The 255,553-nt window shown below is 44.7% G+C and overlaps 1 protein-coding gene across 1 annotated transcript; it reads right to left on the bottom strand.

Moving 5' to 3' along the window:
• Nucleotides 1–92,214: 92,214 nt before the first annotated feature.
• On the bottom strand, nucleotides 92,215–243,435 carry SPATA18 (spermatogenesis associated 18). The gene is made up of 13 exons (XM_078678199.1): nucleotides 242,872–243,435; nucleotides 216,602–216,707; nucleotides 205,694–205,803; nucleotides 202,557–202,675; nucleotides 178,755–178,850; nucleotides 140,182–140,316; nucleotides 121,008–121,245; nucleotides 117,221–117,379; nucleotides 116,555–116,730; nucleotides 114,923–115,046; nucleotides 112,804–112,878; nucleotides 104,956–105,010; nucleotides 92,215–96,011 (listed from the first exon to the last, which is right to left on the bottom strand). The coding sequence occupies exons 1-13, from the start codon at nucleotides 242,956–242,958 to the stop codon at nucleotides 96,004–96,006; spliced, it is 1,488 nt and encodes a 495-aa protein (XP_078534325.1). The 5' UTR covers nucleotides 242,959–243,435; the 3' UTR covers nucleotides 92,215–96,003.
• Between the last annotated feature and the right edge of the window lie 12,118 nt (nucleotides 243,436–255,553).

Below are 255,553 nucleotides of genomic sequence, written 5' to 3' on the forward strand. Positions count from 1 at the left end.
AATCCTGATGCCTCTGAATTTACCTTTTTTTCTCCTGTTCACCACACAAGGTCTCGTATTGATTATATTTTAATATCCAAATCACTATTACCTTGTCTCCAATCATCTGAAATTGGTTCTATTTTTATTTCTGACCATGCTCCCGTTTCCACTTCTATTGATACATCTCTCACTCCACTCAAACAAGGTCGCTGGTGGTTTAATAATTACCTCCTATCAGACCATACCTTTATTTCAGAAGCGACCACTTTTATTAAGGAATTTTTTGTACTTAACAATTCTTTAGATACCTCAATTCATAATAACTGGGATGCATTTAAACCATCATTTAGAGCTTTTTCCATTGCTTACTCTTCTAAGAAGAAAAACCTGTTGAGCAAAAAATATAAAGAAACCCTGAGTCTAATCAAAACTTTGGAACATAATTATTTTTCCTCTAAATCCTCCTCATCATTACAAGGGTTAATTAAAACCAAATCCACTCTAAACAAAATTGCCACAGTGGATGATTGGAACGTCCTTCTTAAGGTCAAATCCAAGTTTCATGGTGGCCAGAACAAAGCTGGGAGAATATTAGCAAATTATTTAAAAATTAAATCAGAACACAAAAATATTGGTCCTATCCATTCAGAAGTAAACAATCAACTCCTCTCTTCTGACTCTGACATTATTGGTAATTTTCAATCATACTACAATAACTTATACACAGAAACTACTAACCCAGCTGAGGAAGATTTTATGTCTTTTTTCCAGGATATTCCCAAACCTAACTCCCCCCCCCTGATATCTTCAAATCTCTTGAGGAAGATATCTCTCTTTAGGAAATATTTGATGCTCTCAAATCCCTGAAAAAATCCAAAGCCCCTGGCCCTGATGGGTTCTCAGTAGAATTATTTTGAGCTTTTTCTTCAATTTTTGCTCCTAAATTATTAGAACTTTTTAATTCATTCCTTTCACATTCTAAGGCTTGTGGCTCTTTTTTAGAAGCCCTTATTATTGTCATTCCTAAGCCAAACAAAGATCCTTCTTTTTGTAAAAAATTTTGCCCTATATCCTTAATCAACTATGATTGTAAAATATTTGCAAACATTTTGGCCACCAGATTGGAAAACGTTATTCATACTCTTATTAATCCAGACTAAAGTGGTTTTGTCAAAGGTCGTTTAGCTTCTGATAATGCCTGAACGTTTTCTAATATTCTCACTCTTAGTAAAAATTACCCCTCTCCTTTAGTAGCTCTATCTTTAGATGCTGAAAAAGGTTTCGACCCAATTAATTGGGACTTTATGATTCATACTTTACAATGGTTTGGTTTTGGGCCTAAGTTTATTTCATATGTTAAATTGCTATACACAGATCCGAAAGCATGTGTATTTGTTAATGGACTCTTCTCCCCATATTTTGTCTGTAAAGGGGTACACACCAAGGATGCCCCCTTTCCCCATTACTCTTTTTGTTATGTTTGGAACCCTTCCTTCAACGACTCAGAAATAACGCTCATATATCTGGTTTTAAATTAAAATCCCATCACATTAAACTCTCTTATTTACATGTCCGATCCTGTCTCCTCTTTACCCCCTTTTTTACAGGAAATTTCATAGTTTCCCAAGTTTCTGGATACAAACTAAATTTTTCCAAAACTGAGATTTTGCCATTGAATGCTTCGTGTTATCAACTTATGTTTGATTCTACCAACTGTACATGGTGTCCTCAAAAAATTAAATATTTAGGGATTTGGTTTTCCTCTAATATACATGATACATTATCCCATAACTTTACGGCCCTGAAACACAAAATTACCAATCTGTTGTCCTCTTGGTCTCCCTTATTTTTATCTTGGTGGGGTAGACTTGATACAATTAAAATGACGATAGTTCCTCAGATATTATTTATTTTGTCAATGTTACCTTTCAAAATTCCTAATTATTATTTTTCCAAGATTAACTCTATTTGTGCTAAGTTTCTTTGGAATAATAAACGTGCTTGCATTGCCCTATCCAAATTAACTCGTCCCAAATCCGAAGGGGGTGTTCGATTTCCTGATTTTAGACTATATCATAATGCTTTTTTGATTCGCCAATTTTATGCTTTGTCTAAAGATTATCAAGATGTATCTAAACCTTCTTGGGTTTCTGTTGAATGCTCACTGTTAAATGATTTTTCTTTTCAGGATGTTATATTCATGACCAATTGCACTTTTATTTCTCAATATCCAATTTTGAAATATTCTCACCACCTATTACACACAATTTTCTTTAAACCTTTTGACGAATATCAATCTTTCCTTGCCTCATCACTATGGTTCAATAAACACATCAAATGTTGCCACAAATCATTTTATTACAAACATTGGAAAGAAAAGGGCATTTTTTATGTTAATCAATTGATTGTAAATACTTTGATTCTTCCTTTCAATCAATTGCAAGAGAATTTCAATCTACTTGATTCATGCATTCAACAATATAATGTTCTAATTCCAGTACTTCAGAGTTGTTTGCAGAAGTTCATCTCTCAACCTTTCCCACTCTCTTTTATACCTGATACTCCACTATATGAAGTTTCATCCTACAATATACCAAGTGCCTCATTCATCTATAAAACCCTATTTAATGTCCCATGCCCTCGCAATAAGTCTAGTGTTGAGCTCCAATGGGAACAAGATTTATCCCAAACATTGTCTATTTCTCACTGGGACAAATTATGGCAGAAACTCTTCAAAACCTCCAAGGCTGCAAACATAACACAATCTTTATATTTTATTTATAATAGCGTTATTATTACTCCCTCTCTTCTTCATAAGTTCAACCAATCAGTTTAATCTTCTTGTTGGTCATATCTCAATGCTGAAGGTTCTTTAATACACTTACTCGACTATTTGCCCAAGGTTCATGCATTTTGGAAAATTATTTGGTCAAAATGTTTACTGATTTTTTCATATAACCTTCCATTTAACATCCAAAATGTATTTTTAGGTACTCTGTCTCCAGACTTTGACCAAATTCTCTTCAAATCTATTTTATTTGACTTATTTATCGCTGTTGCCTTTAAGGTTATATTAACTTTCTGGAAAGACAATTCTAAGTTATCCTTCTTACATTGATAGAATTTAATTTGTGATGAACACAGAATTGCCTCAGTTTCTCATGCCTCAACTCACCTACAAAACCAAATCTGATTAATTATGGTTACCATTTACTACTTATCTGTCATCAAACTCGTCTTCTCCATAAATTCCCTCTTTCATATTTAATTTCTTTTTTCTTCTTTTTTCTTTTCTCTCTCTTCTTCTTGTCTCTTTCTATCTCTATCTTTATCTTCCTTTTTCTTTCCCATCTCTCTTTTCTCGTTTCTCCCTTTTTATAACAAAAAATTATTTACTGCAGTTTCTTATCTTCTAGTTTTTACACAGATGTATGATATTTAAACTTTTAATTAGTTCAATCTTCTTATCGTTATATGTTATACTCTAGCCATTCATACAAGTTTATGCAATCTTCTGTTCTTATACTTAGTTTCACTTTTTTACACATGTACTCATTGTTTATTGTATACTCATATCGTAACTTGAACGTACTATTTCTCTGTATTTCTGTGGTCTTTTATCTTTAATAAAAATTATTTACCAAAAAAAGTATAACCTTTAATTTGAAGGGACTTAATTTTGAGGTTTTCAAAAATTCAATGTAACTTGCTATATATAAGGAAAGTGTTACTTCTTTCTTCATACAAAATACTAAAAATATTGCAAAAATTATATTGTATTTTTTCAACAATATCTTTAAATAATATTAAATACAACAAATAGCACGATCCATTACCCTTATTAATTAAAAAATGTTTTTAATTCTTTATTCATTTTTGTAAATGTATTGAATTATTATTGTATTCGAAATCTGTAAAAGATATGTGTATTTTATTTTTTCACTACTTTCGCAAAAGTGGAAATACATTTGGTCATATCGTCAGTGAGAATAGCCATGTCCTCAACATATGTTGAAATATGAATACAATATATTTCCATCCCTACACTGTGTAGGCATATTGTTAGCATATTTTAAATAACAATTAAACTGTTATATAAAAAGTGTGACCAGAGCTAGTGATAATCTGCACACTACAGGAGTGCGTCACTCAAAACTGGAAGACCCTGAGAGAGTGTGGTATTTGTATCAGGGTGCAAATGCTTGAGAGGAATTAATTTACATTTCTGTGGCAAATGGCCATGAGATTCTAGAGATGTTAATTTTTAACCAGAGTAAAGACCCTTTGAAGGTGTAATATCTAACAAAGTAAAGGGTGTAACTTTTTCCAAGAATTAAAATATTGTTACTAAAACTTTACTTTGCACTTAAGTGCTCTAAAGACTTGCATTTTCCCCTTTCACTTCAAGCTCAGTAATACTTTAGGCCTGATCTACTACTGGTTCAATATAGACAACTCTAAACAATATTACCATCTTCTGCTTAGTACTGGGAGTCCCCGACCCACAAAAATAGTTCCTGGGTCGAAAGTTCTAGAAATAGTCCTCAATCGGTATGCTTTCCTCTGCAGCCTCTATCACGGGTCCTAAGGACACGTGCGCTTCATGGCTTGAATACTGCTTACCAAAATAGTGCTACACTCTGCTGGGGTGCAGGGGATACCCAACGTGGTACTCCTTTCATCATAGGTATCTACAATCCTAATAATTAGGCAACGGCATGACTGATGACTAACAGTAGCAGCTGAGTAATACACCTGCAGCCCAAGAGGAGACATCCTACAGGCTCTCGTGTACACCGGTAATCCACTGGTACTATTCATTAATTAATTAATTCATTTGGAGAATGTGAAACATGACATTTCAACCAGAAATGTGTTACTGCGGGTTAAATTATAGTGGAGTGTATAAACGAGAGAGGATCGAGGTTTTGCACAAATGAACAGTTTTCTGGGGAAGTGATCACAAAACACCAACAGAGAGAAAAGAAAATAGTACAATTATGCATAGTATACTAACATGGTAGACCGATTTATAGTTCCGGTATAGTGCCCTTCATTAATTGCTCTTTTGTTCCAGACTCACAAGATGGCGTTGCAGGATATTTTTAAACATGAGCATGCTTTGATCTCTGGGGCAGTGGGTTCCTGTGATGGGGGCTACAAGGTAGAGAGACTGGAATCTAGATGCACAAAATGGTTTGGGTGTAACCATTAAGTTCTGGTTCAGGGATCATCAATTCCTGAAGGGCATGTAGTGGGTCAGTATGTTGGCAAAGTAGCCTGGAGGGGAACCATGGACACATTTGTATATGATGAGAATAATTTGAAGACAGTTCTATTTTAGCTGAGGCCAAACAGATTCATGGCGAAAGGGAGTGGTGGGAATGTGCCTTGGCAGGTTGAATATGTGTCTGCTGACAAAGTTGAGTACTTTGTCTTATGAGGAGAAGTAGTGCTGAGGGAAGCCCATGAGCAGGCAGTTGCAGTAATTTACGCCATATTTACTAACGCTTTGCTCCAGGTTTGTGTTAGTTTTGTAATGAATCCAACGCAAAGTGTTATGCTGGAATTTACTATCCATTATAAATCCTGATTTGTGTTGGATAGTTTCTCAAAGTATCGCAAAATTGTGCAATGCATTGCTTTGCATTACTTTGCATCAAGAGGGCATTCCCATGGAACCACCCATGAGTTTTAATGCAAATCCCTAACTTCAAACATTCAAAGACATTTTTAATTTCTGCTCATTTTCTTACATTGCATACATGCTGCATTGAACAGCACACATACAAAGTAGGAAGAGTGTTAATGGATATTTTGTGTGCTGAAAGGAACTCTACCAGTTTAAAAACTATTCCTTGCAGGGTGCACACAACCTTGCACTGTGGCGAAGGATATGTGCGTTGGTGCATGCTAGCCTAAATTGTGCCAGTGCAGGGTGAAAGGAAACAGCGCATATCTTAGTAGATATAACGCTGTTCTGGTCCCTCCTTTCTACGCAGGAGTTGCTGCACTAGTTCCATGGATCTTTAGTAAATCTGGGACCTAATGAGCTACTTGGTACCTTGGAGGAGTTGAACATGAGACATCAGTGTATCTTCCTTATATTTAGTTCCTAGTAGCATGCTATTGGTGTGTATGAGGTGTGTATGTATGTAGCAGAGGCTGCAGATGCTGAATACGATTTGGCAGTGCCCAATGCTGCTGCTCTTCCCAGTCCTGTCCCCAGCAGTAACTATTGTAAATCCAAAACAAAAGGGGAGCGTAGAGGTACTGATAGAATCACCCTCCAAACGGAACTTTTATAATCAAGGAGATTCTATCGAAAAAGTGAAAAAGTGAAATATTTTTAATTTTTAAGATACTATTTCTCTAGTGAACGTGCTAGGCTCTCTCTTAAAGGTGGAAAGACCAGAGCGCAATGTGCTTTTTAAAATACCCCTCACACACTAAAAAAATCCAGTAGTGTCATGCTTCATCATAGGGGTCTTCCCGCCCCTATAACGGGACGGGGCGTGCTACGACCAAACGAATACGCGGGAGCACTTATATTGTGACAGTGACTATGTGTGAGTGCACAGGTGTCAGTGAAAGTGTAGGGACCTCAAAAGTGATTTATAAAAAAGTTAAAAATTCCCTGGCGTAGTAGAAAAAAATACTTTATTCGCTTCTCTAGCTGGGAACGTTAAGAAGGGGTTGTGAGGTAGAGCAGTAGCTAGCTACCTGGTCGACATGTTTCGTAAGCAGTCCCCTACTGCTTACTCATCAGGACCAAAAAAGCGATCCCTACTAAAGTATACTCAGTTACTACAGAATATGCCTACTGTCCTATGAACAGTGCAGCAAAAATCAGCTGACTGTTTCGTGCTTCGGGGCATGAGTTGGCCCAGTGAAGCAAAAAAGAATACAAATAGTACCCAAAAAACGACCTATTATGGTCTCTGTGGAGAAAAGGAGGAAAAAGAGAAAAGCAACACATATACGTAAGTTCTACGTTGTAATCCAAAGAAAAGTACAGACAATCGGCTATGTACCAGTATGCCTTATATATCAAAGGCGATCATATCCCTACATGCTTTAAAGAGGGATATTGCTTTGGTTATAAACAGCGTCTTGTTGCTGGTTACAAAAACAGGGACCTCAAACTGCTTGGTTCCACTGTCATCTCGTCATACATACACACAAACGCGACTCAATGCATTACCAATAAACAAGCAATTCAAAGCGAAGGGACCTCCTTCACCTTTGGTTTCTATAACAAGGAAAACAAGAAAACGCTAGCTAATAATTCGGCATTTTCTTAGCCCTACAATACGTACACTTTTCAGTTAATTTCACAGCCCCATGAGCTTGCAGGCGAGGGGTGTTCTTCCGCGGTACTGTAAAAACAAAACCGCACCTTGGTTTTACTTGTTGCGCCAAGTTCAGAATTATCGTTTATACCCGTTACCCATTTATTAGAGACTCGGGGTAAGAGTCTATTACTCACATGTCCGGCATGGAAAAAGACGCATTGTTCCCACCCCCGTGCTTCTCTGATGAATGCCCGGTTCGTGTGTCTCGTGTTCCTTAAGACACGATCATTTCCGCATTGTCACTCTATAATCTAGTATCAACTAGAACGCAACCCTCCCAAGATGGCCACCGACTGGTGGGACGATGTGAGGAGAAAGACGGCAGTCTTTCTACTCTTTCTTAACTTTCACTCGGGGGGTGCGTAACGTGAGAAATGACACATACACAATTCACAATACTGCTCTTAGATACTAAGAAAAATCATAGTATATAAATACGATTATATTTGTACATTTGTCGACTCTTCCAACACAACGCTCATTTTCAAGTACCATTCTCTTTGTTGTGTCCATGTATTAAGCAATTAAAGGTGAGTACCTGAGGGTCGCAGTGTTAGTGTATTTACACACTCTCTGTCGTGCTCACTGTAACTCAGACAGGGGGGGGGAGGGGCGGGGGCGCGCGCATGTCCCTCATTGTCAACTATTTGCGCAACATGAGAATTGACACATACACAATTCGTAATACTACTTTGGGATATTGAAAAAAACTTTTTTGCCAGCAGACACAAATGATCTTATTTGTGCATTAGTCAACTCTTCCAACACAACGCTCATTTTCAAATCTCATTCTCTTTGTTGTATCCATGCTAAAAGCAATTCAACAAGAGTACCTGAGGGTCACAGTGTTGGTGTATTTACACATTCTCTGTCATGGTTGCTCTGACATGCACAGGGGGGGTGCATGCCCCTGGTTGCCAACTATTCGGTCAAAGAATGTCATATCATTAACTAGACTGCAGAAAACTCACAGCATATTACGTGGGACAGTTCCAATGGGATGCCTTACAGTTGCGCCCACGGGATGTCATCGTTCAACCCAATCTTGTGCGACTGAATACGAAACACCCATCTTTGTTCCTTTTCAAGAAGGGTTCTCTCGTTGCTGACAATTTCAATCACTGTCCATTTTATTTCTTCTGGTTTGTGACCTAATTCAAGAAAGTGATTGGTCAGTTTTGTACTGGATTTCCTACATTTTATTGTACTTTTATGTTCGCCTATCCTGATTTTCACTGCCCTGCTTGTCATCCCTACATACTCAAGTTTGCATGGACAGGTAATCAGGTAAACGACGTTCACACTATTACAGTTACTGAAACCTCTTTGTTCCCAGTTTGTTCCATTATTGAATGTTATTTGTTTGCTCTTCTGGGTAAGGCAGCAAACCTTACACCCTCCACATGGATAATGTCCCTGGACAAAGTTTGGGTTTCTTAGTACAATATTAGTGTCAGTTTTCGGTCTAGTGTGCACCAAAACGTCTCGTAAACTCTGAGCTTTCTTGTGGGCAAACATGGGTTTGGGTATCTGTAGACCTCCACTGTTCAGGCTCTTCCAATTTTTGTTGATTATTTTTGTAATCAAATCTGAGTTGGTATTATATGTGGTAACGCAAATTGGTCGTTTCTCTTCGATCTTTGGTATCTTTGGCTCCAGTAGGCTTTCACGGCAGTTGTTCTTTGCTCTTGTGTATGCCTGATTGATGATACGATCTGGGTATCTCCGCGCTTTTAATTTCTTTTTTAATTCCTCCGATTGTTTTTTAAAATTGTCAATCTCTGTGCAATTTCTGCGCAATCGCAGGAACTGACCGTACGGGAGATTGTCCCGCAGGTGTCGAGGATGGAAACTATTGTACATGAGAAGACAATTCTTTGAGGTGCCTTTGAAGTGGGTTGTCGTCATCAATCTTCCATTCTTCGGAAAGATGTTCAAGTCAAGGAAAACCAAGTTGCTCCTAGAGATTGTACTTGTGAATCTCAGGAACTCGTCCTGTAGGTTCAGCCAGGTCAGGAATCGTTCAGAAGTCCTTTCATCTCCATCCCAGATGATAAGGATATCATCGATGTATCGTTTCCACAATTTGATGTTGGGTTTGAAAGGGTTATTAGAGTTCAGTATTTTCGTCATCTCCAGATGGTGCACGTATAATCCAGCTATGCTTGGAGCAAATGTGCTTCCCATACTGGTACCGTGTTTTTGAAGGTATATGGTGCCATTGTACTCAAAAAAAATTTCCTTCAATGCCAAAGAGACACAGTCCATCACTACGTTGCGCGGTGTTTGATACTCCCAGAATTCTTCGAAGAGCATATCCTCGATAATCTCCAGAGTCGCTTGGTGTGGCAGGCTGGTGTACAGACTCTCCACATCACAGCTAATCAATAGCTGGGTATTTGGATCAAAGGGTACCTCTTCTAACAAGTTTAGAATATCTTTAGTGTCCCTCAAATATGTAGAAGTCTTTTGGACCATTGGTCTGAGAAAGGCGTCAGCAAATTTTGAGATCGGCTCCAAAATGGACCCAATTCCAGAGACGATTGGTCGTCCCGGGGGTTATCCATCCTTTTGTGGATTTTGGGTAGAGTATATAGATAGGGGATTCTTGGATCTTTCTGACAAAGAAAGTCCCCTTCCTTTTTCGAGATCCAGTCATGTGCCAATGCTTCCTCTACTAAACTCCCAATTTTTGTTCTTATTCTTTCAGTGGGGTCTGTGAGAAGAATTTCATAGTTTCTTGTGTCCTGCAACAGCCTCCTGCATTCACTGTCATACTGTTCAATGTTCTGTATTACAGTTGCACCGCCCTTGTCAGCTGGCTTCACTATGATCCTCTTGTCATTACTCAGATCTCGCAACGCTTTTCGTTCTTCATTCGTGATGTTGTGAAAAACACGTTTCTCTGATGGGTTGATGTTCTCTAACTCCATCATTACTGCCTTCTCAAATGTCAACAGTTCGATCGGAAGAAGATGGTCCATGGGGGTGAACCTTGATTTTGGTCTCAAGTCGGTATCTCCACATTTTGTTTCGTCGTCCTTGTCTTTAAAGTAGACCTGTAATTTCAGACGTCGTATGAATTCCTGTACCTCTTTACAGAGATGGAATTTATCCATGTTTGCTGTGGGTACATACCCCAATCCCTTTTCCAGGACTCCCTTTTGTTGTTCTGTTAAATCGATGTTGGAGAGATTTACCACCAAACTCATTTCTGGTTCTTTGTCGCACCTGTCATGCTCCTTGTTGCTACTCGGGGTGTTTGTTCTTCTTCTGGGTTCCAGTGTACCGTGGTCCCTCTCCGGTTCCTCCCCTTCGCCCGTCCCTGGCGCGACCCTAAAAAAGGAGCCGAAGGATCGTAGTAGCTATAATCTTGTGGTTGGTATCCCCAAGTAGGAAAAGGTCCTTGTGGATGTTGAAAGGGGGGTGGTCCATATTGTTGTTGTCCGGGGTACATCATAGGAGGGGCGAAATTCTGCCATCCTCTCGTTCCTCGAAAGTTGGCCCTCCGGAAATTCCTCCTGTTCCCTCGATACCCTGGACTTCTATTCCGACTGGAATTAGAGCTGTTGGATCCCGAGTCTGATGTCTCGTCATCTGTGGCATTCCCATTTGTTGACTTGTAATCATCCTTTATATAGGGATAGGCTCTTTCTTTGGTCCATCGGCTGTTATCTTTGTTTAGTTTCTCATATTTGCTGTTTTTAAGGGTGGTTTCGAACTCATTCAATGATTTGTTCATTGCATCAAGATATTTCTTGATGTCTGCTGGTGATTCGTAGCTCTTTATACGTATTTCTATAGTTTGTATTTCTATTTTTAGTTCGTTCGCCAACCTACTCGCAGTTTTTATTATGAGGACAATCCAATCCCTGGTACATCGCCAGGAGATTTTGGACCAGTCGATTTTGAAAGATTTATCCTGCAAAAAGATAAAGGGTTCGTTGCGGACCACGAGCCCTGACGGTGCAGTGTTCACCTTGAGGTATTCTGACATCAGTAGACCGTGGAGTGCTGTTTTTATCTGGGTCCTTCTCAGCTCCTCAAGTTCATCCCAGTCATTATTCTTAGTGGTTGGGGCTGCTGTGTTTAGTCCCTCAAAACTTCCCAGGGAGGACATTAGATTGGAGATTTCTTCTTCCGTGAAGGTTAGGCCTAAATCCGCCATTGCTTGGCAGCAAAGAGAGTGGTATTGGTCAAACGGGGAGGTCCCTTGATCGATCAAGAGCCTGTCATGGAATGCAGAATCGCTTCTGTGCGGTAGCGAGGATAGTATTGGTATTTGAGTCAAGCATCCGCAGCTGTGCGCTGCCAATAATTCCAAAACAAAAGGGGAGCGTAGAGGTACTGATAGAATCACCCTCCAAACGGAACTTTTATAATCAAGGAGATTCTATCGAAAAAGTGAAAAAGTGAAATATTTTTAATTTTTAAGATACTATTTCTCTAGTGAACGTGCTAGGCTCTCTCTTAAAGGTGGAAAGACCAGAGCGCAATGTGCTTTTTAAAATACCCCTCACACACTAAAAAAATCCAGTAGTGTCATGCTTCATCATAGGGGTCTTCCCGCCCCTATAACGGGACGGGGCGTGCTACGACCAAACGAATACGCGGGAGCACTTATATTGTGACAGTGACTATGTGTGAGTGCACAGGTGTCAGTGAAAGTGTAGGGACCTCAAAAGTGATTTATAAAAAAGTTAAAAATTCCCTGGCGTAGTAGAAAAAAATACTTTATTCGCTTCTCTAGCTGGGAACGTTAAGAAGGGGTTGTGAGGTAGAGCAGTAGCTAGCTACCTGGTCGACATGTTTCGTAAGCAGTCCCCTACTGCTTACTCATCAGGACCAAAAAAGCGATCCCTACTAAAGTATACTCAGTTACTACAGAATATGCCTACTGTCCTATGAACAGTGCAGCAAAAATCAGCTGACTGTTTCGTGCTTCGGGGCATGAGTTGGCCCAGTGAAGCAAAAAAGAATACAAATAGTACCCAAAAAACGACCTATTATGGTCTCTGTGGAGAAAAGGAGGAAAAAGAGAAAAGCAACACATATACGTAAGTTCTACGTTGTAATCCAAAGAAAAGTACAGACAATCGGCTATGTACCAGTATGCCTTATATATCAAAGGCGATCATATCCCTACATGCTTTAAAGAGGGATATTGCTTTGGTTATAAACAGCGTCTTGTTGCTGGTTACAAAAACAGGGACCTCAAACTGCTTGGTTCCACTGTCATCTCGTCATACATACACACAAACGCGACTCAATGCATTACCAATAAACAAGCAATTCAAAGCGAAGGGACCTCCTTCACCTTTGGTTTCTATAACAAGGAAAACAAGAAAACGCTAGCTAATAATTCGGCATTTTCTTAGCCCTACAATACGTACACTTTTCAGTTAATTTCAAAGCCCCATGAGCTTGCAGGCGAGGGGTGTTCTTCCGCGGTACTGTAAAAACAAAACCGCACCTTGGTTTTACTTGTTGCGCCAAGTTCAGAATTATCGTTTATACCCGTTACCCATTTATTAGAGACTCGGGGTAAGAGTCTATTACTCACATGTCCGGCATGGAAAAGACGCACTGTTCCCACCCCCGTGCTTCTCTGATGAATGCCCGGTTTGTGTGTCTCGTGTTCCTTAAGACACGATCATTTCCGCATTGTCACTCTATAATCTAGTATCAACTAGAACGCAACCCTCCCAAGATGGCCACCGACTGGTCCCAACACTGCGACCCTCAGGTACTCACCTTTAATTGCTTAATACATGGACACAACAAAGAGAATGGTACTTGAAAATGAGCGTTGTGTTGGAAGAGTCGACAAATGTACAAATATAATCGTATTTATATACTATGATTTTTCTTAGTATCTAAGAGCAGTATTGTGAATTGTGTATGTGTCATTTCTCACGTTACGCACCCCCCGAGTGAAAGTTAAGAAAGAGTAGAAAGACTGCCGTCTTTCTCCTCACATCGTCCCACCAGTCGGTGGCCATCTTGGGAGGGTTGCGTTCTAGTTGATACTAGATTATAGAGTGACAATGCGGAAATGATCGTGTCTTAAGGAACACGAGACACACGAACCGGGCATTCATCAGAGAAGCACGGGGGTGGGAACAATGCGTCTTTTCCATGCCGGACATGTGAGTAATAGACTCTTATCCCGAGTCTCTAATAAATGGGTAACGGGTATAAACGATAATTCTGAACTTGGCGCAACAAGTAAAACCAAGGTGCGGTTTTGTTTTTACAGTACCGCGGAAGAACACCCCTCGCCTGCAAGCTCATGGGGCTTTGAAATTAACTGAAAAGTGTACGTATTGTAGGGCTAAGAAAATGCCGAATAATTAGCTAGCGTTTTCTTGTTTTCCTTGTTATAGAAACCAAAGGTGAAGGAGGTCCCTTCGCTTTGAATTGCTTGTTTATTGGTAATGCATTGAGTCGCGTTTGTGTGTATGTATGACGAGATGACAGTGGAACCAAGCAGTTTGAGGTCCCTGTTTTTGTAACCAGCAACAAGACGCTGTTTATAACCAAAGCAATATCCCTCTTTAAAGCATGTAGGGATATGATCGCCTTTGATATATAAGGCATACTGGTACATAGCCGATTGTCTGTACTTTTCTTTGGATTACAACGTAGAACTTACGTATATGTGTTGCTTTTCTCTTTTTCCTCCTTTTCTCCACAGAGACCATAATAGGTTGTTTTTTGGGTACTATTTGTATTCTTTTTTGCTTCACTGGGCCAACTCATGCCCCGAAGCACGAAACAGTCAGCTGATTTTTGCTGCACTGTTCATAGGACAGTAGGCATATTCTGTAGTAACTGAGTATACTTTAGTAGGGATCGCTTTTTTGGTCCTGATGAGTAAGCAGTAGGGGACTGCTTACGAAACATGTCGACCAGGTAGCTAGCTACTGCTCTACCTCACAACCCCTTCTTAACGTTCCCAGCTAGAGAAGCGAATAAAGTATTTTTTTCTACTACGCCAGGGAATTTTTAACTTTTTTATAAATCACTTTTGAGGTCCCTACACTTTCACTGACACCTGTGCACTCACACATAGTCACTGTCACAATATAAGTGCTCCCGCGTATTCGTTTGGTCGTAGCACGCCCCGTCCCGTTATAGGGGCGGGAAGACCCCTATGATGAAGCATGACACTACTGGATTTTTTTAGTGTGTGAGGGGTATTTTAAAAAGCACATTGCGCTCTGGTCTTTCCACCTTTAAGAGAGAGCCTAGCACGTTCACTAGAGAAATAGTATCTTAAAAATTAAAAATATTTCACTTTTTCACTTTTTCAATAGAATCTCCTTGATTATAAAAGTTCCGTTTGGAGGGTGATTCTATCAGTACCTCTACGCTCCCCTTTTGTTTTGGAATTATTGGCAGCGCACAGCTGCGGATGCTTGACTCAAATACCAATACTATCCTCGCTACCGCACAGAAGCGATTCTGCATTCCATGACAGGCTCTTGATCGATCAAGGGACCTCCCCGTTTGACCAATACCACTCTCTTTGCTGCCAAGCAATGGCGGATTTAGGCCTAACCTTCACGGAAGAAGAAATCTCCAATCTAATCTCCTCCCTGGGAAGTTTTGAGGGACTAAATACAGCAGCCCCAACCACTAAGAATAATGACTGGGATGAACTTGAGGAGCTGAGAAGGACCCAGATAAAAACAGCACTCCACGGTCTACTGATGTCAGAATACCTCAAGGTGAACACTGCACCGTCAGGGCTCGTAGTCCGCAACGAACCCTTTATCTTTTTGCAGGATAAAACTTTCAAAATCGACTGGTCCAAAATCTCCTGGCGATGTACCAGGGATTGGATTGTCCTCATAATAAAAACTGCGAGTAGGTTGGCGAACGAACTAAAAATAGAAATACAAACTATAGAAATACGTATAAAGAGCTACGAATCACCAGCAGACATCAAGAAATATCTTGATGCAATGAACAAATCATTGAATGAGTTCGAAACCACCCTTAAAAACAGCAAATATGAGAAACTAAACAAAGATAACAGCCGATGGACCAAAGAAAGAGCCTATCCCTATATAAAGGATGATTACAAGTCAACAAATGGGAATGCCACAGATGACGAGACATCAGACTCGGGATCCAACAGCTCTAATTCCAGTCGGAATAGAAGTCATGGGTATCGAGGGAACAGGAGGAATTTCCGGAGGGCCAACTTTCGAGGAACGAGAGGATGGCAGAATTTCGCCCCTCCTATGATGTACCCCGGACAACAACAATATGGACCACCCCCCTTTCAACATCCACAAGGACCTTTTCCTACTTGGGGATACCAACCACAAGATTATAGCTACTACGATCCTTCGGCTCCTTTTTTAGGGTCGCGCCAGGGACGGGCGAAGGGGAGGAACCGGAGAGGGACCACGGTACACTGGAACCCAGAAGAAGAACAAACACCCCGAGTAGCAACAAGGAGCATGACAGGTGCGACAAAGAACCAGAAATGAGTTTGGTGGTAAATCTCTCCAACATCGATTTAACAGAACAACAAAAGGGAGTCCTGGAAAAGGGATTGGGGTATGTACCCACAGCAAACATGGATAAATTCCATCTCTGTAAAGAGGTACAGGAATTCATACGACGTCTGAAATTACAGGTCTACTTTAAAGACAAGGACGACGAAACAAAATGTGGAGATACCGACTTGAGACCAAAATCAAGGTTCACCCCCATGGACCATCTTCTTCCGATCGAACTGTTGACATTTGAGAAGGCAGTAATGATGGAGTTAGAGAACATCAACCCATCAGAGAAACGTGTTTTTCACAACATCACGAATGAAGAACGAAAAGCGTTGCGAGATCTGAGTAATGACAAGAGGATCATAGTGAAGCCAGCTGACAAGGGCGGTGCAACTGTCATACAGAACATTGAACAGTATGACAGTGAATGCAGGAGGCTGTTGCAGGACACAAGAAACTATGAAATTCTTCTCACAGACCCCACTGAAAGAATAAGAACACAAATTGGGAGTTTAGTAGAGGAAGCATTGGCACATGACTGGATCTCGAAAAAGGAAGGGGACTTTCTTTGTCAGAAAGATCCAAGAATCCCCTATCTATATACTCTACCCAAAATCCACAAAAGGATGGATAACCCCCGGGACGACCAATCGTCTCTGGAATTGGGTCCATTTTGGAGCCGATCTCAAAATTTGCTGACGCCTTTCTCAGACCAATGGTCCAAAAGACTTCTACATATTTGAGGGACACTAAAGATGTTCTAAACTTGTTAGAAGAGGTACCCTTTGATCCAAATACCCAGCTATTGATTAGCTGTGATGTGGAGAGTCTGTACACCAGCCTGCCACACCAAGCGACTCTGGAGATTATCGAGGATGTGCTCTTCGAAGAATTCTGGGAGTATCAAACACCGCGCAACGTAGTGATGGACTGTGTCTCTTTGGCATTGAAGGAAATTTTTTTTGAGTACAATGGCACCATATACCTACAAAAACACGGTACCAGTATGGGAAGCACATTTGCTCCAAGCATAGCTGGATTATACGTGCACCATCTGGAGATGACGAAAATACTGAACTCTAATAACCCTTTCAAACCCAACATCAAATTGTGGAAACGATACATCGATGATATCCTTATCATCTGGGATGGAGATGAAAGGACTTCTGAACGATTCCTGACCTGGCTGAACCTACAGGACGAGTTCCTGAGATTCACAAGTACAATCTCTAGGAGCAACTTGGTTTTCCTTGACTTGAACATCTTTCCGAAGAATGGAAGATTGATGACGACAACCCACTTCAAAGGCACCTCAAAGAATTGTCTTCTCATGTACAATAGTTTCCATCCTCGACACCTGCGGGACAATCTCCCGTACGGTCAGTTCCTGCGATTGCGCAGAAATTGCACAGAGATTGACAATTTAAAAAAACAATCGGAGGAATTAAAAAAGAAATTAAAAGCGCGGAGATACCCAGATCGTATCATCAATCAGGCATACACAAGAGCAAAGAACAACTGCCGTGAAAGCCTACTGGAGCCAAAGATACCAAAGATCGAAGAGAAACGACCAATTTGCGTTACCACATATAATACCAACTCAGATTTGATTACAAAAATAATCAACAAAAATTGGAAGATCCTGAACAGTGGAGGTCTACAGATACCCAAACCCATGTTTGCCCACAAGAAAGCTCAGAGTTTACGAGACGTTTTGGTGCACACTAGACCGAAAACTGACACTAATATTGTACTAAGAAACCCAAACTTTGTCCAGGGACATTATCCATGTGGAGGGTGTAAGGTTTGCTGCCTTACCCAGAAGAGCAAACAAATAACATTCAATAATGGAACAAACTGGGAACAAAGAGGTTTCAGTAACTGTAATAGTGTGAACGTCGTTTACCTGATTACCTGTCCATGCAAACTTGAGTATGTAGGGATGACAAGCAGGGCAGTGAAAATCAGGATAGGCGAACATAAAAGTACAAAAAAATGTAGGAAATCCAGTACAAAACTGACCAATCACTTTCTTGAATTAGGTCACAAACCAGAAGAAATAAAATGGACAGTGATTGAAATTGTCAGCAACGAGAGAACCCTTCTTGAAAAGGAACAAAGATGGGTGTTTCGTATTCAGTCGCACAAGATTGGGTTGAACGATGACGTCCCGTGGGCGCAACTGTAAGGCATCCCATTGGAACTGTCCCACGTAATATGCTGTGAGTTTTCTGCAGTCTAGTTAATGATATGACATTCTTTGACCGAATAGTTGGCAACCAGGGGCATGCACCCCCCCTGTGCATGTCAGAGCAACCATGACAGAGAATGTGTAAATACACCAACACTGTGACCCTCAGGTACTCTTGTTGAATTGCTTTTAGCATGGATACAACAAAGAGAATGAGATCTGAAAATGAGCGTTGTGTTGGAAGAGTTGACTAATGCACAAATAAGATCATTTGTGTCTGCTGACAAAAAAGTTTTTTTCAATATCCCAAAGTAGTATTACGAATTGTGTATGTGTCAATTCTCATGTTGCGCAAATAGTTGACAATGAGGGACATGCGCGCGCCCCCGCCCCCCCTCCCCCTCCTCCCCCCCTGTCTGAGTTACAGTGAGCACGACAGAGAGTGTGTAAATACACCAACACTGCGACCCTCAGGTACTCACCTTTAATTGCTTAATACATGGACACAACAAAGAGAATGGTACTTGAAAATGAGCGTTGTGTTGGAAGAGTCGACAAATGTACAAATATAATCGTATTTATATACTATGATTTTTCTTAGTATCTAAGAGCAGTATTGTGAATTGTGTATGTGTCATTTCTCACGTTACGCACCCCCCGAGTGAAAGTTAAGAAAGAGTAGAAAGACTGCCGTCTTTCTCCTCACATCGTCCCACCAGTCGGTGGCCATCTTGGGAGGGTTGCGTTCTAGTTGATACTAGATTATAGAGTGACAATGCGGAAATGATCGTGTCTTAAGGAACACGAGACACACGAACCGGGCATTCATCAGAGAAGCACGGGGGTGGGAACAATGCGTCTTTTCCATGCCGGACATGTGAGTAATAGACTCTTACCCCGAGTCTCTAATAAATGGGTAACGGGTATAAACGATAATTCTGAACTTGGCACAACAAGTAAAACCAAGGTGCGGTTTTGTTTTTACAGTACCGCGGAAGAACACCCCTCGCCTGCAAGCTCATGGGGCTTTGAAATTAACTGAAAAGTGTACGTATTGTAGGGCTAAGAAAATGCCGAATTATTAACTAGCGTTTTCTTGTTTTCCATGTTATAGAAACCAAAGGTGAAGGAGGTCCCTTCGCATTGAATTGCTTGTTTATTGGTAATGCATTGAGTCGCGTTTGTGTGTATGTATGACGAGATGACAGTGGAACCAAGCAGTTTGAGGTCCCTGTTTTTGTAACCAGCAACAAGACGCTGTTTATAACCAAAGCAATATCCCTCTTTAAAGCATGTAGGGATATGATCGCCTTTGATATATAAGGCATACTGGTACATAGCCGATTGTCTGTACTTTTCTTTGGATTACAACGTAGAACTTACGTATATGTGTTGCTTTTCTCTTTTTGCTCCTTTTCTCCACGGAGACCATAATAGGTCGTTTTTTGGGTACTATTTGTATTCTTTTTTGCTTCACTGGGCCAACTCATGCCCCGAAGCACGAAACAGTCAGCTGATTTTTGCTGCACTGTTCATAGGACAGTAGGCATATTCTGTAGTAACTGAGTATACTTTAGTAGGGATCGCTTTTTTGGTCCTGATGAGTAAGCAGTAGGGGACTGCTTACGAAACATGTCGACCAGGTAGCTAGCTACTGCTCTACCTCACAACCCCTTCTTAACGTTCCCAGCAAGAGAAGCGAATAAAGTATTTTTTTCTACTACGCCAGGGAATTTTTAACTTTTTTATAAATCACTTTTGAGGTCCCTACACTTTCACTGACACCTGTGCACTCACACATAGTCACTGTCACAATATAAGTGCTCCCGCGTATTCGTTTGGTCGTAGCACGCCCCGTCCCGTAACTATTGTAAAGTCAAATGTTTGTGACTTGGCAGAAACCACATAAACTTCATTGGAGCGCGAACCTTCTTTAGAGTTGAGACCAAGAAGAACAGACACAGCTACAAACCCCTATTAGACAACGATTGCTAGTTTGCAAACTATACATCAATAGAGGGACTGCTGGTAGATGCCATGTAGGAGCATCATACCTGAAAAAATGCACTGTTGGATGACTGGTTCCTTCCAGGCCAATGGAGTAACATAGGCATCCGTAGCCCCCATGATGAGCGGGGCCCGAGCTCCGGGGGCCCCCTCTGCACAGCACCCTGCCCTGAGCGCTCCTGATTGAGTCCAGAGAGGGGACCTTCCATGTACCTTGTAGGGGGTGGGGGTCTCCTCAAGTTTCGTTGCGCCACTGTTTCAGGCCTGTAGGGCCAACATTTAAACTGTGTGGTCAGTCAGTTGATACTATTTATGAATGTAAGCTCCTTTGGCGCATTGAGAGTTCACTTGTTTACTGAGAAGAGCTCTATAGAGCTGTGCAGAGAGAGACTGAGATCAGAGGCGGTGAAGGAGGGTAGAGCATGCTCCAGGGCTGAAGAAGATACTTTGCTTCTTCAACAACCTGAATAGAAGAAGAACATAGGTTGTCTGTTGTTTATTTTTTATTAAAAAGCAGGGCAACCGTCACTGGTTTTTCCTGCTATAGCCACCATGTCATGCAAGTCTGGATGCAAGGGCACAGAAAATGCAGAATAGCCTCCACACTCAAAGACACATCTTGTTGTATTTTGGGCCATTTGTTTTTTCTATAGAGAAATCAAACTTCAGCTTTGGTTGTTTGTTCCCTCTAAACAAAATAGTTTGCTGGTGAACACTTTAAACATGGTGCCTGTCCTGCACACCTGCAGTGATGTGAAGAGGGGCAGTTCACTTCACAGCAGAGTTGAGTAAAGAGTGCTAGGTAGGTGTGCGTCTCTACATGGGACAGATGGTCCTCCATCAGGGTGGCAAAGGCCATGGCCTCTGAACCCCTGGCAGTCCGGTGCATTAGCTGTCAGTGTCTAGATGACCCCCAAATCCTTACCACTACTCTTACAAAGGCAACACTGCCTGGGCCTTGATATTTGTCATTGATACATATATTTGAATGTAATGATAATATCCCACAACCAAGCTTCAAGAGTAAGTTTTGTCTTTTCTACCATGTTAACCGTTGAAAGTTAAAGGCCTAATTAGGAGGTACTTGTAAATTCAGAACCTGATTCACAAAGGTAAACTTGCACTTTTGTGTATGTTTATGATTCTATAGTTGGGAAGCACTAGCAGTGAAGGCCATCGAATGTTATACTAGTGTATAGTAGTAATATAATGTATTTTGCCTATTCTCAATCGTGACCCCACTGCTCTGTGGTCACAGAAAATTCAAAAACAGCACAAATGACAAGGAACACATAATTATGTAATCAATTTTGAGCAAAATTGACTATATCATTTAAGGCTTGTTGTCCTTTGTGGTGTATGTTTATGATTGTTTGCTATTCACAAAGGTTTTTTTACTAGTAGTATCTTTAAGACTGTGAAGTCTCCTAACATAAAAAGATAGGACAGTCGTATAGACAATTCTTTTTTTTTTAGCAATTAAACAAGTGTAACACAAAATGAATCAGAAATAACTTTTGACCAGGGGTGGACTGAACTTGCGGAGTTACTTGTGGCAGAATTCTGCAGAGTTAGATAAAAACTCTGCGAGATTCCACTTAGTTCCACGAACCGGCAGAAAATGGTCATGTTGCGCTGCTTGCACTGCGATTTAGCGACAGTAGCACGAGCATGATGAAAAATTTGCACAAATGGCACTGTGCAGTAACCCACTGCCACCAAAACTGTGGCGGTGAGGAAATTCCAAATATGCTTGGTGGTGATGCAGCGGCACCGCCAAGCATATTGGAGCCTCTGACCGCTGCAACACCGCCATGGATCGTGGATCTCTGGCGGTTAGGGCGATCCTATGGCGGCCCGACCGCTGAAGTTACAATACGGCTGCCCGAACACCGGTGTGGTGGTTCCCGACCACCACTGCACCTCCACCGCGAGCTAGGTAGCCAGATGGACCGCCGAACTCGTATTTAGGCCCTAAGAAACCTTATGGACAGATATAGGTATGTATGTAACTATGTGATATTTCTATCACCCAAACCTAGTTAAAAGGCGGCACAGAGTGGTACAATTTCAAAGACAAGCATAAAGTTTAGAAGTGTTAGTAGAGTTAAATAAGTTTTGGATGGTTAATGCATTCTGATCTAGTGTTCTTTAAAGAGGTGAGTCGTCAACTCTTTCCTAAATTGGAGTACCATTGGATCGGTCCTGATGGATACAGTGATATTCGTGCAGACACTGTGTGCATATATTGACCTGCTGTTTTTTCTTTTTTACACTTCTTAGTCTGTAATGATCGCTCAGAACTCAGGGGCATATTTACAAGGGAATGGCTGAGCGTGGCGTTAAGCACAAAATGCTAACACCACGCTCTGCCATTCCGAAAACGCAGGGATGAGCTGTATTTACAAAGATACGGCACATCCCTGCATTTTCCCTAGCGCTGGTGCTAAATTAAGCTGCCTAGTGTTAACACAGGAACCCTTGCACCTTAGTACAAGGGTGCCTGCGTTGATGGAATGACTGTTTATGTGCAGTAAGGTGTCCCTTTCTGCACATAAACAATCACAAATGGCAATTTGAAACTTCTATGTGTGCTGCATTGTGCAGCACACATAGAAACAGCAAAAAAGAGGATACGTGAAGCATTTCTCATAATTTTAAGGCAAGGATTTCCTTGGTCTTATTTTTGGGGCTGCCTCCTATTTATGCCACCCTTGTAAATAGGGGACAGCGTCAAAATCAATGGGTTTTGCGGTGAAATGCCCACAGCAACACCCATTGCTCCCTCCTGTTGCGCTAAGTATAGCGTTAAAGGATGCCTTATTTACAAGGCGGTGTTAAGCCATGTTAAGTGGCTCAAAGCCAACTTGTAAATAAGACAAAGCTCCTATCGCTACAGGAACATCATTTAGAGTAATGTTCCTGTGGCAATTGGGGCTTGTAAATATGCCCCTCTGTTTTGGGTCAGGACTAGAAGCCCCTCGCTAATGCAGTGACGCAAGAACTCTTTACCTTAGGAGATAGTAATCACCTTGTCTGATGGCTTTATAAAGCACACCTCCAGCACTGGGAGCAGGCCAGAAGTTTCCTCCGGGCGAAGTAAGAAGGCGACATAGGTCGCCCATTGCAGGATTCTGAGAGGCAATGGAATCTATCATACCTTCAAAGAGTATCTTGTAGTTTGCGCTTTAAGTATACTGAGTTCAACATCCTTGAATGATCGTACCTTACTCCACGTCACTTCACTAAGATCATTCGGGGGCTTCTTGCTCTGTCCTCAATGTCAATCTTCAGAGGAAGGCCAGCCTCTTGTCCTATGGTGACCGGCTACCGGGTGGAGATTATTGATCTGCTCTACAGGGCCACTGGGCTTTGATTGAATAATTCACTGGAAGAGTTGGTTCTGGGGCTCTTTTCTTGCCCTGACTCAGATAGGGCCTCGACTAAATCTTTAGAACTGGCCCTTTCATTAGCGAAACAACACATTACAAGACATTGAAAGAGCCCTATTGCATCAATGGCACAGATCTGGGGCAAGATGTCTCTCCCCCGGGTGTCGTCCAAGAGTGGACATCTTCATAGGGAGGAAAGGGGGGGCTTAAACAAACACCCCTTTAACCGAGGACTGGGACTCCCTTGTTGAAGCATTCATGCAAGGCATCAACGATGATACACATCCCCCATGAACACTGCCCCTGAAATTACACTATATCATAGGTCCCTTGATTTGTCAGTATCTTTTTAAAGGAAATAGTTTTGCGGTTTATATTTCTGGTATTACAGCTTACAGTCAACTCTCTTAGGTATGTCTGAGATACCAGGAATCTTCACGCTATGCTACTGGAACAAGTTGGGCATGGGGTAATAGGGTGGGAGGGACTTCTTCAGTTGAGGTTGTGGGGAGGAGCGAGTTTGGGTGTTCTGTATTGCAAGGAGGGGCTGAGAATAGTAACAAGACCATTGGCATGCCTGAAATACCATTTCCAATTGTACTATTTACCATGCTTGTACATCACCTCATTAAGGTTGTGCACTCTATCTGGTTGAATGCTGCCATTAAAATATATTTAAAAAATACTTTTTAGGCTGTAGTCTGATAGTGTCTTATCTACGAGCATGGGAAGAACCACCAGAGATGGTGAGTTTGTCTGCAACTTAAGCTAGGGTGCCGGTAGTGATGGATTTGTAAATGACGTAGCAGGCGTTTGTGATGGTACAGCCTGGAAAGGGGAGCTAATGAAGCTCTATCAGGATGTGGGGGTGATTATATTTGTTCAGGCCCAGAATAAGACATGCTGTGGCTTGTAGGATGTCCTTTAAGGCTGCCAGTGTGGAATCTGAGAGGGCATAGAGTAAGGCGTTACCACCATCCAGTTTTAAGAGTGTGATGGCTTGAACTGCAGCTCTGAAGTTGCTTTCTGAAAGTTTGGGTTTGAAGTTGTCAAGATTCATGTTATTGAGCCAGGTTTATACCGTTTCTTGTTTGTTGTTCTTGGCAAATAACAAGAATTGAGTCTTGGCTGGGGTGAGCTTCAGATAAATGCTGGACAACCAGATCTGGTTGATGTGCCAGTAGTTTTCAAGGCATTGGATGTCTGAAGCAGAGGAGACTTTCAAGTAGATTTGTGTCAGCATATTGGTGAATATAGATGCTGTTATCTGCAAGTAGAGGATCAAGCATCTCCATGTTGAAGATTTCAGGAGACGATAAGGAACACAGGGGACTCCAAAGCTGATATAGATCTTTTGGGACCTGGAGGTGCCCATATTAACAAATTGGTGTCAGTTGGCAATGTACCAGAGAAGAGCATTGATTGTGAATCTCATTCAAGATTCCAGGATGCATATGAGGATGGGATGGTACACTTTGTCGAAGGCAAATGTAAGGTTCAACAATATTAGGAGGAGGCGGAAATCTCAGGTCTGAGGGCATTGTCTACGAAGTGCAAGGTGGGAGCCTCGATGCAGCAATGTGATATTAAGCCAGACTAATAGGCGTGCTGGTTATCATAAATATGATTGTGGAGTTGAACGTAGAGTGCTGTTTCAATCAGTTTGCCAATTATTGGGAAATAAGTGATGGAAGTAGGTGAGGTCATCAGTGTCTAGTGTATGTTTCTTTAGGAGAAGGCTGATCAAATCTGTTTTGAGAGCATCTGGGACTCTCGGCTGGGAGCGGTAATAATAATTGTAAGGATGCAATAACAATGGTAAGAAGGGGAGAGAGACCATCTCCAGTGAGAGTTTTTTATGAAACACAAGGTTAAGGCATCATGTTCATAACCAGTGGATTTTAGGAATTTGAGTGTGTCGTTAGATCAGTGACAGATAGGGCTTTGAAGGATGATCATTGCAAGATTCTACTGAAAGGTATGGGTGGAATAGGTGAATCATGCTTGGTGTTGTTTATTTGATATTGGATCTTCTGCATTTTTTTTACTGAAGAAGAGATTGATGGCACTGCGCTTTTCTGTAAAGTGAAAATTAGGTGGGTCTGGCACATGATTGATAGCCACAAAAAGCAATATACTTCTGCTGGTATGTTCATTGATGGTGTTGGAATAGTACTTTGATTTGGCTGATGTGTTGCACTGTCTGTTTTTTGCACGGAAGGACTTCAAGATCATGAGATTATTGACAATTTATTTGTCTTTTCATTTATTTCCTGTCTTCAGATTGATCGTTTATTGTCAGCAAGGTTTTTAGAGTACCAGGGTTCTGAAGGCGTTGCCTTGCTTTTGCATGTTCTATTTGGGGTGGGGATGTTCACATTTCTTTGTTTTTAATCTTAACGTTGCTTCGAAGGGTGTTGGCATCGGACGTGGAGTTGATAGGGTGAGATATGAGTTCATACATTAGGTTGTCTATGAGTATTTTGTCCCTGTGTATACCAAATAGGATTTGTTGGCGATCATACGCCAAGTCCTGTTAGGGGAACACCCTGGGCCAGCTAAGAAATCTGTGGAGGGTTATAAAACTGCACCACAACTCAGTGAAGTGGATGAAATCCTAAACAGTTCCTATTGAGGAGAAATTAACCTACATGTGTTCGTAATTTATTGATGATAACATCACCATTTGATATCATATGAAACATATTGAGGAGGTGATACTTTAATAGTCCTGAGTCCGCCGAAATGCATTGACGGATTTTAAAAGGACAATCTGCAGTGCACTGGGGATATATATATGTAATTTAATGAATTAATGGATACTTAGTGGAACGTAAAGTAGATGTGTTATTTTGTGATGACTAAGGGCCTGATTCACAAAGGTAAACTTACAATGTTTACAATTTTGTGTAGCTTTACAATTCTTTGGTATTCACAAAGGTGTTTATGAGTAGTATGTTTATAAGTGCAGAGTCTCTGCACATAAAAAGATGTCTTGTTATGTGCAGAGACTGCACACTTGTAAAGATACTACTTGTAAACCCTTTGTGTATAGCAAACACTGGAAAACGTACACAAAAGCGTAAGTTTACGTTTGTGAACCAGGCCCTATTAGTATTTTCTCAAATGATATCCCTCATGTTATTTATATCTGTTGTATTTTTAATTCTAAGATTATATATGTGAATTTTGAATGTGAAAATGTTTTATTTTCTCTATATAATAGAATTAAAGCCCCATATATTTATCCAATATTGTGTGACATTTGGTTGTGTTGTATTTAAGGCTCCCTGTTTTCCATTTTTACGGATTTTTACAGATAAATACAGACAAAAAACAATGTGTTTTCTGTCTGCATTTATTTTTAAAAGTGGATAAATACATAAAATTGTGCTGCTTTTAAGTGACTCTCTGTGCTGTCTTTCACGAATTATAACATAACAGCTGAGCAGATGGACAGCATGGAAAATTAAAAAAACAGGATGAAATTTCTTTAAATAACGGATGTGTCAATATACGTTTGTACTATAATGCTAGTATTTACCAGTGGATGTAAAGTTATGTAATAATATTTGCCAGCTTAAGTAGCTAAAAACACGACAGATATCAAAGTATAAGTGCACACATATCAGTTAAATAAATATGGAAATGTACAGTTTTACACCTTTATTCATACGCAAAACACAAAATAAATATGGATAAATACAGTTAATGGCCCAAAAATAAATATGGAAAAATACAGCCGGAAATGTAAAATAAAAATACCAAAAAACCGGGAGCCCTCGTTGTATTATATCAGGTATTTTGATTGCATGCACAGTGTGAGTGCTGATGTGAGTATTGTACCTAAGGGGATCAAATACTAAACATGGCAGTGCCTGGGGTTTGTAAAGCTTGTATTTGCATTTCATTGGCAGAGTGGAGACCCATCATTTCTGATACAATGGCATAGTAGACTATGGCTCATTTTGGCGATGGAATAGTTGAGTAGTAATATCAGTGAGAATCATCTACAAGTACAAGGGCTATGGAAGCTATTGCTTGATTATTTGTCCAATCAGGATGTGTCTTCTCAGATGGAGAACAATGGAGTTACTTGTCTTGATGTTTTCAAATGAGTGAAGCGGGAAGGATGGCATAAACTGATGGTGTTAACTAGGATTTGGTTTTGGTTGACAATGAAGAGCTACACAGTGCATTATACTCATCGTAGGTTCCTGGTGTTTTTTAGTGGGTGGGAGGGGGCAGTGGGAGGGGGATAAGGGAGCATAGTTATCGCATCTGGTGGCTTTGTGATGATACTAGCTCTCTGCCAAGTGCACGCTATAGTCATGGTCCTTTTTTCATTGAAAATTATTAAAATCTCAGTGGAAACAACTGATTGTGAAATATTTACATTTTTATATTTCAATAGTTTTTATATACCATCCTATTTGAATGTTATTTGCTGCCTCCACTGACTTATATAAGAGTGAGTTGCAGTACCAGTGATTGGCTGTGTGGTGCAGACTCCAATGTTTGGCTCAAGTAGATGTGCACCTATTTGTCAGTAGTACTACTGTAGTAGGTTTATGGGCAACGTTTGTGAATTGCAATTGTCTTACACTTTTGTGGGGTGTTTAAATATTTGCATGTGCCCCCCAAACCTCTCCTTAAGGTTCCTTTAACCCCACCCATTTAGTAGTAGATGTTCCCCATTTTCCAACCACTCTCCTAGGCCCTACCACATTTACTACTAAAACATATATCTCCATATGTAGAAATATTAGCACTTGTAGCAGAGAACTCTGCAAATAAGATCAATGGTAGGAGTAGACAGTGAACACTGTCCACAGGTTAATGAATAGCATTTGTGAGTGTATAAAGTAGCACTACAGGAGTGCTATGTCTCGTACTCAAAAATGCTTTTGTGAAAAGGCCACAATATGTTTAAGTGGAACAATTTCCATCAGTAACTCATTCAAAGACCTGGTGGCCTTGGCAGCTTATAATTCCATAGCACATTTGACTGATTAGGTTTTAAAATAAATGCTATCTCTTAAGTCATAGGAAAGAACTGTACATATGCGTAAACATTGTTTAATCAAATGCAAATGTTTGTTTTTCATTTGAAAGTCTAGATTTTTGGGTAATTGCTTGCCATAGTTATATATGATTCCATAAAAACGATTTCATGGAATACTATTGCTGAGAAAACTAAACTGTTTAATTGAAATTTGCAGGATGAATGGCATTTACTACGTCAATGAAACCAATTCATAGGTTGTCTGGGTTTTTTTTAATTGCCTTTTGCATGCTTATTTTTTAAGGTTTAAATGTTATGGTTGCAGTTCTTACATTCAGAAGCATTTTTGTCAGAGATATTTATTTTAGTGCTTTACTTCAGGGGGCATTATTTCTGATGTATGTATTTTACACTGTCAAACACTTACTTCAGATGCTTTTAATTCGCTGACTCCTCAACACTCCTAAACACCATCAATCCCTGTGCTCACCCTCCGGAGCTTGGAACAGAGCAGTCAGGCTTATCCAATGTGCAAATATTTGTGCAACACACACACACTGTAATACAATGAATATACCACAAAAAGACCCCACACAGGTTTATAAAACTAGATTAGATTACAAAACAAGACCAAAACAACAAACTCCAATCTATAGAAGTTGAGATATTGAATTTTAAAGGAATAAATACAATAAAGCGCTTAGAAGCACGTAGCGCTAAAAAGGTACTTTAGTTTGATCTGGACAGCGACAAAGTCAAAGTTTGGGCTGACGCAATGTAGCGCCGGCCCGCTACACGATCCATGGAGGCTCCTGTGAACAAAGTACCTTTTTTGCAAACCACGAAATGCATCGATGTCGAATCCTGCAAGCGCAGGATGAGTCGATCTTCTCCACGCTGTAAAGGTGATGCACCAGTCCCCAAGACAGGTGCTAGAGTCAAGAGGCATTGTGCATTGACCTCGACCCTGCTCAAGGGCCGGGTCGCTCCCCTGTCGCCTACAGTACTACCTGTGCGGGCTTTCCCCCGCTGCTACCGTTCCTGACTGGGGTTTGAACCTCCTGTCCCCAGCTCAGCCTGTGGTTTCTTTTGCGTTAACTCTTTATTTTGACTGCTGTATTTTCTGTACTTGTTTTCCTTTCTGCCTCTGTTTCTCTTTGTTGCACCCCCTCCAACCACCCCTCAACTCCCCCGCTCTTGCCTTCTGTGTCCGCTGTTCCCGCCGCTTCCCCTGCGGCCACGCCCCCTCGCCGCCCCGCTCCCACCTCCTAGCTGCTCCTCCCTCCCTCCTTGCCCCATATGGCAGCCAACGCCCGGACGCGCAGCGGACGTGCGCAGCGGGCACACCGATGGTGCGCTGAAGGCATGCCAAAGGCAAGCCCATCTGCACCCGTCCGCGCCTGGACCGCGCCCAGCGCCAGGACCCCTGGACCCCGCGCACTCTACAACACCAGACTCCGATACGACGCCAACACCCTCCGCGCTCTCAACACCGGCCGAGACTACCGCTGTTTCCAGGCCACCCCGAAACGCACCCGCGGACCCTTCTCCTGCCACACCTGCAACTTCACCTGCGACAGAACCACCAAGCCACCAAGGACCAGACCCAACCACCTCCGATGCATACTCCTCAACACCCGCTCCGCACGCAAACACGCCGTCGAGCTCTGGGACCTGCTCGACACCTCCGCCCCAGACGTTGCCTTCCTGACTGAGACCTGGTGGAACGACTCCTCAGCACCTGAAATCACCATAGCCATCCCAGACGGCTACAAGATCTCCCGCAGGGACCGCACCAATGGAATCGAAGGAGGAATAGCCATCGTCCACAAGTCCACCCTCCAGGTCCACACCCTCGCAGACGACTCCCTCAACTACGCCGAACACCTCCACTTCCGGATACACACCGACCCCAACACCACCCTCAGAGGAACACTCATCTACAGACCCCCGGACCACGGGCCCTGTTCAGCGACTCCATTGTCGACCTCGCCAGCACCCACGCACCCACCTCAACGGACTACATCCTCCTCGGGGACCTGAACTTCCAAATCGAGAACAACAACGATGCCAACTCCGCCACTCTGATCGACAACCTCGCCAACCTCAGCCTCAAACAGCTCATTACTGAACCCACCCACTTGGCCTGCCACACGCTCGACCCCGTCTTCTCCACAAGCACCCACGTCGCCTTCAACACCACCGAACTCCACTGGACCGACCACCGCTGCATCCACTTCACCTTCAAGAAACCAACCATGCACCACTGCACCCAACTGCTGCCACGCTGCTGCTGGAGCAAAGTCACCGAGAACCAACTAACCTCCACCCTTGCCCAGATCCCACCCACCGACCACACCGACCCAGACGACGACGCCCGTAACCTCAGACAGTGGATCGACAACTGCGCCAACACTCTCGCCCCGCTCAAGAAACCCTCCTTCAACCACCCAAGCAAGAAAGCCGCCTGGTTCACCGAAGAACTTCAGACCTCCAAACAGACATGCCGGAAGCTGGAGAAGTAATAGCTCCACGACCGCACACCAAACAGCCACGCAGCCCACATGGACACCATCCGCAAACACCACCACCTCATCAGAACAGCCAAGAGATCTTCCTTCAAAACCCGCCTAGATAACAACGCACACGACAGCAAAGAGCTCTTCAACATAGTGAAGGAACTCTCCAACCCCAGCGCCAACACCAACGACATCCCACCCTCACAAGATCTGTGCGACTCACTGGCCACCTTCTTCCATCGCAAGATCGAGGACATCCACTACAGTTTCAACACCCCGTCTGCACCGACTACGACAGACCCCACCCTGAACGCCACCTGCACCAACTAGCTGACCTCCTAGGCCCACGTGAACGATGACAAGACACGCAAGGTAATAAACTCCATCTACTCAGGATCTCCGTCTGACCCCTGCCCGCACCATGTCTTCAACAAAGCAGACGCAACCATCGCACCCCAACTACGGAAGGTTATCCACATCTCCTTCGACATAGCAACATTCCCGGAAGACTGGAAGCACGCCGAAATCTACGCCCTCCTCAAGAAGCCCAAGGCAGAGCCCAAGGACCTCAAGAACTTCCGGCCCATCTCCCTGCTCCCTTTCCCAGCGAAAGGCCATCGAGAAAATCGCCAACATACAGCTGACCAGCCACCTCGAGGACAACAACATCTTAGACCCATCCCAGTACGGATTCAGATGAAACCACAGCACCGAGACAGCCCTCATTGCCGCCACAGACGACATCGGGAGACAACTTGACAACGGCGAAACTTCAGCCCTCATCCTCCTGGACCTGTCAGCCTCCTTCGACACGGTCTGCCACCGCACACTAAGAACACGCCTCCAAGAAGCTGGAATCCAGAAGAAGGCCCTGGATTGGACCATGTCCTTCCTCTCCGGCAGAACCCAGAGAGTCCGCCTATCACCCTTCCGATCCAAAGCCACTGACATCATCTGCGGCGTATCCCAGTGCTCATCCCTCAGCCCGACCCTGTTCAACGTCTACAGGGCCCCCCTCGCACAACTGGCCTGCCAGCACGACCTGAACATCATCTCCTACGCCGACGACACTCAGCTCATCCTCCTCCTCACCAAGGACCCGCACACTGCCAAAACCAGCCTCCACAAGGGAATGAAGGCCGTCGCCGAGTGCATGAGGGGCAGCCGCCTGAAACTGAACTCAGACAAGACGGAAGTCCTCATCTTCGGACCCACCCCCTCTGCCTGGGACGACTCCTGGTGGCCGCCCTCACTGGGAACAGCACCGACACCCACAGACCACGCATGCAACCTAGCATTCATCCTCGACTCCTCCCTCTCCATTTCGAAGCAGGTCAACGCCTTCTCCTCCTCCTGCTACAACACCCTCTGCATGCTTCGCAGGATCTACAAGTGGATCCCGACCGAAACCAGAAGAACGGTGACCCAAGCCCTCGTCAGCAGCAGGCTGGACTACGGGAATGCACTCTACACAGGAATCCCGACCAAAAACCTACAACGACTGCAACGCATTCAGAACGCCTCCGCCTGCCTTATCCTCAATATCCCTCGACGCTGCCGCATCACCTCCCACCTAAGAGACCTACACTGGCTCCCCGTCAACAAGAGGATCACCTTCAAGCTCCTCACCCACGCACACAAAGCACTTCACAACACCGGACCAGCCTACCTGAACAACAGACTCAACTTCTACACCCCCGCCCACCAGCTCTGCTCCGCCAGCTCCGCCAGCCTCGCCCTCGCCGCCTTCCCACGCATCCAACAAACGACCACTGGCGGCAGATCCTTCTCCTTCCTCGCCACCAAGACCTGGAACACCCTCCCCACCCACCTGCGGCAGACCCAGGACCTGCTCACCTTCAAGAAGCTCCTCAAGACCTGGCTCTTCAAGCAGTAGCAGCACCCCCTCCCCTCAGCGCCTTGAGACCCTCACGGATAAGTAGTGCGCTTTACAAATTCACTGATTGATTGATTGATTGATTGCATTGGGAAGAATTCTGCCACACAGTCGAGGGGATGCGTCGATCTCACCAAGCAGAAGCAGTGCCGATACGTTGTCCGATGCGCCGATCTATGGAGTCAAATCGCTGGTTTCGAGGCGATGCACCGATTTTACTCCCGCAACCGGGTCGTTACACCACTTCGGTTACATTCACACAGGAGATGCGTTGAAATTCATAATGCAAGTATCTGGACCACTTCCAGTGAGCCAGGAACAGGAGCAGGGGGAGAGACTTCGATTTCCCGGAGTCTCAAGCAATAGGAGGCAAGTCAACAGGCTCTTGGAGATCACATGTAGGGAAGTTAGAGTCCAGCGCTCCAGTTCAATCCTTTAAGCAACACAGCAGTTCATCTGGAAGAACTAAGGGGTCGATTAGGATCGCGGATTTCCCGCATCCTCTGGGCCGGCGGAAGCCACCGCCGGCCCGGAGGATGCGGGAAATCCGCTGCGGACCCACCAAAGACCCACTGCCAAATTAGGATGGCTGGTGGGTCTTGGTTTCAGTCCGCCGCTTTTTCGCCGCGGTCGGCTTACAACCGCGGCGGAAAAGCTCTAACATGTCTGGCGGTGTCTATCAGACACCGCCAGGCATATTAGGATGTCTGGAGTACTATGCCTTTCCACGGCGGCATTTCCGCCGTGGAAAGGCATACGGACTTTTGTTTGGGGGCCCATTGCGGGCCCCAGGGGTGAAGGGGGGCGGGGGGGTGCACATGGGGGGCACCTATGGTGCCCCCCTGCCTTTGTGTGCACAAAGCGGCAGGCACTGCGCGGTGCCTGCCGCTTTGTGCATGCAAATGCACTGCTTACATTTTTAACATTGCGGCAGGTGCTGCTTCAAGCCGCACCCGCCGCAATGTTAAAAATAGAGGATGTGACCGCCAGGGTGGCGGTCACATCCTAATTGCACAGGAGGGAACGCCGCAGCACATGCGGACGTTCCCTCCTACTCAGGGCTCGTCCGCGATCATAATGTGCCCCTTAGTTACAAGTCCAGTAGTGTCTGAATTTAGGAGGTCACAGACCCAATATTTTTACCTACAAGTACTTTTGATGTGGGGGTGACTTCAAAGCAGCTCTCCTTTTCAGCCCAGTCCTATCTTTCAGGCTACCTATGGAGGTAATCAGTCCTTTTTGTAGGGACAAGACATTGCCTATTCAAGAGAAGAATTAGCCCCTCCCTTCCATTCTGTCCAGGTAATACCATCATAATGCAGATGTATGTAGATGGGTACTCAGATACACCTATCCTCCCTGTGTTGTGGCTGGCTAGGGGGAATGCACAAAGTGTATCTGTCATCCCCCCAGACGTGCATTGGAGACAGGCTGTCCGGCACAAAGAGCCGTAAGTGCAGAGAATTGTCCACTTTCTAAAAGTCACACAACAACATGCATGCCAGTAGTGATACCAATTTAAACAACTCACAACATGATCATACTGCTTACTCAATATGACCATACGTATTTTATTTTTTATTTACTTCTTATTGTTATTTCATATTAGTTGGTTGAAATTGCCAAAATATATTACTCATCCAGTGTAACATCAATTTAAAAGAACATAACATCACATAGAGACACAACTTACATTACAACATTAAATGACATTCATTGAACACAAAACCAAACACATTTTTCTAGACTTTACATTACTTTGAAAAACATAGTACAGAAATCATATTAGCTCTGGTTCTGAAATTTCTAGAGCTAGTCTCTCTTTTATTCTAAAGCAAAACACTTCTCTTTAAGCTGGCGTTACAACACCCTGTTGTTGTATTCCTTTAACAAGGGCAAAATCCAAACAGAGTACCAATAGGGCTCAATATGTTGATTCTTAATAACACATATATAAATTCATATTATGAGCCTCCATGATAGATGCTTCCAAATATACACTTGTTTGGGTAAACAACAGTTGACCCGTATGGTTATATTGAGTAAACAGTGTGATCATGTTGTGAGTTGGTTAAATTAGTATCAGTATTGGCATGCATGTTGTCCTGTGATTGTAAGCAGGCCTAGACTTACTGATTAAGGGTCTATCCCTTTCTAGTTGACACTTTCTAAAAGTAGCATTTCTAAAACAGTAATGTTAAATCCAACTTCGCCAGTAAGGAGGATTTATCATTACCTTTCCAAACATATGAAACATGAAAAAGCTACTCCTCACTGATCAAGAGTTACAGCTTAAAAGTGTATTTAGAAATTCCCAATGCTAGCTTATAAGAGGAGTACGCCTCACAGTAGTGAAAAACGAAATAGGCTGTTTGTCACTACTAGGACATGCAAACCAAAAAGGTTCATGTACTACCTTTTACTTACATAGCACCTTGTCCTTGTGTGTACTTAGTGCCTACCTTAGGGGTGACTTGTAATAAAAGGGGAGTTTAAGGCATGCAAAGTAGTTTTAAATGCCAAGTCGAAGTTGCAATAAACTGTACAGACAAACACTGCAGTGGCAGGCCTGAGACAGATTGGAAAGGCGCTTGGGTATACATATACCACTTTTCAAGGGACTTACCAGTACATAAAATATGGCAATCAAGTATACACTAATGTCAACACGTTTAGGGGAGAAGTTCAAGCACTTTAGCACTTGCTAGCATGCCAATCAGGTATACACCATGTAATCACGTTTAGGATAGAAGCACATGCATTTTAGCACTTGCTAACAGTGATAAAGTGCTCAGAGTCCTAATGCCAACAAAAATAATCAGCAAAAACAGGAGGTAAAAGTCAAAAAGTCTGTGATAAGACACCCTAAGGATGTCAGGTCTAACACACCTCACCACACCTAAACTACCCACATCCCTGAACCCTAAAAGTCCTTTCTACCTGTAAACTCCACTCATTTCAGAGCCCTAAAAACCCTTGCCACACCTAAACTACACGTATCGTTGACCTCTAAACTGCACCTGTCGCTGAACCTTGGGAGTGCTTTCTATCCCACAATTCATCATCCCCTGGGCCCTGAAAACTCCTCACCACCCCTAACCTCCACCAATCCCTGAATTCTCAAATAACCCTCACCATCCATATACAAAAGGATCCCTGATCCCTAAAATACCCTCACCACCCCTAAACTCCACCCATTCATGAACCTTAAAAATATCTAGACTCCACTCCTCCCTGAACCCATAACACTCCTCACCACCCTAAACTTCATCCACTTCTGGACCCTAAAACTCTTTCCACCTATAATCTCCACCCACCCATCCTTGACTGTTAAAACTCCTCACCATCCATATATTCAACTAATTCCTGAACCCTAAAACCCCTTCACCACCCCTAAACTCTACTCATCATTGAACCTTAAAACCACTCACTGGCCCACAATTACGCTAAAAACACCTCTATACTCCATCCATCTCTGAATCCTAAAACCCTCTTACTACTCGTAAACTCCACTCATCTGTGAGCCCTAAACAGCCCTTCCCGCCCTAGACTCCACCCAGTCCTGATCCCTAAAAAAAAAAACACCCCGCTAAACTCCACCAATCGCTAACCCTAAAAAGCCTTTCTACGCCTGAACTTCACCCATACCTGACCCCTAAAGGCCCCTCATCACACCTAAACATCATCCATCCCTGAACCCAAAATAAACCCTCCAATCCTAAACTACACAAAAGTTTATTGCAATTTTGGATTTTCCTTAAAGTTATCCTTGCTTTAAAATGTTTAGTTTAATTTTCGATCTATTTTTATTTTCTTAAATTTGTTTTTCCGTGATTGGGTTCCTCCAATGTGGTTTCACGTTTTTCGCTCTTCCATGAATTTACATGCAACAGCTAGTAGGCACATCTGAAATGCGTTAAGTTTCAGTTGTGTCACAATGAGCAAAAATAACCAAGAAAAGCTAACCATCTTATTTCTGGTCTCAGCTTTTTCCCTGCCAGAGTGGTTTTGTTCAAGCATTACAACAGAAATCCTACATAAATCGGCTTCCTCTTCAAGTGAAACTCTTATAAAAGCGGATACAAATTATTTTTGTGCGTTTAGCAGAATTTGGCTTCTGTTCCAAATACATTATTTTCTTTCCTTTGATACAGCGGTGTTAACATGCTGTTGAAAGATCTCCCCTGGCTTTGTTTCCACTGGAACAACTTTCCATATGTCCATAAAGCATCAACTACATGTCATATGTGCAAACATTACCAATAAGCTCCTGAATTTCCGCACATTTCGGTTTTTCTTGCCAGGATGTGCTATTTCCTGCTTCTAAAAATGAAACCTTTAGCTGTTTCTGAAACACCAATACATGCTTCACTGGGGAACTGTTATGAATGTTTTCCTCGATGTACTACGACAAAGAAATAACTCTTCTACGTTTCACAATAACGTAGATTTCATAGCGAGTGAACTGTTTGCATATTTTATCATTTTATGTTAGGTAACACAACGTACCAGACAAGGATTACAATGCATCCAGGGCTGAGAGAAAGTGCGAAATATTTACTGTTAATCCTTAATAATCCGAGTCTGGTTTTCTAATCACTGTCCTTACACGTGAGGTAATCCTTCACCCAAGAAACAGGGAAGTCAGTTGTCTCCCCTCTACTAACATTACAAGCACCCTCCGCTTACAGGTGTATCTTCTCACTGAACAGCAGTGCTGCCTGAGGGTGCCAAGCCAGAGCTGCTGGGAGGCCGAGTGTAGGGCTGTGCCCAGAAAAACCTTCAGTGGAATAAAGCTTACTAGTTACTAAGTGGTTAGTAATGTGGATATTACCAGCTCGTTAGCCGTTCAAGTCACAGTCCTAATACGTCAGAATGCACCTGTAATCATATCGTGCACTTAGAAGACAATTCACATCGGTTGACAGGAAACTGTAGCGCTGTGAAGTTTATTAACAACAAACAAAAACATCAAGAGAAAACAGATAGAAAACCCCATCACCAAAGGCATCAGAGAGAGCTACCCGCTATCGAGTGATGCTTGTCATGCATAGCAACAAACCAAAGAGTCCTCTCAGGCAATGCTGTGCATCCTTTCTAAAGCAGAGCCGCAGCCTCTCAAGGTTACACCCACAAAACCTCGATTGTCTCTGGTGCTTACTGTTCTCACATATATGAAGCCACTATCTCGAATTAGGACATGGCAATCCATAAGTGAGAAGGAAAAATTCCTTTTTTATATGTAACGCTCACAGACTCTACTAGTGTCATGCATGTGTGAGAGTTACATAACATGTTTTTTCTTTCCCACTCCTAGTGGGTGGTGTTTAGGTGTGGCCGGCATTTCTCCTCATCACAGTAAGTGCTGTGAGCTCAGGAGCGATACTCTTTAGGTAATAATAGTCTTAACTTGGGAGGATGTATCCCACCATTTTCCTTTATTCTGCTTTTAAAAGGAACTCCCCACCCTCCAAGACTGGTTGATGTTTCACTCCCAGTTCCTTGTTTTCAAGCAGTCAATAAGTAGCCATACCGACCACCCTCAGAACAGGAAGCGGACTATTATGTTCCAATTGATCCTGGATGTGTTCAGTATTCCTTGCATTTAGAAATCAGTCTACGTATGTCATTCAAGAGGTCGGCCAAATATAAGAGGATCTTGTCTGCATATAGTGAGATCCCAGTTTCCACTACCTACACCAATGGAACCTAAGACTGAGAAGAGAATTACTCCTGGATCCACAAGGGCAAGGTGCCCAACGACACGGAAAATAGGAAGGAGGAAAGGGGGTGAGCTCAACCCTGCAAAAGCATCCCATTAACCTAGTACTATCAATCAATCAATAATGTCTATTTCGTAAAGTTATTCCAGAAAACATGCAAACATTAAACAGTCCTTATGACAGTTACAAAAAAAGTTAAAACATTTTTATCAATAAAACCCTTTTTAAATTTATCATAAAACATTTTCTTGGGCTCCTTATTCTAAGAATATAAAGTGCATACAGTAGGATAAAAGTAAAAATAGGATAAAATACATCCTATTTGTGAGATGTATAGGAGCGGTAAATCTTGGCTAATGCACTTTTTCTAATCTTGGTTCCTGTGCTATCACATAGCAAGCATTTTCATGACTAATCAAAATGGTATCTAATTTGTGATAATATTGAAGACCGCCGTGTTAAAATTTAAGGCCATTCTGATTCCTAATAAGGGTGACTGAAAATAAAAATGAGATTCCAGTTTCCCTCTACCTACACCAATGGAACCTAAGAATAGAGAAGCTGGGAATATGGGTGGCCCTCCTGCCGGAACTCGAGTGGGCGCTGAATATCACACCCCTGGTGACCTGGATGAAGGCGGACCTTTAAAAACGGCAAACCCTTCCCCTCAACCCCCTAGGACAAAGCGCTCTGTTTAAAATGATGGTCCTCCCCCACTTCCTCTACATCCTACAAAACATCTCCATCCCCCTCCTCCGCACCTGGTTCCGAGAGCTTGACGGGACCCTGTCCCGATTCCTCTGGGGAGGCGTACGACCGCGGATGTCCCTGGCGCACAGCCGCATCACCCCCTTCGATGGGGGCCTGGGGGTGACTCACCTTTACCTCTACTATCTTGCCACCAAACTGATAGTCATCCACGATTGGTACGCGGGCGGCTGGTCCGACCCAGCGTACAGCGTGGAGCTAGAGGCTATGGACTTTTCACAGATCCAGGCGTTCCTATACGGAAGCCCAGTCCCACAGGCCATAGCGCCCATCACTAGAACGGTCCTCCTGGCCTGGCGCGCTGCCCTGCGTCACGCGGGGTGGGACCGTAAACTCACTCGTCAGACGCCACTCTGGCACGCCACCTGGCTCCGGGAGGTTGCGTCCCTGAACGGATTCCGTCGCTGGGATCTAATTGGCATTTCGGTCCTTGGCGACATCTGGGCGGGAGACCATATCCGTGCCTTTGCAGATCTGCAGCAGCGTCATGCCCTACCCCATGCCCAACACTTTCGATATCTGCAGTTGCGCCACGCCCTCCACACACATCTCCCCTCACCAGTTACCCTCCCGGAGTTCAGCCCACTAGAAGCCCAGATGATGATGGGGAACCTGGGTAAGGGAGGAGTGTCCCGCATTTATCGCTCCCTAGTAAATAATGGCCCTGCGTCCTTAGATCAGCTGCGCGCTCGGTGAGATGGTTGGGTGGGCCCCCTAGAGGAGGCAGATTGGAGGGATGCCCTTATGGCTCCCAGAACTCTGACCACTTCCTCCAGGCTTCGCCTGGTGCAGATATACTACTTACACGCGGTCTACCTCGCCCCCGAGCGACTCTTCGTGCCCACTTGCGACCCTCCCCAGACTGTCCGAAATGCGGTTCATCCCCCGCTGATTTCTTCCACATGGTGTGGTTTTGCCCGGTGTTGGGGAGGTTCTGGAAGGGGGTGGAGCGAGAGCTCACACAGGCCCTGGGATGGGAGGTACCACATGACCCGTTGCGGATGCTGTTGGGGATCGTTAATGGCCTGGACGGTTCCAGGATGGATAAGCGCCTATTGGGAACGGCGGTGGCTGTGGCCAAAAGGGACATAGCGATGTACTGGTCACGTGCCGCGGCGCCTACTGTAAAGGGGTGGAGGAGGGTCGTGGATTGGTGCAGTACCCAAGAGGAGGCCCTGTTTGAATCCCGAGGCTCTCCAGAATTGTTCCACAAAGTGTGGGGGAAATGGTTTAACATGGTCCCGCCATAAGTCTAGTTGTATTGAATGTCTTACGATCTGCCAATACTGTAATACTGGATGAGATGTTGGACTGGAGTGGACCGGCCCTGTCTAATTCTCTTATTGATTCAGATCCGCTGTATATGTTGATTTGTGAGCTGCAACCAATTAACTCTATTTTGCTGTTTTATATACCTAATAAAGTTGATTATCAAAACAAAAAAAGAATAAGAGAGGATCATACTCGGATCCACAAGAGCAAGGTGCCCAATGACAGGATAAATAGGAACAAGGAAAGAGGGTGAGCTCAACCCTGCAAAACCGTCCCATTCACCTTGTATATTACCTCCCAACTCAGATAAAACAAATGTATAGAAAAATGAATTGTCAACAACCTTCTGAGGAGGAAATGCCAACCCACAGACTCATATTATTTTTATTTTTTGCATTACTTGACACTCCCTCTAAGGAATCCGTGACATTTAAGTCTGTTCTTTTTGTTGGTTTTTTTCCTCCCAAATTGCTCTTTATTGAAAGCTTTGCATACCAGGAAAGACAGCAGTTAGAATCATGCACGTACCAAATGCAGTGCAGAATGCTTCATACACACATATTCTGACAGATGCCCTTGAGATCATTTTTCTGTGTTTAACACAATTTTTAACGCTTCTCTATCCTCTGGTGTTGTTCCCCAAGCATGGAAGCACACTGCGCTGGTCCCCTTGCAAGAAAAAGCCATTGGCGGACCCTTCAAAGCGGGAACATTTTAGACCTATCTCCTTATTACAAGCGGCATCTAAAATTGCGGACAGGTTTGGTAATTAGCAGCCTAATCAATATCTGGAACATCGCAAGCTTCTACATCCGTCTCAATCAGGTTTCCGACCAAGGCACAGCACAGAACCAGCATTATTGGAGGTTTCTGAATCCATCAAAGGCTATCTTGTTCAGAGTTGGAGCACTGCACGCATCCTTTGGATTCGTCTGCAGCATCTGATACCATTTCCCATCATATCGTACTGTCTAGAGTGGGCGAGATTGGACTTGGTGGTTCTGCCTTGCTATGGATACAATATTGTTTATCAGGAACAGGGCAGTCTGTGAGAATGCAACTTTTTCATCCTCGGTTAGGCCACCCAAATGTGAGTCCAATAAGGGTCTGTATTGAGCCCCACCTGATTCAATGTTTACATGACACCTTTGGCATTGATTGCAGAATCTCATGGCACTCAAGTAATTTCATATGTTGACGACACCCAATTCATTTTTCCTTTGGGTGGCATTGCTACCGGCTTGCAGTCAGCTTTTAAGAAATGTCTCGTAGATGTTGTGGACTGCATGAGCAAGAATAGTTTTCGATGTAATTCATCTAACCAGGCTGACCTGTTAGGTCAAGAGATGGCGGTTAGTCCTGAGATGTGACGGCCCGTGAGCTAGGCTTACCACCTACCCCATTGGCAGTCAGCAGAAACCTGGGGGTTAAATTTGATAACACTCTTTCTTTCTGGCCACATATTATTGGCTGTGACATGAACTTGTTTTTCGTTGCTACGAACCTTTGAGAAGGTTTTAGGGTTTGTTCCTCTGATACTCAAAAAACCATCACCCATGCCTGCATCATATCTAAATTGGACAACGCTAACACACAGTTCCAAGGTGTATCTAACTATTTAGTAGATTATTTATAAATTGTCCAAAATGTTGCAGCTAGACTAATCTTAGGGTTGCCCAGATGTCAATCTGTTGCTGCCAATCTTAAAGCTTTGATTTGATTCCCCATTAAGAAGCGCTTTATTTCTAAGGCCAAAGTTATAGCGTTTCAAGCATTCCACAGGATGGCTCCCCAAGATCTTCTTTATAATCATTCCTCCCGACCTCTTAGATGAGGAAAGTTATCTCTCCTGAAGATGCCGAGCCTCAAAACCAAGGGTAAGCAATCATTTACTTACCTCGCATCTAAGGCCTGGAATGAGATCTGGTTTTTCAGCGCTTGAGCCTACTGACACACCTGTCTGCTTTAGTGCCAGGATGCCTGTTTTTGGAAGTCAAGCCTTTTATACATTTTATTATTATTATTATTATTATTAATAATAAACCATAAATATGGTAGGCATGGTCTAAAGGGGACTTGATCAATCAGTTGTATGCAAAAACAGCGTGGAAGCAGTAAAGTGTCGGTCAAGGATACATGATGCGTGGGATGTGCTCAGGTTATAATACGTGTCACAGGCAGTGACCACATGGGGGGATCATATAACATTACCTATGGCTATGAACACAACAGGGGGGTGTTAACTTTGCTGGGTGTCATAGCTTAGGGGCAACACTGCTGCCCGCAGGCTCATCTGAGGGCTCTCAGAGGCAAGGTCAAGCAGCCATCAATCAGGGCGGTTGTAAGTGGGAGTCGAGTTCCAACACCAGTGATATTCTATGCCACCCTATGATCTGTGTGCCCTGTTCGGCTTGGCAGCATAGCCGCCCCACACACTGGCCTCAGCCCATGCCCAATGGGGGAGCTAAAGCTTAACGGTTGATGTCAGGAGAGGAAAGTCCAGTTTCCGATGCATCGCAATCACTTGCGGCTCTAAGGCAAGGGACAAATCTATAAATGTACTCCCGGTTTTATCCATCTTGGGGTGGGACATTATGCCCAGCAGGCATGTTTTAGGATGTTGATATGGTGTCTGCCCATTATGTATGGTGCAGTCGCAAGCTTCTGCCCAGCGGTCACAAGATGCTGTGCACTGCCATGTCATGTGGTCAATATCTGCATGGTTCGAACCCGCATCTGAGACATTTATGCGACTCAGTTCCGGACAGCTCATGTAACCATGTAGGGGTCAAATATATGCGGTGTACATAATTAAACTGTAACAATTTTAGGTACACATTCCTGAACATCTGTGGAATGTGCCTTAGAACCTGGCCCCAATCCAGACTCCAGCAGCGACTAAGTCCAGGCAGTGGCAGTCAGTGGCGGCTCCTCTGCTAAGGGGAGGAGCGTCGCCCCACAGCAGTGATATAAAGGAAACATAAAATGATAATAACTCAATGTTATTATCATTTTATGTTTTCTTTCTGCGGCAGCAGCTTTGTGGGCAGGGCGGGCCGGGCTGCTCTGCTCACACAGGAGCAGGGTGAGGAATGGTTTCCCCACTCCACGTGTGCATGAATGTTTGGCCAGCCGTCAAGGGCCGGCCAAACAGTCATGCGCACTTTGCATGTTCCCCACCCAGGCTGTATACAGCCTGAGTGGAGAACATCCCCACGCTCCCACTGCCTGTATGAGTGCTGAACCACCATGCTCAGACCAATCACAATGCTGAGCGCTGTGATTGGCTTAGGGGAGCCTATTACAACGCTACATTGCATTGTTGTGATTGGCTATGGGGAGCCTGGTGCTTCCTCCTTCCTGTTCTGGCTGGGAGAGACGACGAGGGACATGGCAAGCAGGTAAGTTTGTTTCTATTTTTTTTTACACCCCCTCACCCTCCACCCTCACCCCCAATCGGTGCTGCCCGCCATTGTCTGTCTGTCCCAGTGCTCTGTATACATTGGTAATCCTGTGCCTCATGGAACTCTATGTGAGCTGTGTGCAGAGCAGGGTCAGTGTCAGGCTCCGTTCCAGAGTCACCCCACACAACCCCCACCGATCCCGAACTGCTGCATGTGTCAGAAACTGTCCTGCTGAGATAATGATTCATGGAGTGAATGATCAGAAATCAGCACCCATCCAAAAGGTATTTTCTTAATAATATCAAATGTCCACAATACATATAAAAGTGCACGATCTTGTAAAAAAAGGTCCGGATTCTTGCAAGATTTTCTTATTCAAGTTCTTTATTGTGGTATTTCAACACAGGAAAAATCCAAGAACACAGATGGATTTCCTTCTTAGCCAGCCAACGCGTTTCGTCTCTGACAATGAGACTTCTTCAGGGATTAAACGTTAATTGGTAATCATAAATCAGTACATCCTGGTAGATTTCCTCAAAAACAGCGTGTTATAATAATTTCTCTTAATCCTGACGGGATGTGTTCAAAGAAATGGAACCCTTACATGATCAGGAATTCCTGTACATAGGATAGTTGTATTTCTGACACTGTTCTTGTCGTGCTTAATCTTGATAATCTAAGAAAGGTATGGTAACCAGCAGAAGTTCCACATCAACGGTAGGGCAGCTGCCCTATCCATCTGTGTTCTTGGATTTTTCCTGTGTTGAAATACCACAATAAAGAACTTGAATAAGAAAATCTTGCAAGAATCCGGACCTTATTTTACAAGATCGTGCACTTTTATATGTATTGTGGACATTTGATATTATTAAGAAAATACCTTTTGGATGGGTGCTGATTTCTGATCATTCATTGCAATTTTTGGGCTTTGCCCTTAAAGGAACAAATAGGGTTGTGTTCCTTGGAATCACAAGCACCATCATTCTTATTTATAAGCCACAGGTGTAAGCAGGGGCATTCTTTTGCCTCAACCCTTGTTTTTTATATAACCAATGATTCATGGAGCTCCAAAGGCAAAGGGTGACCCCCATGAACTGCTGTCCTAGTGTCACGATAAAAGATTCCACAGTGAGCCATGTCACCAACCTTTGCAAAGTCGGGTACACATCAAAAAAGGAGATCTGGAGAATATGTTGTTTTGCTGTGTGGGATCAGGACCAGCAATACCCAAACCACCCTGAGCAAAATTGGCAGTCACCAACCATGAGGGGGGGGGGCAAAAACATCTCCTAGCACCAGATTTGGAATCATCTTAGGCCAAAGGCACTTTGTCTTGGACGGCCCCTCCAGAGTCATTCAAGTCATGATCTATTCCAACTGTCCCGCTAAATAGTACGTCTCATACCTTGGAGCCCCCAGAACCCCCACCACCATCAGGAAAAGCAATTTTTCCAGTGCCACGCAACTCTTGCCCGACATCCAGATCAGTTCGAGAGCCAATTATGGTGATCTCGGACCACTCTGCTAGGCAACATCAAGGGGACATTAGAATTAAGTACAAATGAGGCAGCAGGGTCACAATTTATAGCTTCTGCTACAACGCCACCAAAGATCAAAGAGGGGTGACTGTCCTGCCCAGGTTGCATTCGTGGACATCTTTAGGGTCTCTATACATTCGTACACCTAGGTATTTGAAGGTGTGCGGGGAAACCAGAATTGCATATGGTCCAGATCCCACCAGAAAGATTGCACACGAGTCCGACAGGGGGTAATGCAAGATGTATGCCTGTTTACACTGAGTCCCGAGAGCATGCTGAGGGAATCTAGGCGTCTCCGAACTGTCACCGCGCCCGGAGTGACATCGTTCAAGTAAATCAGAATGTCATCCGCATGCAATGATGATGTGTTCCTGGCCTTCACCCGCAGACCTGTCCACCACCCAGCATTCGCATTCTGCACTCTAGGGGTTGCACTGCAAATGCAAAAAGCAAGGATGACAATGGGCAACCCTGGCGAGTGCCCCTGTAAATTTGTCACTGTTCACAGTACTCCTGCCCAACTCATACCTGCACAACTGCAGCAGCATTCAGCACCTAAATGCAGCTCCTCCCCAAACCCCTTGTGGCAAAGGACTACAAAAAGACCAGGATAGGCTGTCAAAGACCTTCCCCATGTCCACTCAGATTGCGGCACCTCAGGAAAAGTCCTCCGGCAGCCCGTCCAGAATATGGAAGAGACGTTGAATATTCAAGAAGGTGCTCATCTCCAGAATGATTCCACACTGGTCTGAGTGTATCAGATCAGAGACGGTAGACAGGCTTGAATGCGATTCGCTATGATCTTCCCCAGGATCTTACAGTCCAGTTTGAGAAGAGACATGGGCCAATACGAGCTCCACTCTAGAAGCCCCCCCCAGTTTGCGAATCATCATATAAGGGCTTCTCGTGTGGAAACAGGCAGCAATCTGGTCAAATTGAATGCTTAACAATCTCTGTCTGAAAGCATGTAAAGAATTCCAAGGGTAGGCCATCGCTGTCAGGTGTCTTGCCTGTCGCAAACTGCTTAATAGCCGGGGCTATCTCATGCTCTTCAATGGGTCCATTTGGAGTTTGTCTTCTAGAGAAAGTGTGGTCAGAGGCATGCTGGCCAACAAAGAGGTCAACTGTCTATTGCTAGCATCTAAAGTTAGACCATATATAGCTTTATAATAATTCAAAAACACTTCAGTGATGTCAGCCTGCCTATCCACACAGTGACCCTCCAGGTGTCAGATGGCGGTGATTGCAGCCCAGCTGTTCTCCGCCCATTATAGACCAGCGTGCAAATATTCAGCTGGTCCCCTTCCGCATGCCTTCACAACATGAATTCCCAGAAATCATTCTGGGTCAGCCTGGAACTCAGGTCATTATGTTCCAGCTCTGTCAAACCAGGAAAACAGTGCACCCCCATGTCTGAGATTATGCAAAGTTCCAGAAGACACAGTTCATGCTCCATCTGGTCCAGCTCGGTCGGTAGAGCGAAGCGCAGTCCTATTAGAAGTTTTAATGCTGATACCCTAGATGTATTCTTTAAAAGCATCCCACTCGACCAACAGCTTAGATGTTAAGCCCACATTAGTTTCGAAGTAGTGTGTTGTCTTGTCACTCAAGGTGCCTTAATAGGCAGTGTCAGAAGAGCACATAAGTTCTTGACGAGCCCCATTGCAGGGACAGTAATAGTGGACAGTGGTCCGAGTAGGCCATCGCTAGGTATTTTGTGTTGTGTGTCGCCGGCACAAGATGCTGAGAGGTAAGGGGCAGGTCTATCCAAGTGTGCAGAAAGTGAATGTGGGAAACATTGGAATATTCCCTAATCAGAGACATCAACAACCACAGAGAAGGCAGCGGCGGCCCCTGGAGACCCGGTGCTGTCGACGAGTTTCGGCGCAGTCTCTCCAGCTTGAGTGCTATCTCTGCTGCAACTGAAGTCTCCACCTCTGCGTCAAGGCGGCCGAAGCAGAAATATTGAGGATACATCAAAGAGTTCCTTCCCCCCTCTCCTTAGTAACCTCCAGGAAAAGAAGATACATCTAGGATTGTCAGTGTCTGGGACAGTCATCACAGCAGTGATGTCCATTGCAAGCATCACTGTCGGGTCCGTGTACTTCCACAACTGCCCCGCGCAGTACCTCATCCCCTACTACCTGATCATTTCCGGTGTCTCCAGCCTCCTGCTTCTCATTCAAAGCATCTTGCCCTGCAGAAACCAAGAAGAGCCCTCCATTCTGATCAACATCTTCGTCTTCTTCTATCTGGCGTATTTCATTGCAGTGATGGTGTCCGCAGGGTACCTCATCCTCTACGAACATATCATTTCCGGTGTCACCAGCCTCCTGCCCCTCATTAAAAGCATCTTGTGCTGCGTAAACCGTGAAGAGCCCTTCATTTGGATCAACGTCTGCTCTTTGATCATCAGCCTCTTCCTGCTGGCGTTTTTCATTGCAGGAAACGTTTGGATTTATTCCATGTATGCCCCAAATTATACAGACCCCACTGCTGCAAACTACTGCCGCAAGGAGCTCTACCTCTATGCCTTCTGTATTACACATTTGTTTTACATTTTCCTGGGACTGTTCCTCGTCATTGGCTGTGGTATGCATCTCTGCGCCTGTTGGATGTAGTCTAGAGACTCTGGAAGTCCCTGAGGAGAAAGATAGCGCTGAACCCTAACTCCTGATCGACATTTCAGTAGACTTGATATTGTTGGGTGTCAGACCAGCGGACATCATCTAAAAATGTTTATTTATTGGTCTACTCCTTTTTCTGTCCCAACAGCAGCTCTTCTGGTTCCTGTTGCAACAGGTTGTACTGAAAAAAAGAAAACCCTATAGAACCAATAAACAAAGACCAAAAGGAGTCAAATAAAACCAATAGAAGCCAAATGTACGAGTATGAGGTTGACAAACTAAAGGTCACAAAGACCTGATCACTGGTCGTGTCATTGAATGTGTGTCATTTGAAGTCATTAAACACCAATATTTTCCAGTAAAAAAAAATAATTTAAAAAAAGGAAAATTCCCTAATCAGGGGATGTGCCCGTCTTCATGCATCCAGTAAGTGCCAGTTTCTAATCCAGCATCCCATATGGTTGGATGCCTTGAGGTGCCAACACTTCTCAGGGGGATAAGGGGGGGGGGGCTGTCCGGTTTACTGATATCATATTGAAACCATAAATATCATGTCAAAAATATCGATCAGAAAAATATTGGTTTCCTATACATATAAAGGTAAGTACAATAATATTGAAGAAAAAAATATTGTTACTGTTTCATCATCTGCACGAGGCCGCAAAAGAAACCAAATCAGTGGCCCTCCACCTCCAAGGGGGCAGTCAGGCCCCAACCAGCAGGGTCGGTACCGTGCCACTGTGCGGATCACAGAGCATAAGAGTGAAGGCCCAACAGAGCTGGCTAAGCTGTGACTGTCATCTCCCTCGTCTCAGCCATACCAACACATTTAAGTTTGTTCAAGGCAGTAATGCAGCCAAAGAAATGGAGTCATGTCAGTCGGCTAATCATGAAATCAGGGGAATCAATGCCCCAATATTATCAAGATTTGATTGGCAAACTCTTGGGCTAAAACTTTAATTTCATTGTTTAAGAGAGATATGAGTCAATGCGATAACCATTCGTCTGGTTGTTTCCTTTGCTCCATCCCTTGCAGATCCATACTTGGCCAGTATGTGTTTTGTATTGTGGATGTTTTGTAACTTCTTCAGCACATCAGCCAGCAGTCAATCTCTACCTGTAATTTCCCAGCCTGCAATGGATATGTTGTTATGTTATGTTAAATGATTTCTATAGCGCACAGCTGCCCCCGCAAAGGGGCGTCCCGGCGCTGCAAGAGATCTAAAAGCATACACAACAGGGAAGGTCATAACAGACGTCACGAACCAAGGACTACACTGAGGAGAAGAGGAAAGTTTTAATGTCTTTCCTGAAAGCAAGTTTGGGCCTCACCTCTTCCTTTGTGATATCTGCCTCTAAGGATCCCATAACTAGTTCATCAGATCTACACTTTGATGTCTCTTAAACTCCCCTAGAGTTGAGGTCTCTCACTCTGGTCTGCACCCATAGCGAGGATGGGAATACTCCACAAAGACCTTCACAGTTGCCTAGTGTCCAACCAGGTGTGCACCTTGATTAAACCCACCCACCTCTAATCTTCAGCCAATATTCTGAGCTCATCTATGCAGAGGATTTTTTTATAATGCCATGACAATCATACACAAAGAATTTACTGACTGTAACTCCCCAACACGTGGTGTATACCATTATATGCGAAAGGAACCTGGCATACATAGGGCCGGATTGGGAACACAAAGCAACCCTGGTAATTTTGTCAGACTAACCCCCGGGTGGGGAGGGATGGTGGGAGGGGAGTTGCAAGTGTGAAGCACTGCTGTTTAGGTCGAGGACCTAAAGGCTGCGCTTGCGCAGTCTCCGGTCGGAGATTTAATGTTTTTGAGTACGGGGCTTGAACCCGCCTCTCTCCTCCATCTCTCCTTCATTGGCTGGCTTCCTAAACGGAGGCCAGCCATTGGAGGAGAAGGGGGTCACTCCAATAAAGCCCCGTCTCTTTCGGATTCGGGGGCGTGTTTTTGGCGATCTTTCCACCTGTGACATCATCCGTCACTCAGAACGCCAAAACACGCCCCCGAATCCGAAAATGTTCGGAGCTTTGCGGCCGCCATTTTTTTGTTGTTGTTGTCTTCGGTTGGCTCCTTTCCCACACTGCCGTTCAGGCCCTCACTTTTGTGTACACCGGTATTAAAATGCCATTAAAATACACTCCCAGATTTGCAGAGAAAAGCAGAACAAAGGCGAGCACGTGTACACTTTTGTCCGAAAATAGGCGTTTTCACCAGGTAGTGGGGACGTGCGGCCCCAAGAGGGGTGTTTGCCAGGTCTGCCAACCCCGAGTGCTACTAATAACCCATGTGCGCTGAGTTCCTCCAGGGTTACCCAGCAGTAGTCGCAGCAGCCACAGCAGCAGCAGCGGCAGCAGCGTGTCCTCTGCTTTGCCGCAGTCCCTGCCGCCAGGCACAGCCAGGGGGTGCTCGTCCACCCGCCTGACCCTCGCGCCGGTTGGCAGGCTCCGCTCTGGCTGCCTGGCCGCATCTACTCGTATGGCGGTTCCTGGGCACTGGGTATGGCGGCGGCGTTGGCCGGGAGCAGGGGGCGCCCGGGCGGCAGCGGGCAGCGGCTTTGAGCGCGGGCGAGCAGAGCACGGAGCCGCGGAGGAGGCGGGGAGCACTGCACTCGCCCGGGGCCTGGAGGGGGAGAAGCCGCAGCTCCCGCAGCATGAAGCGCCCGGCTCCGGTGAGTGCGACTGCAGGGGACCTGCAAACACAGCCCAGCAGGGAGAGGGGGGCACTGGTACTGCAGGGGTGGGGTGTCAGATGATGGGGGCTACGTGGTGGCAGTGAAAGGGGGGCTGAAGGGCACGTGCGGGTGTAGTTTAATATCCATAGGAAGGGCACTTTGGGGGGGGGGGCGATTACTGCACCGTTTAGGGTACATGTAAAGGACTTATGGGGCAACACAGGCAGGAACTGGGACGGTTTAGCTTCCGCTCTGCTTGTTTGAGAGCAAGATAATGCCTCAGGGTTCTGCAGTGGCTGCTTTGGATTAATGAATCTTGTGGTTGACGTGATAGGAATATGTGACACTATATATGATTTGGGGATCAATAGAGGACGTTTTAATTTGGGGGACGGGTCCGGCTGTACCACTTTTTTAATGCGTTGGATTCGTTGCTTGTTTTAATGAGGCAGAGAGATGAAGATGGCACTGGTTCAGCCATACCTATGTAGCATGCATTTTAACTACTTTAAGTGTCCAAAGAAGGAGCCAGCCCTCTATGGCGATTTTGGAGTAGTGGATTATCAAGAACACATTCGGGTGCAGGGAAAGAGCCCCTCCCCCCTCTTTCTAGAGTCTTACAACCTTTTCTCTCCCTCAGCATAGTGTTTCTGCCTCTTTTGGGCCAGTCGCCCCTTGGCTAGGTCTGCTCCCTTACAAGACTTATTTATCATAAACCCACTCCTTCTGTACCTGGTTCCTTGTTTATTTCTGTCTGCAGGTAGGTCGCTTAGCACACCTGTATGCCTACAGTCTGTCTGTCTTCGATGCTCTGACGACCCCCCTCCCTTGCTTGTATGTTGCTTTCTTACGCTACCTATGTACCATGTTCACGGCTGATGTGTGTATCCACCTCTTCTGTTGTCTGTGCTTGATTCGCATGTTTATATATGCATTTTCGACAGTACATTATCGTCATAATATGTAAAATGCTATACTTTTGTACAGGCTTCTGCTGGTTGGTCTTTTCTTGCTGCAGGGTATAGTTCATACCTCCCTTCTCTGCTCAAGGTGCTTGCTTGTTATTCTGTTTGTGTAGTCCAGCGAACTTGAATGATAAAACAAAGTAGGAGGCGAACAATATAATGAATTGTGTCTGTCTTATACTGCATGTTGTGCTTCCATCTGCACTCTCCCTTGGCGTGTCGACCCACCTCTTTTGCTGGCTGTGCTTTCCTGTCATGTCTCCCTTCACGCTGTTTACACTTCTGAGTGCTGATTGGATGTTTATCCACCTCTGCTGCGGGGCCTTACCCTTGCCACTGCACCACTGCATGCTCCCTTTACAGCTAATGTCTCGTGACCCCCTTTTGCTACCGAGTTTTTTTTCTGTCCTGTGTCCAATTGCGCTCTGTTTAAGGATTACTGCTTGACCCCTCCTCTGTTATCCTTTGACACTGCTACTGGAGTCATGACAATGACGCTGCTCCTTTTGTTTTTCTGACCTGTAACACTGCATACTTTGAGAATCTAAGGTATTTTTCTCTTCCTACTGCCTCTTTCCACTCTTTGTACACTTCAGATTAATTTCTCTTCCTACTTCTCTATTTCTTGATGCCTCACGTCTCCATGTATATAATGTGTGCATTTTCTTATTTTATTCCTTTGCCTGCTAAGTACTTCTTTCACCCACTGTGTGTGCTGTTTATTGTTCACCCCCAGTTGAAGTGTATCCCATCACAGACCGTGTGCTGCTGCTGCTTATTTACCTCTCACTACTGCAGTGTACGGCATACACTGAGCTGCCAACTGCAGTAATCCTGCTCTGTTGCCTTCCGTTTGCTTTTTCCTCCTGAGTTTCTCAACTCTATGCACATTACATGCTGGTGATTAGATGTGTATCCATTTCTGTTCCTTGACCTGCCCCTCCTGTAAGCCCTTTCACTCTGTCTACAGTGGGTGCTAGTGATTGTTTGCTGTGTTTTTGCTTCACTCTCTACGTGAGTTGTCTGCTGAATACTTGCTGTTTGCTTCACCACACTGCACCCCTCCAACATTTTGTGATGCTGAATTCATGTTTATTCATCTCTACCCACCTACCTTGCACCCATCCACATACTGTTTACATTTTGTGCTGCTGTTTCCATATTTGTCCCTTTTTCTGCACACCTTCTCACACTGGCATTCAACCGTTCAAAACAGTTCTGTGAATGTAGAGGCAGGGATTAATCATGTTTTAATTTTTTACTGCACTTTAGGATAGTGTTTGAAGTCAGACTTACAGCTGTGTTCGTTTGTCTCAAACCTCACAGACTGATATATTCCACTTTTTCCCCCTCGTCTTGCTTTTTAGGTCGAGGACCGAAAGGCTGCGCTTGCGCAGTCTCCGGGAGGAGATTTAATGTTTTGGAGTATGGGGGCTTGAACCCGCCTCTCTCCTCCATTCTCCTCCATTGGCTGGCTTCCTAAACGGAGGCCAGCCATTGGAGGAGAAGGGAGTCACTCCAATAAAGCCCTGTCTCTTTCGGATTTGGGGGCGTGTTTTTTTGCGTTCTTTCGACTGTGACATCATCTGTTACTCAGAACGCCCAAAACACGCCCCCGAATCCGAAAATGTTCGGAGCTTTGCGGCCGCCATTTTTATTTATTTTTGTCTTCGGTTGCGTCCTTTCCCGCACTACCGTTCAGGCCCTCACTTTTGTGTACACTTGTATCACTCCGGGCTCTTATCTCACAACTGACTCCCTCACACCCCCCTGGGACACACCCGTCATCAGCTCAGGCTCCCCACACCCTCACTCGGGTGTCCCTGTCACCCCTTCGCTCCAGTGCTCAGCTGACCCCTGCAGTCCCTTCGGCCCAGCTAGGATTCCCAACAATACCCAGCTTAGTCCTTCAGCGTCCTCTCTCCGGCGCTCAACTGTCTCGCGCACCCTTCACCCCACTGGCTCAGGATATTACGTGGTTGTTGTCGATGGCTCTCACCTTCGGCTTCCGTCGGGGAGCCCTGGTGCTTAGGTGACATGGGGGCTGGCACTGTAGCCCGCATGCGCGCCCTGACTCTGCTCGTTTGTTGGGGGCCCGATGCCTTGACGTGTCCGAGCCCGGGTTGTCAGCCCTGCACTCTGTGCGCCCGGGGATGGGCACTGCCGGGCTGTGCTCAAGGCTATGGCAGCTTCCACCGGCCATACATGGTGGAAGGTTATTCATCCGCTTAACAGTACTATTACCAAAGTACATATATGCCCATGCATTCCAGAATCTGGGAATAAGGCCTGCAAAAATTGAGGCTGTAGAGAGCCGAAATCGGAAATGTACACATTGACTTGCACTAGGGAAGTCCCAGGGTAGAGAAAGTTAAAAAAAGAAAATTAAAGACTGTCGTTCTTCTTCCTATGGGGGTGTTGGCATGCATGGTTCGTCCTTAGATGTGGATGGAGCCTGGCATGTCAGGGCAGGCCGCTCACTAAAGTTGCACCATATTTTCTGTAGAAGCGCCAACAGGCACTGAATGAGGTGCTATAGACGATACAGGAAAATACATTGAAAGATCAGCAATCGTTTAATCTAGGCCTTCAAGTTGTCATGCCTCCTTGAAGAAAACCGCCCCATGGCACGCACAGGTGTGCTGCCTTTTGTTGCTGTGATGTTTTCATACCTCATGTTACAATCTGTTCCTCTAGTGCTTATAGTGCTAAACCCACGTTTTGCTGCCACGGTAAGAGGTGGGAGCCACTTAACTGCTCAGTTTTATAGCTCTTATTTTAGCGCTACTAAATCCTAGAGAATTTCAGGGCGCTTTTAAAAATTGCGTACAAAGATGGCGTAGGGAGAGTGAAGCGAACATACTGTGTGGATTTACATCTGTAGGTACAGCACATGAAACGTACAATATTAGTAAATGTTTATTAGCGAGACTGCAAACCAGATCACTGTGTGAAACTACTGGACCGTGTATATAGTAAGTGTTGTTTCACTTCATCCGTATTTGAACACACCCGTGATTTATCTTTCGCACTCCGGATTGCGCAGACCATCTGCACAGTTTGACTTCCGGTGACAGGGGTGAGTTCTGACCTTTCGCAACACATGCCAAGAACTCTTATCGTTCGGAACATGGCCTGTAAATGCCCATCTGTTTCACAACGAGCTTAAACAGTGCTCAGCCTTTTACTCAGCTGTCCCATTTTTGCAGATAAGGTACCCAAGACGCAGGCGACTTGCCCAGGATCACACTGGTCTAGCGGAGAATTAATTGTCATGAATCAGATCTCCAAATAATGCCACACTCAGCACCTGGGACACTTACAATACTGATACAATCTGATGCTGTTCCATGCAGGCTTTTCTGTGCTATTATTACGTCCCTGCTGCCCTAAGACGGCCAGTGCATGCGTTGTTTGCGCACAGAAGACCCTCGCTGGCTGCTCCGCGGGCTTCCTTCTGCGGATGAGAGATAAACAGAGGTGAGCTCCCCCAAGACACGAGAGCTGGTGTGAGGGGCATCTCTGCCTCCCAGAGCAGCCGCAGAGCCAGGAATCCCTTATCTGCCCTGCGCACAGGCCCCCGCCGTGCCAGTGCTTAGTTGCCAGAGATGCTGGCTCATGGCTTTGACCTGTCGTCTTTACAGAGAGTAGCCAGGGGCAGCTACGCAGAGCTGCTAATTAGGGGAGCCTCGAATACCACTGGTGACCTTGGGCTGAGCAGCCGCCATGTCTGCGTTTTTCTAAATCGCTGCGAAGTCTCTGTTTGTGGAGCACTGTGATAAACAGCTACCTCCCTTATGTAGGTAATCCTGCGCATGCTTTGGTCTGTACTTGCTGATAGCAGGGGTCAATTAATACCCGCTTGAATGGTACTCATTTTATCGACCCTAGAATGATGAAAGAATGAGTAGATTTTCTAGGACTCTGACCTGTGACCTTCTGCTTACGCATAGATCTCCCCAAGAGATGTTTTATTCCGCTGAGCTATCTCACTGATTCCCTACACGTGCTCTCCTTGTGCATGTTCATTTGCACCCTCGCGTCCCAAGCTTCCACTGTATGTGTGGCTCTGTGTGGGTGTAAATGCAATAGGTCATGCATTTGCGAGCGATTAAGCTATTGGCATTGTAAATGACAATGCCATTTATTTAACGATTAAGCTATTGGTAATGTAAATGACAATGCCATTTATTTATGATTAAAAAAAAAATGTCATGAGCAATGCCAATAGCTCTACCTTTAATAATGCCGAGACCACTGCATTGTAAATGCTTGTTTTGTTACTGTGGGCCGATATTGCACCACCTCTGCAAAACAGGCCCACACCGTTCCAGACTCCTGGGAAAACGCCCGAAGCCCGGTACGGCCATCCCGGCCCTGGGCAAACATCCGGAAGGTGGAACAGGAAATAAAGACGCGTATAATGCCAGTCACGCACCTCCAGGCTCCGGTGTAAATTCCCAATTGTACCCCTGGTGGAAAATGTAAAGAATGAGCTCCATGCAAAACAAAGCACTAGAAGGATAATATTATGGAGGTTATGAATAGCCCCAATGGAGGAGAACAGAAAGCATCACGTACTCACGTTTGAAACATACATCAAGGGGCTGAATGAAATTTAAGAAATTAACAATCAGACGTCCTTTATATTCATTATTTTTTACTCAGCAGTTATTTTCATAATTTCTATTTTTGCACTTTCACACCGGGGCAGTGCAAAAGACACATTCTCCTTACGGTCTGTTTACCCGTTAGGCTTCTCCTGCGGTTCCAAACGTGGCTTCCACATAGGTCTGTTTGTGTCTTTTAAAGCATTTGAACAATCACCTTTCTGCTAAACCCTAGTTCGTGGGATATGCTTCCCTGACACTCAGGACCAACCATGCAAACATTTCACCCCAAACCCCCACCCACCGATCCCTGTAAAATTGCCCCGCCCCACACTTTCATACTGCAGGCGTAAAGCTGCCCACCACCCTAATGCTAATGCTATAAATGTCTCCTGCAATTTGGGGTATGCATTTACTGTACACTACTTTAAAAGTCAACATTTGCCATTGCAAACATGAGTAATTTCGACTTGTAAAGAAAGCTGTCGTACTAAAGATATTCGTACATAGAAAAGAGTAACTTGTTTATATTCATTGAGCAATGGTGCCATCAAGTGGCAAAGTATAAACATACATCGATAACATTTTTAAGCAAAGTATGCTAACTATAACAATGCCACAAATAGATGTGTGCACATTTAGCTGAGCTTCAGACCATATTGGAAATAGGTGCCTTCGAATGCGGCTTTTTTTAGCACCATCTCATTTTAGCACAGGAAAGGATATTCCCTTTAAAGCTAAAACATTGCTGTTTCGTTTTCAGCCACTGAACTGTTTCTGTTCTACCACACCCGACAAGAATGCAAAGATTCTTAGACAATTAACTCCTATGTTATGAAAATTACTTGGAGATCAATTACTTAATAAACAAGATCATGGTATTCGTGGATTAAGAATGTCAGGAATTTGAAAATGTGGGGCCTGGGAGTAAGTGTGAAAATGTTTCTTTTTGAGTGCAGTGGTAAATAGCAAGGGACTCTGGTCTGCTTTACTAATGAGTGAGACACAGGCTCTTATTACATCAACAGTTCGGTATTGGATTTATTAATTCAACAGATTTATGGCAAAATAATGACATGATATGACAAACACAGTGAAATGTACTGCTGACAACTTAAAATGTAGCTTAAAAATCTAAATGCTACCAACATACATTTGTTTACTTGATACGTCTACAGAACCACAGGCTCAGCCTATGCTGTCAATTAAATAGTGTCAACATGTTTAATTTGGGGGTTGAGGTCTTCAGGAACTTAACATTATGCATTATACTAGATTGACAGATGTCCTTATCAATGGGGCACTAGTCCTAATAGGTGCACCGGGGCAAGGATGGGGAGTTATGACCTGCGAACCTCCTATGCACCTAACTGTACATTACCTTCACATTCTAGGTGAAGGTAGGCCCTTGGCGCGTTGGATAGCTGGGTCTTTGCGCTCACACATGGCACCTACACTCTCATCCCTTCATGGACGGTAGGAGGAGGACCTCAAGCGCCCCTGTTCACATACGCTGCAATGCCTGGTTTCTTTTGATTCAGCTATATATTGTACACAGGGTGTACCTCACTCCTGGCAACATAAACAGATATTTTTACTGCACAGATGCCGCCTGTCCCCGCTGTGAGCTGGTAAATGTGGATATCATACATATGCCTAGGGCTTACCGTCGCCTAGAGGGCTATTGGCGAGGAGTGATGAGTTTATTTATTTATTTATTTATTTATGCACGGACTTTACCCGAAGGTGTCAGAGCGCTTCACAATAGGAACAGTAATGATACATGAGGAGAAGATTACAAGTGAACAAAGTACAACAGCAAACATTAAGTTACATGAGGCAAAAGTGACAAATGTGAGCAATCAAAATACAAGACGTTGCAAACAATACAATTATAGGAGGAAAAAGTGACATCTGAGCAGGTTATAAAGGTATACAAAGTATAAGTAGCAGTATAGTGCTGCAATAAATGGTAGACATTCAAACACAAGAACAATCGGTATAATACTGCAATAAATGGTAGACGCTCAAACACAAGAACAATCGGTATAATACTGCAATAAATGGTAGACACTCAAACACAAGAACAATCGTTACGTAGGCAACGGTGGCACTTGAGCAAGTATCTAAAGCAAACAAAATGTAAGAGGTAGCAAACAGTGTGTTACAAGAGAAAAGTGACGTGTGCATGTTACAAAAGAGTACCTAACACAGGTAGAAGGATAATACTGTAATAAATGGCAGACACTCAAACACAAGAACAAACGTTACATAGGCAATGGTGGCACTTGTGCAGGTATCTAAAGCAAACAGAATATAGAGGTAGCAAACAGTGTGTTACAAGAGAAAAGTGACGTGCGCATGCTGCAAAAGATTACCAAACACAGGTAGAAGGATAATGCTGCAATACTTGGCAGACACTCAAACCACAAGAACACACTGGGAAGGCACTTCCATAGTCATGGAGAATGTAATATTCTATAATGGAAGGTCTTCCTTCAGGTAATAGAGAGGGCGTGAATTAAATTTGGAAGTGTCTTTGAAGGAGGAGAACCTTGAGGTCAGTTTTGAAGGCCTGGGAGGAGGTGGTGGTCCGGAGCTGAGGCGGAAGTGAGTTCCAGATTCTCACTGCGTTGCCTGAAAAGGATTGGGCCATCGATCTTTCCTTCTTGAAAGTGGGAGGTTCGAGCAGTATATTTTCCACATTATGTGATGGTCTAGAGCCTCCAGAGAGTTTCAGTTTATTCGCCAGGTATCGAGGAGAGGAGGAATGCAAGGCTTTCTGGGTGATACAGGCAGTCTTTTAGATAGATCTTGCCTCTATGGGAAGCCAACGGAGGGTGGATAACATGGGTGTGATGTGGTCACTTCTTTTGGCCCCAAAAATGAAACGAGCTGCTGAAGGGAGAACAGATTTAAGGGGGGACAGATGGGATTTGGGTAGGCCAGTAAGAAGAGAATTGCAGTAGTCAAGTCTGGAGAGGACCAGCGATTGGACCAGTGTTTTAAGGTCTTGCTCCGGGAAGAAGTGACAAATTCCCCAAAGAAGCCGCAGTTGGTATTGGGCAGACTTTGCAATGGAATTGATGTGGGAGATTAAATAGAGTTTTTTGTTGAGTATGACACCAAGGGATTTTGCGCTGTCGACAATGATGGGTTTATTGTTAAGTGGATTCATCTGATCCATCCATGATTGAACTGGGGGTGGAGAAAGCGAGGAGGAGAGGAGGAGGAACTCAGTTTTGGAGGGATTCAGAATCACTTGATGAGTTGACATCCAGTTTTGAATGGAGTCGAGAGTAGAACTTAGGATGGAGAGATCGTGAGTGGAGGCAACCTTGAGGTAGATTTGAGTGTCATCCGCATAGAGATGATAGTGGATCCCTGATTTACTAAGGATATTTCAAAGGGGTTCTAGATAGAGATTGATCAATGTGGGTGCAAGTATAGAGCCTTGAGGAACACCTTGACCTACCGCCAAAGGAGATGAAAGACTGTTCGCTATTTTGATCATCGGAGAGGAAAGAAGCAAGACATTTAAGCACAGTGCCCTCCATGCCCATTCTCTGTTGGAGAGTGTTGAGGAGGGTGTTGTGATTGACAGTGTCAAAGGCTGCAGAAAGGTCAAGGAGAATTAGAAGACAAGACCCCCCCGAATCGAGTATCCGCAGCGCGTCATCAATCACTTGCAGCAGGGCTGTTTCAGTGCTGCAGTTTTGGATGAAGCCAGACTGAAAATTATCAAGAAGATCATTGTCCTTGATATGACGAGAGAGTTGTTTCGCTACACATCTTTCTGTGATCTTCGCAAGAAAGGGTGGGTTGGTGATGGGGCGGAAGTTGTTGAGGTTATTCGCATCCACAGTGGGTTTCTTAAGCAGAGGGATGACCTGCCTAGTTTTGAAGGAGGCAGGAAGGGAGCCTTGACTGAGGGAGAGGTTGACCAGAGTGGTCCAATAGGAAAGAGAATGGGTATAGAAGTCAAAGGCAATCGCACTAGGGATGGGGTCCAGGGAATGGTTGGAGGGCTTTGTTTCGTGGTTGCAATTGAGGAGGGTATCTTCATAGATGGGGTCAAAGTTCTGTCAAATGGCCAATGAGTTGCGCTTCTCTGGAGGGGTAGGGTGAGCGACCTGGCTATATAATAGGAGCAAAAAGTACTAAGTCACATCCTGATTTATTGACTTGGGTTTATATTATGGGCTATAAGACTAATCACTTGTAGATGGAAATCACCCGATACTCAAAACCTCACAGCCTGGATAGTTGTTCACCTAATGGGCGCAGGCTGAGAGCGTTGCCTTACATAGGGAAGATGCCTTGGGACTTCGCGGGCACCCCGTAGCCAGCAGCTGCGATGCCATTATGGATGACCTGCACACTGATACACCTGATGCTTCCCCATCACCAGATGTCCAGCTGCCCTGCGATGGAGAGATGGGAGGTGTGGTGCGAGGTGAGCTTCCTCCTGTCATAGCCTCCCCTGACATGCCCGCTGCAGATGTTGCATGCAGGGCCGGCTTTAGCACTGGTGGCCTCCTGTGCGACAATGTTTGCTGGCACACCCCAATAACCACATCTACCACGGATTCCCTCTCTACCACCATGTAACAGTGCTCCCCAAGTCTTTGTAACCACTCTCTGTCAGACTGATTCAGTTTTATAGCGCCACTCATACCGGTGTAGGGTGTCAGAGCACTTTAAATCACAAACAGATTGGCACAGAGACGATCATACGTGTGTAAATCAGTGTATGGGAAATGTTACATAAGACAGAGGACAACAAGGTGTAGGAGGAGTCACATGTCATCCATACTGATAGGCAGTGTACTTTAACAGGGCCGGACTGGCTACCGGGCAGTTAGGAATGCTGCCGAGCTGCTGCCTGATTTTACTGCAGTGGAGGCTGATTTCGTCCACGGAGACCTGCGTGTGCTGCGAAATACTGAAAGCAAAACAAATTTCGTTTAGCTCACGCAGGTCCCCATTAACGAAATCACCCCCCAGCTCAGCAGCATTCCTAACTGCCCGGTAGCCAGTCTGGCCCTGTACTTTAAGATTCCTTGCTCTGGAAAAGCACAAATTCAGAACGTAACAACATTGTTAGGGTTATTTATCTTTAATAAAAATTGATTTCTTTTACCCAATTGAACCCTTTTTTCCAGTTTAGGATACTGAAAGACTGGGGAAAAAGACATATGGTGCTACTGCTAATACATATCTTGTAGTTTGCATGGAGCTCTTTCATAAAAGTTAATAGCTCACTATGCTATAATAGGATTTCAGCTTATAAACTGCAAGTAACAAATGATCCCTGGAAAACAAGCAGTAATCCACTGACCTGTTTACATTATATGTACGTTGTGATCTGCATGGTATATATTCTTTGCAATGGGCATATTAACCCACTGCACTATCTTAGGATGAGTTAAAACTTCCACCAGACAAACCTACGATCTCTCTCCAACAGGAACATTAAGCACTGGAGTGATCTTGACATTTTTACTGATGCCTGAAAATTGCTGGAAGCAAGGAACGCAGCAGCAGTTGGTTTTCAAGGCATATTATATTTGCAAACAGGCACCCACACCCCAAGTCAGCGCCCGGTGCGGTGGCACCGATCGCACCACCTTGTTGTATGACCTCACCTGGCATCGTCTCCAACGATAAGGATTATGGTGGCAGGCACGAGAAATCAATTTAGCAACTAGATGAGCAGTGTCGATTGATTGGGGTGTGGGTTGTGAAGTCAGGGCTAGCATAACAGTTAACATTAATATTTCTCTCTTCATGTGTTCCAGTTGTCCATGGTTGGGCTCCTCAGCTGTTTATATCTGAATATTTTACAATATTTTCTCCTTTGGAAAATGCATGCCCTCGCTTGCTGGAATCTCTCATTTGTATTGCTGCATCCATTTTAACAGACTATATGCACGCCTTCTGCTTGTTACTTCTCAACTGATTCTACATGCACCTTGTGGGACACTTTGGGTCCACACACTACGCAGCTACCAACAGACCACAATTTTGGAATGTTTGTGCTTGTTTAAGACAAAGGTCATTCCAAAATGGATACCCATGGTAGTGCATGCATGCACATTTATGGCCAGCCGTCTGCGCTAATTTTTTTAATCATAAAGCGAAACCATTCTATAATGGTAATGCTAAAAGCAAAAAAATGTGTAACTAAAGAGCAATCATAATGTCCTATGTATCAAAAGGCACTCAGTAAAATACCATACCAAAGTAGACACAAGGTGAGTCCTTTTTCTATCGAATGTAAAATGCAATACCTCGTCTGTGATTACCAAATAAAAGAAATAGTATCATTCAGGTCTTAAATCCAGTGCATTGTCATTCACAGGCGAAGCAGTATGATAGATGGAAATGTAGTCTAATGTATGCACCAAGGGACTATGCAGGGATATTGTGCTTTAACGGAGTAGAAGCCTAAATTGATGACCACAAATAATGCGCCGCACAAGCCCAAGAAGCTTCATACAATGACCTTAAATACACTTTTTTTAAATTTCCGTCTCACATTTCAGGCCTGGGCTGAGCTCTCGGGTTTCCCCATTCTGTACGCGAATAGGACCCCAGCCCAGGACTCCGGATCCCAGTATGCAACAGAAAACCCTTGGCTGTGTAAGCTGCTCATGCACACATAGTCCCAAATCGGAGTTCACTCATTTACCTAAAATGATTCTCAAATTACCTAAATGAGGGTAACATGACATATGAGGAAGTCCTGCCTGATGCATTGCATTATGCGCTTATTAAATTAAATGTGATATCATTAACAGCCATTGTCACTCATTCACTTCTTCAATGATGAATTACAAATCTAAGATGATGTAAATGCTATACTATGCCTGAGTCTGTGTTTTGTCAGCTATGGTCACTTTATTGTTCAATGTATTTGTGCTCACCACTGGGTTAATTTTCATTTTGTTGTATGTTATTCTTAATTTACTTATTTATATGCTTTTTCCACTTCTGGGGGAATTACAGGAGTTGCTGAGCGAGTGCTGTTTATTTATTTGAGTTTTATATAGCGCTGGCTAGAATCGGAGGTATCAGAGCACTTTACATAAGGAACTGTGAGTTGCAAATTACAAAAAATTTACATAAGTTACACAGTGATTACATAGTAACAACAAGAGTTATTAGCGAATAGCACATGAGGACACATGATGAAGCCACAGTAACACAGTAGTATGCATTACTAGTACGTGGCGTAACAGAGAGAGGGAAAGGAAAACAGGGGAGGGAAATGCCGATAGAGTCGAGTCAGGCAGGAGGGGGAAAGTCCATCAGGGGGAACCAAGCATTCAGTGTGAAAGACAGATAAACCAAGAAGAACCGTGAAAAACAATGTCCGATGTCCGGCTGGGTAGGTGACGGCCGAGGGGTGTACCAGAAACAGACTCCTCTCTAGCTGCATAGGACAGCTCCACCGGGCAACGGACAAGGGTACTCGGTCTCCGAGGGAAGTACAAAGAGTTTCGATTTCCGCCCATGGGTCATCTTTCATAAATAGCTCACAATTGACTGGCTTCCTTTGAAACACTTAAAAGACTGGGCTTTTTCTAGAAAAGTTATTCCCATGTATCAGGCTGGGTTTCGCCCAAAGCATTCTACTTTGGGCAACATTGCTGTGCTCCAAACAGTGTTTGATAAGTTTGTGAAGTTAAAAGACCACATTTTATATTGTGCTTTATTGAATGATACACATGCCACAGCTGGATTAATATTTATACCGCATCTAATTGACCTTTAGCTTCAGATTTGTAAGGGTCAGTGTGCCCAGCTTGCATACCTCCTGCAAGCAAAAAAACAGTCGGACGAGAAGAGAATCCACTGCTGGCATTGTTACCCGGACAGTGCATACACCATCTACAACAGTTTTATCAGACCTTCACTACAATTTCCATTAACAGCAGCAGTACCATGTACAGACGGTGGAGGGTAAGGGGCTGACAAAAAAAAACAAAAAACAGACTTACCTTCCTCCCTGACGTCCTCCTCCGGTCTTCTACCAGCCTTCAACACGGGACCCAGCAGCAGACTCCCCTAACCAATCCTAGGGCAGCTCTCACCAGCATGAGAGCAGCACCAGGATTGGAGGGAACGACCTCATTCAGTGCTCCTAAAAGCGCTGGACAAAAGGGGGTGGTGATGGACGGAGCATCTGAGCCAATCAAACACTCACACCCAGTCAAAAGATCTGGGTTTGATCCATCACCGTTCTTTAGCCCACCCTGCCACCCCAGTTCAGACATGGCTATATGCAAATCAGTCTGACCCTGTGCCTCATGGGAACAGGCCAGCCCGAACTGCCAAGCCATGTCTTCCCTGGACCGGAAACAAGCTTCTGAGGACACGGTTTCTGGCATTCCAGCCGTCTTCAGCCCGGCTTGCTTGAATCCAGTGGCAAAGTGAGCAAGGGACTCACGTCTGAGCATACCCTGCCACACTTATGGCGGCCAAAGCGGTACAAAAGGGGGTGGTGATGGACGGAGCATCTGAGCCAATCAAACACTCAAACCCACTCAAAAGATCTGGGTTTGATCCATCACCGTTCTTTAGCCCACTCTGCCACCCCAGTTCAGACATGGCTATATGCAAATCAGTCTGACCCTGTGCCTCATGGGAACAGTCCAGCCCGAACTGCCAAGCCATGTCTTCCCTGGACCGGAAACAAGCTTCCGAGGACCAGTTTCTGGCATTCCAGCCGTGGTCAGCCCGGCTTGCTTGAATCCAGTGGCAAAGTGAGCAGGGACTCATGTCTGAGCATACCCTGCCACACTTATGGGGGCCAAAGCGGTACAAAAGGGGGTGATGATGGACGGAGCATCTGAGCCAATCAAACACTCACACCCAGTCAAAAGATCTGGGTTTGATCCATCACCGTTCTTTAGCCCACTCTGCCACCCCAGTTCAGACATGCCTATATGCAAATCAGTCTGACCCTGTGCCTCATGGGAACAGGCCAGCCCGAACTGCCAAGCCATGTCTTCCCTGGACCGGAAACAAGCTTCTGAGGACACGGTTTCTGGCATTCCAGCCGTCTTCAGCCCGGCTTGCTCGAATCCAGTGGCAAAGTGAGCAAGGGACTCACGTCTGAGCATACCCTGCCACACTTATGGCGGCCAAAGCGGTACAAAAGGGGGTGGTGATGGACGGAGCATCTGAGCCAATCAAACACTCAAACCCACTCAAAAGATCTGGGTTTGATCCATCACCGTTCTTTAGCCCACTCTGCCACCCCAGTTCAGACATGGCTATATGCAAATCAGTCTGACCCTGTGCCTCATGGGAACAGTCCAGTCCTAACTGCCAAGCCATGCCTTCCCTGGACCGGAAACAAGCTTCCGAGGACCGGTTTCTGGCATTCCAGCCGTCTTCAGCCCGGCTTGCTTGAATCCAGTGGCAAAGTGAGCAAGGGACTCATGTCTGAGCATACCCTGCCACACTTATGGCTTCCAAAGCGGTACAAAAGGGGGTGGTGATGGACGGAGCATCTGAGCCAATCAAACACTCACACTCAGTCAAAAGATCTAGGTTTGATCCATCACCGTTCTTTAGCCCACTCTGCCACCCCAGTTCAGACATGCCTATATGCAAATCAGTCTGACCCTGTGCCTCATGGGAACAGTCCAGCCCGAACTGCCAAGCCATGTCTTCCCTGGACCGGAAACAAGCTTCCGAGGACGGGTTTCTGGCATTCCAGCCGTCTTCAGCCCGGCTTGCTTGAATCCAGTGGCAAAGTGAGCAGGGACTCACGTCTGAGCATACCCTGCCACACTTATGGCGGCCAAAGCGGTACAAAAGGGGGTGATGATGGACGGAGCATCTGAGCCAATTAAACACTCACACCCAGTCAAAAGATCTGGGTTTGATCCATCACCGTTCTTTAGCCCACTCTGCCACCCCAGTTCAGACATGGCTATATGAAAATCAGTCAGACCCTGTGCCTCATGGGAACAGTCCAGTCCGAACTGCCAAGCCATGCCATCCCTGGACTGGAAACAAGCTTCAGAGGACCGGTTTCTGGCATTCCAGCCGTCTTCAGCCCGGCTTGCTTGAATCCAGTGGTAAAGTGAGCAAGGGACTCATGTCTGAGCATACCCTGCCGCACTTATGGCGGCCAAAGCGGTACAAAAGGGGGTGGTGATGGACGGAGCATCTGAGCCAATCAAACACTCACACCCAGTCAAAAGATCTGGGTTTGATCCATCACCGTTCTTTAGCCCACTCTGCCACCCCAGTTCAGACATGGCTATAGGCAAATCAGTCTGACCCTGTGCCTCATGGGAACAGTCCAGCCCGAACTGCCAAGCCATGTCTTCCCTGGACCGGAAACAAGCTTCCGAGGACCGGTTTCTGGCATTCCAGCCGTCTTTAGCCCGGCTTGCTTGAATCCAGTGGCAAAGTGAGCAGGGACTCACGTCTGAGCATACCCTGCCACACTTATGGGGGCCAAAGCGGTACAAAAGGGGGTGATGATGGACGGAGCATCTGAGCCAATCAAACACTCACACCCAGTCAAAAGATCTGGGTTTGATCCATCACCGTTCTTTAGCCCACTTTGCCACCCCAGTTCAGACATGGCTATATGCAAATCAGTCTGACCCTGTGCCTCATGGGAACAGTCCAGTCCTAACTGCCAAGCCATGCCTTCCCTGGACCGGAAACAAGCTTCCGAGGACCGGTTTCTGGCATTCCAGCCGTCTTCAGCCCGGCTTGCTTGAATCCAGTGGCAAAGTGAGCAAGGGACTCATGTCTGAGCATACCCTGCCACACTTATGGCGGCCAAAGCGGTACAAAAGGGGGTGGTGATGAACGGAGCATCTGAGCCAATCAAACACTCACACCCAGTCAAAAGATCTGGGTTTGATCCATCACCGTTCTTTAGCCACCTCTGCCACCCCAGTTCAGACATGGCTATATGAAAATCAGTCAGACCCTGTGCCTCATGAGAACAGTCCAGTCCGAACTGCCAAGCCATGCCATCCCTGGACTGGAAACAAGCTTCAGAGGACCGGTTTCTGGCATTCCAGCCGTCTTCAGCCCGGCTTGCTTGAATCCAGTGGCAAAGTGAGCAAGGGACTCATGTCTGAGCATACCCTGCCGCACTTATGGCGCCAAAGCGGTACAAAAGGGGGTGGTGATGGACGGAGCATCTGAGCCAATCAAACACTCACACCCAGTCAAAAGATCTGGGTTTGATCCATCACCGTTCTTTAGCCCACTCTGCCACCCCAGTTCAGACATGGCTATAGGCAAATCAGTCTGACCCTGTGCCTCATGGGAACAGTCCAGCCCGAACTGCCAAGCCATGTCTTCCCTGGACCGGAAACAAGCTTCCGAGGACCGGTTTCTGGCATTCCAGCCGTCTTTAGCCCGGCTTGCTTGAATCCAGTGGCAAAGTGAGCAGGGACTCACGTCTGAGCATACCCTGCCACACTTATGGGGGCCAAAGCGGTACAAAAGGGGGTGATGATGGACGGAGCATCTGAGCCAATCAAACACTCACACCCAGTCAAAAGATCTGGGTTTGATCCATCACCGTTCTTTAGCCCACTCTGCCACCCCAGTTCAGACATGGCTATATGCAAATCAGTCTGACCCTGTGCCTCATGGGAACAGTCCAGCCCGAACTGACAAGCCATGTCTTCCCTGGACCGGAAACAAGCTTCCGAGGACCGGTTTCTGGCATTCCAGCCGTCTTCAGCCCGGCTTGCTTGAATCCAGTGGCAAAGTGAGCAGGGACTCACGTCTGAGCATACCCTGCCACACTTATGGCGGCCAAAGCGGTACAAAAGGGGGTGATGATGGACGGAGCATCTGAGCCAATTAAACACTCACACCCAGTCAAAAGATCTGGGTTTGATCCATCACCGTTCTTTAGCCCACTCTGCCACCCCAGTTCAGGCATGGCTATATGCAAATCAGTCAGACCCTGTGCCTCATGGGAACAGTCCAGTCCGAACTGCCAAGCCATGCCTTCCCTGGACTGGAAACAAGCTTCAGAGGACCGGTTTCTGGCATTCCAGCCGTCTTCAGCCCGGCTTGCTTGAATCCAGTGGCAAAGTGAGCAAGGGACTCATGTCTGAGCATACCCTGCCGCACTTATGGCGGCCAAAGCGGTACAAAAGGGGGTGGTGATGGACGGAGCATCAGAGCCAATCAAACACTCACACCCAGTCAAAAGATCTGGGTTTGATCCATCACCGTTCTTTAGCCCACTCTGCCACCCCAGTTCAGACATGGCTATAGGCAAATCAGTCTGACCCTGTGCCTCATGGGAACAGTCCAGCCCGAACTGCCAAGCCATGTCTTCCCTGGACCGGAAACAAGCTTCCGAGGACCGGTTTCTGGCATTCCAGCCGTCGTTAGCCCGGCTTGCTTGAATCCAGTGGCAAAGTGAGCAGGGACTCATGTCTGAGCATACCCTGCCACACTTATGGCGGCCAAAGCGGTACAAAAGGGGGTGGTGATGAACGGAGCATCTGAGCCAATCAAACACTCAAACCCAGTCAAAAGATCTGGGTTTGATCCATCACCGTTCTTTAGCCACCTCTGCCACCCCAGTTCAGACATGGCTATATGCAAATCAGTCTGACCATGTGCCTCATGGGAACAGTCCAGCCCGAACTGCCAAGCCATGTCTTCCCTGGACCGGAAACAAGCTTCCGAGGACCTGTTTCTGGCATTCCAGCCATCTTCAGCCCGGCATGCTTAAATCCAGTGGCAAAGTGAGCAAGGGACTCACGTCTGAGCATACCCTGCCACACTTATGGCGGCCAAAGCGGTACAAAAGGGGGTGGTGATGGACGGAGCATCTGAGCCAATCAAACACTCACACCCAGTCAAAAGATCTGGGTTTGATCCATCACCGTTCTTTAGCCCACTCTGCCACCCCAGTTCAGACATGGCTATATGCAAATCAGAAACAAGCTTCCGAGGACCGGTTTCTGGCATTCCAGCCGTCTTCAGCCAGGCTTGCTTGAATCCAGTGGCAAAGTCAGCAAGCCGGGCTGAATACGTCTGGAATGCCAGAAACCGGTACTCGGAAGCTTGTTTCCGGTCCAGGGAAGGCATGGCTTGGCAGTTCGGGCTGGACTGTTCCCATGTGGCACAGGGTCAGACTGATTTGCATATAGCCATGTCTAACTGGGGTGGCAGAATGGGCTAAAGAACGGTGATGGATCAAACCCAGATCTTTTGACTGGGTGTGAGTGTTTGATTGGTTCAGATGCTCCGTCCATCACCACCCCCTTTTGTACCGCTTTGGCCGCCATAAGTGTGGCGGGGTATGCTCAGACGTGAGTCCCTTGCTTACTTTGCCACTGGATTCAAGCAAGCCGTGCTGAAGACGGCTGGAATGCTAGAAACCGGTCCACGGAAGCTTGTTTCCGGTCCAGGGAAGGCATGGCTTGGCAGTTCGGGCTGGACTGTTTCCATGTGGCACAGGGTCATAATTAATTTGAATATAGCCATGTCTAACTGGGGTGGCAGAGTGGGCTAAAGAACGGTGATGGATCAAACCCAGATCTTTTGACTGGGTGTGAGCGTTTGATTGGTTCAGATGCTCCGTCCATCACCACCCCCTTTTGTACCGCTTTGGTGTGGCGGGGTATGCTCAGACGTGAGTCCCTTGCTCACTTTGCCACTGGATTCAAGCAAGCCGGGCTGATGACGGCTGGAATGCCAGAAACCTGTCCTCGAAGCTTGTTTCCGGTCCAGGGAAGGCATGGATTGTCAGTTCGGGCTGGACTGTTCCCATGTGGCACAGGGTCAGACTGATTTGCATTTAGCCATGTCTAACTGGGGTGGCAGAGTGGGCTAAAGAACGGTGATGGATCAAACCCAGATCTTTTGACTGGGTGCGAGTGTTTGATTGGTTCAGATGCTCCGTTCATCACCACCCCCTTTTGTACCGCTTTGGCCGCCATAAGTGTGGCGTGGTATGCTCAGACGTGAGTCCCTTGCTCACTTTGCCACTGGATTCAAGCAAGCCGTGCTGAAGACGGCTGGAATGCCAGAAACCGGTCCTCGGAAGCTTGTTTCCGGTCCAGGGAAGGCATGGCTTGGCAGTTCGGGCTGGACTGTTCCCATGTGGCACAGGGTCAGACTGATTTGCATATAGCCATGTCTAACTGGGGTGGCAGAGTGGGCTAAAGAACGGTGATGGATCAAACCCAGATCTTTTGACTGGGTGTGAGTGTTTGATTGGTTCAGATGCTCCGTCCATCACCACCCCCTTTTGAACCGCTTTGGCCGCCATAAGTGTGGCGGGGTATGCTCAGATGTGAGTCCCTTGCTCACTTTGCCACTGGATTCAAGCAAGCTGGGCTGAAGACGGCTGGAATGCCAGAAACCGGTCCTCGGAAGCTTGTTTCCGGTCCAGGGAAGGCATGGCTTGGCAGTTCGGGCTGGACTGTTCCCATGTGGGACAGGGTCAGACTGATTTGCATATAGCCATGTCTAACTGGGGTGGCAGAGTGGGCTAAAGAACGGTGATGGATCAAACCCAGATCTTTTGACTGGGTGTGAGTGTTTGATTGGTTCAGATGCTCCGCCCATCACCAACCCCTTTTGTACCGCTTTGGCCGCCATAAGTGTGGCGGGGTATGCTCAGATGTGAGTCCCTTGCTCACTTTGCCACTGGATTCAAGCAAACCGGGCTGATAACGGCTGGAATGCCAGAAACCAGTCCTCGGAAGCTTGTTTCCGGTCCAGGGAAGGCATGGCTTGGCAGTTCGGGCTGGACTGTTCCCATGTGGCACAGGGTCAGACTGATTTGCATATAGCCATGTCTAATTGGGGTGGCAGAGTGGGCTAAAGAACGGTGATGGATCAAACCCAGATCTTTTGACTGGGTGTGAGTGTTTGATTGGTTCAGATGCTCTGTCCATCACCACCCCCTTTTGTACCGCTTTGGCCGCCATAAGTGTGGCGGGGTATGCTCAGACTTGAGTCCCTTGCTCACTTTGCCACTGGATTCAAGCAAGCCGGGCTGATGACAGCTGGAATGCCAGAAACCTGTCCTCGGAAGCTTGTTGCCGGTCCAGGGAAGGCATGGCTGGGCAGTTCGGGCTGGACTGTTCCCATGTGGCACAGGGTCAGACTGATTTGCATATAGCCATGTCTAACTGGGGTGGCAGAGTGGGCTAAAGAACGGTGATGGATCAAACCCAGATCTTTTGACTGGGTGTGAGTGTTTGATTGGTTCAGATGCTCCGTCCATCACCACCCCCTTTTGTACCGCTTTGGCCACCATAAGTGTGGCGGGGTATGCTTAGACGTGAGTCCCTTGCTCACTTTGCCACTGGATTCAAGCAAGCCGTGCTGAAGACGGCTGGAATGCCAGAAACCGGTCCTCGGAAGCTTGTTTCCGGTCCAGGGAAGGCATGGCTTGGCAGTTCGGGCTGGACTGTTCCCATGTGGCAAAGGGTCAGACTGATTTGCATATAGCCATGTCTAACTGGGGTGGCAGAGTGGGCTAAAGAACGGTGATGGATCAAACCCAGATCTTTTGACTGGGTGTGAGTGTTTGATTGGTTCAGATGCTCTGTCCATCACCACCCCCTTTTGTACCGCTTTGGCCGCCATAAGTGTGGCGGGGTATGCTCAGACATGAGTCCCTTGCTCACTTTGCCACTGGATTCAAGCAAGCCGGGCTGATGACGGCTGGAATGCCAGAAATCTGTCCTCGGAAACTTGTTTCCGGTCCAGGGAAGGCATGGCTTGGCAGTTCGGGCTGGACTGTTCCCATGTGGCACAGGGTCAGACTGATTTGCACATAGCCATGTCTAACTGGGGTGGCAGAGTGGGCTAAAAAATGGTGATGGATCAAACCCAGATCTTTTGACTGGGTGTGAGTGTTTGATTGGTTAAGATGCTCCGTCCATCACCACCCCCTTTTGTACCGCTTTGGCCGCCATAAGTGTGGCGGGGTATGCTGAGATGTGAGTCCCTTGCTCACTTTGCCACTGGATTCAAGCAAGCCGGGCTGATGACGGCTGGAATGCCAGAAACCTGTCCTCGGAAGCTTGTTTCCGGTCCAGGGAAGGCATGGCTTGGCAGTTCGGGCTGGACTGTTCCCATGTGGCACAGGGTCAGACTGATTTGCATATAGCCATGTCTAACTGGGGTGGCAGAGTGGGCTAAAGAACGGTGATGGATCAAACCCAGATCTTTTGACTGGGTGTGAGTGTTTGATTGGTTCAGATGCTCCGTCCATCACCACCCCCTTTTGAACCGCTTTGGCCGCCATAAGTGTGGCGGCGTATGCTCAGATGTGAGTCCCTTGCTCACTTTGCCACTGGATTCAAGCAAGCTGGGCTGAAGACGGCTGGAATGCCAGAAACCGGTCCTCTGAAGCTTGTTTCCGGTCCAGGGAAGGCATGGCTTGGCAGTTCGGGCTGGACTGTTCCCATGTGGCACAGGGTCAGACTGATTTGCATATAGCCATGTCTAACTGGGGTGGCAGAGTGAGCTAAAGAACGGTGATGGATCAAACCCAGATCTTTTGACTGGGTGTGAGTGTTTGATTGGTTCAGATGCTCCGCCCATCACCACCCCCTTTTGTACCGCTTTGGCCGCAATAAGTGTGGCGGGATATGCTCAGATGTGAGTCCCTTGCTCACTTTGCCACTGGATTCAAGCATGCCGGGCTGATAATGGCTGGAATGCCAGAAACCAGTCCTCGGAAGCTTGTTTCCTGTCCAGGGAAGGCATGGCTTGGCAGTTCGGGCTGGACTGTTCCCATGTGGCACAGGGTCAGACTGATTTGCATATAGCCATGTCTAACGGGTGGCAGAGTGGGCTAAAGGATGGTGATGGATCAAACCCAGATCTTTTGACTGGGTGTGAGTGTTTGATTGGTTCAGATGCTCCGCCCATCACCACCCCCTTTTGTACCGCTTTGGCCGCCATAAGTGTGGCGAGGTATGCTCAGATGTGAGTACCTTGCTCACTTTGCCACTGGATTCAAGCATGCCGGGCTGATAACGTCTGGAATGCCAGAAACCAGTCCTCGGAAGCTTGTTTCCGGTCCAGGGAAGGCATGGCTTGGCAGTTCGGGCTGGACTGTTCCCATGTGGCACAGGGTCAGACTGATTTGCATATAGCCATGTCTAACTGGGGTGGCAGAGTGGGCTAAAGAACGGTGATGGATCAAACCCAGATCTTTTGACTGGGTGTGAGTGTTTGATTGGTTCAGATGCTCCGTCCATCACCACCCCCTTTTGTACCGCTTTGGCCGCCATAAGTGTGGCGGGGTATGCTGAGATGTGAGTCCCTTGCTCACTTTGCCACTGGATTCAAGCAAGCCGGGCTGATGACGGCTGGAATGCCAGAAACCTGTCCTCGGAAGCTTGTTTCGGGTCCAGGGAAGGCATGGCTTGGCAGTTCGGGCTGGACTGTTCCCATGTGGCACAGGGTCAGACTGATTTGCATATAGCCATGTCTAACTGGGGTGGCAGAGTGGGCTAAAGAACGGTGATGGATCAAACCCAGATCTTTTGACTGGGTGTGAGTGTTTGATTGGTTCAGATGCTCCGTCCATCACCACCCCCTTTTGTACCGCTTTGGCCGCCATAAGTGTGGCGGGGTATGCTCAGACGTGAGTCCCTTGCTCACTTTGCCACTGGATTCAAGCAAGCCGGGCTGATGACAGCTGGAATGCCAGAAACCTGTCCTCGGAAGCTTGTTTCCGGTCCAGGGAAGGCGTGGTTTGGCAGTTCGGGCTGGACTGTTCCCATGTGGCACAGGGTCAGACTGATTTGCATATAGCCATGTCTAACTGGGGTGGCAGAGTGGGCTAAAGAACGGTGATGGATCAAACCCAGATCTTTTGACTGGGTGTGAGTGTTTGATTGGTTCAGATGCTCCGTCCATCACCACCCCCTTTTGTACCGCTTTGGCCGCCATAAGTGTGGTGGGGTATGCTCAGACGTGAGTCCCTTGCTCACTTTGCCACTGGATTCAAACAAGCCGGGCTGATGACGGCTGGAATGCCAGAAACCGGTCCTCGGAAGCTTGTTTTCGGTCCAGGGAAGGCATGGCTTGGCAGTTCGGGCTGGACTGTTCCCATGTGGCACAGGGTCAGACTGATTTGCACATAGCCATGTCTAACTGGGGTGGCAGAGTGGGCTAAAGAACGGTGATGGATCAAACCCAGATCTTTTGACTGGGTATGAGTGATTGATTGGTTCAGATGCTCCGTCCATCACCACCCCCTTTTGTACCGCTTTGGCCGCCATAAGTGTGGCGGGGTATGCTGAGATGTGAGTCCCTTGCTCACTTTGCAAACGGATTCAAGCAAGCCGGGCTAATGACGGCTGGAATGCGAGAAACCTGTCCTCGGAAGCTTGTTTCCGGTCCAGGGAAGGCATGGCTTGGCAGTTCGGGCTGGACTGTTCCCATGTGGCACAGGGTCAGACTGATTTGCATATAGCCATGTCTAACTGGGGTGGCAGAGTGGGCTAAAGAACGGTGATGGATCAAACCCAGATCTTTTGACTGGGTGTGAGTGTTTGATTGGTTCAGATGCTCCGTCCATCACCACCCCCTTTTGTACCGCTTTGGCCGCCATAAGTGTGGCGGGGTATGCTCAGACGTGAGTCCCTTGCTCACTTTGCCACTGGATTCAAGCAAGCCGGGCTGATGACGGCTGAAATGCCAGAAACCGGTCCTCGGAAGCTTGTTTCCGGTCCAGGGAAGGCATGGCTTGGCAGTTCGGGCTAGACTGTTCCCATGTGGCCCAGGATCAGACTGATTTGCATATAGCCATGTCTAACTGGGGTGGCAGAGTGGGCTAAAGAACGGTGATGGATCAAACCCAGATCTTTTGACTGGGTGTGAGTGTTTGATTGGTTCAGATGCTCTGCCCATCACCACCCCTTTTTGTACCGCTTTGGCCGCCATAAGTGTGGCGGGGTATGCTCAGACGTGAGTCCCTTGCTCACTTTGCCACTGGATTCAAGCAAGCCGGGCTGATAACGGCTGGAATGCCAGAAACCAGTCCTCGGAAGCTTGTTTCCGGTCCAGGGAAGGCATGGCTTGGCAGTTCGGGCTGGACTGTTCCCATGTGGCACAGGGTCAGACTGATTTGCATATAGCCATGTCTAACTGGGGTGGCAGAGTGGGCTAAAGAACGGTGATGGATCAAACCCAGATCTTTTGACTGGGTGTGAGTGTTTGATTGGTTCAGATGCTCCGTCCATCACCACCCACTTTTGTAACGCTTTGGCCGCCATAAGTGTGGCGGGGTATGCTCAGACGTGAGTCCCTTGCTCACTTTGCCACTGGATTCAAGCAAGCCGGGCTGAAGACGGCTGGAATGCCAGAAACCGGTCCTCGGAAGCTTGTTTCTGGTCCAGGGAAGGCATGGCTTGGCAGTTCGGGCTGGACTGTTCCCATGTGGCACAGGGTCAGACTGATTTGCATATAGCCATGTCTAACTGGGGTGGCAGAGTGGGCTAAAGAACGGTGATGGATCAAACCCAGATCTTTTGACTGGGTGTGAGTGTTTGATTGGTTCAGATGCTCCGTCCATCACCACCCCCTTTTGTACCGCTTTGGCCGCCATAAGTGTGGCGGGGTATGCTCAGACGTGAGTCCCTTGCTCACTTTGCCACTGGTTTCAAGCAAGCCGGGCTGAAGACGGCTGAAATGCCAGAAACCGGTCCTCGGAAGCTTGTTTCCGGTCCAGGGAAGGCATGGCTTGGCAGTTCGGGCTGGACTGTTCCCATGTGGCACAGGGTCAGACTGCCATGTGTAACTGGGGTGGCAGAGTGGGCTAAAGAACGGTGATGGATCAAACCCAGATCTTTTGACTGGGTGTGAGTGTTTGATTGGTTCAGATGCTCCGTCCATCACCACCCCCTTTTGTACCTAAAAACGCTGGAGGCCTTCGCTTTCTCCAACCCACCTGTCTAAGACAGCTAGGTTAGATAACTTTAAAATGTGTGTGTTCGGCTGGCTGTCGCAAGACTGCCGGCCAAACAAACGTGAATTTTAAAATGCTCAGTTCCCCACTGGCCCCGCCACGTCCTGTCACTCTGTTCAGGATGGGTCATTTGCTGAAAATGAAACTGTAATAAATAAACTTGATTACCGTTTTATTTTTCAGCTCTTGCCTGGGGCTTTTCTTAGTGGGGCGAAACTCCTCCGCTCAAAGGGAGGAGCCGCCTGTGCAAACCTTGCGATCAATAAGAGCTTCCCACAGATTTGGGGTAAATCCAAGCAAAAGAGCTGATCAGTGACGACCTCATGTGCCATCTACAGCATGCCGGCGCATGCTCTTGGGCTGTAAGGCAGGTAATGCTGGTGGTCCCATATGTCCCGAACTTCTTGGTCACATTTATTTTTTTATATCATTCTTTATTGCCTTTTTGTCTCTTGGTTAGCATGTGATTCAAACAAAGTTGAACCTACGTTGATCTCTGGTCTAGAACGAGAAAGCTTCACAAAAGGCCTGCACCTTTGGAATGAAGGGAACTCTGGAGTTCCTTTGTAATCTTTCTAATCATCGTCCCACCAAAGGTCCTCCCCCCTCATGTCCACTGGATAAGACCCATCATCAAATGGATTTTCCGAATATAAGACAGATAGGACAGGCCCCAGCTGTCTTCATGAAGATCTCCGTGCCCCTCCCTTGAAAGCAGCTGTATATCTCTTCTTTTTTGCGGCAATGGGTCTACTGGTGCTAAACCTGTCTCTGCTAAACGGCTTGAAGTTAAAAAAAAATCTTTAAACTCCACTTATAGATTTGAGATATTCAACAGGTTCAAAGGGGACCACTAAAGTTTGTGATGAAGACTTGGATGATACTGAAAAGAACTTTGGTGCTAAAAATTACTGAAAGGCAGAAAGCAGCAGCAGGGGTTGTTGAAGGGTAATATAACAACCTGGCTTTGAAGTGTGGAGACCACACCCGGCCCCAGATTTACTAAGACATGGCTCTGCTTGTCTCTCTCCCTGTGCAGACAGCCTTTAAGCGGCCATGAGCCAACTTACACACCTTTGAGCACTGCAAGGGTCTGTGCACCCTAAGGAAACATTTTTGTATTGGAACGGGACTCCTTCAGTGCAAAAACGTTCTTTCTTAGTGTGTGCTGTACAATGCAGTACACATGCAAAGTAGGAAAAAAGAGAAGTATAAACATTTCTCCTCGTTATGGCTGCCTTGAGGAGATGAAAGATTCTGTCAAAAATCCCTCTCTATGAATGTTTTTGTAGCTAGGGATTTGCCTCAAAACGTACGAGGGGTTGCATTGGACCACCCATCCACCATCTATGGAATAACCACTTAGTGCAAAATAATGTAAAGTAGTGCATAGTGCAACTTTGCATTACTTTGGGAAACTATTCAACACAAATCAGGAATACTAAATCCAATCCTAACACTTGGGGCCCATTAGGATGTCGGGCGATAGCCTCCGCCAGGATGGCGGTGGCCACCGCCACCCTGGCGGATGCAATCCGCCCGACATCCATGCCTGCATTCCCCCCCCCGCCAGATTAGGATGGCGGTGGGGACAGCGGCTGACGGAAAGACCGTCCGCCGCTTTACCGCCGCGGTCGCCTTGCGACCGCGGCGGTAATAGAATAATATGGTGGCGGTGTCCTATGGACACCGCCAGCCATATTACAATGTCCACATGAAGGGGCCTTTCCGCGGCGGCAATGCCGCCACGGAAAGGCAGGCGGTGTTTGCTGCGGGGGCCCCCTGTGGGGGCCCCCTGCGGGGCCCCCAGTTGATGCCAGCTTAGGGGGAGGACAGGGGGGGTACCTATGGTACCCCCCCACACATTTGCATATGCAAAGCGGCAGACACCGTGCGGTGCCTTCCGCTTTGCATATGTAAATGCGTTCTCTTATGTTTTGCATTTGGCGGGCGGTGCAGAGAGCACCGCCCGCCACAATGCAAAGCATGTAGGACGTGCCCGCCACTGTGGCGGGCACATCCTAATTCCCCCTACAGGACCCCCGCCCTTATGGCGGGCGGTCCCGTTCTCCGTTAGGGTGGCGGGCGGACAAAGTTCGCCCGCCATCCTAATGAGCTCCTTTGTGTCAGTCTTCCGTTAGAAAAGCATTAGTAAATCTGGGTCCAAGTGTAGGGTCACGGGCACAGGGTCACCTCCTTTATAGGTACCGCTCAGGAATTAAATCAATCACTGCTGTGCGTAATGTTGTACGTGGAACATCTACCTTGGGCAGAATGAGGATTTATAGAATACCGGGCAGCCTAAAGTTTCATCTGATGGTACTTGTCTCACTTTCAAGCAGTGGCTGCACACAAAATCATTATAGTCATGAAACAGGTTAAAAAGGCACCTCCAGTCCCAATCTTCACCTCACAACATCCCATCACACTGAATACTATATTTGAAGGTGCACAAGCCATATAGAAAAAAAAACAGATCTGCCCTGCTTGTTGCACCTGTGAAAAGACACTGACACACAGCTTCTGTTAACAAAATAATTATCAGTCTTTATGACAATTAACAAAGATCACAATAAGGCGTAAGAAGGAAACGCTGACAAGTATGCGCAAGCCTGCTTTGGCAGAGCAGAAAAAGAACTATGGAAAAATGACTTCAGCGGCTAAAGTTGCTGAGCCAATGCCCAACTAGCAAAAAAAAACAAAAAACATATTTATCATTATTTCATGCAAGACACTTCGCTGCACTGCTTGGAAGGGAGAGGGCAGAATGTGCAATATCTATCAAGAAAAGGTGCATTCCGGTTCTCTGCCTGCTGTAGCACACAAAGTGCTGCTTAGCGCCAATGCAGGGGGTGCCTGCATTGCAGACCGGATTGTTTTAGTGCAGGAAAGGACACCTTCCTACACAAAAAACAATCCTCTGAGGTTTTTCCCTCTTTCTATGGGTGCTGCAGGATGCAGTACACGTTGGAAAAGCAAAAAACAAGGAGAAATAATGATATGTCTCCTAGTTACGCCACCTTTGAAAAGGTGTAGCGTTTTCACTCATCCTCAAGTTTACCAGTCCTGATAAATCTGGGAATGCGGCAAAATCCATGGGTGGATGTGTGGCAACACCCACGCTCCACCCTTTGAATGCCTCCCTGGGGCAGAGTAATGCAAGGCAGTGACTTGCGCTGCCTTGCATTACCCCTGATTTACCAAGCCACACAGGGCCACGCAAGATGGCCTTGGGATTTGTAAATCGCATTCTAAGTTGTTTATCGACCCATGTGCTACCTTGCTTGATGCAAGGACGATGCAAAACTTTAATAAATATGCATGAAGTTGCACCATTTGGTACAATGAGGGAATCACTGTGGACCGACAACTGATCAAATGGGCTTTAGGGAGAAAAAAGGGGAATTAAAACTATTGGAGACCTTCTTGATGGGGATTTGTGTAGATCCTTTGAGATGTTAAAATAAAAACTCTCGCTTCTACAGTTGCAGATCAGGAGGTATTGGCAAGTGGAGCATTGCCTGAAAAGTAAGTTCAGGCGAGATCAGATTAATCTCTCGGCTTCATTGATTCTAAACTAGATCAGATTAATCTCTCGGCTTCATTGATTCTAAACTAGATCAGATTAATCTCTCGGCTTTGTTGATTTTAAGTTACCTCAATTCGTGGGCAGTAGTAGCCGGTGTGCTGGGCAGCAGCGGGCGGGATAGTCGGGGGAGCGAGGGGGTTGGGGGGCATAGGGGTCACGGGGCATGATAATAAAACAATTGCCTGCAGCCGGCTGTGTCGCGCTCTTCTGATCCTCTTCTCCAAGCGACAGAGGCTCCCAGAATGCCCTTCCGCCAATCCTGAAGCTGCTCTCATGCATGAGAGCAGCTTTAGGATTGGCCTGTGCACCCTCGATTTGCATTCCAGGACAGACTGGGAGTCTGTTCCATGCTCTCTTCAACCCAGCTATGTTGCTGGGTTGGAGAGTGCTTTCATTGCACATGATTGTTTGGCCGGTCTGAGACGGCCAGCCAAACCAGCATGCACTACCACTCCCCTCAGTGCCTGTCACCCCCCAGGCTCCGCTCCCAAGACTTGGCAGGAAACGAAAAATAAAACAAGTGCTTATTATTGTTTTATTTTTCCTGTCCTTGGGTTTTGGGGGTGGGGAGGCTGGTGGTGGAGCTTTTCCAAGGGAGATGTGTCAAATATGTACCAAATACTCATTGACAATCTCTACCCGCATGATACTTGCTTTGCGTCTAAATCCTACTGGCAGAAGTGGATGGGTGTAGAGTAATCAGAAGGTCGCTGGAAGGAAATTTTAGAGTATCATGATCGCTCACTCAGAGAAGCACGCTGAAAGTACTCACATTTCAAAATCCTCATTAATTGTTATTGGTCTCCTTTCAAATTGCATAAGGCTCATCTGGTTCCTAGTGCGGTATGTTGGATGTTATTTGTACACATATTTTGGTCATGCCCAACATTAGATAACCTATTGGTGTTATGTATGGGTGATGCTAAGCTCAACTAGTTTTATTCCTTTTGAGGAGTCAAACAAGCTGGCCTTGTTACATGATTTTGTCGCTTCGGATAGTATGACTTCTCATTGGCATAGATTGATGTCGACGACCCCTATGGTGGCTATGATTTGCATATTACATCATTGGCGCACAGGGGCCCACACATCAAGAATGGCTAGCTAAACTTCACCGGTTGGCTACATATGAATGCCGAATTTACAAGGTTCAAGATCAAATCCAGGTATTCTACGGGGTTTAGGGTCCCTCTTTCAGCCCATGTGAACAACTGTCTTCCTCTTGTGTGGGAGTACTTCTTTTATCCGCTCAATTATGATGGTGCTTTGAGTGCTTTCATCTGTGCTTTGAGTCTGGAATTAAATGATTGAGGCATGTGGAATAACCCATTTGTTTGTGGAGTATGTGTTATGTGTGGGGACAGGTTACCTCAGGCATTGCTTAAACTGTGTTGGTTAAGCGAGATGGGTGTTTTGTTCCTTAGGGTTTTATTTTTCTCTCTTCTTTCTTTCTCAAGTTATTTTTGTTCCTCTTTGGGATCTTAATTAGTATAGTATGTATGCTTGAGTGGCATACTTTGTATTTCATTACAGCTGTTTTTCATGTGTTATGAAAAATGAAATACAGAAATGTATAAATAAACAAAAAAGAAGATAAATATGCCTATAACTCTGAAAGGTTGCCTCTATATTTTGGGAGACTGCAGTTTAAACAGTTTGTTTTATACCACTTTAATTATTTATGAAGGTTGTGATTTTAGAATAATAAAAGTATGCCTGTTTAAGGTCCAACCTAGCTGGGAATTCTTATGAAGGTTAAAATCTAGAGTCTCACTTGCTGGAGAACTGATATTGCTTTTAGGAACATTTGTTTTATTATTCTATGGTGAGAGGTCTGTAGGTTATCGCTGCCATGTATGCGATGTGGCACATCGTGCAGACTTATGTGTGTGAGACTGGGCAGAGGCTGGAGTTCTACTGTACAGGAACACATGCCAACTCATCTACAAATATTAATAGTGTACCTTGCAAGGCCCTCATCAAATTGTCCTGCAGAGGTTTAGGAGTTGGGTGGTGATTGATTACACGAAGAACCCCTCTCTGTCCAATCCCCTTGTTCTTCTGCCCACACATGCATTTCCTCGCATGAGTCCTGTAGACCACATGTCAGTATGTCTCTGCAGTGGAGGGAGTCAGCTTGGGGGAGGCTAGACTCTTCCAGCAAAGGAAATGGTCTCCCCTGCCCAGTAAATATCGCTGCATCTCTTGGAGAAGGAATGTGTTACCCCCAACACAAAGAAACACCCAAAATGAAACAAGAATACGTTTTTTCTTCTCATCAAGTGCCTACCTTGTCCGTAGCGTTCTTCCTGTATTGACAGACAGTTGACCCTCGGGTGGCATTGCAATTGTATGTGACAAGACTCGTGCTAATTTGTCCCCTTGTGGTGATGGTTGGTGCCTCCTGCCAAAGGAAGGCAGGACGCCAGGTACTTCTGTAATGACTGGTCTGTATTCCCTACTGGTAGTGACACCCACATCTGAACCGCGCTGTTGAGTACCACCTGTCTGTGGAATGTGTTTGCCTGTCATTGGTCCAGAGGTATTGCATACCCACGTTTTTGTTTTGTTTCTCTAACAATAAACACACAGTGTGTGTGTGTGTGTGTGTGTGTGTGTGCGTGTGCGTGTGTGTGTGTGTGTGTGTGTGTGTGTGTGTGTGTTTTTTGTGGTGGAATCTATATTGTGTGCTGTGTTCATTACCTTTTTGTGATACTGATTAGTACAATCCAATATATTAAGGTTTGCTTTGGATAGCTTCTAGAGTACTACTCGTAAATGTTTTGTTTATGAGGGATTTTTATTTTTTGTGCATCTTTTTGGTGATTTTATTTTAATTGAACACGCACATTTTTGTGTGAGTGTAATGTCAAGGTGTATTCTTTTCGGTCTTATTGCTATGTTCAATTGTCTTGTGATAGGGGAAAGTAAAAGTGAAACAATGCTATAAAATGTAAAATAAATCCCCCAATTTCATGAATCATGGTTCCACAACCTGTTCTTAAATTCTTCCCTGAAAATAGGGTTAAAGCAAAGCGTATAGATCTCCAAACGAAGAAACAAATGTGATAGAATTAGACAAAGCATTGATATTATTGCATGAAGGACAGAGAAGGACTTCATGGTAAACTGATGTGGGCCCATGCCCTACGTAAACTGACTACTTGTTAAACTGGTACCCTGATTATTGTTGGCCTACCACACATGAAAAGCACTGAGGAGTTGTATCAAAAGCGTATGCTCGAACATAGACAAGACTACCATCTGTGTCATCGTGACAAGTACTTTTGAGTGGATCCATAGTATAGTCAAGACCTGTTCAAGGTAAGAGTGCGATGCCTCTAGACCCACTCCTGTAAAATCCCATTTACATGTCTTGCCTACAGCCTGTGCCAAAATCTCAGTATTTCAAGTACATCTGTATGTATGTTAAACAGTAGCAACACTCGATGTTATTTGCAAGTGTGTGATTGCTGAAGACAGTGACATCCATTTTGGATTGCCTCTGGTTTGTCTTGGCACAAGTTAGAGGTTGTGATACAGACAGAGGACGCCTGGTATCTGCATTCCTGAGCTGAAGAGTGTTGCCCTAGACACTGAAGTGAAGAGGGATGGAGACAGGGCTACCTTTAGATATTTTATGGTAACCTAGTAAGCAACTGATCCATACTTAGTCCTTTCTGAGTACTACAATTAAGTTGATGTTTTGGGGAATGGGTGAATTAGCATATTCAGTTGTTAGAGGGAGATAGGTTTCCCGGCATGACCTGGTTCTTTTGCCTTCTCCTAGAGTGGTCCATTCTGGAAGACTGATCGTGCAGATACTCACACTTATTGTACTCATGATACTCCTACTCCTACTTGGGTAAGCCTCATCACTACATGCTGGGAGAGCCATCACTTTACACAAAGAGTTTTTCCTGCAGCTAGAAAATTAAATGTGAAATTGAACTGCACCAAACTGGTTCTTGAACGTTAGATTGTTAATCCACATTCCCTGTCCGGAACTCATGTACATATGTGAAACCCAAACTTTCCTGCTGGGTTTCAGGTCCAAGATGCTTCACTGACCAAGAACGTGGTACTCCACAGAGAACTCAAGGAGCTAATATGATCCAGGGTCGCTATTGTTGATAGCTAGTCTCCTGATAAGAGGGGACCTCATCTTGAGTCTGCATATCTCACTGGAGAGCTATGGGTCTGCCTGAGACCTGGGAGTCTGCCTGACTGCTGAGCGGGGAAGAGGAACAAATTGTTATGAAGCAGCAGTCTATCCAAGGAGGAAAATCCCAGCCCCTAAGTCCAGAAACTGGAGTGGTTCTATAGAACAGACAGATGTGGGAATATGCCCAGCGACTTTGCTAAGCTCTCCCAGCCAGCATCAACCTGCAACTCACCAGGGAGGGGCGTGGCCAAGGAGGCCAAGATGGCAGGTGTGAGCTAAACGAGCTTCACGCCGCACTCCCATCATCCTGGGATCTATACAGCGTTGGATGGCCATCCAGCCCCCTAACTTGCCACTCATGGGAACCTGCCCGGCCCCAAAAATAAGAACTGCCGAACCCCATAGGACACTGCGACACCACCCGCGCTGATTTCAGGGCCTCACAGCTTTCTGGCAAGCCCGCTGTGACCCCTGTGCACAGTCCAAGGAAGCTTGCGAGCAGTGTGCCAATTGGAAGAGGTAAGTTGATGCCCGATTGCCCCCCAATACATTACTGCACCCTCAGGGCACCCAAGGGATACAGCCGCGCGGTACCCGCAGTGCTCTTAGGAGACTCGGCCCATGGGACAGCGCTAGCTGCATTTCCGCAGATGAATGCCCAAAGCCCGTGCCCCCCTGGGATCCCTGGGATGCTGCCAGGGAGTGGACTGGCCCAACAATGAGGCCCCCCTAAATCACTGTGACCATGCCTGTTCTGGGGATTGCACTGGGAGCGCGTAAAACCCCTTGTCTGAGTGCTGGACCCGCCACTTCCCTTGTTCGGCATTGCCAAACTCCACTACAAACCTGTGAAGCGCATGGCAGTGATTATACACGCCGTCTGCCTCCATGCCTATGCTCTACCAGGACCTGAGGGGTGCTCTTGCAACACAGCTGATCCCTGCCTTGTACTCAGGAGCCTGCCTCACTGGACCCCTGCGCTAACTAGGCTGTGTCAGACGAGGATGGCACGTGCGACCTGGCAATGCCGCTGCTGTTCCAGTACAGAATAGGCCCAAGGAGCCACCTGGAACTGGCAACACACACTGCTGTGCCCCATGAAGTGCTAGGACAGCAAAGAAATGCTCCAGGCCCACTACAGGAAACAGCCGATAAGCACTGAGTCATTGACAACAGTGAATCATTTCTTTGCCTTGCTACTGTCTCTCTATATTGGGCTGATCATGCTATGAGGTGTCATTATCCACTCCGACACTCATAAGCGGGCCCACGGTTGCTCCACCACCCGGTCCTTGCCTCGCACCTACTCTGAATGTTTCTCAATATGGTGCGCTCCAGGGCTGATACCGCATCCATGGAGGTACCGCATCCATGGAGGCAGTCCCTGACTTGTTAGATGTCGTACTCGAAGCAATTGAAAGATCCCACACTTCCATGAAATCGCAGCCTGACGCCGCGGCCACAGACCTTACCTTGCTACCTGACGGCCATCGGAAGCTTGCAAACAGGGTACGAACTGTGGTACAATACCAACTCTCCAACAAAGGACCTCAGAATTGCAATCCCATTTCACTGCCTTACAAGAGTCTGTGCACATCCTAGAGGGGTCACTGAAGACGTTGAGGGAAAATCCCAATGGAACAACATATGAACGGTGGGCCTTCCAGGAGGCATTTTAAGGCAAAAATTCTGAGGCGTATATTGACACTTAGATATGCTGTTTCAGCTCTGAGGAGCTGTTGTTACCATTCTTCTATGAGGAGCCTGACCACTAGGTTCCCACGCGCAGACTCCCTCCTGGGGCTCCACCCACGTCTCATGCACTACCGGAACAGACACATGCTCTTGAACGAGGCTTCAAAGCATGGTGACTTTACATTGGATAACTCCCGGATCATGGTGTTTCTGGATTATACATTAGCGGTGCAGCGGAAGCGACATACGTTACTTGAAGTTAAGCGCCAACTGCAGGAACACCACATCCAGTACACACTTCGCTTCCCGGCAAACCTGCACATCCAAACAAATGGCAAAACCTCATTCTTCCCTTACCCAGCAGATGCGTGGTCCTGGATGGAGAAACACTGAATAACTGTCACTGGCACTTCCCCAGCTGTACACAAGCAACCCCCACCGACAAGACAAAACACAGGAAATGTGCACAACACCTGGACTTGCCAGCCGCATGGACACACGGTTCCCCAAATCTAGAGGAGGTCATCCAGGAATGCTGCAAGGCACTAGAGCTGACAGGAGTTTCTGGAACATCTGGAGACAAAGACTCTCTCAACTCCAACATCACCCTCCTGAGCACTGACAGGATACCCACAGTAACTCCCTAAACGTCGAACAATATCCTTTGAGAACAGTGGGTTTCTTCTCCCCTTGCTATCCTTTCACCCCTGGCTGCATGTAATTTGTGCAACATTTTGGTCCAACTCTACGGTGGAGGTGGGCCTACACTGTGGTTATTTAATTTCCAATGGTGGACTTTCCTGCCCACCATAGGTCATTTTCTACTTCAAACGCCTCTAGAACTGACCGTTGTTATACTGCAGGGACTCCGATGGTATCCAGGACAGGGTCTCAGCCCTGACTACTCCATATGGAAGGCTGCACTTTTTCAGCATCTAGTCTCCCAGCTCACCCTCTAGACCGGCCCCTTGCTACCTCTCCATATAGCTCCACTACTTTGGGCGGGTACCCGTTGTACACCTGCTTTCTACTGTATTAACTGTTTATTGTTATGTTGTTACATTTAGTTTTTCTAGTTGTTATACACAATGCTTGTTCTTGCCTGGCATATTTAGTCATATGCAGAAATCCATGACTGGGGCACTTGACGTGTCCGCACTGCGACACACACATCCGTGGATTCAGAGGGTCGGTGTGTTTGTGGAGGGCTGCTTAGACAGTAAGTGATTGCTCTTCAGATTAATATACCCACCTTATGCAGACCAGGCCCCTTCCTTCACTCCCTCTCCGCCACCTTGAGATGCTGGAACAATATCCCCTGGGTATTGGGAGGGGATTTCAAAAGTGTCCTAGATCTTGGTTTGGACTGCTCCTTCCTGCCGCTCACTCGCACTGTTTCTACCACCAACGCACATACACGAGGCACATGGTTAAACCATTGAGAACTTGTAGACGTGTGCTGCCACCAAAACCCGATACCAGATTGTGCTCTCACTGCTCACATGCACACAGCCTTTACGTCCATATTTATCAGTTTCTTTGCACCTGTGAGATCACCCCACATGCTACGCGCACCGACTCCTTTGGTTGCATACAATCTGACCCCACCCACTCCAATTACAACTTTGTTGGGAACACGTACCTTCCCCATACTCCTCTAGTGACTCCAACCATCCACTAGAGGACCTCTGTTTCGAGCCACCATTGCTAATAGTATTAATGAGCACTTTGACGTAAACACAGGCTCGGCCTCCTCTCCCTTACTAAAGGGATGCCTTTAAAGTAACCATTTGGGGACATTGTATGGGCAAAACACTCAACATGCACCATTGTCTCACTGTTGACATCTCTTACTTGGAGGGTGGGTTTTTAGGCCTTGAGTAACTGGCTCAAACTTCAAGCACTGATTGGTAACACCTAAACCAGTCCCAACAGTAACATCTTGCCCTATTGGAAAGACTGTGCTGCCTAAACTATGCGGAACACACTAAACGTACACACACTGATGCAGACCGACCAGGTACACTGCTGGCGTGATTGATATGCCTGGAGGTGGACAGGCATCCCATTCTGTCCATCGGCTCTGATGGAGGACAACTACTCCACCTGTAGAGGGACATACACTCTACCTTTACTCTACACTAAGCACTACTCTATGCCTCAGTCTCTACAACACCTATAGACAACACCTATAGATGCAGTGAGTGATTTCCTGACCTGAGTTACCTTACCCTGGATCTCACCAGAAGACAGGGAAGAACTTAACAAAGAGATCTCCAACTTTGAGGTATTGGAAGCGATACACTAACTTGCTGCTAGAAAAACCCCATTCCCAGATTTCCTACCGGCTGAATTCTTTAAGGTATATGCGCCCTTACTGGTGCCCCACCAGAAAATGCTATACAACACTTCACTCACTGCGGTATCGTTAACGGCTACCTTGAGGGATGCACTCCTCATTTTCATACCCAAGCAGAGTAGAGGCGTACTTGATCCCAAATCCTATAGGTCTCTGGTGCTATTAAACATGGACTATAGGATCCTAGCTAAAATCCTGGCAGATTGCCTAGCCCTCCTGGTGCCGCAACTTATGCACTCTGGCACAAAACGGTTTTGTGCCAGGCAGGAACATCTTGAACCTTTGGTGTTTTATTTTCTTATATTAACACACACCCGAGTATGCTATCCTCCCTTGGGATGCTTAGTCTTAGACTTACATAAAGCCTTTGACTCCCTTAGGTGGTCCTTCTTGTTTGGAGTACTTCAGTGGTATGGCCGGACACTGCTTCCTCTGATTGGTCAAATTATTATACACCAATCCCACAGCTGGAGACAAACTTGGTTGTCATATTTCAGAACCCATTGCAATACAACGGGGGACCTGCCAGGGTTGCCTGCTGGTTCTCGTGTTATTTTCTCTGACACTGAAACCACTGGAACATGACCTGCGTATTCAGTGCCAACCCAGGGGAATCCCTTTTGGGGACAGCACACACTCGGTCTCCCTTTATGCAAATGACATGTTGCATCTACCTTAAGTATGTCTGTTCTATACCTCCAACTATTAAAGACCTCCTGTCCAAAATTGCCTTTGTATCCGGTCTTCCAATTAGCTGGAACAAGTTGAGCCTTTTCCCTTTCAATATCAATATTCCAGACCTATTATATATGGTGTACGACATCGCCCTCGCATGGCAACTGTCTACTTTTCTTTATTTGGGGATACAAATCTACCACACGCCTGAGGACCTTTTGGAGGGCAATTCGGGCCATGCTGTTACTGCATTACGGACGTAAATATCATTTTGACAGGCTTTACTGTTGTCGGTAGCAGGGAGAGTGGCCCTGACAAAGATAGTGGTTCTAGACTGTTGTATTATTTCACTCCCTCCACCTATACGCTGCCCCTTCTTCTGCACCTTGGAGTGCATGGTGTGATATCCTATTTGGCACAACATGTGGCGCAGGGTAGCACTGCTCAAGCTTTGCCTCCCTATGGACATTGGAGGGCTCAATGTCCCTAACTTTGAACAATATTACTTGGCCTGCCAACTCCAGTGGGTGTCGCATTGGTTTACAGGTGACAACCAGGTGGACACTGCAACACTCCTGCTTCCTTGGGATTTGAATACTTGCTTTGTTCCACCGACTTGCCAGGGCACCACCAGACACCCCCTTACTCCAAACTACTTACCGATGTTATCGCTGGGCCTTGTTCATTAACCAATCAATAAGACCTTAAGTCCTTGCCCTACCACCACTTGGAATGCTTCGTGGATGCATATCAACTTCCCACAGTAAATTGACACAATGGCATGCAGCAGGCTTACACACCTTAGATGCCTTATATCGAGATGGGAAACTCCTTTCTATAGAGGACCTACTGGCTGGCTCTGAACTGCTGCATGGTCATTTCTTCATAAATGTTTCCTTTCTTGGGATACTAAGCCAATCATGGGGACAGATACTGCAGAAACCCAGCAACGTCTCATCATGCAATACTTACATATCCAGGGGGAGACCAAACCCTGTGGTTGGCTGTCGCGCTGTACATGCACACAGTACTGACACTTGACACACTGGGGGACACTGGGACACGTATCTCGGTTGCGCATGCGCCAACAGTGAATGGCGACTTATCCAGTCAGTGTCCAGAATTGCCTGTTTCAAATAAATTAATTACATTTTGCATCTTAGATCAACCTACCTTACCCACCACTAAATGAATTTATTTTTACCAAAATGATGCTGTATGCCCCCGCTGTTTGAAGCATGACTTGGACTGGTACATAAACTCTTGTCCTGCCCATCACTCACAAGCTACTGGAACAACGTGATTTCTCACTTGACACGATGCACTGAATCTTTTATGACCTATACCTGGGATGTGTGCATCCTGGGGCTTTTCCGCGGCGTTAAATAATATAGGGCAGCAACACGATTTGCAGACCATGAGCTCCTGCTGGCAGAGAGACTGATCCTCCGTAAGTGGAAGGCAGCCAATCCCCTGGCGCCCTTAGCACAGGTTCTCTCCATGCTGGCGTGGGGTCAAGCGGAGATCACACTGCTACACAGGGAGGAGGTGAAGGGACTCTGTACATACCCAATCTCAGACACATGGGATACTCTTTTGGAAAACCTTTGTGAGGGAGCTCCAACAGTTCCACACCCCACTTGATGACTCCTGCAACACGCACTCTCCATCCCCCCCATTCTCCCACCATGCCGCATTAAGTATTGGCTATGCCACCTGGGTATGGCCCACCGCCTGACGCTACCATGTATAGCCTCAGTGGCCCCCTTCGGATTCACAACCCTTGTGCTGTTTCTTATGCTGTCATCACGAGCGACTGTAGTTCTTATCTGGGTTTAATACTGATATGTTTATTGTTTACTCATTTATTCTAATCTTTATTTGAATGGGTTTGATTATAAATATTGATCACAATTTCATAACTGGACACCTAGATTTCAACAGTCCAACCTATACGAACTATGAATTACCGTTTGATAACTTAATTGTTGTCACTTTTTTCTTTGTAGTCCTAACCAGAGGCCTACATGTGGACGGCTGACCTGTGTTATTAGTGTTGTCACATGTCGTTTATCTGGTTCTGCTTTTTGTGGACACATCATTATCCTGCACTCTTTGATGTACCCTGAGAGATGTCCTGTGTTTGAATTGTACTTGTAAACAAAAAATTTAAATTGCCAATAAAACCATTAAAAAAAGAGGATTGAAAAGGAACCTGCAATTCACCAGTGTGCCCACTGCCAGTGAGACTGGAGGATGCAATCCACTGAGCCGTGAGAACCTGACATGCCCGATCAGAGTGCCTTCGCCTTTGCGCTTCAGCTTCCATTGGCCCGACGTGGAGGTAGGGATGCAGGGCTGCCAGAACTAGTCCCTGAGCACTATTGCTCACAACGTGCAGTTTAAGACTGCACACGCGTGCTTTCAGATCACCAGTAGCTTCACCCTGGTAACACCAATGTCTGAACAAAACATTGCTTGAGAACTTGACTAGGAGAGTTTGAAAGGTCTTTGTTGAGATTATGGCAACCCATTTAAGAAACCTGTAATTCGGTCTGAAGAAGACTGAACAACAGGTCAAAGAATTTAGGAAAGCTGCTCCCTTTCACCAGAAGGACACTTCACCTTTGTTAAATTAAAAGTTTCTGTTTGTCTGTGTAGTAACCCCATAGCATTCCTAGAATATTTCCTACATGTGGTACTGAGTTGTGGTGTGATTAAAGTGTGTCTCTTTATCCTTAGAATAGCACTTGGTTGCCATTAACCTTCTGTGTCCATTGTTTGACTGCTCCTAGTCTCTCTCTCCCACACTATCTCCCTGAGATGATTTGGGATGCTCAGCCTGGCTACCACAAGAATCAAGTGCAGTAAGAATGTACTTAGCAGTTCCAAAGCAAGATAAACTTCAGGACACCTGAGTCAACAGACCGCAAATGACAAAGAGAACAGGATCTAACAAACTTACAATTTAAACAATAAATTAAAAGGTTGCCATTTATTCTTTTCAAACAGTATTTTACTTGTGGGGCTCTAAACTACACCAAAGTAGACAAAAGGTCTCAGACACAGCAGATGTTTTAACTTAATAAATGTACCTATGTAAGCATGGTCTAAACAAAATGTAAATCTCATATCATATTAACTTAAGTATTCTTTTCATTTTCTGATAAGTGCTTAAATAGTAAGTCACTCAATATCACCATTCAGTGTGTGCATGGTTAAGATGTCTGTAATTTATTGTAAGCAACATATTGTGGTCACATTCAGGCTATTTGGAAATAATGACGTCTCTTTGCAAAATTATGAAAATGTTTATTCAAATGTGATGAGAGTATAAAATACATAGAAGACAAAATACAAATCCAGAAACGCAGGCAAATCACACTTAGTTATAGAGCCCGATTTTAAACAGAAAAGAAGGAAATAGACATTTTGAACACATAGAAAACAAAGTGCTAAGAGCACAACATACAGCTTGCCCCGGTGCCTTCATACTAAGCAACAAGGATGCTTGCAGCGGGTCTGCGAGGCAAGAGGTTTAAAAAGGAATGTCACAAAAGTCTGTTTTATATACATTTTACATATGTATATATATGCACTATAAAACACAATTCCACGAAACTGTAATTTTATTTCAAAGTAGAAATCAAATTTAAAGCAAACACCACATCATCGGCAAACGGTTATGTCTTGGTGATATAGTGATACTGAATGGCGTTCATACATTAGAGAACAACCACACTGAGTTTCTTTGAACAGTGCCTGGTATCGATTTTAAAACCTTTAGGGAAAAAAACGTATTTACTTATGTGATAGTGCACCACGATGAAAGGCAAAATACGTCAGGCCTTGTAGTGATGAATGCCTCTCATAAATAATAGTTTGGCCACCGTGCGTCACACCTTGGAGCAAATGAGTGACCTATTTCAGAAACCATCTGTAAATCTGCATTCCTTGGGTGTATATGAAATGTGTAAGGAATCTTAGGAGGTAGTACAGGCAAATTCTTTCTCTTCTGGACCACAGAAAATTCGATGGTGATGCACCGGCCTGCAAAATAATGTCTCAATGTTCTCTCTCTTTTGGCCTGGCCCTTAATGAGGCAAGTATTCCTGATTTCATTTGTAGAGATACTCTGAAACGCTGTCTAAAGAGCTTGATTATTGGTTAAAAGAGCAAATGAAAGTTTACTGACAGTCAAATTATATTTCTTGTTTTTCTCCTTCCCAATCCTGTGGTTCACAGATGACCACAAGGAGAGATCCACAGACCAGCCCAATCAGAAATGTATTCTAAACACCTCCAAACCAGAATAAACACAAAACCAAAAGAATTACAAAATAACACGAAAAAGTAAAACAGGAACGGATGAAGTATTAAAAGATCTGAATTAAAACATGAGGTTACCAGGTTTCACCTTCCAGTAACTTGAAGCCCACTTTGGGAGTGCTGATGTGCAGGTCCTCTCCTTTTGTAGGAATTTACAAAATAAACTCTTGTCACATGCAATATTATGAAATATTTTAATTATCACTTTGATCATGGATAACACTGTATTGAGAAACCATATTGCACAAACGCCAAAGGTCATATTCATTTCCATCAACTTAAGTAACTTTGGCTTTAAGATCAAGTCTCCTGCTTCGATCTTTCACATGTTAGGTTTGGCAACATGCTCTGCATATAGGTAACCCCATATACTTGTAATGAATGATACCCTTATTGAGTAGGTTCCTCTCTATCCTCAGCTTGTGGAAACATCGTCAGCCTTTAATACCCCTATGCACCGCTTGGCTGGGATCACAATATGTAAATGTTTCTAGAACAATGCGCATTGCAGGTGAGATAAAGCATGCTCCGAGTTGGTAATATAAAGGTACTACGGGCTTAGACAACAGATGTGTTACAAGGACTTTCCACTGAGTTCTGAATCTAGCAAGTAAGTCTTTGAGTCTGATCTTAAGAGGGTCAATCTCAGTCAGTAAAATAACTAAACTTAGATTTGAACTTGGAAAAAACTGACAATCTCTGACAGTGTATTTCAAGATTACATTTTTGATCGGATTGGCACTTGAATTTACACTAAGTACATAGGCAAGGAACAAAAAAAGTAATTCTAGTGGAAAGGAGCGTGGTCACAGCAACAGAGGATAAATAATGTTGTGTATTATAAATAAAAAGAGGGCTCAGTAATCAAAGTAGGAAATGAGGGAGAGCTGCATAGCTGACGTGTACAAAAGCATCTATACATGTCTATAAACACTGTTAAAACCACAATTGTATCAACTCACAGCCCATCATTGTACCAGAAAAACTTTGAGGATTTCATATGTAATAAACAATGAAGCTCTAAGATAGCTTGACTGTATGTGCTCACGTTACATATATGGGAAAACAGATTTTCTTGTTTTGGTAAAACATGATTAAGTATTTCAGATTCAAGCACTCCTTGCATAACTATGTTGTAGCTTGATAGGCACACTGCTGTGATAATATCTGAATCTAACAAGAGGTTGGCTCTCACTATCACTCCATTCACGCTCCAACTTTGTTAGCCAAGTACAAGCCTTCTTCAGAGACGAGATGAGAGTTTTTGGCTGGTCTAGTTACGCTGCAAGTCACAACTTTTGCTTGAGCACCATGGGCACAATTCATAAACATACTTTAATGGCATAATTCTACTGCTCATATGCTTCTTCCAAAGATTTGAATGAATTTATAACATTTAAGAGGTTTACAAAATCCCTCAAATATATATAGCTGATCTACAAACAAATGTGGATTTATTTACATATGCCTAACTGTAATTCAACAGATGATTGCTGGTACATAATCTTTATGTTTACAGTTAACAATAAGGTGCAAATGCACCTTACCTTATGGCAATACTTATTCATCAACTCCACCTGTAAACATGGTTTTGGGGATTTATCACACCTCATTTACACACCTGCTCCAACAAATGGAGGTGTAATGAAAATGGAACAATTGACTGGAATACCTGCAAATGATCACAAAGTTAAGACACATTTCAAATCCTCACCATCCTGCCTCGTTCCTGCGAACACTCATTTCTCTTACTTTAACTGTAAATTTAAGGTATAAGAAATATGCAAACGCAACATATTTTCCACTGTTGTAAGTGCAATTTACATTCAAAACATTCTAGTAATTCTGGTTCAAGAAATACGGATGTGGCGTTTAAGAATGAGAATGCAATGCTAGTTCTCCTTAGCATTTGTGAATCGGTCTCCTGAATTAAGCAATGGTGGTTCTTTCTTGGGACTTTTCATGCACACAGGTCCTACCCTTGTTGATTCTGTGGTGAAATATTTCCATACATGGCTTCTGTGGTGTGTAAATTACCATATGCATAGTATTCTCTATGACACAGCTGACTCCATAAGGATGAAATACTTTAACAGTTTTAACACCCCACTGCCATTATATTTTCAGTTATGTCTAAAAAGTGAGATTAGAAAAAAATTAAATTGAGGTTGCGTCAAGGGAAGTTTTTTCCAATATTATATTGTCACCTGCAGCATAAAAAACAGGGTAATATAAAATACATCACAGGTATCTGTTTGGGGTTTACTTTGTCCAATGCATTAATAATAGATCAGCTTCCGATGAGAAAAATAAAACTCATCTTATGCTAAAAATACCCGCCTGCCCTTCCACCCTGACCATTTTTAAAGTGACAACAACTTCATCTGTGCAGGTTTTGTTTTCGGAATTCTCACTACGAAAAGCATATCTGGTCTCGGAGTGGATGCAACAACCCTTTCTTAAATTTCATGTTTACCTTAGTCGATTTAAAGAGTTAAGATAGGTACATAAAGAATATGATCTTAGACGTTTATGCAATTTGGAAACCAAGAAATTGCTTGCATCAGCTCATATTATATTTTTAAAAAGCACAACACACACTAGAGTTATAAAAACTTGCTAATAAGCTCCATTTCGAGGGCAAAAGCATTGCCATTCACATTATCTTAAGTGAGGTCTGAGATACTCTTGAAAAGTACGAAGCACCATTGAAGATGATTGATCTTGATGGAAAGACCCGCAAACACATCCAGTCAATTAGAGTCCTGTTGGGAGAAATATTCATATACATTAGAGTATGTCTGATGTTGCATATGAACCATGTTACACGCAGACCAAATATTGAAATCAGTGTTGTTGTTTTTATGGTTTGGATGCATTTCTATTGGGTGGATATTGTAAAGAGGGGTAACTAATCATTGTAACAGAACATTTGCTCAGGAGTGTGTTATCACAGTGCCCACCCAAAGGTCTGCATTGTACATTTGGATGGGAGTAAGGTGGTGATGTAGTAGGCGGGGGGACTGACACAATGTGTAGGGAAGCAAGTTATTAGGTCATGAGGATATAACACTGTAAATCAGAATCTCAAAATTGAAGCATATTTGCATGGGTAAATGATCATGGTAGGGAAACAATGAGAGAAGTAGTAGGGGACAGTAATCTTATAAAGTGAGGGTTGGGGAAAATAGCCATCCTGAATTTCACAAAGGGAACAAGACCGACTTCTCCAAGGTTTTGTACATTGTACATTTTATAGTACCATTTTATAACACATTGGCTTCAAAGCCTTAGTCTTTACAAGAAGTTCTGCAAAGTCACCCAGTAAATATTAAAATAATTCCAAGGTGTGCCAGATACGTCCTGCTCTTACCAGTGATACTGGAGGGGCTCTCAACAGATGAAAGTTGGTAATGGAAAATGTTTCCTTCTAATTCTCCTTTACAGGCTGCTCAAACCATCAGGATATGCATTTATATATGCCCATCCGGTCATTTTCAAGACATATTTAGCATCTTTCTTCACTTCTGTGTTTCAGCTCTTTTCATGTTGCCATCCAGAACATTAAAATTAGATTGTGCATATGCATAATGACTGACAATGCAATGACATGTCCACCAAGAGGCAAAAGAGGCACCCACCCAACATAAGGAACTGTTAAGTGTCTACAAGTATGCTGTTATGTTAACTTATGCATAGTTGTAGAGTGGGCGATAATCCGCAAGGGTATCCTGGCATTGAGCAGGTGTTTGGACCTCGTCTCGAGGTCTTTGGGGGGTTACGCAACAAAGCAAGTCTTCAGCTTCTTGCAAACTCAAGAAGGGAGGAGGGGGCTCTGATGTGTAGTTGGAAGTTAGTCCAAGCTTTAGGAGTGATGTATGAGAATGCTCAACATCCATCTTTGTATCTGTGTATGTGTGAGATGGGTGTGAGTAGGAGTCCTGCTGAGCTGAGGTGTCTGGCTGGTTGATTAAAGGAAATGTAATTGTTTGGGTAGTCCAGCCTGTGTTGTGTAGTGCTTTCAATGTGTGGGTCAGGAGTTTGAACTGAGTACATATGTGTATTGAGAGCCAGTAGAGCTCCCTGAAGTGTGGTGTGGTGTAAGTCTTTCATAGGAGATTGTGGATGAGTATGACTGCTATGTTCCGGATGGTTTGTACTCGTCTAGTGAGTTTCTTGGTTATACGGGCTTAGAGAGCATTCCTGTGGCCCACCCTACTAGTCACGAGGTTGTGAGTTATGGTTTTTCAGGTGTTGCTCAGGGGCCATTCGAAGATTTTCCTCTGCATCCACAGAGTGGGGAAGCAGGAAGCTGCAATGCCATTGGCTTGTGTGACCACGTCCAGTTTGTTGTCAGTGATGATCCAGAGGTTCCTGGCAGGGCCATACTGACCATAGCAGGCACAGGCATATCCCCAGTGGGCTGGAAGGGTGTGGACCGGTTTTGGAGCGGTGGGGGGCGCTTTTGTTAGAGGGGGGCGGTTTTTCAGCAGTGCTGCACTATCGGTCCCCTGTAACAAAAGCGGCAGCAGTGCTTCACACTACCACCCCTCTCCACCCCGAGGCCTGTGCTTCTCCCTAGGACACCCCCGCACCAAACTACCCCCTCGTCCCTTCCCCGGGTGGCCTGAGGTAGGCTTGCCAGCTGGTGGAGTTTTTTTCAGAAGATCACCACTTCTGTCATGTTGGTATTGAATTTGAGACAGATGGACTTAATCCAGGCTGAGACCTCAGTCATCCAGGCGTTGAACTTGCTCCTTTTGTCTGGGTTTTATATGAGACAGATAGTATGAGTTGTATTTTGTTAGTGTATCAGAGGATGTTGATGTTGTGGGTGCGTATGACATTGGCTAATAGAGTCATATATGTGTGGAAGAGGGTGGGGCTGCAGGATGAACACTGAGGTCCTCCGCAAATGTGTTTCACGGTTTCTCAAGTGTACGGTGTTAGGCTGACAATCAGAGTTCTATCCTTCAGCAAGGAGCAGATCCAGTGGTTAGCAGGTCCTTGAATGCTGATCTCATGTAGGCATCTGATGAGGGTCGGTTGTATTACTGTTTCAAAAGCTGCCGAGAAGGATGAGGGCCTCAGTCTCTCCTCTGTCTAAGATCATGCAGATGTCGTCTGTTGTTGAAACGAGTGCTATTTCCATGAAGTGGCTGGGTCTGAATCTAGATTGAGTAACGTCTAGGAGCTGTTGGTTAATGATGTAGTAGGTAAGGTGTCTGTTGATGAGTTTCACTGAAACCTTGGCCGGGTATGGTAGGACGGAGATTGGTTTGTAGTTGGTGAGCTTGGTTGGATCTACCAAGGGTTTCTTTAGCATGGTGATAACTGCAGAATGTTTCTAGGCTTACAAAAAGGTGGCTGAGTCAATGCAAGCATTGAGGATCAGGGTAAGGACTTTGCTGATTGGGGTGAGTCCCTTGCTGAAGGCAAATTTCTGACAGGGCTCCAAAGTGGATGGACTTCATGATGGCTGCAGTTTCATCTATGGTGATGGTGGAAAATGAGGTCAGGGCCAGTCCTTTGTTTGAGGCGGAGAAACTTGGAGTAGTGTCCAAGGGATCCGGTTGTGGGTCAAAGTTGCCGTAAATGGATGCTGTATGGAATCCTCCTGTGAGCGACTGTGAGACCAAATCCTCTGGGGATACTGTTCAACATTCAAGAATACTACCTGCCATTCACCCAGAGACACGTAAAGTAAAGTTGCATACCCCACTTGAAGCACAGATGAACATTCAAAAATGTTATGTGTCACTTGTACACAGGTGGCAGAGAGTCCCACCCAACAAGAAGAAATTACACAGTTCAGGCTGATACCAGGAAAACAGCTCATCTTCTATGAAGGTGTGGGTGTGTCTGGGGATCATAAGTGATTAGTAAAAACTTGCGTGCAAGGCCCTTTCTTGATGGATAATTAAGATTGTGTTTCAGAAGTAATGCCTTGCCGTAATTACCTTAAACATCAAGGTCAATATTATTAATGTGATGCTGATTTTAAGAAGTAGGAAGTGCAGCCTTCTTTGTCTGCGGCAAGGAAAGTAATCTTGTTAGCACCAATCACAAATAAGTTCATCCTTGCTGTTGACCCATTGAACAAATGATGAAATAACATGGAAGCGCTACATAGATGATGTCTTCATCGTATGGCGTGGGAATGAAATGGAAGCTACAGCATTTGTGCAATGGGTCAACAGCAAGGAGGAACATCTAAGGTTTACGCACACCATCGGCAAAAACCATGTCACTTTTCTGGACCTTGAGATCTTGATGACGTCGGAAGGAATCAGCACCAGGGTTCACAACAAACCCACTGATAAAAACAGCTTGCTTCTTTATGAAAGCTATCACCCCAGGGCTGTACAACAGTATCTTCCTGCGGGTCTATTTCTCCGGGTGCGTAGTAATTGCTCCGACATAGAAACCTATGACGAACAGGCTGACTTTTTAGAGAAAAAATTGCTTGATCAGCACTACCCTAGGAAAAGGGTGAGAAAAGCTAGAAAACGGGCCAAAAATAATAATGGGGAGGCGCTCCTGGAAGATGCCCCAAAAAGAAAAACTGACAGAATTGTGTGTGTGACCAAATATACACCAGCATCTAACACGGTTCAGAGCATCATTCGAAAACACTGGCATATTCTGAACAATGCGAAGAGACAGTGGGAACCACCCCTTTTCGCATGCAGAAGGAATACAAGCCTGCGGGATGAGCTGGTACATGCTAAAACACCATCTCAAGAGAGAGAAGAACAAAACACACTTTGGACCCACCAGATACCCATGGGACACTACCCATGTGGAAGCTGCGTTTCTTGCCCATTGATAAAATCCATCAAGCAGGTAGACATAGGCACTGGAAACCCATGGAAACTTAAGAATTTCAGTAATTGCAATACCGAAAATGTGGTATACTTGCTAACCTGTCTGTGCGGTCTCATGTATGTGGGAATGACCAAAAAAACAACACGAAACTCACCTGCCATTTTTTAGAACACAACCACTTGGACACTGAGTTGAGAGGGGTGGTCTTAGATGTAATGAAAAAATTAAAAAACTATATGACCAGACCCTTACATATCAGAGAACAGAGGTGGTTCTACCGAATCCGCACTTGGGAAACAGGTCTCAATGATGAGATACCATGGCTTCCAATGGCACGATAATAATCTCCATTATTTGTAACATCAGGTATTTTAAATCGCCTATAACCAAGTACAAAACTGCACCTCTTGTACCCAGATAATTTTTTTATTTTTAACTCTTTGGCTAATGATTCTATCACATTTCAGATGGTACCATAAACATTCTGAAACAGAGGTATAGCCATACATTGCTGTGCAGGCTACTTCAAAGCAACATCAAGAGACTCATCGGTTTATGATACTATCCACTATAGATGGCATCAAGCGTATTAGCAAGAAATAGGCAAACCATGTTCCACAAAGAAGAACCTTTTCCGATATTCCTGACTGCACATTAAGTTAAACTCAGCACCTGCATTCTCAATCCTGACCCTCTGTTTCATTAAACCCCAGCTTAAATCACCTGTTGTTACGCATGTCGCATATTGAATAGAAATTACAGCCACCGTGGGCTGTCTCCGATATCACCAAAAACCATGAAACAACGAAGCAAGTTATGCTCTTGTTAATTAACATCCTCTCCAAAGTAAACATTGAAATCAAGGAGTGAGTTGCGCTCACATGATCAGAAAGGGCCAAAGCCTATTGGCCTGACCGCCCATCATCAGAAACGGACCACTCAGGGTGAACACACATGGTCTTAACCACGCCTCGGCCTCACACCTCGGACGGCCGAGTAGAATACTCATGCAGGAGGCTTCTGTCATTTAGGATGCTTTCACAACTACAGGCAGTGGCGGTTCTACCATGGGGGCGTTTGGGCGCCGCCGCCCCCCCTGCTTTCTCGCCGTGCGAGAAGAAGGCAGAAACAAATGGTAGTTATTTATTTATAACTACCATTTGTTTCTGCCTGCCCTTCTCGCACGGCAAGAAAGCAGTCAGCAGAACTTCTTCCTGGTTACAATACTCGAGCCTCAGGGGGGAGTGGCTTGCCCACTGTTGATAATACTGACTGTTTGGACAGCCTGAGAGGCTGTCCAAACAGACAGTATTAGCAACAGTGGGCAAGCCGCTCCCCCCCAGCCATCTCCCATTCTCCGTTCTGCAGGATGCAGACTAGGAGAAATGACACGGTTAGGGCAGCCGGCCGAACCAATCAGCGCCGGCTGCCATGGAGGGGAGGGAGGCTGCCTGCAGCCTTCGAGAGCCCACATTACGTCAGATGCAGCGGCGCCGGCGGCATTCAAAATCCAGGACGGCGGGAGTCTGCATGCAGTCTCGGGACTCGAGTCGGGAGTCAGCGCGGGAAGCCAAGGTAAGTTTTTACTTTTTTATATTTATTTAAAATAAAAACCCCAACTTGCAGAAGACTGTCAGCGGTGAAGACCGTTAACTTTTCTTTCAATGCAGGTCATTCCAAATCAGTGATGGCCGGCACTTCGAACGTAGACGATGGGAACAGACTAAAAGGAAAAGGTTTCGTTTTTATTCTTGGACCGCTTTTGCAAATTAACTGCTTGTTCGCTCACACATGGTTCCCGACCTTGCCTTCCTCATCTAGCTGCAAATTGAAAACAAATGTTTTCTTAAACATAGTCATGACTTCTTGCAACTAGAATTTTAATAAGTTAAATTAGAGATTATAAACAAGGCCTTCCTGTTTTGACTATTGCCAGTGCCGTACGAGAGGGAAGGAATGCCGGAGAGAGTTCATGGTAGCTGCGGGCTGTTTTGCACTTTGCCGTCTTGCGTGCTTGCGGTGCATTGTTATAGCCCTTTTATGCGCAGACCATAACTCACGAGGCATTATCTCTGAATAACATACTGGGCGGGAAGCATTGTTGAACAAAACGTTGATAAAAGCCGCAGTGCGGGAGGAGGAATATCTGTGTACTGTGACTGGTTCTGAGGATTCGAGGAGGGACGGGGGTGGGGAAGGAGGGCTGCGGTGAGCACTGATGCAAGTATATGAGAAATCAATGGCGCTCTTTCAACACCCCCATCCCTAGCAGCTCTGTTTTGGTGGCCTTGTACTGGACTCGAGGGTTTGGCTCCACAGCACCTAGCGATGGGCAGGTTTCTGTAAATGTCCTGCAGACCCTCGGCTGTTGTAATGAGGACCGAGCATTTTTACCATCAACAAGGCCGGTTTGGTGTAGGGGCTGGGGCATTTATCAGTTTTACTTCATAAAAACATATCCCTACCGCTCCTTATTGGCTTATCATTCACTATTAGGATGAGACCACCATGCTGGTGCAGCAGGTGCAGTGCCACCGGGAACCAGGATCGTGCTTATGCCTCACCAATTTCAAATGTCACCAGCCGCCACTGGCTACAGGCACCCACGTGGTGCTGATCCCGCCTCTCGTTGCAGGTTGATTTGTTAGGAGGAGACACACCCACGATCAGGCGCTCAACTGCTGCCTCATCTAACACGGCTCTCACACGGACACCGCATACTTGCAATCCGCGTGTGCGATAGCTTTACAATCATGCTGAGGGCAGGTTAGGCATTTCCCTACATATCTGTATTGGTGCATTTTCGGACACCGGATCCCATTACCTAGTAGTCACTTATTCAATCACACAGGTAAATATATCGAACTGCACATTTTCTGAGCACTTTAAAAACCACGCTCTCCACACATTTCATTGACCATCAGGGAGGAGAGAAGCACACATATAGGTGCTTAAGTAAATTATTGGCATGATTGTTTGCAATGAGATCGTTTTTTGCATGTTCTGAAATTGAAATTTTAGACTTTTTAAATCGTCTATTCTTTTACCATTTAGTGTCTGACTGCAGGGGTCATCCCTTTTTGCCCTCCTCCCATGGGGAATTTAGGCTCATGTTTTAGGGTAAGATTAACACTCTCTCAACTATTTTTGCTAAAAAGTATGCACAGAAGAGTGTCACGTGTTACACATAGTCACTCACCATTAAGGATTTGTCCATGTGGCTGAATCCAAATTCTGGTAAAGTGACCGCAGAGGATGTTCTTATTTCTTTCTTTTCACTCTGCTTTTTCTTTCAGGCTTCAAAGTAAGCCCTCTCTTCTGTGGAGTGTGACATAGGTCACCCCACCCAGTGGCATCTTATCACCACGAAGTTGATAAGAACGGAGCCCTTCAGTGCTTTTACTTAGGTCCTGATGAATGCCATGGACCCAACTGGGTCACACGGCAGAAACATGTCGACCGCACCTATAACGGTGAGGGGACAATAAATTCCCCATCACACCGTTCACTTGTTTTTAAAACCAAATAGCTGCCTACCACATTAAAATTAATCTGGCAACTATAATGGCCTTTTAATTCTCACTTACTTTTCACGGACCCCCACTTAGTTTAGAAGTGCATCCTTGTCGTCAGGTGTATGCCCACCTTCCACCAAACCGAGTTTCTGGACGCGAGGACTGGTCAATGATGAAGCATGAGACCAGGGGGTGGGTGAGACCAGTCCGTCACATTTTGTGAGATGCCTATACTCTAAATCCTCTGCAACTAGGTCACTATTCTGGGAGAGGCCCCATTTTGTGTTGAACATTACCCCAAGGGGTGCTAGTCTCTGGTTTAAAGACCACCATTCTAGATTTGTCCGAGACTCAATTTTAGCTTAACGTAGGTTGATGGAACTTGTTGCAGGACTGTATGTACAGACCTACAACAAATGTTTAGTTCTACAGTAGCTAAAGCTTATCCAGTCGTTATGCATATCTGATTAAACACCTTCAATGCTACAGGAGATTTTCCTCCTGTGCTGCATTCCCAGATTTACCATTGTTCATGACAAGGTCAGCTCGTCATAAGCACAGCTCCAGTGGTACTGCATGACGAGCTGACCTTGTCATTAGCATAGAAGAGGTTAAAACAGTTGATATCAGCCTAGTCATTGACTGAGACAGAAAGTGAAAGGTGTAAGTCACCATTGTGACAGTACAACTTAATGTCTGCGAAGCACACGTTGCCCTAAAACATCTTGCTGAAAATACCCAGTGAAAAGAAAACTTCCACACATCAAAATTAATGCCGACAGCAAGAGAAAGTGGTAAAGCTATCATTGAATCTAAAAGCTAACTAATTTGATAAAAATTTAATAAATCATCATTCAGTTGCTACCAATACTTTCTAATTTCAGTCAATCAGACACCGCACTAGTTTAACTAAGATTTGATCTGGAGACCCTTAAGGGAAGCCCATACCGAGTTAAAGATAGACCTCGCTCATTTCACCAAATTCAACAACAAGCTGCATTACAGAAAATCTCAAGATAGTGAAAGCATATTCGAGATACCCGAAAGATTTACCAGCTGCCCGGGGGCAAGTCTCATTGTGCTTTATTTACATAGGAGTATCTCTAGAACGCCCAAGTTATTCCCAGATCTTCTACAAGGTCAATCTTTTAAATTAAGCCAGAAAATAAGATAAAACCAATCTGGCTAGGTTATAAAAGAAAGATTCTGAACAGATTCCACAAACATTTACACTTAGTTACCTTTAATAGCATACTTCTAACATAAGGATTGCAGCAAGATATGGTTCCTCATATTACAGAAGTAATCCTTTCTGAGCTTTAAGTACTGGATGTGTAATTAAATCATATCCCATTAACCCACTTACTTGGTGTTCCAGATCTTCTGAGAGGGGATGGACTGCGACTGCGACTTCTGGAAGCCTGTTGGATACAACAAACAACAGAATAAGACACCAATTAACTAAGGTCCTAAGCAAGACTGTAACATTGTGAGCTGTTGCTTGAACCTATTTGAAAACATTCTCCCTACCTATATCACTTTACAGCAAAGTAGACTGTGAACAAAGTGATGTACTGAATGACTGCAAGCAAATACCACAACTAGGCTGTTTACTTTTAGGTCTTGCTACATAATACAGTTGTCTCCAAGACCTATTGTTACAATTCTTTAAAATATACATAGAGTTAGCTTTGGATCTGCCCAAAGGAGTATTACTCTCTCACCTTATGCGACTGGTTGTGTGATGAGTCACTGTATGCCCAATGGAGTGTATGCAATGTAAGGCATGAGGGAATATTTTACCTCTCTATGCCAAACTCGATAATCACACATTAAATTCTTTAACTCATAGATGCACTGTACACCGAATGCAAGCTTTTTGTTTGCTTTGCACTACTTTAGTTAGGATTCAAAAGGATTTCCCAATGCTTGTTTTTTCCATTTATTTAGCTTTTCATAGTGCTAGCCATGCTGCCATTTGTAGCCACAGTCACAATGCAAAGTAATCAGATAAAGGAACATTATGTTTACTCCTGTGTTAGATGGATGCCTTTTTTGCTTTTTATCCAGATATTGAACCCGGTATTTGTAAAGCGCAAACTAATCACCCCTAAGGGTCTCAAGGAGCTGAGAGCCGCCAGGGAGATTAAGTGATCTATTGCCCAGAGTCACATGATGCTAAGCTGCCGCCAGTGCCAAGAATCAAACCAGGAGCCCTGTGCTCTGGAGTCATCCACTCTGGCCACTGCGCCACACCTCTCCCTCTCCGGTATTCTGAAATGTGTCTTTTACTTCATTCTGTTCTTTGAAGCTGGCGGTAGGAAAGTAAGATCTGCTTTCATTGTTACCCACACTTTTTGCTGGTGTCAGTATGTTATTTATGACAAGTCTGGCTGTGATCCTGCTCATCAGGACCCCAGCCACTGTGCTTCCTCCCTAAATCTGTCATGGTAAGTACTTTGGTACCTCCACAATTGGCTACTGGTGTACCCATGTAAGTTCGTAGTATATTATACTGAGGTACGGGGCATAGGTACACCAGGGGCCGTCCATGGGCTGCAGCATGTATTATGGCACCGATGAGAGGCCACTCAAACTATGACTACAGGCTTGCCATTACAGCCTGTGTAAACTGGTGATAGCACCATTTATGACAGATATTAGTTTCCTTATATCCGAGGTCATTACACTTAAAATCTATAAGTCACCCCTAAGGCAGGCCTAAGGCAGGCCTTACAATCCTGAAGGCAGGGTGCTGGGTTATAAGTATGACGGTGCCCTGCATGAGAAGGACATCCCCTACAAATCCCAGAGTCATTTCTCCAGGCTTTGAAAGTGCAGTCAGCCATTTTGATACAGATATTGGTAATGCGTCATTCCGCAATGGCTAACTATATAATGGCTGTGCCGAACCTGAGCATGTTTGGTATCGAGCATGTTGGAATCGTACCCCAACACCGTTACCGGTGTTGAAGGTATGATTCCATACACTGGGGGGGCCCCTTCGGGAAGCCCACAGTACTCCAGGTAACAGCCTTTCAGGGTCTGCAAGCAAGGCAGTGCTGCTGCTGACCCCAGACACGATTCTGCCCTCCTGTTACTGAGCTGAGCTCGTGCAAGGGAAGGTAGAACAATAGGTTTCCTGTCACAGGGAGGTGTGACCACATCCCAGACAGGACTTAGTGTATTGGGCTGGGGTGAGGCCACTTGCCAGCGCCACCAGACTGCTTTGAAGGGCACATTTGGTGCCCTCCTTCCATACTCCGGCTTGAGCCAGTTCAGGGAGCCCTTGGCTCTCACTCTGACGCAAAACTAGACAAAGGACAGGGGAGTATCTCCCTTCTGCCCAGCCCCTCCTCTTGGAGGGCCCCCTGAGTCATCCTAACCCCTTTCTTAGGGTATAAAAGGGCTTACCAGTGTGTGGATCCTCAGATTCGAAGTGGGACGAGACTCAAGTCTGAAATCACGTCACTCTTTGATGTTCTGGACACTTGGACTTCGTCTGGAACCAAGGTTGCATCAAGGAAGACTCCTGCTGCTCCTGTTCTCACTGTTCAACAAGTTTTCTTTGTTGTCTGAGTCTGTGCTTCATCCAGGATCTTCAACAGACCTGTGGGCATCAAGGTCACCCAAAGTAATCTCCCTTGGAGTGAAGAAGTCAATCACCTGCATCTGCAGGGACCGTAACAAAGCTGACTGGTCTGCTGCTCCTGACATCCCACGGACTTTGAAAGGCCCAGAAACACAGGTGGTGGTTCTGCAACTTCCCCAAGGCCTGACCTGTTTGAGGCCATTATCCCTCGTCGGAACTGCTGAGACAAAAACCCCTGTGCATCTCATTGACTTGCTGGTGCCAAGGTTTGACGGCTCAGCACTCCAGAGATCTTTAAGCTACAAGAAGCTCCAGCCTTCAGCATCTATTCCTGTCAAGATCTTTGTCCTCACCACATCCTCTGCACAGTGGGCCTTCATCTTTAGTGAGCTGTTCAAAGTCCTCATGCGACTCCTGTGCATTTGGCCTGTGGGTCCTCTCGAGGGTCTTCTCTTGCTTCAGTGGGCTCCTTTGCTTGCTCGCGGTCTGCTCTGATTCTCCTGCACTTGGTGAGTCCCTGGGAACTTGCTGGCCCCAGTCTTGCTCCTTTATCGTTTACCACGTCTGTTGCTTTTGCCAAGGCTTGTTGGTGCACCCGCTGGACACCGACTCCCTGTTCCTCCACTTTTGACGGGGGATAGCTCGTGAACTGCTCCTGGTTTTCCACGTCGTCGCCTGGTCCTCACAGGTGCAGCAACAAGGACACGGTCATCACTCCTGCATCTTCCGTCATCGATGGTCATTGCTCTTTTGTGCCTCCTGGTCATCTCTGGGTGGCATAGACTCTGTTCCCTATGCTTGCAAGTTCTTCTCTTCAAGAATCCACACTTGGATTTCACAGGGCCCTTGCACAGTCTACAGTGTTCGCCAGCTGTATCATTTCTGAATTCCTCTGGTGTGGTCTACCACAGTTTTCGACGTCAATTTGCATCTATGCACCTGGCTTCCTTGGTGTGGGTATCCTGGTTCCTGAGGTAACCACTGGTGGGATGACTCTCCAACATTTTGTCTTCCATAGGGTTTCTTCAGGTTTAACTGGGAAGGGTCCTTCTTCTATACAACTGCAAACGCGCCTTCCCAGTCGACTTGTATTGAGAACGTGTCTGTGTTTCCACTCGGCACACAGCCTCCATGGGGTTCCAGGGTACTTACCTTGGGTGGGTCCTTCCTCTTCTGAGTCTGCTGTTCGAAGTCCTGACTTCAGTCGCAGTTCGCATTTCACTTTCTTAATATATGGTTTGGTCTTCCCCTTGGAGACCACTGTGTATTGTACTTGCTTACCTGTTTTCAATTGAAGTATTGTGTGTATTTGTGTTGATATCTCCAGGTAGGAGATATACCAATTAGTTAGTGAGTGTTGTATAATAAATAGACATATATTTTTAAATACACTGTGTGGTTCTTTTTCATTTAATCTACACTATGTGATTTGATCTGGTAAAACAAGCTGCTTAACACTCCTTCTGGACAAAGCCTGAAGGCTGCTCTCCACAACTACCACTTAGAGAGCTTTCTATGGTTGTCTAAGACTACTAGAATCACCATAAGGGTTGTCTGGATTAGTGCAGGGTCCTACACTTACATACGTGTGCACCATATACTAAGCCAACCTCCTACGCTGGCAATATATTTTCCTGAGAATAAATATCTTCTCTAACACATCATGTAATAGAGAAGATATTTATTCTCAGGAAAATATATTTTTCATCTATATGTGTGACATGAAAACAGAAACTACTCGGATCAGATTCAATATCCCGGTTAGTATGACATGATTATATGCTTGGTCAATCTTGTTTTTGATGTAAAAGTAAAAATGAAGAAAGTTCAATAATTTTTAGTCAATCAGGATATCGTTTCCCTGTGCAAATAGCAAAAACCTAATGGGAATATAATCAAGTATATGAAGGTGGTCAACTTAGTTACATTTGAATGTTCACACTTTGCATTTCTACCTGATAACTTAATCATAGTGCAATGCTAAGAACCCAACATTTCACAAGTAAAAATGAACACACTATCTATAGTTCTGTATGCTGTCTGTTAAAAACAACAGGGTTATTTAGAGGCGGACAGCGCGGGAGTACGACAATAAATCACTGGTGCTTCTGTACTCCCAAACTTATATTTGCCCCGCTCTCTTCAGACTCAAGGAAAGCACTTGGTTTATAGTAGTCAAGAAGAAAAAAAGCAGTAATTAATTTAAGCCAGAAGCTTAATCATCAACACCAGCCTTTTCATGAGCACCAGTTAAGGACACATTAAGTTACGGGTAGATTAAGTGATTTGCCCAGAATCACAGGATGTTGGGATGATACTGAGACTTGAAACTGGTTCCCCAGCTCCGAAGTCTGAAGCTCTTACCATTATGCCAAATCCGTTCCCCTTTGTCATGGTTAGAAGTTGGTTCTGTTTTAGGCAGTGCTAATAGGAGAAATGGGCTGGTGCAAGCTGCCTACTGATGAGAGCCCAAGCACTTCTTTTTTACCAATTAACTACTGAAAAAAAGGAATCAGCGAGGGGGAGGAAACAGCTGCATCTGTTCTTTGCATTATTACAATTATCCTATTTTATTTCCCATGTTAGCTCCACACGGAGATGAATATTGTATAAGATAACATGAAGGAAAGATTAAAAAAGCCCATCCGTGTACTTTTCTACTGTGCGGCTAGTTCTAAGATCTATCTGCAGAAGTTGTCCAATAACTCGAAGCACTTAAAAAAAAGACAAATCAATGTATTGATTATGTTAAATGTTATCTATATATGTATTTTAGTGATGTATTCAAATGCTCCAATGGTTGTGGAGAAAATTGTCCTTTCAACAAGTCCAGAGTACTGATTTTTAAATTCCAAATTTACAAATTAAGCAAATTGAACTGTGAAAATGCCAACCATCCTCTACATTCAGAAATTGCAGAATCCATAAAAAGTGTTCTCTGTTCATTATTTGAGTAAAACTGCAGACTTCGCTTACAGAGTCTCTCTGTAATAAACCCACAACAAAAAATCACGAAAGGGTTAAGAACCCATCTCTTCCTAGACTAACCACACACACCACCCACACGGGATGCTGGTCCTACAAGACTTCTTGACTAATATTTTGCTCACACTCTGAAATACCCTCTGAACAAGAAGCAATAAAATATATAAAAAGTTAAATGCTTTACTCATTTTGGATTTAGACACGCTCCTAAGACAGTAGGTGAAGGTGTTTTAAGTAAAGTTTGTTTCATCAGTATTGGTGCCCTAATTAATGTGTCAGGCTTCTCAATGCTCAGCCTGGGCATTCAGAATGATCAACCTTGGCATTTCAGCTGATTAGAAAAAGTTAAGGAAACCACAACATATTATTCAACAGGTGAAAATAACAACTATTGATGTTTCTAAGAAAATTTGGATTTTGACTAGAAATAGAGCCAATAACAAGTAAATAGGCAAAGCCCAGGATTCAGTAATCCTCTCAAAGGAGACCAGAAGGAGGAATTAAGGGCCAGACATCAAAAGCGGAGTTGGCCGGAATAGAAGGTGCAAACGTGTGCCCTAAATATACTCTAAAGTTGTTCTTAGGTAAAGCTATGCTGTATATCAGACCATTTTTTTCACTTTCCTTTACATGTTTTAAAAGGAGGTATATCAAAAATGAGCCAAATTCGAATGGGCATATTTGTATAACAAAAAAGAGAACGGGGTTTCTTGTAAAATAGTATTCAGGCATCCAATTCTTTGTCAGGAATACTATCCCAGCTAAAATGGATGGTAAAACTGTACGAGCAACTTATGGCAAACAAGTCATTGAACGCTAATGAAAGTGACAAATAGATCAGCATTTTCAAAGCAATGTAAATCATTACTTCAATGAGATTTGAAACAAACATAAATTAACCATTCTTATTCTCAGATTACCAGCAATCCTCACAAATATTACTTCTCATAACACCTTTTGCCCTTTTAGTGGTGACCCATGTAAAAACTATGATGGGGCCCTGGTTTATAACCTTATATTATGATATTATCAAAATGATGCAAAACCAAAGGGGATGATGTACGGAGTGTTGATCATTGCAAGCACTCACCCCTAGTCAACTGATCTGGGTTTAATCCATCACCGTTCTTTAGCCCACTCTGCCACCCCAGTTCTGACATGGCCATATGCAAATCAGTCTGACCCTGTGCCTCATGGGAACAGTACAGCCCGAACTGCCAAGCCATATCTGGACCGGAAACAAGCATCCTGGGACCAGGCAAAATGCATTTCTATCACCAGTTACGGGAGTGACATATGGGGCTATATACAGCGATACAGAGAGTAGAAAAATAAATTCTTAAGAAGGTTGCTGTCGGTCCCACAATCTGTAGCCACCTTAATAGTCCATGAAGAGCTGGGGATGGGATACATCTCAGATATGTTGGCCCTTTCTCCCTTGCTAAGGCAGATTAGAATTTGGATAAGTACAGAGTAGGGGTTGAACCAGGCAATAGTTAAAGATTGTCTCCTCTTGGAGAGGGGTTACACCATTCCCTGGGTCGATTTTATTAAGATCTTAATGGTGACGTTGGGGCAGTCGGGCCTATTTGGGGTTCCAGAAAGGATAACCAGGGAAGATCTGCCCTGGATCAAGAAACATTTTCTCTCTGGAGCAAATACCGACAGAGAAGCCAGAGATTTCTCCAAACCCTCAGTAAGGGTGCATATTATTTTAAAATCATGTTCAGCTGTAGAGCCCTACTTGACAGTGTTCACAAAACCCCAACATCGCTTTCTTTTAATAAGATTCAAATTGAACGTTTTGCTTTGGTTATTGGCGGAGCCGGAGGGGAGACAAAAAAACGAAGATCTGGCCCTTGCACCTGTGATAATTTTTCGCCCCAAGATACTATGCATTTTGTAATGTTTTGTGATCACTATTGCTCATTGCAACATCAATATATCCTACCCTCGTTAAAAGGTAATGGTTTCTTTCAAGTAAAATCGGCCCTGATTTACCTCCAGATGCTGTTGAGTCCTTCATTTGTTTTAATGTTTCAAGTTTCTTGACAGGAGCTCTTAGATGCAAGAGACGTTTTATGTGCAGAAAGAGTTTTATAATGTACATTTATTATTGCATTTTATCTTTTACTGAATGTATTTCATGAGACTGTATGCTAATTAGTTCTATTTATGTACAACATTTATAGTTTTAATTAACCAAATAAACTTCATTTGAATTCATGACATAACAGCTTTTAGCTCTAGGCAACACATACACACAATACATATTATGTGTTTTCTAAACACATGGACTGAATAAGGAGATTCTAGAGTAGGCATGAGGAATGGTTTCTGGACAGATTTGCATAATATCAACATGATTATCTCGAAAATCCGACATGGGTCCAGCCTTCGTGGCTTACAATGGTGCCTTCGAACTAGTACTGCTGGACTTTGGGGCAAGCAGTGCAAACCATGGACCCTGGGCATATAACCTTGAGCCTATGCATCTCAAACAAAGTGTTTTAATGAATTAAAGTCAATTGTTTTTTTTGTAAAAAAAGACACATTTATAGATTTTAATATCAAGGATGTCTCTTTTGGTTTTAGTGAAATAAGGATTTTATGTGGATTTTCTAAAAGCAAACATACCATGCTGCAGCAAGGGCTGGCAGAACGAGATCGAACCGGGCTACAGCTTCTACTTCTGCACTTCCCTGAGCTCCACTGCAATGAGTAATAAAAGGTAAAAAGTATTAGGAAACAATTAAGGCTAAATTTATGTTAAGCAGTTTCAGAAGAAATAAAAGTTTTCCCACATTCACAAATCAGCACTACATCTAGTTTTTGTCCATTTCAATTTCCAATAATGTAATGCATAATAATGCATTTTTTCGTAGGTACGCCAAAGATTTATTTTAATATAGTTCATTTTTTGGTACCTTGACTCATCAAAATAGGTTAATAACGAACAATTAACATTTGTGCTCCCGAAACTTGTTTTTCTTTGTATGTAAATAAAACATTAAAGCGTCTTCTAGCACACAGATAGTTTTATGATCGTGTGAACAGATTAAGAATGAAAGCGATTAAATGTTCGGTGGATGGACTATATACCTGGCTTCATAATTATTAAGGAGCAGCAAAGAACGTTGCATGATACAGAATAATTTAAACCTCAGAAATATATAGACACAAACACACAACAATATGATAATGCCTGGCTTCATTAAGGTCCATCGGAAACAATATACAACCATTGGCAAAGCTAATAAATCTGGTGTTGGCTGCACTTTGTGAAATGACACAATGCTATCACTCATAGTAAATTTAGCCAACGGCTGAAGTGGTCAGGCAGACAGACCCATGCTGAAAGTTGTAGTTAGTGGAAGCAAAATGTGCATGCCACAACAACAGAGTAAAGAATAAAGAGGGTTGGCGATAGCCCCTAAAAGGAATATACATATATATATTCTTATATATACCTATAAATAAATATATATGTGTATATATAAACACTTCACTCATTGCACCAGTCAGCGAGTCAGTGATCACATGCCAGAATAGAGCATTCTATTCTTGGATTAAATCCTTAAACCCAGGGTACAATTATACTCATGACTAAAGAAATTGTAATAATTGGAGATTTCAAACTTGGGAGTGGATTGGCCCGAAGACAATCAAGGTAAGCAAGTTCTGTCTTCAAAAGGCTTACAACACAATGCAGGTAAGCCCTCAATACACAACAAAGTCCTACTATAAGACCATTATGTAAACATTACCAATAATCTAGTGTTAGGAGCACCACTCAAAACTGACACATACATCCAACAAGTGTTAAAGTTAGAGCATGCCATCTTGAAATGCACGGCCTTAAATCTGTAACACCAGTGTTATTGGTTCAATACCAAGGAACTAAAGGCTTGGTGTAGATCACAGAGGAGGGCATTAAAAATAAGATAAGAGGTCAGAAATGATGCCCTATTCCAATCAATTCAATGACACATTCAACCAGATAAAACATTCAGCATTTTCTACAGAATGACTAGGCCATATGCCATGACAAAAATATAAAAAACACAGATAAAACATACTAAGATCTACTACTATTTGAATGTAGGGAGTGAAAATAAATGGAGGCTATACCACAAATCATCTTTATACTTCATCATGCCACCACTGTCTTTACAGGCAACATTTGTGACACTGATCTCCACGAGCGTGGTCAAGACGGGTGGCAAGCAAATATAGTTAATGTCACGGAAGACTACGACATTTTGCTCTAACCACTAAGGCAATGACAGGCATATAAGATTCTCAAAGCAGACAATGAGAATAGGTCTCTTACTGATCCAATCAGAAAAAAAGGATGGTGTTGAAGATCATATCCTATGGTAGATCTCGCTTAACGAGGGTAGACTAGATGTCTGAAAGTGTAATGAGCACATGCCTCCACTGACTTAAGGACTTTTCAGCAAGGTAGAAATCTGAAGTCCTAGAGACACATTGCTGGGTGTGCCATAGGAGCTTGATTGGTAAGCAGACAGAAACAACTGAAGAGCACTGAAGAGGAAATTAACAAGTCAAAAGCTAGTGAGAGCACTGGGCTGAACATGGAACATGGATATTCCACCTTCAACCAAGGACTCCACCAGCCCCAGGAAGAGGTGGAACTGATTTATGAATGATTTTTGACAGTGTGCATGCTGGAGCTAAACTGGTATTACATTTTAAATCATATTTCAAACAAAGGTTATGCAAAAACACTTACCAGAGCACCTCTTTTTGTAACCACCTCCCCCTTCACAAGTACTGAGTCATTTTCCATCAGTGCGGGCCACACATGGTAAACCACCAGAGGTGCCGTGTAGTCAGAGTCATAGCTACGACGGTATCTAGATCAACAAAAGAATACAAGTAGTTTTCAACAAAAGCTGCATATATAATTGATACTGCGTTGTGACTGGAAAATCTAAAGAATAATCTCTTCTGTCATTCAGAATAAATGTTGTATTTTCTCTAATAACACATATCCAAATGACTGATAGATCATCTAAAGGCTTATTTACAAGCCCTGTGCACCGCTGGTACATCACCTTTCCCCATATTAAAAGTGATACAGAAATTACTAAGGGAAACCACATTGGAAAAGGCTCTTCTATTGTCCGATTGGTAATGAAACCAGTTGATCATGCTACAATGTGTGTGTCTAGGATTGCTTAAAAATGTTAAAGTGCCTAGACTTGCTAATTTACCTATGATGAAGTGAAATCTAAATTTTATGAAAGGCATGATACCACTTATCTAATTCTTCTTTCATTATTTTCAGCTAGTATATTTTTGCAGCTTGAGGTTTATGAACCGAACTGACTCAGGGATGGGGAAGTTTGTTACAGAACTAGAGAGGGTTTTACTGTTTCATTATGTGGTAGTAGTACTACTAGTAACAGAGATATACCACCAATAATAATAATACTAACTTGTTTTTTAAGTAGCACTTAAAACTACACTTCTTCTATTTCTGGTAAAATTATGACATGTAAAGAAGGGTGACGAAATGTGAGTGATACTTAAAATACCACAGTGATATGGGAAAAAGGCAATACAACTACTGCTGATGGCAGAAACCACCACCAGTATCCCTACCTACAATGGCAATGTCATATCATAAAACATTATATTGCTGCAGTGGGTGGCAGTAAAGAAAATATGGAGCTAAGTGAAAACATACAGAAACAAGATTTAAAAACCTGTTTACAGAAAGTAAGCACTCAGAAGAATGCAGTAAACAGGTGATGATCCATTGGAGGGACAACCTCAAACTGGACAGCTTAAAACAAATAAAGCCAGCAAACAGAAATCAAGCAACTGTGAGTTACAAACCACAAAGCTAATGGTATGCAATGCACAGAATGCATTCCCAGGGAAGCTTTCAGAATGCCCACAAGACATTGTTGGCAAACAGACAGCTGTAAGCTTCGACCTAAAAACAGACTAAAAAATATACACTGACAAAATATTATGTCTTATTGACATTTTGGCTTTTCGTATTTTTGAGTCTATTATATTTTGTCAGTCTACTTTTTCAATTTCTGTGCCACTTATGGTATTGCTGGATTCTGATTCTGTCACAATCTCGAGAATGGATGAGTAGTAATGTCAGAACAGAGGTATTTGTCTACCACAGGCAGTAGAAGTGTACAAAGACACGGCATCCCCAAAAGAGGAAAATGATAGCTGTACATACAGTTAATAATTTTCACCATAATAAAACAAGACTGATAGCAAAAAATGGATTTGTTATTGTTCCACTTATTTTGATTATCTGAACTTTATAACATATACATAATTCATACGCTTTACAATACCACTTCTATACAAAAATGAACTCAGTTCCACTTACTTGGTCTCGCTAAAGAGCTCACCATCTGAAGAAAATGCTAAATCAAGCTGTACATCCAAAGTTTGCATGGCAAAGGCAACGCGGCACACCTCTCGGATGAAGCTACTAATCAGAATAAAGTCCACTTCAGGCGGGAACGAAATTTTAGGATTGACATTCATGGCACGAATAACATCCTGTGAAGACAAATATATGATAATACATGACTATAAAATGTTTGTTTCATTAGGTGTATTAGGACTCTAGATGTTTAGTATGCTTTTGAGGTAGAACCAGTAAAAAAAAGTCTTTACATTTATATTATTTTATACTTTGAGTCTATGGGAAGAAATAAATAAAAGGTGTGGATCTTTTAACAGAAAGTGTGATCATTGGGATGTTCCAAAACAAATCTTATTGGGTTTGCCATTGTGAAAACTCTTCACATGATTCTGTCTACTGTAAAGGATGGAGATGGACTGCAAGCACAGCCTTCTAGAACAAGCAAGTACGTGAATGTGGCACTGAAATGGAAAAAAGGAAGGCTAGAAGAATCGGAAAATCCTATGTTTCCATTGAATTACTTATTTTGAATCGAGTTGCAAAAAAGAAGTGCATGCAAATATCTCCCACATACAGGACTATAAAATACATTCTTAACAAATTCCTGAAAGCTGAAAGACTTACGCTGACACTAGCTTGAACATCGTACAGATCCAAGTTGCGAACGATGTAGTCAATGACCGCGTCCTCAAGAGACTCTGGCCCACTGTGTGTCGGGGACAGAGACTTCCTCACGCGGAGTTTGAACTGTCTGAAAGCAGTCTTTGCTGCATGGAAAGACTCCTGTGTACAACAAAACAAAAATAACGTACATTTCTACAACAGAAGGTGTTTGAGATATTTAACACATTTCAGCAATGCACCTCAAGCAAAAAGATTTGTGTGTGATTTCTCAGCCTGTACGTTACTCAGACAAATTGAAACATTAATTTGGAATGATTATAATGTAAGACAAATGTCTTTTTGTAATTTATAAAGGGAGCATGGTCATATTGTAACTTTTAAATTTTTCCCATGCTGTACATTTAAGAACGAGCGGCTGGAATGTACATTTGACTATCTGCGAGGAAAAGGGGCTCTAAACTCCTCCTTGCACACTTGTTGTCTAAGTTACCCAAAAAACAAACAAAAAAAATAGGAATGGCCAAAAAATAGGAGGAGTGTTAAAAACAGTTTCTAGCTGTCTTCTGAAGAGGCACTTTTGTAGAACATATTTGAATCACTTTATCTTAAAGTTAGCAGGAAGCAATGTAGACTTAGTTAGGAACATCGGTTTACTATTCCCAACTGATAGCGATGCACAGGGTTAGTCGATTAATGGTAGGTGGATAATAATGATTTGCCAATGATAGAGCAAATGTAATGATCTTAGAAGTCAACTGATGTGTTCTGCTGTCTGATGAATATGCATGTGGCTTAAAGGTGGAGATCTTAATATGAAAAAAACTTGTTTTTTCCATGCATGACAATTAATGCTATAAACCCTGTCCAAACATTTACAACAGGGTTAAGATGATGGGATGCCAGACTGCTAAGGGGTCAGACCACCCGGCACCTTAGTTTGTGTGACAGTATAGGAACTACAGAAGACCTTAGGAGAGGATGAGCTCCTGAGGATCCTCCAGTGAAGCCCCGTACTGCCTTATCAGTTTGAAAGGCATGGTCGAATCTAAAAGAGAGTAAGAACTGGTGGCATTAGGTTACAAAATGAATGGCCTCCAAGGCACATTACCAAAGAAGGTTTGTTAAGTCTCCAGCGTCCATCAAATGGCCGTACCTAAATGGTCCTCCATATGGAATAAATGAAATGCTTACCGGGGAAATTTTTGTAACCCCCCAAATGTTCCCCTAACTGATGATCCACTCTCACCATGAAAGCTGAATTCCCAGATGAAACACCTATGTACAACTGTCAAGGCTGTGATTATCAATGTAACTTTGATATAATTCCTCCTAAAGGTAATCTGAATTGTCGATTTGCTCATGTTCAATAAAAAGAAAAGTAAAAAAAATAAAGAATGTTTATGTAGCTTTTTATATCACATTTGAAAAGGCAGATGTTACCTGAAGTGATCATTAGAACTCATGTTAAGTATTATCTGCCAGTAATGCCTAAAATAACCCTAATCACTATCCAGGTGCAGCTGGGCATTCATTGATTACAATTATATAAATGTGGATACATACTTGTTGCAGTTTACATTTTCAAAGAAAACAAAATAAATATGGATACATATACAGAAACAGCAAAGATATAAAATACCAAAAAACTGGGATGCTTAATTGTAATGCATGGCAGAGTATACACACCCTATAAAACAATTGGTATTGGTTTTCTTATTCTGAGTATGGCCTGAAACCAACAGCACTTCTAGTCAGAAAATAAGGACAATGTGTCACTGGTAGTCCGCAACAGGTTATTCTCGGTGACTAGCGCAGTTTTTTACTTTGGGTATTGTCAGTGCAGAAGTGTGAAGAGCACTCTGCAGGTGCTACAGTAGCAGCAGTAAGGGAGTTGGGTGGAATGAGAGTGAGAGGTGATAGGAGAGAGTATGGAGTATAATAGGCAGGTTTGCACCACTAAGAACTACTTACCTTACGCTCACGGTATCGGCGATGCGGCGAGAGCAAGGTAAGTGTTTTTAAAAAAAATTTCATTAATTTTACCTCTCCCATCATCTGTTGACTTACCACCCCAACTCGCCAACCCATCGCCCCATCCCACTGCTCTTACCTGTGCCAGCCACGCCTGAGACTATACTTCCCTAGGGAGTGATTTTAATTGAAACAAGCCAATCTGCCTGAACAGAGACTGCACAAAGACTAGTTGGCTGGATGGCACCTGCTATTGCACTAATTTCCAAAGGAAATGCAAAAGAGTGATTTCAAGGGCAGCAAATGTTTTCACAATAACTTTTCCCAGCTACGGCACTGGTGTCTCAATAAATAAGAAGGGTGCTTAAAGTTTTAGGGAGGGTGGCAAACATCTCCACTGTTGCTCTTGAAAGTATTACCATTGAACAATCACACTGCAGAACACAACGGCTCTCAACTTTGTACTTGCAGCTAAAGGTGGTGTCTGCATTATTGTTGGAACTGAATGACATTTGGACATACCCAATAATTAGCAAACAATGCATCATCAAGCTGAAAATATTTGTAACCGACTTTAACCCCTTAATTGCTGCGCACGTTCAGTGGCCGACGGCACCACTACCTCCGTAGTGCCGCCGTCGGCCGTTGAACGTTCAAACTGCACCTGCGCAATGGAACGTCCAGCACTGGAGCTGGACGTTCCATAGCAGCTATGAGGTTAAAAACATGCATTGTATTGATTACGATCCAAAATAGATTATCATCAATCCTGAAGTCAGGGTGTGTTTGGTAGCTGGGGAATAAGGTATTTAAGCTTTGTCTCATTATTCTTGCTATTTCGTTTTTATCCTTATTTTGTACATTGATTTGATATAAGGGTCCTAATTCAGGTTTCTACTTAGAAAAATGCTTTGTCTAGTCCACCTCTATCCTTTTTTGTATTCTCTCAAAATGAAGTGATAAACGTGTGTGTTTGAGCTAAAAGAAAGTAAACATGGCGAATGTAAATAGACTAAAATGATGGCAAATATTTAGTACATATAAGACTTATAAAGGTTGTGCATGGGAGAAAGTGTAGAAATGCAACTGTGCACATGTTTGTATATGTGCCCTGCATTAGCCACCTTTATTAGGCTGTTTAACCCAAAGTGTCTACCTCGTAAGTACCGGAGTTTTGTATCTTGGTACGTGACACCTGTTTATTTGAAAATTTCTGTTCATCTAGAAGCTTTCTCCTGTTTAGATACAATTGAACAACATTTCCTCTGAATTTCTGAGTTTCTTGTGATCTCACTAGAATATATGACGATACTACGCGATCATGTTGATTGCGGTAGCTTACAACGCAGGTTTTACAACGCAAGTCATTTCAATGACTTGCGCTGGAGGGCGCTGGACTTAGGGATAGTACGATTTACTATTCCAACACCAGTCTACGTACAGTAGGGGAGGTGTTGAATCTTAAATCGTACTATTCCTTAGCTTACAGCGCCCTCCAGCGCAAGTTGTTGAAACGACTTACGTTGTAAAACCCACGTTTGTAACTTGCCATAATTGTGTGTGCTGTTTATCCCGGGGACGGGGTATAGGGTCCAGGGTGGATGGCCTGATTTTTGGCATCTATGCTTTTTAGTAATTTTACAAACTCAATCCTAATGCAGAGTACAGAAGCTTTCTTCTAAACCAGACTATTCCCAACATTGACCAAGCATGATCGCTATTTGGACTATTGCAATATAAGTAGCTAGTTTTCATAACTTTTACTATAAATGCTAAAACATGCAAGAATGTCCTTAACCGCTGTTTTCTTTCATACCGTTGTGGCAATAAATAGAATCCTCTGGACCATCTCCAAATCCTCAATATAACGTCTCAGCAGATTCTGTGCATCTAGGCGCTCACAGGCATAAATATCATTGAAGCGCGATACAAGGCGTGCATGGCGTGATGAATTGGTGAGCATGGCCACGGTAGGAGACTCACAAGTTCTAAACTGAGGGCTAGGCGATCGGCTGCGGTGACGCGTGGGGCTTGTGGAACAACTTCTTGTAAGTCTGAAAGAAAAATATGCATAAAGGTGTCATAGTCGCGGTTTTTAAACTGCAGATCAGACAAATATTACAGCAATGAAGATTAAAGGACAGTACTTAATATGAATTCAACCAATACCCTAAAATCTAGATCCCCAATCTCATAAGGCGTTTATAGACAAACTGTAAGGATCAATTGTTTTTTGTTTAAAGCAATCACAGTGATTAGAAAGATTACTGAGAGGATAATAGGGCATGTGTAGTGCAACACTGAGACCAGAATCAAATATAGACATCAAATGAATGCAATGGGGGACAGGTTGCAATTCTTTGTCCTTGTTTAGCGATGTTGCATATTTCAGGGATTTATAGTAGATGTCCTGTAAACTTCATATACTTATAACAACACAAGTACTCTTCTTTTCTGTGGGTGCGCATGCTTGCGAAGCAGAAATCTTTGAAGCTAATTTGAGAACACTGAAATAGAGTTTGTGACCGTGCACACTGAGAGGGTGTGAAGGATTGTTTCTATCCTTTTTGCATTTAAGACTATTTAAAGATAAAGAATGATGCGGTATTTTGAAAATCACACGTGGAGGGAATATTAGTAAACCAGAGATATGTTGAAAAGAAGGGGTCGTAGGTGGGCTTTGTGTCAAAGAGTACAGTGCATTAGGAAGATTAAAGGTGTTTAGACAGAATATTAGAAACAAAACTACCATGGGACAAAATATTGTGTCAAGAATATCGAGGACAAAAACATCATGAAGATAAGTTTCCATAGGTAAGCAAAGCTTTACTATATATAACTCCACATCTATGTACCTTGACAATATATATATCGTCGAGGTACGTAGATGTGGATTTAAGAATACCAATCCATACTTACCTGTTTGCCCTTGCCTTCTCGATATTTTGGTTGTCAAAATGTTTGACACGATATTCTGTCCACAGGATATTCCTGTTTCTGATATTCTGTCAGTGATCTGAGATGTTGGACGTTGGTTGGAAGGCACGGGCACTATCACTATCAACATTTAGCAAAAGTCACAGGTGGCAAATTAAAGAGAGAAGGCATCAAACCATTGAAGATTAAAATCAGATATTCCTTTAGTTAGGAGAGGTTGTTCAGGTGGATTCATGGGTCTTTTTAAAAGCAGCCCTCATATGAACAAACTATGCCTATTATTCAACAGCAGCTTCAAGTGCATCATTGCAAATTATAAGCAGTGTACTTCTGCCTTTTCGCCAAAGATGGCAGCTAAATGAAGGTTGCTGAAGGGAAAGGGATGTGCTCTTAGGTTAACTCTTAGGTTAAATATGTTTTCTAGAGAAAACTAAAAAACATAAGCTAGATCGGTACTATTTATAGCAGGTAGTCTTGATGCAATATTCATAGCTGGCACATGAACTAGATAAGGTAATGGACAACTATTTATCTAGGAGGTGTTGTTAGCCTTCATTGGAAAGAGGGAACGTTTTATCAGAACCAATATAGAAAGTAGGACATTCAGTCTTTTAGGAAAAACATATTTGCTGGAAGAATGGTAAAAATATTCTGTTAGACATACTCAAGTTTTTAATGAATCAATCCAATGCATTTATTGATCACTTTCACGTACATTACAGATTGAATTAACTAAAGGGACTGGTGAGACTCACTCTGTAGATATTGTCCATAATATCAGACGTGGAAGGACTGTCAGATGGGGCAATAAGCACAGTACAGCCTTTTGTACCAATGTTGACTTGTCGGGATGACTAAAGTGCTGTGCGAGTTACCAAAGAACAAGGGAAAACAGCACCATGCAGTATTTTTCCGAATAGCTGTGGGTTTGTTGTTCTTGCCAAAAACACTTCCTTGCAAGGTCCCAAAAAAAATATACCTCTTTCAGGTTCAAATAAAGCAAATATTACAAAGTAAAGTGCTGCATATGGAATGCCCTACAACTCCTGACGCTTTGCAAAGGCTAACTGGTAAACGTTCACATGATAATTGCTGTTTTCAAGCAAAAAGTGATCTGGACGATACTAATATAACCGATTTTGGTGAAGGGTTTTTACATGTAATATAATTTAAACTTGATAAAAACAATAATTGCTTTTTTATTATGAAAATGTTTTGTTTCACTACATATCTAGATTCATACTTACAAAACAGTGTCCTCAAAGCAGCATTCCATTTAAGAGGAATACTTTGAGCTTAGAAAAATCCCCAACATTTTTTTTTACTCTGATGTTATGGATATTAAATTGCTCTCCTGTGAGACGCTTATATAACCGGTTCGGAATATCAATTCATTATGCAATACTGTACGTAAAGTGTGTGAAGAAATGCGATCTTGGAATACCTTCTTCATATCGTCTCATATCTCTTTTAAATGACGATCACAAAATGATACCAAGAGTCTTTTTTTTATATATAAATATTTGTATTTGCTTTTTTAAAATGCATAAACAAAACAAGCATGTCACATGTATCCATCCTCCATACTTTGCCCCCCATCCACCCTCCTCCCCCCACCCACCAGACCCATAGTCCCACCAGTATTACTACACAGTAATAAAATGATGCCCCACCAGTCGCCATATTTCACAGATTAGCCAGGGAACATCCCCCATGCAACCAGGATAACCGAGTAACCTGTCCTCCTACTTTCACGATCCCCCATCCAAACCATAATATCGTCTCCATTTCCCCCATACTCTGGTAAACTTCTTGGGGCACCCCCTGGCCTTGTAGGTGACACTTTCCGCTGCCATGTACAAATCCATGCCCAGTCTCCAATCCTCTAACTGAGGGGGTGTCGGAGCGCCCCACGCCCGGGCCACGTCCCTTTTAGCCACCACCAAGGCCATTGTTACAAAAATCAGAAGTGGGTGATTCAAGTCCACATCATTCGTTATGCCCAGAAGAACCAATTTGGGCTCCACCGGGAGGACTGTCTACAGTATCTTGCTTAATTCTCCTAAGATCCTGACCCAGTATTCCTGGATTACGCCACACTCCCAGATAGTATGATAGTATGATAAAAGTCTCCCTTCACATGCCCACATCTCAGACAGTTAGTATCACTAGCACGCCCCATTCTGTGCAGTTGCTGCCTATCATAATAACTCCTATGCAGAATTTTATATTGAATGAGCCTAAGGCGGGACTTTATTGCAACTTCCCTGGGATGCATCAGGGCGGTCTCCCAGTTGATCGTGTCCATTTTCCCCAAGTTTAGTTCCCATGTTTCTCTCAATTTCACCAGACCATCTGGCATATTATTAATCAAAGTTTTATAGGTCAAAGAGACTAATTTGCTCGGGACGTGCTCCTGCAGTAGATGGCCCTCAAGCAGGGCATACTCTAGAAGGGGACATGAGAGTGCCTTCTCTGCCCTCCAAGCATGACGCAGCTGCGCATATTTCAAGTATTGGGTGTGATGCAGCCCATGTTCCACCCTCAGCACTTGGAAGGACTTCAACTCTCACCTTTTCAACAAGTCCCCCAGTACAGAAATGCCAATGTCATCACACTTTTTAAACCCCCTCAACTTATGCAGCTCCGTTAGCAATGAGCAGTGCCATATCGGGGTCTGTTTCGTAGGTTTGTGAGTCCAGCCAATTGCCTTTGTCGCCCTCCCCCACACCTCCACAGAAACCCGTGTTGCAGAGAGAAGTCTCTCCTTCCCTCTACCCCCATAAATATAATGCAGACAGGTGCGTTGAGCCATCATCCCTCTCTCCAGTCTATACGTGGGGTGATCCGCCGGGGTGTGAAGCCAGTCATTTATCGGCGATAAGTGTTCTGCCCAGTAATACGCTTCAATATTCGGCAAGGAGATTCCCCCATTATACTGATTCCTCTGCAACGTCTCTAGGGCTATCCTGGGTTGCTTCCCTAACCAGAGCAATGACCGGAGCTCAGCATTTATATCTTTAAAAACCTGTCGGGGAAGAGGAAAATATTCATTCTGTAGGGCATAAAGAAACCGCGGCAACATTATCATTTTGAACATTGCGACGCGACCTAGAATCGTTCGGGGGAGTGTCTTCCATCTACTTGCATCATTGACGAAAAATGGATGGGGGCGGAGTTCCGCTACGAACTTTCTTGTTCATACTCTTGGCGTGGCAAAGGGCTGACCACGTTTTCCGCGGAGCACGCAATTTGATGAAAAACATCAACATAAATAAGGAATGGAGTTAAAGGATTAAAGAAGGTGTGCACATCGTCGCTTTTTCAAGATGTTTTACAATTAACATGGGGAACTGCAATTCCATTGTATCTTTTGACTTTTTTAACAGTATAATATAGGAGAATATTCTTTCAAATAATTAATCACTCTCATATGACACCATCCAAAATTAATGAGATATTTAATTGAATCATCAATGATTGTCATTGCAGTGAATTAACAATTGCTGACCACTTAAACATGTTTGTACGATGTCCAAGAATCACAAAGACATTTCATGAATTTGTAAACTTGATTAAGGAGAAATTAATAGGAATAAACAACCATATGGATTTCCCAGTATATGAATGGCTATTAGTAATGATATCTCAAAGAAAATTGGGAGTGGCCCACCAGCCAAGGGATTGGGTACCAACACGGCCAGAAAAAAGGAAAGATCCCTTGGAGAAATAATACTAATGGATGCCCTAATCCCATCCACACTTCATTCACGCCAGCATCAAAGGTCAGAAGGTCCCATGGTTGTACATATCAAAAAACATAAACCCTAATAGTTCCTCGAATTTAATTCAAACAATTTTGAATTACATTCGAGGAACTATATATCAAAAAACATAAACCCTAATAGTTCCTCAAATTTAGTTTAAACAATTTTGAATTACATTCGAGTAACTATATATCAAAAAACATAAACCCTAATAGTTCCTCGAATTTAATTCAAAAAATTTTGAATTAAATTCGAGGAACTATTAGGGTGTCATTTGCTGATACTAGCCTGACATGATGTATAGATTCTAATCAGATTAATAACGTAGGATGTTTTTTAAATGATTCACTTTCATTTTTTGTCTCTTATTGTAATTTTTAATAATTGCATTGATGTCTTGATATATGATGCATTTTTAGGAAACTATTTTTTATTATCACTGTGTTTTTAATCATTTTTCCTGACTGATCAATAAATTGTATTAGAATTTGTAAAGATTTATTTTGATATGTTTTTTGATATGTATAACCATGGGACCTTTTGACTTTTGATGCTGCCTATGGTACCCCCCTGCAGTTCACTGTACAACGTGGCAGGCACCGCGCGGTGCCTGTCACGTTGTGCATTGAATCGCAAAACTTGCATTTGTGGCATTGCGGCGGGCGGTGCTTTCGGCACTGCCCACTGCAATGTTACAAATGCACGATGCGCCCGCCAGTGTGGTTGGCGCATCCTAATTATGGGTGCTGGAACGCCGCAAGCAGTGCGGGCGGTCCCGATTCCCGGGGGTATGGCGGGCGGACAAAGTTTGCCCGCCATACTAATGACCCCCATGGTGCCTGCAAACCCGCACACCTTAAACATAAGGTCGGGCCTTCTGACGCTGTGTCCCCTGATCAGTGCTTGGTGATGTGTATTTTCTTAATGGTGGAAGCAACTATGACAGAGCCATCTGGAAAACAACAGTTATATACCTCTGAATAAAATGGGATGTGTGCAGTGGGTATCTGACAATGTTTGGAGAATGTAATTTTAGTGTCCACCTCCAAAAACCGCATTGCTCTTGTGAAGGTCTGGAGTACATTTGTAGGAATAGGAAGAGTAACTGATGGGATGGTGGAGAAGGTGGGAAGGGATGTTTTTCACAAGGGAGAGTATTTTACCCACTGAGCAAAAAGGAAAAAAAGACTGTGCATGTTATGTACATTTAATTTTATGATACGTACATAGTATTCACTGTAGTCTTTTAAATTACCGTTTGAAACTCTTTTTAAAAAGACCATTATGAATACGATATACACAATACTGATGATCATAGAATAAAATATTGTACAGTGATGTACAATACCAGGGTCTGACTGTGAAGTTGGTAGTTATATGTTGTATGCTTGTTAGTGGAAGTTTGGTTAACATTTACATAATTATGTATAAATTAGGATTTTAAGCCCATAATTCATCAAATTTGGCAAAAAATTGTTCGAGATGCTTATATTAAAAAATAGAAAAAAGATGTTTGTATTATATAGTTTGTCGTAAACTTTTAACATATTAGCTTGCCTAATTAAGAGCCTGATTACGATGGCGGTTGGACCGTCACCGTCAGGCTGTCGGTGGCAGTCCCACCGCCATCCAGCCTAATAGATCCGACTGCCACATTAGGATGCAGGCAGTCGGAGCTCAGCTGGCGGGGGAAGAGACTGCCACGTCCGGCAGGATCAAAGATCCCGTCAGTGCAGCGGTCGGATTCTTATTCCCTACATTGGGATTAGGATGTCCCTTTCCGCCGGCCCTTTCATGACGGTTAACCCACCAATGAAAGGCAGGCAGATAGCGACTTTAGGGGCCCCTAGCAAGACCCCCTTCCCTCTCCTAGCCCTCTGCTATGGGCCCTGGGGGGCACCTATGGTGCCCTCCTAAATATCCCTGAACCATGAAGCAGGCATCGCATGGTGCCTGCCACATAGTGCAGTGATGGTAAAAATGTGTATATTTTATAATGCGGCGTGTGCGGCAGCCTGCAGCAATGCAAAGTACACACATTGCGACTGCCTTGAAGACGATCGCATTGTAATGTGGGCAGCGGGACTGCCGACTTCTAGTCGGTTGGTCCTGCTTCCGCCACAGTGCCGGTTGAATGAAAGTCCGACCGGCATCGTAATCAGGCCCCAAGTTTGGGGACTTATGAAGTGAACAAAGAGGAGCTTACTTTGTTTGGTTGTTAGCCCTACATTTTCTTTTCTAAATGTGGCCTGGATTTCTACAAGACTAAGAACTGTTGAAAAGCTGCATGCTAATGCTCATGGGTCACCAGCTGTTATATAATAAAACATTAGATCAAAAGACACTGTCCAAATTCAAAAAGGTATTCAGGCACTTCAGTTGCACGTGTGCATAAACTGCACTTTGCAAATGTAAAATCCTAATTTTGATTTACAGGATTAGAAAAGGTGGAATTTTACGTTGTGAAAATGTAGTTATCAATGCAAACATTCGACCATTACGATGGGTTGTCGGTATTTTGTGTAGGAAACGTCAGGTTAAATATAGTCAGTATTTGCATATTTCGAGGAGACAGATTTCAATCATAGAAAAAAAGACATATTTTGTTCTTGGGATACAGGTGAAGGGGTCTCTGTAAAGGGGAAAATATTTTCCATGAAGAGGAAAAAAGTAACATATTCAAATCAACATTCTAGTCACATTTTAGCATTTAAAATGTTCCATTCAGTAAAAAGTCTCCATATGAAAGTTCTATCAGTTGGGAGTAGTCCCAGCAGACTACGAATATTATATTTCTTGGAGTACATCAGGGATCTTTTGTAAATGCCCTAAAAGACCAAGACCCGATCTGTGACGGTATCCAAATGCAGGAAACGCAACAAGTGTGATTAAATCGAATTTGGTTTTCGCTGTGACAGCACCCGTAGGACCCTAAACAGAGGGTGTCCACAACCTTCTCTTGTGAAGTAACTGTTGCAAGCGCCGCCTTAATATCAGTCTAGATTTAGGGATGTCGGTCCAATTCTGTGAACAATTATCAGACTGTATTCAATTATTGATCTGGGGTCTTCAGTCCACATAGGAACATTTCGTCCTGAAGATGGTCTTATAGATGATAGCACGAAACTAGACCGAAACATCGAAAATTTCACCCATTTTCATGTATAAAATAATTCTCTGGAAATGTTCATAGACTATCCAATGATGTTCTCCTGATTGAAAAGGTTTGAAATGGGTTACAACAAGAGTGTTTATGAGAAGTAGTTGCTGTAGAAACAATCTATCTCAGTTACTTTTGTATTTATGTTATTTGCATTTTATACCCCGATTTATAAACAGATTTTTCTACATAAATTAGCAATTGTTTAAAAAAAATATGCACCAGTTTTGTTTTCCTTTGTGGATACAGTCGTTCCGAATGAATATCATTGATTTTGTTCATTTGTTTCCTTGAAGTCACTAAGTAGGGTTTCACAGATATAGTTCTTTGAATCAACAAGATTTTTTGTGAGAAAAATCCCTTGTAGGCACGTTCACTTTATTCTGCCCTAAAGAACAAGTTACTTACCTTCGGTAACGCTTTTTCTGGTAGATACAGTATCTGCCTGTGGATGCCTCACCTTGTGAATATCCCCCTTGCGTCAGCAACGTTCGGAAAATTCTTTGTAGCACGCCGGCATGGCCGACGTCATAGGAGCACAGCATCGCGCGCGACTCCGTCTGACGACACTGACTCCTTATTAGGCCTACGTCGGCGTGATGACATCAGTTCCGCCCTTTTTTCCGTGCCTTCGCGGCACCCGGGCGGACCAATGACAGCAGATATACATATACATAGTGTACATAGTACATACAACTCAAAACTGCACACATAGTGCGTAGCAAAGGTATTAAAAACCCAATATATATACAAATATAAATATACATAAAAATACATAAACTCAGGTATAGCAGAGTGGACAACGGGGAGGCGGGTGGGTCAGTGAGGAATCCACAGGCAGATACTGTATCTACCAGAAAAAGCGTTACCAAAGGTAAGTAACTTGTTCTTCTGATAGATACATCTGCCAGTGGATTCCTCACCTTGTGAATAGAGTCCCACAGCAGTCCCCACTCCCGGAGGAGGGTGTCCACCCTGCTACACCAAGAAATCTTGAAGGACAGAGCGCGCAAAGTGGCCGTCCCTCCTCACCTCGGTATCCAAGCAGTAATGCTTCGCGAAAGTGTGGAGGGAGGCCCAAGTCGCGGCTCTGCAAATGTCCTCAACAGGTACACCTCTAGACAATTCAGAAGTAGCAGACCTTGCCCTGGTAGAATGAGCTCTTATACCCTCAGGAGGGTCCTTAACCACCAGAGAGTAGCAGATCTTGATGCACAGAATTATCCACCTGGAAAGTGTGCGCTTGTGCACCGCTCTACCCTTCCGGCAGCCAGCAAAACCAACAAACTGCTGGTCATCCACTCGATAGTCTCTTGTTCTATCAAGATAAAAGGACACCGCCCTCTTAGGGTCCAGACGGTGCAGTCTCTCTTCCTCCTTGGAAGGGTGAGGGGGAGGATAGAAGTTTGGAAGGGTAATGGACTGTCCTAGATGGAAGGGAGTTACCACCTTAGGCAGAAAAGCAGCCCTGGTCCTAAGAACCATTCGATCAGCATGAATGGTCAGGAATGGGGGCTTAGAACTAAGAGCTTGAAGCTCACTCACCCTCCTTGCCGAGGTGATCGCAACTAGGAAGACCGTCTTAAAAGACAAAAGCCTCACAGGACACTTGTGTAAGGGTTCGAAGGGAGAACCCATCAAGAATGTTAAGACAAGATTTAAGTCCCATTGAGGCACGATAAATGGAGAAGTAGGGAACTTATTAGTGAGGCCCTTCAGAAACCTCAAAACCACTGGAGATTTAAAAAGAGACGGCTGATCCGGCAAACAGAGAAATGCCGACAATGCCGAAAGGTAACCTTTGACTGTGGCAACAGCAAATCCTTGCTGGACCAAAGAAAGAGCAAACTGCAAAATATCGGACAAATGAGCCCTCAAAGGGTCAATAGCCTTCTCCCTACATCAAACAACAAATTTAGACCACCTATACGAATAGATGGACTTGGTGGAGTCACGCCTGGCCGAAAGAATGATATCCACCACATCGTGAGGGAGAGAAAAGGAAACCAGGTTGCCCCGTTCAATCTCCAGGCATGAAGGTGTAATGTCTGGAGGTGGGGGTGTAGAACCTGCCCTTCCATCTGAGAGAGGAGATCTACCCTGAAAGGGAGACGGAGCGGCGGGTGAGAGGAGAGGTGGAGTAGGTCCGTGTACCACACACTTCTTGGCCAATCCGGGGCGACCAATATGACTTGGGCCCGGTCCTGGCGAATCTTCCTCAGAACCCGAGGAATCAAGGGTATGGGAGGAAACACGTAAAGGAGTTGACTTCCCCAACTCAACTAAAACGCGTCCCCCAAAGCTCCTTGCATCGGATACTGGAGACTGCAGAATGACAGGCAGTGAGCATTCTCGCGAGTGGCAAAAAGGTCCACCTGAGGAGTCCCCCACATCTGAAAGATGTCGTGAACAACCTCCGGATGGAGCCTCCACTTGTGGTCGGGAGAGAACTGCCCACTGAGAATGTCTGCACGCACGTTCAGAACTCCGGCCAAATGATTTGCCATCAGACAAATCTGGTGGTCCTGAACCCAGGACCAGAGACACAGAGCCTCTCTGCAGAGACACTGCGACCCTACTCCTCCCTGTTTGTTGACATACCACATCGCGGTCGTGTTGTCCGTCAGGACTTGAACCGACTGACCGCGAAGGGAAGGTAGGAAGGCCTTGAGCGTCAGACGTATCGCCCGCAACTCTAGAAGGTTGATGTGAAGCAACCTTTCCTCTGGAGACCAAAGACCTTTGACCTTCAGATCCCCCAGATGAGCACCCCACCCTAGAGTGGATGCATCCGTTATCACTGTGGCCACCGATGGAGGCAGTTGGAAAGGCTTTCCTTGAGACAGATTGCCTTTCACACCCCACCAAGACAGATCCGCTGCAGTTTCTCTGGAGGTCCTCACTGACTCCCTGAGATCTCCGTTGTGCTGATACCACTGCCTGCGGAGGCACCACTGGAGTGCCCTCATGTGCCAGCGTGCATGGTTGACCAACAGAATACAAGAAGCCATCAGACCGAGCAGACGAAGGGAAAGCTCTCTGGTTTACACCACTCTTAAGGGAAACTAAAACAAAGCTAAGGAAATTAGAAAGGTTGTGGAGGAAATCCAAGCAGGACATGGATAGAAATATCTATAAGGCCTCCCTCCATCAATATAAAAAACTTATGATCCAAGCTAAAGCGGAGTACCTTGAGTCGCGCCTAAGCAAGGCGGCTAATATCCAGAAAGAAACCTTTAAAATATTGGCCGAGCTGAGTAAAAAATCTGACAACGTCAGGGCCCCTTTCGATTGCAACACCTTCCAGGCCTATTTTCTGGAGAAGGTGAAGATCATTGTCCAGGAGATAGAGAATGGGGCGGCAACAGGGACTGCCACCGCCCTAACATCTGGATATGCGAGCGATTGTTCTCTTGAAGTGTTCCCGGAGATGGATGCACTTATCTTGGAACAGCTGATGGATAAAATTAAATCTGGCTCCCCAGCTGACCCATGTCCACCTGAGATCTTTCGCATCGCGCGTCCTCTATTAGAGGATTGTATTATCTCTCTCCTCAATAGATCGCTAGACATGGGATATCTGCCGAGTGAACTTAAGGAGGCGCGGGTAAGACCCTTATTGAAAAAAACGGGGTCGGATCCTGCTGTGTTAAAGAATTACAGACCCATCTCCCAGCTACCCTTTCTCTCAAAAATCCTTGAGCAGCATGTGCTACAGTCCTTGTCCTGCTATCTGGAATCATACCACCTACTCCATGATAGGCAGGCGGGTTTTCGAGCCCATCACAGCACCGAGTTGGTGATGCTCTCGGTGCTGGATGAATTAAGAGGTAGGGCTGACTGTAAGAAAGCGAGCGCCCTGATTTTATTAGATCTATCAGCGGCGTTCGATACCGTCAGCCACACCTTGCTCTTGGATAGACTAAAGAACTTTGGGATTAAGGGCCTGGCTTTTCAGTGGCTGGAATCCTTCCTTACATGAAGGACCCAAAAGATACAACTGGGGGACGAAACATCTGAGGTGGGGTTTCTAGAGTGTGGGGTACCACAGGGGTCTGCCCTGTCCCCGATTCTATTTAATCTGTACCTGCAACCACTGATTGCCTCGCTGGCTGCGATGGACTGTAAAGTCTTTAACTATGCGGATGATACGCAGTTGCTGCTAAGTATAAATGACACCACGGCTGCGCAACTCCAATCCCAGAACACCTTGAGGTTCACGGTGCAATGGATGACGGATAACCTTTTAAAAGTCAATCCTGACAAAACTGAGATCTTGGTTATCCCATCCACTTCTTCACCTTGGAGTGATCTCTACTGGCCTATGGAGTTGGGCCCTGCCCCAAAACCAAGCCTGGCCGTAAAAAGCTTGGGGATTAGGTTGGACGCTGACCTGTCGACGGCTCCTCAGATCTCGTCGGTGGTAGGCAGCTGTACTAATATCATTCGGCAACTGCGGAAGTTATCCCCTATCCTCTCACAGCCCATGATGCGATCAATAGTAGCCGCCACCATCATCTCCAGAATTGATTATGGGAATGCTCTCTATCTTGGCCTACCAAAAACTCTTACCAACAGGCTCCAGGTCCTAATGAACGATGCTGCCCGATTGATCTTTAGACTTCCGAGGAGGTCTAAAGCCACTCCTTTATTACAAAGCCTACACTGGCTTCCAATTAAAGAAAGAGTGGAATTGAAGAATTTGTGTACAGCTCACAAGGCAATTTATGGAAAGGCTCCGGCCTACATCAAGGAGCGCCTGCAGCTGTATTGTCCGGTGAGAACGCTTCGGTCTTCGGACTCGCAGCTGCTGACCTGTTCTCGCTATAGGCTAGCGACGAAGGGAGGGAGAGCCTTCTCAGTGTTGGTTCCCCAATTGTGGAACAGCTTGCCTGGAGGGCTGCGCGAGGAAGGAAACCTCTTAAGATTTAGAAAGAGCCTAAAAACGCTACTGTTCAGGAGAAGCCTGAGCATGGCATAATTCAGTGTTGCTTTCTGCTCTGACTCTGCTTTGTTATTGTCCTGTACCATCTTTTCCTGGCGCTTAGAGACCTGCAGGTGATTAGGCACGGTATAAAATTAAAATAACAATAACAATTTAGGACTAAAACAACCGCTCCATTGTAGAATAAAGGAATCATTTCTTGTATGTCGCGAATCCTTTGAGGTGGAGGGAATGCACGACATACAGTAGTGTCCAGTACCGCACCTATGAACAGGTTGCGCTGGGAGGGCACCAGGTGAGACTTGGGTACATTTATCGAAAAACCCAACCTGTGCAACAACTGAGTTGTCTCTCGCAGATGAAGGAGCACTTTCTCTGGCGACTCCGCTTTGATCAGCCAGTCGTCCAGATACGGGAATACAGGAATCCCCGACCTCCTGAGATGTGCTGCCACCACTGCCATCACCTTGGTGAAAAATCGAGGCGCAGTAGTAAGTCCAAACGGAAGGACGCAAACTGGTAGTGTTGCGACCCCACCGTAAAATGGAGATACTTCCTGTGCGACTTCAGGATGGGGATGTGGAAATAAGCATCCTGTAAGTCGATCGACACCATCCAGTCTTCTTCCAACAGCGCTTGAAGTACCTGCGCAAGAGTGAGCATCTTGAACTTTTCCTGTTTCAGATACAAGTTCAAGATCCTGAGATCCAGGATTGGTCGAAGTCTGCCATCCTTTTTGGGGATCAGGAAATACCGAGAGTAGCACCCCTGACCCCTCTCCTGCTCCGGAACCACCTCTATCGCACCCTTTCTGAACAGTGCCAGGACTATTTCCTGCAGGAGAAGCAGGTGGTCTTCCGAACAATAACCTTGGCAAGGAGGGTAATTGGGAGGGAACTCCTGAAAAGGAAGTGCATACCCATTTTCTACGAGATTGAGAACCCAAAGATCTGATGTAACCGATTCCCAATCCCGTAGAAAATGAGTAAGCCGACCCCCTACCGGACCCGCATGATCCGGAATGGCGGATCTAGGGTGCTTTGCTGTTGTAGGTGGGGGTGGGTATTAGAGGAGGAAGTAGAGGAGGAGGAGGCCTGACGTCCACGGCCATGACCCCTTTGTCTACCTCTGTATGACTTATACAGAGGGTTCTGTTGTTGCTGCTGTTGTTGGCTTTGTTTGAAGGGACAAAAAGAAGACCTCCCAAAGCCTATGAACTTCCTGGTGGTAGAGCCTTTCGCTTGCAGGCCCAAAGATCTAGCCGTCGCCCGGCTATATTTGAACGTCTCCAATGCCGCATCCGCTTTCTTTCCAAAGAGGCCAATGCCGTCAAAAGGCAAATCCATGAGAGTAGCCTGAACGTCTGCGGAAAACTCTGAAGACTTTAGCCAAGCGGCTCTTCTGGTGGCCACTGAAGAACCCATCACTCTAGCCACAGAGTCAGCCGTGTCCATGCCACTCTGAATAACCTATACAACAACACAACTGCCAGTACTGGATTTTACTTGTCTATTTTAAGATGACCACTATGAAAAAAGCATAATGGTCCGTTTTTTTGATTTGCGTCACTAGTTTATTCATTCAATTTTTATGTGTATGTACAAAAATACAATAAAGCATTACAACTGGATCATAATGTACAGAAAAATTTACAACATTTACAACACATCCAAACTTTCACTCTGGCCAAATCTTTCATACATCTGCATTCATACCACAAAACAGAAATATTTCAGGGCCTAATGTCAAAGGCATAGATACTTTATACATATAAACAGTTTCACATCTTAGAGATGATAATTAATGTGATGATTGCAATCTCAGGGGTATTAATCCTATTTAATGAGCACTAATCATAATATAATTTCGATTTGACAGAGGGACCCAAAACAACAGGTCGACGCGTTTCAAACTCCCCACTGCGGAGTTCTCCTCAGGACCAACAATCTTATGAATGTGAATTAAGCAATCCTCTAGTAGATGGCGTGCAGACGATAGACAACTATTTAATTGCTCGTGTCGTCATATCATGTATTTTGAAAAGTATATTTTAAATGACCGGAGCCTGCATCAATTTGTAGCTGGCGGCCGGAGGATCCGTGTTGTTTCCTCTGTACCAAACATGCGCGGTCTGCAGACCGTTATGCTTTTTTCATAGTGGTCATCTTAAATTAGACAAGTAAAATCCAGTACTGGCAGTTGTGTTGTTGTATAGATAATTTGGACTTAGCCTTACTGGTTAGGAGTCACGAGCCTGTGTCGTTTTTCTCAACTCTGAATAACCTGGTGGGCTGCCGCCTGAGTGTCCGAGACAACCTCATTGAAGTTTTTCCTGTCTTCCTCCGGAAGCTTAGTTGACAACTGCTTTACCGAATCCATTAAGGCATGCACATACCTTCCCAGTAGGCATGTAGCATTTGTAGATTTCAAAGACATGCTACCCGAGGAGAAAACCTTTTTAGCAGCTTGATCCAATTTCTTGGAGTCCTTATCACCAGGAACCTGGGAAAAAGAGCCTGCTGACCTGTTCGAACAAGCGGCCTGCACCACCAGACTTTCCGGCGAAGGATGAGAAGTCAAGAACTCAGGGTCACCAGGTGCCACCCTATATCGTCTCGCCACTGATCTGGACACCGCAGGTGCAGACAAAGGCTTTTTCCAGACCTCTAAATTCGGTTCAGTCAGAGCCTCAGTGAATAGCAGAGTCGGCTCAACAACTGAAGAAGGCGAATGTAAGAACTCCGTGAGGATATTAGATTTGAACTCCACTGTAGGCAAAGTCAAATTTAGCAACTTTGCAGCCTTTTTGATAACCACATGGTATGGCACCACATCCCTAGAGGGTGCGTCCGAAACCACAGGCAACCCCCATTCTGGAGAAAGTTCCAGGCTACTTGCACTATGCAGATCCTCAAAGCAATCCTCCTGCTCCTGAAGCTCGCCTTCCTCCACTTCAGGGTCCCCATATTCCTTCTCCTCCAAGAGACGCTGGGCTCTACGCCTCGACCACTCCAGACGAACCTAAGTCGTCGGATCCGGTAACGACTCCGACGGAGTCGGAGCCGGCGTCGAACGAGGAACTGGAACAACTGGAGGTTGAGAAGCCGGAACCGGCGTCGAGCCCCGATCCAAATCCCGAGGTCGCTCCGGAGCCGGCGAAGCCGTGAACGGAGTCGATGACCTCGGCGGCGCCGTACCGAGCCAAGGAGGATATGGCGCCGGCATAAATGGTAGAAAAGGTGCCGGAGCATAAGCTTGGGGGACACCCAAGTTAAATGACAAGGGACCCATGGGACCCGCAGGTGCTCCAGTGGGGTACATTGCCCTCGCATAAACACCAAACATGGCATTTAAGAAATGCAAAGGGTACTGACCAGGACCAGGAAAGGGAGGGTACGAACCCAATGGCTGCTCTGAAGGAGGCTGCTCCGGATTCGGCTCCTCTTGACCCTTTTGACCTTCCAGGTCATCCTCCGGAGCCGGTGTCTGAGGAATTCCCACGTCCTCTTCATGCTCCGAAGACTGACCCGAAACCGGATTCGGTTTTAGCTCCGGATCCGGAGAATGCTCTCGAGACCGCACCGGCGAGGCTCCGCCTTCAGGCTCACCAGCTGGAGAAGGAGACACAAAGTCCTTATGATGTCTTCGAGAAGATTCCTCTTCGAGTCCGACGACCCCGAATGATGCCGAGAACTATGCTTCTTCCTCTTGTGCTTTCTCTTCGAGGATCCCGAAGCATGTCCAGAAGCCGACTTTGATGCCGACTTCGACCTGCCCCTCGACCTCGATCTCGACCTCGATCGCGACCTCGATATCGACTTCGATCTTGACTTCGGCTTCGATCTCGAGCGTCTAGATCTTGACCTCGAAGATCTCTTGGCTTCTTTACCTTAAACTTTGGCCAGCAGAAGTTTTGCCTCCCGTTCCCGCAGAGCCTTAGGATTCATCTTAGGGCAGGATCGACAGCCCTTGACATCATGATCCGAACCCAGACACCACAAGCAATCTTCATGTGGATCGGTAATCGACATCATCCGGGCACACGAGCCGCACTGCTTGAATCCCGTCTTCTTCGACGACATCTTCGACGAAGAACAGAAACAGTAACACACAAATAGTTACAAAGTCACTATCTGAATCACAGAAGATCCCAGAAACCGTTAGCGCCGACGACGCGGGAAAAAAGGGAACTGATGTCATCACGCCGACATAGGCCTAATAAGGAGTCAGTGTCGTCAGACGGAGTCGCGCGCGATGCCGTGCTCCTATGCGTCGTCCACGCTGGCGTGCTACAAAGAATTTTCCGAACGTTGCTGACGCAAGGGGGATATTCACATGGTGAGGAATCCACTGGCAGATGTATCTATCAGAAAGAAAGACATGTGCCAAGAAGTTATTCTATAACAGCAGATTGAGGTCTTTGTATTGTGGTCTTTGATTGCCATAGACCACCCTAGTAGATATTCAGTGGATGGCATGAAAGAGGGCACACCCACACCAATGTTCCTTGTATCCACTTTCGGAAATAATTTTAAGAACTGGACGAATTTTTGAAATCTCATCCAACATGAAACAAATCAACAGACTAAATTTGCTAAAGGAAATGGAAAGCTTTAATTGATTTTAAAACATTAGGAGCCTGTTTAATGTGAACGTACAGCTGCGGGAGGAAATATGTCAGCTAGGAGAGCAGCATTTTTTATACATATGAGGTAGTTGTCCAAACTCACAGACAATGGGTACGCAGACCTAGCTTGTTTAGAGTCAATCTCTGGTAAGATATGAACTTGGATGAAAGTGGATTGGTTAAAGCATAATGGTGCTGAAGCCAGTGTACTTCTCTTAGCTTCACAGCATAAGTTGTCATAATGGAAGATCCTGAATTTCTCCTTCAAGTTTAAAGAATCAAACATTCTGGCAACATCAAAGAAACTGAAACACCGTGGGGCTATTTGGTTGCTACTGTATCCCCAAAAAACTAACTAAAGCAATTTCCTAGGGTCAGTCCTTTTGCAGCATTTGGCTACATCAGGAAACATCCATTACAACACAGGCATTAAAACGCAATGCCTTTACAACACAGTCAATACAACGCAGAATCCATTACAACACATATCCCTCACTGACCAGCACCTTCCCTGAGGTAAGTACCCGGTGGTGTTAGAATAGTAATTTTCATTGTAATGGAATATGCGTTGTAATGGCTTGCGTTGCAATGGAAGCTGCGCTGTATGGACCGCGTTGTAAAGGAATGCATTGTAATAGTTTTCGTTGTATTGTCATCCATTCGGCTACATCTGGTCAAATGTTGTGAGAGTCAAACTATATTATTGCAATGCTATTCATGCTGCTTTGTGAATTGACTTGCAGCACATGTAGAGATGATCAGAGCAAGGCTGCACAGATTGGTACAAATGCACCATTCAGATCCCATATCACTCCAGAGCTAAAACAGAAGATTGGTTTGCCTATTGAGGTCCCAATTATTTTTAAAATCTTATCCATCAATTCCAAAGAGGAAGTGGAAGGACTTTCTTCTTGTGATGACCTAAGTAATGTACCTGGCGTTCAGAGGAAGTGATGAAAACACATAGAAATGTGTGCTTCGAAGGCTAGTTAAGACTTCTCTCTTTTACAGGTCTCTTTTCCAGTTCTTAGTTTTCCGTTCAGTGCTTGGATGCCTGAAGATCTTTAACAAACTAAACTGAGTGAAACAGAAACCATCCTTCGCAGAAGTCAAAAAGGAAAGGCGACCCCTTTACCTGAGCTGATCTACTTAGGAAAAATAACTCTGACATATGTTGACACTGGGACAGGTTCTGTAGAGCCAGCATGCAAAACATTTATGAATACACTGCAGGTGCCCCATGGTATCAAAAGGCAATGATTCTGTTTTCCATTTCTAAATAGAAGGACTAGATATCTCAAGAAGAAAGCATAAAGGAGCACATAAAAAGACTGCCAAGATTTCTTTTAGAAAGAAGGATCAACAATCAGTATAAATAAATTAATAGCCAGCTATCATTCTGACTATGCTGGGTAAATTTTTGATCTGAAAATTAATTTTGCAGTGTGACAAAGTTAAAGATACTAACATTTGTAAAAATGAAATATATTCTGTCGATTCATCATTGGATGACTGACGTATTTTTAGTTGACGTGTTTAAAGTGGATCACTCACTTCGCCTGTAGAATAGACTTCTCAGAAGACAAGATTGCAATCTCATCCTTTAAATGACGAAGTTGTCGCTCATTCTCTTCCAAAGCATCTTGTTTCCTATGGAGTTCATCAATATGGTCTTGGGCAGCTCTCAGCCTGAATAGGACAGAAAAGGGGGATAAGAATAAATTATCAACTATGTTTGTATTCATAGCACAATGAAAAGGTGACTTTAGCAGGACCTGGCTGTTTACATTGACATTTAGCAGTACCTGACTGCTTACATTGCTTATGTCAGTACAATATGAATTCATCTTTGCACAAGATTTCTACTCTGAGTTCGTCAAGGCTTCCTCAATTATACTTTGCCAGTAACAAAATTACAACAAAGTGATGTACATTCTCCCATTATTATCAACATGGAGCCTGTATAAAGTTTCCTACCCTGATTTAGGCGGCTCAGAATTCAATTGATCACTATTGTATCAATGGACTGTTTGGCGGTTGTACAAGCAAAATTGTGTAAATTAGTAAGGTTTTTGCTACAGGCTTGACAGTGCAGCTGTCTGCATGTCCTATTGTTATCAACTCCTTATATATATATATATATATATATATATATATATATATATATATATATATATATTCAATGAAAAAACCATAGGTTATAGATCATATATAGTTAGGAATTAGCATTTACAAAACCTTGAAAATTCACTGAAAAAACCATAGGTTATAGACCATATATAGTTAGGAATTAGCATTTAAAAACCTTATTTTACTCACACAAAACCATTGAAATTCCATATATAGTTAGTTGCACTAACTATATATCGCACACCCGCAATCCACTGCTGATGATGTCACATATTACATCATTCATGACATGGTCAGTGACATCACTGATGACATCACTGATGACATCTCAAATGACATCACTGATGACATCATCCAGTGACTGTGTGTTTCTGTAAAGTTTAAATATGTTTTACATATTGAAGAATGAGTAGATGTAGAAGTGTCTGGATGAAGGATTTAGTAGGTGCGTGACTGACTGTATGAGTGAGTGATTAAATGTGTCTCACTGAGTGCATGGGTTAGTGACTAAACTGTCTTAATTTGTGCATCATTATGTCTGTTGTTCTGTAAACTGCTGCATGTGTTGGTCAGTAGCTATATGAGTAACTATATGGGTTATTGATTGATTGCCCAAGTATTTGTATGGGAGACTGAGTGTGTGTGTGGCTGGCTGGGAGGTGTGTGACTCTGTGCAGATCAATGTGTACTTGTATCAATGATTGTATAAGAGAGTAAGTATGTGTTAGTATATGTTTCAAAATGTAAGGTGCTCTATGTTTAACTGTATAGATTAGAAAATGGAAGTGTGATTGATTATTTACAGGACTGACTAGGTGTGTGAGTAACTCCATGGATGAGTGACAGAGTGTGAGAGTCTGTATAGGTGTATGAGTGCATATGATAGTGTTGTAAAGATGAGTGATTGTATGTATGAATGATTGTATGGGTAAATGAGTGAATGTGTGTGTAAACATAGGAATCACTGAGTGCGTATGTAGTAACTAGTATTGGTGTGTCAATGGTTTCAAAAATTATACTCTGTATTTAACACTGGGTGTAACAGAGGTTATATTAAAGTGTGAGGAGATGCATTGTATTGTCACATGAATGATATCATCAGTGATGTGGTCATTGATGTCAAATGAGATGTCATCAGTGATGTCATCAGTGATGTCATTTGAGATGTCATCAGTGATGTCATTTGAGATGTTATCAGTGATGTCATTTGAGATGTCATCAGTGATGTCATCAGTGATGTCATTTGAGATGTCATCAGTGATGTCATCAGTGATGTCACTGACCATGTCATGAATGATGTAATATGTGACATCATCAGCAGTGGATTGCGGGTGCGCGATATATAGTTAGTGCAACTAACTATATATGGAATTTCAATGGTTTTGTGTGAGTAAAATAAGGTTTTTTAAATGCTAATTCCTAACTATATATGGTCTATAACCTATGGTTTTTTCAGTGAATTTTCAAGGTTTTGTAAATGCTAATTCCTAACTATATATGATCTATAACCTATGGTTTTTTCAGTGAATTTCAATGGTTTTTTAATAGCAAATATCATAAGCTGTCGAATGTCAAGTACGTGGTAAGTGAAAACATTTTCGTGTTTATGCACACTGATCTGCTTTGAATGGTGCCCCCCCCCCTCATTTCTATTAGGAGTACTCTCTCTTTGCACATAGTGAAGGGTAGTTAACGCAGGCCTTTGCCCCCGTTGTAATACGTCGTGCCTGCTTCTCTCTCCATTTGATTGATTGTTATCCAAGTATTTACTGTTTTAGAATTGGTTCTCTTTGGTTCATTCTCTATTTACAAACAAACACAGAGTCGCAATACTCTGTTTAGTCTTTGCAGATAACGAAAAATCGTGTAAAAAAAAAAAGAAAAGGAATCGAGCAAATCAGTAGGCCACTAACGGGATCTCTTTTTGACCTCGCTAAAATAGAAACATTAGGAACAACCCCTCATGACAAATACAAAACTAGTGAAATGAACTGAACTCCACACAATGATGGCTGCAAAACAGCTCGGCTCCGCCACCCACCCCGCCCAAAATAACGATAAAGAGCGGCTGCCATGATTGGTTGCGGAATGGCCACGACGGAGCTACGAAATGGTACTGCTCTCATGCTAACCCCAGCTTCAGTCTGAAACATCCAGAAACACTGTAGACTACCAATTCGATCAGTTCCGGTAGCGCCCCAATGTAACCCGGTAGAGAAGAACTAGCCCTCCCCTCTTTGACTGATGGTTCTTGTTGCCTGTCCCTTCTGTTGTCATTTAACAGAACTATTTAGCCTGCTGAAAGGGGTTGTGTTCCGACCGCTGGTTGGTGGAGACATTTTGACTATATTCTGGACCTGCGTTGTCGCGTAATGCGTCATATGACGCGCCGCGTTAGCGCATCCGGAAGTCATCCGGGGCGCGCAGCGCGTAACGTAAGCATAACAAGTCATGTGACTTGTTAATAAAACTTTTCATTGGTTCATTTTACTTTTCTTATTCTAATGATGAAAGGCTTGGTCATATGACCTAAAAATTACGCTTTTTATTACTTCCGAACATTATTTTTTCTTAAATATATGTTATAATGTTCCAGGCTAATGTACTTTCCCGGAAAATTTACAACTGTCCTGCAAGTAAAATATATTCTTTTTTCGAAAAAAAGAGCGTTTCTTCGTCCCATGACGGAGCCGTTGAACAAAAGAGGGTCGACCTGCTGTCTTAGTCGCCGATACGCCTGAATATGAGATTCTTATCGATCACTTTATGTTGCAGGAATAGAAAACACAACAGCCCTTGACCATTTATCTTTACTGCGTTCCTTCGTATTATACCTTTTACCCTTCATGTAATTGGTCTGCTTTATTTCACTTGCCTTTTAATGATTCTAAAACAGTGACTATTATTAAAAACTTTACCAATGTATATACTACTACCATGTTTTCTTTTAAAAACCTTTATTGTGAAAATGTCATTATACAAATACGAGCCTATAACCACGTGGGCCTGCCACGGAGCAAACTGTAATCGTATATGATGAGTAGACATTTACACTGTAGAGGAACGTAACGGGCGGGCCATTAGGTTGCAAGAACTAAGGTGTCTAACAGTTACGGAATCGGTGGACGTACATTTTATAATTAAAATACGACAGGGCCAGTTACAATAAAATTATCTAGATATACATTTGCGGGCAAGTACCATGGGTGACGTTAATTCGAACTTTCAATAGTACAGTAATCAATAACACATCAGAACTTAATATCAATAGGGATGTCGAAATATTCAATCAATTCTCGTCCCCGCCCGCCATGTGCTTCAAAACTGCATACGTATCTCGTGATTTCAAGGTTCTGCAACCAGTACACAACAAGGAGTTACGAGTCCCATTTATTCCGGCGCCATTTTGGGCGAGGACGGGCAGGTCCAGGATATAGTCAAAATGTCTCTACCAACCATCGACTATGATGATGTTCATATGCTGTATTTATTAGAGTAACACTCATCTGTCCACATGAAATTAATTTGCCACAATCTAAACATGTCATTTTAATCTTTCCAAAGTTCTTCTAAATATTTGGGACCGTTTCCCTTGCCTCTGATGCTGTCAGTGCCACTTCTTTGATGAATGTACTAGCAGGTCAGGGGTTCTCCTCCAAATCTCTCTTTTATGCAGCACTATAATTAATTGGTGCCACCTCTCCATATGACGATGCATGGTATAGTTACCATAACTATATTTTTTTTCGGTTCCTCTGGAGAGTTCATCGTGGCAGATGAAGCGTGTAACGTACCGGCCATTTACCTTTTTTTGCATGTACAGGAAAGGAAAAAAAAATCGAGCGTCCGAGTTCTAAGGTGTCCCAGGGCCATTTTAGTGGACCAGGCCCAAATCCAAAGAACAGGCCGCCATTTTGAGAGTCCTGTTGCAGCCGCCTGTCGCTGTAGCATCAAGAGCAGCCGAAACTCTGCTGAATGGCAACTGAAACGGTAAAGGGGCGCCCCACTACAGCAGACGAGCCTCCACCTAGGAAGGCCCGTTCACGCCGCCTCCCCCCCCCCCCTTCGGGCACCCCACGCCGTTATTCGGAGCAGTATTGTAGGATGGCCACACCAGTGCGGCAACTTGCTAGACATCACCTCGGTGGTAACCGAATCTCAACGCCTTGTGGTGTCTTCTATTCAGAAAACATTGTTATGCTGCCTTCGACCTATTCGCCGCAAGTGCGCACACAACTCAACTGCATAGCTTGCTAGACACCACCTCGATGCCATCCGGATCTTGGAATCTCAGCGCCTTTTGGTGTCTTCTCTTCAGAAAATATTGTTGCGCTGCCTTTGGCCCCATTCGCACATCGGTCCAGTACTGACGCCATCTCACAGGCTAATGGGGCGCCCCACGCCGACTTTCAGCATTGTAGGATGACCACACCAGTACAGCAACTTGCTAGACATCACCTTGGTGCCATCCGGATCTCGGCGCCCCACTGCAGATGAAGTGCCTCTCAACTATGAAACCACCACGGTGACATCCGGATCTTGGCGCGTTGTGCTGCCTTCGGCCTATTCGCACATCGGTCCGCTACTGACGCCATCTCACAGGCTAATGGGGCGCCCCACGCCGAGTTTCAGCATTGTAGGATGACCACACCAGTACAGCAACTTGCTAGACATCACCTCGGTGCCATCCGGATCTCGGCGCCCCACTGCAGATGAAGTGCCTCTCAACTATGAAACCACCACGGTGACATCCGGATCTTGGCGCGTTGTGCTGCCTTCGGCCTATTCGCACATCGGTCCGCTACTGACGCCATCTCACAGACTAATGGGGCGCCCCACGCCGAGTTTAATCATTGTAGGATGACCACACCAGTGCACCTTACTAGACACCACCTCGGTGCCATCCGGATCTTGGCATCTCAGCGCCTTGTGGTGTCTTCTATTCAGAAAATATTCTTGCGCTACCTTTGCCCCATTCACACATCGGTCCGCTACTGACGCCATCTCACAGGCTAATAGGGCGCCCCACGCCGAGTTTCAGCATTGTAGGATGACCACACCAGTACAGCAACTTGCTAGACATCACCTCGGTGCCATCCGGATCTTGGCATCTCAATGCCTAGTGGTATCTTCCATACAGAAAATATTGTTGCGCTGCCTTTGGCCCCATTCGCACATCGGTCCGCAACTTAGACATCACCTCGGTGCCATCCGGATCTTGGCATCTCAGCGCCTTGTGGTGTCAGTCAGAAAATATTGTTGCGCTGCCTTTGGCCCCATTCGCACATCAGTCCGCTACTGACACCATCTCACAGGCCAACAGGGCGCCCCACGCCGACTTTTACCATTGTAGGATGGCCACACCAGTGCCACAACTTGCTAGACACCACCTCGGTGCCATCCGGATCTTGGCATCTCAGTGCCTTGTGGTGTCTTCTATTCCGAAAATATTGTTGCGCTGCCTTTGGCCCCATTCGCACATCGGTCCGCTACTGCCGCCATCTCACAGGCCAACGGGGCGCCCCACGCCGACTTTCAACATTGTAGGATGGCCACACCAGTGCGGCAACTTACTAGACACTACCTCGGTGCCATCCGGATCTTGGCGCGTTGTGCTGCCTTCGGCCTATTCGCACATCGGTCCGCTACTGACGCAAACTCACAGGCCAACGGGGCGCCCCACGCCGACTTTCAGCATTGTAGGATGGCCACACCAGTGCTGCAACTTGCTGGACACCACCTCGGTGCCATCCGGATCTTGGCGCGTTGTATTGCCTTCGGCCTATTCGCACATCGGTCCGCTACTGACGCCGCCTCACGTGCCAACGTATTTTCTCCGCATTTTATACCCTATGCCGCATAACAGGTCATGTGACTTGTTTATAAAACTTTTCATTGGTTCATTTTACTTTTGGTTTCCTAATGATGGAAGGCTTGATCATATGACCTAAAAACAACACTTTTCATTGGATGAAAACTTTTTTTTTTCCCAAACGATGAAAGCCCCACCTTGTTTCTGGATGTTTCAGACTGAAGCTGGCGTCAGCATGAGAGCACCACCATCTCGTAGCTCCGTCGTGGTCATTCCGCGAGCAATCATGGCAACCGCTCCCCACCAGAAGCCTACAGGAGTCGGGGGCCCCCAAAACTTTTGATGAATCCTCAAGGCGGAGGGGACGCTTTCGAGAATGGGGTCCAAGACCTAGCAGACAAGCGTCCGATTTCCAAGGTGTCCCAGGGCCATTTCAGTGGACCAGGCCCAAAAAGGAAAGAGCCTGCCGCCATTTTGAGAGTCCTGTGACAGCCGCCTATCGCTGCACCGCAAGAGTGGGCGCAACTCAGCTGAATTGCGGCTTTTGACACAGTGGACCAAAAACGGACGGAATGGCAACTGAAACGGTAAAGGGGCGCCCCACTACAACAGATGACACTCCACCTGGAGAGGCCCGTTCACGCCGCCTCCCCCGGGGCGCCCCACGCCGTTATTCGGAGCAGCATTGTAGGATACCAAAACCAGTGCGGCAACTTACTGGACATCACCTTGGTGCCATCGTTCTGCTGCCTTGGAACTATTCGCACAACAGTTTGCTACTGATGACCCACTCCCCGCGACGCCCCACGCCGGAAATCTGGACGTTGTGCTGCGTTGGGACTATTCGCACAGCCGACCGCTACTTCGTTGTTTTTCCCTAAAAATGTTTATATGTTATTACTATTTTTGTTTTGTTGTATATATTTATAAGTTATTAAAGTTTTATAATCTTACTACTTTGTCGGAGTGCTATATATTTTTAATGTGACACATAATTGTAAAAACTTTGATGTACAAAGAGTCATCCCTGGAATCTTCCGCTTCAGGCTCGGTCCCCTCCCCAATCACAATACAGGATGGTTTTCAGATAATAGGAACGCGTCTGCTGTGACGGATCTCATCGAGTGTGGGCCTTGATCTACTATAACTCCTTTGAAGAGGGGTGATTCTTTACAGCTGGGGCCATAAACTACATCTGCAGGGCTAGCTGATACCCTAGGACCAGCCTGGACAATCGGACACAGAGGAAAAGGAGTGTCAGAGGGTGCGGTAGTGAATAGGGCGAAAGGGAGGTGTCGGGCGGGCACAGGGTGTGATTCTCAAGGAAGAGCAGCGCAGATGGGGGGAGGTTTATTACCCATGCATAAGACAGAGAGCGGGGGTGACCACTGCCTGGGGGAGATGCTTGCGAGGGTGGGGAGCCATGCTAAGGATCGACAGCGTGCACAGAGTGGGTCTGGTCAAGGCATCTAAAATGGCTGCCGTGCACGACAAAAGTGTGGCATTTGAAAAAAGACAAGATGGCGCAGACAATGTTTTTCAACACTTCCTGATTTCCTTCGAATCGAACGTTAACAGACGTTGGGGCATATTACCAAAGTTAAGCGATATTTATCCCTAACGATGCTTAGCAACGATTTTTTTACCGCTAAGCATCGTCAGAAATTATCGCAGATAAACCTTGCTATTATCAAGGTTTATCGCAAATACGATAATAAACGACCGCAATGCATTAATATCGCTGAAAACTCAGCGATATTCATGCATTACCGAGCTAATGCTCTTAGCCATGTTATCCACCTCCCATTGGATAACATGGCTAAGAACTGCTCAGGGCAGGTGCTAGCTTTTGGAGATATTCGCGCTTATCTCGAATATTTCCAAAAGTTGATAATAGGAGATAGCGATGTTAGCAACTGTTTCCAGTCGCTAACATCTTGGCATGCCCACTTTGCATGTCATTAGTGATAAATATCACTCACATGCAAAGTGGGGCCCAAGATGGTCGCTATCTCCTACTAGCCGTCGCTAACTGGTGTTAGCAACAGCTAGGTAATACAGATATAATTTTATCTCCGCGAAGCGGAGCGCTGTTACAGATATATATCTTGTTTTTGAACGTTAATTTCTCAAAATCCACTGAAGCACATATATTGAGACCTAGCAAAGGCACATCGAGCTACCAGTCCCTACAATTTTGCCAAGTTTCGTGCAAATCCATTCAGCCGTTCGATTATTATTATTATTTTTTTTTTGCCCCGCGGGGCCCTTTTAAAACCTCCACATCAAACCTAAGAGGTCAAGGAGGATCTACTATGCCCCCTTATGGTCATTTGCCCCTTCGCTTTGGCCTCCTCTTGTCTCTCGATCCTACCGAGAGACAAGATGGCGGCCGCTACGGACTGTTTGCAATGTTTACAGACGCCGGAGAACCAATCAGCTTCGCAAACCTCCGTTACGCGAAGCGGAGCGCTGTTACAGATATATATCTTTTTTTTAACGTTAATTTCTCAAAATCCACTGGAGCACATATATTGAGACCTAGCAAAGGCACATCGGGCTACCAGTCCCTAATATTTTACCAAGTTTCGTGCAAATCCATTCAGCCGTTCGATTATTATTATTATTATTTTTTTTTGCCCCGCGGGACCCTTTTAAAACCTCCACATCAAACCTAGGGGGTCAGCGAGGATCTACTATGCCCCCTTATGGTCATTTGCCCCTTCGCTTTGGCCTCCTCTTGTCTCTCGATCCTACCGAGAGACAAGATGGCGGCCGCTACGGACTGTTTGGAATGTTCACAGACGCCGGAGAGCCAATCAGCTTCGCTACGCGAAGTTCCGTTACGCGTAAAGTCCGCGAACCGGAGCGCTGCCCGGTCCGCTGTTACAGATATATATCTTTTTTTGAACGTTAATTTCTCAAAATCCACTGGAGCACATATATTGAGACCTAGCAAAGGCACATCGGGCTACCAGTCCCTACAATTTTGCCAAGTTTCGTGCAAATCCATTCAGCCGTTCGGGCTAAAAGTGAGGCCAACCGCCCTATGGAAAACTCAATGTTAAAAACACGTTTTGGGACCCCCCTTTTTTCTCGGCCCCCCCCTTGACGAACCCCCCCCAAATTTTCAAGGGCTGCTCAGAAACAAAATGTGCCATTTTCCTGAAAATTTCAGCCAATTCCGTCCACAAACGCCAAAGTTATTAGACATAGAATTTTCAAAAATCCCATAGAGAAAAAATCCTAACTATATATACCTACTGGCGACCGCCAGTAGGTAATATATATATATATATATATATATTCTCTCTCACCACATTTTATTGGATGTTTGGTCTATTAGACCACCTCCTAGTTAGTGCTTGCATTGCAATTAGTGAGGTAGTATTTTACACCTCAAAAGTATACTACTTCTTGACATCTTTTAGATGTAATGTATATAGAAATCAAACATTTTTGTTTGTTTTATTCACTATAGCATGTTTCAAAATATTGTATTCAGGACTCACAATGTGCGTCTGACATTTTGACTTTGCAAGTGGCTTTTTGTTACATGGACAGCTTTGTCTGGAGAAGGCAACCAAGATCACATACTCATGCAATATAAGCCACTAAAAAGGTTCATAATGATGCCCATGATGATTTGATGACAGTGTAATAATCTTTAGAGACAAAAAAACAAAAACAAGCAGTCTGTGATTTATTCAGAGCAAACTTCCAAGTAAGTACTGCTGGATTTCTTCTTGGTAAACGAGAACCTGTCACTTTGCTGGCACAGATAGACTACCTCAACCACATCAACAATGGGGTTCAATCACTGATGCATAAGTGTTGCAGCTCAGATTGCATCTCCGTCTGGAATTATTGAAATACTACCATAACCGAGTATCGGAGCTGCTGTCACTATAATTATATGTAAGTTGATTAAGAGTTCAGGATTGTCAATTGTGGGGTTATGCACATCTGAGATAGTAGAATGCAGCAGGCACCCCAATGTCAAAATAAAAGTAAATAGACTACTTCAGAAATACGGTAGTATACAGGTTTGGCATGGTGTGAATGCACAAAGTTAGATTAACTTCAGAGATGATAACGTGTTAGCTATTCATTCATTCAATGAAGAGCACAAATATGTGGAAGTAAATATGTTAAAATGATTTCACATGTCCAATATCCCACCAGATGTATTAGAAGAATATGAGCCACGGGATTAGGCCTCCAGACACGGGATTAGGCCTCCAGAGGCTGCTTGATCTTTTCAGCAGATTTATGGATTCCCTGGATCTAAAAGTTAACAGCAAGAAGTCGCATGTTATGGTGGCAGGGTCAAGAGCCGGTGCTACTAAGATAAAACCTTTTTCTTGTAATGGTGTAGCAGTGTCACAGGTCCCGGATTTTACCTACCTCGGGGTCCTTTTCGATGAAAGAGGAAATTGGGGACCTCAACAAACAAAGGCATAAGAGTAACGCGGTAGCAAGATCGAAAACCGCTCTCTAGGGCTTTGCTAAAGGGATGGGGGCCAGACCTATTGAGGCAATACTCAAGATTTACAGATCTAAATGTCTGGCGATTGCCTCCTATGGGGCATCCATATGGGGTTATACATCCCAATGCAGGATCCAAGTGGCAGAAAACAGGTTTTTAAGATCACTTTTGACGGTCCCCCAGTCGACACCAACACACTCTTTACACACTGAACTTGGCTTGGGCTATATTACAGATCAATTAAAAATGGCACCTTTGATCTGTTGGGTGAAAAGGTGGTTGAATGATGAAATTACCCTGAACCACCAGATCCTTAGTGATTGTGTAGCTTTAGATAAGGCTCATAGGGTGCCCTGGCTGATGTACGTTAGAGCGGCATTCATCAAGCTGGGACGACCAGAACTGTACACAGCACCAGAAACTATAAAAAAGGAAGATATAGGTTAGATTAGGGTAAATTTCTTGAATATGGTAGAAATGGAACGGGAGGAAAGGGAGTTAACAAAACCATGTGTTAGAGCCAACTATCTCTTGTTAACTTGCCCCACCATTGAACCTTATTTGAAAATCGTAACCAAGCCATTCCATCGCTACTTGCTGGTTAGATTCCGGTTCAACTTAATTCACCTTACCCTAGGTACTTTTCCAAACTGGGAAAAACCAGAAAATTCTGCACCTTGCACATGTGACAATTTCTCGACGCAAGACACCCTGCACTTTATTATGTTTTGTGACTTTTATGCTGAGATCAGGAAAAAGTTTTTAATTACATTACTCCGGGAGGCTGGTTTTATACAAGTAAAGCCTGCCCTACTCTATCTGCAAATGCTCAGCAGTACAGGTGACATCTATAGTGTCGCTATTTTTTGGTGGCTGCGGCTAGGATTAAAAATAGAAAGTCTGTCTGTGCATAAAACATCCTCTAGGTCTTACACAAGGATAACTGGTTACATTGCTTTTATAGGACCGTGATCAAATTAACTATGAATTGATGTAACATAAGTGTCCGGTACCTTGGTGTCAACCATTTTTATATATATTTATTCAAATATTTTAACATCTATGTCGTATATTTTTATGTCATTTGTTTTTATTGTGTCTTTTATGATTTAACTAATCGAAATAAAGAGTTTTGACTGACTGACTGAATATGAGTCACATTTGTGATGGAGCATCTGTCCACCAAACTCTGAATAAGGCCTCCTGACCTGCAGCTGTGCTGTCTTCTACGAAAATGTGATTAGGTTTATCCTTTAAACTGGTTTGATGTGAGAAACCAAAAGAACAAGGGCAGTAAACACTCAGGGTATATTTCTCCAAGAAAACTGCAACTGTGAACTATCCTTCTGAAAAGTAGCATTTAAGAATTTGTAATGGGTGCTGCTGGTCTGAGGCTTTTCGACTGACATCTCCGCTTTCAATTCCGACTGCCTAATAACAATCTAGGCAGTCAGAATTGAAACCAGACGGTCATTCCGGCTGGAAGGAGCCCGTCGACCAGTACGGAGGCCCCAACATAATCCCTGATGACAGCATTTCCGCCGTTGGGATTATGTTGTCGGTTTCTGACAGGCTTTCCATGTCAGGCTGTAAAGCCTGTCAGAAAGCGACTTTGGGGGTACCTAGCAATCCCATTCCTCCACGGGTGCCGTCTGGGGGCCAATGGGGCACCTATGGTGCCCCCTTGTTAATCCCTGTTAATCCTTGGATCGCGTGGCAAGCACAAGGTGCAACGCAGTGCAGGGATTAACAGAATCTCCCATGTCTCTATGGGAGCTTGTGCTACAGTCCGTTTACCGCCGCAGCTTAAGCTCCCATACAGAAATGGGAGTATGCGCTCATCATATGCGATCGCATTCTAATCATGGTGTCGGGACCGCCAACCGGAGGTCGGTCGGTCCTGTGACCGCGGCGAAGTCGGGCGGACGCGAGTCCACTCGACATCGTACGCAGGCCCTAAATGTCTGTAGGATGTACTAACATTTGTGTAGTATTCTCAGATAGGTTACATTTCGTGGGTTTTCCACTGCACTTACTATTAAAGTGTGTTTGAATATTGTTATTTGTTATGTTTTGTCCGTTTAGTTTATATAAGCCAGTGGTCCAATAAACAGAATTTTAAATAAAAATTACTCAACATTGGGAATACGAGTAATGAATGCCAAAGAACAGAAAGGGAATGGCTAGACATGGAACTCCTCGTATTATTTATGACAAGACATAATACAGTGCATACCCAGCATGAGCATTTAATTATAGTAACGTCCAATTAAAAAGCGCTTTGGAAAGTGTAATATGACAAAGCTATGAAGGTACTAAATATAATTTTTCAAACTGTTTACAAAGTTTAACACTGCAGGTGATTTTGATGGGCTGCCTTTATTTTCTTGATTTTTGCCGAAAATACAGTTATTTCATTAATCAATTAACCAGTAATTACTGGTTTTATTACTCCTTACTTAGAATTAAAATGTGTTTTTTTCCATTGACGTATTCCGACTTTCCCTTCCCACTTTTGTCAACAATGTCATTTTCAAACTGCAAAATCATAATATAACATCGCTTTATTCTATGTATTATTGTTGTAGCATTGCACTATAATTGGTATAGAACAAACATTAACTACAAGAAAGGAAGACAATGCTGGCAATAAAAAAAGCAAATGGGGTATTTCTGTAAATCCCACATTTGTAAGACACAAGGACAATCTACTCCATCTGGTCACTTATCGAATTGAACTCTAGGGTAAAATCTCAATATTACAAAAAAAAAATCCTAAACAAAAAGGCAACTGATTGACCTATTAAAGAATGATTAATATCTTTAAATTATTTAACTGAATATTTGCCAAAGAAAACGACTGACCTAAAAAAATAAGGCAACTGATTGACCTATTGAAGACTGATTAATATCTATACATTATTTAACTGAATATTTGCCAAAGAAAACGACTGACCTAAAAAACATAAGGCAACTGATTGGCCCAATGAAGAATGATTAATATCTTCATATTATTTAACTAAATATCTGTCAAAGAAAATGACTGCTCTAATGACTACCAGTCAACCATTGTAAAGCCTGACTCAGTCAAAAATGATATACAATCCACATATAGTCAAACTGCTCATCCCTTAGCTAGACGTCCCTGATAAATTATCAGATATCAGCAGGCCTCTCATCATGCTGAAGAACTTTATGCTCTTGTATTGTCAGAGGTCTCTTTGTCATCAACAATTAAGGCAAGGAAAGTACTTAAAGAACTCACTTATAGCCGTGGGATGGGGTGGCTAGCACCAAGGGGTGAGATGACTAGCAAAACAGAGGATTTGAGCTCTGAGAAACTGAATTAATGGATTTATTTTCTGCAGAGTTCACAAAATCACTAGGGATCAGAGAACTGTGTAATAGCAAGGGATATTCTCATTAATAAATCTGAAATAACTGTTTTTCCATGACACTCTCTTGATAAATAAACTCTTCTGAATAAATCAGGGATCTACTTCCAAAATGGGCACATTGAAATATCAAAGATGGGACACAAATCTCCTGCTCTTCTTTGGGAACAGTAGCATGAGAATAACCCGCTATGCTGTGGGCCTTTCAATTTAAAAAAAGTGAAGCATCCCACAATAATAGTACATACCTGATCAAGGGGCCTATTATCATGGTGGGCGGATCGCCATCGCCCTAGCGGCGGTGGAGATACGCCCGCCAAAACACCCCACCGGACGGCCATTTACCCCCGCCACATTAGCATGGTGGGGGTTACGCTTTTCTGCCACCTACCGGGCAGAAAAGGCCCATAAAATGGTGGCGGGGCCTTGCAGGCCCCGGGGACTCGTTGCGTGCCCCCGGGGATGTGGGGGCCTGCACTTGGGGGGTACCCAAGGTACCCCATACATTGACATTCAACGGTGGCAGGCACCTCGGGGTGTCTGTCACGTTGTGCATGCCAATGCACCACATGCATTTTCAACATTGTGGCGGGTGCTGCTTACAGAACCGCCCGCCACAATGTTGACTATGCAGGATGCGACCGCCAGGGTGGCGGATGCATCCTAATGGGTACAGTGGGACTGCCGCACCTCTGGCGGTCGGTCCCGTTAAAGTCAGCCCGCCATCGTAATGGCCCCCCAAATGTGGATCACGGCCAGAATATCGACATTGAAAATATCGAGGTACAAAAATATCGAAGCATAAATATCGTTGTCCAGAATATCGAAGCCCTATCTACATAATAGTAAGTACAAAAATTTAAAGAGAAAAAAATATAGTTGTAAAATATATATTTTTTAAAATGTTTAATAATGAATGTAAAATAAAGTAAATAATACATATTATTAAAAGAAAATAGTTAGAATTATTAGAAAATGTTTATAATTATAAGTAATACATATTGGGGTCGATTCCGATTCAGGAAAAACCGCTCCGAATAGCCGTTCGGAGCGTTTTTCCCATACGAATCGTACCCTGCAACATCCCCCGTACGTACGACGAAGTAATATTCGTACCAGGAGCTGGACTCCGTACGAATCGTACAGAGACCGTACGAATCAAATCCCCGTACGATTCTCCATCGGAACCCGCTGTACGCGACATCCGTATGGTTCGCGGCTGGTTTTTTCGACCCAGCAAGTAAGATTCATGTCGGGTACGCACCGTACGACCCTTTTTCTGTACCCCGCGATCATGGGGTGTACGGACCGTACGGTGTGTATGTGATTGTGTGCTTTTCCGTACGAATCGCCCTTACCTGACGTGGACCGTACGAATCGCGTCCTCATACCCCGTTCCGGATCGTACTCGTCGGGTCGTACAGCATGTTTACGATTCGTACGGAGAGGGCTCCGGATACGAATCGTACGGATGGTTTTTTTCCCGAATCGGAATCGACTCCATAATGTAAAAATAAATTAAACATACATATATATAAAATATAATATATATATTTACTTAATAATATTGATAAATAATTACTTTAATAAATTATTAGATACATACATATTATAAATACATATATATACACATACACCAATAACATAAAAATAATATATATGTATATATATATATATATATATATAATACATTAAAATATTAAAATATTTTTAATGTTTTTCAAATAAATTTTACACTACATTAACTGAAACAGTACAGAAAATATTGGATATCAAAGGGGATATTCCCACTCCAGAGAGTGCAACAGAAGGGAAAGTGTTAGATAGCGGAGGGAATAAAATTACCATTCCCACTCCAATGAGTGCAACAGTAGGGAAAGTGTTGGATAGCGAAGGGGTAAAAATTACTATTCCTACTCAAGAGAGTGAAAGAGTAGGGAAAGTGTTGGATTGTGGAGGGGAATAATTTACTATTCCCACTACAGTGAGTGCAACAGTGGGGAAAGTATTGGATAGTGGAGGTGTAAAAATTACTATCCCCACTCCAGTGAGTGCAACAGTAGGAAAAGTGTTGGATAGCGTAGGGATACAAATTACTATTCCCATTCCAATTAATGTAACAGTAGGGAAAGTGTTAGATAGCAAAGGGTTCAAATTAACATGTCCAAAAATGTAAAATAAAAAAGAAACTAAATAGCAACTACAATGCAAAAATTGTTAATAACACAAAAATAAAAACCATATACAATTATAATGTTAAAAAATACTAAAAATTAACTACAAACATTAATTTATAAATGTAAAAACAAAATTTTATAAACAAATAACTATCTTTACATTTTTTTATTATAATCAAAAAAAGATTTATTAATGATTTTAAAATTAATTACTTCACACCATATTCCCTAAAAACACAAAAACAACTCCTACAGATTTGACACAATCAACATATTTACCAAATAATTATTTATGATTTCCAATTAATAATTATTAATAAATAAATTACCACAAATAACACTATAAAATCGATATATAACATAAATACTAATAAATAAAAATTATTAATTACTTAGTTTTAATTAAATTACTTCCTACCCTATTCTCCTATAAACCTAAAACCTGCTTCTTAAAATAAATACACATTACTAATTGCTTTATCATAATTAAATTACTTCCCACCCTATTCCCCTATAAACCCACAACCCGCTCCTAAAAAAACACATATTTAATTATCAATTAATCCATTAATAAAAATGAATAACCAATTCATAATTTTTTTATAAATTAGTTATAAATACTAACAAATAAATATTAATAATTATTTTATTATAATTAAATTACTTCCCACCCTATTCCCCTATAAACCCACAACCCGTTCCTAATAAAAAGAATTAATAATTCATTATTTATAAATACTAATAAACAAAAATTAACAATTAATTTATTATAATTAAAATACTACCCACCCTATTCCCCTATAAACCCACAAACCGCTACTAAAAAAATAACACCATTAATATAATTATCAATCTAAGAATTAATAAACATTAATAACCAAGTAATAAATTAATTATAAATACTAATAAATAAAAATTCATAATTACTTTATTATAATTAAATTACTTCCCACCCTATTCCCCTACAACCCACTACAGAACTAAAATACACAAAAATCAATAAACATAAACTGAATTACTGCTAAAAATTTAACACATACATTTTTTTTAAAAACCATACTTATACAAGAAAATGACATCACATACTTTTAACACACATACTAAAATACAGAACACTAATATAAATATTTATATTATTAACAATATTTTTACAAACGATATTACTGTCTTCGACATTAAGAAAACGATATTTCATACCTTACTGTTAATATTCTGTAGCACGATATTCTTGCAGTAGATATTCTTGTATCTCGATATTTAAAACTCTATATTATAGTACTTCGAAAAAAACAACTTTATATTCTGTCTGTGCACCAACAAATGTAATAGGAAATATGTTGGTATAGGTGATTCCTGTCACTATGAGGCACCAACCTATGGACAATTCTTTCTCTTGATATGTAGCAGCAACCAGAAACAGATTTTCAGGAATGTATTTATAATATTACCATAATCACTTTTTATTACCCAATACATCTCTTTCTCTCTTTTACTTCCTTGCAAAGAGGTGGATGAATTCATTCAGAGTGCTGGGGTATCACAGTTTTGTTTTGTTATGCTTCATCATTCTTCTATTTCTAGCCAGTAATCTCCAGGAACACTTAGCAGTATATAAAATATTAATAACAAACCTCTTGAAGCATTTCATTTTGCAATTGATATTTATATAGAAAATAGTTTAAATGACAACTTTGTTGGAGTTTACATGTTAGGATAAAAGATGCAAGGGATTACTCTTGTGTGTACTGAACTTGATGATCAGGGGTTGGGCTATGAGAGGGAAAGATGGAACGTGGCTCGATTTGTGAGGTGAGGCCCAGAGGAGGAAACTATTTTTTCTTTTTCTAAAATGGGTGTGGAAATTATGAAGGACATTGGAGAGATGTTATGTGGCGAGTTCCTGCATCAGGTTTGTGCTGAATGTTTCTATATTTTCATTGTTTGGTTATTCATAATGAACTTCATTTGCTGTCGCCTTTCAAAAGGGTTGACCTCCTATGCTAAAGATGGCTGGTTCATTAGAAAAGGGAGGTCTTTGCTTGTATCCTGCACAGAAATCTCAAGCAAGAGAAAGAAAATAGGATGCACAATTACAGTTGTTCAGCACCATACTTTGCCTCCTCCAAAATGCAAAAGAGAAGGATGCCTTTACTTACCGACTCAAGCCAAGAGTTCGCTCCTTTAACATGGATATGTTCAGGCGTGGCCAAATGGCGGACGGGTAAGATGTCCTTTTCCCGTCTCGCTGTCCCCGCTGCCGGCCTGGAAGCGGAAGCTGGGTAAAGCAACTGGGGCTCCACTGACCCCCATACGCACCTTCTGGCACTGAATAGCCGTGGAATTGGAGCAAGCTCCTGTCTGAGTCGGACGCCTGCTATCAGGGCCTGAAGAACGGAGGGCGGCTCGCACTGGGCCCAGGGGCGTGCCCGTGAGGTAGGCTAGCCAGGACCATCAGCACCAGCTACAATAGAGCTGCGGACGGCCTGCAGCAATGGAGTGAACCACTACCCACAGTGGGGCCAACGCGGGACTGATCGCAGCCGAGGCCTAGGCGTGCTCGGGGCTGCAGACGAGTTGAGCCCGCCTGACCCAGTTACCGACTGTACTCCGGCTCCAGCTCATGAAGACCTCATCTGACTGTCCCTGCAGGGAGAAACGTGCAGGGACTGGACAGGACAGCACTGACTGGACCCCCATCGCGATACAGTGAAGCTGGGGTGAAAGGGAGGCTCCGCTCAGATCTAGCACACCACTAGTACAGTGGCAGAGGTGAAGCCCTCAGAACACTGAGGCGCACCTACCTCCCCTTTAAGAGCTGGAACGCCCCTCCTGAACCAGCACAACTGGCAATAGGGGACCACTGGGGAGGGGCACTATTTCAGAACAGACAGGGAGTCAAGCCCCTGGGGGAATCCAAACCACAGCCATAACACTCTGAGACCTTGGGGCGCCGCCGTCCCACCTCCAGCCCCCAAAGCAGCACACACTGCAGGAAAGCCCAGGCCAGAGGCTGCATCTCCTGTGGAGGGTCCTGACCTTGGTGGATTCAAGCCCCTACTGCGATGGGCCTTCGCGGTGGTCTGACCTGCGGCTTGCTACCCTTCCTGACCCCAGCCATTGCGGACTGTGAGATTGGAAGACGAAGGGGAGGCGCACTGGCGAAGGAACTTCACAGAGACATGGGACCTTAGACCTGGTCTGCCGATAAGGAGGGATGAAGTCAGCCCGCACAAAAAAGGACTGCATCATCAAGGAAATGCTTTCTGGGCAATCTGGAGGACCTGCGGGGGGACCCACCCGCCCAACCCCTGGACCAATGGACCCAGCTAAGGATGAGGAACCAGTCACCCGATTCTTACTAGAATCCCTATTCATGTCTCTCAAGGACGACCTGTAGTCCGTTAAGCGGGACTTGTCTCAAGACATTAGGGAACTCAGGAGTGAGCTCGGCTCCGTAGGCAACCGCGTTACAACCCTGGAAGGTAAAGGGAAATAGCCAGGAAGAAGAACTTGAGTCCCTACAACAGGAGGTAATCCGCTTCCATGAGCAACAGCTAGCTCTCCAGGCCCACACAGATGTCTAGGAGAATAGATCTTGCCAGAATAACATCCGTATAAGAGGCGTGACGCCCATGGCAGAGGGTGAGGACATCTTCGCCTTTGTTGGAGACCTATTCCACTTCATCATAGCGGCACCTTCCGAGACCAATATGAAAATTGACCGTTCCCACTAGGTCAGTAGATCGCACCCAGAGGGCCCCCCCCCCTGCACCCGGTGGACATATTAGTTTGCATCCATGACTTCCAGGTCAAAAAAGAAATCCTTTATAAAGCGTGGGATAAGCACCCCCTCCGCTTTAGGGACCAGACACCAACACTGTTCCAAGACCTGGTGGCAATCACATTGCAACGACAGCGTGAGTTTAAACCAGTCACACAACACCTATGGGACAGAGGGGTGGTCTACTCTTGGGGTCACCCCTTTAGCATTATTTTCTGCTTGGAAGGGAAACTCTTTAAATGAGGGTCATTGACGGAAACGTGCCATGTCCTCTGCATTGACCAACAACCAGAGGAACACTGACATCCACCCCGCCCCACTCGAGGAGACGCCGATTCCGGGGATGAACCCGCAGGGCAGGGAGAGGGATTTGGGACTTATATTCCACATGTTTTCTATTCTTAGTTCTATAGTGTGTGAGAGTTTTGGTTTGGGATCTTATAAATCTTCGCTAAGGTCATTCTACATTACATACATGATAACTAGAAGGGTGGCGATACTAGATACCGGACAGCACACTTGTCGCTTGCAATTACACACTATTCCCCATTCTACATATAGTCCCAATGTTGGCTGCAACTCTTAATGTACTCACCCTCAATGTGAATAGTCCTAATAAATTAAGTGCAAAGCAGTCTTGTCATACCTCAGAAACTCCAGGGCTGACATATGCCTATTCGAGGAGACACACCGCCTTTCCAGGGACTGCCACCGCCTGCGCTCTCGAGTGTTCACCAGTTCTTCTGCTCCGCCGCCACATAAACGGCAGGGGTGGCCATTTTGGTAACACATTCCTTCATGGGGAAGTTGGGGCACAAAGGGTTTGAATTTAGGGGCAGACTCCTCACCTACCAATTTACAATGGGCAATAGGTCTTCCATCATTGGGTCTATATATACACTGAATGAGGGTCAGGAGGCCTTTCTCTGTTTAGCTCTAGGCGAAGCATTCATGGCTGAAGAGGGAGGGATCTTGATAGGGGGAGACCTTAATCTGGTACGGGACCCCGACCTAGATATGTCTGCACAACAACACGGACAAACCGGTGCGCTGTTTAGAGGTGGGCTAGGGTGGCTAAAGGACTCAGGTCTGAGACTTGTGGAAAGACTCCCACACTAACGCGTGCAAGTACTCATTTTATTCCCATGCACATAAGACATACACCAGGCTGGACTTCTTCCTTGGCATGAGGGACATACAACACTTACTCACAGAGAGAGAGATCCATCCGGCATCGCTCTCTGATCACTCAGCTGTTACCCTTTCACTAGCAATATCTATATGGGTTCCCCCATGCCAACTGCGAGACACAATGATACATCATCTCGCAGTTGTATCTCAAGTCCAAAAGACTATAACTACCTACCTTGTTATGAACAACAAACACGAAGTCTCTATCGCAACACTTGGGGAAGCCCTTAAAACTGTTATTAGGGGCGAGCTGAAAGCAATCTTTGTGGCCAACAACAAGCTGTGAAAACAGAATAAGAATGCCCTTTCCATCCAGGTCAGTAAGTAGGAGCATATCCAGCAACGCACTGGCACGCCCAGCTTGCTGCTCTGGACCGGGCAGAATATGCAGCACTCTGCCTTTGCCACTACAATTATGTTGGAGGAGACAAATGAGGTCGCCTCCTAGCCAACAAATTGCGTGCACAAAGACAATCATTGGGAGTTCACTCCTTACACACTCGCGACAAGGGACACATCACAACTGATAAAGAGATTGCAGATGCCTTTACAGACTTCTATATGCAACTATACACTAGTCAACCCCTTGACCCTGCTGGTAGCGCTTCTTATCTCCAATAGGTCCATACATCTCATCTTACCCCAGACTAAACAGAGGCTTTAGACAATGATATCTGCCCTGAAGAGGTCACATCGACCATTTCTCATTTAAAAATGGCAAAATTGCCAGGTCCAGATAGATTCTCCCCTGCTTTTAAAGAAACTTTCTACCACGCTTTACCCGCCATCCTCACCAGGCTATTTAACTCATTTGCTGCCCCCGGAGCGATCCCCTCTTCGATGCTCACCACGTCTATCACTGTAGTTCCCAAACCTGGCAAAGACAAGCATCAATGTGGTTCTTATCAGCCAGTTTCTTTGCTGAACGTGGACCTCAAGTTGTTCACGGGTATCTTGGCAGGTAGATTGGACCCACATATGCCCTGGATCATCGACCCTGGCCAAGCCGGGTTTATTCCCCATAGGCAAACGGGCAACACCACAAAACGCTTATTGCACAGCATCAAAAAGGCAGCGCGGACCCAGAGTGAGGTTATGCTACTAGCGATCGATGCAGAGAAACCCTTTGTTAGGGTTCATTGGCCTTTTTTGGAACAGGTCCTCATTCACTTCAGCCTCAGTGAAAAAGTTTACGAAGAGAGTCCTGAATTACTCCCACCTGCCTACTTCGATGGTTCGGGTCATGGATATATCTCTCCCCGCTTCTCAATTGGCAGGGGCACGCGTCAGGTATGCCCATTGTCACCCCTACTGTTCGCTCTATATATGGAGCCTCTAGCCCAGAGGGTAAGGGATAACCCTTGGATCGCTGGGGTTGTCTCTGGGGGCAAGCAGCACACCATTAGCCTATATGCTGATGACGTGTTGGTGACCCTCGATAAAACGACCGCCACCTTGCCTGCCTTCTTGACTGAATTGGCCGATTTCGGCCAGGTGTCAGGTTGCTGGGTCACAGGCTCTGAGTCTTTCTCTACCCGAGGCGTTAGTAAACCATTTAAAGATACCCCATTCAGTGGACAACCACTACTCTACCATACCAGGGGATCAAATTAGTCCCCACACTTCAGCTGACTTCCTCGATCAAGTACCAACTTCTTTCCACCAGATTAGAATTGAACTGGGGTGATGGAGACACCACCAGGTATCTTGGTTGGGACGGATTGCGGCAATAAAGATGACTATTCCCCCCAAAATACAGTATTTATTCCAAGCACTTCCACTGGCCCCACCAAAGGGAATGATCGCTAAATTACAAACAGAGATATTACAATATATTTGGAAGGGGTAGAAACCCCGCATAAAGAAAGAACTCAGGGGCTCATTAAGATGGAGGGTGGTGATGGGATTGACCGCCAGACGTGCGGTGGTCCCACCGGCCCAATTGGCGGGCGCAATCTGGCCTTTTACCATTACAGACAGTGCTGCTGGCTGCAACACTATCCCCAATGGTAAATAGGCATGCACAGCATTTCCCTGCGCCATGTGGTGCCTGCCACTTGGTGCAGGGAACTGCAGGGGGGTACCATGGGTACCCCTCATGTGCACCCCCTCAGACCCCGGCGGCCCGCAACGGGCCCCCAAAGCCAGTACCCGACATCCTTTCCATTGCGGCATCGTCGCCATGGAAAGGCCTTTCACCACCCACATCCTAATATGGCTGGCGGTGCCTGCTAGGCACCCCCACCATTTACTGGCCCAGTTCTGCCCAGCCGACCTGCAGAAAAGCGGCGGACGGGCTTTGCGTCCGCCGCGATACCCACCGCAGTCATAATATGACGGGGGTATTTCACTAAAGGATGGCGTAGCGATCGCCACCACCAGCCCAGCTGTGATGATCGTTACCCCATCCTAATGAGCCTCTCAGTTATTTGTCATTTAGAATGGGGGGGGTCTAGGTGTTCAGGGCCTGTACTCATACTACAATGTGGCCCAGATGAGATGCCTAGTGGAATGGTACTAACCTGAATCCAAAAAGCATTGGCTCTTTCAGGATAGGGCGGTGGCGGGTACCTCTCTGGAAGGTCAGCTTCCTCAAAAAAGTGCATCTACCCAAAAATGTATACCTCTCACCAATCATGCGAGTTACGATGGAAGCCTGGGATCAAAAAAGCTTCAAGTGCGACCTTATGTCCTTCACTTCTCCTATAACACTGCTGTTCGATAATCCAGATTTTACCCCTGGGCTCGACTCGGGGACATTCACAACAAGGATGTAAACGGAGTGCCGCTCCATGGGACATATTTTTGACGAAGAAGGATTCTTCCCTTCCACCAGCTAAGAGTGGACTTTAGCCTCCCCGAATCTGAGCGACTCCCTTACCTACAATGCCGACACTGGCTATTAGACCCACAATTGACCCAATATCCACAGGCACCTAACGGCATATGGGAAGTGGCTACTTACTTAATCCTCAGGGACACAGCTTACCTCTGGGCTATATTAATTCCTGATCCAACGTAACAGCCATACCTATAAAGCAAGTCAGCATAGATGGGAACAAGACCTGGGCCGTCAATTGAGTAATCAGGAATGGGGGGATATTTATTACAGAGCGAGGCACACCACTTGCAATTCTTCCTTTGCCAAAACCTTTATTAAAATCACTTCATATTGGTATTTCACACCTTCTCGACTGCACAGACTGAACCCAGACAATAGTGGTAAATGCTGGAGGGGCTGTGGAGGACAGGGAACCTGATTTACATACTCTGGGACAGTCCCCTGCTTCAGTCCTACTGGATGCAAATAATCTACAAGATTGACTCTCATCTTAACACGCAGATCCTCAGATTGCCCCACCTATATATTGCAGGCCTACCTAACCCTCTCCCATACCCCTTGACATCTAGGCACAGACGACAGATTGGCATGGCTTTGGGGGCTGTGATACAGAATATTCTATAACACTGGGGCACCACACAAGTGCTCACCCACACAGGAAGGCTCTGGCTATGGCATATTTTTGCCATGGAGAGAATTACCTTGACACTCACCAACCAAGGCGACTCTTTTTGGGGATTATGGTGTCCCTACTGCTCTCTCCTCTCACAAGATTTCATAGAACTGACTTGCCCCAAATACCTTCCCCTCCTGAGGCTGCCCGAGGCAGATGTTAGCTCCAAACTGGACACAACCTTGTAATGTGGTTTGGTATGTCACACGATGTACATGAAGAAAAGCGAAATAAGACAGGAGGGGTTGGGGGTGGGACCAACGCTGGAGACGTTTTCTTTTCCTTTTGTATGATACTATGATGCCATGAAGTGAGGCTATGCCCCTCGGGTCATGCGAATTGTTGCATATTCTATTGTCTTTGGCATTGCATCACTACTAGTAATAAAAAAAATATTTAAACCATAACATAGATATGTTTATCAACAGAGAGGGAAGAGTTCTTGGAAATAAATATAAACTTACTAGCTTACCCGTCGCGTGTTGCTGCGATCTCCGAAGAAAGGAAATTCAAGGAAACTCGTTATGATAACATTCAATTTACATTGTGTCATTTTTAATGAAACTTATTCACATTAATATGGAAAAGCTTTCAAAGTGTCGTTTTAATTCTATTTATTTATTCGAGTGCTTGTGGACACAAGATTTTTTGTTTTTCCGTCTGTTGCGTACATCAGTATTCGAAAGATTATGACGGCCCTGGGGGGCCGATATTTAATACATTTTTATGCCAGAAACCTTCGCGGAAGTGTACTCAACAACTTCCCAAAGTTTCCTGGCGATAGGATGAATGCTGTTTTAATTCTATCTATTTATTTGAGTGCTTGTGGATACACGATTTTTAGTTTTTCCATCTTATGCGTACATCAGTATTCAAAAGATTATGAGGGACCTGGGGGGCCGATATTTAATACATTTTTATGCCAGAAACCTTCGCGGAGTGTACTCAACAACTTCCCAAAGTTTCCTGGCGATCGGATGAATACTGTTTTAATTCTATTTATTTATTTGAGTGCTTGTGGATACACGATTTTTTGTTTTTCCGTCTTGTGCGTACATCAGTATTCGAAAGATTATGAGGACCCTGGGGGTCCGATATTTAAAAAAAATTATGCCAGAAACCTTCGCGGAAGTGTACTCAACAACTTCCCAAAGTTTCCTGGCAATAGGATGAATGCTGTTTTAATTCTATTTATTTATTTGAGTGCTTGTGGATACACGATTTTTAGTTTTTCCATCTTATGCGTACATCAGTATTCGAAAGATTATGAGGACCCTGGGGGTCCGATATTTAAATAAAAATTATGCCAGAAACCTTCGCGGGAGTGTACTCAACAACTTCCCAAAGTTTCATGGCGATCGGATGAATGGTGTTTTAATTTTATTTATTTATTCGAGTGCTTGTGGATACACGTTTGTTGTTTTTCCATCTGGTGCGTACATCAGTATTCAAAAGATTATGCGGGCCCTGGGCGGGAGTGTACTCAACAACTTCCCAAAGTTTCAGGGCGATCGGATGAATGGTGTAGTAATGCATAAAGGACAAACAGACAGACAGACAGACAGACATACATTCGTTTTTTTATATATATAGATTTTGTTCTCGGTCTGGACTCCCAACAAGAAGAAGGGCATTTTTAAAGATGTTTCATTCTTTCACAGCAAGATTACAAATGTGTGTATTGATGAGCAGACATTAATGTCATAATGAAACTCAAAATAAACTAATCTAAATAATTTGGGATCACTGTGGAAATCACGAATGTTATCAATTATTAATTCTAAACTCACCCAATCAGACATTTCTTAGCTCTTTGACATCTCTAACCAAGGCAAGGTATAGAATTTCCTTTCACGTTTAAAGCTGTTACGATAGCTCTGGGAAAATCTGTTTAATATCCTCTACCAAAAAGTTTACATTTGTATAATGCACATATGTCATGTAAATATATATAATAACAACTGCATAGTGTACTGTTTAGCACTGTTCCAAGTAATGTTTCTGTTAACTCTCCCCATCACAAATTGGCAGTAGGAGAGGAGAGTAGGATAATATGCAAGCATTCCACATAAATATGGGATCTCATTGCCACCCAAGCACGGAAGGAGGAACAACCATCATCCACAAAGAGACCATACAGTGCACCATCACCCCCATGAAACATCTCAACTTCAAGCTCCACACGGACGACAAGACAACGATAAGAGGCACCCTAGCATACTGACCCCCAGGCCCACGCTCCAGCTTCTGCAGCACCATCGCAGACTTCATTGCACCCTTAACTTCAGACTTCAAGGACATCGGTGACCAACATTTCCACATCAACGACAACAACACTGCACACTTTGTCGACAGTATGAGCAATCTCTGATTGACCCAGATGGTCCACGACCCTCCACACACTGTAGGACACATACTGGATCCCATTTTCATGTCTAGCAACCGCGTCAAATACAGCCACGTCACAGAGTTCACATGGACCGATCACTTCATTGTCCACTTCAGCATCTCGCGCCCGCACCTCCACCCCCAAGAAGACCAGCACCCCCCACTGGTGGTGGAACAAAATTTCCGAGACAAGCTGGAGGACGTCCTCAACACCTGCAACCCAGCTATCATCACCAACCCCGAACAGGGAGTGAAGAACTTCAACACCCGAATCACCAATTGCGCTGACACTATCGTCCCCATCAAGAGCACATCCAGAGAAAATCCTCCTAATAGGCCAGCTGGCACACTCAAGAACTCAGAAAATTGAAACGAGAAAGGAAACAGCTGGAGAGAAGATGGTACGCCAGCAAGGGCACCTCCAACAGGGCAGTCTTCAAGACCTTCCTCAACCTCTAAGACCGCCTGCTGAGGGAAACAAAGAAGACAGCTCTTGCTGCATGCATCAAAACCAGCGTCAACAACACTATAGAACTTTTCAACATCAGCAAGGAATTCTCCAACACGGCTGCCAGCGAAAACAACATCACACCCTCACAGGAGTTGTGTAACAACCTCCATGACAAGATCGCAACCATATACAGGAACTTTGAGCCCCAACCCGCACCTATGGACTTCCTCAACAGATATACTACCACCACAACCAACACGAACCACAGACTGACCACCTGGAACTTCCTCTTCACCCAGTACACCATCTTCACCATGAAATCCATCCACTCAAGATATCCCACAGTCCCATGCCCGCACCACATCTTCAACCTTGGTAACTAAAGGATCGGCCAGGAACTCACCACCCTGCTCAACTCCTCTAGCACCACTGCAACATTTCCAAACACCTGGAGACATGCCGAACTCAGACCACTACTCATAAAACCCTTCACCAACTCCAGCGAACTCAAAAACTACCAATTAATCTCCCTGCTTCCATTCCCAGAGACGTTACTGGAAAAAATCATCAGCAAGCAACTCTTGACACACCTAGAGCAGAACCAGCTACTCAATGCCTCCAGATGTGTCTTCTACAGAATTCACAGCATCGAAACTGCCCTGATCGGAGCCACTGATGACATTCGAACTCTCCTCAACTGAGGTGAAACAGCAGCTCTGATGCTCCTCAACCTCTCAGAAGCCTTCAACATTGTATCCAATCACACACTGATCGAAAGACTCAACCACATTGGCATAAAAGGGGACGCGCTCAGATGGATCACCTCCTTTCTCACCGTAAGAACCTAGAGGATCCACGTCCCACCTCTAAACACAAGGAGATCACCCGCGATGTCCCCAGGCCTCATCCCTCATCTCGTCAACGCATATATGTCCTAGCTGGCCAACACTGCATTACTATGCAGGCAATGCCCAGCTCATCCACTCACTCGGACCCCACCACCACCAGAACCAACTTCCACAGATGCATGGCAAGTATTGCTGACTGGATGAAGAAACACTGCCTGCAGCTGAACACAGACAAGATGGAAAAACTGATCTTCAGCAACAGAAGCAACACATGGAACGACTCCTGGTGGCCATCAGACCTAGGACCCGCACTAAATCCCTCCAACCACCCCAGAAACATTGGAATCATCAACAACAAGCTCACCATGAAATCACAGATCAATGCTTCCTCACTTAGTGCATGCTACGTAAGGTCTTCAAATGCTTACCCCTACACACGAAATCACCATGGCACAGGCCCTCATCACCAGCCAACCACGCCCTCTACGTCAGTATCGGCAAACACCTCCTACAGAGACTATAGACTATACAGAACGCCGCAGTCATACTCATCTTCAGCCTTCCCTGACGAACCCACATCACATCCCACCACAGGAAACTCCACTGTGTCCCTGTACAGAAGAGATGCCAATTCAAGTTGCTGACCCACACACACAAGGCTCTACACACCCTAGGATCTGCCTACATTAACCACTGCCTGAGCTTCCACCAACCATCAGGAGCACTATGCTCGGCCTCCCTCTCACTTGCCCATACTCCTCATCTACTGAAGCAGAAGTGGATGACACTCCTCCCACATTGCAAAAAAGACCTGGAACAGCCTCCCCACACAACTCAGGACCATCACCTCACTTCCGGAATTCTGAACGGCCCTCAAGACCTGGCTGTTTGAATAAGCTTCCGCGACCTGCAAGCACCTAGGTACCCTATTGAGTGATTAGCCACGCTTTATAAATCCTGATTGATTGAGTACAGAGGGGCATGTGAAGTCTAAATACCTGATCTGCTTGAATAAGCTGAACCTAGGTGATATAATCTGTTAAGAAATCAAACTAGAGTTTCAAAATAATGACATTTGAGAAATTCAATAGAAATCATGTAAAGGCCTACATTCTTGAAAGGGGAACACTTTCAAGTTGCTATTGTCTATACATTGCCAAGAGAAAATACCTGAAAAATTAAAATCCTTAGTATAACTCTTCGATTCAAAGAACTTCTGTGGACAGTGTTAACTGCATTCTTGACACAGTGGGAATTTCACTGCTCACAGTCAAATGAATATTTTATAGCATAAGGAAGGGAATCTCAAATAATTTTAAATTATGAGCTTAAATTCAAGCTAAATTGTGGTTTTATCACCAAAACATCCGAAGGGCAAGACAATAATTAGTAAAAGGATTTACAAAGTTCTTAAAAATATTTTGAACCTCCTGTCAACAAAAAGCTTCGTACTGTAACTCTTCTTCATAAAGGTGGTAAAATAAGGAATAACTTTAGGCATCAATCCCAGACAGCTGATATTTCAGATTTATATCTTCCTATGTAGCTAATAAGACTACAATTATGAATGAGTTTCGCAGTGCTTTCTACAAATTCTTAGAGGCTGCAATCTGGCTCTATGGCAAATGTATGCAGTTTATTTATCATTTCCGATTACAGGATGGATCATCTTGAGTATGTTGAATGCCCTTCACTTGTTGAATTTGGAACCCGCATAATTCCTCAAATAGTTCCATCCATTGCCTTTTTCACTTTAGATATTAACATCTATGTGAGGATAAAAGCTACTAAGGGCCTGATTACCGCCCAGCCGACACACCGCCATATTGGTGGTCGGGCTGCCCATCAGATTAGAGGGTTTCCCGTGGGTGGCTGGCTTTTTTTGACGTTCCCACAGCAGTGCCTCTAAAAATGGGACTGTTAGACCTGTCTGCTTTTGAGGGTCCCCTCACCATTATGATTTATTTTGTCCCCTTTGGCCTCTGAGTGTTGTTATTTTTTTTTTTATGTCCACCCGGATTTTTGGTTGTCAGCATTGACTGAGGGGTTAGGTGTTCCTTGAGTAGGACGTTTCGCCTTTCCCTTGAGGCCTAGTCATCCTCATGAAAATTTAGTGAGAACCAAGAAACCTAAAATGGAGTCCACCAACTGTCATAACAGTCATCTCAACCAAGCTGACCCATTGAGTTGCATGGAGAAGGTTCTGGAACCCTCTAGCAGGTTCCAACGGACTAGGGTCAGCCTATAAAAGGCCAGTACTCAGGTGGCCATTTTGAGTAGAGAAACCTGTGACCAGAGAAGGAGAGAGGCAATATTGTGAGGAGGACAGTGCTTTACCAGGGAACGATCGACTTGTGGGCCGGCAATCACCTGTTCTGACGCTGCCCCTCTGGTGTTGACCAAACCCTGATCTGACAGAACCATAAATAATTTTCGTGCCCAAACTATTAATTTGCATCACAAAACTTGTGAATAGAAAATTAACCCCAAAGTCTGGCAGTCGGAAGGAGTACATACATCAAGGACTGCCCGACAATTCCGAGACTCCAGAACTCCACCTGACACTGACTGTGGAGCCTGCACCCAGCTACAGAATCGGCTTTGCGTGTGAGATGCAGAACTCACCGAGCGGAGAGAGAGAGCGGAGACTCCGGCGTCGGCGGCAAGAGGAGCAGTGGTCGTATCCCGGAGGAGTTCGGGAGTAGCTGTCCCGCAGTATCGTCGAGGTAACAGACGGAACAACGCCAGTGAGGGCGGAGCGGAGGAAGAGCTTCCGGAGGTGCCCCCAGCGTCAGCAGAGAGGGAGGAGCCGCGGCCGCATCCGGAAGGGGATCGTGAGGAGCGGTCCGGCAGCACCTTGACAACGCAGCGGAAGGAAGGTACAGCTAGTGGCTCTGGGCCGCTGTGGAAGAGCGCCGCACAGCCACATTCAGACCCCCGAGGGGAGGCTGCCTCACAAGTCCGACTCGCCTCAGCTAAAAGGACACCAGCAAAGACAAAAGTAAGCTGGGTTAATAACGGGTGAAGGGCGAAGGGGGCTCATAGAGAAGCGGTGTTTCCAAGGGGCCAAGTGAACTGCAAGGAATAAAAGTAGAACAGCATTATTTTCCCTGAACTAAACTGCCACGATAAAAGCAAACACTGACAGTGCTGGAACTGGTGAACACGAGGGTTGCCGAACTGTTAAGGGGAAGTGTTGAAGTGGGAGAGTGACTCTCGTGTGGGGCTCAGTTGGAAGAAACTAAAAATAGTGGGCTGGGTGCTTCGTTCCAGGGAAAAGAAGGGAAAAAGTATTCCATTCTGAAGCAAAAGTGGATTTAAACCCTACAAAGTTGCGGTTACTGAAATGAGGGGGTGCCAACAGGGATAAAGTGAAATGTGATGTTAATTTTACCCATTCTTTTCTAGCAAGGCAGCGGTGCGAACCAGTGTGAAGTATTGTATACCGTGAATATTAGAGCGCTTGACCCTGCACGCTTAGGGGTAAGGTATCAGGTGGTTATCCTTCAGGAAACCCCAGTCTTAAGAGACCCTTTTGCTCTTGTAATGTATTGCCTTATCTAGAAAGAGGTCAGTAAGGGTTAACTGACCTGTTTTCTCTATTGGAGGAAGAAGAAGTAAAATTGTTCATCCCTTAATGTGAAAACGTATTAAGTGATATAAACTGCATTAATTTGAAAGGTGATGTACTAATGTAACAAAAGAGCTATCAAACCAAAGAGAACAGAGTCTATTTTTATAAAGTACGAACCTTATTTTTCAAACAAGGTGTAGTGTCATTTTTGGAATGGATGGGCGCTGAGTTCCTGAGAGGTCTTACGCAAGCTTAACACACTAAGCCTTTGGAATTAGTCTTCCCCTCTGTGCCATGCTATCCACGTGTTGGCTAGGAAACCCCTAGGTCTAACAGGGACCCACAATGGGAACGCCAAAAACAGTTCCTTAAAGTCCATGCCTAGCAGGAACTGGTGTGCAGGCACACAAGGGGGTACATGATTGCCCCCTTGTGTGAATCCACATGGCCAGAGGCACCAGGGACCCCTGTAGAACCTCCTTTGTTTCCTCTCCGCCATAGTTTTCATGGTGGAGGAACCGCCATGAAAACTGTGGCTGAGAGGAACTTATAATATGCTTGGCAGGACCACGGCAGTGCCGCTAAGCATATTACTGCCTCTACAACGCCGCACCACTGCCAGGGAATGGATGTTCCCTGGCGGCTGCGGTGGGGCAATGGCGATCTGACCGCCCTAATTGTAAGAGGACAGTCGGGAGACCGCCATCGCCGCGCCCCCTGCGAGTCTGGCAATCTATGAACAGCTAGACTCGTAATCAAGCCCTAAATTGGAAGTCATTGATGACTTGTTATTTTACCTGAATCACTTCTAGTTTCAGTTAGCCTTGGCTATTTTACCTGTGAATTTGAATGCCGGGAGGAATCGGAAAAAGGACAATTTGTGGCAAGCTAGTTTTTGTGAACGGTTATAAATTAGCTCACCATTTTGCCTTTTGAAAAGGGAAGCCTTTTATTAGTATAGTTAGTTTGGTGAGATCATTGCGAGATGAAGGCTAATGTCTGGAAGTGATTTGTTTTGGTAAGTGAAGCCCAAGTTGGTATCTTATCATAAATCCTTTAAAGAAGATATGTAATCTGATTGAGGGCCATTGGAATATCCTTTGAGAATTTATAGAATCTCTCACTTGGTCGCATCCCTCCAGAACAGTTACAGATTTTATACATCTTAGAACTTTAGTTACACTGTGTGTTAAATAATGATGTTTGAATCCTATTATGGCCGAATGTAATATAGGAAAAAGAGGAACAGTAAGCTTTGTCACATTGACTCATGATTGATAGGGGGAGTCACTAATTTGAGGTTCCAGAAAGACAGATGCCTCAACTTTAGCTCAGGTGTCTCCAAACAGTCAATCGCGAGCTACCAGTAGCTCACAGACACCTTCAGAGTAGCTCACAGCCTTGAGTTCATATTTAAATAAGTGCATGATCACATTTTCTTTTTAAAGTTAAGTGAAGGATGTGTTTATTTTATATTATTAAATGAACAGCGCTCAGTCTGATTTATGACTCAGGCTGTAGCTGGGGCACAAAGGTGAAGAACTGCAGCAGTGAGGTATTTAACTCAAACAAAGGTCCCAGTCAATTCAATATTGGAGTGTGAGAACAAAATGATGTTTTTTAATGCTTTTAAATGGGGCACAATTTAAATGAAAAGTTATTTTAATGTCAAAGTTTAATCGTCATTGTAATTTTTCACCCGTTTTGAAGTGTTGTATATTTTAAAACAGCAGGCCCCCTGCCCCCAGTGACACTGTGCCATAGTTATAACTACAAAATACAGTATTTTTTTAAAGTGGTATACATTTAAAGTGCAGAAATATATTCCATACTTTGAACTCTTTTGTAGAACATTTTTCTGCACTTTAAATTTCTTCCCCCCAAAAACAAATGGTTATATGTTTGTGCTATACATGTAACAGTGCCAAATATGACGAAAGGTATTTCCTGTGCCACAAATACATGACACAGGCTCTCAGTCAGCCATACACATATATCCCATTCATACACAGATGTTCATATATCTCCAAAGACCACGCTCTCATAGCTGACACACATGGCAAAGTATGTTGTTCAAACCATAATATCTGGCTCTATCGACATTATCCTTAATGTCAATGAAGATGGGCATGGGGGTATCTGGTAACAATGCACAAGTTGTTTAGCTCCTGATGATTTTCAATGATTAGAAGCAGCTCTCACAACAGAAAAGGCTGGAGACCCCTGCTTTTAGCAAGAGTGTGGGCTTCACTTTGATGTCACTTCATTATCTTCATTTATACAGCGCATATATCTGAAGAATGAAAAAGTAGCACTGGACATCAAAGACATTTACTTGTTCAATTAACCCTGGGGATCCCAAATAAGATGACAACAATAGAGAGGTGGGGAGTTAATAGATGTTAAGCTTTTGTTTTGAGTGGTCAACTGGGGAACTAGATCAAAAACATCTCAAAACTCAAGCAGAGGTCATCATACAAAGCAACATTCACGAAAGCCTACTGTAGGTAATTGTAACTGATCCAGCACTGGGTAAAAAGAACTGTTTTTTCTCTACACAAAATAATGTCCTTGAATTTTTCAAGGATTTACAAAATCACAGGGGCCCAACATAGAGTTTGGCAGACAGGCACACCATTACAGAAATGATAATTAATACTACCCTCAAGTTTCTGACCATTGTTGTACGCCTGAAGGAGTCAACTGCAAGACACAAAACAGGGCTTGAGCAAAGACACTGCTCTATGAACAAAAAATAATTATCTTTGTGTTGGCCCTTTTTAGTTTATTTCAATTGATGTCCATACTGACCTGTACTGCTAAAGAACATTCATGAAGAACCTCCAGAAATACTCTTTTGTTTTATTTTGAAGGAAATGTGGCTTTCAACCCGTAGGATTGCCTGAACCATTGAGTACCACGAACAACAAGAATAAATAAATATTTAAGAAGACCAAGATGATTGGACCCTTGACAGACCATGGTAGTCTTTTAATATGAACAGGGGCCTGAGTAATGTATTGAAGATTCTTAGGAAGAGAAAATCCAAACAAGGCCAAGGAGGTATGAGGCCCTTAATACAGTGGCAACAAAGTAAAAAACAGACCTGGTCATCTACCACATTAAATACTGCTGAAACAAAGGCAAATGCTCATCCACCTCACCTATAATGTCATTCACATACCCGATCAATGTAGCTTCCACTCACTGAATGAAAGAATCCTTCCAGCATTTCATCACAGCACACCATCTGCTACCAGCATGGTCAAAGACCATGCTTTGTAACTGTGACCTTGTGACAAGTCAAACAATGTAAATAAGCTGTGAAGCCCAGCATAATGTAGTACAGATTACCTTCCACTTTTAAGCCACCATTCCTAAGGAACTTTACCTTTATGGAAAAGAATTAGGCGAATGCAGGCCTGATGAATATGAGTGACTCTTAATGACTTATTTCTTCTAAAACGTTATGGCTCCATTGCAAGATTGAAATAAATGCCAACCACTAATAGTGTGAAGGACAAAGAAGTTAAATTAATAAAATTGTTGTTCCCAATTTTATGATACAAAAATTACATTTCATCAATGCTCTTTACCACTTAACCCGGTTTTCTTTTCATGTTAGTATGTTATAAGATTTGGGTTAGAAATTTTGTGTAGGCTGACCACCATCATGCAAAAACTTCCATACACACCCCTAGGATACCAGATAATGGTGTTCTACACTTCAATAAAGTAACCGTCTAACTCTTTGGTATGTTACTCTAAATGGTGAAAGAAAATGGGTGGTGACTACTAAACCATCCGCTCTGCTGGTTGAGGATCTTATAGGGAGCATGTCTTGCATCCAGGAGAACAAGCCAATATGGATTACTCATCTTACCTTAGTAAACAGAGCATATGGGAGCCTGCTGAGATGACCAGGGCAACTGCTGGACTCTCATTTACCCAAGACTTATACTAAATGATGACAAGCAGACCCTGAGGACTATTCAAAAAGGTAAACATGCACATGAGTGAATCTACACAGGTAAGTTTACTTTTGAGTAACTTCACTACTTTGAGCTGTATGTCTCCATGCCCTGAAACAGGGACATGAGCCTTATTTGTGAAACTAAAGTTACTATAGTGAACAAAAAGGAGCAGAAGAGTTGTCAGTCCAGCTCTACACATGGCCAACCACTGATACTACAACATCCTCCCATAAAAAATAATAGCGGCAAGGACTTAAAATAGAACCTCCATAGGAAATAATATTTATTTAAATTTTTTTAAATTATATACATTAAATTGAATGTTAATAAAAATGACATATTTTAAAAATATATAATTTTTGTATTTAAGTGTAACTAATTTTAACAAAATTAATGAATTTCTATTAATTCTATAGATATCTTTTTGTACATTTTTAATAAATCTTTACAAATCTGTTCAAATCAAGCACAGTTTTCCTGTAACCAGATTTAATCCCCTCAACATATTTAAGGCACGGATTATGAGTTGAAAACAATTCAAACAACTGTGTAAACAGGAGTTTGTGTAGGGATTGCACTTCCAACATGACAGATTTAACCAAACAAAGCCTGGCGAGAAGAAATCCAGGGACAAAATTTTGTAAAAATTTAAAACATGATTATTTTGGGCAATAAATACAAAATCTGCATATTGTAACTCAGTTCCAGGAATACAACTCAGAACATGTGAATTGCAAACTGCAGTGATTTGTCTACGATAGGGATTGGTGGCTGTGAAAATGAGTGCACACTGACTCCATCAAAGGGCCTTACCCTAAGATGAAGGTACAGGCAAGGCAGACATAATTGAGAAAGACTGACTAAGGTTTTCAGTGAAATCACCTCACATCAGTGCTTAATTTGTGCCGGCATTTGCCGGTGGTTGGCACTGGCTCTTATTTTTAAAGACCAGCACATATTTATGAAAGTACACCACATGGCAGTCTCTCAGCCTATGTTTTGCGCTCAGCATGAGTCTTTAGCAATTCAGGGCCAGTTGTACGACCTATTTTTTCATGCACAAACGGGTTTGCGAACCTGTTTGCGCGTGCAAAACCATATTAGGCCATGTACATGGCCTATTTAGCGAGTCACCATATTTTTTTGCGGCTCACTACATAAGTTTTGCGACTCGCTATTAGGAAGGGGGGTGTTCCCTTCCAAAGAGCGAGTCTCAAAACAATGTACTAATGTTTTGCAACCGCAATTGCGGTCGCCAAACACTCGCTATTACCACCAACTTCAAATAGGTGGTAATGCATTTGCAAATGGGAAGGGGAAGCCGCAAATGCATGCAGAAGAATTTTTTAAGGGCAGGCAGTGGTCCCAGGGACCGCTGCCAGCCCTTAAAAAATTGAACGAAAACATTTCATTTTTTTTTTTTTATGCATTCCGTTTTCCTCTATGGAAAACGGGATGCATTTAAAAAAAAAAAAAAGGTTGCTTTAGTAAAAAGCAGTCCCAGACATAGTGGTCTGCTGAGCCCAGCAGGCCACCATCCCAGGGAGGGCTGGCATTCACAATAGGCTCGCAAGTTGCGAAAGGCTCATTAATATTAATGAGCCTCGCAATTTGCAACCCCATTGGGAATCGCAAAACAGTGTAAACACACTATTATAAATTTCATTTAGCGCCTTGCAATGTGTCGCAAATTGCGAGGCGCTAAATTAAAGGGTCGTACATCTGGCCCTCAATGTATTAAATAATGCTACCAAAACGATAAAACAATGGACCTAACATCTGATGAACACGAATCGGAAGGTGATGTGTGAGACACAATGTATGTTGCGCCGCCGGACCCCAGGGTTGTCGGCCATACGGCTGTGTACTAACTGCCAATATTGATGCAAGTATGTTTGAAGCGGCCGGCCCGGTGGGTTGTAGGCCCTGAACTATACCTATCACCTCTGCAAATATATTCAATAAAGGCCTTTATAAAAATTTAAAAAAAATAATGCTACCAAAACTCGGACTTCTAGGCCATCCCTGCAGCTTGGGGTGACCTGCAGTAGTTCTAAATGTCACACTTTTTTAAGTGTGTTGGTTAGTAGGCAATGCTGGGCCTGCCATTAGTAAGCAGTGGCAGGCGGTGTGGGTGGTGCTGGCTGCAGGGGCACTAGCATTTATATTTTTGCAAATGAAGTACAGCCTCACATCCATCCAGCAACTAGACTAACAGCGCATTACAGTCGATGATTTCAAAGAATGTTTGATACCTTCCAATTTGTAATGGATTTTAGCCACATACCGAAATAAAGATAATGGACTTCAGGTTGTTGAGTCAACCAGTTTATGTTAACATGGAAATAACACTTATCATCAACACGTTATTCATTAATATTTTATATTTCTCTTGTCCTCACTCTGATTTGAGTTGCAAAATCTCATCCTCTGTTGCCAACAAAGTGGTTGCTGATTTGGTCTTAGTGTCTTGTAGTTCCAAGTGAGCATCAGACAGCCTGTACAAGAAATCAAAAAGAGACAACGCTTAGCACAAACAAAATATGAAAATGCATGATAAATATTCACATCTAGCACATACTATAAATCTAAAGCAGATGAGCTTTATTTTCCTAGGTGCATCGTGGAAGCAAGTTATGAACAGAAAGCAAATTCCCTCTATTATTCTTTCCCTTTAGCCCTAAGTACAGCTGTGACTTCTTCCCAAGAATTATGCATGGAAGGATGCCACAAATAGAGAAATCATTTCTATTCTTAACCAGCTTGAATTTGTGTAAGTGTAATGGCAATTGCAGCATCAGCTCCTGAAGCTATTTTGAACCATTGTCTTCCTCCCAGGTTTACCCCAATAGCTAGCCCATGGTTGCAGAACCCTTCCTGAAACTGCTCATTCCTCTAGTTTTAGACCTATCTCGCTTCTACCTTTAGGAACAGGACTCTCTGCACAGTAATGGACTGATCTGTGATCCTAGAATTGTTCAAATTGGTAGTGAGTGACAGGATACAGGGCGTTTTCTTCACCCGTTTCACCTCTGAGCAATAGGTTCCACTGTGTTCCTCAGTGTAGAAGAGTTTTTAAAGTGTATATGTGGCTGCCTAATGGCCACAGTGACATCACAAGGATCAAACTCCTGAGTGTAGGTAAAAACCTCATTTTTTCTTCAGTATATCTTGATTGTATTCCCCAAACTGTCTAAACATTCTGGTGTAGTGTCAGTGTCGGATCTGAACAAGTTATAAATTGTGGTTACCTGGACTTACATCAATCCTAGCACTGGAATGAATGACTGACAAATAATGATGGAACTCTGGGATTGGATGGGCAGCACCTTGCTTGAAGCTAAACTTTGTGAAAACTGAAGTAATGAAGGTCGGCTGTGGTGGAGACCTGTGGTTTCCTCCCATTTACCCCAACCCAGTGAAAGCAATACAAATCTGGACATCAAACTGAATAGAGACTTTATGATTGGACCTCGGATATCAGCAATGGATCAGCATTCTACTTTAAGAAATGTTTTTGGAGGATATTCCTCTGTATCTCTTCTTTTGGTTCGATTTTGGCAGTCACTGCCCATGGGGTCTTGAGGCTTGACTACTGTAACACATTGTGCTTGAACTTTCCTAAAAATGTCCTTCACCAAATACAGGTGGTTTGAAATACCACGCCTCATTTAGGGTCTGATTACAAGTTTGCGGTGTGAGAGCGTTTCCGCCACGCCCCCTCCCCACTCCCGCACCATCAAACCGCCTACCAGATTACAACTTTTTTTGACACTGGCAGCCGGTTCTTTGGCAGTCCCATGGCGGTGCCTATGAAATAGGCACTACACTGGGAACATCAAAGGCAGTACCTGCACGGCATGGACTGGTGCAGTCCATGCCATGCAGGTACTGGGGTGCATGCACACGGGGGGGTCTGCATGCACCCTATGGCCCTGAGGCAACGGGGGCCCTGTAGGGCTCTCTTTGTTTCCTCTCTGCCACTGCTTTAATGGAGTAGGAACCGCCATGAAAACCGTGACGGAAAGGAAACTCATAATATGCTTGGCAGGACTGTGAATATTGCGGCCTCAAGACCACTGCATCACTGCCAGGGATCGGATCCATGGTGTTTGAGGTGGTACAATGGTGGTCCGACCACCCTAGGTGTAATAGGGCGGTTGGAACGCTGCTACCAACATGCCACCCCGAGTCTGGCAGTCCATGAACCTCCAGACTCATAATCAGGCCCTTAGTCACTGGTGACGGCAAGTGTGACTCCCATGTAATGCTGAGCTTGCTCCACTGGTGGCTGATTCTGGCCTCTAGCCAATTTGCATCTTTAATTATGCTGTGTTTAGATCTGCTCCTCAGCGCATGAAGGCCATTGTGCATATTACTGTCCAATATAGGAATTCCACTTCTCTAATCAGAAACCATAGGCTCCTCCTTGTTCCAGAAAACAACACAATACTGGCCAAGCATAATCTGTGCAGAGATTTTCACAGTGGAGCAGTCTCTTTTCCCGTTATTTCACACATTCGGCTATCACGTAACTACTTAAAATACGGTTGTCCTCAGGCTGCTTACCTTATTAATAAAATGTAGCTGGTTTCTGTAAACACAATTTAGGTTTTATGTATGCTTTTTGAAAATCTGGAGTACACCACTTAGAGCCCGAATATGACTTTGGCAGTGTGGCCGCATTGCCAAAGCTATGTTCAGACATCCAAAAAACAGTTCCTGCAGACCATGGACTGAGAAGGCCATGCCGTGCATGGAACTGAGGCGCATGCACATGGGGCGTACGTGTTTTGTCCCCTCCACCCTGTGTGCATCCACAGGCGGAGATGGCACAGGAGGCCCTGCAGGGCCCCCTTTGTTTCCGCGCTGCCATGGTGTTCATGGAGGAGGAACCTCCATTACACCGTCGGTGGAGATGAAACTCGTAATATGCTTGCCGGGAGCGCGGCAGTCCTACAAAGCACATTGCGGCCTCCTGACCACTGCAACACCAACTTCAAATAGGTGGTAATGCATTTGCAAATGGGAAGGGATACTGCAAATGCATGCAAACATTATTTTTAAGGGCAGGTAGTGGTCCTAGAGATCACTCTTTACGGGGGAATTCAGCCTCGACTCCAATGGCAAAGACAGCACTGTTTTTTCCTTTGGAAGGCATACATCAGGACCTGTAGGTCCTGGGTAGCGAGACTTTGAAGGAAATTCTGGATGTTTAAAAACTGGACTGGCGAGTCATTCAAATAAATTGAGAACAATAGAGGAGCCAATACAGAGCCCTGTTCTAGGCCATTCCGTTAAACATTTTGAGAGTAAGCCTTTTGTTCCCGCCTATCAAGTTTTTGCACCTAGAGGAAGAGTGTAAAGAAACAATGAGCCTCAGCAAATTTGAACGTATTCCAACCTTAACCAATTTTTTCCAAAAAGTTGGTCTGTCCACCCGGTGGTATGTGATGGAGAAATCGACAAAAGAAGAATACAGAATTTGGGATTTTAAGACTACTTAAGTATCTATCAGAGATTGCACAATTGTGATATTATTAGTTTCTGAATGTTTAGCTCTAAAACAGGTTTGTACACATAGGATCAGTCTGGTGAAGCAGATCACTCTTAAGTGCTCTAGGATGCTGCAAATGAAAATCTTTCTTGCTGCTTCAAGTAGCACAATCTGGGGATAATAATCAGGAATGGTTCAAGAGCCTTTTTTGAGTAGTGAAATACTTCCAGACCAAGAATATAGGATTTGACCTGTTTCATAGCAGCATGCAAACAAAGATACTATTACCTTGCCCCAAGCTTCAGGGGCCTCTTTCAAAACCTTTAATGGGATCTGGTCCGGTCCCATACCTGAAGAGGACCGTGTTCTTCTTATATATATGATGAAAGGGTAATTCCTGAAACGCGTTAGGCTCTCATGTAAGAAGGTGGTTCCCGGAGCAGCTTGGGGATCGAGCTGTGAAATGGATGCAAATAAAGAAATGTGCCTATTCAACTTCGTGTGGATCTGCTTCAAATGGGCTTCCTGTGTTGTTTTGGATATATATATATATATATATATATATCCAAACAAGTGCAACCTCCCAGGCTCCAACCGTAGCGACCCAGGAAAATCACGCGGATATATATATTGCACAGCAAACGTCCCTTGTTTCAAGGAGGAGCGGCTTCTCAGCTGGTGCTGGCGACGAGCCAAGGAATAGACTCGTATTTTATTCAAAAGCAAAAATAAAAACGCCGCACTCTTCTCGGGTGGTTTTCAAAGCGATTTATTCCAGCTCAAAGAATCTTCCTTCACCTACGCGTTTCGAACAAAACTGTTCTTGATCACGGTAGTTACAAGTCCGTCTTTAGTTTCTGTTATTTATACCCTCATCTCCACTCAGACAGTTAGGAGGCATTGTGGGAGGGGTAGTTTTTTTCTCTCTGCTTGGTAAAGACCATTATCGGATTCTTTCTACAAGCGCAAAGCCAAGTTGGGTATTATTTCTGTCAAGTGATTTTAACCGCCTGTTACTAAGGCTTGTCGGTATATGTGGGCTGAGTGCCCAATGCCGTAGTATAAATATATATGTATATATATAACAGGTGATCAAGATCGCGGCGACGATCGAAACGCGTCTGAGGCAGATACTTGTCTGTATCAATATGGGTGAAAAATAAAATACACGATGGAACCTTGAAACCTGCCTACGTACCTCTCTGGATGTCTATTCTGCTGTGGTCTGTACCTGCTAGTAGTCCTTCCTCTGACTTGGAGGGTCAGGACTTTTGTTCTCATATATATATATATATATATATATATATATATACAAACACACACACATGTGAACAAGCTCAACGAAGTGGGCACAACGCGTCATCCTGCCATCCAGATCTTTCAAATAAATTGGAATTACAGCAACAAGATGAGTCTGTGTTCCCATTTTTTTGCTCCGCAGAGTGACGGGGAATTTCCTTTGGTATATATATATTATATATATATATAAACGAATGTATGTCTGTCTGTCTGTTTGTCCTATATGCATTACTACACCATTCATCCGATCGCCATAAAACTTTGGGAAATTCACTCCCGCGAAGGTTTCTGGCATACATTTTTTTTAAATATCTGCCCCCCAGGGCCCTCATATTCTTTCGAATACTGATGTACGCACCAGACGGAAAAACAACAAATCGTGTATCCACAAGCACTCGAATAAATAAATAGAATTAAAACACCAGTCATCCGATCGCCATGAAACTTTGGGAGGTTGTTGAGTACACTCCCGCGAATGTTTCTGGCATAAACATTTTTTAAATATTGGCCCGCCAGGGCCCTCATAATCTTTAGAATACTGATGTACGCCCAAGACGGAAAAACAAAAAATCGTGTATCCACAAGCACTCGAATAAATAAATAGAATTAAAACAGCATTCATCTGATCGCCAGGAAACTTTGGTAAGTTGTTGAGTACACTCCCGCGAAGGGTTCTGGAATAAACATTTTTTAAATATCGGCCCCCCAGGGCCCTCCTAATCTTTCGAATACTGATGTACGCACAAGACGGAAAAACAAAAAAATCGTGTATCCACAAGCACTCGAATAAATAAATAGAATTAAAACACTTTGAAAGGTTTTCCATATTAAAATGAATATGTTTCAATAAAAATGACACAATGTAAATTGAAAGTTATCATAACGAGTTTCCTTGAATTTCCTTTCTTCAGAGATCGCAGCAACGCGCGACGGGTCAGCTAGTATATATATATATATATATATATATATATAAAACTTTGTTTGGTAGCAGGCATCTGAGGAAGTCATTGAAGACGAAACGCGTCATGCCTAAAGCTCTTTTGATAATACATCGCCTACCTGAATCCCCGCTGTGTCCCTCCGATTCTTTTCTTCGGTTGGAATCCTTGTTTACATATTCAGCGCGCCGGCCCATGACGTGCTAGAGGGAACCGCCTTGTCAAGTGGACAGAGACAATCAGGGCACCCTGCAACTTTGCAATTCTGCGTATCCAGGCTACTGGAAGTTCTCTGTTCCACCACACCTGCATTGAAGACCAGCTCCGCTGCAGAAAGCAGTCCGTGTAATCACACGGAGGAACCGAGGGTCAAGGTATCCGAAGTTACAGGACTGCCTCAGTGTGGATACTTGTGGTTAAGGCGTCTTGGGGACCCAGCTGGTGATTTTTATCTTCAAGCCGAGTGTGCCACTGACCCAGTGCCATGTTCATAATGATGTCCAGGACCCAACATTTGGAAACAAGGGAACGAGAACAGAACTCCACCCGGCAAGCTGTGAGAGGGGCATGCTGGGATTTGTAGTTTGCCGACGCTACTGCATTTCCTGAGTGACTCTGTTCCGCCCTACCTTGGACAACCCCCAATGGTAGAACATATTGGATTATTTACTGACCAGTGGCTGCGAACTTTGTTTGGTAGCAGGCATCTGAGGTCGTCATTGAAGACGAAACGCGTCATGCCTAAAGCTCTTTTGATAATAAATCGCCTACCTGAATCCCCGTGGGTCCCTCCGATTCTTTCCTTCGGTTGGAATCCTTGTTTGTATATATATATATATATATATATATATATATATATATATATATATATATATATATATATATATATAGATATCCAATGAACAGCTTCACTCTTTCAAAGAAGTACGGGCCACACCGATCCAGTAACGAAAGTGTTTGTTTATTTCAGGCAAAAAAACAAGAATGACGCGTTTCGAGCTATCCAGCTCTTGGTCACATATGTATATACTAGCAGCCCATCCCGACGTTGTCCGGGTATGAAATAGTATGTGTGTATTGTGTGTATTCAGATACGGTCATTCTCGTGTTCCCCCGCTTGAGGGTTCAGCTGCAGCCCTGGTTGATGTTAGCAGGCGCGTATCCCCCCGCTTGAGGCCCAGCTGCAGCTCTGGTTCATGTTAGCAGGCGCATGTAATTAGTGTAGTGATCCGCCGCCTGAGCCCGGCTACAGCCCTGACTGATGTTAGCAGGCGCGTGTAATTTGGTTTAATGTTATAGTTCAGTAACAGCGCGCATGAGAGGCTGCAGTAATTGTCCCCGCAGACACGCTCAGTCGCGTGTGCCCCCGCTTGAGGGCCAGCGGTGACCGTCTAACAATTAGAATTGTGTGAGTCTTGAATGATTGTTTCCCACTGTTCTTATTTTTTTATGACCCACACCGACGCTCTTCGGCCCGAGTGCTTTTTAGACGCACCCAGGCCAAGCCACACACTACGTTCGGCCCTTTCAGACGCACCCAGGCCAAGGCACACACTGCATTCGGCAACCCCAGTATGTGTGAGACAACGGGCAGTCCCCCAAGGGAGTCTTGCGAATGGTTACTTACCACGCTTCGAGGTGAACGCCTTTGTGACGCGGCCACTGCAGACGATCTGATTAATGTACGATCCAGATGGCATGAAGTGCGGAACGTAGCACACGCCCCCAGCGTTTGTCCCGCCCCCAGCGTTTGTCACGCCCCCAGCGTGCCCCTTGATGCGGCACAATTGCGTAATTGGCTCTTCACATGGCATGAAGGGCGGACACAAGCCCACAGCGCGGACACACGCCCACAGTGTTTGTCACGGCCCCAGCGTGCCCCTTGATGCGGCGCAATTAAGACTCACATGGCATGAAGGCCCCCAGCGTTTGTCACGCCCACAGCAGAACGCAGACACGCCCACCAGGGACTACTTTGCTGGCACGGTTCTTTTACCTTTTAAATGTATATGGTGGCCGTCTGCATAGCCTATGTCCTTCTGCTGCAACTGCCCTTTCCAACGCTGTATTGGGTGTTGTGATTGGTGCTGTGGTTACTGAGATTACCCGCCTCAAAGGTTTGGGCTCTCTCTTTATAATATTAGTATGGATATATATATGTATCTGCCGGCAGTAAATGCCCCCTTTGCAGGTCAGCACCAGGGAGCCCAGACCCTCGAGCCTCCGTCGTGTGTCCTGGTCACCTCTGCTGAATGCCCCTGATACGTGGCCGCCGAGAGTTGTAGGAGCCAGGCCGCCCGAGGATCACAGGGCAGAGGGTACTAAGATGGCGGCCGCGCTCTTGCAGGCAGGAGCACTTCTCAGCGGCTCCGCTCACGCTGCCGCCGGCTGGCCAGGAGGAGTGCCGAACCCTTCGAAAGCAGCTCCGGCCACTCCGCAGGTTAGGCGCCCCAGGCAGCGTCTCTCACTGGACCCCAGAGCCGTTTAAGAAGCTAAAATCTGCAGCGGCGGCCAAGAGCGCCTATGGCCTTCGTCTCACTCCATCGGTAGCGAGACTACGCCCCCCCTTAGTATTTTTGAAAAAGGATCATACTTGTAGCTACACTTCGAGGAGGAATGTATATTGGTTTTACTAGCTGATGCTGTAAGGTTAAGAGGTTTTGATGCACATGCCACAAAACCCTTCCAAACCCACAAACTGCTGAGGGCCTTCACCCAAAATCAGCAAAGTGCCCATACAGGTAAGGCAAGCCAAAATGGTCATTTTGAGGGGTGCATGGACAAAGTCTGTCACGCTAATCTGGAGTCCACTAGCCACTGACTACATTGATCCTAGGGCCAGTCCTCCATGCTTTATTCATATGCGAAGCTGCATAAAAATATTAATACAACACAATAATTTGAATTTGCCATAAAGTCTCCTCCCACCAAAATAAAATAAGCGGCCTAAATAACAATTTATGCCGCAATCAAATTTGATGCTGATGTAAATTCTCAAGAGGGAGTGTGCTGGCGAACAGGCGAGTTCGGTCTACACAGTCTTATCACATTTTCACTCATATTAGAATTTCATTCCTGTGAATTGTAACTGCCGGATTATAAAAATTTCAGGAAAAATGTACGTACGTTTCAATGAAACATATTGCAACAATTCTGAAGAGTTTAAAACAAATACGTTGGAGAACTTAAAGGTCAGATTATTTTTATATATATATATATATATATATATATATATATATATATATATATATATATATATATATATATATATATATATATATATATATATATATATCCATGTAGTTCGTCATGCAACACAGAAACGTACTGCCAAGTTACAAAAAGACGAAGAGTCGACCCAAAGGTTGCTGGTGCAAAGTGTGGTTTATTCAATCAATATATATATATATCAATAAATAAATAATATCAAGATGTATTTTACTGTTAATAACAGAACTGTTCAGTAAAAATGTTGATGGTGCAGGTAAATAAAAGGGAAATGTGGTGATGTCTGCCTAAGGGGTTGTATTCTCCTAAAACAGTAGCTTCACTTTAATTTGAGTTGCCATTTAGACTTAGCTGCCATTTTAGTTAGATTAGATGGGATTAAAATGTATAGTGCATCTTCAAAGACCATTTTAGCACTGTTCCCTCAACAGTAACAACCCAAGATATTATACCAACCAGACATTTAGCAGAAAAGACAAGTTTTCAGATCCTTCATGAAATTTGGGCCCAAAATATCTGATGGCATGACTACCATCCCTTGCTCGCTTGATCCATGGAAGCTCGGGCAAATGGGCAGAAACTAATGCTAGAATGCCCGACAATATGTTCAGAAAAATAGGGCGTAGAAGGAATGTAAAAAAAAACCTGTACGTCAGGCAAGCTGTTTCAAAAATCACCGGTAGCTTTAAAAGAAGCTAGTGGAGATTATTTCTCGGTTCAGTGGTTTAATCAACTTTTTTAAGCCAAGTGACTTTCTTGCCTCAATATTTTGATTTAACTGCACCATTTCTAACAGGCAGTCGAGCTAGACTTGCATAGACTATTACAATAACCTATGTTAGAGATAACACAAGCTGTTTTCATGCCCTAGTCTGACTAGCATGTAATATCAAGCCGAGACTGCCTTCTAAAGACCTTGTAAAGTCACTGACTTAAGAGAATAGAATATAACCACAGTATCTCTGCTGGCGTGTAATTATCTATTGCATTTACAGCGGCTCAGACAGCCACAGGGAGAGTTGCTCTTGCCCCATTGTTCACCTTCACAGTGGGTTTGCCCTGCGCGACTACTTTATGCTGGCTGAGCTGGTTCATTCCCTGGAGCTAAACAAATGATTTTTAATCGGATACAGTAGCTCACATGACTTCCCACGCTGTCACACTACATTTTACTGACAGGAGTTTACAGTACACTGGACCCTTCAATTTGGTAAAGCTTGCGATCGCAGACACAAGAAGCAAAACAACTCACATTTGACAGAGTTGCCACACAACTGTAATCACATGCAACTTCTCACAGTAGCAGTTCTACTCTTGAAGGTCCAATGGTAATAAAATACTTTCCCAGCAATCCAGGGTAAGGTATTGATGCAAGGCTAGGCAAACAGAAAATTCCTTCACAGGTACATCTCTTTTCCCAGTCAGGAATCACAGAGAAAAAGTAATGAGGTGTTTTTCTCAATGAAACCTTTCACCTAAGGGTCGCTGCTCCCCCTCACAGAATTAAGGGGATAATTTAGATTTGACAGAACAGGAGCACTATTATAAATCTGAGGTGTTTCTGCATTGCTAAACCTGCGATTTAGCAGCCCCACTGCCAGTATAAGACTCTAATGGGAGCGTGGCCAAGATGGCGGTGGAGTACCCGATGCTAAGAGTGGCCTCTGTGCAACTGTGAGGCATGCAGGAGTCGGCGGCGATTCAGGAGGGCATCACAGCTGCTACACATAGCTTTGCCCAGCATTGCCCTGCCGATGGAGCCCGCAATTGATGTACCCTGATGCCGCTGACCGCCTGTAAGCAGTGTTGGAGGCCTGGGTCGCCAGATCCCGGACCGGAGAGAGCACCCTGATGAGATCGGTGACCACGGGCCTGGCCAAGGAGGTGAAAGGTGACTTCCTCGGGCCCTAGAGTAAGTGGGCCTGCGCCCGTGGGATGAGGCCCAAGGTGGGAGCAGCACTTGGTCGGGGGTGCTGCACTGTAGCCTGTCCAAGGCCGAGAGGAGTGAGGCCTGCGACGACCCCCTGCGTTGCAGAGGCTGCAAACCTGACACAAGCAGGTGCGGGGAGGGAGGAGCCCTGACCGCTGGAGACCTGGTTGTTCTGCCTGATCTGCGGCAGAGGAGCAGTCAGTGAAGTGATGCCAGGAGACCAGGGAGAACCCCCGAGGCCCGGCGTAGCAGCGTGGCTCAGGCGCGACCTTGCGCTCCCCCGGGGATAGCAGCACGAGTCAGGTCAACAGGACCATGCAGATGGATGCCAGGTCCTAAAACTGGAGAGGTGAGGATTGTGGAGTGTGACTAGCAGGGCTTCCATGAGAGCTTGTCATGTGGGTCCTGCAGGTGTTGATTGCGAGCATGCTGAGGCCCCCACAGCGTCAGTGAAGGCCTAGCTGCACACCTACCCTTATGGACTGAACTGTCAGCGCATGGGGACAGCGTTGCCTGCCCCGGGTGAGTGGTGCTGCTTCTAGCAACTGCCACAGAAGGACACCAGACAGGGGAGGCACGTTCCCTGGACCTACCTTTGGACCCCCGGGCCGCTTCGTTGTCCCACTGCTGCTGTGTCTGCTAGCTCTAAAATGGCCTCTTATTGCTCAAAAAAGAGACATCCATAAAGGACCTGCTCAACAAGTCCAGCACTAAAAGCCTGAGGTGAGCCCGGACTCCCCGCTGTGAGCCTCTGCGCAGGAGTTGGGTCCTGAATCGGGGGGGACTGACACTGAAGAGCCGGTCACCTGTCATTTTCTGGAGCAGTTATTTGGCACACTGTGGGAGGACTTAGCTGCCCTCCGACAAGATGTTGCTATGGACAATAAGAATGTCAGGTTTGAGCTTACTGAATTGAGTGACCAGGTAGATCCCCTGGAGAGAGCTGGGGACCAGAGAGCGGAAGAACTCCATTACCATGCTCGAGAACTGTTAGAACTGAGGGACCGGAATGAAGAGTTACACCTCCGCCTGGAAGACCTAGAGAACAGGTCTAGAAACAATACTATCTGTATAAAAGGTGTGCCTCTTCAGTGGATGCAAGGAAGCTCCAGGAGTTCATGGTGCGGATCTTCCGACATGTTGCCTAGCACTGAGAGACCGGGTCGGCCGCGTCGGCCGCAAGATATACTCACCTGCCTCCACTCCTATAGACAGAAGGAGATGATCATGGTGGCGACTCAGGACATGGCAGTCATATCCTTCGTGGGGCTGCAGGTCGGCATCTACCAAGATCTTTCACCACTTACCCTCCTGCGACGTAAAGCCATGACGCCAGCCACAGTTTTTTGCCTGAGAAGGGGGTTCGGTACAGGTGGGGCCACCCCTTTCAGCTGATCTTCATTTGGAACCAGGAGATGCATGCAGTGAGATCCCTAGACGAGGCACAGTCAGTGCTGGGATTTGAACTGGCTACTTATGGGAAGCAGATTAATTCGCAATGTAGGTCACCTGCGCACAAACGCGAAAAACCATGGCGGCGACGTCAGACTGGGAAAGATGCCCGGATAAAGCCTTCGGACCCCGAAAGCCAAAAGGAAAGGGAGGCTCTCCTCTGACAACTACAAAACAGGGATGAAGGAGCGGACTACCCAGCAGGGGCCTGCCCCCTCCTTACACACATGCCTTTGCCTTCCAGTATGGCTACGATTATGTTTACCATAATGAGTCTCAATGTGCATAGTCTCAATGCTCCAACAAAGCAGCGTGCACTCCTTACCCTTCTCAGGGGCTTTAAGTGTATCATTTGTTTGTTACAAGACATGCAACTGCTCCGTGCTGACTGGAAACGTCTTCAGTCGTGGTGGTTAATCGCCAGTACTTCTCCTCCATGCCAGGGAGGAGGCCAGGGGTGGCATTCTGGTTGCAACACATTTCCCGGGGAAGTGTCTTGGGATGCAAGCAGAGGTGCGTGGCAGATTGCTTGTCCTGTGGGTGGAGGTTAGGAACCAAACATACTCTTGCTTCTATATACGTCCCTAATGAACTGCAGGAAACTTTCCTCAAGACTACACTAAGCAGCGTATTAGTCACCGGATGAAGATATTTGAATTGGGGGGATTTTAATATAATTGGTGACTCATTTTTCATTTTCATTTCATTTCATTAGGTCTTTATTTCGAATAAAAAAATTCATAAAAGACAATACAATATGCACCATTCACTATATAAAATCTACTGACATTTTCCTGGTAAAAATAGGAACAGTACAACAGTACATGAGTTAATTACGCTAATGTCCACATTAATCTAAAAACATAATAAAAAGATACATCTGGGTAGAACAATTAATGCAAGGGTGTATTCAGTCTCTTAGTTCGAATCAGCCAGGCCCAGCCCAAGAATTTAGCAACACAAACCACAACTGTTTCTGATCTGAATACTTGTAGTTTTGTGAGTGCATCTCGGTGTCCGTTACAATTCAGGGATGCACATATGGGTTTTAGCCATTTGCTTCTAGGCGATCGATAAACAGGACAACTGAAGAAAAGATGGGCTACACTTTCCTCCTGGTCAGGACACCAGAAGCATTTGTTACCTGTCTTCGAGTCCCACTTTGCAGTAAAGGAGTTGACAGGCAAGGTGCCAGTACGGAACTGATGGTATAGTTTACGGTCTGGCACCTTCGAGATCAAGTCCCAATACTGCTCAAGGGAAGGAATAACCTTGTGCCTTAGAAATAAGCCAGTTAAATTTACATCCAGGGATTGAGTTACTAAAATCGATTTTTTTCCAGGCCCAAAAAAGCTCCTTAAACTCAGGCTTAGATGGAAAGGTCGACCCCCCTGGATTGGACCATAGCTCTGGAAGGCCCATCATACACAGGATGTTTTTGACTTCCCGAAGCCATGGTATTTTGTGTGCGCCACACATCGATTTGACCTCATCTAATTCGCGGGAAAAAAGACTAAGCTCTGGAGTGGTCCAAAGACGACGCCAGAGTGCCACTACGCGATACTGTGCCATCTCGTTGATAGGTCTACAACCAAGATCTAGTAGCAAAGGTTTTGTGGGTGCAGACTGCGGGAGACCTACCAGATTCCTTAGGAACCTGTTCTGTGCAACGGCCAAGCATGAAAGATCCTTATGGCCCCAAACATCAGCTCCATATAGGGTTGCAGCAACAACCTTGGCGTCATAGATCTTAAGGGCTGGTGTGATGCGCTTAGTTAGGGAGTTCCTTTGCTCATGGACCAGACATCCGGCCAGCCGGTTAAATTTAAGTTTAGATGTCTCCAGTTGGGGGTTCCAATTTAGTTGGTGATCAAGAGTCACACCTAAATAAGTCATGACCTTGACCTGCTCAATTAGAACACCATTTAGAGTGACTGAGCAATTAGGGGGGGTTTTCTTGCTAAAAACCATAAATTTGGTTTTCTCAACATTTATTATCAAGTCATTAGTTTTACAAAACTCTGAGAATCTGTTCAGGGCTACCTGAAGCCCGCCTCTTGTTTTTGAAAGGAGAAGGGTATCGTCCGCGAAAATTAACATGGGATATTTAAAACCGCCCAGGGTAGGTGCATCAGACTGTGTATTATTGAAATATTGGACCACCTGATTGATAAACAGAAGGAACAGTGTGGGGGCCAAGACACAGCCCTGGCGCACCCCACGTTGAACAGGGAAACTTCTGGTCACCTGCCCCTGGCTCCCCCACCTCACCTGAGCAAAATTATCCTCATGTAAGCGCTGGACTAAGCTTAATAGCTCTAACGGAAGACCCATTAAACTAAGAGCCTCCCAAAGTTTCTCCCTTGGGACTAGATCAAACGCCGATTTAAGGTCGACAAACGCGGCATATAAAACACCGCCACCCAAGAGAACTACCTTCCAATAAAGTAATGAAAAACGGAAGACCTGATCTATAGTGCTGGTACCAAACCTAAACCCTGCCTGCATAGGGGAGAGTATATTGTTTGATTCGATCCAACCCTGAATTCTTACTAACACCATTCTAGAGACTATTTTCTGGATCGAGTCGATCAAACTGATGGGCCGGTAATTATTTGGGATGGAGCGGTCACCTTTTTTGTGTACTGGCAGGATTTCCGCCCCTTTCCATGATTTGGGAATCTCCGCCCCAGCAGCAATGTTGTTAGCCAGTAGCGTGATGTAGGGTACCCAAAGGTCAAGGTTGAGCTTAAAAAGGTCTGCTGGGATAGCATCTAGGCCGGGAGCTTTACCAGACTGTACAGACTCAAGGGCATGCACAGTGTCAGATTCCGAGAATGTAAGTCTGTCTCCTATTTGTGGTAGGGTATACAGTGGAGCAATTACGGTATTTTGATCCAATACAACGTTTGGATCTTTAAATTGTGCCGAAAAGAATTCCACCCAGGACTGGGCCGAGACGTGATTCTCGGGAGTTTGAGCAACCGAGTCCCTGCCCTGCCTGACAATTAGCCAAAACTCATTTAGGTTGGAGGATTGGCAGGCTCTAAGGAGATCGAGCCAGTAAGAATCATCCCAATCCCGCTTGGCTGCCCAGAGAGTATGCTTGTAGCACTTCCTAGCTGCCCTAATATCGTCCGTATTCCGGGTCTTAACAGCAGCTATTAGGTTGCTGTGAGCGTCTCTACAGCTCTTGGTGTACCATTTTTTGTACACCTTTATATTAACAGACTTTGAGGGTTTGGTGAGAAGGTTTTTAAGGCCCAAAAAACACTCCTCGTGGAGATTAGTGATTGTAGGATCAGCGTCACCAAAAGGTGGTAATGGTGGCATCCTACTCCACACATTCAAAACCTGCTCCTTAATCTTAGGGATAAGCGCTGGGTCGTCTAAAACCCTGGACCATTTTACTCGCCGTCTGTTGTCGCACAGGACTACATCAGACGTTAAGCAGTTGGTTCCCATGACTGGAACACCCAAACCGGGGACTAAGATCTCCAGGGAAAGGGGGTTATGGTCGCTCTCTGGTCGGGGCTCTACCACCATATCTCTCACAATAGACCATGATTCGATATTAATCAATATATAGTCGATACGGCTTGAGCTCAGACCATTATCGAAGGTGTTAGACCCTAAGCTGTCAGAGCGTGTGCGCCCGTTAACGGCCCGCAGGCCCCATTCCAGACAAAGACCCAACCAATGTAGGGCTGCCTCAGTACCCCTGACTCCCTTGGTGATGGTTAGCGGGGGAATATTCCAGGCGGTATCCTCCTCAGATCCCACATCCTCCGCCAAAGTCAGTATGGGCTCAAAAGATGTGTTCATGTCACCCGCTACTATGACAGTCTGATCGACTTTGAAGTTCTGAAGAAATTGGTCAAGGTCGTTCAGGACAGATTGTTTCCTCCCACCCTGGAGGCCACGAGCATAGATATCAATTAGGAGGAGATCCTTAGTGTTGGCCATACTCAGCGTGATACATAAGAGGTCAACACTCTCTACCAAGATTTCCTTAACATGAAAGCCCAGATTGTTTTTTATCCAAATGGTAAGGCCACCAGAGGCCCTGCCCTTGGAACTCCGGATAGCGGGTTTGGTAAAGTTGAGATAACCCAATCTAAATAGGGGGACTGTTGACCATGTTTCCTGGAAAACAACGATGTCATAGGAGTCAATAAAGTTGACCCAATCGTCGTTGTCCAGGCGTCCCCGTAACCCTGCAATATTCCAGGAGGCCACTCTTAGTAGATTATCTGTGCCGATGGCGGGGGGTATCTGTGCCAGGCCTATTTCCCCTGTCCCAGTCTTAACTAAGATAGTACTAGGGTCTGTGAATGTACCTGTATGTTCAGGAGGGGTTAAGCCGTTAGAAGGTGATGTTAAAATAGTAGGTGGGATGGTCCCCCATGAGTGAGGAGGGTCCATAGTTGGAAATGAATCGCCTGGGCCCCCAAGTCAGTCTACCTCCTCCAAACAACCAAACATATTGGAGGTGGGTGCCCCTTGCCACCAATTATGCTGGCTGTATCCATCAGTCCTGTTTATTGTCCGTCTGGGATTCTGGACAATTGACCATAAACCTTCCCTCCCGTGTTGGTGTCTTGGAGGGTAAAAAAAGGTAAGGGGTCTAACAACTATTGTGGGATTGACTTCGTACGATGGCCATGCACATAAGTGCTGTGCTGTGTGGGGGTCAGCAAAAGATACCACGATACAGTCGCCTGCCAGGGACTTATGTGTGGGGCCTATCCAAGGCACTCTTCGTACCATTAGTACACTGCTTCTTTGGTGGGCAGGAAGCTGTTTGTTAGAATTAAGCCAATGAATGACTTTATTTTTCAAGGAATGATGATTCTCCTGGGAGTGCTGGTCCAACTCAGGAACGCTGGCTAGTATGATAACATAAGGCCCAGCCTCCGGTGGAAGGTCGATAAACCCTCCACGAAAATTGGGACGACTGGTCGGCCGCTGAGAGTTATTCACAAAGTCTTGCCTTATTGCGTGTTGTGGGACGGCTCGTGGGTTGGGATTCTGCCTATGGGCTGGATTAAGCAAAGGACGGGAGTTCGGTGCAGCAAAACTAGGGGTTGATGCAGTGTGGTTTGCAACAATAGTGCGTGGCTTCGGTATAGGTTTGGGTATTGGTAGGGGCACAGGAATATCTTGAGGTGTTTGTGAAGGTTCTGATGCCTTTGTCTGGGTGGTTGGTTCGGTTTCATGTGGAAGCTTAGCTTCCATTTCCTTTAGACTCAGGCTAGCCAGGGTGACTATGGTCCTGTCCATTTCCAACAAATTATTCTCTTTACGAGAGAGCCTTAATTCCAAGGGGGTAAGTAGTTGTTTTAACGTGCCCCAAACTAATTTAAGGAATTCTTCATCACCCCCTCTGTCGTTCTCAGATCCGCTCAACCGACCCGCCAAATGATTTACTCTGTTCAACCCTGGGGAGGCAACCAAAATGTTGTCATCTACAGGGGTGATTAAGTCAAGAGCGGCTGCCCCACCCAGAATGCTGGGATTAGTTTTAATACTATCATCCTTTATCCCAAGAGATCCTAGAGCCCTTCTACTGTTGAAAAACTGTGATCTGGCAATTTTTGCTTTTTTCCGTGCATGTATGGACCTAGCGATGCATTTCTTTTTATAAATTGCGGCTTTCCTGACCCTGCTTGAACTCGTAGGTGGATTAGTTTTAGAAGGATAGGAGGTACCTGACATGCAAATTAGTGGGACAGAATCCTTATTTGGTTCCAATGGAGTGGGTGGGTGAATGGGGGGAGATATTGGGAAAGTAGTGGAAGGTGTTGGATGGATGGCTGCCGTTGTTAACAATGGCCGAGGACCTACTGTATGCTCGGGGGTGCGGGCAGAAGCAATATTCCCCAGAGAGGATTTTCTAGTACTGGCTAGTTGCTCAGATAACCTTCGTGCAGCCTCGAGATCCAAGGAGACCCTGTGCTGCATTTTACTGATTTCCTCATCAATTGCCTGATTGGTTTTGATTAGGAAATCATCCAGTGTTCGGTTAGAGTTACTTGCAGCCATAAAGGTTTTACTCCGACTACCCCGTGAGCACATTATACAGGATATATAAATAACAATAAATACAAAGACAATAAAACTGTATAATGTACCGGCCAGAGGGGGTGGCCCAGCCCAGCCCTCTTAGTCCTCGAACGGCCTCAAACGGCCCAGTCTTTGCCCAGTCTTCGCCCGGGCTGCGTCCCGCGCTGCGGGATTCGGAGATTGTAATATAGGGGGCGTGGTGGGCGGGCCAGCAGGGAGAGCGGACCGGATGCTATCCGTCGGTCTTGCAGGGACTTCTGGGTAATGAAGTCCCCGCACGCTCGCAGCCCCGCTGTGGCCTCACACCCGGTGCCGCCTTACCGCCACAAACAAACGATGCTCTGCTGTCAAGATGTCCGTCGCCCAAGGCGAAGCGGCACCCGCGGAGCGGGTGCGGCGAGGAGTGGGATGGTGCGCTGATGCGCTTGGTGAAGTGCTGCTGTGCCTCACAGGATAGAGCCAGGAAATGTCACAGGTAAAAGTAAGTATCCCACTAGTTGGAGGTTGGAAGCACCTTTTAGAGAGTCTCGGAGGGGCGGGGGGCGGGCCAGCAGGGAGAGCGGACCGGATGCTATCCGTCGGTCTTGCAGGGACTTCTGGGTAATGAAGTCCCCGCACGCTCGCAGCCCCGCTGTGGCCTCACACCCGGTGCCGCCTTACCGCCACAAACAAACGATGCTCTGCTGTCAAGATGTCCGTCGCCCAAGGCGAAGCTGCGGCGAGGAGTGGGATGGTGCGCTGATGCGCTTGGTGAAGTGCTGCTGTGCCTCACAGGATAGAGCCAGGAAACGCCACAGGTAAAAGTAAGTATCCCACTAGTTGGAGGTTGGAAGCACCTTTTAGAGAGTCTCGGAGGGGCGGGCCAGCAGGGAGAGCGGACCGGATGCTATCCGTCGGTCTTGCAGGGACTTCTGGGTAATGAAGTCCCCGCACGCTCGCAGCCCCGCTGTGGCCTCACACCCGGTGCCGCCTTACCGCCACAAACAAACGATGCTCTGCTGTCAAGATGTCCGTCGCCCAAGGCGAAGCGGCACCCGCGGAGCGGGTGCGGCGAGGAGTGGGATGGTGCGCTGATGCGCTTGGTGAAGTGCTGCTGTGCCTCACAGGATAGAGCCAGGAAACGCCACAGGTAAAAGTAAGTATCCCACTAGTTGGAGGTTGGAAGCACCTTTTAGAGAGTCTCGGAGGGGCGGGGGGCGGGCCAGCAGGGAGAGCGGACCGGATGCTATCCGTCGGTCTTGCAGGGACTTCTGGGTAATGAAGTCCCCGCACGCTCGCAGCCCCGCTGTGGCCTCACACCCGGTGCCGCCTTACCACCACAAACAAACGATGCTCTGCTGTCAAGATGTCCGTCGGCCAAGGCGAAGCGGCACCCGCGGAGCGGGTGCGGCGAGGAGTGGGATGGTGCGCTGATGCGCTTGGTGAAGTGCTGCTGTGCCTCACAGGATAGAGCCAGGAAACGCCACAGGTAAAAGTAAGTATCCCACTAGTTGGAGGTTGGAAGCACCTTTTAGAGAGTCTCGGAGGGGCGGGGGGCGGGCCAGCAGGGAGAGCGGACCGGATGCTATCCGTCGGTCTTGCAGGGACTTCTGGGTAATGAAGTCCCCGCACGCTCGCAGCCCCGCTGTGGCCTCACACCCGGTGCCGCCTTACCGCCACAAACAAACGATGCTCTGCTGTCAAGATGTCCGTCGCCCAAGGCGAAGCGGCACCCGCGGAGCGGGTGCGGCGAGGAGTGGGATGGTGCGCTGATGCGCTTGGTGAAGTGCTGCTGTGCCTCACAGGATAGAGCCAGGAAACGCCACAGGTAAAAGTAAGTATCCCAAATGACTCCCAAATGGATAGGTCAGTGCAGAGGATGGGCGAATGGGGAGCACTTTCTGACTCCATGCAGGAGTGGTTGTCCGAGGTGGGGCTGGTAGACGTATGTTGCCGGTGCAACCCCAACACCAGAGAGTAGACATTCTTCTCTACAGCACACAAGATGGATGACCAAATAGGCCTTTTCTTGAACTCTCCTCGCATCACGCTAGCGACCCCGGAGGCCCGCGTTGAGGCGGGCGCACTATCAGACCATTCCCCTATGACCCTTACCCTGCACTGACCTGGGGGACAAAACCGCCAACGGATATGGCAGTTGAGCCACAAATTAATCATGTATGAATCTAGCTTAAAGGAGGTTCAGACAGCTATTCGAGCCTTCCTGGACTCCAATGATGAGGGTGTTAAGCCCCTCTCGCTGCTGTGGGATACTTTAAAAGCGGTGATTTGGGGACATTTTATTCCAATAGCTACCTGGCTGAACAGAGACCGGAAGGATAAACAGGAGCAATTGGAGGGAAAAATTAAAGAACTAGAAGGGGTACACCAGCGTTTGGGCTCCCTCCAGACTAGATGCCAACTTACAGCATCTCAGAAACAGTTGAAGGCACTAGATCTAGATCGTGCAAAGTACTTGGTCCTGCGCACTAAACAATGGTACTATGAAGGGGGTAACAAGGCTGGTGAGCTTCTGGCACATCAGCTTCGGACCCAGGGTGCCCTCCACCATGTACTGGAGATCGAGTGGCTCAGGGGACGAAACTGCTAACTGATTAACTCATTGCTGGTGAATTTGAATGATTGTACTCCGCTCTGTATTCCGCGGAATCCCTTACGACGAAGCTGCGGCGGAATACATGGTGCAGGCCCCATTGGCCTTCCTGTCAGACCTGGAGGCGTCCAAATTGGATATGGACATTCGACCTGACGAGGTGCTCCGAGCTATCCAAAAGTTCCCTGTGGGCAAGGCACCCAGGGAGGCCAGTCTCTACTCTGACTTAAAAAAAATATTTTCCCCCGTTCTCACCCCACCACTCACATGCCTCTTTAATTCATTCAGCGAATCTGGCAGCCTTGCTCCCTCTATGCGCATGGCTGCCATTGTGGTTATACCAAAGCCGGGCAGGGATCCAGCATGTTGTGCTTCGTACCGACCCATATCACTGTTGAATGTCGAACAAAAAATCTTCATTAGTGTACTAGCCTCTCGCCTGGCGCCTAACATGCAGGGTCTTCTCATCGACCCTGACCAATCTGGATTTATTCCGGAGAGGGGCTGCAGCGATGGTATCAAACGGCTTTGTCACCTACTTGACAAGATCCAACGCATTCAAACACCTGCCCTGATTTTGTTGGTTGATGCTGAAAAAGCCTTTGACCGGGTGTGCTGGCCCTATCTACACCTGGCCCTTACTTGGTTTGGACCGGGAGAGAGAATCCAGCACTGGGTGAGTGTAACTATACCGCGCCTGAAGCTAAGGTACGGGTGAACGGCATCTTGTCCCGCCCCTTTGAGATCTTGCGGGGTTCTCGTCAGGGATGCCCAATATCTACCCTGTTATTTGCACTCTATATGGAGCCATTCAGGGAACACATTCGCCACCATGTCCTGATCACAGGGATCTGCATGGGAGACAGGGAGCATAAGATATCGCTCTACACCGACAATCTACACCGACGATGTGGCGCTCATCTTGACCTAGCCGTTTGCTTCATTGCCTTCCCTCCTGCGTGAGATGGAGGACTTTGGCCTGGTATAGGGCTTAAAGCTCAACCTACAGAAAACGCAAGCTTTCAGCCTGACTATCCCTAGGGATGAGCAGATACTATTGGCAAACATGTGCCCCGTCGCCTGGGCGAATAATGGAGAGACATACCAGGGCATACAGATTTTCCCCACGACCGAACGTACATCACAAGAGAACTACTCCACTCTTCTTGCCTCTTGACCTGGAAAAGACATACGCTATCAGGGCTAGGCAGTTTAGCAGCAGTTAAAATGCCCTTACTCCCTTGCATATTATACGTTTTGCAAACTCTGCCGCTCCAGACCCCCCCCCCACTAGTCCTAGCGAAGTTGCAACACCTCATGGTTGGCTTAAAATGGGGGGGGGGGGGAGAAATCCCGTAAGGTCTGCACTCAGACATACCTAAAGCTGAAGGATGGAAGCCTGGGAATCCCAAACCTAGACAGACACTACCAGGCGGCTCAATTGCGCTATATGATCGGATGGTGCAGGCTTGCCTCTGCAAAACAATGGTGATTTATTGATCGATCTGTCGTAGGAATCTATATTTGGAAAGTACCCTGGCTACCTAAAACTTTTACTAGGGCCATAATGGGAGTGTGGGATAGGGTACAAGAGTCTCGCCACCTCTCCACACGCACATCACCCTTGACTCCTTTTATAGGCCATCCAGAGTTCCCACCCGCAATGGAGGGCCATAGCTATATTAGGTGCCAAGAAGCTAACTGTAAAAGAATTGGAGACCTCTTTAATGCCGAAGGGGTGATGGATTTTGCCCAACTCCACTCTGATTATGGCATCCTCAATGAGGCTTATTGACAATACATTTCCTGAGGCACTGGGTCTTGCTACCCCACTTTTGCCTGCACGCTGTCTGCCCACTGACAAATTTTGAAACGTGATTTATCACCCACCAAACGGACAAACAATGCTCTCAGATATATACTCCTTCCACCTCACACCCTCACAACACAACAAATCCCCGGCACAGCGTAAATGGGAATCCGAATGTGCGTGCAAATTCTCCCTTAAGGAGTGGCAGGACATTATACACATGGCCAGAGCTTCTTCTTGTAGCACTGCTGAAAAGGAAATGACACTTAAAATAGCTCCCTACTGGAACTATACCTCAGCTAGGGTGGCCCACTGGAAAACATGGGGGGGGGTTGCTGCACACAGGAGGGCCCCCTTACTCATGTGTTGTGGCAATATCCAAATATTCAGCAACTCTGGGTGACAGTATTGTCCAACATCGAAAACACCTATGACACAACTTACCTAGGTTTCCTAGGTACATATTATTGGGGCTGCCAAATGCACTGACCTATCCTCTCAGTACTTGCTGAGGGACAGCTATCACTCCGATCCTAGGGGGCTGTCAAGCAGGTCCTGCTCTCCCTATGGGGTACTGAGAGTGTGCTGTCTAGATTGGATTGGCTGCACAAATTGTGGGAAGTGGTGGGGATGGGAAAGTTGATGGCGGGTATTACACGTACGCTGTCGCGCTTTAATAAGACATGGGGCTCCACTATAGAATTCCTAGCAACCGAATTTAATTAACTAACTTGTCCAAGGTATCTGACGGTTCTTCGCCTCACAGGGCCAGTCCAAGTATCTGCGTGATAAGCCCGTCAATGATATGCATGGCGTGTATGTATGACATATTCTATCTTCTGGAGAGAATATTTCACTAAACTTGTCTCTAATTTCCTTATAACTTCTCTATCTACTCATACTGCTTGTTTCTCTCTACTTCTTTTGAAATGTTTTGTTACCCCCACCGGCTGTTGGATGTAGGAGGTCGCTATTGTTCTTTACCTTTAAATCAATAAAAAGATGTAAACTATAAAAATCTAATGGCCTGTCAGCCACAAAGCTGACAAATCATAGAGATGGGCATTCGAGCCTACTAAGGGCAGGGCAAGTGTGACTAGATTTCCATACTTGCCTTGAAGCAATCTCTTCAGTGTTTGCGGGTTGGCCACCACCAGGGGAGCGGAAGCCATTTTCCGAGAAAAGACTCTTGGGCACCCAGAGAGCTATAGGCACAATTCATTAAAAGATGACTCTCTCTCTACATGATCACGAGATAAAGACGTTTTTTAAGCTTTTCCTCAGATTGCTAGATGAAAATAATGTCACATCAAAACTTGAAAAGAAGACATCAGGGAGCATTAAAGCAACTGCAATATTTTTATTGGAAAAACAGGTTTTCATTTACTTACTCTTTTTTCAACTCTCCCAGTTCTAAGCGAGTTGACAGCAACTGACTTTCCAGCTTCTGCAACTCTTGCTCATGGTTGTTAGCCAGCTCTCTTATTTTTCTGTCTTTTCCTAATGATTCCTGCAATGCAACAAATGTAGATCAGTCGATCGTCTTTGCCCGTCAATAAAACTAGTGGGTCTAGGTAGTCCAAAAGGTCCCCTGGCACTTGTTCAAGTGTTCTACAAAGGAATCCTGGACTAAGATCACCATAGCTTGAAAAAGGCCAGTTGGCAGTGCTCTGGAATATATAGTCGAGAATTTTGCGGCACAATTATATCGTAGTCAAATTATTGAGGGACGAAATATCAAAAGGTAAGTGCATATAGGCAAGTATAGATTTACTAATCTTAAGTGCACATCTATTTATCTAGACGGTATCTATATATTGTTATGGTACACAGATGTGGAGTTAGGTATAGAAAAACTATACATGCTTACCTTTCAATATTTTGCCCCGATAGTAGTGTCTCACCATATTCTTTATTAGATATTCAGGATCCACACCCTCAATGACAAAATGTGTATTTTTAATGATCTTAAACATGGCTATGTCTTGCCTTCAATTATATTTGTCTTGTTTTAGTATATTTCCACAAAATCCTTGAGGCAGCAGGGAGTTTACCGTTGAAAGTAAGAGAGTAGAATATCACTGTTCTTCTGTAGCTGATGATATAGATGTATAGGTCGTACACCAATTGCTCAGGCCTAAATAGATCAAACTCAAATAATGAGTTTTAGTAAGCAGAAAATGAATTACAATTGGCATTTAAACTAGAGTAAAGCTCCATGAACATCTAGGGATTGTGTTTTAGGGTTGGCTGCCCTGAAACTCTCACTTAGAGGATTTTTCTGCCAAGGCTCTCGTGGCAATGGCTGTCTTTGTTCACTTTAACAATTTAATGGAGGCATTTCTTTTAGACCTTTGATTAAAAGGTTTGCACAAAAGATTATATTGCTAAATATATCGGCCCTTGCTAATAGACTTTAAAAATATAGAAGACAAAGTGGTTAAGAAAGGACTAGTTAATACATTAGACAGTAGCGGCTGGCTTTAGAGCAGAGTGGTCAGGAGGGGTTGGGAGCAGGGGTGGGGCGGAGGGGGGCAGAGAAAGAAGGTAAAATAAGAACTTGCCTGCAGTCCGCCATATCACTAGTCTTCTTCTCCTCTTGTGGCTCCACTGCAGGCGGAGATTCCCAGTCTCCCCTGCTGTCAATCCTGAAGCTGCTCTCGGACTAAGTGCTAAAGATTTGCGCTCCCATTGAGACTGGAAGCCTCCGCCTGCTATTTCCAACCCGGCAACGAAGCTCAGGTTGTAGACAGCTCAGTGCGCATGTGGATTTGGCCGTCCTAAAACAGCCAGCCAAGCCCACATGCTCACTGAGAGCAGTGCTGCCCATCACTCCCTCTCCTGACTGCCCCCGCGATGGCCCTGCCCCCAGGACGCAGAAGTTGAAAAATAAAACGTTAATAAACATGTTTTATTCTAGTTTTATTTTTCAACTGTTGAAGCTACTGGCAGGGAAGCGACACTCCTCCGCCATAGCTAAGGAGCTGCCGCTGGCCTTAGGTAGTGCATGAATAAGCACTTCACGTGGAGAAAGGGCGGCACTCCATTAAAAAAGAAGTTATATTCCTAGTGAAGCTGACAGGAGAAAGAGAGGATTCTACCATAGCATTGTGCTGCAAAGAGATAATGGACTCTGAGAGCAAATGGGCCAAGCTAACCAAAATGAAAATCAAGTATTAACTTGTGAAATATGATTTGGATTCCATGTTAGAAGACTGGACGGCAGGCAGAGAAGGATTTTATATTTCAAAACATATGTTCGAATACATTTTTGGATCTCTGTTTTTAGAAATGGTTTAGAGTTCATTTGCACATCTCTATACATTTTAAACTTCAGGTAGGAATTACTAAATGTAGGCTTAATGTTTCTTTTCCAACCACAAGACACACGCTTTTCCCAGATAAAGGAAGGACAGATTTCATGTCGTCACACCTCTGCCTTGGAAAATGGAATGACAAAGTTGGAACGATGTGGCTGTGTGTATGACTTTTTACAGATAATTTAATACACCTTTCATCAACCTGCCCTGAGTGAGTTTACATTACCTCAAAGATTATTTCTTAAACCAGTTTTAAAGCAAAACAATTTGAGATTTATCAATTAAGCTTTCCTGTTTCTTTTTGTATTAAACACGATTCTGTAGATTTGGCTATTGGGCCATTTTTACTTCTTAATGAAGTGATAACACTTTATAACCTATGTAATTTCATGAAGAATATTGAGACTGTGAATTACTGTTATTTCTAATTTCTGTGGTTTGAGGATCAGATCACCAGAGATTTATTTCTATAAAAACAAGTGTGCATTTTATGAAATTAGTTTAACAAATCACACAATAGCAATATTGGTCAAATATGAGTAGAATATATCTTAGAAATGTGTACAATAACTAGCCAATAACTCAAGACTGTAAAGCTACAAAAAGTTTTTAACTAAGCAGCACTTAGACTATGCCCTAGCAGCCACATACATATACATCATTGACATTTATAGAAGACCCCTAATTACTCCTTGGCTCTACGACTGTAGGCCATATTGTGTTTGGTTGGCTCCTAATCCTGGTCATTACTGTGAAAAATTGTGAAATGGCAATGTTCAGATCATATCACTTGCAAGGATAACCAAAGATGACTGCAGGATCAGCAAAACTAAAAATTACAACAATGTTCAAGCATTACATTACTGGAACAAATTGTATGTTCATAGGTTTCTAAGCTACCGTCACAAACTGGTTGATTTCTTAAGTAAACAACCACACCATCCACAAAGAGCAATTTTGCAGTGCATTCCTGCTCTCCACGTTTTTGGCAAGGTGAATCCCCCTTAGATAAATCATGCCTCTAGAGAGATGGGGTTCAGGTATTGCTTCTCCTAGGTCAAGGACAAGAACCACTTAAAGGAAATGTGCAGAGGTTCTACAATTCTAAACCTCTGAAAAGTATGTTTATTAAATAGCTCTGTCCATTGCTGAGACATCATAATCGTGAAGCACTGAATCTGAATAATATTAAACTACTTAATGCTTACTTTAAGTAGACTTGTATCAGGAGACATCATGCTGGATGGTGTAGCAAAACAGGAGCCAAGAAGTGGCAGGAAACGGTTTTTAAGTATTTCCACTCCAGCATATTGACCACCTACAGAAATAAGGAAATACACATGTATGAATAGATATCCTTGATTGGATGTTACAAACAGAAAACGCTTAATCTGGGTATATTTTTCTAAACCTAGGCTCATTAACATTACAAACAGGCTTGAAAAACTAGAAGGTAAGTATGCACAGGAGAAATGTTGTTATTTATTCAGATTTGAAATAATGCTACAGAAGATCAAGTGCAATTATTATTACATTTTGCAGGTGAAAATCTAAGTGGGATTGTGGCTGATGGGATAAGAGATTTTCCACCCACCTTAGGAAGCTGTAAAGATAAGTCCCAGAACATATTATGCATTTAGATTATCTCCTTTAGGTTCTTTACCAGATGTCAAGACAGCAAACAACAATAGGTCTTTTTAAAGAACATGATGAAATTGAGCATGCGACACATGACCCAGTGCTTCCACGAAAATAACCCCATCTGATATTATTCTACATTTTTCTTTGTGCAGCTCAGCCAACAAGAAGTCTTTATTTTACCTAGAACAAATTAAAGTAGAACAACAGGTGGCAATGATATAAAGATGTTACTTTGAAAACGTATTATGCTTGAAGGAGAAGCAATTGGCCGATGATTTTGAGTCCCATGTTCCTCTAGGAGCACTTACTTTGCTGTAGTGCATGAGCCTGGTCAAAAGATGAATACAAAAATGAACATTAAAAATAAACCTGGTCAGCATACCAAAAAAAACTGAAGCCTTAGAGCAGGGGCGATATGCATTGTTCTAACCCTCAGTAGTAAACAATATATATATATATATATATATATATATATTATCCACAACTTGGCTCAGTTCTGGTGACCCCTGGCGCTCTCCCACCGGTGCGTTTTCCTCAGCAGAGCCCTGCTGATTCTACATCAAAACACTCCCTTCACAGGAAATTGAAAACGCACTCGAGAATATTTCTTTTCACAGATGATTTATTGCACCATCGCTCTCAGCAGAAACCAACGCGTTTCACCGCCCACAGACGGCTTGATCACGGTCAATCCTCCTTCCCTCTCATCCACCTATAAGGTGCTCATGTGCAAAGTCATGTGATTAAAGTTTTTCTTTTTCTCTATAGGGGAATTCTGGGTGATGTAGTTTTTTTTCCTTTTTTGATTGCATTAACCAAACAAATTTATAAACTGCATATATTGTCGCGTCATTCTATTCATTTGCAGAACGCACATGCATTGTTTGAGTATCCCTCGCCCTCCAGTGGGCAGGCCTTTCCTCAATCAGACCATTTTATGCCCTCCAGTGGGCTTAAGCCAAGTTCCATCCATGTAATGCATGTCTCATCCATTTAGAAAAACTTACCAACAGTTACAAACTCCCATTCCTAACCCATTCCCCTACATCCTCTAGGTCAGTTCACAATGTTACCTATCCATTAGGTAATTATTTTACATATATGCAAATATACAAATGAAGTCTCCCCTCATGATAATGCAAAGACACAGATTCCTATTTACAAGATTACTCAAAGGTGCACATAAAGCTCTTCGCTCTGGTTAAGACCTTCCGGATGCAGAGTTCTGAAGTTAAGTATTTGTCGAGATTCCCTACATCTCAATTTGTGTTCTCTGTCCCCACCTCTCACATGAGGAACAATAGTTTCTAGTGCATAGAATTTAAGAAGCTTCCAGTCACCGTTATGCACAGCTTCCATATGCTTCGCAACGGCGTTTGCTCTGTCTTTATTCGCTGTTGCCCTTATGTGCTCCAGAATTCGCAGCTTCAGCTCCTTCTTTGTGCTGCCAATATATTTTAGTGCACATGGGCACTCGATCACGTACACCACGAATTCTGTCTTACAATTGATTAATTGTTTGATCACCCAAGTTCTCTTGTTTGGTAAGAGCACTTCTTTCTTGTTTACAGCGATTTGGCACGCCTTGCATTGTTGACATTTTTGGAATCCTTTTGTTTTTAACCATTGAATTCCCTTTTTCTTAATTTCAGGGTTTTGATGGTGACTATGCACTAGCTTATCCTTCAGACTAGTCGCTCTCCTGTATGTTATTTCCGGATGACTTCCCACAATTTTTCCTACAGTCTCATCCAGATGCAATATTCTCCAATTTCTCCTCAGGATACTCACGATTTGTTTCGATTCCCTTGAGTGGTCCATGATGAGTCTCACTTTCTGGTTTTCAGGTTGCTTTGGTTTCACCTGCAGAGTATCCTCCCTTTTGGTCTCATTTGCTTTTGCCCAGCATTTTTTGATGACACCTTTCTTGTAACCCCGTCTCGCGAATCTTCTCGCCATCTCTCCGCTGTTTGTGGTCCATTCCTTTTCCTCCGAGCAGATCCGGCGGAGTCTCAAAAATTCCCCGTAGGGGATATTATTTTTTACTGAGGCTTGGTGAAAGCTATCCGCATGTAGGGTTGCGTTTGTTGAGGTTTCTTTCCGGTACAGTGTGGTTTCTACTTTGTTATCATGAATGTAGATTTTGGTGTCCAAGAAAGTTACTTCCTCCTGGCTGATTGCATAAGTGAATCTTAAGTTGGTATCCGTGGAATTCAGTATTTGGAAGTAGATCTCAAATTCCTCTGCTGTTCCGTCCCATACTATCAACAGGTCATCGATGTATCTTAGCCATTTCGCTATCTTTGATACATGATGATCGTTGTCCGGATGCCAGGCCACCTGTTGTTCCCTCCATCCCATTGTTAGACACGCAAACGCTGGGCTGAAAGAAAACCCCATCGCACACCCCTTAACTTGCTGGTACACTTCTTCCCCAAAAAGAAAAATATTTTGAGTGAGACAAAGCTCAATCATGTCCAAAAGCATCTGGTTGTGGCTATTGAATTGTATATTTCTTTCTTGGAGAAAGAAAGCACATGCCCTTATTCCAATGCTGTGCTCAATGTTGGAATACAGGGCGACCACATCCATTGTTATCAACATGTAGGTGGGTTGCCATGATAAGTCTTGTAGATTTTTCAAGAGGTCCCCAGTGTCTCTTACATATGAGCTTAGATTCAGAACGAATGGCATAAGGAAATGGTCGATGTAATTCGCCACCGGTTCCATTAGTGAGCCTTTTGCCGAAACAATCGGCCTCCCTGGTGGTTTTAGTGGGTTCTTGTGAACTTTAGGAAGGAAGTAAATGGTCGCTGTGACCGGGTGTTTCGTTGTTAGAAATTTACTTTCATCCACGTCGATCAGATTTTCCCTAGACCAATCCATTATTTTTTTATCCAAATTTGATTTGAAGATTAGAGTGGGGTTTTGCTCCAGTTTCCTGTAATATTGTTTATTTCTCAATTGGGAATGGGCTTCGATGATATAGTCTTTTGTATCTAAGATAACAATATTTCCACCCTTATCGGCCATTTTTATTGTAATTTTTTGATCCTCCATGAGGTTTTTTAGGGCAGCCCTTTCTTCCATTTTTAGATTGTCTTGAAAACTCTTGCCTTTGATTTTATAGATGTCCTGGATCACCGCCTCCTGAAAGAGGTCAATCTTGTTGCCTTGCGGTAATTGCGGATAGAATTTGGACCGCGGTTTCTTTCCACTGAGGCCGGCTCCTTTTTGAGGGCAAACAACTTCTTCAGGAATTTCATCACTACTATCCATGTTGTCCAGATTTACAAGTGTCATCAGCGCTGGCAAATTGCTTGTTGTCAGACCTTGCGCTTCCGTGTTTATTCCCGGTTGCTTTTCCTTTTTCTTTTTTACATAGTTCGACATTTCTTGATTTTCCTCAAAGATCATCGCCAGTTTAATTTTCCTGATATATTTATATATATCTATGCGTGTCTGTGCCATATCCATTGTTTCGGTGGGACAGAAGTTAATGCCATGTTTGAGCAATGTTTCTTCATTTTGATTTAGGGGACGAGATGATAAGTTCATGATCACAAGGTCATCTGTCGCATTTTGTTCCTGCCAGTTTATTTCAAGGTTTTTTGGCGCATACTCCTGGTTTTTGTCCCGAAGTGGCTCCTCCGAGGAAATCGGGACAAAAACCAGGAGTATGCGCCAAAAAACCTTGAAATAAACTGGCAGGAACAAAATGCGACAGATGACCTTGTGATCATGAACTTATCATCTCGTCCCCTAAATCAAAATGAAGAAACATTGCTCAAACATGGCATTAACTTCTGTCCCACCGAAAAAATGGATATGGCACAGACACGCATAGATATATATAAATATATCAGGAAAATTAAACTGGCGAAGATCTTTGAGGAAAATCAAGAAATGTCGAACTATGTAAAAAAGAAAAAGGAAAAGCAACCGGGAATAAACACGGAAGCGCAAGGTCTGACAACAAGCAATTTGCCAGCGCTGATGACACTTGTAAATCTGGACAACATGGATAGTAGTGATGAAATTCCTGAAGAAGTTGTTTGCCCTCAAAAAGGAGCCGGCCTCAGTGGAAAGAAACCGCGGTCCAAATTCTATCCGCAATTACCGCAAGGCAACAAGATTGACCTCTTTCAGGAGGCGGTGATCCAGGACATCTATAAAATCAAAGGCAAGAGTTTTCAAGACAATCTAAAAATGGAAGAAAGGGCTGCCCTAAAAAACCTCATGGAGGATCAAAAAATTACAATAAAAATGGCCGATAAGGGTGGAAATATTGTTATCTTAGATACAAAAGACTATATCATCGAAGCCCATTCCCAATTGAGAAATAAACAATATTACAGGAAACTGGAGCAAAACCCCACTCTAATCTTCAAATCAAATTTGGATAAAAAAATAATGGATTGGTCTAGGGAAAATCTGATCGACGTGGATGAAAGTAAATTTCTAACAACGAAACACCCGGTCACAGCGACCATTTACTTCCTTCCTAAAGTTCACAAGAACCCACTAAAACCACCAGGGAGGCTGATTGTTTCGGCAAAAGGCTCACTAATGGAACCGGTGGCGAATTACATCGACCATTTCCTTATGCCATTCGTTCTGAATCTAAGCTCATATGTAAGAGACACTGGGGACCTCTTGAAAAATCTACAAGACTTATCATGGCAACCCACCTACATGTTGATAACAATGGATGTGGTCGCCCTGTATTCCAACATTGAGCACAGCATTGGAATAAGGGCATGTGCTTTCTTTCTCCAAGAAAGAAATATACAATTCAATAGCCACAACCAGATGCTTTTGGACATGATTGAGCTTTGTCTCACTCAAAATATTTTTCTTTTTGGGGAAGAAGTGTACCAGCAAGTTAAGGGGTGTGCGATGGGGTTTTCTTTCAGCCCAGCGTTTGCGTGTCTAACAATGGGATGGTGGGAACAACAGGTGGCCTGGCATCCGAACAACGATCATCATGTATCAAAGATAGCGAAATGGCTAAGATACATCGATGACCTGTTGATAGTATGGGACGGAACAGCAGAGGAATTTGAGATCTACTTCCAAATACTGAATTCCACGGATACCAACTTAAGATTCACTTATGCAATCAGCCAGGAGGAAGTAACTTTCTTGGACACCAAAATCTACATTCATGATAACAAAGTAGAAACCACACTGTACCGGAAAGAAACCTCAACAAACGCAACCCTACATGCGGATAGCTTTCACCAAGCCTCAGTAAAAAATAATATCCCCTACGGGGAATTTTTGAGACTCCGCCGGATCTGCTCGGAGGAAAAGGAATGGACCACAAACAGCGGAGAGATGGCGAGAAGATTCGCGAGACGGGGTTACAAGAAAGGTGTCATCAAAAAATGCTGGGCAAAAGCAAATGAGACCAAAAGGGAGGATACTCTGCAGGTGAAACCAAAGCAACCTGAAAACCAGAAAGTGAGACTCATCATGGACCACTCAAGGGAATCGAAACAAATCGTGAGTATCCTGAGGAGAAATTGGAGAATATTGCATCTGGATGAGACTGTAGGAAAAATTGTGGGAAGTCATCCGGAAATAACATACAGGAGAGCGACTAGTCTGAAGGATAAGCTAGTGCATAGTCACCATCAAAACCCTGAAATTAAGAAAAAGGGAATTCAATGGTTAAAAACAAAAGGATTCCAAAAATTTCAACAATGCAAGGCGTGCCAAATCGCTGTAAACAAGAAAGAAGTGCTCTTACCAAACAAGAGAACTTGGGTGATCAAACAATTAATCAATTGTAAGACAGAATTCGTGGTGTACGTGATCGAGTGCCCATGTGCACTAAAATATATTGGCAGCACAAAGAAGGAGCTGAAGCTGCGAATTCTGGAGCACATAAGGGCAACAGCGAATAAAGACAGAGCAAACGCCGTTGCGAAGCATATGGAAGCTGTGCATAACGGTGACTGGAAGCTTCTTAAATTCTATGCACTAGAAACTATTGTTCCTCATGTGAGAGGTGGGGACAGAGAACACAAATTGAGATGTAGGGAATCTCGACAAATACTTAACTTCAGAACTCTGCATCCGGAAGGTCTTAACCAGAGCGAAGAGCTTTATGTGCACCTTTGAGTAATCTTGTAAATAGGAATCTGTGTCTTTGCATTATCATGAGGGGAGACTTCATTTGTATATTTGCATATATGTAAAATAATTACCTAATGGATAGGTAACATTGTGAACTGACCTAGAGGATGTAGGGGAATGGGTTAGGAATGGGAGTTTGTAACTGTTGGTAAGTTTTTCTAAATGGATGAGACATGCATTACATGGATGGAACTTGGCTTAAGCCCACTGGAGGGCATAAAATGGTCTGATTGAGGAAAGGCCTGCCCACTGGAGGGCGAGGGATACTCAAACAATGCATGTGCGTTCTGCAAATGAATAGAATGACGCGACAATATATGCAGTTTATAAATTTGTTTGGTTAATGCAATCAAAAAAGGAAAAAAAACTACATCACCCAGAATTCCCCTATAGAGAAAAAGAAAAACTTTAATCACATGACTTTGCACATGAGCACCTTATAGGTGGATGAGAGGGAAGGAGGATTGACCGTGATCAAGCCGTCTGTGGGCGGTGAAACGCGTTGGTTTCTGCTGAGAGCGATGGTGCAATAAATCATCTGTGAAAAGAAATATTCTCGAGTGCGTTTTCAATTTCCTGTGAAGGGAGTGTTTTGATATATATATATATATATATATATATATATATATATATATATATATATATATGTGTGAACAAGACGGTTCATCCGTCGAAACGCGTCGAACTTTGCACTTGGGATAAATAAAACTTGTTCCTGAATGAGACCCCACGGTGTCAGCGCCTGTTTATCATCGGGTAAACACAGGAGTGGAAAATATATATATATATATATATATATATTTTATTTTTTTTTGCCCATTCAGGGCTTAATTATACTCGATTGGAAAAATACAATTGTTCCCAATATTCCCCCCAAAAAAGTAATGTGAACCATTCGACAGGGCCGATGATTGGATCATCATGGGCTCTGCGAATGAACAGCACTGGGAAAAATAGGCGTGCACAAAGATGTCTGACAATACAATCTACATGTATATACACACATTTGTTGGATTTAATGAATGAATTATCAACACTATATGAATTATGTGCATGAAATTGTCATATATCGTGATAACAAATGAGATAGTAATGATTGTGAACCCACTATAAGATGGCCGCCATAAGTAATGCAGAAATTACAAGTTTTGTGCCGTTTTTTATGTTTATCGTTTTAGAACACGTGACAGGTTGTCATTATGAATTTTATTTAAATCACAAACAAACAAAGTGCAGGTTTACACTGAGGAAGGCGGCAACGCCGAAACGCGTTTGTGACCTTTTATAACTGCAAGAAGTTTCTGTTATTAAATAACTGGGCGAAACCACGCTATATTGGCTCTGAGTGCTCTTTACTTGAAGACGAGTCCCAAGGATCGTGGGACCTGGCGTTGACAATATATATATATATATATATATATATATATATATATATATATATATTACTATTTAGAATTGCAATATGTGGCTTTCCCTGCCCCCAAACACACATTAATACAAACCTGTGCCTGTAACTCCATGAATAACCAACAATTTAAGACTAAGACTTTTCTCCAAATCATTGGCCAACGAACGATACACACAATGGGAGAAATTACAAGAGTAGATTTTCATGAGTGAAAGTATTGTATGTGTGCTGTACTTTCACTCCCTGGATGATTTTTATTGTGTCTATCCTCTTGTCATATCTACTTCTAGTGCAAGGATGGCTAAAGTCTATAAACCAGAATACTTCAAAATTCAGTGGTTACAAATGTTGCTCTGCAAATGTGATTTCAACCAAAAGGTTCATTATTGGAGTAATGATCAATGGTGTGCTCCTTCTTCAAGGATTATACTTTAGGACTTACTTCTAAATCAGGCCCTAAGCCTTTAAAAGAAAACTTCTATCTCAATGTATGTCAGACCAGCAACAATGATGAGCTGTAATGCTTCAGGTAGCATAATAATTGTCTTGGTTATTTTATTCAAACCACATATTATGAGAAAATATCTTCTACGGGCCTTGAAGGCATGGGCACTTAAGTTAAAGTTGAAGAACAGAGGGTTCTCAGATAAGTACAGCTGTACCTGGGGGTACCCATGCTTAACATCAGACGCTGCATTCCCAAAGGATCATTCACCCACATAATTTGCAATTCTTCCTGGCTGAAGCACTACTGAGAGGTCGTGTCAAACCATTAAACTGATTCAGTGAACTAAATAGTGCTCTGAACCCAAAGCTCCTTATTCTGAGCATCATGAATGAGGAAAAGCTGCCTACGTACCCAACACTACTATCACACCTAGCCTTGGGGGGTTGCCAGATGAAGTATGGTTAGGTTGTTGGATGCTAGGATTCCATGTAAACCTGAGCATTGAAAACAAAATGTGAATTGGTATAGGGGCCAAAAAAGTGCTGTATGAAGGCTGAGGATGTCCCCGGAAGATTGAAAAGGTGTAAAGGCCCTGGAGGGAATTTAGGGTGTATTACTAAATCCCTGCTGATGCGTTGATGAATGACAAGCTTCACTTACCTATGATGATGTGTTAAATTCTACCCATATGAAACATCTGTAACTTAGAGTCTGCAGGTAGTTTCATGAAAAAACCAAGAAGAATGGACTTCAGATATACCATTTGCTTTCTGAAGTGACTGCAGTGTATGATGCGGTGTGGTCTGTATATTTTGGTTAAAATGAAAAACGAACAAAAATAGATATATTTTTTTAAAAGAACAGCTGCACCAGGCCAACAGTGGGAATGAGCGAGAAAATGGTAGCTTTTAAATGCATGTGGAGTTGAAAGATTAAAACTGGTGGTAATTTGGAAATAGGAAACTGCAGATTATGGGTTTCTGAGATACTAATGTTCACTCACACCAACAATGTTACCCTAAATTTGAATGTGTTGAGGTGATAACCTGAGAAGAATATTAACCTTACAGAGGCCCTCATTCTGAGTGTTTCTGAAGAGTAGTTGCTATTTATTTTAGCTGATGAAATCCAACACTGTGGCATTGAGAAATTATTGGGTTGAATACAGAGCACCTATTCCGAGTTTATGGGAAATAAACGTGGATTTTGGCTCTTAATTCCCCAAAATACAAAACAATAAATATCATATTTTTTTCCTATGTTAAATTACGGCAGATTTTATCCACCGAAATTAAAATATTAAAATATTTAATACACCCGAAAACACCACCCACCTTGGAATTTTAACCTCTGTACAAACAGGGATTTGTGCAGGAGTCGGAAAACACGACCACTTATAATCAATGCCTTAGAGTTTGTTTGTGGAAGTGGTGTGAGGCTTTGTACACAGCTATTAAAGTGAGGCGGAGTGTGCCGACAGGATACTTTGTTCAACAGGTGCAACGTGAAGTCTCTAAAAGCATATCCAACATTGCCAGACTGGCAGACGCCACAGACAAATCTTGTTTGAAAATTCTCACGAATTGCAGTTTATGGATTTGTGTTTTGGAAAAAAAACTACAAAACACTGTTGCGTTTATTTGTGATGATGCATAGGGGATATTCATTGGCACTCTCTTCAGGAAGCTTAAAAAGGACTAATGGGTAGTGTAGATTCTTTTGTTAAAGAAAGTTTATAGATTGGAGTAATAGTGAATTAAGGATCCACCGTACGATGGTGAGTAGGACAACAGTATGGCGCTGGTGCTACCTCCAGGTTGACGTGTGCCACCAGACCACTCTCTAGGGCACTCCTGTATCTCAGAAACCCCTGACATTCCCTCCTTCAGTGCTGTACTTGCAAGGAACTGGGGGGCGAATCTTTGAGTGCTGTAGATGTTCAGGGATAGTTCATTTACTGTATTACTCTCCTGTTTGGCTGTGGGCTAACTCCAGGTATGGGAACCCCGAGCAATTAACCCTGTGGCTACCACCCATGACTCACAGATGCAGAGTAGCAGGAACCCTTCTTCCCATTCCCGGTCCAGGTGGGGAAAGACAAGGAATGAGAGGCTTTAAGGGGAAATCTCCATGAATTCTTAAGGCCTGGAGAGGTGGACGTTTCTGTATAAGTTAGCAACTACTATTGTAAACCTTTTGGTGTCTTGTATAGTATAATAATTCTGCTTTCCCCGGTGTGTGTCGATGCGTTACATTTTTCACAACAAAAAAAAGTTAAAATACTGCTCTAACTTTAAGATATTAAAGGAATTCCCCAATTAGTCCGTCATGCAGAACCATCTTGTCTACAAGGCGGCTCTTATGGCACTTGGTGACATTTGTCAAATCTGATGTTCACCCTTACAAACTGTGGATTTCCGCATCTCAAAAGAAAGCTGGTAAATGCATACATTGATGACACCATTGGCTTCTCACCTTCCCGAGAAACTGCGTTAAGAATTGAAATAAGTTGCCCTTGAACTTTCGAACTGAGTTCCATCAGTTCACAGCACTGGCTCAAATTTTCGTCGCATGTGTTATTCTGTAGGTGAAACAGACAAAGAAAATATTATATACATACCAATATATCGTAATGCTAGAAAAAAAGAAAATGCATGCAAAAGAACAGAGGGAAAACCACAACATTAATTCAATGTCATCTACCTTAAAAAAACGTGAACTTAATTTATTTTTGTAAATTACCAGCAATATAATAAAATGTATTGCAGCATTCGCTCTTATTGGGAAGTGCAGCGCCAAGAAAAACAACACAATGGGCTAATTCTAAGAAGAATTAAAAATAACTCTGTGTGTGATTTACTGCTTTAATAGTAAGCATGCACACACCCACTCAATGTGGAAATTGAGTTAGTGTAGAGGCCACACATAGCCTCCACCCAAACAGCTCCTGCTCCTCACAATAGCTGTTATCTACTACTGCTGACATGGCAGAAAGGCAAGAAAGAAGGAGGGATTATCAGTGTGTTCCAACACTCAGAAATGACCTCTATCTGATAATGCAGAAATGATTTTTAACAAACCTTGCTTAAGGCAGAATTGATGCATAGGAGTAGAATCCTTTAAAGAGAAGTCAATGACACACCATAAATGTCTTTCACTGCAGTACAAGGTGTAAATTAAGAAATTAAGAATCACACAGTGTGTGTGCAGCCATATACTTCCCCCAGTGATGGCTAGCACATACTTGCCAAGTGTCCTTTTATGGTGTGTTTCTCATCACATACACCTCAATACTGGTCGTGGCAAGGGCAAAAGGTATCTCAGATTTGATGTCTTTTCAAAACATTGCATAGTGTTTCCAAGTCATGCTTGCATATAAAAGCTAAATGTTAGTACTCTTTAAGTACCCTCACTCTCAAAGTTCTGCCTAGGATCCTGCCCAGTAAAATAAAAGCATCCACAGATTTCCATTTGCAGCCTAGGTTTTAACATCAAAATTGCTTGACTATTTCATGTAAAGTGAACGCATTACAGGTTTATTTGATTTCAGTCAAATCTATTCACCAACATACCCTACAGAAATGATATTAAAATGAGGTAACTGTATGTTTATTACTAGAATGCGTGCTTAGATTAGTAAATATAAGATCTCCCTCACTAAACTCATGCCCACGTACAGATGTGTAGGATTTGCCTCTGAAAAGCCAACTCATCAGATGCATTTTTACATGTCTACATTCTTTCGATATGAAAAATGTGTTTACAGCCCAGCGTGCTAATGTCTGAACTGTCTTGGCGTATGCTCAACAAAAGTCATACATAAGCAATCTGGGAACCACAGTAAAAGACACAAAGCACCCTTTATTCTAGAAACTATTCAAATAAAATACAGAGCTATCCATTTTATTGGCTGCTCTACTGTTAACCAAAAGAGCTGGAACCCAGCAACTGAAATATGATCAGGGTTTTTCCTCAGACCCAGTCCGAGGTCCACTCCACTGTGGGGGCTGAGTCTATTTACCATTGATGTCCTAGCCCCTGGCCTACGATGGGTCAAGTACACCACAATAACACTTGACTCTCATGGCACTGAAGAGGTGAGTGGTTAGACTTAGCACTCAACCTATTCCTGAACAAGTTCTATCTTAGTGGCTACTTAGTCTAGGAATATTATCTGCAGCTTCACTAAGGCTCCAGGAAGGTCAGGCCCACTGTTTTGTCTAAAATGCTGCAGCAATCAGGAGGTCTCTGCTGTTAAGTGCAAGTCCGCATCCGTCCCGCTTTCCTTCATAAGTGCAAAAGACACACAAATGATAGACGGAATGCAAAACAAGTCAAACATTCACCCCCAGTCTAGAGATCCGGGTTAAATCCATCGTTCTTTTGCTCACCATGCCACCCCAGTTTAGACCCAGCCATATACAAATCAGGCTTGACCCTGCTCCTCATGGAAACAGTCCAGACCGAACTGCCAAGTCAGGTCCTCCCTGGACCAGAAACAAGCATCCTGGGATCAGTTTTGAGGTATTACCCCGCATCAGCTAGGCTAGCTTGAATCCAGTGGCACAGTGAACCCGGAACACACGTCGGGGCATACCCAGCGTATCTTGGGCGAGAAAGCAAAAGAAATACAAATGATAGATAAAATACTGAACAAAACAAACAATCACCCCAGTCAAGAGAGCTGGGTTAAATCCATTGTTATTTTGCTCATCTTGCCACCCCAGTTTGGACCTAGTCATGGTCAAATCAGTCTTAACCCTGCCCGAACTGCCAAGCCAGGTCCTCCCTGGACCCGAAACAAGCATCCTCGGACTGGTTACGGGGTATCAACCCTCATCAGCCAGGCTAGTTTGAATCCAGTGGCACAGTGAGCCCAGGACACACGTCTGGGCATACCCGGCACACTTAGGGCGAGAAAAGAAAAGATGTACAAATGATGGATGAAATGCAGAACAAATCAAACATTCATCCCCAGTCAGCGATCTGGGTTAAATCCACAGTTCTTTTGCTCACCTTGTCACCCCAGTTCACACCCAGCCATATGCAAATCAGTCTTGACCCTGCTCCTCATGAAAACAGTACAGCCTGAACTACCAAATCAGGTCCTCCGTGGACCAGAAACAAGCATCCTAGGGCTAGTTTCGGTGTATCACCCCTCATCAGCCAGGCTAGCTTGAATCGGATAGCGGATCCCTGGCGGCAGCAGCGGACCCATGGCAGCCTGGCCACCCAACTTGTTATAGGGCGGCTGGACCACTGATGCGGCGGTAGCTGCACCACGACGTTGGTTTGGCGGTCCATCAGACCGTCAACCTTAAAATAAGGCCCATAATCTACAACTATGCACAAGTGAAAACTATATGTATCTTTTACACTTCTGCTCCCTTGTCTGTATGAGATGCTCAGATCGTGCAACTAGCACAAAATGCTGGTCAGGAATTCTAACCATTTTGTCCAGAGTGTATTCTCTTCATAATGCACTTTATAAATCAACATTCCCCCAACAATTATTATACAGCTAAACTGAAATATAGGGGAGCATAGCTTCAAGGGTTGGGAGGGGTGTCTAGGGTGAGACACCTCCAAATAGTTGGGCCTGGGGGCTCAGAGTCAGGTCTGCTATGTATGTGTTGTTTTTTCTTATCGTTTTGATTTCGCTAAGATGTTTTAACTTGTTCATTGTTTGGATCAGGAGCTTAAATATATTGACCAGTTTACCAAAAAAAGTGGTAAATCTGCACCCATATAAGTATGCCATGAATGGAGGCAAATGTGATTCTCTATGGAGTTTGCAACCACTGGCAGTAGTGGGCTTGGAAAGTTACGCCTGTCTCAGGTTTCTAGCATGGCAACGTAACACCCAAAAGGTGATTGGACGAATGCTTGCAAATAGTCTAATACTGGCAATCACTCAGTGTAGCATTCACTTTTTTGTCTTTTGTGCTACGCTAGACAGAGGGTATGCTTTAGGGTTTGGTAGATGGAATAAAGGAAGACAGGGTGGCAGAGAACTTTACATCAGCTACCCTGCCAGTTCTTGGCCTGCAAAATATAGAGATGTACCTACATCAGCCACCCTGCCTTTTATCCTCCTGCAAAGTTTAGAAATGTCCACTGGCTCTGCAGACATCTCTATACATTGGCAGGAAACGCTGTCATGGCAGTTACTGTCAATTTAGGAAAAATGTGACGGATGGCATCGCCAAACAGGAGCTTGTTATTAATGACCCACGCATGATGGGAGTTATCCCCCATGGTATGGGGTAATTTTGTGATAGTGAAAAAATGCCATCAGCCCATTCACTCTAAATAGGGCAGACAGTCGAATGGCTTACCTCTAACCGTCCCTACTTCTTCAGGCTTTGGGAGAATGTTTACACTAACACAGTAAGTTTTACTCTGTTGACATAAAACTTGCACTCCACCTGACTGAAAGTCCCAGTAGTCGTACCTTAAGTTTGACGGACAAATTAGTCCTGAGTACAAACCTTGCTCCTCATGGGAACAGTCCATCCACACACTTATCCATTTTATCCATTCAGCTTGCAGTCCACTGTTTTTTCAGATGGGAAATTGAGATTTACACCCACTGAATATCACTTGCTAACCTATTCCCCTGGATATAAGTGACCACAAAATAGACAAGTTAGATCCCCATCACTTGAAAGACAACCTTGTAAAACAAGAATTTCACATATTGTCTAAACTTGTTAACAGGTCCAGTAAAGTGCTATATTTTGAACAAGCATTTGCAATGCAATAGGTCTCGCATTCACGCAAGTTTGAGCTATTAGCATTGTAAATGACAGTGCCTTTTATTTATGTTTTGGGTTTTTAAACTTAAATAATAGGTGCAGTACCGCAAGTTATTCCTAGATGTCCCTAGTGAGCAAGGCACCAGCACTGCTAGTCTAGGTGCAGCACCGCAAGCTGCTCCTAGAGGTCCCTAGTGAGCATCATAAACTTTTGGTCACATATGGTTACTCCCATAATGCACTGCATGCAAGGCAGTACCAAAGTACATTCAATATATACAATAAGTAACTTTGAAATGTGACAAAAGAATTATTATATTAATTCCGGATTAGGTTATACTCTATGTGGAGCTGATGAATGGAAATTTATTGAAGGTCTACTATAGATGTGTAGGTGCAGTGCCGCAAGCTGCACCTAGAGGTCCCTAGTGAGCATCAAACTTTTGGTCACATATGGTACTCCCATAATGCATTGCATGCAAGACAGTACCATGAGTACAATCAAATAGTTACGTCCATTTATACAATTAATGGCTTTGAAATGTGACAAAACAATGGTATTAATTCCGATTAGGTTGTACTCCATGTGGAGCTGATGAAGGGAAATTTATAGATGGTCTAATATAAATGTGAGATGTGTAGGTGCAGTACCACAAGCTGCGCATTGAGGTCCCGAGTGAGCATCATATACCTTTAGGATATGGTAAATCCACCCTACCCATAATGCACTGCAGGAAAGCCAGTACCACAGTATATTCAATATATACAATTAGTAGCTTTGAAATGTGACAAAATAATTATTACATTAATTCTGGATTAGGCTGTACTCTATGTGGAGCTAATGAAACAAAATTTATAGAAGGTCTAATATAAATGTGAGATGTGCTAATGAGTAATGTAACCACTGCCAGCCATGTTTAGGACCAAGTGAGTGTCCAGTCTAAACGCCTTTAAGAAAATAGTGCCTGGGGCTTTAAATGGACAATAGGCAGAACCATAGACAGCAAAAAGCTTATATGCTAAGGCCTTTAAGAAAATAGTGCCTGGGGATTTATATGGACAATAGGCAGAACCATAGACAGCAAAAAGCTTATATGCTACAGAAAATAAACGCACTGACGTTTGCCTTCAGCGAAAAAACTGAAGGGGCCATCATATAAACCCTTGCTTGCAGTGATAACGGCTAAAATGCTTCCAACATTAACATACGCCAGTATTGTGCTACACGGTAAAGATTCAGAACTATTGATCAAACTAATAGTCTCAACATATAAAAAGGTCTTTCAGATACATCAGTCTGCATCCCAGCGCAGGTCAGACTCAAATTTGGTTTAATAAACAAAACTTAGGGGAGGGTGTATGCAACAATTAAGTTATGGTACAGAATGAAACAAAACAAAGCAGTCTCCGTGTTGAACAAAGCCATGTGGGCTGAATTAGAAAATAAAAATAAAACACCGTATAATCAATATCTCAAGAGGGCTGGCCAAACAGTCATTGCACACTTAGGAGGGTGCTACCACTCCTCCCCTGCTCTGCAGCCCCGCCTGCCCATCACGCAAAGCTGCCGCAGCAGGGGGACAAATTAAACTGCTAATAACATTACGTTATCATTTTATTTTTTTCCATTCTTTAACTGCTTCAAGGCAGTGAGGCGACGCACCTCCGCCTTAGCGGATGAGCCGCCACTGGCCGCTATACGAGAATCTAATTGTACCAAGGTACACCAAAACGCTGCTGAACTGTATAGTGTTGTAAATGCATTTATAGAGAGATCAATGTGCTAAAGTGCACAAGTGTACAACTATGACTGAAACGTTAGGCAGGTTTTGATCTCATTCATAAGATGCAGTAGAGGACTTAGGGTTACTTTGGAAAGGATTCTTCTGTTACTGGTACAAATACATTGAATGCCCTCTGCCTGGGACATTTATCCAGAATTAACATAGAGAACTTGTAGAGTTTTACAAAGGAGAGCACATCATAGCCAACACACTCTCTGCGGTTTAAGCAGGATTACGCATCATTGAAAAACTTGTAAATTTAGGTTGTTATTACTCAGAGTGGCTTGTGGTAGTAGCAGGTGTCCTCCGCCAACAGCTGCGAAGAAACACACCTATGAGAATAACACTGCTCATCCTGGAACCTGCTGAGTAGAATTTTAATTAGTCAAAGTCACTTAAGGCCGCTGGAGCTACACACCAGCTACTACCATTGAGAAAAATAAATGAACCAACGAATGGTGACAGTGATAATTACACTTGCACATTGTTTGCATCATCAGTCTGGTATTATAAATCTGCACATATATAAGAAGCAATCTCCTAGAAACAGAGTCCTAAAAACAGGTTATCATGTGATAAAACTTGTGGCGCTGTCAATGCTGCAAAAAACGGGAAGCAAAGAAGCAATGCTATGGAAAAAAACGCCTATGGTGCTAAGATGTGTGGTGTAAAGCACCCTCTATACAGACCCTCCAGGATTTCGCAATTTGCAAAAAAAATCACAAAATATGCAGTTTTGTAAAAATGACGCGATTTTTACAAAACTGCCCGCGAAATTTGAGAATTTGATTTTTTTCAGTTTTTCATATTAAATTACAATTTATTATTAGATATTAAATACAATATTAATGCTCAAGAGAGTGGGGATGTTTAAAAATGATTGCCTAAAAATATTTCGAATTAAAAGTAATATATTTAAAATAACTAATTGTTCAATAAAAATATCATTTGATGAGCTAATGTACTGCAACGTGTATATTATTTAGTCTAGGTTAATAATAACATTTAAAATTAAATGTCATTTTATTATATGAAGATAAGTGGAAGGAGCGCCATGTTCACAATAAAATAATCAGTCCAATACTGTAGTCCATGATTTTTATTTTTCAAAATCTTATTTCAAAATTCAAATGTCCAACAGAGAAATGTCCAGTCCAATGTGAATTACAAAAATGTTTTTGTAATTCACATTGGATTGGACATTTCTCTGTTGGAAATTTGAATTTTGGAATAAGATTTTGAAAAATAAAAATCATGGACTACAGTATTGGACTGATGATTTTATTGTGAACTTGACGCTCCTTCCACTCATCTTCATATTACGGAACAGTTTGGCCTTGATGGTAGACCATTGGAAGAGGAGCGCCCGAATCATTACATATAACCTGGAACTATGTGTGTAAATCTCACCAGTGCATACTTGGCAGCCCTTACCGTTGGTTGTAGATTCATTTTAATTTTATTATACTCTAAAATATTTTTTTATATTTTTATTTATACTCAAAACGCCTATTCTAAGAGGCAAGGTCAGCTTTTGACTTTGGCAAGCTGGCCCTAGGCCAAGGGCGCCTGTTTTCAGAGGGGCACATTGAGCAGTATGCATTAAGGTTATGCAGTCCGCAGCGTCCCTCTCACCTGGCTCCAGTGATTACGTTTAAAGTTGTATTCTTTTTTTAATATACCATAGGCGATGTTTTTAAGACCCTATTAACCTCCCTTTCTTGCCCTCACTTCTCCCTCTCACATTGGCTGACACACACCAACAACTCCCTCAGCAGTGTGACGGAGGTACACTGTAAGTGATTCAGGTGAGTTGGGGGCGGTCCGTGAATATTTTGTGTCAACGGCCAGTCACTGTTCAATCAGGGACTGACAGGTGAACACAAAACTGGGTCCCAGCTACTTCATTTTCATCACTAGCAGCAGCAACAGCAAAAGGGGTCAAATTTCTTTCCTCCGAGGGCTATCCTAGCAAAGACATGTTCAAATTGGGCGGTGGCGATCCACCCGTGATCCTACCCCGTCCGCCACCCAATTCCCCTCTGCCATATTACTATGGCGGGGAGAACGTGGCGGACAGAAAGACCGTCTGCCGCTTTTCCGCCTGGTCAACGAGTTGACCGGGCGGAAAAGGGTTTAATATGGTGGTGGTGTCTGTTAGACACCGCCATCCATATTACTATGCAGGCGGGGACATGCCTTTCCGTGGAGGCAACACCGTCACAGAAAGGCATGCGGTGTTAGACATTGGGGGTCCGTTGCGGGCCCCCAGGCACTCTGGGGGGTGCACATGGGGGGTACCTATGGTACCCCCCAGCAGTTCCATGCACAACATGGCAGGCACCGCGCTGTGCCTGCCATGTTGTGCATGGAAGTGCACAACATGCTTTCCTGGCATTGTGGCGGGCGGTGCTGAGTGCACCGCCCGCCACAATGACAGGAATGCAGGATGCGCCCGCCACTGTGGCGGGCGCATCCTAATTGCCCCCACGGGACCCCCGCCCTTATGGCGGGCGGTCCCGTTTACCGATAAGGTCCGCCCACCATCCTAATGACCCCCTAAATGTCACTTTTTCAGCCACAGTTGTAAATCTGGTGGCTCCCTTGATTTCCAATAGTTGGTTATCAATGAGCCAGGTAATAAAATTGCTATATACCACCAATCTCGCACATTTCTGGTCTTGATACTCTGTTCTCTGGTGCTTCCTAAAAGTAGTGACTTGGTGTGAGGCACATCACAGAATCCTAAAACCTCCGGTACACATCTTATAACCTTATCCCAGAATCCCCTTAACTTCTGACAACCCCTAGTCATATGCTCCCAGGTACCCATCATATTACATCTAGGGAAATATCTGTATCCAAATCAAGCAGTTTCTTAGGAGTGTAGTAAACTAACCACTGTGAATAGCTACATCCACTAAAAACATGTCCCCCCCTCTACAACAGGGAATCAAATGTCGATATTTCTAACCATTCTCCCCCAACCAAATTTCGTCCAACTATTTTGAACAAGACAAAACGTTTTGTCAGCATAATTGTCGCACTCTCTAAGCTATCTTACCTATTGCCCAAACTTTCTGGTTATGTTTTTGGGATTATATATTTACGCCCCCCTTTCCCTTGATCCCTCTAATTGGAGCGGAAAAAAATCTTAAGAATGCTTTGCCTTTGTAGATACTTCAGAATGTTCACAACTTGGGCTGGGGGACGTTTTGACTTAATTCTTTACCTAGATATTCGTTAATTACTGATAATCCAATCTTCCATTCTCCTCAGGTTAACTCTTTAGCGTTGTCTAGCTGTTTGTTGAATGCCTGGGGAACATATGAGTTTGAGAGAGGTTGCGGCATGTATCGCAGTGATGTTAAGGTAGCTTCATTCTCCTTTTGCTTCTGCTTTTATAAGATTACTGTCTTATGTCTAACCAAATTTGGATTCATGTCATGTGGCTTTGGAAGACATGCATACAGGGGAGGTCTCTTCAAACATTCTTTAAAAGGAAAAATCATCAACCATTACACCTTAGATATATTATAAATCCTGGTGTGTAGGCCAGAAAGACAGCTAAGTAATAAGCTTTCCAACCTGTGAGCGTCAACCCTCCTTATTCCCAACAGAGATTTAACTTCTGTAGACGATTCCATGGGTTAGCCTTGTTCCATATAAAACTAGTTATCCTGGTATTGATTTTTGAGAAAAATTTCTTTGCTAAGTACACTGAAATTGTTATAAATTAAAAATTAAACAGGCGCAGAATATGCATATTTAGTAAAGCGACACTGCCTACGATTGAAATTGGAAGTTTCTACCACCTATCCAACCTCTCCTCGATATTCTTAATATGAAGTGTATAACTTAGCTTATATAAATCATTGTTATAACTGGGGGTCTCTAGTTGGCTGAGGTAGGTACCTCAGTCCAAAGAAGGACCTTTGCTTCTAGTCAGGGCAAGGAAGTTACACGCTGAAGATAACCCCTGCTCACCCCCTTGGTAGCTTGGCACGAGCAGTCTGGCTTATCCCAGAGCAATGTGTAAAGTGTTTGCGCAACACACACACAGTAGCACCACACTAGGCACACTACAAAAGAAACTCCACACAAGGTTATATATAAAAATAGCCTTTGTATTATCCAAAACACATTAGAATAGTAATCACACAACATACTCTGTGCCAACAGGCACTAAGCAATATCTACCGGGATTATATACAAGACAGAGCCAATCGGGCCACTGTCAGAACCATTAGAACTCACTTAGTGGTAAAATGAAACAACCAGTAACTACTGGCACAGACACTTTGCATAAATCACATGAGCATAAACACATTATGCAGTAACTCAGCAGTGCACCCTAGTAACGCTGCCACCAAGGGCGTACATCACCTGAGGGCCTTGCACCCTTTAACTATCACACAAAAGAGGCCCCCAGCACCGGGCCTTTCACAGGGGCTCAATCGCCATTTCGTCCAGAATGTCAGGGTCACCACGGTGAGCAATGCGCTGGGGCAGGGGTGCAACTCACCCCTTCATTAATAGAAGAAATGACCCCCAAACATTGCAGCTGCACGCAACTGCGGTGCAGCTGAAGATCAACAAGCACTGGCACTGCAATGCGCCGATCGGAGCCCCACTCCGGGGCTACTAAACTCTAAGTTACTCAATGTCGCAGCTTCCCGCCACTGCGGTGCAGCTGTGTAGCAAGGGAGCACTGACACTGCAATGCGCCGATGGGAGCCCCACTCCGGGGCTACTAAACTCAAAATGGCCCAGTGTTGCAGCTGCCCACCACTCTGATGCAGCTGTGTAGCAAGGGAGCACTGCCACTCACCGTGCCTCTGAGTGCCCCACTCTGGGACTCTCAACTTAAAATGGCCCCAAGTTGCAGGGAAGGCACCTAGAGAAGGGCCTAGAGAAGGGCCCCACTCACCGGGCTCTTTCCTTGCCTCCTTCGGATCGCAATCAGGCCGCACTCACAAGACCTCTTGGCTACACCCGGTCCCCCTTCTGGGACACAGGACTTCTCTGGGGATCCTGCAAGGCTCCGGACGGTCTCGGCTGCATGCGGGGCTCTCCACATCAACACGGGAGCTCGCCTCCACTCCAGCAGCCCTCTCCTGTGTCCCCTCGGCAACGCTACCACCGCTCATTTCTCTGCATATGCGGGACTCCCTCCAGCTCACGGGAGCCTCGCTCGGGTCATCCATGACTTCCTGGTTCCGGCCCCGGTCCACTGACGGCAGACCCCACCCACAGTCAGGCACGGGCGCCGGTCTTCCGGTTTTGGTGCTCTCCGCGGCGGCTTCACACAGGGACAGAATGCAGGGTAGGCTCCCGCCTGGAAACGATGCCAACGCAGGGTGGGCACCTGTCAGAACAGCACAAATGCGGGGTAGGCTCCCGCTTGATCAGCAGAGCAGGAGGGAATCCCTACACTCGAGTTTCCCTCGGCAGGCACTTCCGCCACACGCTGCCAAACGCCAGCTCCTCTTCTTCTTTGGCAATTAAAATATAGAGCTCTTCAGAATAAAAGTAAAGCACTCACAAGGCGCTGAGTCCAAAGTCCAGGGGGCAAATCTGGGACCAGGCAGGCCAGCACACAGGGCCCTCCAGCAGGGAGGCAGTCCCTCGTGGCGGTCTCCTCCTGGGCCCCGTCAGCAGCATTTCTCCCCAGCCAGACGAACAACAGCCCAAACAGATGGAGCTCTAATACTCATACCCCATAAAGCCTTTGAGGGGTCAGTGCCAGGGGGCACTGACCCCTCAAAGGCTAGACAGGGGCACTGACCCCTGTCTAAATCAGTTCTGGGAGTCTCCCTGCCAGTGACACCTTATTCCTTGTTAGTGGGGGTCTGGATCCTCAATCACTCAGCAGGAGATGGAGCCATTGTTTTATGGCGGCAGTCCAGGCCTCTTCACCTCTAAGGGCTACTCCTCCCCCTACACTCCAGATGCAGGTCAGCCTGTTGCTGTCTCACCTCCTCTCCTCGGTCAAGACATTCCCCAGATCCTATCGCTTTCAAATCCAGACAGTCGATCCACAGCCAGGCAGAGACACACAGAAATGTTGGAGCACAAAAACCCAGCCACTTCTAAAAGAGTGGTTTCTAAACACACAGTGCAAAAAACACCTTCACAAAAAGATGTGTTATTGAATTGTGAGTTCAAGCACACTAAACATCACCTCTCCATCTTAAGCCTTTGGGAAGATAGGCTGGAAACATATTACACAGCCTCCCCATTCTTTCCTATGGATAAGATGGCCTTTCAACAGTGAAAACGGTGAAAAACGGAATAGTAGGACATGGTACACACCTCAGTACATGTCCTACCTTTCACATACACTGCACCCTGCCCAGGGGGGTACCTTGGACCTACCATAGGGGTGTCTGATTTGCATAGAAAGGGAAGGGTAAGGCCTGGCAAGTGGGTGCACTGGGCAGGACAACATGGCAGTTTAACAAACTGTGCACAGGCACTGCAGTGGCAGGCCTGAGTTCTCTGTTTAAGGCTACTGGTGTGGGTGGCACACTTAGTGCCACAAGCCAACTAGTAGCATTTGCATTACCAACCCTTGCACACATAGTGCACTTTACTAGGGGCTGTACTAGTAAGGCAAACATACCAATCATGGACAACCAATTACCATTACACTTTACACAGGGAGCACTTGCACTTTGACACCGACCAGCAGTGGCAAAGTGACCAAAGCCTCTAAGTTTGCAACATCATGTCAGAAAAAAGGTCTAGGGGAAAACCAAAAAGTTTAGGGAACTTTAGTCAAAAAGGGTTAAGTCGAACAATCATCAATACTCTAATCCCCAGCTACTGAATGGGGTGTCTACTATAGACCTTCTGAAGAACATCTGATAAATCTTTCACATCAGCATCAAATTAGCACCATTTCTGTTTTAACTGCACTTACTGTATATCCTGCCACAGAGGAGACATTTTTAAAAGCTTGAAAAGTTTTTTTAAAGGCTCAAGGGTCTGGTTGGATCTATAAAACCAGATAATCAGCGTTAAAGCTTTAATCTGAGGGAATCTGGTACTGGAGCTTTAAACACTTCCAATCCCATCAAAGCATGGGCAAGGTATTCAATAAAAGCAGCAAACCATAAGCGTGACATGGGGCATCCTTGTCCCGTGCCTATGGAGATAATTATAGGAGGTGAGATTTTCCCATTCAATGCCAAATGAGCCATGGAACGCTGATACATTTGGGCGATCGTCTTAATAAGCAGAAAATGACATTTCCTTATCTCCAGAACCTTAAATAAAAACTTCTAGTTCACGAAGCACTCGTGCTTAATCATTAATGAACATTATTCGGATGGATACGATACCCATCCTCCCCGGGATTCTTACATCTTAGTAGCTATTTAACCAAAGTTGCCACCTCTTCTGTTTCTATACAGCAAATGAGATTTTACGCTGTTTCTGCAGCCAGTGATGGGATTTGGGCCTGGACCAAATATGCATAATATGTTCATCCGAGGGATCTAGATTTTATGCCTATATTCTACCAAAGTGTCCCACGAAAATAGAACTATAGCCCCTCTTTCCCGTTTCATTGTCCTTGTCTTGTGGTCTTCTATTTTTGTAATATTATTCCTCACCAGTTGGTCTGGGTGCGCGAAGCCAGCAGTCTACTGTTAAATTACCCGCATCATATAGCTGTTGGCCATATGTCTATGCAACTATGATTTCCTTCTCCAGCAAAAATTCTGGAGTAGCTGAAAATCTTTGCTTGTCCTGTACGAGGTCCAATCTAGCTCTGCTAAATGAAGCACTCCTGAGACTGTTTGAAATTTCTCATCCTCTGTCTTTTTAAGAGTGCTTTTAAAAGCTATAACTTACCCTCCCCCACACTCCCCCCCCCCCCCCCGCCCTCATTGTTAGCTTGTAAGCTACCCAGACGTTTTCCAATGATGAGGAGCATCTATTCTCTGCAGAGAAAAACTGAGTCTTCATCCCCATTTCTTCCAACAAGACCTCTTTGAGAACAGACCTTTATTTGGCAACCACCTACACAGAGGGGTATTTTATAGATGGCAAAGGAACTTCCAGGCTGAGGTTTTCAATTTTCACGTCTTTCCAGATACGACTTTTGAGAAGTCAAGGTGTCGGAAGGCACCATGGCTTCTGTTACCCTTGTTTGAAGAGGAGGGTGCTCAAGACACATTAATACAGCTGGCAAGACTTGACGTGATGGCAAAAGGGATGCTTAAGATTTTTCAGGAAGTAGAAGCAGCAAATGCATATCTCCACGATCTTCAGAAAAGATAGGGTCACAGAAATGTAATCTATGACACTTAATTGTTTGAAATGTTTTAAATTATTTGATGTTATAGGGTTGGAGGGCACTGTTTCCTTCCTGATGTAGAGTGTTGCTTTGTGGGAGAGTGGGGAAGCTGGAGGCAGGGCATTGGGTGCAGTCACCACACTCGGAGGATGAATGGTGAGGCGATCACCTATGGAAAGTGTGGAGAAGTTGCAGGGGTCCCTACAGGGGGAGATAGGGCCCTCTCAAGTGGCCATAAGGAAATGTATATATTTACATCGAAAACCCCTGCAACAGTCATGTCCACCAGACCACTATGAAGTGGCCGTAAGGAAATGTGTTTTATTGACATAGAAAACAAAGGACAAATGTAAATAGTAAAATCACTTTTTAGTTGGCAATTTGCTTTTTTTACTGTCTTTATTGGTGTTTACGCTTTTTCCTAAAAGTGCACTGAAGACAATTTGCCTGTTCAGCATGGTCACCCTAGACTTTCTCCTTTTTCTCGACAATATTTTGGGTTGCTTTAGGATTCTGTGCACTTTATCTCTGCTAGGTAGTAGAAAAGTGTTTGTGCTTCCCCTATAAAACATGTTCTGTAACTTGGAACTCCCTATTTAGAATACTTAACTTCCAATGTAAATGGTGCCTAAAGTGCACCTATCGCTTGCAAAGGTAAATATGTGGGCTGCAGTGTATATCAACACCACTCACATATATGCCAAAAACATATTTCTGTCAATAAACCACCATGCTCCGGCTAGATTGCCATTTAAATGCACTGCAGTGACATGCCAAATGGCAGGGAAAATTACCTTTGCCTTATAGAAAAAGCCTATTTTTATGTAATCATAAGTCACACTCAAAGTATGCCTTGTACGCCCACAGGGAAGTGTGCTATAATATAAAATAGGTCACACTATACATTTGGTTTGTGTGCCCTCCAAGTGAAACAAATTCAAAATGCTTGCCAGCCTAGCTAGATGTTTATTTTCAACCTCAAATTTGGAAAATTATAGAAAAATGCTTGAAACCAGCTTAGTTTTTTAAATCAGACTAAATCGCGAAATTCGATTTTTGATACCTTAAGCAGAAAAGTAACTTTGTAAAAATGTACTTTAGGCTGAGTAAGGCAGAACAGGCTTAATAACAGGGCTGCCACTCATCACACCCCAGAGCTGAAATGCACATCCTTGGATGAGATAGTTATCGTCTCTGGTTCAGAGAACAATAACTTTCTGTTGAGCCCACAAAAGGCTAATGGGTGTTAACTGCTGATCACTTAAGAGGAATTAGCTATCTGGGAGTAGAACGGGGTAGTTGATAGAACAACAGGCAGCGTTAGCACTTCTTTTGATTTGGAAATGTCAGGGGGGATTCTCCTCTTCACCTCCATAGACCTATTAGGCAGCCAGGCAAAAGTCACAGCATGAGGGAAAACCAGTTATGACCCTAGAGGAGAGGTAGAGGAGTGCTCAAAAAGCCAAAGACCTGCCTGCATAGTGGCAGCTGGGTGCCACCACTTTGCAGTAGGAGATCCTGTGTAATATTACAGTAAAGCAAAGAGGAAATGCTGCACAAAGACGTGGGACTAAAAGACAATTGTTGGGATTGTGAGATAGAATTTCTCTAATCACTGGCTAATTCACAGGATAAATTTGGCCCCTCCACCACCACACTGTCAGAAACTTTCTGGGCCTTTGAAGAATCCATCCGAGTAAGAAGGTCCTCTGGAAGAAGAATTCTGACTTATGACTCCTGCTGGAAGAAGAGGACTCACGCAAGGACTTAACAGTCCTTGAATCCTGTTGGCATCCAGGGACTGGAACTGCTACACAAGGAGAAAGTAATTGGCCTCCTGTTTACTTGTTTCATGGAAACTAAAAAAGGAGAAGGACTCCTAACACCAAGAGGGCACTTCTCAAGAATGAGGGTTGTATCCTGCAGGAGACATGGCTGGAGAGAGACCTGGAGTCTAGAAACGTGCCTTGAGGAGCTGGGGCTACAAGACGGACCCTAGGAAACATTCCCAGCAGTTGGAGACTAAGTCTGAAGGTACAACCGTGAACCAGGACAACCAACGTGTATCCAACCTCTGGTGCAACTTTGCCTAGGTGTCCTGTTCACCATGAACTGTTGTTTTTCCACAGTGGTTGTCTTTTTCGAAGCGCTTATTTACTAAAATGTCATACCTCTGGCTCCCCTTCATCTAGTTTGATGATCTTGGTGACTTTATGCTCATTAAATGTTTCTCTCTTTTTCTAAAATAGTTTGGGAATTGTATTCTGTTGTGATCTTTGTTTTGAAATTGTTGCCACTTCTTGAACTAAACACATGCATTTCTCTGGGGATTGTCTGCTACTTGTACTATAGCTAGCAGGTGTTAAGCAGAGATTCTCTCAGAACTCTGTTTTTACCTAACCAGAGTGGGTTTATTGAGTTTGATAGTTGTGCCACCTCTCCCAAATCAATAATGCCATTTCGGACAGGCATCTCTTGAAACACTGTGGTATATCGAAGAACAAATCAGGCATCTGGTGTTGTATGGGATAAATGGGGGAAAAACACATCCTTGAAGATTAAGATATCCATTACTCTTAATTTTCTTTCTTATCTATGCATTTTATACAGTGATCAATACTGCTTTACAGTACTACAAATACACAAGGTTAGAAATAACAATGTTATGATGTTATGTAATATGGGTGTTCTTTATAAAGCACATTTTCACCGCGGGTTTCTTTGGGCTAGCAGATCACAAAACATTGAATGAAGGAATAAATATATTTAGGGACTCATTAAGAAGTCGGTCGGAAAGCATTCCGACTGACACCTTTTCGGAATCGATTCCGACTGACTAGGGGAGTCCGACCGACCGATTACGATGGTTCCAAACACCGTTCGGTCAGACTCCCATCGACTTCAATGAGAGCTTGTGTTCAGACTGACAACTCAGGCTCCCATGGTGCCTGCCACACTGTGCATGGTTACAAAGAGGGGTCCCATGGGTACCCCCTTGAGCCCCAACTGGAGGCCTCCGGTTAAAGGGGGGCATGCTAGGGGCCCCCAAAGTCCGTTTCCGACAGCCGTTCTGTGTTGGGCAAACCGAGTCGGAAAGGCTGTCTGAATCCGACATCGTAATACGTCGGTTGGAAAGGTGGTCCATAGAGCTGTACGATTCGGCTCCGACCGACTTGGAGTCTCCGAATGCCGGATGGAACTGAGTCAGACAGACCAAACCGTTACCTACCATTGTAATTGGTCAGTTGGAAATGTTTCAGAGTCGGTCGGAAACATGGGTTCCGACTCGGATTGGGAAAATGCAAATGCCGTTCGGAGCCTTTCCGTCCAACATCGTAATGAGGCCCTTAGTGTAGAATTAAACTTGATAATGGATGGCACTTCTAATGTAAGTGTAAACTGCCTTGGGATAGTCAGCAGGGTTAGGATGACCCTTAGGTGTAAGTAGTAGATGACACTTTTGCCAACATTATTGACTGAAGGTTCCAAACAAATTGAGTTGACAACTGACAGAATATTTGAAGGTACATCTGGGCCCACAAGTAGAATCTCTGGTCTTGACTTGTTATCTTTGGCACTGTATTAGAATGAGTATTTCTTAAGCTGAGGCGGGGATATCTATACTCCTGGTTTCTGGTAATATTAGTCAATGGGCCAAAGAGAGCTTTTATTTTCCAAATATTATTTTACATAAGAAAATACTAATTTCATGCATATCATGTTAGGCATCTTAAAAAATTCCATTCAGTCACTTTTTGACAAATCCAAAGAAAAGAAGAAGAATACAAAATGTGATGTTTAGCAAGAATGGCTCACAGACAACAAGCTGGATATGTTTAAAGTGGCACTGGTGAGGACAGCAGCAGCGGAATGTCATGCAAAATCGTTAAAGGCATGGGTGTGGACTCTTTACCCTTCAGTTTATAACATAGAGACTGTTTGTAATGACTGATTCTTAACATGAGGGAACTTCTAAGTTTAAACTTTGCATGGCCACCATTCCTCCATTAATGGAATAGTGCAACAATAATTTCTGTTTACTTAATTATCAGCCAAGCATGAATCTATCTCATTGTGAGATTTAAAAAAACAGAAGAAGCTTCGAAACACCAGCTCTCTCCCAACCCTGTATCTCACTAACTATGAGTTATTTCATGTTACTTTATATATTGCTTCCACACTCCAACAAAAATCACTTTGCGCTTCTGTAAAATAAGGCACACTACCAAATGGTGAAAGTGCGACCACCAAGACCCATTGTTGCGCCTGTTTTTTCCTGGATTTAATGGTCGACTCCACACTTTTTTAGAGTGACAACAATGTACAACTGACTTTCGAACTGCCTTCTCTTGGAGATGTTGCTAGGCGGACTCTCTAGGGTGGGGTGCTGCAATGAAGAGTATGGAGAATGACCCGAATCTAAGGTGTTCACATTCCTTTCCCACGTGTCATTGCAGAGGCCAATAAGTCATTGTTCTTCCAAGTAAAAGGATGTGTGTCTAATATCTACCAAGGTCAAATATATGACTTTTACAACTAAATAAAAAATGATTGGCAATTGTTGATATTATACAGCAGTTTTATAATTTATGTCATTAGATGGCTTTTTGCAGAATACAACGATGGTCAAGGTAGCTGTCAATGTCCTTAATTTCTTTTATACAGTGCTTACGACCATAGTTTTGCCATTTTTGAGCACTGTAAGCAAAGCATGTTAGTATTAACCAATTTAATGGCACTTAATTTACCAATTACAGAAGTATAAAGGGTTGTGTTGCCTTGTCACCATTTGAAATCGATCAGGTGTCAGCAGCAAGTGATTAACTCACTGATTCATATTATGATCTAACTAAAGGATACTTTGATAACGAATGTGCAGTTTACACTGCTAAAATGAGCAATATGTGAAAGCAATCTTAAGAACACATTGTGATGTGAAAGGTCCACATATGTACTCCTCCAGCTGTGACAACTTCGAGAACGTTGATTGTTGCGATTGGGCTCCTCAGCATTTACACAGAGAGTTGAGGAAAATGATGTTGTAATGTTGTCTAAAGGATTATATGTCTGATAAAAGGTGGACTTTTGCCTCACTATTCCTCTGACTAGGTTTCAGTATGAAATAAGAGGGGCAGGATGAATATGATCACAACACCTAAGCACCAGTGTTAGATGAGGTGCTTTGTTTTGGGTACTCTGTAGTTTACAAATCAGTATAAGAAACAATCACAAATCTTATCAAATCATGAGAGGGCAGGTGCCCTGATCAGTGTGCATCCGTGCTACAAGGATAACTGGGTGCAAGAGGTTTTCAACTACAGATATGGCAGGTTACCGTTTTAATAACGTGTTAACTGTGGTTTCAGTTACACAAGGGTAACTATGAAGGCTAGTTTATTCAGCTACCCTCTGCAATACCTATTAGAATGAAAGAATATATTCTAGATGCTTTGGGTTAGAAAAACAAGAGTTCACTTCTTGATGAGAGCTTGTTGTATCAGGATTCAAGCAAGCCGGGCCGACGACGCCTGAAATGGCAGAAACCGGTCTCCGGAAGCTTGTCTCCTTTCTGGTGAAGAATTGGCTTGGTAGTTTGGTCTGCCCTGTTCCCATGATGCACTGGGCCAGGGACAGACTAATTTGCATATAGCCAGGTTCTGAGCTGGGATGGGGCAGTGAGCTAAATAACGGTGATGGATCAAGCCCTGATCTTTGAACTGGGTAAGAGTGGTCTGCTTAATTCAGACACTCTGTTCATCACCACCCCCTTTTCTGAATCATTTTGTCCACCATAAGCGTGGAAGGGTATACTCAGACATGATTCCCTTGCTCACTGCTCCATCAGGATTCAAGCAAGCCGGGCCGACGACGCCTGAAATGGCAGAAACCGGTCCCCGGAAGCTTGTCTCCTTTCTGGAGAAGAATTGGCTTGGTAGTTTGGTCTGCCCTGTTCCCATGATGCACTGGGCCAGGGACAGACTAATTTGCATATAGCCAGGTTCTGAGCTGGGATGGGGCAGTGAGCTAAATAACGGTGATGGATCAAGCCCTGATCTTTGGACTGGGTAAGAGTGGTCTGCTTAATTCAGACACTCTGTTCATCACCACCCCCTTTTCTGAATCACTTAGAAGATTAGGCTGCAAAATTGTGTCCAAGTTAAAAAAGGTCTTTGACGATCTTGGCTTTACAGAAGGCTAAGAAACAAGACACTCTTTAACACCTAAAAAGCCTGAACAGTCAATACCAGCATGTTATTTAGTTATAAGCTGCTTACAGAAAAGAGGTGACCTTTTGTGATTGCAAGAAACCATCAAAATCCCTGTACATGAAACTTAGAAATTACCTATTAGGAGGTATTTAGAGCTTTGACCCTCAGCCATTTCATACCAATGTACCAAACATTTCAATAAAATTAAGCTGCGGAGAATCATGACACTGGGAAACGATCTACAGTTGCCGGGCGCTTCTCCTGCTTTGTCAACCAGCTCTGGGAGGTGACGATTGATAGGTAAGCCCTATAAACATCCTGAAACGAAAACTAACAGCCAGAGCATAGCAATCCCTACCAACTTCCTTACTTGCATAATTCCCTGATGTCATCTCGATTCCTCCTGAATCAAACTAATTTTCAATGTATAGTATCTCTGATTAAAGTTCGGATAATTAAACATGCAACTTTACTCTAGCAGTAGTAATTTCATGGACGACAAATGTCTACTCGTTTTTAGCCTTGTAATGGCCTGCCCTTCTACTACTCAATGTTCAGATGCCTGGTATGTGCAGGTGATATACACTAAATGGCCATACAACAGTACTGTAGAAAATTAAATTCCAAGATAATCTGAAACAATGTAACCTATTGTTGATAGATCTACTGTCAAAAACTTGACCTCAGTTACTTGTGTATGATAACTGCAAAAATCTCCTGGAATCTTTGACAAAAGTACATGAGAGAGTATTTGTGTGGTGCCAAAAAGGTGAGTGATAGCCATGTGAAGATATCATGTTAACCAACTCACACACCAGCTTATCCTCTAGATAATTTGTTACACCATGTCATCATCACCCAAGATTCAAAATGTAAGTCTTCCAAAGTAAATGCACAGCAAAAAGTGCATGGAAGACACAAAAATTACTTCCATACATTTTGGAACTGTCTCGATCACGAACCAATGACTTGAACTCACTCATGCAGCTATAACAGGAAAAGGAACTCAGCACATTCTACTAACTTCTCTCATAAGCACAAAGGCAACTGATGCTGCTGTAAATAATTGTATGTACCCAAGTTAACACTGGCAAACCTATTTCTACCACACTGTAAGTGGAGCAGCCATTTATATTGTAACAATACTGCTGTAGCCTTTATAATGGCTAACAACTTAGACAGCATTGCAAGTCCAAACAACAGCATTTTGTCTACAAAAATGTATCTTTGTACCAAAGGGTGAAAATGTTCTTTCATTTCTGTGTTTCTAACTACAGCCTTTCCTGCCAATTGTATTCTGTGAGGTTATCTTAAATTATTCAGATTTGTAAAGCGCGCTGTCACCCGGGAGGGTATCTTGTCACTGAGCAGGTGCGATTCTAACCACACCTAGGGCCCAGTGGCACTACTCAAAAAGTCAGATCTTCAGCTTCTTGCGGAATTCAAGAAATGAGGAGGAGGCTCTTAGCTGTAGCTGCGGGTCGTTCCATGCTTTTGGGGCCATGTAGGAGAAGGCTCAACCGCCGGATCTGGTTTTCTGTATGAGTGGAATTTGTGCAAGTAGGAGACCAGGCGAGCAGAGGTTTCTGTAAGGTTTATGAAAGCAGATGCGAATGGTGAGGTATGCTGAGCCAGTGTTATGCAGTGTCTTGAAAGTGTGGGTGAGGAGGCCTAGCCTGTAGTAAGAACCAGCTGTTTTTCTAAGAGGTCTAAATTATCAAAATCTGGTCTTCCAGCAGACAGGCCCACAAATAAAGATATTAACGGCCCATGCAGGATTGTATCTGCTGAAAGTGCCCGTGGATTAGGACTAGCTGGTATTCTAATACAATTATTTATTTTTTCGTTGGCAGTAACAAAAGTAAAATTGGAAACAAAAATGCACCCACCTTGCTTGTTCATAAAATGAATATCCTGCTGTGGGATTGAAGCAACCCAGCCAGTTTTTGGTGACCCTTCCTGTGTCTGTACTGCACACACATCAGCAGTGTCGGGAAGATTTTGGAGCAATGCTCCAATTTTGCATTATTCCCATTTCTACTGAATGCACCAGTAATGGCCTGAGCTGAATGTTCTTTGGTGTGTAGTAATGGCAGGGGTTTGGACCAAGTCATTTTTGTCTACAAGACACAGTTTCTATAGCTAACAAAGTCACATTCTGAAGTGATATATGATCCATACTCCACCACCAAATAGAAAGGGGGATTTGTGAGGAGATCAATCACATTTTAAATTCCTATCTTTTTCTCTTCCATCCCGAACGGACGGGTGAAAAAACTGAAACAAATGTTTCATGTTAGGACGTTTATATGCCAATAACTTGAAATCGGGATGGCTCCCCATAATACAGTTTTTTAAGAAATGTATCTCCTTATTTTAGGAAAGTGTGTCAATTTTAACCAATTTGACAACTGCATATCTATATTGTATATCATGCTTATATGTTAGCTGCTTTCATAACAAAGTTGAATTTAATGGCCCGTTGGATCTGCCCATGCAGTCCTTTCATTTCTTGTCTGCCCTCTATTGGCAGAACCCTTGTATCATCTGGTTTTACCAGGGTCTACTCGCTTGCTGTTTGACCAGGGGAAAGCAATGTGAATCCAACATAAAAGCACGTTATAAAAAAAACAATGAGAAATCGCTGCATGGGTGCTTTACTCATGTTCTGCATTTGGTTTTCACTGCATTCTTTTCTTTAAAAAAAAAAAAGATGAGGTAAGAATTGCCTTATCAAGAAACTGAACTGAATTGAGTTAAAACCAACTGAAGAGCAGAGACCAAGGTAGATAAAAGGTGATAAATTAGGACGGTAGTACTGTTTTTTTTAACAATAAAAATGATTGAGGCAATTACATTTGTTGCATATCACGTTTAGGGAGAGATGCATGTCCATCACTGGTAAGTGATTCAATAATCTAAACATTATAATCCCTCATTTGTAAATTAAAAATGTATTCAGTCTTCCAGCAGACAGGCCCACAAATAAAGATATTAACGGCCCATGCAGGATTGTATCTGCTGAGTGTGCCCGTGGATTAGGACGAGCTGGTATTCTAATACAATTATTTATTTTTTCGTTGGCAGTAACAAAAGTAAAATTGGAAACAAAAATGCACCCACCTTGCTTGTTCATAAAATTAATATCCTGCTGTGGGATTGAAGCAACCCAGCCAGTTTTTGGTGACCCTTCCTGTGTCTGTACTGCACACACAGCAGCATTGTCGGGAAGATTTTGGAGCAATGCTCCAATTTTGCATTATTCCCATTTCTACTGAATGCACCAGTAATGGCCTGAGCTGAATGTTCTTTGTTGTGTAGTAATGGCAGGGGTTTGGACCAAGTCATTTTTGTCTACAAGACACAGTTTCTATAGCTAACAAAGTCACATTCTGAAGTGATATATGATCCATACTCCACCACCAAATAGAAAGGGGAATTTGTGAGGAGATCAATCACATTTTAAATTCCTATCTTTTTCTCTTCCATCCCGAACGGACTGGGAAAAAAATGAAACAAATGTTTCATATTAGGACGTTTTGATGCCAATAACTTGAAATCGGGATGGCTCCCCATAATACAGTTTTTTTAAGAAATGTATCTCCTTATTTTAGGAAAGTGTGTCAATTTTAACCAATTTGACAACTGCATATCTATATTTTATATCATGCTTATATGTTAGCTGCTTTCATAACAAAGTTGAATTTAATGGCCAGTTGGATCTGCCCATGCAGTCCTTTCATTTCTTGTCTGCCCTCTATTGGCAGAACCCTTGTATCATCTGGTTTTACCAGGGTCTACTCGCTTGCTGTTTGACCAGGGGAAAGCAATGTGAATCCAACATAAAAGCACGTTATAAAAAAAACAATGAGAAATCGCTGCATGGGTGCTTTACTCATGTTCTGCATTTGGTTTTCACTGCATTCTTTTCTTTAAAAAAAAAAGAAGAGGTAAGAATTGCCTTATCAAGAAACTGAACTGAATTGAGTTAAAACCAACTGAAGAGCAGAGACCAAGGTAGATAAAAGGTGATAAATTAGGACGGTAGTACTGTTTTTTTTAACAATAAAAAAGATTGAGGCTATTACATTTGTTGCATATCACGTTTAGGGAGAGATGCATGTCCATCACTGGTAAGTGATTCAATAATCTAAACATTATAATCCCTCATTTGTAAATTAAAAATGTATTCAGTTGCAGCAAGACACATAGTCCTAATTTGAACGAAATGTATTCAGCTAATCTATTTTGTTTAAGAAACATAATTCAAATACAAAAAAATGACCAACTTGCTTATCGTGATATGACAAGGGATTTTTGAGAAGTAACATGCTAACAAATTATATTAGCAGATCAGATATATTTCGAAAACACACACCTAGAGCTATTTATGTCAATTCCTTATTCCGAGCACTTGCACTTTTTCAGATTAGTACGAACAGTAGTACTGTTAAACTCGTGTGCTTCCCAACATGTAGTATTTTCTGTAACGTATGTGGCAAAATATAATTTATTTACGTGCACCACATGCATAAATCATGCAGCCTTGTGGACCAAGTAATAAACGTGCAAAGAAAGATAATGCAATGGAATTTGTATGTTTTATTTTAGTGAATGTCAAGTGTGTACGCTTGTGAGATGAAACGTTACAACTGAGGCTGCCGTTTGTAAACGGTATTAGATTTCACCTGCATGAAGAAATCCCACACTCCCCCTGCTGGACGTGAAATCAGAGCCCGTCCTGCGGAAATAAAGGTCTGCTCGTGCCACGCCCCCTCGGGAAGAGAATACTACTGTTTGCCGATCTTATCTAAGTCATTCTTCAAACTGTCAGTGTTCCTGGGCCGGTTCCTGTTTTTTGTGTTCTATGTTGCAAGCTTTAGCTGCCAGGCGAGTGTTGCAATTTCACAGAGAATAGGCTAGGCGTCACTATAGTAACTAGCGTCCTTAGTTACCAAACTTTTTCCCCGTGAAATCACTGCAGGAATATTAAACTCTGCAGTGAAACGTCAACAGGCTATTAACATGGCCCAGATAACATGCGTCGCGTTAAAGCACCTGTTAACAACACATTTGAAAACGCAGAAAGAAAACGGCGAGTGCATTTATATAAAAGCATTGCCAAATTTCTGTACTACTAAACTGGCAGACGTCCGTTATACGCTTCCCAGATTACTGAAATTGTTTTTAAAAGAGAGGAACTTGTATGCAAGGCTCTGAGTGGAGATATGATCATATTTTGCGTGGTATCTTTAGCAAATTTTATAAAACTTAATATAATGTTAAAAGTGCTGCGGTTGCTGCAGATGATCAGTTGCCTATTAGTACAAGTCGGCGATTTACAGAATTCCAATTTATGCATGAAAATAGAAAAGTATTTGCATTCAAGCGCACGTCCGCCATTCACAAAGCAATCACACACACATCTCAACATTTTGGTAGCAATAGATGGAGAGGTTGGAAGCAAAAAAGAACAGTTTGGATGTATCGATTGAGGTAATTAAAATGATGGTCATTTTCTATGGGAGAATTAAGACATATCAAGAGCTTTGGCAAAAAAATTAAAAGTCGCCTAACCAGGGTTGCATGTGGGCACAGCTGCAGGGTTCAGACGCGGTGCATGCTCCCCGGGGCGCGCGCGCGTCACCGCACTCCCCTCACCAACGGGCGTCTCTCCAGTCAGACTTACGTGGTAGTCTTGGTACCAGTCGTCCAGTTTCTCCTGCATGTACTTGCACAGCGCCCCGTTCTTCAACCGCCGGAGGGAGTCGGCCATGGCTGGTCGGAGTTTCCTTCTTGTCTATAGGGGGCCTCCCAGCTTTCCTGGGGTGAGGGTCCGAGTCGGGTGGCGGTTGCCTCCTCCTTCACCTCTCCCTCCGCTGGGTTCCGCGCCTCAGGCAGAGCAGGGAAGACGCCCTCCCCGGCGCGGCCCTGGCCCTTTATATACCGCCCCAACAACTCGGCTGGCCGGATCCGGCGATTGCCAGGGACGCCGAGGCTGTGCCGAAAGCCTGTGGCTCTTTAGTTGTAGCAACGCTCGCCTCCCTCTGCCCTCACCCCCTCGAGTATTCTGTCATCCCCGCCCCTTAGCACACCAAGGACTGGGCCGAGGGGCGGCGGGCGCACGCCGGACGCGCCTGTGAGCCAACAATGGGCAGTACTAGTTCATGGACAGCTAGTGGGTAACGGCAGCGACGCCCGCTCTCCACCGGAGAGCCTCCCGGTGTGTGGGAGCGAAGAATCAGGGCGCTCGCCTCTCACGGGACACCGTCTTCACTGAATTGACTAAATGTCTCTGCGCCGTCTTTTAGTCTTCGGTGCTTCAGCCAGAAAGGCGTTGAAAGGACCACCGACAGTAACGGTGTATTGCCCTCTGTAAAGACGATCACACTTGTGCCCATTCACATAAACGAAGAATTCTGTAAGAACAGCGAACGTGGTGGGGAACGGATGTCTTTGTTGAGGGTTTCCATAGAAATGGCCCCGCAACCAAACGCAGATATTCCTTCCCAGTTGTTTATTGCTGCTTATTTTGAAAAGTCCACTAGAATTGAATGTACCCATAATCTGTGAATATATGTGACAACATAAACGTTTTGAACTTTAAAAAAACACAGTAATTCACAAGTTATGGTTAGCAGAGCTAACTATAACTTGCACTGAAGAGGAGTTCATACATTACATCACTCAAGAGGTTCTGTGGCATCACTGATGGCATCTCATCATCCAATAAGTGTGCTAATTTATTTTATAGTTTATGTAGTGGTGGGCAGGGCCGGTCCTAGGATATGTGGGGCCCCGGGCAGAATAGGAACATGTGAGGCCCCTAAGCAGAGACCACGCGGAATCGGATCGAGACGGTTAAAGAAAGGTTTTTTAGGGGGGGTTTTTATAATTAAAATTAAACCAAACTGCACACCCTCGACTGGGTTTTGTCAATGGTTGTTAGCTGTTTAAGCTAAATGAGCAACAACAATAAATTATTTTCCTTTCACCTTGTTGCGTTGACCAATAAGTAGCTCTTTTACACACATTTGCATAGAATCACAACTGGAATGCAGGACCATTGCTCTTTGTGCTCTGCAGAGAGGCCATATTTTGAATGATCATATAACCTGAACACCTTTTTGACCCACAGACAGGCATAATGTGAAAGTTGTACTGCCTTCATCCTCAACTCCGAAGTGCTCAACTGTAGCCTGGAGGCGACAGTACAAAGGGTGCATCATCCAAGTGTAATATGCTGTGAAATTAAATACAGAAACACACATGCTGAAAATAGCTAGCACTCTTGAGGAAAGCAAGATTAATTAAAGCATGTGAAATATAAACAGGAACAAAATCACTGCATTGTTTTACCCTAACATAAGGACCACTGGAATTATGTGGCAGGGCGAGTAAATTATGCGGCATGAAAATGCAAATCATGCGGCATAATCCGGCACATTTTGAAATAGTATTACTTCATTTTTTTGTCATTTTTGAACTTGGTAATACTTGTTTGGGAACCGGTTGCACCCCATTAGTACCAATTTAACACCCAAATGTAGCCGTGAGAAATAGGACCTTCCCACATGCGCAAGACGTGTTGCTGCGTTTTAGTAACTTTTGAACTGTTTGAGATAGAAAGCAATTTTGTTGTTAAAATCTGTAGATTATGCAGCAGATGATGGATTATGTGGCAAATGCGTCAAATGCATAATTGTGCAGAAATCGCTGCACAATCGCATTATTCCAGTGGCCCTGCCTAACATGCAGCATCAGACTGGGAAAGAAAATAGGCCCCAGTACCAAAATAAAAGGGGGCCCCATTAGTGAGTCAGTTAACTAGCAAAGTGTCTCATGTTTGCAAACTAGCGCAGTTTTAAACTTGTAAAGCACTACTGTATACGTTTTTTGTAAGGTATGGAAGACTGCACTGATTTTAGTTTTCTGCAGCTAATAAAAGCTTTAATATCATGAAAATCAACAGTAAAAACTGGATCACCTGACCATAAAGCAGGTCAACAACTAGCCCAAAAAACGGCTAACATTCTGACCTGACAGCAGGGCTTTAAGTGGGATGAAAAAAACTTGGGGGGTCTTTCAAAGAGGCATGGCTAATGTAGTTAAGGGAGTGGCTTAAAAACATGTAAGCTATATAAATCTGTACTTAGCATAGTGCGCTGCCCACCTGGTATTTTGCTGCTTCAGTCATTGCCTCCAGATAAATATTACAGCAAGTAAAATTACACCTATAACATGTCAGTACTATTGGCTTTGTCAGTGATTATCAGTTGCATACAATAAATAAGCAACATCTATGGCATCCTTGTATAAAATATCGAAAATGCTCCAGTTCTGACATGATGAGACTGTGAAAGAACTAAAACGAGTGTTGTTGAAGTTGCATTAAAGGCAGCAGAGGGTCGTGCTGCTGCAGAGTTAAGATTTGTGTTTTCACTCTGAGGATGAAGAGCGGCCCGTCTCATCACCTGCTTTTCTGAACTTTCATTTGTTTTGCAGACAATACATTAATGTTTTTGCAGGAAAAGTGAAGGCCCCTTTTCAATGTCCATATTAATGTAATACCAGGCCTAAGACTCGAGTAACCCAGCAGACTCTGCTCCATCCACTTTTGCATGCTGATACTGCTCCTCTGCAAGCACTTCTTGTCTCGTTGCCATACTCACACCTATCTGCTCCACCCTCCCCTCCCACTTTATTCTGTTTATTTTACCCATGTTATTCACTCCCTGCTCTCTTTCCACTTGTCCTAGGTGAGGAGTTTCCATTGTGATGCACCGCCATTCTTTTGCTCTGCGCCCAGCAGGACATTCTGCCTTTCATCCATACAGGGGCAGGGCGCACATCCCAGGCAAGGGCACTTTAATTAACTTTCTAATCACTGTCATCGATATGCAGATGCAGCCATTAGGCCCACAGAGACAGGCCGACAGGGGAGATTGATAAAAAAAGAAGAAATGTAATCTCTTAGGGGGCCCCCTGGGCCTCGGAACTCTGGAGTCCTTAAAGGCGCGAGGCCCCAAGGCTGCCAGCAGGCGCGGGGGCCCTGGGCAGCTGCCCATGCCTAGCGCCGGCCCTGGTGGTGGGTAGCTATCATAGTAATTTTCTACCCAATTTTGTATAGCCTGTGTCCAGCTAATGGTTTACAAAGCATGTGTGCTGCTAATGAATCATAAGGTGTGTAGAGAGAATGAACATGTTATGAATGTTCGTAGTATTAAAGACTCACTCTGTGTGTAGATGACAGTTGACGACTTGTGTCGTATGTTTTATGCAAGTTTTTTGGTTCTTAAGAAAAAGTTTGCAACAGAGCAAAGATTCTTCATAGAAGATACTAAGTATTGTAAGCAGCCTTGAGTTATTAGACAGAATCGCCTCAGCATGACAATTTCTACAGAACCTAGAAGACTGTGTGCACTTAGTACTAACATGTACATGGGGGGGGCGTGGCCAAGATGGCGACCTGATCGGACGCAGGTCTGCGTGGCTCCCTGCCCTAATTCCCCCATTGCCCGCATAAACACAGCGTTTTGCCCCCACATCGCTGGATTTCAAGGGGCCCTACTGTCCACTACTGCCAGGAGTACCCCCGGCGCAGCTGTGAGTCCGGTGGTGCCGCCCACGGCCCCGGGAACCGCCAGTTGACCCTGCCTGGGAAGGCCCCGGCCGACGGACGGGGGAGGAGCGGCTAGCGCCAAAATTGAGACCCCGGTTTGGGACCAGGCGGACCGACTTTGGAAGCACCCGATAGCAGACGACAGGGGCGGAGGACGTCGGGCTGCCCCCCGTGGCCCCCGGACGGAGTGACGGTCCAGGCACGGACCCGGAGCGCTGGGCTCCCGGCGGCAGATTGCAGAGGGAGCTGGGGACGCAGAGATCGAAGGCCCGGTTTGGGCCTCTGAGCCGGGCAGCTGAGGAGACGTGGGAGCGGTGAGGCGACGCCCGGCCCCAGCGACACCGGGCGGAGAGCGGAGCCTCCTGGGGGGCCCCGGACATCATTGGAGGTGAGTGAGAGCGGCTTGGGAGCTCCCGCGCCAGGGCCCCGTGGGGGCCAGACGAGCCAGCGTGAACGGGGCTGAGCTGGGATGTGCTCGGAGCCACCGGAGACGCGGGAGGCGGCCACGACGTGGGGGCCCTGTAGAGAGGCCGGTGCCGCATTCGCCCCTGACGCGGCGGGGCCGCCTGCGGCTCCGGACACTGCCGGTTGGCCCTGCCTGAGAGTGTCCTGGCCAGCTGCCGGGTGAGGAGCGGACAGCGCCAAAATCAAGGCCCCGGTCTGGGCCTAGGCGGACCATCCGTGGAGGTGCCGGGCACTTGCAGACCGTATCGGAGGCCACCGAGCTCCCTCCCTCAGCTCCCGGCCAACGTAAGGAAGCGGGGTGCTGGCCTGGAGGGCTAGGCTCCAGGTGGCTAGCAGTGGAGAGCGCCGGGAGCGCGAAAATCGAGGGCCCGGTCTGGGCCTACGTAGCGGGCAGCCAAAGAAGCATCGGGTTGCTGGACTCCTTGCCTAACCAGGGCCTGAGGGCCGAGATCCGAGACACGGAGCTGGTCTCACCTGCAGAGCGCCTCACTGCTGCTGTTGGTTGGTCCCCCCCCCCCCCCCTCCGGTCTGGGCAGACGATCCCGAGACACACAAATACCGGCTGGCACGATCCAAGAGGCATAACGAGCTGGCAGTGGAGGGCGAGACCGGTGGAGGTCCTAGGGGTCAACAAGGACGGTGAAGCCGCAGCGAGGGGGCGCCGGGATCGCCCGGAAGACGGAGGCCTGGAGTGGTGAGCTCGGACGCGGCGGAGTGGGAGGCTCTGAACTTTGGACCAGCAGCGGCTACACGGCTGGGGGCTGCATCGGGTGATCCTCTGTGCGGGCGACTGCCGACAACGACCGCGCTGTTGGCCGGACCCCGCTTGGCCCGACACACGACCAGAAGACCCGACTGAGCACCGCATCATAGACGTGCCTGCGGAGACAGGGCACTCCAGGCGGCGCCACGATGGCAAACGCTAACCGCAGAGGAGGCCGCTCCATCACTGACCTGCTGGTGAAGCAACCGCAGAAGGGAGACAAACCCCAAGCAACGTTGCCGGCGTCCACACCCGCCACCAGCAAGAGCGCAACCCAGGAGGAAGCCCCAGTCACGAGGTTCTTCCTTGAATCCCTGTTTGGCGCACTGCGGGAAGACTTCCAGACCCTCAAACAAGAGTTGGTGAGCGAACAAAGGGAGCTGCGCAGGGACTTAGATGGGCTAGGGGAAAGAGTGGCTACGATAGAAGACTCCACCCAGGTTCGATGTGAGGAATTGGTACATCTCCAATAGGAGGTCCTACGACTCCGCGATCAGCAGTTGGACCTCCAGGCGCATAACGAAGATTTGGAAAACCGCTCCTGGCGGAACAACATCAGGGTCCGGGGAGTACCATCGAAAACGGAAGGGAACAGTGTCACCATGTACCTCCAAGACCTATTCCGGGAAATTCTAGGGGAGCCCGCGGACTTCCCCATCCGCATTGATCGGGCGCATCGTGTGGGCCTACCGCGCAGAGCCCCCGCCCCTCCCCCCGACATACTAGCTTTCCTCCCGGACTTTCCACTCAAAGAGAGGATTCTTAGAGAGGCACGCCAGTCTCAGCCTCTCCGCTTCAGAGATGCATCTGTGGAACTCTTCCAGGACCTCTCTATCATAACACCCCAAAAAAGAAGGGAATTCAAGACTGTCACCACCTTCCTGAGAGACAAAGAGGTGCCCTACTCTTGGGGTCACCCGTTTCGGCTCATCTTTCGGTGGAATGGCACCCTTCACCAGATGCGTTCCCTCCAGGACGCCTGCGCTTTACTGGGGATCGAGCTGCCGGAACAAGACCACAGCGACGACACTCATACGGAGTCGTCACAAGAGCATCCTTCGCAGTCCCGACGTGCAGGCTGGCAGACAGTCCGCAGACGGCGACAACACAAGCCACACGCACGTCCGGACCAGAAAACGATCGCCGAAGAACACGCCGCCGCAGTCAAGGAAGTGGCGAAAGACACCTCTGGGCCTCCTTAGGTCACTCACAGCGGGAGCATACATGGACAGTAGCACCACAGAGAGGGGTGGGGCGGGGAGCCACAAAGGTCGCTGATACCACGTCCCCTGTCCATATTTTGACTCCAACAGGTTTGGGTCTCTCTTGACTTTGGTCACTCTACAGGTCTACTCTCCATTTTACTGACCTGGGACTATGATGTTTACTTGGGTTTCATTGGTTTGGTTGGGGGGGGGGCAGGGGGAGGGTCTTGGCAGGGGGAGGATCGGCGCGGTTGGGGGTGCCGGGGAGGGCTCATTTTTGGGGTTGGGGATTGTGACGGGGTGGGGGGTGGGACCTCCTTGTCCACTAGTGCTGAGAGGATCTTTTTTCTCCCTTTACTCTTCTTTCTTATCGCACTGTTTGGCTCCATGCATAGCGCACCTGTCCTCACAACATACCCGGGATGACACGGCCCTTGACAGTTCTCTCACTGAATGTGAGGGGGCTTAATAATCCGAACAAACGCAGGGCAGTCCTCTCTTTTCTGCGGAACTCGCAAGCTGACATCTGCCTCCTACAGGAGACACATCTGCTGCCCACAGATCACCATAGGCTTAAATCCTGCTTCTTCCCAGAGCAGTTTTTCTCATCGGCATCTAAGAAAGTAGCTGGGGTGGCGATCCTGGTTGCGCACTCCTTTAGGGGCAAAGTGTTGCAAAAGGAGGCGGAGATTAAGGGTAGGCTGTTAGTACACTGCTTCCTGGTAGCTGGACAGACATTGTTGATAGGCTCAGCGTACGCGCCTAATGACGGTCAGGAGCGATACCTACATTCAGCGCTAGAAGCTGCCACTGCCAATACTCATCCACACTTACTATTGGGGGGGGACCTAAACCTGGTATTTCATAACACTGCGGACCGCTCCAATCAGCGCTTTGGTCAGGTAGGGGCGCTCTCCGCAGCGGGACATGCGCACCTTGAGGACCTGGGCTTAGTCAACCTGTGGAGAATCTCCCATCCCCGAGCTACGGCCTACACACACTACTCGGCAGCCCATAAATCATATGCGAGACTTGACTACTTCTTATGCTCTTCCCAGCTAGCAACACGCGCGCAGGGTGTCGAGATCCTTCCGGCCTCATTGTCGGATCACTCTCCAGTGGTGGCGTCCTTTCTGGTGCCGGATGCTCCCGGGCCGCAACGGCACTGGCTCCTGCGTGTCGGCCTACTGCAGAACCCGGCCACGGTAGCGAAAATAACGACTGCCATCGACCTCTTTCTTGTTAACAATGCCAATGATGACACCTCCAAAGCCACTCAATGGGCGGCGCTTAAAGCTGTCCTGTGGGGCGAATTTATCTCGGTGGCCGCGGCTGACAACAAGGAGCACGCTCAGAAGAGGGCTGAACTCACGCAGAGGGTGGCAGAGTTGGAGCAGATGCACCAACGCACGGGAGCATCCAGGGCCTGGCGCCAACTATGCGCGGAGAGGAAGATGCTCACTGCCCTGGACCAGGACGTGGCGGAATTTGCAGCCCTGCGCCTAAAGCATGCCTACTACACCGGCGGGGACCGCTGTGGGAAGCTGTTAGCAAGCAAGCTAAGAGAGCAGCGACAGCGGCAACACGTTCGAACAATTCAGCCTAATATCGGAGACCCGATTACTGAAGACGCGGCTATAGCAGCAGAGTTCGGTAGCTTCTATGCTGACCTGTACGAAGCAGATACGCTAGACCTGCAAACGGGCAGCGATTACCTAGATGGGGCGACGCTCCCATCCTTGAAAGAAGCCCAAGCAAAGTTTCTAGATAGGCCCATCGGTCTGGAGGAGGTCATCTCGGCGATATCTCGCCTGAAGCTGGGTAAAGCCCCGGGACCTGACGGCTACCCTGCGGCTTTCTATAAGAAATTCTGTCACCAGGTGGCCCCCCTATTGCGCGATCTGTTTAACACCTTTGATCAACCCGGAGCAATTTCGCCGGAACTGTTGGAGACCGCTATCTCGGTGATACCCAAGCCTGGTAGGGATCCGTCCAGGTGCGGTTCCTACCGACCAATATCTCTACTGAACATTGACCTCAAATTATATACGGGTATCATAGCCAGCCGATTGGGCCCATATATGCAACAACTGGTGGACCCTGATCAGGCTGGGTTCATCCCCCAAAGGCAGACCAGCGACAACACTAAACGTGTCCTCCACCTGATCGAAGCCGGATCCCAGACGAACCCGGGCTGCATGCTCCTCATGGTCGACGCTGAGAAAGCGTTCGACCGAGTGCATTGGCCCTATCTCGACCAAGCGTTAATGCGTTTCGGCTTCGGGACTGCTCTCAGAAACCGTATCTTTAACTGCTACAGGCAGCCTAACGCAACGGTCCGAGGGAACGGCCATACATCGCCACGCTTCCCGATTGGCAGGGGAACCAGGCAGGGCTGCCCGCTCTCTCCCCTCTTGTTTGCGCTCTACATGGAGCCTTTGGCGCAGCGGATTCGACAAAACCAGCTTATCAGGGGCATCCCCTTTGGTGGAGACACGCACAAAGTCAGCCTGTACGCAGACGATATTCTGCTGTCACTCATGGACCCAATGCAATCCCTGAGGGCGCTCTTTATTGAGCTGCATAAGTTTGCCCTAGCCTCGGGTTTTAAAATTAACTTGGATAAATCGGAGGCATTGAATGTGTCCCTGCCCCGGGAAGCGCTAGCAGAAGCCAAAGCCGAATTTGACTTACAATGGTCTACGTCCACTGTTCCATACCTGGGAGTCTTGCTAGCGCCCACGATACAGGCTACAGCGGAAGCCAATTATGCCAGACTTGGCGCGCGCCTAACCGAGACCCTCCGGAAGTGGAAGCATCTCACGCTGTCCTGGCTGGGCCGCATTGCTGCTATTAAAATGACGCTGCTCCCACAGGCCCTATACATCTTCCAGACGCTGCCGCTGCGTCCCCCAACAGGTTGGCTCCAGAAAACACAAGCTGATCTGTCGCGTTTTGTGTGGAACGGTCGCCGCCCCAGATTTAAGCACTTAATTGCCACGCTCCCCCCGGCATACGGAAGAGTGGGAATACCTGATCTGGCCCTGTACTTTCAAGCGGCGCAGTTACGTTCGCTTGTAGAGTGGTACCAGCTGGAATCCAGCAAACATTGGCTTTTTCAGGACCAAGCAGTGGCAGGCCGGACGCTCCAGGGGGTACCCTTCCTGCCCCGACGCGACAGGCCGCCCAATCTGTATGCGTCGTATGTCACCGGCACGGTCATGGAAGTATGGGATAAGGTGGCGGTCCGGAGAGACCTCACTTCTTTTCCCTCCCCGCTCACGCCGATATTTGACAACCCTGAGTTCACCCCGGGCCTGGATGCGCAGGCATTCGTGAATTGGAGGTCTACGCCTTGCCGGCAGATTGGCCACATGTTTGATCTTCAGGGCATCCTCCCGTTCCAGAAGGTGAAGGAGGCCTATGGCATACCGGAGACGGACCGCATTCCCTACCTGCAGGTCCGACACTGGGTCTTACAGCCGTCGATCAAACCGGGAGCGCAGCGTTTTCTTACTCCCTATGAAAAATGGTTGCTCACGCGCACGTCGGAAAAGAAACTACTCTCGGATATATACCAGCACCTGCTTCTCACAAACAAATACACTTACAGCGCAAGCCAGGCTAGATGGGAAAAGTACCTGGGAAGGCAGCTCACGCGCAAGGAGTGGGAGGGATCTACCACAGAGCCAGGCACTCGGCCCATCACTCAGGCCTCACAGAGACACTCACAAAAGTAGCCTCCTACTGGTATCACACCCCTGAACGCATACACCGCTGGGACCCCCACGTCAGTGACCGTTGTTGGAGGGGTTGTGGGCAGCTAGGCACATTGGAACACCTGCTATGGGGCTGCGAGCACCTGCAGACATACTGGACTACTATCCTGGACCTGATAGACCTCCATTTAGACACCCAACTCCCCCGATTTCCTGCCTATGTGCTGCTGGGACTACCCAACGCGTTGATGTACCCACTGAAGTCTATGAGAGGGAGACTGATAGCGCTTGCGTTGGGGGCGGCGGTGCAAAACATTGTGGCTCGCTGGAGAGATCCGCAGCCGCCGATGCAGGTGGGTTGGCTGCATAGGCTATGGACCATTCTGGGAATGGAAAAGCTTTCCCTGACCACGGCGGGCAGAGGGGATGAATTTGCTGATCTTTGGCGGCCTTTCCTGACGCTTCTTACAGGGGAATACAGGGAATTGAGCTGTCCTAGATACCTGCGACTGCTACATCTCGCAGACACACCGCTCACCGAGCCTAAGACAAAACCTCGCAAACAGACACTCCAGACGTAGGGCTCCTTACGTGAGGCCCTGGCCACTGCTATTGGGTCCTTTCGTGTTTCCTTTCTTCTACCTCAGCGGACAAGGGGGAGGGAAGGGGTGGGGGAGGGACGGTGAGGGGGGGGGGGGTTTGTTCTCTTTTCAATAATGACTGCATTGTAGTTGCACCCGACTGCTTCTCAGTCTTTCAATCGCGGCCGGCCCAGTTGGGTTGTAGGCGACTTGCTGTGTTTAATTTGCATCATGGCACACCAGCACTGGCACTGACGCAGCAATTGTTGTGTCTTTGCTCGGCCCTTGCTTCCAAAAGCACGGATCGGTGTATTGGCTTTAATAAAAATATTTAATACTAACATGTACATGGGCTTCTTTGGCTTCAGAAGATGGGCTGTCTGTAAAGTTTTCACCACAATATGAAGGTCTGACGGTAGTAAGATCTTTAGCACCTTCAGACCGTAGTTATTTTAAACAAATAGTGTATTTTTTTACAAGTGTTGCATTGAGCTTGCACTGTTCTTAGTAGATCACTTTTTACAGTACCCACTTTTCAATTCATATCCACTTCTTTGATAGTAGAATGCATGTTAAATACATGATTAGTAAAAGGTGTGCATTGTACCGTTTATACAATACAAATAAACATTCAACAGAGACCACAGAGGGCTGGAGCTAAATGAAGGTCGAGGTGACAATATATTGATTCAAAATGCTCCTGTGTACAGTACAATTGTTATTTTATTGTGCTGCAAATTAACAAAAAATAAGTCTAATGCTTAACTAGTTGCATTCACATACCTGAGAATTCTTTTGGCATGTGCAAACAAAAACAGCATACAGTCTAGGCATATCACCTCAGACTTCATCAGAACAAAGACTCAAAAATCCTACGAAGGGCCAATTTGCACGGAAAGCCCTATATTCAGTCAGGCTTCAGAAATTGATGGTATCCCATAGGTTAATGAGATCCTAAAAATCACTAATTATCCAAGTAAGCAATCATTTTTCTTTATAACCTTCGTATTAGGTGTGAGCAATCAGGACAGTGACAGAGAAGATAATCTGTCAGTAAAAGGCAAAGCCGGCACAGAGAGTACTCCTATACGAATTGAAATAACGGTGTACTGCGTACGCCGTTATTTCAATTCATCTGAGGTGATGTGCCAAAACAGAACTGCAATGATGGATTTCACACATGGAGGCATGGAAAGGTCGGGCAATTTTTGGATCACAACCCACCTAGTGATAGAGTCCGAGGCAAGTGGTTCAGGCTGGGGTGCCCGCTGCGGGGCTATTTCTACCAGAAGAAAATGGTCCTCCATGGAACAAGGTCTTCACATAAATTGCTTGGAGCTGATGCCGGGCTCCTTTGTGGTGAAATTCTGGACCAAGGACAAGGGACAATGTTGTGTACTTTTCAAGATGGACAATGTAGTAGCGCTACGTTACATCAACCACTATGGGGAGGACGAGATCCAGAGCCTTATCGGATGAGGCACGGGACCTCTTGATATACTGCCTATCCATCCAGATTTCACTTTCGGCAGAGCACCTTCCAGGAACGTCCTATCAAGTTGCAGATTGGTGCTCCCGCCACTGGAACAATACCAGCCTATGGAAGCTACATCTGGGGTTATTCAGCAAGCTTCAATCCCTATGGGGCCCCTTCCCAATAGACCTCTTTGCCTCCCGGCTGGATACCCAGTTGCAGAGGTATTATTGCTGTCGCCTGGATCCAGAAGCATTGGCGGCGGATGCATTCCTGCACGGCTGGAGTGTGGAACATGGTTACTCTTTTCCCCCCTTCGCGATGATAATGAGGGTGTCCACCCACGTGAGAAGACTAATGCTGGATCTGGTGATGATCACCCCAATCTAGATTTCGCAAGCTTGGTTTCCAGTTCTGATGGAACTTTCTTGGGATTTTCCAATCCGTCTATCCCAATTTCAGGATCTCCTCATGGATCCAAACGGCAATCCCCATCACCTCCTCCTCTCAGGCGGCCTTCAACTGATGGCCTGGCAGGTTAC

Source organism: Lissotriton helveticus, chromosome 2_2 (assembly GCF_964261635.1).
Source record: "Lissotriton helveticus chromosome 2_2, aLisHel1.1, whole genome shotgun sequence".
Classification (NCBI taxonomy): Eukaryota; Metazoa; Chordata; class Amphibia; order Caudata; family Salamandridae; genus Lissotriton; species Lissotriton helveticus.

Excerpts from the sequence above, each read along its gene's own strand:
- SPATA18 (XM_078678199.1), bottom strand. The coding sequence starts at position 242,958 with ATGGCCGACTCCCTCCGGCGGTTGAAGAACGGGGCGCTGTGCAAGTAC. Across the intron at positions 202,676-205,693 it reads CTGATACAAGTCTACTTAAA|GAATCATTAGGAAAAGACAG; the intron begins GTAAGCATTAAG and ends GTTGCATTGCAG. Across the intron at positions 112,879-114,922 it reads TTACAAAAAGAGGTGCTCTG|TGGAGCTCAGGGAAGTGCAG; the intron begins GTAAGTGTTTTT and ends TACTCATTGCAG.